Source organism: Notechis scutatus, chromosome 15 (assembly GCF_049901735.1).
Source record: "Notechis scutatus isolate UNSWTSFEM ecotype Mainland chromosome 15, rNotScu1.2, whole genome shotgun sequence".
NCBI lineage: Eukaryota > Metazoa > Chordata > Lepidosauria > Squamata > Elapidae > Notechis > Notechis scutatus.
Window position 1 is genome coordinate 324663 of NC_142023.1, and position 255243 is coordinate 579905.

Consider the following 255243-nt stretch of genomic DNA (forward strand, 5'->3'; position numbering starts at 1 on the left):
TGGCTGTGTTAGAACACGGGGCCATGGGGGTCCGAGTGTCAGAGTCCATGAATTGGTCAATTGGTCATTCTGAGGTGGTTTGCTGTTTACCTAGCCCTATTGTTTTGAGCTAATATGTTGTTTTTAATTATGATTGGCTGCCCAGGGTCACTGTTGAGAGGGGGTGGCCATAAAAATTAATTGCCTAACCCAAAAGAAGAGTTATAAAACTGAGTGACCATTATCTTGTTTTGGTAATGACCTCAAAGTACATGATTGGTTGGATAATGTTAATGATGGTGTTCTTTATTATTATTCTGATGGATCAACATGTCTGCAAACAGATCTTTGAAGCATTGTTTGTCTTCCTTAGTTTAAAAAAATCTGAATTTTGTTGTTGCCACAGAAAGCGCTAGCATGCATAAACAACATATTATTGTTGCTTAAAGAAGTGTTTTTAAAATTGAACTTTTATTGTCAAGCTATGAGTTGTGATTGTTGCATAAGTGCATCAATAATACAAACCTAGAATTGGGAGGAATCCTGGATCATCTAGTACAGAACTTCCTTGCTTTTTTATAAATGTCTCCTTCATTTGTTGCTATTACTGGATGATCTTTGGAAAGGACCAGACCGAAATTGTAGGATGGATCTGGTAGGGTTTTTTTCCCATCAACAGCTGAGGCAGAAATAGACTTGGTAGCTTTTGTTCATCTGCTGTTCTTCTTAGCCAGATTGCGAAAAAGACCCGTCTGGTGTTTTTTAAAAACCAGCTGCTGAAAGTAAAACCCAGTTACCACCCGCACACAACAGTCCCTTCCCACATGCTAGTTTTTACTAATAAATACAAAACCCGAATAACTAAGGATTGTGTATTTTTTCTGGGAAACAAAACCATAATTTTGAGTAATTTCAGTGGGGGAAATCAACAACCAGTTGAAAATTCTTTTTTTTTTTTTTTAGATTCTTTATTTATTGATTAGCCCTTGGGCCATATCAAAGTGCAAAGTTCCAGAAATAAATTAATACTAAAATTTGATAAAAGCAATTTAAAATGGAATTGGATAGAATACAATTTAAAGTGAAATTGGAATAAAAACCAGTTGAAAATGCAAAAGAAGCATTTATGTTATTCAGATATTGTAATATCGGTTGCTTTGATTTTTAAAGTTGATTTTCAAAAGCGTCAATGACGCACTAAATGAAGGATTAAAGCAGGCAGTTCTCCTCAGAGCTGCCATCACAAAGATGGCTGCTGGCATTGCAATCCAGCTCAAATTGAAGGAGATGGAGAGGCGAGGAAAAAGACAGGCTGCTGTCGAGGTAAATAAAATGGGCTCCTTGCCTGGAGGCTTCTGCCATTTACCACCAGACTGAACTCCATCTCCTCCTGTGATTGTCTTGATCCAATTTATGGGATGCTGATCAAGTTAGCCTCCCTGACTCAGAGCACTGGAGGGGGGGAGTGAGCTGAGATGCAACGCACAAGGGGACCAGCCGCAGGTCGGAGGTCAGACTCTCTCTGACCCTCCCCTTCCCCTTCGCTTAGGGCAGTCCTAAGCGACAGATATATATTTTTTTCTATTCACATCCTCCATAACTTGAGCCATGGCTGAAACACATCCCCTCCTTTTTGGATTTTCTCCTGTGCTACAAATTGGTGATGGAAGAAATATCCACCTGTTTCCGTTCCAAGCTGGGAGACAGACACTGGAAAAATGGAGGCTGATTGGAAAGATGGTTTAATGATGAAGCAGAACCACGTGTGATTCTGCGTAGCTGACAAAATGGAGTTAAGAGTACGGGGTTTTTATACCTTCTCTTGGGCTTTGCACTTGAGCTTCCTGTTCCTGTGCAAGAACATGTATTATATTGGCTGCTGTAGGGATCATAGCTGGCTCTGTAGGCTGTCTCAATTCTCAGGTTTGGTTGAAGTTTGGACTTCTGATGCAATGGGAATTGGGCAATTCCTATTGTGGCTGAGGGCTAATCCTACCTTTATTCAGACTTTGCTGCAGGGAATTTTCTTATGACTAGAGCTACCTAGATACTTGCCTTCTTTCAATAAGCTCTTTATCTCTTAAGAGCTGACATCTGCTGAGGGCTATTAAGAAAGGTGGGGGCTGCTTTAAAAAGCATGTTTCTCCATTTCTCATCTGGGGAAATATACTATTCTGCCTTTTTTTTAATATTTCCTAAAATATTTCATTCTTCTAGGAGAGGGGTGGATGCTAACTTTCTACATTGCCATGGATTGAAAAGCCTCAGATAAATAAAAAAAATACTTCTGTTTCAGAGCCTCTTCAATATAAACTGCATTTAATGTATTACTTTTCAAGCATCCATTGCAAATTTTAAAAAAACACTGAAGTGATGGCCATGCCCTCCCTTCCTTGAGAAAGTGCTGTACAGGTGATTCTTGATTTATAAGAGTTTATTTAGTGGCCATTCAAAGTGGCGCTGAAAAAAGTGACATGACCATTTTTCACACTTAACCACCATTTCAGCATCCTAGTCACATGATCAAAAGAGGGATGCTTGGAAGCTGACTCATTCATGATGGCCACAGTGGGATCACGGGGCTACCTTCTGCAAACTTCTTTTGGTTTAACATTTTTATTGAGCTATAAAGTATTATAAAATACAAAATACTAAAGTAAATAGAAAAGTGGGCGGGGGGGAGAGAAGAGAAGTGAGGGAAATGTGGGTGGGGCGGAGAAGCATTGACTTCCGGCTCGCTCTGTTGCAGTAAAATAAGGCATTAGCAATTTAGCTGCCTGGGAAAGGCAAGGGAAATCATCAAAACCCTAAACATTTTGTGGTCCCACCAATTCTTGCTTGCAGGCAAATGGTATTTCTTGCAGATTTTCCCATGCAACACTGGAGCACAGCCAAGTTGGATCCACTTGGACAGTCACTCCATCCTATCCTGTGTTTTTCAGGGTGTTAAACACAATAAGCAGCCCCTTCCACAACAATCTGTTACAGAGATGAACTTTGGGCATTCAGTACTAGGCCCTGAATTGGCTTCCAACTGACGCTTCCAAGGACAGCTCCATTTAGAACACATTGCACTAACCCAGGCAGGAAGTAGTCATGAGTAGAATTGGCTGATCTAGAAATAGTGCATGGATTTGTGGAAAGGCCCTCCTCGCCACCTATTTCTTCAAGCAACAATTGTGAGTCTAGGACAGAGGTTGGCAACTTTAAGACTTGTGGACTTCAACTCCCAGAATTCTCCAGCCAGCATAGGAGAATTCTGGGAGTTGAAGTCCACAAGTCTTAAAGTTGCCAAGCTTGGAAACTCTTGGTCTAGGAGATGGCACACTGACTCTGGGGAGCACTAAGGATGGGAAATCTTCAGATCCAGGGGTCCCAAATGCCCATTGCCAGTCCCTTCTGCTATGGCTGAGTCATGGCCTGTTCTTCCACATCCAGGGTCTCACTGCCTCCAGTCACGGCTGAGAGTCCCAGTGGTACAGCCCACTGTATTGGTCTACATTGACAATACCTCACCCGTGCTGGTGAATTACCTTGCCCAGTGGTTTCATGTACTTGTTCAATAGGAGTGAGGAGTAGAATTGAGCCCTGTGGCATCCATACACATCATGGCTCTGGGCCTCACTGGCTGTACCAGCCTTGGAGGGAAAAGATGCCCCTTGTGCCTGCCTGTAGTGGAAGGGGGGCAATTGCAAATTCTGGGGCATAAGGGCAGGTCTCTGCAATCATGGGGTGGGCTTTGGGGAGAAATCCCAGCCTCCTTTAGCTGTCGGACGAGACTTTCTGGCCACTAAGCAGTTCCTACAAAGTCTCATCTCTGGCTCCATTTTGGAGGAGGGAAGAGAGCAGCAGAGAGAGAGAGAGAGAGACAAAGTGAACACATCCACTTCCAGGCCGACTTTTTCAAAAAGCATTAAAAGGACATTAAAAAGGGGGCGGGGGGAGAGAAGGCTGTCATGTCCAGCTAAATTCCCACTGATGATGTCCACAGACAATTAAAAGCAATTAGAGGGAAGCAGAAAGCGACAAGTGCCCAGGCCTGGGGGGAGGGGGGAGGGGGAGGACAGGGCCATTCGACCCAATCCGATTTCCCACCCACTAAATGTAATTAAGGGGAATTACTGATCTGGTTGCTAGGAGGGTCTCTTTATAAACGGGAAGAGCCAAGGGCCCCACGACGCTCGCTGGCCAGCATGTCAGGCTCTGGGAGGCGGCCGAAGGGAGACGCCTGCCTGGTGCTCAGGATCCGGGAAGCGGCATCCATGTACTTCTCCCTGCTGGCTGTCTTTCTGGTCCTCCTGGTGGTGGCCCTACAAGGCACGGAGCCAAGAGATAACTTCCCGTACAAGGTGCCCTTGGACCCTCAGGGCCTCCTGCAGCTCTCCTGGAATGTCAGCTACCCCCGGGAAGAGGTCCATTTCCGGATTGTGGCCCAGGAGCTGAGATACGGCTTTCTCTTTGGCATGTCAGATCGTGGAGGCTTCCAGGAGGCGGATCTGGCTGTCCTGTGGAGCGACGGGCTCCAGTTCTATTTTGCGGTGGGTAAGCAGGGGAGCAGCCCCTATGCCAAACCCAGACCTGGGGGGGGGGTCTCTTTCTGGTATTGGGATCTCTGTTGATAGTGACAAGAAATCATTTTTGGGTTCCAAGGAGAATCTCCAAGGAGTGGGGGGGTTGCTTGTATATCTCCGGGGTTAGTTCCTCCATTGGTCACTGAGTGGGTGAACCTGGGTGGGGACCAGACCAGGAAACAGGCTTTGAGAAGGTCTAGATTCATAGAAGGGGAGCTCATCAAATAGCCAATCAAATGGAAGAGACTCAAGATTCAGGAGGACCTTGACAGATGGGAGAAAAGGCCCTCAATGATGTGAAAAATAAGATTCTACACTTGGGCAGGAAAAACCAAATGCATGAAATAGAATAGGTGGTACCTGGCTCAGCTATTCTCCAAGGCACCTGAAGGCCAGGCAAGGAACAATGGAAGGAAACTGAACAAGGAGAGATTCAACCTGGAAATAAGGAGGAATTTCCTGACAGTGAGAACAACCCATGGAACAGAAGTTGCCCTCGGAAGTTGTGGGAGCTTCATCACTGGAAGCTTCCAAGAAAAGACTGGACTGCCACCTCTCAGAGATGATATATGGTCTCCTGCTTGGGCAGGGGTTGGACTAGATGACCTACAAGGTCCCTTCCAACTCTGTTAATCTGTTAAAGCTGAAGTAACTGAGACAGATCTAGGAGTCTTAGTGGACAGCCATTTAAGCATGGGACAGTGGTGTACTGCAGCTTCCCAAAAAAGCCAATGCTGTTCTGGGCTGCATCAACAGAGTGAAGGTCTATACTGCACTTGTAAGGTCAAACTTGAAATCCTGCATCCAGTTGTGGTTGCCATGATACAAAAAAGATGCTGAGACTCTGGAAAGAGTGCCAAGGAGAGCAATGAAGGTGATTGGGGGACTAAAACATATGAAGAACGATTGCAAGAATTGGATATGTCTAGTCTAGGGAAGAGAGGACCAGGGGTGACAGGATAGCAATGTTCCAATATTTGAGGGGCTGCCCCAGAGATGGGGGGGGGGGACAGCCTATTCTCGAAAGCCCCTGAGGGCAGGACAAGAAGCAGTGGGTGGAAGCTTGTTAGGAGAGTTCCAAGATAAAAGGAAAGAGAAATTTCCTGACATCGGAAAGGATGAATCAATGGAAGAGCTTTTGCCTTCTGCTGCTGTGGGTGCCCCATCACTGGAGGTTTTCAAGAAGAAAAGATTGGGCAGCTGTTTGCTTGGGACAATATCAAGGTTTCTATCTTGGGCAGGGGGTGCAAGGTCCCTTCCAGCCCTAGGATTCTAAGTCTGCTGTTTTTAAGGCATGAGCCAAGGAACAGTCTGTGTTTGAACAAGCTAATATTAAAACTGCACTGAATGTACTTGAAGTTAATATTCGTCATTGTTTTATGCTTGGTTTAGCTAATTTTTATTTTAACTATAACTGAAACCAGATTTGGGGTTTTTTGTCTTTTAGCATGATTTTGGCCCTCTTGATTCCTCTGCCTCTTATTCTATCTAGATCAGTTTTGGTTGCATTGTGGAGAGCTAAACTGTAGGCCATACAGCTTGGGGAAAGTCCTTTCGTAGGGAGTGTTTCCCAGATTCCCCTGCAGGCTCACCTGTCCCTCCCTCCGAGGGGAACCCCTGAACCCCAGAATATGATGAGATGTCCAGGGGTAATTGCACCTGTGCGCCTGGGCGCTTCCCTCCCTGGCAAAGATGGGGCCCAATTGCCCCACTGAAAGGGGATTTTTCTAACCAGCCATTCAGGTCAACAAGGCTACAGTCTTGCCACTGACAATATCTAAAGGTTAGGAAGGTGGGACACCAGCAAGCCAGCAAAAATCCCCACCTGGAATAAATTCAAAAGACCGGAGAAATTGCATGATGGGCTGGAGAAGTGTCAGGTTCACACTACCACAAGAACCCACTCAATGGCCTCCCCTTAACTTAAAGCCTGCGAGAGATAGTGGGACAAAAACTGAAATTCAATGTAGAGACAAGTAAAGTCCTACACTTAGGCAAGAAAAACCAAAAGTACACACATAGACTGGGTGAAACCAGGCTTACTAGCAGTAACTGTGAGAGGGATCTTGGAGTCTCCGTGGACAATCAGCTAAATATGAGCAGTCTGTAGCGGCAGCCAAAAAACTAACACAATCCTAAATTGCATTAACAGAGGAATACAATCAAGATCAAGGGAGGTACTACTACCACTCTACAAAGCCTTATTAAGACCATACCTAGAATACTGCATCCAGTTTTGGCCACCACACTATAAAAGATGTTGAGAATCTGGAAAGAGTGCAGAGAAGAGCAACCAAGATGATTGTGGGGGGGGGGGGAGAACAGAGGCTAAAACATACAAAGAACGGTTGCAGGAACTGTCACGGCTAGTCTAGTGAAGAGGAGAGCCGTTTTCTAATACTTGAGGGGCTGCCACAGAGAGGAAGGGATCAAGCTATTTTCTGAAGCTCCTGAAGACCAGACAAGGAATGATGGATAGAAACTGAACAAGGAGAGATTCAATCTGGAGATAAGGAGAGATTTCCTGACAGTGAGAGCAATCAACCCATGGAACAGAAGTTGTCTTTAGAAGTTGTGGGTGCTTCATTACTACTGGAGGCTTTCAAGAAGAGACTGGACTGTCATCTGTCAGAAACGGTGTAGGGTCTCCTCCTTGGGTGGGGGTTAGATTAGATGACCTCCAAGGTCCCTTCCAACTCTGTTAGTCTGTTAAACCTAGTGAAGTCATTGAGTGTAAAGTCTTTGGTAGATGAGCCTCACAACAAGGAGGCTTACACCTGAGATGCCGACTGGGTAGCCCAATCAATGGGGCTGCTACTGGTTTCTGCTAAAGTTGGAACAGAGTTGCTTAGAAGAAAAAGAGAACATTTACTCCAGGAAAATCAAATATGGACGTATGAAAAATTTCTAAAAGCAGATCTTGACGCCTACTTAGCGATGCCTAGATCCTAAGCCTCTCTATGTGAAGAGTAACCCCACCCCAATGTGGGTCTTGCCCAGATGAGTCCCACAGCAGTTTTTGCAGAGGCATCTCTGACTGCTGGCTTCCTGTGCCTCCCTCTCTCTCCCAGCACTGAGTCTCCTTGTGTCTCTTTCTGAGTGACACCTGTCATTAGCAAGAAAGGGAGGGGGGAAGGCTGGCGGGTGACTCACACCAGCAGTGGCAGCGGCATGCTTCCATCCTGGAGACTTTCATCTTATTTCATGAGGCAGGTAAAAGCTCCAGATTGCAAGCAGGGGTGCTTAGAGACTGTTGGAGCTCTGGCGATGCAACTGAGATGGGTTACTGGTCTTTTCACGCCCCTCCCTCATCCCTGACTCTATTGGATGAATTGTCCCACCTCATAGTCCTGGTCTCTGAACAAATTCCAGACCTGCCTTGTTTGCTTTTAGCCTCAACCCCAACTTGATGCATGTAAAGAAATGCTTCAAAATTCTTGCAGAAAAACAGAAAGAGGACTCAAGCTGTAAAATTCTGGTGGTCTCCCCCTTGGGGCGTTGAGGAGAAGACTCCTCTCTAGTTCCTTGTTGTCGCTTCTAACTTGGTGCTGGCAAGGAAAAGCTCCATGGGATTCTGGATGGCCCCACAGCCCAAGCAATGTCCAGCCAGTCCTGGTGCTAGAAGCTCAGCTCAGGTATTTCTTTGGGCATAGCCTTGAATTGGAATTCAGTATGAAATGTATTCCTTATGTATATACAGACGCCCCCAGAGGCATTCAGCATTTCTCACACATTGTTTCATGCTGTTAAATCCAAAAAAAGTAATGACCTTTCATAGATTAACAGAGTTGGAACTGGGACCTTGTAGGTCATCTAGTCCAACCCCCCAATCAAGCAGACCCTACACCATTTCTGACAGATGGCAGTCCAGCCTCTTTTTGAAAGCCTCCAGGGATGAAGCTCCCACAACTTCTGAAGGCAATTTCTGTTCCATTGGCTTGGTTGTTCTCACTATCAGAAAATGTCTCCTTATTTCCAGATTGAATCTCTCCTTGATCAGCTTCCATTCATTGTTCCTTATCCATCAGGTGCTTTGGAAAACAGGTGACCCCTTCCTCCTCTCTGTGGCAGCCCCTCAAATATTGGAAGACTGCTATGGTCATGTCTCTCCTGGTCCTTCTCTTCCCTAGACTAGCCAGGCCCAGTTCCTGCAACCATCGTATGTTTGAGCCTCCAGTCCCCTCATCATCCTGGTTGCTCTTCTTTGCACTCTTCCCAGAGGCTCAGCATCGTTTTTTTATAGTGTGGTGACCAAAAGTGGATGCAGGACTCTAGGTGTGGCCTTACTTAGGCTTTATGGAGTGGTATTAGTAATGAGGTGATTAAAAGCTAAATAGAGAGGATGGAACCTTGCTTGCCAGAAGCAACATTTAGCCTGGATTCAATAAGGGCTAAAGATGAACCTACAGCTTAGGACCTCCCAAAATTTCAGAATAGCTATATTACAATTTTGCAAACAAATTCATTGTTACTTATATTCTTAATTTTGAATTTTTTAACAAGGGGACTCCAAGATTTCTTTAGCTAAAGTGTAAATCCCACCCTGGATGCCCTCTCGATCTCTGTCATCTGAAATGCCAACCTTGTTGTTGTTTCACCTGTAGGATGCCTGGAGTGACCAAGACACACAGCTGCACATGGACGCCCAGCAGAACTACCATCTCCTGGGGGCATGGAGAATTGGCGGGGGGCTCTCCCTCCTCTTCAAGAGGCCCTTTGCCACCTGTGATCCAAAGGATTATCTGATTGAGGTAGACCCTTTAGTCAGAAACCATTTTGGAAAAGAACTGCCCCAAGCAGTAGTGAGATTCAAAAAAATTTAACTATCAGTTCTGTGGGCGTGGCTGCAAAATCCCCCTCCCCTCCCCACCCCACTAACCTGCTTTCCAGCTCCGTTCTCCTGTGCAGGGCAACCAAAGGAGACCCAGCCGATCAGCTGGGACTCGATGGGAGGCAGAGAAGAGATGGAGTTGGCAGGGCCAGTCAGAGGTGGGATTGGCCGGTTCTCCGAAATTTCCACTACCGGTTCTCCAGAACTGGTCAGAACTGGCTGCATACCCACCTCTGGTCCCAAGTCTGAAGAGAACAATGCAGGGAGGGAGGCAGACTATCCTGAAAATGATTTGTTTCGCACAATCTAATTTTATGTTTTGGAAATGGAAATCAAAACCTCAAGTCAACCTCAACAATACTTTTAAATCTCCCTTTTCCTATTTTTTTTTAAAAAGGAAAACAGTCATTTGGTTTTCCCAGAATGGCTTACGTGGGTGTCTCATGTATGTTGACCTTCTGGTCTGTTGACCCTTCACGTCCATCTAACAGGGCTCATGGCAGCTGAAAGCAGCCCAAATCTCATAATACTGGGAAGAGAGAAAATAAAAACACAGAGAGAGAAATAATACAATCCTGAATTTTATGGCATTGTTCATACAAACTTGCTCAAATATTTTAAAGAGGGCCTGTCACAAGTTTTCCTCCTCAGAGTTTTGTCAGGGCTTTCTTAGTAGTGGTCCCTCTTTCAGGAATAACTCCCATATGGATGGCCCCAGCTCTGGAGGTATTTCACAAAACAGGTAGTCCTTGTTTAGCAACCACAGTTCACACAAGCAAAGAAGTTGCTAAGCGAAACCACAACGACCTTACTTCAGCTTTCCTTTGCTGTACAGAATTCCAGGTCGCAAATCTGAAAACTGGTTGCACAGTTACTTCTTCATCGCCATTTACTGAAGAGTCACTAAACGAGTCAGTTGCTAAATGAGGAAGATTAATAGAGCAAAGCAGCACAGGTTGAGTGGATGAGGCCTTTGATGACCTGGGTTTTGCTGTGGATATGTTTTTAGTGAGGGGGATTTTTGCACCCATATCAATCCTTTAGGACTGAGTAAGCTATAAATATTGAAAAAAAATAAGAAATATTAAATAATTAAATATATAAGCAAGCCCACATTATTTATTTATTTATTATTTTATTTATATTGCTGCCTATTTGCCCATGGCGACACGAGGCAGCTTACGCAATGTAAAACCATATTTAAAACAAAAAAATAAAAATAAAAAGCAAGAAAAACTAACAAAAAGAATCAGATAAATTAATAAAGTACAATAGAACAAAATCTGGGGGGAAATAAATAAATAATCACTCCCTCAACCCCGCCCCCAAGACAACACACCACAAGAGCCATTTGATGGCCTCCATCCGCTCCGGGATCCCCAGGCCTGTTGGCAGAACCAGCTGCTAGAGTGGGGGCCATTCCAATCCCTGGAGGAACGATGTTCCAGAGAGAAGGAGCCACCACAGAGAAGGCCCTTCTTCTGGGTCCCACCAGGTGTATCTCTCTTGGGGATGGGACCTGTAGCATTTCCTGCCTCCCCGCTCTGATGGGTCGGGTAGATGTGACCGGCAAGACATGGTCCCTCAGATCACCTGGTCCCAAGCTATGGAGGGCTTTAAAGGGGACAACCAGCACCTTGAATTGCACCCGGAAGCCAATCAGCAACCAATGCAGCTTCTGCAGGAGAGGTGACATACGTGCACACCGCGGTCTGCACAAAACCATGCGGGACCGCTGCATTTTGCACTGACTGGAGCTTCTGGATGCTCTTCAAGGGCAGCCGCATGTAGAGCATGTTGCAATAATCAAGACGGGAAGTGACCAGGGCATGAGTGACTGTGAGTAAGGGACATTATGCCGTCAAAGCACCAAAGGGGCTGGGTTCCCATAACAGCCGCAATCTAGAAAGGTCCTCCCGTGCTGAGACCAAGCAAGCTAAGCTGCGGAAATGGATCTCAAGGCCAACTGACCTAAAACTTTAGAAAAATCTGAAGAGTGATGCTGCTAGAGCTTTCTTTAAATTTAAAAAAAAATGTAAAGTTCCAAAATGAACTTGAGACACCAGAACACCAAAGAGAGACCCAAGAAGAGGCTTGGAAAATGTAACAGCTTTTATTTTATAAAATAAAATCACTGGGTGGACAGCTTCCCACAGCATACACCCCTTTCCTAAGAGGTCTGTAGGGGGCGTGCATAAGCGCACCAACGTGCCTACCGTCCCTGTCCTATTGTTTCTTTTATTTTTCTTATATGTATCCATGTTTTCATAACTATGTTTACCTATTATCTTGTAAGCAATTGACAAACCAAATAAAATAAAAAAATAAATAAATACAGGCAGGAAGCATGCAAGGGAAAAACCACACCTAGGGAGAGTGTGATAAACCTGTTATACCTGTAGATTACCCAACTCTGGCCCCCTGGCACATTCCTTGCAGCGCTCCATGTCCATGCTTCACCAGTAACAGCAAGGAACGGGAGGGGGGGGGTGAGTCCTTAGCAGCACAGGTATTTGCCTGATGTTACCCTGCCAGGCCATGATGTGCCCTGTTCCAGGCACTGCGCTGTACAAAAAAACAAGATAGCAGGAGTTAGATCACTGATAGGAGCAAATGGCAGAGGCAATTCTAATTCTTACAGAAGTGAACTAGCAAGTTAAACTAATTCTACTGATTCTATTATTATGTCCCACTAATTCTACCTATTTTACTATTTTTATGTCCCTTCAAAAACATTGTTGAAAGCTTACAATTTAAGTTGTAATTTCTATGTACTCATGTGGCTTCAGTATTTTTAATTTCCTTTAAGATAAATTGTTGGACTCGTATGTAAGGATATTCTATGGCAAACATACAATTGGAATAGTAATTGAAATCAGGGTGCCCGGCCTTGTCCTTGGGGGCTCAGAGATAAAGTGCTTGGTGACTTCCCTTCCAGGATGGAACTGTGCATCTCATTTACGGCATTTTGGAGAAACCAGCTCCGTCTCTCCAAGCCATCAACGTGTCTGCTCTGCTCCAGAAGGGACTGCAGCGGGTGCAACTTCTGAAGCCCAAGATCAGAGTTCCCCCACTCCCTGGGGACTTGAAGACCATGGAGATCCGAGTCCCAGACGTGACCATTCCCCACCAGGAGACCACATACTGGTGTTACATGACCGAACTTCCGGACGGCTTTGAAAAGCATCATATTGTCATGGTGAGTAGAAAGACTGGTCCCCACCCCCCATTTTCTCCCTCCCTCACAGATTTGGGTTCAAGTCCTCCAATGTGCTTTACAAGGGACTGATTCTTCCTGAATCCAGGCCATCTCATGCAACATATCCCGGAACTTCCAGGAGGGCCATTTTTCGCCTTCCCCAGAATCCGGAGGCTTCCCTTGGGCCTCTGGGAGGGCGAAAACGCCGTCCCTCAGGCTCCAGAGGCCCTCCGGAAACCGGAAACAGGCCCATTTCTGGACTTCTGGAACTTCTGGGAGGGCCATTTTTCACCCTCCCAGAGCGTCCATGCAAACCCTGAAGTTACCTGCATCCAAAATGGGCTGCATGGAGACTCCTGGGAGGGTCAACTCCTGGTTCTGTGAACCAGATGTAAATTTAACATCCAGTTTGCCTGAACCAGCCCGAACCGGCTGAATCCCACCCCTGCTTCTACCTCTTGTAAGCAGGAAGAGGAATGGGGAGAGGGGCATTCTGCCTCTGCAGGGGAGGGACATTGGCTGGGACTCTGCTTTGCCCCTGCATGCCAAGCGAACCAGGCCTTTTTCTGTGGTGGGCATCACACACCACAGAAATGGAGGAATTGGCCTGGGTTTATTTCTGACGGGGAGTTCTGAGAATCTAGCTAGCACGTTGTGTGAACTCAAGAGAGAGGGCTAACTCAGTCAACGTCATGTCTAGCTGAAGGGAGGAGGTCCAGTTTGAAAGAGAGCAATGTTTACCCTCCACCTGATTCATTTTGAGATCAAGGAGAATCCCCTTTGCCGAGGACCCCAATGGGGACTTCCAGCGTGGCTCCCCAATTGGTGAGGGGACTTTTAACCTCCCCAAATTGTCTGCCTTTAAAGAGACGAAATGGAGAATTTGCTTTTCCCGTCAATGGCGCCTGCAGAGCCGCAGGGCTTGCAGTGTTCACCACCCCTCCCCTTGTTCCCTCAGTATGAGCCGGTGGTCACAGGTGGGAACGAAGCCCTGGTCCATCACATGGAGGTCTTCCAGTGCAGCCCCCACTTTCCAGCCTTCCCACACTACAGCGGCCCCTGCCACTCCAAGATGAAGCCACAGCGCCTGGATTTCTGTCGACATGTCTTGGCTGCCTGGGCGATGGGTGCGCAGGTATGGAGAAGGACCTGGGTGGGAAGCCCCCATGTCTCCTTTGTGCTCCAGGGGATGCCAGGGCTGGTTTTTGCCCCAAATTGGCCATCCTGGCCTCCAGCACCATTTTGAAATAAGAAGACATGACCTGCCTCTCCCACCAGGGGCCTCCAGGACTGCTTGGCCCCTTGTCTCTGGTAAATTGCTTTGCTTGCTCGCTTGTTCTGCGGGCTTGGGATTTCGGGCAACGGAGGGCAGCCCCAAGCACTGGCAGAGTCCTATTTCAAACTGTCCTGGCTGGTTTTCAGGGCAGGAAACAGCTTTTCTGGGCTCCTCAGATTCCCTGAGCCCCTGGAACTACCTCCTGGGGGTTTGGAGGGTCAGAACAAGGTGGTAAAACAGGAGGGGGGCTTTTGTAGACCTGCCAGGAGTCCTTCATTGTTTCTTATTCCCCCACCACCAAGACAGGGAAGTAGTTGAAGCTCAAAGTGCTGTTTGCAAACCATCCCCATCCCTTGCTAAAAGTCTGTCTAGAAATACTGGGGGAGCTTCGGTCTGATGTCGCCAGGATTGGCTTGAGCTGCTGAGGTGGGCCAGCTCCCCCAAGGATCACTGCGATGCCTCCCTCTTCCTTCCTTCCTTCCAGGCCTTTTACTACCCGGAGGACGCAGGGCTAGCCTTTGGGGGCCCTGGCTTCTCCAAATATTTGCGCCTGGAAGTCCACTACCATAATCCCCTGCAGTTCGAAGGTGAGTGAGACCCAGCAGACCTAGGCTGGCCACTGAGGCTGAGGTTGATCCTGAGGCCTTGGGGAACAGAGAACGTGGAGGAGGGGAGGGTCCTGTAGGGGGCTTTCTTCAGGACTGGCCTTGACCAGGAGGAACAAGACAGCCTTCTCCCCATTCGTGCTTTAGGCAGCTCCTTACCCTGCCAGCGTCTCTCCTGGGCTTGCCTGAATGAATCCTTCCTTGCAGTCTTGCCTCCCTCAAAGCAAACGAAAGCAGCACCCGGCCAACTTTGCAGATCTCCAGGGGGCCCCTGTTCCCCCCTTCTCCCTGTGAAAGCTCCCCCATCCCTGCTGCCTTTCGCTGGCCTGGGAAGGAGCCTCGCCCACCCCCAAGCTAACTCAGCACACTTCCCCCTGTTTGCACTGCCTTGTTTTGACAGCTGGCAGGTTTAAAAAAGGAAGCGGGGAGGAACGGCATTTGCATACTCCCAGTTGCTGTTCCTTGGCTCTTCGAGGGTAATTTTAGACAAGTGCAGCACCTGGGCTGGGCTTCAGTTGTATTTCGCACCAGGGACTGGGCGGCAAGGCAGTTCTGGCGAATGGGGGCCTTGCAGTCTTTCCTTTCCATCCATAAGATCCCCTGTCTAATACCACTCTACAAAGCCTTAGTAAGGCCACACCTAGAGTCCTGCATCCAGTTTTGCTCACCACACTATAAAAAAAGATGTGCAGACTCTGGAAAGAGTACAGAGAAGAGCAACCAGCATGATGAGGGGACTGGAGACTAAAACATACAAAGAACGATTGCAGAAACTGGGCCTGGCTATTCTAGGGAAGAGAAGGACCAGGGGAGACAGGAGAGCATCTTCCAACATTTGAGGGGCTGCCACAGAGAGGAGGAAGGGGTCAAGCTGTTTCCCAAAGCACCCGAAGGCCAAACAAGGAACAATGGATGGAAACTGATCAAGGAGAGATTCAACCTAGAAATAAGGAGAAATTTCCTGACAGGGAGAGCAGTCAACAATGGGACAGAAGTTGCCTTCGGAAGTTGTGGAAGCTTTGTCCCTGGAGGCTTTCAAGAAGAGACTGGGATGCCATATGTCAGAAATGGTGTAGGGTCTCTTGCTTGGCAGGAGGTTGGACTAGATGACGTACAAGGTCTCTTCCAACTCTGTTTAATCTAATCTAATCTAATCTAATCTAATCTAATCTAATCTAATCAATGCCTAACAATGGTGAGGAGGACATGAGGTCCCTGACAAAGGCCCATCCTGGAACCAGACCCAGGTATTCCCTCCTCTGACCTGGAAGGGCTGCTGGATGTCTCATTGCAGAACCGGCTACTCTTTCAGGGCAGGACCTGCCTGGGGGTGGGGTGGAGGTTTCCCTCAACTTTCTACTTCTTGTGTCCTGCTTGCCCTTGGTTGGTTTGAAGGAGGCCTTTGGGGGCTTCGAGGAGGCCTCCGCACCTGCCTCCCCCCAGCTCTCAAGTTGGCACAGGAGGTGACTCTCTCTCACCGCCTGACAAGAAGGAGGGAAGCCGTTTCCCTCTAACCCAAACAAACGCCCCGATTCAGCCTTTGCTTTCTGGGCGAGAGTTGTGGATGGTGACCCTTTGCCTGGAAGTCAGAACAGGCCAGCGGTTGGCAAGGGGGCCGCCTGGCCACCCGCTCCTCAGAGAAGGCCCAGAAAAAGGCCTCTGCCTGGAGAGATGCCTTTCGTGTCCTTCAGAGAATTCATGGCTGGCTTTCTTTGCAGCTAGGGAGGCCCACGCAGTGGGAATTAGGGCTGGGAGACCCCCCTGGGGTGGTGGGGTCACCAAAGGACTGGAGGGGCAGATGGTTTGGCATGTGGGAACAGCCAACCGGCACTGCCAAGGCCCCCGAGGGCGCATGCCCTCTTCGTTGTAAGTCCTCCCACACTCCCAGGGCAAAAGGGATGCTCTGGTTTCCAGGCCCCAGAGAAGAGCAGGAGCCCGGAATCTCTTCCCAAGACAGCCTCTCCCGGGTACCACGAGAGGCAGGTGGCATACGGGAGTCTGACGGCACAGATGCCAAGGTCACTGGCATTGCTGGGATCACTTACGAGCAGAGTGCTTCTTCCCAGGGGGGTCTTCAACAACGTGGAAGAGACGGCCCATGCCAACCTGCTGGGTCTTGGTGAATGGGCTGGGTCGGGCCCCTTGGGATCGTGCCCAAAACTTAACTTGGATCCTGCTGGATTCTCTGGGGCCTTCCTTGTGAAGAGGGCGGTGCCCATTCTTCAGCAGAAAAGGTCTTTGCTTCTTGCCAGGCCGCCGTGACTCCTCTGGGATCCGACTCCATTACACGTCCTCCCTCCGACAGAATGACGCAGGGATCATGGAGCTGGGCTTGATCTACACACCCGTGATGGCGATTCCCCCTGGCGAAAGCCATTTCTCCCTCACTGGCTACTGCTCGGACAAGTGCACCCAGCTGGTGAGGCCTCTGCCAGTCCCTCAGGCTGCCTCCTTAACCCTGCAGCTCTGAGGCTGGGGGAGTGGAGAAGCTGCTGTTTTGGGTGGGGGGAATGTGGCCTGCAGCACTTCCAGTGACTACCCCCACATACCCTCCCTCCCTCCCTTCCTTCTTTCCTTCGTTCCTTCCCCTCCCTCCCTCCTTCCTTCCTTTCTTCTTTCCCTCTTTCCTTCCTTCCTTCCTTCCTTCCTTCCTTCCTTCCTTCCTTCCTTCCTTCCTTCCTTCCTTCCTTCCTTCCTTCCTTCCTTCCTTCCTTCCTGTCATTCTTCAGCTCCTCAGTCAGACTGATTCTGAATGACATCCAAATCCCCCAATACAGGAATTGGGTTAAAAAGACCAATTTCCATGGGAATCCTGGTCAAGAGCAGAGGAGACTCCACACAGGCTGCAGTGACATTCCAGCCCCCCCCAGCAGACCTGTTCATAAGGGAAAAATGGCAGGGGAGCTGGGAGGGTGTGAGGAGGGGCCCCTCTCTGCCCCCCCAAGGCAGAGCCTGGCAGGAGCCCCATCCAAGTGCCCCGTTCTCAGCTTATGGCTGCCCTAAAAGTCCAGGGCCTGCCTCCCAGGAAGCCGCGGCTGTTGCATGAAGGAGCCGCTGCAAAATGGGGGGGGGGCCCTCCAGAGCTGAAACTTCACTTCTGATCCTGGATTGCATTCAGCGGACGAGAAGCAAATGGGAGCCAGGCTAACGCTTTCCCCAAAGGGCCCCCTGAAAAGCAGCAGCTGTGCCTTTTCCCGCAGCCCACCCTGGGCCCACCAGGTCTGGCACCAGGCAGGGTCCTCACCTGCAAGAAGGCTCTTCCTCAGAGGGTCCCAGCCTGGCTTCCTGCCCCGCCCCCCCTCGGTCCCCTCCCAGGGGAGTGTGAATGGGTTCCTCCTCCTTGTCCTCCTCTCTGCAGGCTTTGCCACCTGCCGGGATCCACATCTTTGCTTCTCAGCTCCACACCCACCTGGCTGGGAGGAGTGTGGTGACCACGCTGTCCCGTGAAGGGAGAGACCGGGAGATTGTCAACCAGGACAGGCACTACAGCCCCCACTTCCAGGTACCAAGAAAGCATTGTGGTCTTCCCTCTTGGTGGCAGATGTGTCTCTGTTGCAGGCAGAAGAGAAACTCGCCCGCCTTCTGAAAGTGGCAGTGGGAGGGCCAGCCCCCCCCCAAGAAAAAGCAGCCATTCTGCTGGGCAGAAGCCCCTCCCCCCATCCTGAGGCTCTGAGCATGGCAGGCAGGGCTTTATCCAGAGGGCTCCCGGGGAATCTGCCCTCCAGGTGCCCGTGTCTCTTTCCACTGGCCCCTTTTCTTCGACCCAAGGCCGAAGGACGATTGGAGCAGCACCAGAGGCTGCTGCAGCGTAGCTGCCTTATGGCTTTTCTGGAGGGCCTGATATACTTCCTCTTTCTTTCCTCTTACCCTGGGGGGTGGTATGTGTGTCCCTCATCCTTCCAAACAGCTTCTGAGCCGAGAAGGGGGGAAAAGACGCAGGAGGGGAGCAGGCAGCAAAGGAGGGTTGGAGAAAGACACGTAGATTGCATTAGGACAGCCGTGGAAACCAGGCCAGGCTTGTGAAGCCACCCCCTCCCCCCCATTGATATCTGTTATAAACCAAAATGACAAAAGAAACGTCAAAAGCTGAGCCTCGGTGGCGCAGTGGTCAGAGTGCAGGACTGCAGGCTCCTTCTGCTGTCTGCAATTTGGCAGTTCAAATCTCACCAGGCTCCAGGATGACTCAGCCTCCTGTCCTTCTGAGGGGGATAAAATGAGGACCCAGATTGTTGGGGGCAAGAGGCTGAGCCTGTAAACCGCTTAGAGGGGGCTGGAAAGCACTGGTGAAGCAGTAGACTTGTCTACCTTGGGATTGCTTCGCAAACAGCTGCTGATACGTTAGGGCCCCCTCTTGTGCCAGGGCCTCCATGCTGGCCGTGGCGATGCCAAGCCCGCACGATCAGAGCAGGGCGGATGGGACTGTCCCATGATAGGTTGGGGCCTTTCTCCAAAGCGAAGCCCCCTCTGTCACTCTGGCTTTGTGGCGGTAGATGAGCCGCATCGGAGGTCAGCCTGGTGTGCCTGAGGGGCAGATGCCTTTGGAGGGCTTTGGGCTGAGACCGGAGCTGCGTCCAGGGGCTGTGACGGCTCCTTTCTGCCAGGGGTCCGAGTGGCAATTATGCATCCATCAGTCTGGCAGCCAGGAGCATTTTCCCAGGGGGAGGCAGGCAGCATTGTGGAATGGCCTCCCATTGGCGTCCCCCCATCTCCAACGTGATCTGGCCTCCAGGGAAAGGAAGTGAGGAAGCAGAGCTTTCCTGGCGGGAGGACGGGACTTGGGGGCGTTTCCAATGCCCTGCATTGGGAGAACAGCTTTTTTGGTTGGTGTTTGTCAAATGCTAAGCTTCTTTTAGGATTGCATCAGGATATCTGTCTGATGAATACATTGAGAGTTAACAAAGGTACATTTGAAGGCAGCAGCATCTTATTTCCTGCCCTCCCCGCTGCCCCTTCTTTGCCATGGTGTGGCCCCCCATCCCAACCTGTCCTGCCTCCCCCCTTTTTTCCCCAGGAGATCCGCATGCTGAAGAAGGAGGTCTCCATCTACCCAGTAAGCAAGCGCAGCTCCGCTCCGGAGAGGGACCCTCGGAATCGCCTAACTGGGGAATGGGCTCCTCTTGGAGGGTTCCCCTCATGAAACTGAGGCAGCCCTTCCCCCCGGCAGGATGAGCCCCTCCCCTGGAGGGGAACACAGTTATGAGAAAGGGGGCACGGACCAGAGCAGCCACAGGGTGGAACAGCCAGGCGCCCTGTTTTCCTCCCCCGCTCACTTAATGGCTGGCTGGAGGCTCCCCCCCCCCCATCCTGTGGGAGGTTGAGGTGAGTGCACTAAGCACAGGGGCTGGGCTCTTGCAGGCCGGCCCTTCCTCTGTGCTCTGAGGTCCAGTGGCCAACGTGCTCTTTGCTTGAGGACAGATGGAGATTCTGAGTCATTCAGGTCCTGGTTGTCCCAAAGGTGCTTTTTTCAAGAGGCAACTGGACTTTCTGGTTTTTCTTTGAAGACGTTTCACTTCTCCTCCAAGAAGCTTCTTTAGCTCTGACTGGATGATGGGGAATGGAAGGATTTATACTCCTTGCAGACAGCTGGTCATTTGCATTCTTTTTAGAGAGCCGTTGAGGCCACTTGGAGGTTTATCTGTGTCCTCAGGATAACCTGAGTGGAGCAAATGGCTGTGGAGCCTTCTTGGAACAGTTGAGAGGACTGTGTTGTAGACTGGAGATACTGTAGATGATGTCGTATCCCTCCCCCTCTGTTGAGGGAGGGCTGTTCAATTTGGACAGAGATGGCCTCTTTGACCCCTCTTTCAAACCAGCCATCCTCTCCATCCAAAATATGGACTTAGCTGTCTTCAAAAGGGCGGCCTGTGCCTGATGGACTGCTGAATCTAGCCCTGGTTTGTTTGTTCCCCGATGTTGTGCCATGCGTTTGTGAGAATGGAAGGATTTATTAGTATCAATCCTTCCCTTCCCCATCCAGTCAGAGCTGAAGAAGCTTCTGGGATGACAAGCGAAACGTCTTCAAAGAAAAAAGCAGAAAGTCCAGTTGCCTTTTGAACAAAAAGCACCTTTGGGACAACCTTGAGGACAGAGCCAAGGGCAGCCCCATTAGCAGCAGCAACGCACAGCGGGCAGCACAGGATCAGCTCCCTGCTTCCCTTAGATGCCCTCCTGCTTTCTGTCCTAGGGTGATGTGCTAAGGACCACCTGTGTGTACAACACAGAAGACAGGAATGAGACGACAGTGGTGAGTTGGGCTGGAATTTTGGGCTGGGCTATTTTTGCAATGCTGCCCCGAGACTCAAGTCAGAAACCAGTTCACCTGCAGGAGTTCAGAAGAATGGCCGTCTTCTCCCCTGAAGCTCCCCACCCCCTCCTGACTCCCCAATTGACCTTTCTATTAAGGTGTCTTCTAACCTTCAGCCTCCAGAGCAACCAAAGGCCAGACAAGGAATAATGGATGGAAACTGACCAAGGAGAGATTCAAATAAGGAGGAATATTCTGACAGGGAGAGCAATCAACCCATGGAACAGAAATTGCCTTCGGAAGTTGTGGGAGATTCATCCCTGAGGCTTTCAAGAAGTGACTATCAGAAATGGTGTAGGGTCTGCTGCTTGGGCTAGATGGTTGGACTAGATGACCTACAAGGTCCCTTCCAACTCTGTTAATCTATATCTAGCCCTCAAAACTGTCATTCCAAGTCACCAGAATGATAGGAAGTTGCAGGCAGTCCTTGTTTAATGAGCATTCATTCAGCTACTCTTACTCTTACTGCAGTGCTGAATGAGTTGAAACCGCTCCGCGCACTTAGATCTGTGACAGAATCTCCCAGGGTCACTTGATGGCAATCCAGGCACTCGTGCCCAGCTCACAGTTAGGACTTTCTTGTCCCGTGCTCCTGGGACAGCTTGGGACTAGCAGTCAAACACTACAAAGGCTTCCATACAAAGTTAGTTTATTGGATTTATTAGGCATCCTCAAAGTATAACTCACATTTATGTTGAGATTCATCTAACTTCCAATCAATAGTGTGAAAAGATGGTTAATTTCATCCCATTGCCTTATAGCAAAGGAAATATCCCATTTGATGCTGGGACATCAAATGAGGTGAGAATGCCCCCAAAAAACTCCCCCAGCCCAACCAGAAATCAATTCAGTGACCAATCAGGATTACAGATGTGACCACGTGACATGAACTACATCTCCCATGAGGTATTAACTATATTTCCCATGAAGCATTCCCTTAAGAGGGCAGCTCTTATTCCTAAACTAACTATACCGTCCAACAAGGACATTCTGAATAGTTGTAACCTTGCCTGCTGGATTTCAATTGGCAAAGTCAATGGAAAAGCTGGCAGTATGTCACTAGTTGTGGTTACACAACGTCCCTGCTTAGGGACTCATGCAGTCCTCGTTTGACGATGGTTTTGGACTTAGGACTGCATTGCTTAGTGACAGTTTCCAGTCCCACTTAGCATTATTAAGCGAGGGTTGCTTATCTTCCTTTCTCTCTGCCTGTCAGTCCCTCTCACTGTCCTTCTCTGGACATCCGCGAATTAGTCTGAGCCCTTCTGGTGTTCAGGGGGTTGTTCCACCACAGACTCTCCTTCCCAGCAGGGTGAGGTTGGAACAGATGATCTCTAGGATCCTTTCCAGCCCTTACATTTCATGATTTGCATAATACAGCATCCGGAACTGGACTTAAAAGCAGAATTCAGAAATAGTATCTCAAATTGCACTGGCTCTTTGATACCCCCCTCATGGTCTTATCTCAGAAAGTTGTTAGATTGAAGCAGCAGATACACGTTATAAATAAGAAACACTTGCTTCATATTAGCTGCCTACCACCAGATTTCCCCCCCCCCGGCCAATCCAAGGAAGCCTCCCAACTCGCCAAGGCTGATGGGGGCCTGGGAAACAGCCCCTGAGGGTTTCCCCTGCGCCCGGCTGCCCTCGGCTCCTCTCTCGCCCCCTTGTCCGCCACAGCACAGCAGATCCAGGAGGCTGCAGGGCCAGCAGCCTGATTAGCACCTGAGGCCCCTGGAGTTTGCAGAAAGGCAGGAGACCGTTTTGTCCCAGGCCCCGGAGATTCCTCAGAATGGCCAAAAGGCCACTGCCAAACTGTTTTTCTAGGAATGCACGGAAGGAGCCCGGCAGCTTAAAGCCAGGAGATTGGCAGTGGGCTTCCGTTGGCCAATGTCCCCCCCGCATTGCCGGCCAAACAGGAAAGCAAATCATTCAGCTACCAGGGAGGGAATTTGCAGCCAAGGGTCGCAGTCCAGGGGTGATTTGTGTTCATAGTCTCGGCTTTGGGCTGGAAGGTGGAGCAGGCAAAATGGAGGCCGCGGGGGGGGGGGGGGTGGAGGGGCTCGGGGGGGGGCTTTCTGTATGTGTGAGAAATGCTGAGGAACTTCACTTCCCTTTTCTGCAGGGAGGATTTGGTATCATGGAAGAGATGTGTGTGAATTATGTCCATTACTACCCCCAGACAGAGCTGGAGCTGTGCAAAAGTGCCATTGACCCGGGGTACCTGCACCGTTATTTTCAGCTTCTGGACAGGTAACATGATGCAGGGAGAGGAGCAGCAGCAGCTGGACAGGGGATGATGCAGGTTTTAAGATGGGGGCTCTGCTGCGGCCAAGGAAAGAAGGAAGTTGGGGGATTCCTCAGGCCGTCTCTCTGACTACAGACTGAGGAGGGAGGGAGTGCTGCCCTAAGGAGCAGCTGGTCCAGAACAGGGCTGGGGGCGGGCCTGCATACAGGCTGGGGGCCCTTTCCATCCTCCTGGCAGCTGGCCAGCAGAGCCTCCCTGCCTGGCTGGTTCTCTCCTGCTGGAGGCAGAGTCGGCTGCAGAGCGGCTCACCGGGAAATCCTGAGCCCTCTTGGGGCAAAGGCCGTTGAGACCCTCTCTGGGGGCCCCCAAGGCTTTGGAAAATGTAATTCGGGGGCCTGGAGAGGGAAGGGGGCCTGCCAAAAAGCAGGAGGCCTACTTCCATCCCAGGACTCTTTACAGAAGGCTTCTGAGATGGAAACCAGTTGGATTCCCAGCTGGGTGACTTTCTGATGGGAGTTCTTACAGCAACATGCCTCTTTTTCCTGAATTTTTTTCCCCAGTAGTCTGAATTCTTCAGTCCTTGACTTGTGACTGTAATTGAGCCTGGAATTACAGTTGTAAGTTGTGGCAACCATTAAGCAGGTTAAAATCTGAGCCCGATTTGGTAAACTTTTTTTTTTTTGCAGCGGCTGTTAAAACAAATGTTAACAAATCCATTTTATCCAACGGGCATTTTTTTTTTGCCAGAAACTAGAAGTAAATACTGGAAACCAGCCCAAAATGCCAAAATTCACGGTCGCCTGATTGTGGGACTCTGCAAACATCCATAAATAAGAATCAGTTGTCAAATGCTCAAAACCCAGTTGTGGGACTGCGGGGAGGGTATGTATGTGTGTGTGCAGCCACACACTCTCCAGGACCAGATTGTAAATACCTTTGGGGGGGGGGCGGTGTCTATTGTAACTTTGAACCGGGTGATCGGCGATAGGATGTGATCCATAATCATACAAATATGAATACCACGAAAAGCAGAGCTGATTGCAAAACTAGTAAATACCAATAGCACTTAGATTTATATACTGCTTTCTAGCCCTCTCTAAGCGGTTTATAGAGTCAGCTTGTTGCCCCCAACAATCTGGGTCCTCATAATTTTACCCACCTCAGAAGGATGGAAGGAAGGTTGAGGCTGAATCTTGAGCCTGGTGAGAATCAAACTACCAAATTGCAGTCAGCCGGCAGTCAGCAGAAGGAGCCTGCACTACTGCACTCTAACCACTCTCCCACACCACTGAACCCAAAGTGCTCCTGCATTCTTTGCTCTTTTTGTTGGGATCCCCTTCCCCCCTCCCCACTTTCCCATTCCTGGTGTATGGCATTTCTCCTCCGGTAGATTCAACGATGAAGATATCTGCACATGCCCAGGTGCCTCAGTCCCAAGGCAGTTTTCCTCCGTCTCTTGGAACCTGTTCAGTAGAGAAGTCCTGAGGGCCCTTTACGGCTCTGCTCCGATCTCCATGCACTGCAATAAATCCTCCGCTCGCCGGTTTCCGGTAGGAAGGGCCCTCTGGGGAAATTCAGGGCAAGCTTGGTTGGAGGGCTCTGCTGTTCCCTTGGCTTGGGCTGAATCTGGCCTCTCATGGAGGAGGAGCCTGGATGGACTCTCTTGACTGCCCCTGCAGCGCCCACAAGCTACGACCTTGTGAGAGGCTGCTCAGGGGTGAAAGGAGAACATTCGGAAGATTGGAACGAGGCTCCTTTAAACCCCGGGGTTTTTAGAACTCTTGTCACGCTATTCGTTTGAGCAAAAGAGGGCAAAGAGAGAGAGAGAGAGAGAGAAAGAGGTTCCTGTCTGTGTGTGAGAGAGGGTCTGTGTGTTTGTGGACGGCTGAACTATGGCTATGGCTATGTCCATGTCAGCCATAGTTTCCACTGGGAACTTGTGAACATCCTAGACCAAGCTAAGACCAAAACCGCCAGGGCCTCTGAGATGGGCGCTTCCTGCAGCCTTCCACGGGGCTGGGGATGGGATGCGATCTCCCTCCCTCCCTCCCCTTCCTTCCTTCCCTGCACCTGAGGCCATGCACCTAAGGCTGTGTGCCTCTGCCATTGGGCTGCACACCTCTCCCATAGCCCCACAGCCCCTGCAATCTTGCACCATGGCTTCTGCCGGCCACCAGATTGGCTGGCATCCATGCGTCCCATGCGGCCAAAGGCAGTGTCTCAGCAAATGGGCCGGGCTGGGCGAATGGATGGGGGAGGGCCAGTGGGGGAGAAAAGCCGGCTGTAAATGGGCAGAGGCGGGAGGTGGGAAGAGAAGGAGGCATATGGTCAAGGGTGGGAGCCTGAATGTCCCATTCCGTCACTGGAAGCTGGCCATTCAGTCAAATCAGCCATCTATAGACATATAAACCACCACATTTACGAACCATTCAAAAGAGACAATTAAAAAACAGGGAAAGAAAGAGATCAGAACAAGGGGTCTCCATCAGCCTATACTCAGATAAGCAGGGATTGACACCAAACAATCAGGCAAAAAGCAAGGCCCTAACCAAGGAACCCCGCAGGAGACACCCCCACCCTTTCCAGCGTTGACAAGCCCCATGACTATGGGGCAGTCTAACCAGGAGAAAAACCAGGGGAGCCGTGAGAGCATCTTCCAATGCTTGAGGGCTGCCACAGAGAAGAAGGGGCAGCCTCTTCTCCAAAGCACCTGATGGCAAGGAAATAAGTAATGGGCAGAAACTTATCAGAGAGAGATCCAGCCCAGAATTAAAGAGAGATTTCCTGACAGTGAGAACAATTAATTGGTGAAGCCTTCAGAAGTTGTAGGAGCTTCATCCCTGGAGATTGTTAAGAAGAGATAGGAGAGCCATTTGTCCAGAATGGTCTAGGACAGTGAGAGCAAACCTTTTCAGCTCGAGTGCCCAAACCAGAATGCGCATGCATGCCCATGTGTGTGCCGAAGTGCCAGAAAACTGAAGGCCAGCTGGCCAGTGCATGCATGCCTGTTTTTGGGGCGGTTTTGGGGCCATTCTTGGCCTGAAAAAGGCCCGAGAAATGGCCAGAAAATGCCCTGGGAAATACACCAAAAAACACCCTGGAAAATGCCTGAAAACACCCGCAAAGACCAGCTGGCGATGGCGCAGGTGCCAACTGAGAGGGCTCTGTGTGCCATAGGTTCACCATCACAGGTCTAGGGTCTCCTGCTTGAACAGGGGGCTGGACTGGAAGGCCTCCGAGGCCCCTTTCAACTGGGTTATTCTGTACTGGCCATAGGACCCTGAGTGTAGCCTCAGTGATGCAGTATAAAGCGATGCTCTCCCCTTCACGGGAACTTGATGCTCTCCCGCTGTTAATGCGGCCAAGGACTGCCTTGGCTTTTTTGGCAGATGCAGCAGACTCTGACTCACCCTGAAGCGGGGCTCTACTAGGACTCTCATAATTACTAATAGGGACCACCTCTTCTATACCTGTACGTTTGGTTTGCTTCCTGCCTAGATGCAGGGCCTTCCTTCTCTCCCAATGGAACTCTCCCCACAGCACTTGTCCTAGGCTGGTTGCAAGATGCACTTCCCATGCATGTGGTTGCACATTGTCAATCAGGAGCTCTACCTGTCCAGAGAGAGGAAGGGTTCCTGGGTCTCCAGAGCTCAGCCAGTGCCGAGTAGACATTGGTTCCAGGGATGTGGTTGGGGTGCTTCTGCACCTACAAGTCAATGCCTGGTTTATTCCACCTGTGTTTTCCAAGTAAGGTGGGGCAACCTGGCTTTGTAGACAGTTGATAGCACTCCAGACCCTGATAGTCTCCATTTTCTCTCCAGGGTGAATGGGAAAAGCAGCCTCTACCAAAAATCACCCAAGTATTGCCCACACCAGCTCCTGCTCACTGTGAAGGCCATAGCCCTCTGGGCCCCACCCGCGTCAAGTTAGCAAAGGCTCAGTGAGGCTGCCCTTGGATCCTTTTTATCCCTCCCCAGCTCTGCTTTGTTGGTACTTCAGATCTGGAAGGCTTTGCTTGGGAGGAGAGGAGGTACAATATAATAGCCCTCCTTCCAGTGGCTGTGCTCCCTGAGCAGCCGGACAGAAGCCCTGGCAGCCAAGGAGGGCTCTGATCTGCAGTCAGCTGGATTTCGCCTGCCCTGCCTTGGAAATCATCGGGGAAGCCTGCAGCACCTTAAACAGAGTAGGAATTACAGCCTCTCCCAGCACAGACGCTGCAGATGAGCATCTCCAAGCCCAGGAATGCTCCCCCCTCATTCTGGAAGGATGTTCTCAGGCGTTCCCACCTGTGGCTTTGCGGTGGAGCATATTCTTTGCCTCCTCCCCCACCCCCAGTTCCTGCTTGCTGGAATTCCTTCATGCACCTGTGGACGCCTCGGCCAGCCCATCTTCTCCTTCCCTGTTCCTCAGATACTTTGCTTTTCCCATCCTATGGACTTCAGAATCACATTCCAATAAAGGCAGTGATGAAGGCGTCTTTGGCTGTTCAATCTCCATCATTTAATCATCTGGATAATTGGCAAGCATTTTTGCAAGCGGAGAAATAAATTTCAAATGTGGCCCCTGGTAAGAGTGGTGGCTTTGGATTGCCCTTCCTTCTGCCCTCCAGAAGGAATGGGACAACTCCCCCCAGCCAACTCACCATGGGCAACTCCCCACGAGACAACTTGTTGTGGGACAATTTAACAATTCCATTTAATTAGCATTACCACTTAGACTTATATCCCGCTTCACAGTGCTTCACAGGCCTCTCTAAGCGGTTTCCAGAGTCAGCCTCTGGCCCCCCAACAATTTTTGGGTCCTCATTTCACCCACCTCGGATGGACGGGAGGCTGAGTTGACCTGCAGCCTGGTGAGATTCGAACTGCCAAATTGCTGGCAGTTGGCAGGCAGCAGAAGGAGCCTGCAGTCCTGCACTCGGACCACTGCAACACTGTGGCTCATGATTCTATTCCAGCATTTCTTTGATATTAAGGTAACTCTTGTCCTGCAGTGAATTGTCCTGTGGCAAGGTGGCCATGGCAAGTTGACTGTGGTGAATTGTCATAGACCCCCAGCCCCTCCAGAGGCCCTGGGCCAGCCATGACTCTCACTCTGCCATGGCTGATCCTTCTTCCTGCCACCAGTCTCTATCTTGAAGCTTTAGTAGCCACTTGGAAATAAACAGAAAGTTTGGGCTGGCCCAGGTTTGTGTAGCAGCATGTCAGACAGCCTGGCTTCCCTGCGGGAGGATGTCGGGGTGGTGGTGGTGCTGGATCAGCCGTGTCACTGCAGTGCCTGATTCTGCACTAGCACCAGTTCTTGCTTGTGCTTCAGCAGAAAATCTCATCTGCTCACATTGTGATAATTGTCTCTCAATGTGCACGCGCGCGCACACACACACACACACACACACACTCCCATATGCAGGCACGCCATCTCCTGCCTCTCCACATCCAGTTGTGGAACATGCTTGCTGTTGTGAGGGAAGGAACCACACAAAAAACGAGCACTGTCTCCAGAGCAACTTCACAAGTAGCATTGTAGTGAAGGTGTCAGATCTGGGGCACGCAGGTGTGGAGCATCAGGGTGGGGGTGGGGGAAGAGAGGCTGAAGCCTCTTTTAAGTTCAGAAATGAGACAATCCAAACCCCACATAAATGAGAAGGCTGTCTACGTAAGGTAAATAAGTAAAACTGTTTTGGAAGCAGCTCAGGCATAAAGAGGGGAGGGGGCCCAAAGCTTTAGTTTTGATCCAAGTTCTCGCCTTCCCAAGGAGTCCCCCCACCCACACCCCCACGGAGCTGCCGCAGAGGACTTTGGTCCAGGCCCCTTCCTGAGGGGGATGGAGTGGTGGTGTGGGGGAAAATGGACGAGACCTTTGTGTATGCTGGAGCTTTGGAGAAGATCTGGGTTGGTTGGCTGGAGACTCTGAGTCAGTGCTGATTCCTGGCAACTGCCTGGACCAATGGAGTTTTCTTGGGGAAATTTTGGAAATGGTTTGCTTTGCCTACTTCTCCCAGGGCTGGGAAAGCAGCTGGCTAGCGCCCCCCCCCCCCAGCTGGCCTCAGGTGGGACCCAATCCCTGGTCTGCTGGCTTCTGGTCTGAGCCCTTCCATTATTATGCCAAACTGGTTCTCAACGGGGTGGGGTGGGGGGGTGGTAGCGAGCTATAAATACAATCCGTCTATCAATAAAAACCCACCCACCCTTTTGTCCCCCCACAGGAAGGTGTTGCCCCACCTGCCTAGGTGATCCATCTCACCTGCCATTTTGCATCAGGCTCAGTGAGGCTGTTGGGAGGAGCAGCAAACCCCCCATCAAGCCTTTCAGGAGAAAGGAGACAAAACAGTTTGGTTGTGCAGAAAGACGGGAGGGATGCTGGGAGCCAAGCCCCCCCCCCCCAGCCTCCGCTCTCTCTCCTCCCCTTCCAAGTGCGGGGGGCGGGGAGGAAGGCTTGCTGTTATCCTATGTGCCTTCAGCAAAACTTAGAAACCAGCTTCTTAGACATGTGAGCTAAGCAGCTGGTATTTGGGAGGGTGTTATTACCAGCAGACACATCCGCCCTGCTCCCTACATCACTGAGAGCAATTAACCGAGCAACCAAGTAACAAACCCAGGTTGATGACCCCCAACATCCCACCCCCTCCAAGGGGCTGCTAGCAAAAGAAGGAAAGGGCAATGGGGAGAAGCACTTTCATTGACCAAATGTCGCCCCTATGATGGTAGTTGGTTTGGGTTGAAGCTCCTCCGCCTTCTGCCTGCCTCTTCCTGGCAGGATGTCTTCTGGGCTCCCAAGGCCAGGCTTTCATGAGGCTGTGGAAAGGGAACTTCACGAAGACAGTAGTGTCACTCAAACAGGAAAAGCCAAAGGGGAATATCAGGCCCGCCATAAAACAAACTTACATAGGAAAAGGAATCAAATAAAAGGTATTAAAGAATCCCTATAGACAAAAGCCTAAGTAATTAAGAAAATTAGACAAATAAGAAAAGGAAACCCTTATGAACACAGGACATACCAAATAAGCAAAACAAACAGACAAAAGACACAAAAAATATAAATTACAAAAGAGACAGACAGGAGATTGCCACAAGACAAATATGAAAATCCATTATAAAGCTAAAAGAGATTAGGAAAAAAACCGATAATACAATCTAACCACCCCACGGAGTTTGCCCTCCAGCAGGAATAAAGACAAGCTCAAACAGGTTTTGACACATTAAGCACAAATACAAACATTCACACGAAATCAACTCACAAAGGGAGAAAAGGGTATAAAAAACCAGGGACTTACCATAAGAAGCTAGCTAGCCCAGGAACGCAGACTTCTTGCTGTTCTCCGCCTTCCTGAAAAAATAAAAAGATCCAGCTTTCAAGCAGTTGTCCGTATCCTTGCGCCAGAGCTCTCCCAGCGGGAAAATCAAATCCTCGAAGGAAAGGCATTTTGACACCTTTCAACAAGGCCCTCAAAGCTTGGTGGAGAAGCAGGACTGGAGATCCTTCCCTTTCTCCTGTGGCTGTGGTTTGGTCTCAGGTTTGGTCGAATAACCACAGAATTTGATTGGCTAAACCTATCAGATTATTCTTTCCTTCTGCCTTAATCTTAGTCCAGCAGCAGAAGAGCAGCTGGACAACCAGAAGATCTGACTGGGCACGGGGGCTTTTGCTGAGAGCACAAACCCAAACTGATGAATTGCACCGAGACATGAGGCTCCACTCAGATTTTCTCCCTATTGATTGCTTTCCATCCCTTCGCCCCAAGTGAAGAAACGTTTCTTCCGTTCATCCCAGGTTCCTCATTTTGCCAGCACTTCTACTGTTGTCCCAAAGGTGCTTTTTCAAGAGGCAACTTGGACTTTCTATACCAGGAAGTCTAGTTGCCTCTTGAAAAAGCACCTTTGGGACAAGAGAATCTCCAGGGACACGTCTACAGTTACAACTTCATCCCATTGCCAAGGAGTAGATTCGGCAGTAATTCAGAATCTAGAATGCTACTAGAAGAGCAACCAAGGGGATTAGGGGTATGGGGGCTAAACTGTACAATGAACAGTTGAGGAAACTGAGTGTGTCTAGTCTAATGACAAAAAGGACTAAGAACGGTATTAGTATCTCACCTGATCTTGATTGAATCCCTCTGTTAACCCAATTTAGGATTGCATTGGCTTTTTTGGCTGTTGCTGCACACTGTTATCTGGCTCTGCTGCACTGTTTTGCAGTGGGCACTGCACATTTGATACCTGGGGAAATGAGGCTGGATGACCTACCCATTAAAGAGAGGCACAGCTGGCTCAAAAACAGTCCATAAGTTTCCTCTAGGGTTGTCTGTCAAAGTGAATGTGAAGATTAGCCTGGGAATTTCTGAAATTTATATGACTCACAGAGACCTGATGGCTTCCCATTAACTGTGGATGATTTCATCAACTACCCCCTCTGCCATGCGGCCCCAGCTGTTCTCTCTTGTCTCTCCTCTCTCTCCCTCCTCTCCCCTCCCCCTCTCTCAATAAATAAGTTTTCCTGTCAACTTATTTTGGAAGTGGTTTCGCCTTTCCAGGGCTGAGAGAGAGGGCCTGCCTGCCCCCAAATCAGCCTAAGGCAGGATTGGAACTCATGGTCTCTGATTTCTAGCCTGGTGTTGTTAGTACTAAGCCACGCTGGGCTTCTTCAAAAGTCAATACTTGTAATATCTCCTAAGACAAGAGATTTAAATGCACCAAATATCCATGATTTTAATATGAACATCCAACAATCTTTTTAATACCAATATATTGATTTTTAATGTTTATTGAAAGTTTTAAATGGTTAAAAACTAACAAGCTAATATGAAGGGGGGCGGGAGAAAGAAAAAAAATGCAAGAAAAGGGGAAAATTGAAGAAAAAGACGGTGTCTTCTGATATTTTTCACAGCAGTTGTAAGCCCAAATATATTCTACCTCGTCTCTAAAGTTTCGTCATATTCTTCTTCCTATCATCTAACCCATCTAATAATATAAATCATAAATCACATTCATTTTTTTTTTCATTTTTATGCAAAAATCAACAAATCAACCAAACAGATTTTTTTCTCTCTCTCTACCCCCAGAGGTCTCCAAGCTTGGCAACTTTAAAACTTGTGGACTTCAACTCCCAGAATTCTCCAGCCAGCATAGTTGGAGTTGAAGTCCACAAGTCTTAAAGTTGCCAAGTTTGGGGACCCCTGCTCTACCCCATCAAAGATGGTTTGGATACTTAACATGGAACCTGTGGATGAGTCCGAATATCCCTCACTGCCACCAATTCTGCATCTGCCAGAGGGAATCCCTTCCATAGCACTAAATGCTGCAACTTCCCTTTATAATACCGGGAGTCAAGGATTTCCTTGATCTCCAAATGTTTCTCTCCTATGCTAAAAACGGCCCGTTTTTGCTTTCAGAGGAGGTGCAGGAGGAGTGCACCCCTCCCGCCACGCCCACCCAGGCAGTGATTAGGGCGGAGAACAGGCTGCTCCATTAGGTGCTTAGTTTGCCTCTCTCCGCCCGAGGGCTGCCTGCTCTCCCTCCCGCAGGTAAGGGTTTCTTTCAGCATGTTCCTGCCCTCAAACAGTAAGGCCGGCACGTGCAAAGTGCAAAGGTTCTCCGGCAGCTGGGCTTGCAATTGGCTTGCAACACCTGAGTTCCAGGTCCTTCCTCCTCCTCCTCCTCTTCTTGATCCTGCTTCCTGTTTCTCCTGCTCTGCTTCCTTCCTCTGCTTCTTCCCCACTTTCCTCCTTTTCTTCTCCCAGCACCGCACCTGGGCTCGCGTTCTCTTCCCCCATCTCTCCAAGTTTGCAAGGCAAACGCAGCAGCCCAACTTGCAACCAAGTGCTTTGCCAAAGCCTTGTTGGAGGGAAACAAGGTGTGTGTGTGTGTGTGTGTGTGTAGGAATGTCACCTTAAGTGCTGGGTCTCCAGGGGAATCCCTTTCTAGTTTGCACCAAGACTGCTGGCAGAGTTGGTTTGGCCTCTCTCTGTGTCTGCCTCTCCTCCTCCTCCCCCTCCTCCTCTCTTTTGAATGGTTTTGTCAGCACTTCCTCAAGGAGCTGGATTCTCAGTTTGTTTTGCTGGAAGGGGGAGTTAGAATTGTCTCTTCTCCCCCGCCTTCCTTCCCACTTTCTTAGAAGCAGAAAGTCACAGGTCTCTTCTGAAAGTGCAGGTGGTGGTCATTCACCCTCTTTCCGCTTTCCCGGGTCTTTGATTGGGGGTTTCCTCTGGAGCAAAAGCAGAGAGTCTCTTCCAGTGAGAAGATTTCGCTGGGTCTTCCCATTTTCTTCCGGAGAAGAACAAAAAAGTCTCTTCCTGTGAAGGCTTTTCCACATCTTCATTCTGATTTTCTCCTGGAGCAAAAGAAAGCCCCTTCTGTAGCGAAGTCTTCCCTGGGTGTTTATTCTGGTTTTCCCCTGGACTGGAGCAAAAGGTGGCAGGGGTTGAGGTAACAACCCCACACCTATTTTACTCCAGCCTGGCCCACCCGCTATTTAATTTACCACTTCTGTCTGTGCTTCTTTACTAAACTCTATACTTTTCTCCCCTTTGCCTCCCCCTCCTCTGTCTCTCACACACAGAGGTCCATGGTAAAATTGTCTTCCATGAAACCAGTCCCTGGTGCCAGAAAATTTGGGGACCTCTGAATTAGACTGTTTGAAGTTAAAACCCACCCCTCTCCTAGGACAATGAACTATTTTAGGATATACTAAAAAGGCAGAATATTTCCCCTAAAAAGAGTAGAAACTCAGAGAGGCAGAAACTCAGCCCCCCACCTTTGCTATTGGGCCATTAAGGCTTAGGCCAGAGTATTCTACATAACAAGCCCTCTGCCCACCTCACCACACGGCCTGGGAAGATTGCATCAGCCAGCACCCAGGTGAAGCCATGTGATCCAGACAAAGCCTACAAAGTTAGCTAAGACCCCCCCCTCCCCACCCGTGGGAGTCTGACAGCCAATGGGATACATTTCTTACACAGGAACAAGAAACACTAAGGTGGGGTCCAACAGAGGGTATAAAACTAAGGGTGTCCAGCATCTCAGCCCTTTTTCCTTCTTTCTTCACCCAAGGCATGTGATCCTGTCCACCATTAAACCATCTTTCCAAGCAGTCACCATGTTTCCAGTGTCTTTCTTCCCCACTTGGAACTGAACCCAGAAGGCTATTTCTTCCAACAAGACCATGCAAGATCCCTACAGGAGATCCCTTTAAAGGATTATATATTAATAGAAAAGCAACTAACTTAGCTCTGATCCTAAACCAGGGGTCCCCAAACTTGGCAACTTTAAGACTTGTGGACTTCAACTCCCAGAATTCCTCAGCCAACAAAGCTTGGTAAACTTCTGGCAAAGCTGGCTGAGGAATTCTGGGAGTTGAAGTCCACAAGTCTTAAAGTTGCCAAGTTTGGAGACCTCTGTCCTAAATGCTAAAGCTGCTTAAAAAAACAGAGGAGCTCTGATCATCTATCACAGCCACATTTTGGATCTGAGTGGAGGTCCTGGGAATGGTGTCAGAACAACACTTAGAAGGGACCTTGGGGGGAACCCTGTACCATTTCAGATAAATGGCTGTCCAGTCTTTTCTTAAAAACCTCCAGTGTTGGAGCATCCAGAACTTCTGGAGACAGGCAGTTCCACTGGTTAATTGTTCTCACGGTCAGGAAGTTTCTCCTTAGTCTTAGTTTGCTTCTCTCTTTGCTCAGTTTCCATCCATTGCTTCTTGTTTGCCTTCTGGTGCTTTGGAAAATACATTGCCCCCCACCCCTCTTTCTAGCAGCCCCTTAAAAGCCTGTTGCCTGTCACCCTCTTGGGCAAAGCATGTGAGCCATTTCCTCCTTTCAGTGGGCCATGAAAGTACATCTACTGTTTAGTATGTAGATAATAAAGTTTTTAAAAAAGGTGAACAACATTTTTACAGAACTATAGATATGTTGATGCTGGGCATGACAAGGAATGGCTGGGAGGGGAGGGGCCAGGTGAGGCACCCCTTGACGTGAGTGAGTGACATTGAGTTGGTCATGCCAGTCCTGTGACCAAGCCACGCCCAGCCAGCAAGCCACACCTAACCAATCACATGATCACCAAGCCACACCCACAGAACCGGTGGTTAAGAAATTTGAATCCCACCCCTGCTCTCCTTCTACTACGAGAGGGGCGGGGGAGGTGGCTTAGTAGCCGATCTTAGTGGTGAATTATGGAAGGTTTCAATAGACTGCAGTGAAACACTGGATGGATACACCTGAGATTTTTTTGGCAGTTCCAACTCCACTGTCACCAGATTCACAATCCAGATAATGGGGAAAGGGCCTATGTTCTTGGGTCCCAACTTTTTGTAGGTCTGCCTCAGATTCAGGAAATGTGTGGATAGATACACTTTGTCTCCTATTCTAAACTCTTTTGGAGGCATTCTCTTCTAATCTGCTTGTCTCTTTTGCACTTTCCTCACCTTTTCTAACACCTTGCTGATGAGGAGGTCTCTTGAGGGAGTTCTGGCACAGGCACGAACTCTACCTGACAGTCACCTGGAAGGGGGTTAATCCGGTGCTACTATGCACAGAATTTTTATATGCCACTTCAGTGAAAAGTAAGTTCAGTCCAATTAGTATGCTGGTGGTTTACATCAGAGGTTGCCAACCTTTTGGACCTCAGGACCACAAACTCATAATTTTAAATCCCGGGGATAACTAATATGAATTTTGCCTCACTGTGGCTTGCTGAAGTTGTGGGGGGGAGAGAGACAGAAAGAGAGGGAGTGGGAGAGGGAGAGGGAGAAGGAGGGAGGGAGGGAGAGAGAGAGAGAGAGAGATGATCTAACCTCTCTCTCTGCCTCCTTCTCTCTCTCTCACACACACACACACAAACATTCAGAGGCAGGGGTGGGATTCAAATTTCTTAACAACCGGTTCTGTGGGCATGGCCTAATTTGTGGGTGTGGCTTGGTGGTCATGTAACTGGCTGGGCATGGCTCATATGTAAATATAAATATTTATGTAAATATTGAATTTTTTATTAAAAAAGAGCAACTTTTACCCAAAATCAGGCAAGCAGATTGATTTGCTCACAGAATCACAGATTCACTCAGAGATCTACCATTCTGCCATTGGCTACCTGAGTCTGTCACATAAAACTGGCTTGCAAGGAAACTCACAAAATTAACTCACAACACATCATGTATGTAAATATTGAATTTTTTATTAAAAAAAGAGCAACTTGTACCCAAAATCAGGCAAAGCAGGCAGGCAGATTGAGTTGCTCACAGAATCACAGATTCATTCAGAGATCTATCTGTCTGCCATCAGCTACGTGAGTCTGCACTGAATAAAAGAAACTTCAGTCCTAAAGAAGGTTTGGCTCTGCTTAAAAGCAGAGCTGAAGATCTAAAGATTAGCTAGAAAGCAAGAAATCCAATGGTTTTCTGGTTTCTACCGTGTTTCTCCAACAATATGCCCTCCCCCAATAGGAAGGCCCAGCATGTTTTCTAGGCATGAGGTGAAATTAAGCCCCTCCCCAAAATTTAGGCCTACTTAAAACAGGTGAAATGGGGGGGGAGGGTGGAAGGGAACTTGCTGTTAGGAGCGGCCCACAAGCAGCCAAGCCTCACCACCAGCCGCTCCTAATGGCTGATCATGGCAGAGCATGGAGGGCTCCCTACTCCAGCCAAGCGCTTTTGCTGCAGACCTGAGTATGGTGCTGGTTGCAGGCCAGCTCAGCGGACGGGCAGCGGCAGCGTGGATGTTGGCCTCGGCGGTGGCGGGGCACTTTGCGCCGCTACCACTTCCTCTGCTGTCACTTTTCCTTCTGCTCTTGCCGCGGCTTATGCCGCGTTCGGAGTGCTGCCATTGGCCAAGACACAGAGGCCGTAGTCCCTGCTGGACATCGCGGCGCAGGAGTAGCAGAGAAATGGCCCTTCCAGCGGGTGGAGGAACAGTTTGAGCGCATTCCTCCACCGGCAGCATTTCAGCTGCTTCTTGGGCGGGGGAGCCGCCTCCGTAGCTTCCACGGTTCCTGCCGGCAGTGGCACCTCTCTCACCAGCGCTGTCTCCAACAACAGAGGCAGCAGCGGCAAGACAAACCCCGCTGCCAACGAGAACCGTCTGCCCTCTCGCAGGGGCATCACTTTGCTTGATGGCGGCTGCGTCGACAACGTCCTGCAAGTAGGTGAGTTATTCGGGCTTCACTTTCCACTTGCCTCCCTGGACCACGTTATACCCCTGAGGGAATGAAGGGGTCTTTGGCTTATGTTGCCTTGCCCATGTTCATCGCCCAGCAGGTCTTCGGTCCCTGATATGGAGCATCCCTTGCCCTTTCTCTCATGGCTGTAGGTTGTTGCTCAGATCTCTCAGCCTTTAGTTTTGGGCATGCACTGGCTGGCTGCATCCCTCTCCCACTCGGGGCAGCACTGGAGCCTCCCAGCTTCTTCTCCTTTGAAACTTTGTCTGCTGTGAACATTTCGGGGATCCAGGTAGGTTACTATTATGAGAGCTGGCTTAATGTCAACCATCCCATTGGTAAATGCAGCAAAAGAAACTCCTTGGGCATTATTTTACCAAGAGTATAACTTGACTGAATTCCACAGAGGCAAAACCGGTTCTAAAGTTTTTACATGAAAACCAGCATAGGTAAAAAACCCCTTTCCCCTGGATTTCCCCATGGTTCATTGTCCACCAATCAATTGCATTCATTTTGTTTTGGGAATATTCTGAGCACCTCCAAGTTTTCCCAGCATTTGACCTTGGGGTGTTGGCTGCTGCGTTGGCTCCCTTGCATTCCTCAATTCCCAGGCCTCTTTCCAATACTTTCCTTCCCCCCTCGCTGTTTGAGCAGGAGTTTGTAGTGAGTCAGCCCTGACATATTATCACAGAAATTCTCCCCAACAGTGAAAAATTTTAATTTCTCCCATCTTAACATGTCCTTTTTCATTTCAGTCCATGTCCTTAACACAATTACTTTAAAACACATACAGTTTATATTTGTAACACCCAAGTATTTTACTTTGTTCTCAATCTTAAAATCAGTTTTTGTCATCAATTCTATTTGAACTTCATATTTTTTAATGTCTTTGTCTTCTGATTATTAATCTTGAAACTTAATATGCTAAAGTCCTTTTCATTTTTTTAATTCTCTGCATCTAGTAGCACCTGTCCAACTTGTTTTTCATTATTATTTCTGGATAAAGTCAAATCTTTGCTTATCTCTTCAGGTATTAATATTATACTAGCCTCTTTCCAGCTATCGGGCCTTTCCGCTGTGTAGAATAAAAAGGCTGATTTTGTTGTTTTGTTGTTTTGTTGTTATATAATGTATTTTATTGTTATTTCTAGATTATGTCTATCCTTTCTATATTATGGCTTCCTGCGCTTTGTTTTTTATTCTTTTTTTTTTTTTAAAAAAAAACAAGTTTTATTAAAAGTTTCAACAACAAACAAATCATTACATATTAAATCTTTCCGTCTTTCTACAATAATTTCCCCAATATTCTCATAAAACACAAACAAACACAAACAAACATAAAAAAATCTTTTAGTAAAGTACCTTGGCCCCAGTTACCTCTCTTTGCATGGGCTAAAATAATAGCGCATATCACTCTTCACAATTCTATCTTATTTAATCCATCTTAATTAAATCATTAAATTTGTATCTTTTGCCCATTCATTATCCCTCTATCTCTTCTTATAATAAAAAGAATTTCTCCTGAAATCACTAATCAGAGTATGATGCCTTTCTATCCTCCCCCTAAGTTAGTAAAATTAAAATTCAACATAACAAATACCCAATTTGGTTCTGCTTGGTACATTCTATCCACCAAAAATGTTTAAATACATTGTATCCTCCTTTTCTTCGATATTTTATTACATTTCAAAAATCAATCATTATTAAATCAATCATTATTAAAAACTTCAACATTTCAATTTTAAACTTCAACATTTTAATTTCTTATTAAATCTTAAACCATTCTAATTTACTATTTCAAATATAAATGTTACAATACCATCTTCTGTACCTTAGCAGAATCTTTCTTACAGAAATTTATATTTCATCCTTTGTCTCTAAAAAAATCCCTCTTCTCCCATCCAATTTTAAAGCTTTGAGGCTTTTCTCCGCCTTTCCCCTTTCTTTCTTCCCCCACCAAATCTTCCTACCCCCCTTCTTCTTCTAACCTCTGCCTTGCTGGGATCCCTTCTCTGTTGTGTTCCCTTTTTCTCTTGTTTGTTATCATTATATTTATTTTGCATCATATTTTTCTCTTTCTCAAATATTTTTTTAAATCTTAAGTCCTTCATTTTCCTTGCTCTCTTCCTTCCTTCTTCCTTAGATAAGTTTTGGGATTCAGTGAAGATGGCGTCTTCGTCTCTTCCTTGTTGTTCTTCTTCCGTTTCCATCTGTTCCATTGTCTGTTGATAATTGACCAGCGCCATTTCTAGAAATAGAAAAGTTTTTTCCATGCCATCTTTGCAGGCTGCTTTTGTTTGCTCATATTCATCCCTCAGGTCTTCAAAAAGGAAAGCCATTGTAAATAAATCTTTTCTTTTCTTTATTCCTCTTCCTTCTTACACCAACCAAATATTCCGAGAGAAAGGCAAAACAATCCCAAAATCCACAATTCTCAATAAATCCAAGCAAGCCAAAGTTCCCCCTTCCTCTTCCAGGGGTGGTATCAAACAAATAAAAAAAAAGAGTCCAAATCTATATTTTAAAGCCTTATTAAGATTATATTTCTGTCCTCAAGTCTTCAAGGCATCTCCTCCAACAATATCCAAATTTATATATTTTCTTTATCCTCTCCCTTCCGGCTTAATTCCGTCGGGAGGGAGAGTAAACTTTCCCTTCAGCACCTCAAAATAGCCGCTTTTTTTTTTCTCTTGTGGAAAAAATCATCAAAAAACCATCTTTTCCAGGAATTAAATTAGATAAATCTCAAAGCCCTGGGTCAACCAAGAAGAACTTTCACTTTCAATAACTTTCTCTTCTTCCTCCTGCGCATACTTGCCCGGCTGTCAACTTCTTTGTGGCGGCCATTACGGACCGCCGCTGCACCGTCCTGGTAAAAGGAGGTTCTGCCGGCCAGGGAGGGGGTCTGCAGCACCCCCAAACCCTTCCTCCGGATCCCCCTTACCTTCAGCTACCCCTGCAGGGCAGCCTTGCTCCGCACCCGTCCGGGTCGGAGCCCCAAAACGGCTAGCGCGGCAGGGATCGCGCAGCTTCGCGAATCCCTACCGCTCGCGAAGCCGACAAACCGGAAACCTCGTTTTTTATTCTTTTAAGGTGTCCTCATTTTAATTTGCTGGTCAGTGACCTTAATTATCAGAATGTTTTAGATAAAACTCAATTTCATTGAAGGCCGCATCAGGGTTGTGTTTGACCTTGGGGGTGTTTCCAGGGGTGTGTGGCCTGCTCAACATCGCTCGTGTCGGGGTCCTTCACTGTTTCCAGGGTGGCCCCACAGGGTGGCCAGATCTAAGGACCCCCGGGCCTTGAGTTTGACACTCCTGTTTTAAACAAATCAGTTTTCCCAATTTAACTCTTTTTTTAAAAAAAGAAAAGTGTATCCTCTTTTAAGACATTTTTGATTGAGAAAAACTGAAGCCCAAATGTTTCCCGTCCTGCTCCTGCCACCCAAGTTCCCTCCGTTTCCACAATATGTGCTGCTTCCACACCAGCCTTCGTGGGATCATTTCTGCCCCTGGAATTAGCTAGGCTTGCGGGTTGGCCCAAAGAAGACACAACACCCACACCCACATTCACACACCAGAGGCTGGGTGGAAGGGCAAGAATCCGAATGGCAAAGCAGCTTTGTCGGCGGTGTTTTGTGAGTCTGGCCCATAAAATACCTTCTGCTTTCCCTCCTTGTCAGGGAAAGTTACTGAAGCATTCGCAGGGAATAAGATATGGGTGGAATTTTGGAAAAGGTTCAGGTCAGCAAAAATATCCGGCAACCGGTTGGAAGCTTTGAAGTGGGAGGCATTATTTGACTGACCTTCTCTTGGTTCATTCAGGCATGGGCACTAGGAAGGAAGGCCCCAGGAAATACCAACAGCTCCATTTATTTATTTATTTAAATATATGGGGTAGTTCAGATGTTAAATGTCCAGTCCACGAAGCCATTCAAGGACAGAGTGGAAAAAAAATCAGACATTGGCCCAGTGTAAGCTCTTGATGGACATTCGGACACTGTCAGGTGAGGCTCCATTCAAAATCCAAGAAAGAAACCCTTAGTTATAGAGAAAAGGACTTTTACTGGAAATCAAGTGGTAGCATCAAAAAAAATTCAAGATCTGAGACATTAGGCACGAAAATCACACATTGAAAATTATGGCAATGTTCCCGCCCACAATAGTTCAAACTGGCCATCCAATCTGAGATGTGCATAATGTCATGTAGGGCATCTTCAGGTGGTGATTCAGACATCTGGCTGACCTTGGCCTGGTTTTGATAAAGGGCTACAGTTGCGTAGTAAGCATCAACAGGAAAGTTTTCCCAAGTTTTACAATTCACCCTCTCCAACCTCCAGCACTCTTCCCCCTCCCCCACAAAGCCCAATGTATCCTCCCTCCCCCCATTACTATGGCAGCCAAAAAGACAAGCAGAAGATTTATTTTTTTTGAAAATTTTATTTGGGTTTTCACAAAAACAAAATACAAATAAAACATCTTTTTTTGAAAATAGCATGGTCCCAGGTTATCACTTCTTCATACAGACACAAAACTCAATTTCATGCTCATTTTTATATTCTATTCCATATCTTATTACTGTTTTATATTTTCTACATAGTTTTTCCCCTCTTTTAATTTTCTCAACTTTATTTTAATTATCTCATCTCAATTCAAATCATTATATTTATACTTTTGTCTGTCCTGTTTCAATTTCATATTATCTTTTCTCATTAAACAAATTTTTCCCTGTAGTTACCAATTGGAGTATGACACCTTTATATCTTTTAATTTTATCCATTCAAACTCTTATTTAAGCTTCAATGTATACCTTTAAGATTATAGCATTCAATATAATACATAACTTCCAATCGAATTCTGCTTGGTACATTCTTAAAATACACACTATATTCTTAAAAAGAATATATATATATATATGTAAATAGAACACACATTCCATTCCAATTCAATTCTATCATTAATATTCATTAAAATCTTAACATCTTTAACATTTCTTTTCAATTAAATATCATACTTCCTTGGGAACACTTATAAACTTTCCATAATTAATTCTTTTTTCCCCATATTTCTCACTTATATTTTTATAAATCATTAATAATAATTAAAATGTTCCCATTTAATTCTCATTCACTTTAATTCATTTATTTATTAACAAACATTCTACTACATTACAGTAAATATTTTATCCATCATTTTAGTCATATTTTCTAAAATTATTTCTGTTTGTAATATAACAAGGCTATTTTATGTACCTTTGCAGAATCCCTTTTACAATTAAATTTTCACCCATTATCTCTAAACAAGCTTATGGTTACAATTCTTATATCTTTTCCCTGTTTCTCTATTTCTTGTTTCTGTCTTTTACAACTTCTTTTCCTTACCTTTTCCCCCCTCTTCTTCTCCCTCCCCTTTTTACCCCATTGTCTCTCTACTTCTAACTCTCTCATCTGTAATCCCTTCTGTTGCTTTCTAATATTACACTTATCTTTCAAATTGTTCTTCTCTTTGGTTGTCTTTTCTAGTCTTAAACCTTTCACTCTCTTTCCCCCCTTTCCTTTTTTTCCCCTCACTTAAAATTATTTGATCATTAAAGATGGCTTCTTCTTTGTCCCAGTCTTCTTGTTCTGCAAGCATTTCTTGTTGTTTCTCATAGTTCCAGATCTCCATTTCTAAGAATTGAAATACGAAGCCAAAAGAACCTCTCCCTTCTTGTGCATCTTCTTTCCATTTTTAAAGTTCCATTTTCAGTTCTTCTAAGAGTGATGCCATTTTAAAGACTTTTAACAACCACCCGGTTAATTTTAGTCATCTAGATGCAAAAACCAAAAACCACCAAGTAATCCAAACAAACCAAGGCTATTTCTTCTTGCTTCTTTTTTCCACTTTCTCTTCCTGGGGTTCTATTATTTTGTTGCCAAATTTCAGTTAAAATGTATCTTTGAGGAATCTTGTTAAAATTTCACTGTAAGTTCCTTTTAGTTACAGTTCCATTCCTTAGTTCCAGACAGTCTCCTCCATTTTTCCAGATCCTGCCCTTTTATTCTTTTTTTTCTCCTTTCCTGCTTTTAAAAACTTTTAAATATCCAGAAATCTTTATTATTCCTTTGACTTTTATTTTCAGCTTAGATGCCTATTAATGTCGAAGTGGATTTTTTTTCAATTTCTTGCTTAAGTCTCTTAGCTGTCAGTATAAGGAAGGGAAGAAAGAAAAAAAACCTAATCCTTTCCCTTCTCTCTCTCCTTCGCAGCTTCAAAATCTTCTTTGGGAACAATGTTATTTAATATAAATTCCAGGGTACCTTACATTGTTGCTTTTTCAGTTTAACCCGGTCGACCAAAACTTTCGCTTCTTATCTTCCTCCTACACATTCTTTTCCAGTTCAGTTCTTCTTTGAGCTGGCCATTTCTGACCACCGCTGCAACCGCCTTCAGGAAAGGGAGTAATGGCCAGCTGGGGAAGAGAGATGCGTCTGTCCTCGACCCTGCTGGCAGTCTCCCCCTTCTTCACCACCTCTACGGGGTGGCTTAGCCCCGAAACCAGCCGGCTCGAGGCGCTCTGACGGTGAGCACAGATCAAAACCGCGCACGATCATGGATTTTGGTCTGTCGCCGAAGAGCTTCAAACCGGAAGCCCACAAGCAGAAGATTTTTGAAGGCTGACACACAATGGGATGGGTATTTTGTTGAGGAGCCCCCGAGTCACACTGAGGGGTAGAGACAAGACCCCACTTAAACCAGGATTCCTGGCAGACACCAAGTTGGGTATGGATCCTCTTCAGAGTTGACCAATGCTGGCGAGGAAGGTCAAAACTTGGCACCTTTTGTGTGTAGGGTCACCTATGTAACTGCCTGTAGCTGGGCATTCAGCAGCCTATTGGGCTTTCCACTGTGTGTTGATGTCAAAGTTGTTGCACAGCTGTTGAGCGAGTACCAGAGAGGGCTTCCTGGATTTAAGCCTGCCCATTGATAGGTGAGGAAGATCAGGATGTACAGGAAGAAGTGGGTTTCTCATCATTTTGCTGTACTCCTCCAATGAGGCTTCCTGCCTTGATAGAGCTTTTGGTGCAATGTGGCCAGCAAGTAGGAGTAGATTTTATGCAGCTGCTTACGATCCTCACTGTGTCATTTAGTTTAGCACCAACAGCCCCAAGAGGCATGTCATCCTCTTGTCAAGGAAGCTGCCATGAGGTGGACAAGCGAGCTGGACTGAAAAGAAAACTTACCTTTGATAAAGTGCTGAAGCAAAGAGCCAATGCAGACTCTGAAAAAACCTTAGTCTTGCTCGACTTATGACAATATAAATCAGCAAAGAAAACACATTATCATGGGAAATATTTACTTTATTTAAAGCTAGATGCTAACAATCAGTTTCGGAATTTAAAAAAATATGTTACCATTGTCCTTTTTATTATAATTATGTCAGAACAACCAAAGTGGCCAAAAATGGGGACATTCTGAAAGGGATACTAGTTAAACCAGGCTGCCCTTAGAATCAGTGTGTGAGGCGGCTTTCAAGATGATTTTAAAACCTGGAGCACATTGGAGATGCACAGCTGGCCCTCCGGGTTAAGTCTCCAAAAGAGGAAAGTCACTTTCCCCACCACTCAGCCTCGGGACTTGTCTTGAAGGGGGCATGGTGTCCGTTGAGCCAGGGACCTTCCATGTTCTGTTTCATTTCACTGTCCCCTCCTTACGTCCGGTGAGCTGGATCCATCCATATCCAACAAATTCAGTAGATCCCCTTGACTCTCTTGTTCTCTGGATCAAAAGGCGATTTGGTGTGGACTCTGGCTGGGAAAGGAACTCCCATCCTCTCCAAAATGTAGTCGCCGCTTTTTATAAACTCCAGGGAGACCTGAGGGGGAAACAGAGCAAAGCCCGTCACTCAGGCTTCTCCTGTGAGAAAAAGGTAGAAAATCCCTCCCCGTCTCTACCCCACCTTCCTTAAAAGAACCGTCCCACTGGGGAAGTCGTCCTGCAGGGACAATGGGGGGAGGAAGTGGGGATTGGGGGATGACTCTACAGGCAAAATTCTGTCTCTTGCAAACTCTTTTTTAAGGATTTTCTTGATGTTAAAAAAAAATCAGAAAGAGCTGTGACAAGTAATGTCATGTTATTTATTCCAATTGCAGATTGTATGTTTCCTGTATGAGGTAAAAAGGGTGAGAGCCCAGAGGAAGGGTCTCTGCTTGTGGGGGGGGGGGGGGCTTCATCTTCTTTCCTACGGGAGGGGGCACTGCTGAGAGCCCCAGGTTCTTCTCCAAAGAGGCACCAAAGGCCTTACCCCAAAGCCTGCCTGGCTGTTCTCTCCTCTCCTCCTCTCAGAGTCTCCCTCCCAACAGTCCCCATAAATATTCAGCAGCCTCCCTGAAATTCCCCCCCCCTTCTCCTCATTGTTCCCTGAATGCAATTAGTGCAAGCAGCAACCCCACACACACACAACCTCGCCCGAATGGATTTTGTGCTTCTCCCGGGCCCACTGGGGGCTCTGGGGGAGGCAGAAAAGCACCGTGGTGGCCTGCGGGTGGGGGCAGTGCTGCCTTTTGAAGAAATGGCCCCAGCACGGTGCCACTTGTGACAGTTTAATTGGGGTTTAGCATCGCCTGAGCCGGATCCTGACTAGGTCTCTGGGGGCAGGAGCCCTTCTGGTATTGTTAGGCTGGGTTTTGTGGGGTATCAGAAATTGGGGGGAGAATTTGGAGGCTGCTCCTTGGAAACCAAACCAAGGGGGAGGCAGCTGCCAGGGCATTCAGAACCCAGGCCTCACGAATCCCATGGTAATCTTTCGACTGTACATCAATGCGCCCGTTACTGAACTCAAGGGATTCGGCCTCAATGGGTTGGGGGGGGTGTGCTTTTGAGGGGTTAGCTCAGCTGCAGAGGTCTCACTTTCAGAACATCCAAACAGAAGGCGTGCCCAGATTCAGAGGTGGCTCTTTCCTGGGAAGGGGCCCTTTATGCCCCTCCCTTGCAGGAGTCGGGGGGGGGGGAGAAAGCGCCCCACCTTCAAGGCAGAAGAGGGTTCCAGCCCACTGAGGGTCTAAGGCCCTGAAGCTGCCCTCTGCACCCCGCTGGCTCTCCTTCCAGGTGGGACATGGGAGAGCGATGGACACCAAAGAGCCACAAGGGGCTTAGCTTAAAACACCCACCTCAGTGCAAACTGTATCTAAAACTGGGATTGCCCCAAAAGCAGAATGTGGGTGAAGAGCTGACCCCAAAGCTCCCTTCTCAGTCCATCTACGGACTTTCCTTGGGGCAGCCTGGTGGCCAGGGGTCCACATTCAGACCAACTGTTGCTCTCTCCCCCAGAAGGTCAAGGGAGGGGTCACAGAGGCAGGACATGTCCCCACCCGCCCAACTGGATTGGACTGGATTCGAGGGGGGACGGTCTGAGCTCTCTGGGAGAACCTCTGGATTCATGCTTTGGCGGTGTTTGGACTCTGCCAAAGGTAGCATTACCTGTTGCTTTATCGAGGCCAGGAGTCAGCAACCCACAGCTCTGGAGCCGCATGTGGGTCTTTCATTCCTCTGCTGGGCTCCATGTTGCTGGTCAGTTTTGAGAGGAGCTTACAGTTTGAGGAGGGGGAAGCACAGCGCACCAGGAGGACACTCTATGGTAAGGGGTGAGTTTTCCAGTCAGCCCCACAATTGATAGGGCTTTCAGTTAGGACAGGTAGAGGAAAAAGGAGACTCTATGGTGGGGGAACCAGACTTCCGGTCAGCTCCAGAATTGAATGGGGGGGCTTCCGGTTAGGACCTTCTTTGTGGCTCTTTGAGTGTTTAAGGTTGCCAATCCCTGATCTAGGGCAAAGGAAATGCCAATCCTCTTTTCCTCAGCAGCTCCTTTTCGCCAATCCGGATTAAGAAAGGAGCCACCAGCACTCACCCTGCACAGAGCCCACCAGAACCAAATGGGGGTCTTGCTACTCACCGGCCCTCCTTCAGGATCTCGGATATAGCCGTAGGCAATTGTTTTGTTGATAGCGTGTCCAAAGTCTGCCCTTCGGATGTGCCCCACCACCTGGCCGTTGCGCCAAATGGCCTCCAAGCCAAAGAAGGGGACTTTCCTGCAATACAGAGGAAGCCGCTGCCTTAAGGGAGGCCAAGCAGAGCCCGCACCTCACCACAGTCCCTGGGGAGCCAGGCTGAATTAGGCACAGGCTGCTTCAGTAGGCCCTTTGGGGCAACAGGCTGCTTTGACATCACCCGGCAGCCAGGCTGGACACACCTGGTCAGCAGGAGCAAGAAGATGGCCAAGGTCAGCTGGGGTGCAAAGCCCGGGGTGGGTGCAAGGGTCTCTTTGGAGTGCAACCAGGGCTGGGACTGGGTTGGGGCCGCTGAGACTTCCTTGGTGGGGCAAGGAGCCTCCAGCAATGCTATTCAAGGCAGGTATAAGTGGCCAAAAGGACAGAGAATGGCGAGGCAGCCCTTAACTGAGGCTCAGGTCGGGGAGGGGCTCGGCTTGGGGTGGCTAATTGACTTCCCAGTGGCCACACTGGGAATGCCAGATGGCCATCACAATTCAGTCCTGTAATGTCTTGCTTTACAACCTCATTGCTCTTCATTCCACTCCCAACTGTGATTGTAAGACAAGGACTCCCTGTAGCTCTGAGTTCACTCAAGCTTCTCTGGGACTTTTAAAAGTCCCAGAACATGACACACCAATTCCAGATGGCATCTAACCAGCGCGCAAGGGAACCATTGCCACAGATCCGAACCAGCACAAAACTGGTCGCCATTTCAGCCACTGCAGGCACCGCTTGCTCATGACCTAGAACCATATTACCCGATCCAATCCTTCTAATTTTCAGGACAATTTTAACCTTACTTCAATCTGAACATCTTCAGGGCGGACATGATAGACTTGACTATTTGGAGAACTAGTAGCAGAAATTTTGAGTAGTTCGGAGAACTGGCCAATCCCACCTCTGACTGGCCCCGCCAACCCCATCTCTTCTCTGCCTCCCATTGAGTCCCAGCTCCTTTGGTTGCCCTCCACAGGAGAAGAGAGATGGAAAGTGAGTGGGAAGGGAATGGGATTTTGCAGTATATCCTTCCCCTGCCACGCCCACCAAGCCACGCCCACTAGAACTGGTAGTAAAAATTTTTGAATCCCACCACTGTTCCAACCCCAGGATTCCGGAAGGGGGGTGGGAATCCTACTGTGGAGTCAGCAGTGAACATTGTCAGAAGGTGAATACCGCAACTCAGCAAACTTTAAATAAAATCTGTTACGAAAGATCAATGTTCGGGTACCTCTGAGCAACACGTTTTGAGATTTCAAAACTGATGATCCAGAGGGGAGGCCCTGGGCAGATGGGGGTGGGACGGCCATAGCTGCCACCAACTACTCACTCGTCAATGGTGAAACAGGCCAGACGGCGGAAGAGACCAGCGCCCTTCTGGGCCTCAACTGCCTCCCGTCCCAGGAAAGCCACCTCCGACTTCAGCTTGCAGGTGAAGGCCAGTCCGGCTTCCAAGGGACTGTCGTCTGAGCGGAGGTCTGCATGCCAGTGCCGATAACCTGGTGGCCCCAAAAGAGGCTCTATGTCAAGACTGAATGGCTTCTACCAAGTCATCCCCTCGTCTGCACAAGTAGCCCTGCCTATCACTGAACTATTAAAAACGGACAGAGGGGGTGTGCTGTCCAGTTTAGAGTTAATGGGATTTGGGATAGTTAATTAGGAATTGAGAACTGCCCCCTTAAGGGAATGCATCATGATAAATGTAATTAAGGTATCCTGGGAAATGTAGTCCATGTCATGTGGTCACATCTGTAACCCTGATTGGTCACTAAATTGACCCTTGTTGGGTTGGGGGAGGCTCCCTCACTCTTGCCTGAATCCATTACCATGCAGCTGCTTCAATCATCATGGGGATGAGACTTTATTATCTTTCTACACCATAATGCAGATATGCAAAGGATTGGACATTAAGAAGAACCTCGTCATAACTGTGAGTTGATAAGGATGCCTGATGAACTAATAAAAAAGACTTTGTATGGATGCTTTGTGGAGTTGCTCTGTCTGCTTTATATCCATCCAGAGCAAAATAAGCAGAACGGGGAGTGAAAGCAAACCGAGCCAGCCGCTCAGATGGACTGTGGAATGTCAAGTGGCTTTCGAGAAGCTTGGGCGGCTTTTTGTGGGAGAGCCAACCGTTAAACACCCGAACCCAGAGGAGCCGTTTGTAAATATAAGCCGACATGTCAAGATGGAACCACTCGGCTTCTTTCAAACCCTAATGCTTTTCAACTTGCCAATGAACTGGGGGCAGGGAAGGGGAAAACAAAATGCGGAGAATGTATGCGGAGAGCATGGAAACCATCAAGGTCACCACTGCAGGTGCTGGAGTAAGAGAGGAACTGTTCCCATAATAAGAGGACATCTCATAATTGGACAATGAGAAGGGGAAGGTATTGTTTAACTAGGCAAGCAATTGTGCGGAAAAACCTGAGCTTGTTTCTTCAGTACCAACATTACCATGTCCATATCCAATAAAGTCCATTACCATATCCAATAAAGTTTTACTTTTGGGAATTCAAATCTCCCAAGAGTGTCTCCTTGTTTTGGGTTCACAAGTTGAACAGCCGACACTCCATTCCTAGAGGGACCCGAAATATATGCCAAAATCTTATAAGGTATAAGATTGAGGTATAAGATTTAATAGCTGCCAGCTGCTGTAAGGCTGATGCAATAAGGATGAATCTGCATAGCAATGGGTATTGCCCTTTTAAGATGAAGAATGGGTTCACAGAAGTATTTACCCCTTTAAGAGGTGTTTATATAAGGCTGACATTAGAGGGCATGTTCTCTCTCCTTGTGTTCTGTATCCATTGCAGAGTTCTCCATGTAGAATTAAGATTGCCTACTTGTCAGGTATTTGCCTATATTTCTGTATATGTCTTGTATATAAACCACTGTTAAATGTCTGTGTGTGCTATGTTTTGCTCCCGGGTTATCTCATAATAGTAGTTATGCTGCAAACGGTCTGACACCCTCCCCACTGCCCACCTGAGGAGCCCCGAGGCAAAAGTCAGGATTCATCAGGTGCTTTTGGGGACAGCTCAAAGGAAACAAATTGGGAGGAGGGCTACTCAGGAGGCTCCAGCCAAACAGGCCTCATTCCCTGCCCCATCCAGGCCACTGGGCAAAGTGTCTAGGCCTCCTCCCCATCCCACTTGACTTAGCCAAGAGAGCAGAAGGCGGAAAAAAATTAATCTAGGCCAAAGAAGGAGGGGGTCCTTGCAAATGGAGCTGGGATGCTTGTCTCCACCTCCCAACTTCACAGAAAATAATATTATGGTGATGCTGAAACCCTTGACAGGAAGGGATGGATGGAGGGAGGATGGAGAGAGGGAGGGAGGGAGGAAGGAAGGAAGGAAAGGAAGGAAAGGAAGGAAGGAAGGAAGGAAGGAAGGGAGGGAGGGAGGGAGGGAGGAGGGAGGGAGGAAGGAAGGAAGGGATGGAGGGAGGATGGAGAGAGGGAGGGAGGGAGGAAAGGAAGGAAGGAAGGAAGGAAAGGAAGGAAGGAAGGAAGGGAGGGAGGGATGGATGGATTGAGGGAGGATGGAGAGAGGGAGGGAGGGAGGAAAGGAAGGGAGGGAGGGAGGGAGGGATGGAGGGAGGGGGAGGAAGGAAGGAAGGGATGGATGGAGGAGGATGGATGGAGAGAGGGAGGGAAGGAGGGAGGAAAGGAAGGAAGGAAGGAAAGGAAGGGAGGAAGGGAGGGAGGAAGGAAGGGATGGATGGATGGAGGATGGAGAGAGGGAGGGAGGGAGGAAAGGAAGGAAGGAAGGAAGGAAGAAAGGGAGGGAGGGAGGGAGGGAGGGAGGGATGGATGGATGGAGGATGGAGAGAGGGAGGGAGGGAGGAAGGAAAGGAAGGAAGGGAGGAAGGAAGGAAGGAATCTCCACCATTCAGACCATAATGGGAGAGGACAGCTTGCCTGAAGTGCCTCCTTGTCTCTCCTCTATTAATGGAATAAAACCATGACAACAAATTAAATCAGCCACGTGGGCAGTTTTTATCCATTTTCTTGCATTGCTAATTGCTGGCCTAATTGCTGGACTGCTGGGATTTGGGGTCCGGTTGGAATAGATTTATTAAGGCAGTTTAGTGGACTCCAAGGAAGCAGAACTCAGACCTGTGAGGAGAGCACAATTAGGAAATATACAGGCTGGAGAGAGAAATGCAAGCAGCACTTTTAAAATTGTCTAAAAATTCAAGTATCTTTTAAAAAGAAGACATTGAAATTTTGATTAGGATTAGATTAACAGAGGTCAGAGTAGATGACCTTGTAGGTCATCTAGTCCAACCCCACACCCAGGCAGGAGACCCTACACCATTTCTGACAAATGGCAGTCCTGCCAGCTCTCCCTAAAGGAGCCTAACCTGCCCTCCTGGCCTCTTTCTTCATGCCCAAAGTCACAACCTAACTTGAAGATCTTGCTGGGGGCATCTTTTGTGTACCCTGAAGGCTGGCAGGGAGCTCTCTGGGGTGGAAGGCTACCCAAGGAAGCAGCTGGGAAGGGGGTCGCCTTCACCTGGTCTGGGTGGCTGCATGACTGGTGGGAGAGAACTGGCTCTGCCCCAAAGGTGCTTTTTCCAGGAGGCAACTGGGTTTTTTGTTTTTTCTTTGAAGACCTTTCACTTCTCATCCAAGAAGCTTCTTCAGCTCTGACTGGATGGACGGGAAGGGAAGGATTTATACTCCTCTGGTCATTTGCATCCTTTTATAGAGTTATTGAGGCCACCTGGGGGGTTTATCTATGTCCTCAGGGTCACCTGAGTGGTGCAAATGGATGCACGGAGCCTTCTTAGAACTGCTGAAAGGACTGAGTTGTAGACTGGAGATGGATGATGTCGTATCCCTCCCCCTCTGTTGAGGGTGGGCTGTTTCATTTGGACAGAGATGGCCTCTTGGATCCCTCTTTCAAACCAGTCAGAGCTGAAGAAGCTTCTTGGACGAGAAGCAAAATGTCTTCCAAGAAAAACCAGAAGGTCCAGTTGCCCTTGAAAAAAACAAAACCCTTTGGGACTGAGAACCATGACTGTGGCCCAAGCACCTGGGGTGAGCGGGTGGGGTGCCTGGTCAGCAATGGGGAAGGCAAACAGTCCCCATCTTGGGCCCCACTGCTCCTGAAGGGGGTCTTTGCAGGGATGCTGGTTCATGGCTTCCCCAAACCTTTCTCGATGCTGAGGGAGTCGATGGCTCTGTATCCAGCGTTGGCAATGCCGTGCTTGGCCCCGGCTTCCATGACAGCCCGGTAGGCCTCCAGGCAGTGCTCCCGAGGCACATGCAGCTCCCAGCCCATCTCGCCTACGAAGGACAGCCTCATGGCCCGCACCTGCAGAGGGGGAAGAGGGGAGGGTGGCAGGTGAAGCCCTGGGCAAACGGCCTCCTGCCCTGCCCCCACTCCCAGAAACCTCTTTTAGCCACAGCAAAGGAACTCCCTTCTTCTGCGTCCCCCCTTTCTTCAAAGCGAGCCCCTCCCCACTTGAAGAGCTCAGCTCAGCTCTGCTCAGAATGACTCCCCTGGAACTTAGTTCAGAGGCTCTGGCTTGCTAGCTGGTGACCCCAGGAGGCTGGGCGGGGGGGCTCAGGCCAGCCATCCCTGGAGGTTGGGGTGTGGCCACTCAGCTCTCTGACAGGGCTGGGGCTGCTCCGGGCAGATTCGGAGGGATCTGGCCTTGCTGGGGGGCTGTGCCGGCCCCATCCTTTCCTCCCTGGGAAAGGCTGAAAGCAGCTCCTTGCACAAGGCATTCAGCACCCACAGCAGCTCTCTCATCAATGCCGCCAGGAGGATGACAGCCGCTGCGCCTGCCTCCATTGTCAGGAAACCCTAAATAAACCCTCGGCACCCGTCCCTCCTCCCTTCCCCTCCCCAGCTGCCTGGAGAAGCAGCAACTAGGGTGGGGGAGGGGAGGAGCCTCTCAGCCAGGGCTGCTCCCCACTGTGATGGCCTCTGCCCTGCTCCATGGAGACCCCCTCCATTTCAGGCCACACCCGCCCCCCACATTCCCAGATGCTGCATGGGGAGGGGAGGCTTTGGAGAGACCCCCGAAGGCCTGGCCTCTGGACTGCGCAGCTTCACAGAAGCCCCTCACCTCCAGTGCCCACAGTGACCAAATGAGGGGAAACCCCTCACCCTGGCTGTGCCGGTCCTGGCTTGGCCAAACCAAATTCCATTCTCCAACACAGTCCTAACACCCAAGATTGAAGGGAAGGCGGGGGAGGACAACTGGACTCTTTCTGCCTTTGGCGTCACTGCCCAGTTCAGCTGTAAGAGCAGATGGGACCTTCCCAGCCCTTTTAAACAGACCCCCCCTTTCCATCTCCTTGAAAGCCCCCCCACACACACACACAGAGCCTCTCTGGCAGAAATGAGAGAGGCAAGTGCCTTCCAGACCAGTGGTTGCCAACTGGTGGGCTGGGGACCACTGGTGGTCTGCAGAGAAATGTCCCCCCAAAGCAATTTATCCAGGCTGTGCAGAAACACATGGCTGTGCTGCCCACATGGCCCACCCACCCACTGGCCCCCACCCTTCGGCTGAGTGCAAACCTTACCTTGAGTAGAGCTACGCAGGCTGGAACTGGAAGGGCGGAGGGCGGCTTGCTGATGCTGGTGCGAAAGTCGGTCCCATATTCCAGAGCTGCAGGAGTCACAGGACTGGCCCTTTGGTCATCCCAAAGCAGTCCATGGCAGGCCAGTGCACCCGGGTGGAGGAGCAGCTGCTCCAGGATGACCAAAGGACCAGTCCTGTGACCACTGAAGCTCTGGAATATGGGACCGACTTTTCCACCAACATCAGCAAGCCACCATCAATCAAATGCGTATTAGTGGTCTGTGGGATTTAAAATTATGTTCGGTGGTCCCTGAGGTCCAAAAGGTTGGCGACCCCTGTTCCACAGCACTGGCAGAGAAGGGGCTGCATGAACCTCACCCACCCAGGAAAGCAAACCTTAGAAAAGCTCAGGCTAGTTTGTTATTTATTTCCCAAATATATTCCCACTTGTCTAATTCAATACTGCGGCCCACATTTTTTGCCCAAATTATCATACAGGCTTCTCTCCTGCAGACCCTCCCTGCGGATGGCTGGGCTTCCTGCCACTGTGCCCACCCCTCCAGCAATTCAGGGGTGCTTCCCTCCCGCCCGGCATCACTCCTTAGCTTCCCAGAAGCTCAAGCATGTCCCGATGCTGGAAGGAGCAGCCCCACCCGGCCCCTCTGCGGACGCTTGGAAGCCAACAGAAGACAGGCAGGATTGCCCAACCATGGGTGACCTACTTGTCGTGCTTAACAAGAGCAGCCTCTTCCTTTCATTGCCTCCAGTGAGGGGTTAATAAACCTTGTTTGGACCAGGGGCCCCCCATGCCAGGCTGGAGCCAGGCTTTCCCAAGAGGGCAGGGCCAGGAAATCCACTCCTGGCAGAATTGCCTGCAAGTTTCACAGAGCCCCGTTCCCCGTGCAAGAGTCCCTGTTTCACCTGCCTCTGGAGACTCCTGTCAACCTTCAGCTGCTGCAAGAGAAACAAGGCTCCTGCCTCACCTCAACTACAGCCTGAGCCGGATTGAGCCAACGAGACCCCAGAAACTGAAGGTGGCAAGATGGCAACCCTTATTGGTGTGGGCTTCCTGAACGGAGACCTTCTCCCAGGTGCCAGGAGCTCCTGTCTCCAGCCTAGGTGGCAACGTTAGGGTTCCATTTCTAGAAAAAGCATCAAAGCCCTGACCACCTCAGCTGCTCTCGCTCCTGGTCCAGAGATGGCCTGAGCATCTCAGAGGCCTTGCAGGGCAGCTTCTCCGCAGCCTCCCTGGGCCCCTTCCCCATCAATGTCCTTTTAAGGGCCCTCCTGTGCCAACCCAGAACCACTAGTGTGCGACATGCCTTCCCAGCAGCGGGAAGCTCTGCCTTTTGGGCCCGCAGGTGAGCGCCAGAGGCATTGCCATCAGTGGGAGGCAGTGTTTCAGCCCAGCCAGGGACATCCACACCCATCCAGAAAGCAGGGAAGAGCAAAACTCCTGACTAGAAGCCTAGGAAGAAGCTGAAGAAGGAACTGAGGTAGCAGTCAAAGGGCTTTTGGAGTCTGGACCCACGAGAAAACCCCAAAGCCCTGGTCTCCCCTTTCTGAATAGCAACAGCCCTTAGACTTATATACCGCTTCACAGTGCTTTCAAAGCCCTCTCTAAGCAGTTTACAGAGTCAGCCTCTGGCCCCCAATAACCTGGGTCCCTCATTTTACCATCCTCAGAAGGACAGAAGGCTGAGTCAACCTGGAGCCTGGTGAGATTTGAACTGCCAAACTTCTAGCAGCTGGTGATCAACTGAAGGAGCCTGCAGCCCTGCACTCTGACCACTGTGCCACTGGGGCTCTGCAGCATTCGGTGTCAGTGTCCTTGGGCTCCCTGGAGAACTTCGGTGTGTGCACAGTGCGATTTCTCCCCCCCCCCCCAGGTGAATCTGCTTCTTTTTTCTCTCCACCTTTACCTAAGGATCCACCTGATCTCGCCTCTCCTGACCTTTTCTGCTCTAATTAAGGATGATTAAGGTGATCTCCTGGGGGTCTCCTTTTCCGGAAGCTTGTCAAACTCTCTGCTTCAGCAGCTCACCCTGAAGGGACAGGAGTCCTCCAAGGCCAGCCCCTCCCCTGAGCTCCTCCCCTCTCCTGGCCACCATTCCCCCCACCCAGGGTTTCTGCTCTTTCGGCTTCTCACACTGGGCTGCCTGAAAATGCAGTGGAGCCCCCCTCCCCAGCTTTTCTGGGTTTCCACACCCTCCCCACCTTGGCTGAGCTTCTGAATCCCCCTCCCTCCCTTCTGGAGTTCCTGCTCCTCCTTGGAGCCCCCTGCCCTCTTGGCCCTCTTGATGTGGACACCCCTGCTCCTGGGGGTGAGGTGGGGGGGCTTGCCGTGGCCCAGGCTAGCTGGCTCTGAGTCTTCCCTCCTGGGGTGTCCCAAGGAAGCCTCCCTCGCTGCCCTGCTCCCAATCCTGACACTTTTGGGTGAAGCCTCGGGTCACAACTGCCGAGCTTGGACTGAAACCTGGGTAAAAGCCTTGGATCTTCCTAACAAATCCTGACCATATTTTCCTGCTCGAAAGAGTCCAAGACACTCCCAGCCTTCGTGGGCTCCTCCATTGGTGGTATCACCCTCGGCCTGAGAGGGACAACCAGGAACCACCAGGACCCCCACCTGAGAGCCTTCCCATCTCCTGCACACCAGCATTTGGGCTGCTGACCCCCGGCCAGAGCATGTTAACTGCTAGACCAATGGCCCCATCTCCATTAGCACTGACCACCAAGGAGAGTGGCCTCCCCTGTACCTTGACCTCCCTGGAACCATGGGGGAGGGGCACAGGTTTGCCAAGGCATCCAGAAACCTCAGGGGAGGCCGGGGTGGTAACTAGGGAGAGAGAGCGCTTCCAACTGGCTGCTTGTCCCTGTTTTGACCTGTTGGCTGCTGGGCGCTCCAGCAGCTGAATCAGAGGAGCAGGAGCCAGAGTCAGGGCAACCTGGGAACTCTGAGAGGGAAGAGGGAATGGAGCTGTCAGAGAGGCAGAGCCTGGGCCATCCGTCAGCCCTCCGATGGAGAGTCAACAGCCGCCAGGTCTGGAGGTGGCTGATGAGGAAGAGGAGGAACCGCTGGGTCCAGTGCCTGACGCGCGGATGCACAAAATGCAGAGGAGAGGAGAGCAGTGGAAATCTATGAGCCAGTCCTTGGGAGTGGAAGAGCCACTGCTGCTAGCAAAGCCCCACCCTAGCTCTGGGGATAAAAGGCCGGGGGCGGAGATGAATAAATGTGGCACACAACTATCCATCTTCCGGCTGGATGGACTTGTTAGCCTGCGAGAGAAACCTTTTGCTGGGGCTGCTGGCGCTCCTAATAAAGGAATCTTTTGAGTTCACGTCAGAGGGTTTGTTGTGTTTGGGGAGCTGAGTCAGAACAGTCCCAGCTTTGCAGCTTCAAATGATTTTGCCTAATTCACTGAAGCTAATATGCTTGGTGCGATAAGGCTAAATCTGTCCTCCTTAATGCCGTCAGTGACAAAGCTCCATTCCAGCGGCAGAGCTCAGCTTGGTGGGCCTGCTGGCTATGACTGAAAGCTCCATGGAGGAGCCTGCTTTTGTTACACATGTGCTGCTTTTGTACAACACATGTGCTGTTTCAGAAAAGAGAGGGGCTTTGGTGGCTGAACATAAAGTGGCTGTAATGTTTAAAATCTGGCCTTCCAGGCAATGTCGGTTGTCCAAGGCAGCCCGAAGATCCCCCGCTTCGCCTGGCTCTTCCAAAGACCCCCCACACACACATAGAATCTCCCGCCTTAGCCTGCTCTGCCCACCCAACGAATAGCCTCGACTTGCCCAGCTGCACCTTTCAATCCCTTTCACTTTTGATGGCCGGAATGAGACCTTCAGGCTCCTGCCCTGGGCCGCCCCTCCTTCTTCTCCCCCAGGCTTTCCTCCTCCGCTGGCCCTCCCCCAGCCATTTGCCCTTCCCTTGTGCTCTGCTGGCAGAGTCCTCTTGCAGGGGTGCTAAATGTAAGAGCATCCTGGCCCCTGCTCTGCTTCTTGTTCTCCTGGTTTGTGTCCCATCCTTTTCTGCACTAGGTAGAAATATCCGATACCATGCATTGAATTACACACACACACTTTTATCCCTGTACTTTCCCACTGGCTCCTGCCAACCAGTCATTTTAGTCTGGTCTGCCATTCAGTCACACACTGTTGAAGGCCTGTTTTTATGCCTTTGGAATGGCAGACCAGACCTGTGCCTGTTCTCAGAGGAGAAGCCCCTCCCTTATTCGCTTCCTCTCGTGGCTCCTTCCCTGGCTCCTCACTGGCCGGAGTTCAGCAAAAGTAGTTCAGGTTTTGCAACATCCTTGATCCTCCAGCAGAGGACAGGACAGAGAAATGGCACTTTCTGGCTTTCACCCCTTCTTCCCTGCCCTGCTCCCCCCAGCGCAGAAGGAACCCCAAGGAAAGCATCTCCTCTCCCCCACCCCCAGGCCCTGCCCCAGCCCTGCGAAGACAGGTGGAGGACCTACCGGGAAGCCAGCAGCCTTGGCCAGCTGGTGGGTGGAGAATGGGAAGGCCTCGTTGCTCAGGTCTACATCGAGCACTTCTTGCAGGACGGACCGGCTGCACAGAGAAGAAGAACCCAATGAACGACCCACCCACCCCTCACTGCCAGCCCCCAGCCTCCAAAGAAGGCCCGGCTCCCTCAGAGACAAAGAGCATTGCAGCTTCCACGTGCCAGAGGCCCCTCGGCCAGCACCCCAAGAGTCGCCAGTCACCAAGGCAGCAGCGGCCACCTTCATCCCGCAAAGGGTCAGGCTGGCTCAGCTCCACCAGTCATCCTGGGACCTCAGCCAGAGCCCCCAGATCTTGGTGGGATTCTTTGCCTGGACCCACAACAGATTTAAGCATCGGGAGCTCAGTTCTCTGCCGCTGCTTCAGGTTTGGCAGGAGGTTAAATTGCTAACAAATTTTGTATCAGGTTGGCACAATTATCAGAAACAACTGCAAAGAAAATGCCCAAGCATCTGAAAAACCTCCTGATTTTGTATCCTAAAACGTTAATTTCAAGCTGGACAAATCATGTGCCCCAATTGCAGGAGGTCTTCCAATATTTGCCTTTGAAACTCTGTCCTTTCTGCCTTCAGACGTGCATTGCTTACAAACATTGATCCATCTATTGACTTCCAAGGGATTAACGTCTTTCTGATTTAAAAAAAAAAGATGAACATGAAAATGGCCTCCTGAGGCAGCTGTCAGATCCTGCATGAGGTGAGCCTTAGGAGGAAAGCCTCAGCCCAAATGCTCCGGCTTTGAGCAGCTTTCTAAAAATCTCGGCTCTCCCTCTCCACACCTACACCTGACAAAATATACCCAGAATATCTAGTTTGGGGGGTGGGGAGGGGAGCAGCATTGGAAGACAAAGCTGATTTGACAATCACACATTACATTTCAAAGCCTCCCACACTTCTAATAAATGTGTAGCAAACAGCATAAGATGAAAACATGGATAGACTGTGCGAGCTAGGATTGTCTTGGGGATAGGCTGACAATTCTAGTTTAAGATGGCTGTGAGAGCAAAATATTATGAACAGGCCAGCACAGAAAGGAAGAGAAACTGTGCGTTGCTGCTTGTGTTCCCTGGGCTCAGATACTGGCCCCCATGCAAAGACACAAACCTGACAAGTTGGTGAGCACATCCTGCTCTTCCTTTTGCACAAAGGTCTTGGGAGACAGCTGTGCAAATCCCCTCCAGGTTGACGAGCAAAGGTATCCAAACTTAGCTTTCAAAGCCAGGAAGCAAAGCGTCTACCAGCCAATCTGGACTGGGAAGGAGCAGAGGCCTGCACCCCACCTGGGCCAATTTGGGAGGACTGGAGGTCAGCTGGCAGAAGGCGGCAGCTGCTACCTTGGGTGACCTCTGTAGCAAGCAATGCTCATACTGGCATGGCCAGCCTAGGCATTCTGCCAGGTGGGCAAGGAGGAGGAGAAGGAGGAGGGGGAGGAGGAAAGACTGTCCCCTTGTCCCCCCAGGGCCTCGATCCCATTGAAGGCTATGACCGAGAGAGTGAGCTCTTGGGGAAAAGAAAGGTCACCCCTCCTGCATTGGATCAAACTCGGAGACTCACCTGGCAGGGCCTTGAATGCTGATCATGCCCAGCTCTTCCGACCGGTCAATCAACTGGCACCGAAAGTGCTTCTCCTGCAGCACCGTCCTGATGTGTGACCAGTTGTACTGGGCAGTAGCGCCCCCAATGGCCAGGTAGTAGCCATCCCCTAAAGAGGATGAGAGTCACGTTGCCAAGTGCAGCAGCCCCGCTGAAGCTGTGGGTTGCAGTGCCAGCTAGCCAAAGGGAGGCTCCAGCTCTGTTGCTGATTGGCTGAATTCATCCCCACCACTGTTCAGAGTTTTGCAGTGTAAATTCAGTGCCAGAAAAGTAAACACAGATGGCAGAAGATTCATTTAACTTCTTTATAAACACATAAAGTAAATGGAGCAAACTCATACAGAAGCAGACACGTTAGGGGTTCAGAGCAGCAGCAACTCAAGAGCTCAGAAACTTTAGGTCAACAGGCAAGCAAGATACACAGCAGAGGAGAGAAGCAGTGTCATCTTCAATAGGCAGACTCAGAGCTCAACAGAGCTTCAGAGCTTAATATGGAGCCACGCCTAGGCTCCTTGCAGTTTCAGTTTCCAAACTGTCCTCATTGGCTGACTTAGTTGCAATGCCTATTCATTGGCTGACCTTGTTACCATTTTCCATTCCTGTTAATGAATATACTCTAGACAACCACAACTCAGGAGACTCTGCAGTTTACAAGTGAACTGATGCCCTGCTGACAACTGCATAACATCCTTAAATCCTGGGTGCCCACAATGCCTCCTGGCTACCTACTTTTAGATGAGGGGGGAGGGGGCAGGCAGACCCTCTGCTGCCTCCAAGTGTTCTGAGACCCCAGAGGCAGAGCGGAATCTCCACCAAAAGCAAAACAAGCCCCTTTCCCGGGACCAGACAATCCAAATGTTGCATTCAATGAGAACGCATTATAAAAAAGTCGCCTGCCTTTGACCAAGGTGGCATCCTGCTGACCTTCCACCTGCCAGAAATTGGACTACTGCAATATGCTCTGCATGGGGCTGCCCTTGAAGAGACCCCAGGAACTTCAACTGGGAATAATGCAGTGGTGCAAGAAGTTATGGGTGCTCCTGGAGCAGCGCACGTTACACCTCTGCTCCACAAGCTGCATTGGTTGCTGGTTTGCTTCCAGTCCAATTCAAGGTGCTGGTTTGAGCTTCGAAGCTTTTCACCGCATGGGACCAGGCTGCTTCTGCCTGGACGCATTCACCCACCTGCTAGATTGGGCAGAGCTGCAGATGCCATCAGCCACAGCCTTCCTTTGCTGCGGTGCTTGCCGCGCGGAACATTCCTCCAAAATCAGACTGGCTCCATTCTTTGTTGGCGTATCCATCAGTTTCTGGCTATGTTGTCAGGCCTGGGGCTGCCTTGTTGAGGGGCCATTTTTATCCTGGGGTTTGCATTTTTCCTTTTGTGATACCTATTTCTAAAGTTTTTGTGTATCGATGTTACTGATTCTTGTTTGCCACCCAGAGTTGTCTTTGGTGACTATATCACCACTTCAGTGGCGCAGTGGTTAGAGTGCAGGACTGCAGGCTCCTTCTGCTGACTGACTGCTGCCTGCAATTTAGCAGTTCAATTCTCACCAGCTCAAGGTTGACTCAGCCTCCCGTCCTTCCGAGGTGGGTCAACTGTGGACCCAGATTGTTGGGGGCAGGAGGCTGACTCTGTAAATTGCTTAGAGAGGGCTGTAAAAAACTGTGAAGTGGTATATAAGTCTAAGGGCTATTGTTATTTCCTTCCTTCCTTCCTTCCTTCCTTCCTTCCTTCCTTCCTTCCTTCCTTCCTTCCTTCCTTCCTGCCTGCCTGCCTGCCTGCACAATGGTTAGAATGCAGCATTGCAGACTAAGTCTGCCCACAGCCAGGAGTTCAAATCTCACTCGGCTCAAGATTCAGACTCAGCCTTCTGTCCTTCCGAGGTGGGTCAAATGAGGACCCCGATTGTTGGGGGCAAGAGGCTGGCCCTATAAACCGCTTAGAGAGGGCTGTGAAGTGGGATAAGTCTAAGTGCTATTGCTATATCGATTGAACTGAAAAATTAATAACGGAGTAGCCTCTGGGCCCTTCTGTTTTTATGATCAGATGACTTTCCACAAAACAGGTCAATGTGTACAAAACCAGAAGTGGGAGCCGGATGGTATGTGGGCCCTCCCTTGAGGAGCTTTTCAGCAGGGGCACAAGACGGGGGACACAGACCGGTGCCCTGAAGGCAGCTCGTGTCCCGGCTCTCTCCTCCTCTTCCTCAGCCTGGCCAGCATCACTTGATGGCCCCAATGCTGCTTCTCACCCGCCCCCACACCCCACTGCTGGGAGGAGGGAACAGCAAGCCTCTCTCCTCTTGCGCTTCCCCTGATAATTGGCCCTAATCAAACTCAGGTGGCCTCCCGGAGCCAAAAACATAGACGCTGCTCTAATTGCCTGTCAAGCAAAAAGCCTCGCTGGCTGGCAGCGCCTGCACCCAAAATAATGGCTTGGCAGGATCTAGCTCTGGAGCGCTAATCAGCTCTCTTTCTTCCACACGTCAATCTCAGGTGGAGATTGTCAGGTTCCCTGGTTCAAACCTTGCAGAACTTGCTAGGAGCTGAACAGGCAGAAGCTGCCAAAAAAGAAGAAAACAGCTAGAAGTCTCGGTCAGGGCAAACTGGGGGGCTCCTTCTTTCTTCTTCTGACCTGCAGCGTCCCTTGTCTGCCTGCCCCAAGGCAGTAGCCTCCAATTCTCTCCTTCAAGGCTCAGGAAGACCTTCTCCTAGGATTGTGGGTTGTCAGCCCTGTGAGGTAGGCAAGGTCAGGGGCCCCGAGGAGTCTGGAAAAGCATTTTGTGGGGCAGCAGAAACTGTAACCGAATCTTGAGAGCCTGTTGGAGACCCTCTCTGGAGTCCTGCAACTCAACACGGAGCAGCACCAGGCTCCCTCCTTTCCTAAGACTCTGGCACTCGTCCTGCAAAGGATCGCTATTCCCTTCCACATCTCCAAGCTCCATCATAAGCTCAGTGTATCAGAAAGCATTTTTAGCACCTTCAAAGATCCACAATGAGTTGTTGTCCGTTGTTTAATGACCCCATAATCCCTTGCGGGGTGGAGTCTAGGCAAGTGAATGGAGCTGAGTGTTTACTGGCTGGATGCCCTTCCTGTCACAGATGCAGAGTTTTTGCAACAGATATATTCTCAGAGTGCTCAGAGAGAGAAATACCAGCCTTTACCTAGGATCGAACTCACAGCCTCCTGATTGTGAGGCGAGAGCTCCACCTCTAGGCCACCGCACCATTCAAAGGTCCACAACAAGTTGATCTCTCTGTTAGAAATGTAAGTCACCTAACAGGTATTTGGGTTGGAAATATATAAACCAGGATAGACATTTTAATCCTGTATCTTTAAGAAAATGCAAAAACTGCAATTGGCCATGAGATGGAGCCAGAAACCTGGGTTGTCTTAGTCTTAGTCTCAGAAGAGAGTGTGCCTCAGTGAGTCTGTTTCTTTCTGTTGGAGAGTATTGCCATTCCTCCGTTTTTTTCTAATTGACTGGTATTCCTGGATTTGATGTATAAGTCTGATACTGAACTGTTTTTGACACTGGACTTTATTATTGGATTATCCCTGGACTGAAAACTGACTGATCTTACCTGTGAATGACTTTGGACTGCTTGTTTTGAACTTTGCTTAAAACCTTTATTGAAGTAAAAACCAACATTTACTGTACAGTGTATCTGTGTGCTGTGTGTGTATTACTCAAACACTACTCTCAATCCATCTCCCTGTATGTGCTCATTCTCCTAACGGGGAATTACCTCAACACTCTCAAAATAGCAGAAGGCCTTTTTGCCCAGCGGAAATATGACGGCTTCCCTTTTTTTCTTTTTCTTTCTTTTGCGGCTTGTCTTCACTACTTTTTCCTTTCCTACTTTGTTTCTCTTATTCCAGGTGTGTATATAGATGGGAGCATCTGGTCGTGGAGGGAGGACTGTCTGTGGGAAGGTAAATGCTATGGCTACCAGACCAGCGAGGATTCTGACCCCAGAGACACCAAGCCTGTCAGAGTATATTCATTAACTGGCAGAGACATGGTTAACAAAGTAAGCATGGCAACAAACCAGCCAATGGGAGCTGACAGCCTGGGTGTGGTTTGGCTCTGTGTGCTTTGCTGAGAATTGAAAGTGAAACTAACTTGCTTGCTTGCTGTGAAAAACAAGTAATCTGTTCTGAGCCCTCTGAGCTGCTGCTGCTTGTGGTTTTTGCTTATGCTACATTGAAAGAGTCTACAAATGGTATTATAAACTTTACTCATGTTAATATGTTTATAAAGAAGTTAATGATCCTGCTGAATCAGTCATGTGTGTGTTTTCTGGACATGAATTTCTGCTGCAAACTCTAACAAAGCCCAGGTAGGCACAAAGGGAGCCTTCCTCCCTGATCATGGGCCCCTTAGCACCTCCAGAGCCGCCTCTTTTGGGGAAGCACCCTGAGGAGGAGAATGCCATCCCAGAAACTTCACCAGAGGAAGAAACCCAGCTTCTGATCACAACCAGGGCATCCGTTCTACAAACTCCATCGGCCCAGCAAATAAATTTTGATTCAGGGGAAATGGGGAGGGTCCTTCACCTTCAAAGGCAGGTGCCAGGGCTGAGTCTCGGGGCCCCGGGTCGATCGGACTCACTGTCAAATCACTTTCCACTCCCCCGTCCTTGTTCAGCATGCAGGTGTAAACGGTGGTTCCTGGGGAAAGATAATCAGGCTTCAGGGATGGAGGGAGAGGAGGGGAAGGAAACTGCCTGGATCCCCCCAGCCCTTCCGCACTTGCATCCCATCAGGCTGCAACCTTCCCCAATGACTTCCTTACAGCACCAAGTCCGTGGCATTGGCCTCACCTGATATGCAGCATTTAAGTCAGTGACGCCAGGATTAAAGTCCTCCCCCCCTTCCTACTAACAGCAACCCAGGGCGATCTGGGGGTCCATCAAATCTAGCCCTCTTGGCCAGCCGTGCCATCGGGGGTTCAGTTAGGTGTCAAGCAGTCTGCCCTCTCGGGTCCCTGGCGCCAGGCTCAGAGGCCATCTCATCCTCCCTGCCCCCCAGGAAGAACTAAGCAGTGAGCAGGCTGGGAAAAGCCGCCCCTCCTCTGGCTCCATTTTAGAAGCCCCCCTGACATGCCAAACTCTCTCAATGGGCTCTGGCCCTCTTTCAAAACTGTGCCAACCTGCTGGGAACACCTGGGAAGATGCCCATGTTGAAAAGCTGCAACCCAAGGGGGCGAGGCCCATGTGTGTCATGGCAAAGGGGTCACCCTGGGACCAGAAAGGGCTGGGTTCAAGTCCACTGGAGGTTACAGAAGCTCCCTGGCCACTCCTTCCTCCTACTTTAAAGGGTTTTGCAGAGGCTGCCAATCAGAGGTGGGATTCAAATTTTTTTACTACTGGTTCTGTTTGGTGTAGCTTGGTGGGCATGGCTATGTGTGGTCATGTGACTGGGTGGGCGTGGCTATGTGGTCATGTGATTGGGGGGTCAAAAGACAGAAACTCACTTTCTGGAGCAGGGGGTTGGACTAGATGTCCTCCAGGTACTTTCCAGCCCTAGATTGCTGTGCTGTTTCAAAGCATCCTCTGAAGCTCTCCTTTTTCTTCTCTTTTTCTTTTTTTTTCTTTTTCTCCCCTCCTTCCTTCCTTCCTTCCTTCCTTCCTTCCTTTTCTTTCTTTCTTTCTTTTTTTCAGCACCTCCCCCTGCACCCCGTTTTTGGCCTAGTGTGCTGGAAAAAGCAGCATTTTGAAGCGGGGGCGGGGGGGGAGAGCAGCTGTGCCACACGATTTAAATTAGCTAGAAAGCAAGAAATCCAATGATTTTCTGCTTTCTCGCTAATCTAAATCTTGCAGCACAGCTGATGGTCACCCAGCTGATAGTTGGAAATAGCAGTCCAACCGAACTGGCAGCATTTTTTTACTACCAGTTCGGCTGAACTGGATCGAAGCAGTAGAATACCACCACTGCTGCCAATCACCCGCTCCCCTTATCAGGGACTTGGTGAATGAGTCTGCACCCTTCCCAGGAGGACTGAAGGGGCAGCACTGGCATTCTTTAGGGGCCAAACTGGAGATCCAGAGCTGGGGCAGGCCGGTCGAGCTGGCCCCAGACAATCCGTGGTCTGTGTCCCTTCGAAAACGAGCAGCTCAAGGGCCCTGCTGGCGCTGGGTATCGGGGCCCCAGGCACCCCCTGGCTGGCTGGGCTCAAGGAGAGGCCAAAGGATGCAGAGTGCTGTCAGGGAGGCCCGCACTGGTGTCCTGCACAGTGGTAGCTGGGGGTGGGGGTGGGATGGAGGCCACCCTCCTGCACGAAGTACGGCTCAAGTACGGAGAGGGTGGAGTGGCCCCAAGGAAGATTTGCAGGACAATAACAACCAGCCCTCTTCCACAGAAGACTTCAGGCACTGGTTTTGGGGCCCAGGGAAGAAGAGGACCTACCTGGGGCCTTGCGAACATCAGCGGTGAAGAGCCAGTTGGCCGCCTTCCTGGCATCTGGGCCCACCAGGTAGAATTTGCCAAAGTAAGACATGTCGAAGACAGCGAGAGCATTTCGGCAGCTCAAGCACTCTGCCCTGATCTGAAAATGCAGACATTGCCAGGGTGGGTGAGGGGCCCGTTTGTGCTTCCTTTCAAAAGTCTAGCATCCTTGGGTGATCTGACCTGTGGCTTCTCTGCACCCCTCCCCAAACCCACAGCTCCCCGCTGAGAGCCGCAGAATTGCTCCTGTTAAGACCCTCCTGTCATGCCCCTGTTGGAATCTGATTCCGAGGGGGAAGAGAAGCAGCTGACAGGGAGTGGAAGGGTGGCTCCAGTGGCTGTGGAAGAAACGGGGGAAGGGCACAGTCCATTCAGAGGCATTCAGAGGAAGACCCAGGCCCACCCCTCTTCATCCTACAGCATGCAGGGAGGGACGGAGAAGGGAGCAACATGAGTTACATGGGTTATGGGGGAGAAAAGGGCCCTGATTCCCTTCAGGGAATCCTGGGGAAACAGCACCTTGCTGGAAGCAAAGCGTGCATTATCTTTGTTTGTCAAGTCTTATCTGGGTTCTGGTGTCCTCCCAACTGTGTGTGTCTCGTTATCTTTTGAAGTCTGCAATTCCTTATCCTGCCCTGTCTCGTTAATTGCTGCAGCTTGTGGTTTGTGTTGGTTTTTATTTATAATTTAGATGTACTTTGGGTTTGGACTGAATTTCTTCCCTTTAAAAACTGTTCTTGGGAGAGCTTTTCTCCATCCGATGATAACTGGACATTGGGGGTCAAGTTGGAGGTTACCTACTCTTCTGACTTTGTTGCTTTTGTGCCACGGCCCTTTGGGTCATCACACCCTCCACAGGAAGCCACGTCCAGCCCAGCGTGAGAACAGCTGGGCAAGGTGGGGTCTGCAGGGCCCTAAGAGGGCCCTCTCTTTGGCAGCAGCCGACCGGGACCCTGCCTGGTGCCCTGGGGGAAAGGAGGGCCGCAGAGGGGCTTCATTTCTCTGAGTCTGCATGGCCCACCTGGTGAATCGGCTGAGCCTTGAGCACACCTGAGCCCTTCGGCCTCCTTCTACTCACAGTGCTATGATGAGGAGGGAAGTCGAAGGTGTACTCCTTGGAGAGCAGCTGGCGATAGGCATCCTCCTCACAGGGCGGGTGGCCATAAGCCCCGTAATAGTTGTAGTCCGGCACCTGGGTTGGCACAGGAACAGCAGGCCTCAGTTCCCTCCCTGCAGAGACGCCTTGGGGAGACGGGCGCTCAGAGCCAAAAGCCGGACGTTGTGCTGCGGGTGGGGTTGCAGGGAAATCAAGTGGGGGGCCTCGGCCTGACTGAGCCGTGGTGGGAGGGAGGAAGGAGCTGGGTGCACTTGGAGTGGACAGGTGGCCATGTCCAGGGCATCCTGGGTGGGATCCAGCCTGACCACATGGCTTCCCCTCTAGCCTGCAATCCTGGGATTTCCAGGTGGCCTCCCATCCAAGTTCTCATCAGGCCTGGCTCAGCTCGAGTGTACAGAGTGGCTAAGGTGCCATCGCTGGCTGCGACGAGGGACTCAACTGGAGGAGCTGTGGCCCTTTTTTCTTCCTCTGGGCTTCTAAGGCAACCCAGCAGGGAAGCAGAGCTACCAACCGATGGGCAGGTTTATCCGAAATGGCCCAACAAGGCCTAGTGCAGAAGAGGACCAGCGCCCCCCCCCCCATTGCACGGCCCAGGCGGCTTGAGCAGGCAAGGCCTGGCCTGGCCCTGAGGGCACCTGCCTTGGTGGGCTGCCTGCCTTCCACAGGCACCAGGCTGTCCCTGTTGCTTGGCCAGAGCAGAACTGCCTCCTCCATCCTTGGGCCATTCAAGGGGGGCCTTGAACGGAGGCTCCCAGAGGCCTTGAATGATCCTGAAGGGGAAGTAGGACCCCCACCCCCAGCCTTGGAAGGGACTCGCCTGAGGCTTACCGGCGCTTTGCCCGCTGGGTTGAACCAGCCTGGCCTCTCCCACCCATGTCGCTCCTGGAAGACGCAGCCCTGAAGCAGCAGCTCCTGCGGGCAGAGGAAAGTGGGGTTAGCACCTTGGGAAGCACCCACCCTCCAAGCTGGGAAAATTCACGGCCGAAGCCTCTTACAGGACGAGCCTCCATCACCTGCCCCATACACTGCTCCTCCCACTGGCCCTGGGCTCAACCCTCTGCTGCATCTCACCCTTCGGTTGCAGCTGCTTGGAGTTCTGGCCCAAAGACAGAGCCAGGAGGAGGATTATCTAGGACTTGGGTGGCTCTGCTCCCCCATCCCTCCATCCCTTCTGGGGGGCATCCTTGGCCTCGGCCATCCGGGCCCCCCCACTGTGCAGGGGAGGATTCTCTGCCGAGAAACTGCCAGGCTGCCTCTCGCACCCAGGGCTACCCACACAGTCCGCTCCCAAGCCTCCATCACCCTCGAGATGCAGGCTACAGCGGCAGGACCGGGCAGTGGGCCACGTGGGCCCCTCCATGCCAACCCCTTGCTGCCAAACCCCACCTCTTTGCTCTTCCATTTCCAAGGGCTGCTTGCAGAGCTTCCCAGGCACCTGGGAGGGGAGGGTGGGGCCACATCCGTGTCTCTCCCAGAGACACAACCAAAACGGCTCCCCCTGCTTGGCCCTCCAAGGCTGGTAAAAGCGGAAATGCCCAAATTCCTCTGCCTAGAACTGAGCCATGGACAAAGGAGACCGAACTCCGGCATGCTTTCTTCAAAGTTTGTACCTTGAGGGACATGCAAGAGAAATGAAGGGGCAGGAATGGGCTGTTTGGGGGGTAAAGTGGGCATCTTTGAGTCCTTCATCCACCAACCTCCCACAAGCAGTAAGCGGTGGGCACCTGGGGCAATGCCAGGGTCCAGTTGCCTTCGCAATGGGATTTCCCCCCCTTTTGCAAAAAGCCAGGAGCAGCTCTTGAAGCGGGGAAGGGAAGGGCCGTTCTTTTGGGACAGATAGAAATGCTTATTGGGGGGGGTCTCCTCGCTGTGGCTCAGCTGATCCTGTCCAGAAGGGTTCTGCATTCTTCTGCTGCCCCACATTTTGCTCTGTCACCCCAGAAACGGAGCCTTCCCCAATCCCCCCAACGCCACTTGGCTTCAATTAATCCAGGTTCTTCAGACCAACCACCAGGGCCAGTGGGGGGAAGGGGCCTAAGGGCCTGGGCTACCGGACAAGAGTGTCTCTGGGCATGGGAAGAGTGCCTCAGGGCTCTGCATCTTTGCCCGAGGCATGTGGTGGGGGGACAAAGGGTCTGCAATGCACCCAGCAGCTCCAGCCTTACCTCGTAGAGAGGGTCCTTCCTCAAGTTACGCCCAGCCAGGGGCTCATCGTAGGGGAACACGATGGAGTAGTTCTTGGCGTAGGACTCGTGGCTCCTCTCTCGGATCCAGCGGCTGTTGCCCGTGAGGAAGCGGTGAAACCTCCTGAAAAGCGAATGGACCTCATCACCAGGAGGGGGAGGCCTGGGACAGCCAGCACCTGGGACCCTCCGGGGGAAGCAGCCGGAGGAGGACTCCCGGGGGCTGGAGGAGGCCTTGGGACCAAGAATGACATCCACAGATCCATGGCACAGGACCCTCTGGCAGCTGGATCTCTGGGGAGGGTGGGGGGCTTATCAGGGGCTGGAGGGAAGGCAGACCTTAGGGGAGTGAAGAGGGCTGGAATTGGCCATGAACCACTTTAATGTCTATTATAAAGTCGGAAGAGTCTGCTGAGTCGGAAGAACTGATGGTTTTTGCTAGCACCGCAAAGGGAACGGGGAAAGTTCAAGGAAGACCCCCCACTAAGCCAGGGTCCCAATCTCTCCTTTATCCCCAGCAACTGGAAACAGTTTTGGAGAGGCTGGAGCAGCTCCGTGAAATCTTGGGGCCTTTGGAAAACCAGATCCAGATTTTGCTCAGCTCCCATCACCCTCTTGCTCCACTTGGGCTTTTCCTGCATCTCCTAAGCTGCATCAACAGAGGGATTCAAGGGAGGTGCTGCCACAGTTGGAATTCTGCATCCAGTTTTGCTGCCCACACTATAAAAAAAGAGGTTGAGACTCTAGAAGGAGTGCAGAGAAGAGCAACCAGGATGATGAGGGGACTGGAGGCTCAAACAGACAATGATCGGTTGCAGGAACTGGGCCTGGCTAGTCTAGGGAAGAGAAGGACCAGTTATAGCAGTTTTCCAATATTTGAGGGGCTGCCACAGAGAGGAGGGGATCAAGCTATTTTCCAAGGCACCCAAAGGCCAGACAAGGAATAATGGATAGAAACTGACCAAGGAGAGATTCAACCTGGAAATAAGGAGGAATTTTCTGACAGGGAGAGCGATCAACCCATGGAACGGAAGTTTCCTTCGGAAGTTTATGGAGCTTCATCCCTGGAGGCTTTCAAGAAGAGACTGGGCTGCCCTCTGTCGGAAATGGTGTAGGGTCTCCTGCTTGGGTGGGGGGTTGGACTAGATGACCCACAAGGTCCCTTCCAGCTCTTTTAATCTGTAAATCTGTTAGCCACTTGGGGTTTGTCCCGCCAAACGATCTCCCCGAAGACCAGAAGATCCATGTCCAGAAGAACAGATTACAGGCAATCAACCCCTCAGGGAGGCACCCTGAGACTCCCACAACTGGGAACATGGCTAAAGTGCCCGTCTCAGCCCCCCCCCTCCACCCCACCCATCAAGGGCTCGGTGCTTTCTCTCCAGGGGCAGCAGGGGAAGTGATGCGGTCCACTCAAGGGCTGCGGGGGGCTGCACACAACCTGTAAGGAACGGCCCTGCCAGCCCCCCTGGTGCAAGAAGAGCATTTCTCCCACCACCTTCTCCTCTCCACCGGATTAGGGCCCCACCCTGAATTTGCTTGGCAGGACAACAGCGAAAGGCTGCTGCTCACCTAATGTCATAGCTGAACATGTCCTTCTCCGGATGTCCGTGGACAATCCAGTGGGCCAGTTCCTTCCCACAGCCTCCTCCAAGCATCATTCCTGTGGAAAGAGTGGGCCAGAAGTCAGGGGGCACCCAAAGATGCTCCTTTCTAAAATGCGCCTTGCACCAATTCTTTGTCATCAAATCGGGGCTGCTTCTTATGCTGGACAACTCTGGTTGCCATAGACAATCGCATTTCTGCTTTCCTACATGTGGAAGAAAGCTATTTTCTGACAAATCTTGCAGGGACCTCACTCGCTTTATTGGCTCGGAATGGCTCTTCCAGCTTGCAAATTTATTTAAATGTGACCTTTACAGGTGGCAGCTTTTCACTCAAGGCTACATGGAGATCTGAAGAACGAGAAGCTGCAGGAGATAAAATTAACCAGAAGCTCAAATAAGGGCTGAGGAAAGCGGAGGAGACCCAGTGGATAAACACCAAGTTTCGCTCCTCAATGCCAGGGAAAACCCATTTTGAACTCAGCCCTTCACCCCCTCCGAGTGCAGAGTGGGAAGCAATGATGGCAGGAGAAACCTGGAGAGACAGCACAACTGGCCAAGGGCAGGGGCTGCTTCTGCAGGGCAAGGCCTTTGGAAATGGGGGTGTCTCCCCAATCCTCTGGCAGGGTGAGGGTGCCAGGCTGGTCGAGATTTTTCCATCAGGAGCAGCTCTGGCCTCTGGATCATCCCCAAGGCTGTGGAGTGGGGCGGGATGACCAACGGGGCTCCCTCAACTCTGCCAAGTGCATTTATGTAAACGGAGGTGTTTCTCTGCTGGGGGGGGGGGGAGGTGTTTCTCTGCTGCTCTCACCTACTGTGCTCTTCTAGGATGTGAAAACGCTCTTCCACCTCCGCTCCAAACACATCCCCCCCACTGAGCAAATCTCCCTAGGACTCCACAGCTCTCTCCGGGATCAAGTTGTGCTTTTGAGGAGCCTTTGAAATATTTGTCCCTGTCTCTGTCTTCTCTTTCCCCAACCAGAGGGTCCTGGGCCCATGGCTTGGCCAGCACCTTCTTCTTATGGACTTGGGCTGAGCATTTTCCATGCCAGGAGCCAGGCGCATTTCCGTAACCGTCCTGCTCGGGAAGGCTGCTAGGGTTACTTTTGGGGGCCAAGGCAGCTTGCTCCTTACCGGCACTGTTGAAGCCACATCCCAGGAAAAAGCCACGGACCTCTGGCGCTTCTCCTAGGAGAGGCTTATGGTCTGCAGTGAAGGATTCTGGGGCAGGGAGAAAGCGAGAGAGAGGATTAAACACGGCGCAGCAATTCCGGCTTTAATCCTGCACATTAATGCTGCAACTTTAGATATGGTATGCGCACCAAGAGTCAGACCCACGTCAAGAAGTAATGCCTGGGAATGAAAACACACTCTCTCCCACACACATAGATTTCTCTATTTAAAGATCGTACTTGGAACACCAGAGACCAGTGCACAAAGACAGAAGAAGAGGAAATAGGGGGGTGGGAGGAGAGAGGGAGGGGAGAGAGAAGAGAGAAGAGGAAAGGAGAGAGAGGGGAAGGGAGAGCACCAGCCCACCTGCATCTCCCACTGCGGGCCGTGGGGCTGCACATAAAGGCAACTGCTGGTCACTTCGTCCACCCCAAATGCCTTGGGCCTCACCCCGGTCTCTGCCTCTTCCTCAGGGCAAGTCTTATTATTTCAGAGCTCAAAAGAACCAGCCTCCTTGAGTCTCCTTGGCAAAAACCTCCCCTAATTGAGCTGAAAATACTTTACAGAGTTGTTCATATTTTTAAAAACTGTCTCCAAAGGAGTCGTCTTTTTCTGACTTAACCCACACATTCCAAGAAAGCAGTGTTCTGCATTTTTCCCCCTTCAGCTTAATATTTATTTCATTATGACTAATAGAGGAAAGTAAGAGGCTTAAAAAAACGGATTCAGTTTTTGCCAATTACAGTCTTATTAGTTTGGGGATTGAACTATGAGGAAAAGGTGAGCTATAAATACTTCTCTGGCTGCAGCTCAGCACACAAGACTTTCTTCCCCCTTGTTGACATCTGGAAGGGCAGCTGCCAGATTACAGAAAGCAGCAACTTGGAAAGGCAAAAGGCAGCGGGGAGACGGAGCATGAACTCTTCCCAGACCCTCCCTCCCCTCCCCTCCCCTTGGGGACCACTTCCCACCATGGGAAAACCGCCCCTCCTCCTCCTTCTCCCCAGTGCGGGGGCTTCTAGGCAGAGGAGGAGGCGGCCATCCCCTTCCGTCTTCAGCCCCCACCTCCTGATGAATTGCTCCCTGCCTGATTTCCTCCCTGTTCTTCAGCAGCTTCCAGCCGTGTCTTGCCTCTTCTCCACTTTGACAAGGAAGGAAGGGGAGGAAGCTCCCAGCTGATGGCTGCTGCTGCCACCTGAGGCCTGATGCACAGGAAGGGCTCCGGAGACCTGGGAAAGGTCTTCACTTGGGTGGGTTTCATACCTCTCTTCAGAACCTCCTAGAAATCCAGTCCCTCCCCAGGAATACCATTTGGCTTGGGGCCAGTCCAAGTGATGGTTCCTCCTCTTCCTCCTGGTGACCCATAGAGATCTACAACCAGAGGATGGCCTCATCCCCATCAGGTGACTGAGGACCCTCATCTCGGGCAGTGACGATCCAGTCAGTAAGAGCAATAGCAATAGCCCTTAGACTTATATACCACTTCTCAGTGCTTCACAGCCCTCTCTAAGCAGTTTTGCCCCCAACAATCTGGGTCCTCATTTGACCCACCTGGGAAGGAAGGGAGACTGAGTCAACCTGGAGCCTGGTGAGAATCGAACTGCCAAATTGCAGGCAGCTGGCAGTCAGCAGAAGGAGCCTGCAGTCGTGCACTTTAACCACTGCGCCACCTCAGTTCTTTGCTGGCAGGCTAAGCCCAAAGGCTGCCTTGGCTCAGACGTATTGCTAGACTTATTGCTGCAGCTCAGAGATTTCTTCTGGTCTTCGATAGCATCCCTGTAAGATGGACAGTAGCTGAGACAAGCGTGAACTGGGACTGGACCAGTCCGGGCAGCTCAAAACGCTCAAAGCAGCCCATCAGTCCAGACCTTGGAGGGTCCCAGGGTCCCAGGCCCTTTGTGCTCCTGAGAGTCCTAATTCCTCCTCCAAGATCCCAGGATCCTGATCTCTGGCTCTTCCTCCCAGAGAGTCTGGAAAAGACCAATTTTTCCAACGCAGGCCCACCCGGAGTTAAATATAAGAGGCCCAATGATATTATTGCACTGATTCAGTTTGTTTTTGAAGCAGCTCTGCTCCATCTGCTCCTTTTATGTGGTAGATCTGTTGTTGCCTTTGTGGTAGTAAACAAGCTACACGCTGCATCCCCACATATAGCACACTGACACATTGCCTGCATGTGCATAACCTGTATTGCGCAACCAGAACTCAGGTGCCTCCCTCTTGCCTCCCACACAAGCTATGTAGCCAAGACTAGCATGGAGCCTATCAAGAGACCAATGAATCGGCTGCAGAGGGAAGCGTCTTTCCTTCCTGCTTGGCAAAACAAGATGTTTCCAACTTGGACCATTTGTCCTCTGGCATATGTGAGAGTTGGCAAGGCAGAGGGCGAAGGCCCGCAAAGATGCAGTTCCAGTTCCTGACAGAGAGGTTTCCCACGCCATCTTGGGCGCAGAATTCCTCAAGTAAAATGAAAGCCCAGCTGGAAGGCTGAATGCAGAAAGAAGTCAGTGGCACAGAAACGGCCCAACCGGATGTCTTCAGTGGGACAGGAAGCGTCAGGTGAGAACTGGGGAAGTGGTAGATCTTGGACCAAAGAAGAGCTCCGGTCCCCAGTGGGCAAGTGGGAGGAGAAGTGAAACATGGGAATAACATTTGAAGCAGCTTCGGAAGACCCTCCTGAGTTCTGCCAGTGGAGGAGTGAGGAGCCTTTGGGCAAAAGGTCCGCAGGCGAAACCCAAGGGCTGGTTGCAGCAGAAAGCAGTGAACGGAGACCTCTGAGGGGAACCAGGCTAGGCTGAAAGTCTGTAGAGATTCTCCATCATTCAGGTTGTCCCAAAGGTGCTTTTTTTCAGGAGGCAACTGGGCTTTCTGGTTTTTTCTTTGAAGACGTTTCGCTCCTCGTCCAAGAAGCTTCTTCAGCTTTGACTGGATGGTGGGGAATGGAAGGATTGATACTCCTTGCAGACAGCCGGTCATTTGCATCCTTCCATTCCCCACTATCCTGTCAGAGCTGAAGAAGCTTCTTGGACGAGGAGCGAAATGTCTTCAAAGAAAAAAAATCCAGAAAGTCCAATTGCCTCCTGAAAAAGCACCTTTGAGACAACCATGACCTGGATGACTGAGAATCTCAACAGACTTTTAGCTGTACATCTTGGGATGGTCCCCCTTGGAATGGTGTGGGAGGAGAAATGGATTTCCAGAGGAAAATATTGCAGACTAAAGGAACCATTTGCACCACTCAGGTGACCCTGAGGACACAGATAAACCTCCAAGTGGCCTCAACAATTCTCTGAAAAGGATGCAAATGACCAGCTGCTTGCAAGGAATCTAAATCCTTCCATTCCCCACCATCCAGTCAGAGCTGAAGAAGCTCCTGGGGTGAGAAGCGAAATGTTTTTTTTTTCAAAAGAAAAAAAAGAAGGAAAGTCCAGTTGCCTCCTGAAAACAAAAGGGCAATGCCAGCGTCTGAGTGATGCCCAAAGGACCAATCTGAAGAACGCCCTGATGCGACTAATGCGACAGCCACAACAGGACACAACAAGAGCCATGGTGGTGCAGTGCAGGCTAATTCAGCTCACCGCCAGCAGTTCAATTCTGACTGGCTCAAGGCTGACCTCGCTTTTCCATCCTTCCAAGGTCCATAAAATGAGGAGCCAGATTGTTGGGGGCCATATGCGGAGTCTATAAGCCGCTTAGGGAAGGCTGTGAAACTGTGAAGTGGTATATAAGTCTGCTGAGTCTGAATCCAGGGAGGCAATTCCCCCTCCTCCTCCCCCCCCATCTTTTTACCAAGTCCTCTTTCAGGGCACCTGTCGAACCCCACATCCATCAACCCTCCTGCTGAGGCTCTTCAAGAGATGCTCCATGGGATTTACAACAGGGAAGCAAAAACCAATCAAACAGGCTGACAAAATACGTTAATTGCTTCAATAATCCACCAGAGATGCCCAGATTGCTCTCACTGGGGACCTGAAGGGAATTTCTTTCAGCCAATCTCACACAACCACCACAGGCCCCCCTGACATTCTCTTCTGACGAATGGTGGGTTGGATCCCATCTTTTAGCATATAAAGTGGAATTATGAATGAATGGAGAAGCAAAGTCCACGAAGGACGTTCCGCTGGCAAAGAAAAAAGGCCAGTCGCAGCAGTTCCTGGGACTGTGAGAGCCTGGCTGGGTTGAGTTGAGATTGCTGGGCTTGAGGGGGGGGGGGATTGGGGGCTTCCTGCAACTCAGTGGCATAATGTCCATTTCAAATGTTGCCCCACAGAAAACGCAAGGACTGCAAAAGCAGCTGTCCAGGGGTAGGGGAGGCACCTCCTCCTTGTCTCTCTTGGGCTTCTCCTATGCCCCGCTCTTCCTCCCTGAAGTCAAGGCATCAGGGCCTCTGCCTCTCCAGTGCCACTTCCTGGCTGAGTGGACTTCTTCCCTAGTCCCCAAACAAATGCCAGGGGAGGGACAGGAGAACTGGTTGCTGGCTGGACAGCCGATTGTTGGGTTTCCCAATGGTCGACACACAAGCAGCTTAGCAGCTAACAGCCGCGAGCTTCCTTCTGTTCTTTCACTCTCTTCTTCCAAGAGACATAGAGATACATGGATGAGAACTGAAAGTCCACCAGCAACATCAGCCAAGTAGATGGTTTCCTAAAAGGTGGGCTATTGGAAACTGAACCGAAAGGTATAGTGCCCAACCTTCTGTGCAGCTTAACTCCCTAACTTTGTGATGGTGGTGAAGAATGACCAAAACAACCTGTGTTTACCAAAGCCCCCAGCCGTAAATGTGATTGTGAAGAGTAAAAAAATCATGTTGAAGGAGATGCTTGCTACGGTTCCCCTCCTCTTTCAAGGAAGTTCTTAATATTGTGGATACTTTTATGAAATCTGGGGGTCCTTACCTGGTCCGCAGACAGTTGATTTAATTCCAGTTTTCTCCAGCACTGGGACACGGTTGATAGCACCATCAATATGCTGTGTAAATACATCCCAGTCCAGATTGAAGAGACCAAAAGCAAAATTGTCCAACGCCTGGAAGAGCAAAATACGCACTACAAACATTAGGCACTGATTACATGTCGGCCCCCAGAAGACAACTTAGACATGGTGGCAAATCACAGATCAGATTCTCCACCTGCTCCCTCCTGGCTTTTGAAGCACACTTTCTCCTCCGAACCGTTTCTTGCTGCCTGAACTCAGCATCCTTATTGAGATGACCTCTGTCCACCAAGAACTTTGCTGGTGGAATAAGTCATAGAATCACAGTATCAACCCTGAAGCTGGCCTGACTGAGTCCATTTTGAGACTTTAGCGCTGACACACTGGGGAAGAAGGAGAGGGAGGGGGAAAGAGAGAGAGTTGGGGTGTTGCAGTCAAAACAAAATACTTTCTCTTGGGAACCAAGGACATTCCTTCAGATGCTTGGAAGGAGGGGACTGGAGTCACCTAGCAACTGGACAGTATCCTGATTGGACCATGTGACTGATTGCTTTGAGAAAGTGACAAACTTTTACTTTTAATTAGGTGGAAAGCTCAGGAATAATCTGAGCCAGTTTTCACCAGCCTGTGCCAATATGACATATCCAATAAACTTATTCTTTGAGGAATCTACCTGTTTGCTATGGGTATTTTACTTGGAGCCCTAACACAAAGGGCCGGAAGGGGCCTTGGAGATCTTCTAGTCCAACCCCCTGCCAAAAGCAGGAGTCCTTGTACCATCCCAGACAAATGGCTGTCCAGCCTCTCCTTAAAAACCTCCAGTGATGGAGCCCCCACAGCTTGGAGAGGCAAAGTGTTCCATTGATAATTGCTCTCAATGTCAGAATTTTTTTTCCTTAGTTCTAAGTTGGATCTCCCACCCATTCTTGTCCTGCCCTCAGGGGCTTTGGGGTCAACCTCCTCATCTGTGACAGCCCCTCAATATTGGAAGACAGTTATCATGTCCCCCCAATCCTTCTCTTCAATACACTGGACACGCCTCGTTCCCTCAACCATTCATCATATGATTTAGCCTCCAGCCCCCCTAATCATTTTTCTTGCTCTTCTTGAGCGAGTCTTTCCAGAGTCTCGGCATCTCTTTGGTATCAGGATGACCAGAACTGGATGAAGAAGTATGTGGCCCCATGTCAGCTCTTCCTCATGTCCTGAATGTCCACCATTCCCCCAGACTCTTTGGAGACCCAGATCCTGGGAATCAAGGTGTTTCCTGCACTGGGAGAGAAGTTCTTATGCAACCAATGCAGAATTCCTCACTTGCTTTGCCTTCCTCAGTTTGCCCTCAAAGGGAGCCTTTGCCCTCGAGCGCCAGCCCGGAGCTTCAGGGCGGGAAAGGACGCTTCTGCCTCTGCTTCCCTGATTGAAGTTGGCCACTCTGATCAATCCAATAAAGCAATGGCCCCTTCATCTGTGATTAAATCAACGCTTCACCATTAATATTCATGCAAGAAGCCATCCTGCATCTTATAACTCAGTGCCAAGTCACCACTCTTCATTCTCTCCAGATGGCAGGCCAGGACACAAGGCTGCTCGGCACCTTAAGGAAGGGGGAGAAGGGAAGGAAAGGTGCGCCAGGACTGCAAGCAAAGGTAGGATGAGCCACGGTGGCGCAGTGGTTAGAGTGCAGGACTGCAGGCTCCTTCTGCTGACTGCCAGCAATTTGGCAGTTCAAATTTCACCCGGCTCCAGGTTGACTCAGCCTTCCGTCCTTCCGAGGTGGGTAAAATGAGGACCCAGATGGTTGGGGGCAAAAGGCTGACTCTGTAAAGCACTTAGAGAGGGCCGTAAAACCATTGTGAAGTGGCATATAAGTCTAAGGGCAATTGCTATCCATCCATCCATCTATCTATCCATCAGCTGTGATGACAGAGTGGTTAGAATGCATTATTGCAAGCTAACTCTGCCAATTGCCAGCAGTTCAATCCTGACCAGCTCCAGGTTGACTCAGCCTTCTGTCCTTCCAAGGTAGGTAAAATGAGGACCCAGATTATTGAGGGGCAAGAGGCTGACTCTGTAAACTGCTTAGAGAGGGCTACTGTGAAGCGGTATATAAGTCTAAGGGCTATTGCTATTGTTGTGCCACCCATGTTCTTTCTAGCACATAACAGGAACATGCAGGGAGTCACTGTGACATGCACAATAGCAGGGGTTATGGCTACTCTGTCCGCAAGCCCAACACGGTCCATGTTCCCCCACCTGAGCTCTTCCAAAGCTTTGGGGGAGAGGAGGAAGTAGAGGACCAAAGCATCTGCCTTGTGTGCCAGTTACGCCCTTTCCTGGATAAGCACGCTCTCTTTTTAGTCTCTCCTGCTTTGGTCATCTCCCATTTGGACTACTGCTACATGGTCTACATGGGGCTTCCCTTGAAAAGTATCTAGAAGCTTCAGCTGGTAAAAAATGTGGCCAGGTGAACAAATTTTTGGCACCCAAAGAATGGCACAGGTAACACCTCTGCTGCAAGAGCTGCACTGGGTGCCAGTCTGCTTGTGGGACCAATTCCAGGTATTGGTGATTACCTATAAAGCCCTACATGGCTTGGCTGCCTACGGAACCGACTTTACCCCGTTACATTGGCCCATTCCACCCGGTCAGGCAGGGAAGGGATGTTATGGAGGTCCAGGAAGAGAGCCTTCTCTGCTGTTACCCCCATCCTGTGGAATATTGCCCCCCCCCAGTGAGATGGACACCCAGCCCCCATTGTCCTTCAGAGAAGGGGTGAAAGCCTGGCTCTGTGGCCTTGTTTGGGGCGGACAGGTGGGCACCCGGTTGTGGGGCTGCTTAGTTAGTCCCCTTAGTTAGTCCCCTTCGCCTTTTCAGTTGATTTTTTAACAGGGCTTAATTATTTTGGGAGGGAGGCGGTGGCTCAGGGGCTTAAGACGCTGAGCTTGGTGATCAGAAAGGTCATAAGTTCAGCGGTTTGAATCCCTAGCGCCGCATAATGGAGTGAGGTCCTGTTCCTTGTCCCAGCAGCTTCTGCCAACCTAGCAGTTCAAAAGCATCTAAAAAAATTGCAAGTAGCAAAATAGGGACCCCTTTGGTGGGAAGGGAACAGCATTCCGTGTGCCTCTAAACGAATATAATTTTAATTCTTGCATTGTAATTTTATATACTGCAAATCAATAAATAAAAAGCAGATGTGAGAAGCAAAGGGGACCGAGGGATCCATCCAGCAGCTGCCCAGATGAGACCCTCTCCTTCCCCAGGAGCCTCTCCTCTGCTAATCAGGGATCAAAGCTTTCCCAATCGGGGTCAACGTCTTTGTGGATTTTCCTACGTGCAACTAAATCTCCTTCTGAGACCCTGGTTTAGCCCTCGGCCCAAGCAACACAGAGCCCCCTAGCTGGCTTCTGCAGCGTTTGCACTCCCTCCTTGTGATTCCTTAAAAACGCCACTCACCTCCTCGCAGAAGATGGGGTTTGACTCATAGCCACCCACAGAAAGGGCATCACCTTGGAGACGCAAGTACACAGAGGCATCGTGGTCTCGAACGTTCGGCATGTTCTAAAAATACCCAGAGAAAAACCACTGCTCAGCCTCAAAGAGGCTTTTTTGCTCGGCCGCCTCCTGTCCACCTCACAACCAGGAAGCCAGAGGGGAAGGGCGCCTGGGGGGCAAAGGCAGGGTGGCCCCTTGCTGGCTGCAGACCCAGAGACCCGCTAATCTCAGCTTGCATGGAGGACCCCTTCGGCGCTTGGCCCACTGCCCCCCCTCCTGCGGCCTCCACTGAGGCAGGAGCTTCATGCGGCTTCTTCCCCGTCTCTCCTCCCCTCTGGAAGGGCTGGGAAAGAAGGGCAAAGGGTCCTGGCACCCCTCTCCACAGGTCCCAATGCTGTTGCCTTCTGAAGGAGCCCTGCTGAAGACTGGTTGCTCCTAAGGCCCAAGAGCTGCCCTCCCCAGGACCAGCGAGTGAGGCTGGGAGAGCCCCTCTCGCCTCAGGTGGGCTGCCAGGATTCTGTCTCCAGGAGCCATCGGGCAACCCTGAAGGGCCAGGCTGAGGAAGGCGCTCCAGAGCCTCCAAAGTTGGCATTCAACTGAGAACCTGTTTCTGGGCCTCCCTTTTTTCAGCGCTGGGCTTTTCCTTGTATCTCCGAGGAATGTACAACTCCCAAAGTACGTCTGGCAAGTTTAAACAGTGGCCCAAGCGAGGAGCACAGAAGTCTTGCCTTGGCCATGCAACCTGGGGCACAGAGGAAGGGCCCATCGTGCCAAATATTATCCCCCAAGGCTGCTGCCAGGAAGATGCTTTAGGCCGCATCTACCTAAAGCTAAAGTTGGCAGGAAGGGAGACCTAACGCATGAGAATGGACAAGAAAACTAGAATACTGAATAACAGGGTTGGAAGGGACCTTGGAGGTCTTCTAGTCTAACCCCTTGCTTAGGCAGGAAACCCTGTACCATTTCAGACAAATGACTGTCCAATCTCTTCTTAAAAACGTCCACTGTTTGGAGCATTTATAACTTCTGCAGGCAAGTCGTTCCACTGGTTAATTGTTCTCACTATCAGGAAATTCCTCCTTAGTTCCAGGTTGCTTCTCTCCTTGACCGGTTTCCACCCGTGGCTTCTTGTCCTGCCTTCTTGTGCTTTGGACAATAGCTCGACCCCCAACTCTTCTTTGGGGCAGCCCCTGAGATATCGGAACACTGCTATCATGTCCCCCCTGGTCCTTCTTTTCACTAAACTAGACGTACCCAATCCCAGCAACCGTTCTTTATATGTTTCAGCCTCCAGTCCCCTCATCATTCTTCTTGTTCTCCTCTGCACTCTTTCCAGAATCTATATTGCAGCAACCAAAAATGGACGGTCTTACCAGTGCAGCATAAAGCAGTGCTAACTCTCCGCATGATCTGTATTCCATCCCTCTGTTAATGCAGCCTAGGACTGCACTGGCTTTTTTGGTGGCTCCAGCACACTGTGGCTGCTATTTCAGCGACTGTCCGCTAGGACTCCTAGATCCCTCTGGCAGTTACTGCTACTGAACCAGGTACCCCCTATCCTATACCTGTGCATTTGGTTTGTCTTGTCTAAGTGTAAAATCTGGCTTTTCTCACCACTGAGTTTCACTGCACGCAGCCCTCCTTGCAGGGAACTCTCTCTTCCTCAGTCTGGAACGGGGGCTGCGGGGCCTTGCAGAGCTTTCCCAGGGGAGGGTAAACTTAGGGTCTGGCTCTCCCAGTCCCAGGTCGATGGGCTGCGCATCCCCTGAGGCCACAAGCTGAAGCTCTGCGGGGAGGACCAGGATGCTAGCTAGTCTCTGCCCTTCGCCTCCCCAGGTGTCTCGTTGTGGAGTTCCTTAACCAGCCTTGGAGGGGCCTCTAGTGGCAGAACCTGGATCTCCTGCAGGTGACCTGTACTTCGGGGCCTCTTCAAAACTGTTTCCGCTTTTTTCAAATATTTTTACTATATTCTTGTGAAATAGGCATTATACATTCTGTATTTTATGGAATGGAGTGGAGTGGAATGGAATGGAATCGGAATAGGAATAGAAATCTGGATGGGATCTTGGAGGTCTTCTAGTCCAACCCACTGGTCACGTAGGAGTCACATAGATGGCAATCCAGTCTCTTCTTAAAAACCTCCAGTGATGAAACATCCACTACTTCTGAAAGCAAAGCTGTTCCCCTGGTTCATTGTGCTCCCTGTTAGGAAGTTTCTCCTTAATTCCAGATTGCTTCTCTCCTTGATCAGTTTCCATCCATTGTTTCTTGTCTTCTGATGCTTTGGAAAATAAGTTGCCCCCCTCTTCTTTGCCGCCCCTTAAATACTGGAATATTGCTATCATGTCCCCCTTAGTCCTTCTTTTCTCTAGACTAGCCACACCCTGTTCCTGCAACTGTTCTTCATATGTTTTTGTCTCCAGACTTTTAATTATCTTAATTGTTCTTTGCACTTTTCCAAAGTCTCAACATCTTTTTTGTACTGTGGTGACCAAAACTGGATGCAATATTCCAGGTGTGATCTTACTAAGTATTTATAAAGTGGTACTAATACTTCATGTCATTTTGATTCTATGCCTCTGTTTATACAACCCAGGATTGTGTTAGCTTTTCTGGCTGCGGCCACACACTCCTGACTCATGTTTAAGTTATTGTCCATTACAGCTCAAAGGTTCTTCTCAGAGTTACATTTTTTGAGCCAGGTTTCACCTACTCTGTATTTGTACCTTTGGTGTTTCCTACCTAGGTTTAAAATTTTGCTCTTTTCCACATGAAATTTCATCTTGTTGGATAAGGTCCATTGATCAAGTCTGTCAAGATCTTTTTGGATCCTGAGCTTGTCTTCTGGGGTGTTGGCTATTCCTGCCAGCTTAGTGTCATCTGCAAATTTGATGACTTCTCCTTCTATTCCCTCATCTAAGCCAGTGATCCCCAACCTTTTTGACGCCGCGGCCCGGTACCGGCATCAGCTGGGTGCCGTGGCCTGGTACCGGCATCAGCTGGGCGCCGCCATCTTTTTTTGATGAAAAAGTGCTTCCGGTGAGCTTTCTACCCGGAAAAGCTCACCGGAGCGCTGCGCCGCCATCTTTTTGATGAAAACGTGCTTCCGGTGAGCTTTCTACCGGAAAAGCTCACCGGAAGCACTTTTTCATGAAAAAGATGGCGGCGCCCAGCAAGCCGCGCCCGGTAGGAGTTCTTCCGCGGACCGGGACCGGTCCGCGGACCGGTGGTTGGGGACCCCTGATCTAAGCCATTTATGAATTTATGAAAGTCATTTATGAAACTCATCTAAGTCATTTATTGTCCCTGGAAGTTAATCCTATTTGCTATCTGCCCATTGTTCCAGCTGGCCAAAATCCTTCTGAATCTGCCACCATCTTCTATTCCTCAGAGGCCTGAGTAGAAAACGAGTAGCGCATAAAAAGCATCTTGATGTCTTGGTGGGTCACAAGCTGAGTCAGTAGCCTAATCCAGTTGCAAAAAAGCAAATGTGAACTTTGGCTGAAGTAGAACAACAAGATGAAAAAGTGATCTTCTGTGTTGCTCATACCACATCATTTTAGGGTTTGGCACTAACAATTTGACGTGTATCGAGAAGAAAACAACCCAGATGAGAAACGGGCATGGAAGAAAAAGATGTAAGGTTCTCAGAACAGAATAACAGAGTTGGGAGGGACCTTGGAGGTCTTCTAGTCTAACCTCCTGCTTAGGCAGGAAACCCGACACCACTTCAGACAAATGATTATCCTATCTTTTCTTTAAAACTTCCAGTGTTGGAGCATCCACAACTTCTGGAGACAAGTTGTTCCACCGATTAATTCAGTCAGGAAATCTCTCCTCAGTTCCTGGTTGCTTCTCTCCTTGATGAGTTTCCACCCACTGCTTCTTGTCCTGCCCTCAACAGAGTCAAGATCACATGAAGAATTACTAGTGCTTTATAAAACCTTAATCAGACCACATCTGGAATACCACATTTAATAAGAGTTTTCATGGAAAACTTTCTGGTTTTCTATACTTCCAAAATTCAGTGTAAATGCTAAAGATATGGTATGCTTTACATTTGAAAAAAAAATATTCCTGCAAGCAAGGGTTAAGTATGAAAACTTCTTCCTGCCCAATAAATAGTGGGAAGCAGACAGGAAGCCAGAGGAATAGACAGGAAAATTCAGGTCCTCCTTTGCCCCCCAGGAAGCCTCGTGGAGTCATATTTATAGTTCAGGAAGAGGTGGCAATCCTACCCCGAGAAGGAGGGGGGGGGCCTCTGAGCTGCATGTGCAATGAGAGTGACAAAGGAGGTGCTCTCCCACTGTACAAAGATGCTTAGAATCAAGGGAAGTACCTGAATTTCTCACAGCACCTGTTGTTACTAACGTTTGTATCTTCCCACCAGGACAGAAACTCCCCCGAGAGCCCAGGACTCCCACCCCACCCCACCCCCGGACTGACCTGGATCCCCTCGATCTTCTCTGTCACCACATAGGCATGGTGCATGGCCACCAGGGGCACCTGGACGCCAGCCATTTCCCCCAGGGCTTGGGCCCAGACACCTGTGGGAGAAGGAAAACAACTTGTTAGGAATAACATGGTTACCTAACGTAGTTTGGGTAAAATAATATATATAAACTATGATAGTGAGTTTATATGCGTGTGTCACTTTAACTCCAAAGCATGTAATTTTGGGTGCGGCTGTAAATCGCCATAAGAGGGAGCAAAATAACCTGATTGATTGCTGGCTTACTGATTTGCTTGCTGACGATGATGGATTGATGGTGTGATAACTGCGTGTTTCCTGCTGTTGCTGAAGGAAGAAAAGAGGTTTGACTTCTTCATATCTCTACTGCGAAGAGATATAATACTGGACTGATATTGTAAGTTTAATGACCTCTTTTTCGACACTGGACTTTGCAACTGATTAATCCCCGGACGGACTGAACTAGTGTATGATATATGGACTGTTTGACTATGCTATAAATCTTACTGGAATAAAACTATTTAACTAGCACAGTGTATCTGTTTTACTGAGTGTAAGCTACAAAAACGTTTGTCTCACATATTTGCCTGACTGCCGTGCAGGTTCTGCTAGGGTGTATATCCCTAACACAACTGCCATCATCTGAAGGGCCTGGGGTGGGAAGGAGGGCGGGCAGGGGGCTTGGAAGAGGAAGCAGAGAAGGGGAAGCCACAGCAGAACGAGCCTGGCCAGGGGACCCTTGCAGGGTCATGGCTGCTACTGGATTAGGAAGAAAGTACCATATTTCTCACACTGTAAGACGCACTCCCACCTCCAAAAAAAAGTGGGTGAAAATGTCTGTGCGTCTTATAGAGCAAATGTTGCTGAAGTCCCGCACACCCACTGACCCCCACCCTTCTGCCTCTGCCTCCCAGCCATTTGCCTCCTTGCAGTAAATGGCAAACAGCCTGGTCAGTTTCAGCACAGCCTGATTTAGCACGAACAGCTGATTGGTGGTTGGATCGGCCTCCCGGAATACCGCCAATCAGCTGTTTCAGGCTGCAGGAACGCCACCACCCATCGCCGGCATCACTGCTGATTGCTGCTGCCATCTCTGTGTGCCCCATTTTTGGCCTCCATGCACCCCATTTTCAGCCTCTGCGCACCCTGTTTTCAGCCTTACACGTGCCCCATTTTTGGCATCTGTGCACCTTGTTTTTGGCCTCCATGCTTCCTGGTTTCGGCCTTCGCACACCCCATTTTAAGCCTCCATGGGTCCCATTTTCAGCCCGTTCCAGGCATCAGGGATCCTGGAACAGCTGATCAGCGGTAATGTTAGGGATAACATTGTTTACCCTAACTGGTTTGGGTAAAAATAATAAATATGGTATCATGGTTTGTTAGTTAAAGTGTGTGTAACTTTAACTGCAAGAATGTAATTAAGGGTGTGGTTGTAAAAGCACTATATAAGAAGCGAGGCAATTGCAGCTCGGTCTCTCTGGCTTGAAGATCCCTAATTACTGGATGGATTGATGACTGCGTTCTTGCTGGAACGGGGAGAGAAAAAGGAGTGTTGATTTTTCTCAACGGAGAGAAGATAAAGATTGGACTGATTTACTGTAAGTGAACTGACATTGGCTATTCAACACGGACTTTGCAAATAGAATATCCCCGACAAGACATGACTGAAATTGATATATGACTAATGGACCGTTTATTTTGACTATGCTATAATTCTTAAATGGAATAAACTATATTTTTGATAGCACAAGCGTATCTGTATTTTTACTGCGTGTTAACTAAAAAACTTATCTCACACATTTACCTGTCTTCCTATCTGACTTCGCTGCACGTCCTGTTTAGTTTGTTTTCCTTAACACCCGCTGGGGAATCCAGGCTTAACAGGTATTCCGGGATGCCAATCCAACTGCGAATCAGCTGCTTGTGCTAAATCAGGCTGTGCTGAAGCTGAAAGAGGCTGTTTGCTGCAAGGAGGCAAATTGCTGGGAGGCAGAGGCAGATTTTTTTTCTTGTTTTTCTCCCCAAAGCTAAGTGGGTCTTATGGCCTGGAGCGTCTTACAGTGCAAAAATAGGGTACTTTGGTCAATATTCTGATGAGAGCACAGAAGAGGGAGGTCGAACCTGTCACCTTGTCTCCTTTGCTGACTAGTCTTGAACTCAGGGATGGATGCTGGAGAGAGCCCTCTTTCTGTCCTGCCACTTCAACACCACATAAACAAGGGGAGCAGATAAGGATTTTTACACCGGCTTCAGGTGCAAACTCATCTCCCAATTGGAAGAGAAAGTGGAGGGACTAGAGGAAAGGGTTGCTCCCCTGAAAAGCCTCAGGGACGAAAAAAATGTCCTGGGTGGAACATTTAGGCGGAGTAACACTTTATACAGCACTGGTAAGACCACACTTGAGATACAAGGATGCGTCCAATTCAGGTCACAGCACAAAAATATTGCTGAGACTGTAGAAAGAGTGATGAGAAGAGAGATGACTAGGAGACTGGAGGTTAAAACATAGAATGAACAGTTGCAGGAACTGGATAGGTCTAGTCTAACCAAGAGAAGTTCTTGAGGTGACATGACAGTAATCTTCCAGTATTTGAGGGGTTGTCAGAAAACACGAGGGGATTGGCCTATTCTCCAAAGCAGGGGTCTCCAACCATGGCAACTTTAAGACTTGTGGACTTCAACGCCCAGAATTCAACTCTGGAAGTTGAAGCCCACAAGTCTTAAAGTTGCCATGGTTGGAGACTCCTGCTCCAAAGTACCTGAGGGCAGGACAAGAAGCAGCAGGTGCAAAATTGTTAAAGAGAGATCCAACCTAGAACTATGGAGAAATTCCCTGTCAATGAGAACCATTAATCTATGGAACGGCTTGCCTTTACAAGTTGTGGAGACTGGACATTTTTCAACATGGGATTGGTTCTGTTAGATAACAGAGGTAGAAATTAGAAGATGGAAGATTACTACTATGTATAAGTAAATAATATGATCATTATTATATAAGTAAATTGACCCAGACAATGCACTGCTTTCTAAGCACTTATGTAGGTTAAAAAAAGAATAAATATATATAAAAAGAAGAGACAGGACAGCCATATGCCCAGAATGACTAGGGGCTCCTGCTTAAGCAGTGGGGGTTGGACTAGAAGACCTCCAAGGCCCCTTCCAGCCCTGTTATGCTATGTTCTCTGTCCTTCACAACTTCTTGGCATCTTGCCATCATCACCAAACAGCTGTGAAGCTTCTTTCTTTCCCTTTTCATTTCGTACAAATTTAAAGACAACAGTGATAAGTTCAGCCTCCACCAGATTCTCCCTGGTTCTTCACAGATCAAGTCTTCCATGCAGAAACCCAAGCTAAACAGTTCTCAGAGGTTTTTTTTTTTTTTTTTTTGATAAAGAGCTCAGAGATGGGGGTTAATTCAGATTTTCATAGGAAAAGGGGACTTCAGATGCCCACCTCCAGCAAAAAACAAACACACACAATTTTGGGGAAAGATGAGGACTAATGAAGGATCTGGCTGGTAGCTAAAGGGACTATAATGGTTAGTATGGTAACCCATATTATATAATATATATATAATAATATAATATAATATAATATAATATAATATAATAATATAATATAATATAATATAATATAATATAATATAATATAATATAATATAATAATATAATATAATATAATATAATATAATATAATAATAATATAATATAATATAATATAATAAATATAATATAATATAATATAATATAATATAATATAATATAATATAATATAATATAATATAATATAATATAATATAATATAATATAATATAATATAATATAATATAATATAATAATAGTTCCAGTGGTTACTGAAGATAGCTTCCGTTTGGTTTCTATCCAGAGTAAAGTCAGTGTTAATTCTAAAGGGGAATAATAATTCAACCATAAAAGGATTTATGATCTGCTGAGTGAAACCGAAGAAAATTCAGAGGAGCATTCGAAGGACTATCTAGAAGAAGAATGCTGAGGAGACCACCCAGAAAAGCCCTTGCTAAGGGCCAGAAGACACAAGGAGATGCATAAGCTCCCTTTCTCCATTCTCTTGCTATTAATAATATTGTTAGGTTTTTAACTCAACTTATTTTAATATTTTGGTTTTACAACTGTTCTGCCACACAAATTGCTTTTCTGTGAGTTGGGCAGCCATATCAACATGATTAAACATAAAATAAGTGTCAGGATTCCAGCAATCGCCCTAATTAAATCATGATTCTTGAGCCAAACTTCAAAAAACTTCAAAGGATTCATTCAAGGCAACATACTGGCCCTGCCCTGTATGAAGCCAACTCTGGCATATGTTATTTACAATCACCTGTGACCCTGTTTCTCCCCCTCTCCCCAGGGTCTCATAAAACAGATTCTCCAATTGAGCCCATTCACGGGCTGGGTGATATCAATTATATTCTCCAATTAAGGATTTTCCCAGGCAGAAGATTCAGTAGCTTAGTTACAATCTTTGTAAGGTAAGTGTGGAATGTACGCTTCCCCCCCCTTTTTATGGCAACTACTAAAACAGGCATAGGAATGTTTTATGAGTTGACAATAAGATTTTAGGAACTCCTTTTTCCCACTCCCTTCTCCTGACACAGAACCCAGTGTATCCCAGTTCTACACTGGCTAAGCCTGCATTCAGACCGCAGGAGTCCCAGCCCCTCTTTTGCAGGAGCCGATTGGGGCGCCTTCCTTACCACAGCAGTTGACCACGCAGGACGTCTGGATGGCTCCCTGTTTCGTCAGCACAGCCGCCACTCGTGGGACCCCAAAGTCATCTGTCCTGACTTCAATGCCAGTCACGGGGCAGTTTTCAATGATCTAGGAAAACCAAGAACCATAAACAGTCCTGCTGGTCTGGTCTAGAGTCCATTTCAAGACCAGTGACCAGGGAGGGCCTATTCAGCGATGATCTGGGCCAATGTGATATGTCCAGTAGTGTTCTGACTCAGGCTTCATCAAACTTAATGAAACACAAACTTATTTTAAAAGGCAAACCTGTTTTAATGCAATGCTGGGAATTACTTGCATTCCCAGCCAGAACTGATTATAAACAGTTCCCCAAGATAAGAGCACGTCTTTCGGGGCTGTAGAAGGCTGCCAAAAAAACAGGAGTATCCAAATTAATGAGAACAGAAACCAACCCGAAGGACCAGCAAAAACCGACCAGAGTTCCCAGAGCTGCAAGGCGGCCTCGGAATCTTCCTGCAAAGCGTTCCTCATTGAGGTCTGACTTCTATCCCTTAGGCGTGGGGCAATCACCTCCCAGCCTTACTCCTGAGTCGCCCCTTCTGCTTCAGCTGCTCTCGCCTTCTAGCAGCTCTGTGCACACGTGCCCTGGGAACAGGCTCCCCTGGGTCCTCTGCCTCGCTGCTGCCAGACTCTGGAGGCTCCGAAGGCAGCACCCCACTCCCAGATGCTCCTGGCTCCATCTCTGCATTGGATGCCGGACCCTCGTCCGAGTCCTCTCCGGGCTCCCTGACTGGCCCCCTTTCTTCCTCACTGTCTGTCTCTGCTGCCGTCTGCAACAACTGCCGGCAAACCACAACAAATAGAACTATTCTTTGAGGAATCTACCTGCCTCGGAGTTCTGTTTGCTCTGGGTGTATTACTTGGAACCCTGGAAGGAAGAGCCTCTGGCCTGTCTGTCATTCTTGCCCTCCACCGCTTCTCCAAATGCTTTGCTGGCCAAATTAGGTCCCTGTCAGCACTTGAAGGTTCTCGCATTTCCTAGAAAAGCTGCCCATGCAGGAGCTCATAGTTGAGGTATGCTTGAGGGCCCCCCAGGGATGTCCTCCCCCCCACCCACCCCCAAGAGGTCGCGTTGCAAAAGGGCAGAAGAGGAGCCTCCTCATCACCATGCTCGATTCTCTCCCTGAGGAACTCAGATGATCTCATCAGGCAAAGCAGTTTATCTCCGCTCTTTCTCTCAGGCCACTTCAATGTTTCAAACGGCTCGGGGATCCTACCAGAGCCCCTCGGTTGCTGGCTGCCCGAGTGAGGGACGTGCAGGTCCCCGCAGGGTCCATTGTGCCGTCCCCCGGGACGTAGAGGGTTCCGTAGAGGTCGTCCACGTTCATCAAGGGGTAGAGCTGTTTGGTTTCCTCCGGAGACAGGACATGCGATTCAATGCCGAAAACTTTGCCGAGCTGCAAAAGAAGACCAGAATTTCCAACATGGTTTTCAATAATTTCAATTATTGTTCCAATATTTGAGGGGCTGCCACAGAGAGGAGGAGGGGGTCAAGCTGTTTTCCAAGGCACCCGAAGGCCAGAGAAGGAATAATGGATGGAAACTGATCAAGGAGAGAGTCAACCTGGAAATAAGGAAGAATTTCCCCACAGTGGGAACAATCAACCAGTGGAACAAAAGTTGCCTTCAGAGGTTGTGGGAGCTCCATCCCTGGAAGCCTTCAAGAAGAGACTGAGCTGCCATCTGTCAAAAATGATTTGGGGCAAGGGTGGGATTCAAATTTTTTAACAACTGGTCTGTGGGCATGGCTAGGTGGGTGTAACCATGTTACTAGGTAACTAGGTGGGCGTGGCCATGTGGCTGGGTGGGCATGGCTTCTTCTTTTTTTGCAGTAACACCCCCCGTTTTTTTTGCCTCCTGGGTCTCAGGAAAGCCTCCTGGGCAGGGGCGATTTTGCACAGCACCCACCCTGCCTCCTCCCCACCCCCTCCTTGCGCCCTGTTTTGCCTCCTGGGCCTCAGGGAAGCCTCCTGGGCGAAGCAGTAAGACAGCGAGGGGGATCATCAGAACAGCTGATCATCGGAACAGCTGATCGTCAGGAGAGGGAAAAAAAGAAATACCTTAAGGAGTGACTGAGCAGGGGAGAACACAGTCAGGCATGCGTGCGATGTTGCACGTGCGCGATCAGGACTGACTGGGCGGGGAGGGGAGGGGTGGATGAAGAGGGGCGGGACCAGCCAGGGGCATGATTTGCCGGTTCTCCAAACTGCGCAGAATCATAACAACCGGTTCTAGAGAACTGGTCCGAACCGGTAGAATCCCACCCGATTTGGGGTCTCCTGCTTGGGTGGGGGGTTGGACTAGATCAGGGGTCACCAACTTTTTGGACCTTAAGGACGACCAAACTCATAATTTTAAATCCCGTGGACCTGGCCTAATTTGTGGGTGTGGTCTGGTGGTGTGGTGGTGGTCATGTGACTGGCTGGGCATGGCTTGTATGTAAATATTATACATATTTATATAAATATTGAATTTTTTTTTTGAAAACAGTTTTATTAATTTTTAACAACAAACAAAAACACATAAAACATAAAAACATCATCTTTCCTTCATGAGTTTACAGACAGTGTATCGGTTGGTTTACCACTTTTTTTGTGCATCCATTTCATAGTCTCCATTGTAGTTATATTACATAATAACTCATATTATCAATCAACAATTATATAACCTGATATCATTATTAAACAATCATTTGACTATAATTTTATTAATTCATACTTTAACGAGATAACTATAATCTACAATTTATTTTATAGCAAGTCATAAAGTCATACCAGTCTATCTTAATAAAATTTTATAAGGATAGTATCAAAGAAAAAAAAAGAAATATGTATTCATTGTTTCCTAAAATTCTAAATATTCTATTATTATATTTTATTATCTAGCCATTGATAGAAAAGGTCCCAAACTTCATAAAAATGTTTATCTTCTTGTTCTCTAATTTCAAATGTCAATCTACTCATTTCAGCACATTCCAATATTTTCTTAATAATTTCTTCCTGTGATGGTATTTTCTCACTCTTCCTATTTTTAGCAAATACAATCCTAGCCGCTGTCAATACATTTACAATCAAATATTTCAAATTTTTATTGTATGTATCAGGTAAGATTCCCAATAAAAAAATCTCTGGTTTTAAATCTGTATGTTTCTTTGTCATTTTTTCCAACCATATGCGAATTTTAGTCCAATATTTTCTAGCGTCCTCACAAGTCCACCACATATGGTAATATGAGCCAGGTATCTGATGACATTTCCAGCATTTTTCAGATTTATTCTTGAACATTCTTGCTATTCTTGTCGGGGGGAAATGCCACCTGTAAAACATCTTATACAGATTTTCTTTATATGCTGTTGACATTGTCATTTGATAATTTTGAGACCACAATTTTTGTCATTTCTCTAAATCAATCCCATATCCAAAATTCTTCCCCCAAACAATCATCGTTTCTTTAACTTGTTCTTCCTCTAATTTAATTTCCAGTAAATAACCATATAATTTTTTAATCACTTTTTCATCAAGTACCTGTCAAAATCTTATCTCAGTCAATTTATCGTAGAATCCCCCTATTTTAGAATCTTTAACATACCTTGAATGTATTTGCGCATATGAAAACCAATTCATCTTTATACCTTGTTCTTCTAGATTTTGCATCGTTTTAAGTTCACCCTTTTCATCCAATATTTCCCCATATCTAACTGTTTGTTCCTTCTTGTATGTTATAGGATAAGAAAAAGCTTCAATAGTTGATAACCAAACTGGGATTTTCAAATAACATTGTCTCTTAATTTTCTCCCAGTTTAACCATAAAGACTCCCGTATATAATGCCTTCTAAAATAGCCCTGCGATTTAGTTCCCTTATACCACAGAAAAGCATGCCAGCCCAGTAATAAATCATGTCCTTCTAGTGTCAACAATCTAGTCTTTCTTAATGTTATCCATTCTTTGGCCCACATCAAGTTTGCAGCTTGATAATACAGCTCCCAATTAGGAAGGCCAAATCCTCCTCTAGTTCTAGCATCTTGTAAAAGTTTAAATTTTATTCTCGCTTTCTTACTTTGCCATATATACTTCAACACAATTTTATTTAAATCTTCAAAATAATCTTGGCCAAGCCTAATTGGTATTGTTTGGAACAAATATAAAATGCTGGGTAAAATATTCATCTTGATTGTTGAAATTCTGCCTATTAATGACAGTTGTAGATTTTCCCATTTCTTCAAATCAAATGCTATCTGCTGTTTGAGTTTAATATAATTGTTCTCTTTCAATGTAGTACACCTTGACGTCAAATATATCCCCAAATACTTAACCTTGTTCGTGACTTCAATTTTCAATAGGTCTGCCAGTTCTTCTCTTTGTCTTAATAACATGTTCTTTGTCAGAATCTTTGTTTTATCTTTATTTATTTTCAAACCAGCCATCTCACCATACGTCTCTATCTTTTCCAATAGTTTTAAAGCTGTCTCTAGAGGATCTTCCAAAATGAAAACCAAATCATCCGCAAAGGCTTGTAGTTTAAATTCCTCCTTTTTGATTTTCATTCCTTTTATATTTTGGTCCTCTCTAATATTTCTATTCAACACTTCCAAAGTCAATACAAATAGCAAAGGTGATAATGGGCATCCTTGTCTTGTGCCTTTTCTTATGTTAATAGAGTCTGTAAGTTCTCCCTCTATCATTACTTTTGCCGTTTGTTTATAGTATATGGCTTGCTTGAATAAATTTTCTGGCAAAACCCATCTGTTCCAGTAGTACTAACATGAATCTCCAGTTCACATTATCAAATGCCTTTTGGGCATCTAGAAATATCAAAGCCATTTGTTTTTCAAGATGCACCTCATAATATTCCAAAGTGTCCAGAATTACTCTCATATTGTCTTTGATTTGTCTCTTTGGCAGAAATCCATTCTGATCAGGATGAATGAAATTATTTAAGTATTTTTTAAGCCTTTCTGCCAAAATTGAAGCAAAGATTTTATAATCTGCATTCAATAAAGAAATAGGTCTATAGTTCTTGATTTGTAATGGATCGGCCCCTTCTTTTGGAATAAGTGTAATGTAAGCTTCTGACCATGTTTTAGGTATCTTCTTATTTGACATAACTTCATTCATGACTTCTAGCAATGGAATGCTCAAGGATTCTTGTAGTGTTTTATAAAATTCTGCCGGAAGCCCATCTGGACCTGGTGCTTTTCCATTATTCTGTCTGTTGAGTGCTTCGGTTAATTCCATCATTGTTATAGTACTTTCTAACATTTTTTCAGTCTCTTCGGGTATCTTAGGTAGGTTAGCATTTTGTAAATACTGTTTAATTTTTTCCTCATCAATATCCTCTTGTTTATATAGTTGTCCGTAAAAGTCTCGGATAATTGCCTTTTTCTCCTTGTCACCATAGCACATTTGGCCTTGATCGTCTATTAACTGTAATATTTTCCTTGATTCTTTCTCCTTTCTCAGTTTGTATGCTAACCATCTACCTGGCCTATTTGCATCTTCAAAATAGTTCTGTTTAGCACTTCTAATTTTTTGTGCCAATTCTTCTTTCTCTATCTGACCCATTTTATGTTTAATTATGTCCATTTTAAGTTTAATATCTTTTTTCTGTGGCATTTTCTGTAATTCTTTTTCCAGTTTTTTGTGGTCAACTTCTAAAGCTTTGAAGGTTTGCCTCTTCCTGACGTTCTTTTTCTTTGTATAGTCTATTATTAATCCTCTCGCATATGCCTTCATTGTATCCCAAACATTCTGTATTGAAGTATCTTTTTTATTTTCACTAAAGAAGAAAGCCAATTCTTTCTCCATCCATTGTGTAAAGTCTTTTTCCTTTAAAATAGTATTATTTAATGTCCATCTAGATCTTCTTTTTTGTCCTTTCCATTTAATTGTCATTGGATTATGGTCTGCCCATGTACTTGTTTCAATATTTATTTCTTGAATATTAGATATTAATTCTGTTGATGTCCAAATCATATCTATTCTGGACCATGATGAATGTCTATTTGAGTAGAAAGTATATTGTTGAATTTTAGCATTTCTTTCTCTCCATATATCTTTTAAATTTAATTCATCTATCATTTTGAAAAAGGATTTAGGGAGAGTCTATTTTGTCGTGTTGCTGTTGCTGTATAGTCCAATTTATTGTCTACAATTCCATTGAAATCTCCCATCATAACTATATTAGCATAGTCCAGTTCAATTATTTTCATATGTAATTTTTTGTAGAATTCTTCTTGTTTATCATTCGGGGCATAAATTGCAACCAGGAGTGTTTTTGTATTATTATCCACTATTTCAACCATTAATACTCTTCCATCTTCATCAGTATGGATCAGTTTTGCTGGGATAGTTTCTTTAATGTATAAAACCACTCCTCTTTTCTTACAGTGAGTCAAGGAAGTAAATATTTTCCCTAATTTTGGTCGTACCAGTAATTGTTCATGTTGTTTTTTAATGTGTACTTCTTGTAAACAAATTATATCAAATTTTAACTTCTCTAATTTGTGAAAAAAAATTCTTCTTTTGGTAGCTGAGTTCAGTCCATTTATATTCATAGAAATCAGTTTTTTTCCCTCCATGATTATGTTTTGTATTTAGGTCTAACAGCTCTCGTAGATCTTACTTCACGTTGTTCTTTGGTCTCCGCTTGTCCACCTACTGCGCCTTCTTCTTTTCCCATCCCCATTTGGTTCTCTTGAAGTTCAGTTGAGATGATCTCTTTTTCTGTCTCTATTTCTTTTCTTTCAAAAAATTCGTTGTAGAACATTTCTGCTTTCTCAATTGAGTCAATTATGTGTCTCTGTTCTTGCCATGTAAACATTAATCCTTCTGGAATCAGCCATCTGTAATTCACCTCTTTTTTCAATAATATTTTAGTCAAAAATCGATATTCTCCTCTCATCTCTCTCACTTTTCTGGGTACTTGTTTTAAGACCACAATCTCATTGTTTTTATATTTCTCCTCTTGCCACTTGTAATATTTGTGTTTTAATAGTTTTTTTTTTTGTAAATCTGACGTGGACCTCTCTTGGTAAATTGTTCCTCATCACATATCTTGTAAAGACTCGGTATATCTCATCTACTCCATCCATCATCTTTTCCTCTGTTATTCCCAGAGCTCCAGCCAGGATTTCTATCATTATTGCAGTCAAGTTTTGTCCTTTTTCTTCCTCTATATTTTGAAATCTGAGATAGAATTCTGACCTGTCCATCTCCCACTTCAACATCCCACTTTTATCTTGTTCAACCATTGTTAATCTGCTATCAATATTTCCAATTGTCTCATCTCTTTGTTTGTCTTTCTCTTCAATTTTTTGGAGTCTCTCATCATATTTCACCATCATTTGTTGAATATTTTCAACTTTTTCATCGGTCTTCCCAATTCTTTGTTCAATACTCTCCATTCTTTGTTCAATATTCTCTGTTCTTTGTTCAATACTCTCTGTTCTTTGTTCAATATTCTCAGCTCTTTGTTCAATATTTTCTATTTTCTTTTCAATGATATCCGATTTCATTTTAAGTTCTTGAATTCCTTGCATAATCATCTTTAAATCCACTTGTTCTTTATCTTGCTTCGACATTATCTGGGTTAAACGTCATCCTCCAACTGTTGGGGAGGCAGGAGCAGAAGTTGAAATGCCAGAAAATATGGATTTCTTACTCATTTAGATAACTCAGGGTCTTCGAGGGAAGAAGGCGGAGCCACGTCGCTGCAATACAGCTGCAATCTCGGGGCTCCGAGATCGCAGCTGATATCTTCGTCCCTGGTCGGTCCCAACGGACCTAAACCATCCCGTAGAGACGGTGATAGCAAGGGGCGCTTTCTATTGATCCCAGGGACATCGCAAAGTCCCTGGTTGATCCAGGAGAAGCCCCTCTACCATCGGCAGAGAGGCAGCCATTAAGCTGCTGAAGCTGGGACAGCTCCGGAAGGAAGAGATTGAAAGAGAAAGTGTATCGGTTTGGTGAGGACTTTTTTTTATTATTAATATTTGGGACTAAAGGACACCCTAAGAATGAGAAGAAATCTGTAAGATTTTTGACAAAACTGACTTAGCGGCGATTTTTAAAGAGAAATGTCAAAGTGAGGCTTGGTTTTTTACTTTTACTTTTTTTTACTGAACTTCTATCGTGATTTAGCAATTGTTAACTGGACTGGTTTTTCCTCTTATATTTACCTGTTCTTCTTCTCCTTTTGGACTGTTTTTATTTTTTAGAATAGAGGCTCCCTTTAGTAATTATATATATATATATATATATATATATATATATATATATATATATATATATATATATATATATATATATATATATATATATACATATATAAATACACACACACACACACACACACACACACACACACACACCTTCTTTTTTATTATGCTTTTTCTGGGAAAGAAGGGTGAGTGGATGAAAGAAACTTTGTAACACTGCCAACTAGAGGGCTTGGAAAATACTTTATTTGAAGCTGAGAGAACTGTGAAAAACTCTCTCTCAAGGACACTGGAACTTGATAAGATAGAGGGAAGAACACTGGAGAATGTTTTCACAGGTGTTCTTTGGGACTTCTTTCAACAATTGAATATTTGAAGCTTGGCTTTGAAATTTGTGGAGAAGTCATAATAAGAGCCTTGGATAATTAAATAAAATGCAGTGTGCTCTTTTTCTACTTTTTCTTAGCTGTCTTATCCCTCCTCTTCAACCCCATAGTATTTTGTAATATTTGTATATTTATTTTTATTTTTATTTTTAAAGGGAAAGCCTCAGAATATCCTTTTCTTTTTCTTATTGGGACTTTTGCCTTTTCCATTTTCATTTTTGATCCATTTTTATGGCTATTTTTTATTATTCAGATCTTTCAACTGGATTAAGGTATGAAGAACCTGAAGAATTCTTTTTTTTTTCTTACTACTTTTTAATACCATTGGGTCTTATTCTTTTTCTTTTTACTTTTTACTATGAATCATAATTGACTATCCCACAATAGGATTAAGGTCCAGAAGAACCTGAAGAACCTTTTCTTTTTTCCTTTTAATTTTGGGCTTTTTAATTTTTATTGTCTCTTTTTTATTCTTTTTTTCCTTCTTTTTCCCTAATGGATTATAATTGGCCACTCTACTAACCGGAATATTGAATTTTTTAATATATAAAAAAGAGCAACTTTTACCCACAATCAGGCAAAGCAGGCAGGCAGATTGAGTTGCTCAGAGAATCACAGATTCATTCAGAGATCTATCTGTCTGCCATTGGCTAGCTCAGTCTGTCACATAAAATTTGCTAGCAAGCAAACTCACAAAATTAACTCACAACACATCATGTATGTAAATATTGAATTTTTTTATAAAAAAAGAGCAACTTTTACCCAAAATCAGGCAAAACAGGCAGGCAGATTGAGTTGTTCACAGAATCATTCAGTGATCTATCTATCTGCCATCGGCTAGCTCAGTCTCTCAAATTTGCTTGCTCTGAGTCAGCACTGAATAATAGAACCTTCAGTCCTAAGGGAGATTCGGCTGTGCTTAAAAGCAGAGCCAAAGATCTAAAGATTAGCTAAAAAGCAAGAAATCCAACCATTTCCTGCTTCCTAGCTAATCTAAATCTCCCAGCACAACAGATCATGGTCGGAAAAAGGAAAAATAGCAATTTTAGCAGGCAAGTTTGCCGGGTAAGGAATGAGTGGGTGGGGAGGGTTCCCGCGGGCCATGTGGGCAGCGCAGCCTTGTGGTTCTCCCTACTCCCACCAAGTACCTTTGCTGCTGGGGGCTCTTGCGCAGGAAAGACGGGCCACACCAAGAGGCGGATGCTTCCGCTTTCCCATCTGCGCAAAGGGCACCGGCTCCCCCCACCCCTGCCACAGCCCCGGCAAGGGCGCGGGAGCTGACTTTAAAACGGATTCCATCCACGTCCCCTCAGGCAGCCAGAGCAGGGCTCAGCAGAGATGCCTCCGGCAGGACCGCAGAAGAGTGAGCCGCCCAGCCTGCTGCTGGCACGCCAACCTTTGACCAACGCTTTGCTCTGGGCATGAGTGGGCGCAGCGGCAACCCAGCCCAGCCCACACGTCCCGCTCCTCTCGGGGACCGCAAGCTCACTTGCCCCACTCAGCCTGGCTTCCAGCTCTACCGCCAGCCACTCTTACCTTACACAGCTGGCTCCTCCTGCTGGCTACACCTTGCAGGCTGAAAGCGCAGCCCAGTGGCGCCCAAGCCAGGGCTGCACGCTTTTCCCCTGCACCCTGCAGAGCTGGAATCCGCCACCCGCCGCGCAAACCCCAATGAGCAGACTCGCCTGCTCTCGGGGGAAGAGAAGCTGCGCTCTGCCAGCTCCTTTTCCCCCAAGCATGGGCGAGGCTGCTCATTGGGGTTTGCGTGGCAGGTGGCGGATTCCAGCTTTGCTGGGCCCCAGGGCGACAGCGAGCAGCCCCCACTTGGGCTGCGCTTTCGGCCTTCCGTGCGCCCGCAGGCACCATCATGTATACTTTGGCGGCGGCTCTGTAAGCAGAGAGTCTGTATCCTGTGCATCTCTGGGAGCGCCTGAAGCTTGACGGGGCTGCCTGGGCCCTTGGTGGTCCCATGCCCTGTTGCGAGCTTGGAGTCCATGGGTTGGAAAACAACCCCCAGACTTCCGAAGAGAACTTGTCAAGTCGGGGCAGGTTGGCCATGGCCACCACACCTGAATGGCGCAACTACATTCTTTTGGAAAGGTCTGGCTGAGAGACTTGGGAAAATCCCAGGAGGTTAGGGAGGGTAGAACAAAATTGGTGCGCTAGACCGGTCGGCTGGTGTTTGCACTGGGGGAAGAGGAGCTGGCGCAACGCCAGCCGTGGCAGGAGTGCCAGAAAGGCAGCCCATTTGCCTTTGTCTCTCGTGCAGTGGCAGGAAGCCGGACATTGCCAGGGCCGGGGGCTCTAAGCAACCCAGCAGTCAGCAGGGCAGGTTAAGAAAGCAGCCTCCTGAGTAACGGTTCCGAGTGCTGCAGCTTGATCCGAGCTTGAGCATGTCCACATAGCATGCCGAATTTGGCGCTTAATGGAGCTCTGCAGGTTTGCCAATGTACTGGACCAAGAACTACCCGCACAGGCTGAGCTGGCACGATGCACAGGGTGGAAAGTGGTTGGCTGCATGGGTGTCGTGGGAACACGGCCATTCACTGATAAGGGTGTAAATACACACGCGCACACACTACCACCAGGCTGCGCGTGGGAGGAAAATTAAGACATCCTCGAAAAGATGGCCTTGCCGTTTTTTTGGGGCTCAAAAAAAAAAAAAAGACCCGGCCTTATTTTATGAGAAACACGGTATTTACTGAGTCTGTATTACTATTCTTTTTCTCATCCTTCCTATTATTTATGTCCTCCCACTTATGACTATAGCCTTGTTGCTTGTATCTCTACGATTTATATTGTTTTATTTGTTTCCTAGTATGATTTGACTGCCTATTTAGTAACCTATGACTAAGTGTTTTATCACATGATTCTTGATGAATGAATTTTTTCTTTCTTTTTATGCACCAAAGACAAACTCCTTGTGTGTCCAAACACATTTGCTCAATAAAGAATTCTATTCAATTCTAAAAAGGGATCAAACATGTTTTAAATCCATTTAAACGCCATTCAAAAACAGCCAACCTGACAGAGGTGGAAGGGACCTTATAGGTCATCTAGTCCAACCCCCTGCTCAAGCAGGAGACCCTATACTGTTCTGGACAAATGGCTGCCCAATCTCTTCTTAATAACCTCCAGTGATGGAGCCCCCACAACTTCTGGAGGGAAAGACGTTCACTGTTTAATTGTTCTCGCTGTCAGGAAGTTTCTGCTTAAGAAAGGAAGGAAGCACATTGGTTTGCAGGAACTTCTGTCAACTGAGTTTTAATCTTTCTGTGGAGTTGATTCCTGGACTTTTTACCTAGTAAAGCCGATACGTACTAGCAAAAACTTACTGGAATCACACGACTCCCTTTCTGTAAGCACAGTTCTGGCTTCTGTTATATAAACCAGCTGTCAACTTCGAACCGAACCTGGCACCAGCCCTACCTCCTCCCTTGCTGGGACTGTGTGCTTTCAAAAGTGGGACCCTCCTAATTTAGCTGAGGGATCTGAATCCTGTCCCTCCCCCCAAATCCCCATGAGGAAGATATGCATTCCATAGAATCCAGAGGTGAATTGGTGGCCTGAACTACAGAGGGGCACCTCCACCTGCCTCCAGGAACCTATTTTAAGAGGGACACAAAGGCCAAAAGCACAGAGCTGGTAAAGAGTCAGAAGGAAGCAGAGGGATTTAATTTAGTTTACTTTATTGTCATTGCACCTCATACAACGAAATCATAGATAGATGCAGGGGTGGGAATTCTACCGGCTCGGACCGGTTCTATAGAACCGTTTGTTACGATTCTGCAGAGTTCGGAGAACCAGCAAATCGTACCCATGGCTGGCCCCTCCCCTCCCCTCCCAGTCAGTCCTTAGCGACATCACTGACTGTGTTCTTCCCCACCCAGTCACTCCTTAAAGTATTACATTTTCCCCCCTCCCGACGACCAGCTGTTCTGATGATCAGCTGTGCCGGAATCCCCCTCGCTGTCTTAGTGCTTCACCCAGGAGGTTATCCTGAGGCCCAGGAGGCAAAAAGGGACACGCAGGGGTTGTGCTGTGCCCCCCCTGCACTCCGTTTTTTTGCCTTCCTGGGAGCAAAAATGCCCCCCCAGGAGGCTTCCCTGAGGCCCAGGAGGCCAAAAAAATGGGGAGGGGTGTGTGTGCAAAAGAAGCCCACCCTACATGGCCACGCCCATATAGCCACGTCCACAGAACCGGTTGTTAAAAAAATGGAATCCCACCCCTGGCCAGAGAGCCAAAGCCACTCCGAAGGTTGAAGGAAGGCTGCTGTGAGAAGGATCTCCAAGGAAGGACCAGAGAGATGATGCCAACACTCAAGCAGCAACACTCAGGCGGCTTCCTACTTACTGACATGAGCCTCTTGTACTCGTCCAGCCTTTGCTTGTTGGAAGCAATGAAGAGTCCTCCGTTTTGGATCCAGCCCGAGTGGAGGCCCGTCTCTTCCTCCAGCTCCCAGCTGATCACATTCCGGGTGTGAGTCAACAGCTCCACCTCCACATCACTCGGGCGCAACTGCCACAAGAGCCCTGGGGAAGGGGAAGGCAAGGAGGGAAGGCCATAAGGACACAACTGGGCCACAAGCCTGCAGGGCTTTCTGAGGGGGTCCCAAGGGAGGAGCAGCTCCTTCAGACTCCTTTGCCTCCATTTGTTGCTCCCAGGGATGAAGGGAGGAATTTGGAAAACACCGAGTGGCATCAAGAGCCAAACCAGTCATTGGCCCCCTAGAGCAAAATTCTCTTTTCACCGAGTCCATGAAGTGGGTGTCCTAAAGGAATGATCTACACTTCATGGGCCCAGTGAAAAGACTCATGCTAAAGTTTACATGTATTAACTTAAAACAGGTTCTAAAGCGTAAACACTGAAGACACAATTACATTCAGCCAGGTGCTATGAATTCCAATTGAACAGCAATGTGATGTGCGGTGGATTCAGCAGGGGATAGAAAGAATTGCAAAGAATGAAATTCTCTGTCTTCTCCATTTGCAAAAGGCTCCCTGCCAGGACCACCCTCAGGACTGATGATGTGTTCGTTTGTTCATTCGTTTGACTTGTCTGCCACCCTGCTGGCCTAGTTATTCCCACACCCAACCTGAGGGCCTTTCCTTCAGATCTGGTGGCACCAAGAACAATCAGACTCATTTGTTTGACCTGTTTGAGCAGGGGGTTGGAGTAGATGACCTACAAGGTCCCTTCCAACTCTGTTAATCTGTAATCTGCTGTATTTATGTGGAAGGAAAGCTCTGGCCTGGAGGGGCCTTATCAGAAAATTAATTATCTAAGGCTACGGCGATTACTGGGAGCCACATATAACAAAAAGGGTCTTTCACTTCCCCGTTGGGAAAGAGCTGGGCATATTTGGAGCATCTTGAGACACAGACTGGAGTTTGATGCTGACTCTCGGGAAATATTCATGGAAAATACTATTTTACGAATAGGTTGAGATGTTCTATTGGAAAGGATTATTATTTCATAATTCAGTATGGACAGATTTTGGAACCTCAGTTTGTATCACAAACTTAAATGTATCTTTAAAGTTGAAATTACTGACATTCACAAAGATAATGGACAATGAATATTATAATATTTGATAATGGAACTAAGTCCTTAAAATTGTTAAATTTGTTTCTTTGGACTTGAAATTAATGCATCAAAAGATTTTACTTGGACTTTATTGTAACCCAAAAATGCATCTCTGAAAGATTTTCTTAGTTGATGATATAGGAAATCTGGAAATACATTAAAGATTTGGTCTTGTCTGTTTCTTTCTGGAATAAAATTATTTCACAGGTTAATACATTCCTGGATATTTTCATGTTAAAAAGCTAATATTATTTTGATTTCTATCTCCAAATTTTTTACTTTGTTTCAGAAGAACTCTGCCTATGCAGGTCATGGGAATAGCAAAAGGGAGTAACACAGAGAAATTGGAACTGTAGTACTGCTCTGGACATCTAGGTTTGTTTAAGAAGTGTAGAGTTTATCCATTTTTGAAAAGACTGGATTTTGTAACACAACAAGGTCTCATTGAAATGGATCTCCTAATATTTAACAATGATTTTTTTTTAAGGAGTAACATTTTTATTGAATTTTCTCTTTGAGAACTCTGGTGGCAGTCCCCCTGGGGATCCATGACCTTATTTCTGATGGGGACATTCTCTGGCCTGGCAATTTTGTAAACGGTGTGCCTTTTTATGGTGGTGCATGGTGGCACAGGGCTAGAGTGGTGGCTACTTCTGCTGACTGCCAGCTGACTGCAATTTGGCAGTTCAAATCTCACCAGGCTCAAGGTTGACTCAGCCTCCCACCCTTACGAGGTGGGTAAAATGAAAACCCAAAAGTTGTTGGGGGCAAGAGGCTGACTCTGCACAATGCTTAGAGATGACTGCAAAGCACTGTGAAGTGGTATATAAGTCTATTGCTTCGTCCCTCCATCCCACCCGGTGGTTAGAATGTGGTATTGTAGGCTAACTCTGCCCACTGCCATCAGTTCGATCCTGACCGGCTCCAGGTTCACTCAACCTTCCATCCTTCCAAGGTGGGTAAAATGAGGACCCAGATTGTTGGGAGCAATAGGCTGACTCTGAAAAAAATGCTTAGAGGCGGCTGTGAAAGCATTGATATAGCTATGTATAAGTCTAAGGGCTATTGTTATTACATGGGTACCAGATAAAGGTAGCAGCTGCAGGGATGAACCATCAGTGTAATCACTGTAAGGAAAACATTTAAGCTTGAGGATCTGATCAGCTGCTAAGAGAAGAGAAGACTGCTTTCTGGCCCCATCCTGACCAACAGCTTGGATCACACGAGTGATGGACCCTCCACGATGGCCACCCACATAATCCCGCAAAGAGGACCCTCCCACCAGCAGCTCCCTTCTTTACCTGCGGTGTGCCAGGTGGTCCCCGAGGTCAAACGGTCCCTTTCAAGCAGGACCACGTTGGTCATGCCCATCTTGGCAAGGTGGTAGATTGTCTGGCATCCGAGGCTGCCCCCACCCACCACCACCACATCTGCGGAGGCAGGAAGGGGCTTTATAGGCCCTCCACGGGAGGAGTGGCCCTCTTCCTTCAGCGTCTTCTGGTATGGGACATTCTTCTCCGTAGTCAGGCCAGCACCGCTAGTGAAGAACCGGAGCCCTCGTCCAGAGTGGGGTAATTGTCGAGCTGCTGCTGTTGCTTGGAGCACACGCCCCAGGTGGGCCATGGCCACCTGAAGAGAGAGGACATTGTTGCCAGGCCCCCAGAAGACAAAGAATATACTCCCGGGGAACCAACCAGCTATGATGCCCCCGTGAGAACTGGACGCCGTCTCTGCCAGGAAAATTCTTCTTCCCCACATTATCCAAGTTAGCAAAGCCTGGGAGCTCCCTGCCTCAGCCTGGCCAAATTGCCATATTATGTTCCTTGCTCAGCTCTGGGCTCCAGACGCAATGGGGCAAGCCAACCAAAGCCTCAGTGGGGCGGAAATAAGTGGAACCATACAAGGAAGGAGGAGGAGGAGGAGGAGGAGGAGGAGGAGATAACTGCCTCAGGTCATTTGAAGGGCTTTAAATGAAAAAGGGAAGAAGAGGGTGACTAATCTTTAAGAGCAAACCCCAAGCACAACCTTTTTTAGTAGAGGTGGAAGGGACCTTGGAGGTCTTCTAGTCCAGCCCCCTGCTCAAGCAGGAGATTCTCTCTGGATAGACTAGACTAGACTAGACTAGACTAGAAATCTAGTCTCTTCTTAAAAACCTCCAGTGGTGGAGCGCCCACAATTTCTGGAAGCAAGCTATTCCACAAATCAGACAATGAAGAAGGCGATGGTGAGAAGGAAGGGGAATCTAATACAAATCAGGAGATGTAGGAAGCAAATGCAGCCATAAAGAGCTCAGATGCCTATACACTAATGCCCAGAGTTTGGGGAACAAAGAGGGAGAACTTGAAGTCCTGGTACATAAGGGGAAGTACAAAATTGTTGTCATTATTGAAACTTGGTGGGATGGAACCCATGATTGGAACATACTGCTAGGACATAAATTGTTCAAAAGAAACAGACCTAACAAAAGAGGAGGAGTTACACTGTATGCAAGAAACCACTACACCTCTACAAAACTACACAATACCATGGATGAAAGCCTTTCAGAACGCATTTGTGTGACTATCAGAGGGGGAAAGGAATGATATCGCCATAGGCATATACCCAACCAAGGAGGAAATAGATAACTTTCTGTTAATCAGTAAAGTGTAGTGTGCAGGAAACACACCACTGCAGCAATGGGAGGCAACCACTTTATAAATACTTAGTAAGATCACACCTGGAATATTGCATCCAGTTTTGGTCACATCACAAAAAAGATGTTGAGACTTTGGAAAATGTGCAAAGAAGAGCAACTAACATGATTAAAGATCTGGAGACTAAAACATATAAAGAATGGTTGCAGCTATTGGTTTGGGTAGTTTAGAGAAAAGAAGAATTAGGGGTGACATTATAGCACTATTCCAGTATTTGAGGGTCTGCCACAAAGAAGAGGGGGTCAATCTATTATCCAAAGCACCAGAAGGCAAGACAAGAAACCATGGATGGAAACTGAACAAGGAGAGAAGCAACCTGGAATTGAAGAGAAACTTCCTAACAATGAGGACGATTAACCAGTGGAAGAGCTTGCCGTCAGAAGTTGTGGGTGCTTAATCATCTATTCATTTTAGGTGAGTTCAAATCAACAGGACCAGATGGATTGCATCCCAGGGTTCTGAAGGAACTGGCAAATGTCATCTTGGAACTACTTGGGGTGGAGGGAATCAAAGCTCCTGGAGCATGGGGGAACTGCCAGAGGACTGGAAAAGAGCTGGTGTGGTTCCAACAATGGAACCAAGACTCTACAACCAATGCTTGACACTGATTACCTGCAAAATCAGGCAGCAGGTTTGTGAGCACCGAGAAATGAACAGGAAGCCAACCTGGGTTTCTTAAAAAGTAGGTGATGCTGAACAAAGCTTATTGCCTTGTGGATCAGGGAAATACCGTGGGCATAGTTTACTTAAACTTCAGCAAGGTATTGGATAAAGGAGACCGCAGCATACGTCTTGGTGAGATAGAACGATGTGGAGAGACAGCATAACCACCACATGGATTCATAACTGTCCGACCAACCGCACTCAGTGTGAGAATGAAAACTGCATCTACATGGAGGGAAGTAAGCAGTCAGATTCCTCCGGGTTCTGTCTTAGGCCAGAACTCTTCAACGTCTTCATAAACAATTTAGATGAGGGGATAGAAGAGAAACCCATCAAATCTGCAGATGAAACCAAGGTCGGAGGGATTGACTCAGACTTTTGCTAGTTCTGGTTACCACAATACAAAAAAAGATGTAGATACCCTGGAAAGTGTGCACAGAAGCGTAGCAACATAAGGGGTTGAGGTTAAATCTGTAAGATGAACCGTTGGGGGAACTAGGTGTTAGCCTATTGAGAAGAACTGGGGGGAGAGAGTTAGGATAACTATCTTCCAGTACTTGAGGGACTGCCACAGAGAAGAGGGGTTGAGGGGGCAGGAGGTATTGGGTGAGGGCTTGTTAAAGAGAGATCCAACTAGAAGTAAGGAGAAATTTTCTGACAGTGAGAACAATTAATCGGTGGAAGAGCTTGCCTCCTGGTGCTCCATCACTGGAGGTTTTCAACATGAGATTGGACAACCATTTGATGGGGATGATATAAGGTCTCCTGCCTTGAGTAAGCGGTTGGACTAGTAGACCTCCAAGGTCTCTCCCAGCCCTATGATTCTATGTTCTGTGTTTGTTACTACTACTGCTTACTCGGATTCTCATCTCTTTTCCTGCAGGGTGCCTAGAAACTCCAAGAACATTAACTAAGATATGCCAACGCTCAGACAACTCTTAAAAAGGCCTGAATGATTTTTCAGAGAACTGTAATTATTCTAAAGGAGGCAAAAGGTGATGCATACATACCCACACCCACACCCAGGGGCTACGGGTGGCAATTACAACGATGGGTGCAGCTGCTGGGAAGCTGCCCAAATGCTGCTGTGCCACTTCAGGGCCTTCACACAGCAACAACAGGAATGCGGGCTTCCCAGTCTGAAGGCTTCCCCTTACAGGGAAAAGGCTGCCCAGGGAAGGCAGAGGAGCAGGAAGGGGAGCCCGGGATCTTCTGAGGAGCAGAGCAGCTCAACCGCTTCTCCCTCGCCACCCTCGGAAACCGAGAAGAGACTCTCCAAGAGGGGCAGTGCCCCCCACTCCCGCCCGACCCATTCCGGCCTATCGGTCACTATGGGGGAGCAGAACATTCCCCCCCCCCCAATACAGGCAGGAGGAGCCGCAGAAACCGCTCGGATTGGCTCGGGCGGGGGGAGGATAAAGAGGCAGCCCCCCCCTCCCACGTGGACTCTGCACTCCGCGGGTCTCGGCCAGCAGCTGCGGCTCATCCCCAGAAATGCCCGTCCGGCCCCGGGGAAGCGCCGCTTTGGCGGCTCCGCCCTCCGGAGTCCCGCAGGGTCCCGAATGCTGCCCCCAGGCGAGCCTTCGCGGCGCTTCCCGAGCCCCTCCGCCAAGAGCCCGGCAGGCGCCCGAGCCACGTGGCAGGCTTCGAGCAGGTGGCCGCGCGGAAGAGCCGCCGGAGCGGACCCGTCTCTAGCCCGCCCCGCCGCCGGGAAAGGAGCCTCCAGCCGCCGCCCGCGAGCCGACGGGCTTGGGGCGCCCTAGAAGCGCCTCCCCGCCGCTCGGTTACCTCTCCGGTCAGGTCGGCGCCGCCTGGGCAACTTCGCCTCCGGGCCCACCTGGGTGCCCCGCGGCCGCCGCTCAAAAGCGCCCGGAGCCACCGAGCAGGAGCAGCCCGGCGAGCAGCAGCTCCCGCGCCGAAAGCCCCAGCCGGCAGGCAGCAGCCGGGGCGGAGCCGGCAGGGAAGCCGCCGCCGAGGAGCCGAGGGCCAAGGGGGGCGGGGTGGAGGAGGAGGAGGAGGGCAAAGGAGACCCCCCCCCTCGGCGGGGGGCGCGGCACTCGCTCATGGGCTGCGGCGGAGGCGGTCCCGGCTCGCCTGTTGAGGGAACAGCTGCCGCCACCGCCTCTCCCTGCTGGGCCGTTGCCCGGCCCCGTTTCGAGCCTGCGACGGACGCAGCGCCGCGGACGCCTGGTTCCCCCAAAGCACCCCCGCCAGGTAAGAGTTGGGAGGGACCGCCCGGGGCTGCCTTCCTCCAATCCAAGAGCACACAACGGATACACACTCAAGGCACCAAGCTTGACTGCAGGAAAGACGACTTCAGCTACAGAGTGGTCACTGTCTGGAATGCTCTACTTGCCTCTGGGGTTTCTTCCCCAAACCCCAAAAACCTTAACCTTAGACTGTCTACTATTGACCTCACCCCTTTCCTAAGAAGCCTGTAGGGGGAGTGCATAAGCGCACCAATCGTGCCTACGGTCCCTGTCCTATTGTTTCTTTTTTATTTTTCGTACGTATCCATTTCATGCATCCATAACTATGTTATACTTATACCTGTTATAATTGCTTGACAAATAAATAAACAAATAAATAAACAAACTGCCTGCAGGTCTGAAGCCATTGCAGTCAAGGGGCCGCCAGACCTTCCTGTGAAGACCTCCAGGGACGCAGCACTGACCCCTCGGGAGAGGGAAGCTGCCCCGTTGTCATTGTCCAAAAATCTCTCCTTTAGTTCTAGGTAGGCTGAGTTTCCCTCTGTTAACCCAAAGGTGCTTTTTCAAAAGGCAACTGGACTTTCTTGCTTTCTCCTTGAAGGCGTTTCGTTTCTCGTATACCACTTCCCAGCGCTTCACAGGCCTCTCTAAGCAGTTTATAGAGTCAGCCTGTTGCCCCCAATAATCTGGGTCCTCATTTGACCCACCTCGGAAGGACGGAAGGCTGAGTCAACCTGGAGCCTGGTGAGATTTGAACTGCCAAATTGCAGTCAGCTGGCAGCCAGCAGAAGGAGCCTGCAGTCCTGCACACTCTAACCACTGCACCCCCACCATACACACTTTCCATCCATTACTTCATATCCTGCCCTCAGTTGCTTTTGGAGAATAGTCCATCCCATATTCTCTGTGACAGCGGCTCAAGTATTGGAAAACACTCCCCCTCAGTCTTTTGATAGAGTACAGACCTGGCTCCCTCAGCCGTTCTTCAGCCTTTCATCATAAGATTTAGCTTTCAGACTCTTTATCATCTCTGTTGCTCTGCTCTGTATATTTTCTATGGTCTTAGCTTCTTTTTTCATCATGACCCAAACTGTATGCAATATTCCAGGTTTGGCCTCACTGGTACAATACAAAGCGGTATTATCATCTCTCATGTTCTTGATGCTCTACTTCTGTTGATGCAACTTAGGACAGTGTTGGCTATTTTGAAAGCTGCAGCACATGGTTGGCTCATACCTAAGTGGTTGTCCACTTAAATCCCTCTCCCCGTTATTGTTTAACCAGGTCTCCTCCTGGGACGCTGCCATTCTGATGGAGGGGTGGGAGGAGGCTATCAGGGTTGCATTTTTTGCATGCTTTTCTTTTGCTGTAATTGCATGGCATTTAGAGAAAGGGACTATCTGAGAGAGATGATGGACTTCCTCCCAGCTGGTTTTAGTCTGACACTTCATCCCCACTTACCCTGGGGATGAACTGCTATCAAGCCAACACCTCAGAGTTCTCCAAACACCTTTCTGGTACTGTATTGGCTCCTGGTGAAGGCGGGGTGGGGTTCTGAATGGGAAAGAATCGCTTTGTGTGGGAACTTCAGATTCTGCCTGACTTCTTTCCAATCCGTCTCTCTTTTCTCTCAAGAAAAAATCCTTTGGATAACTACTTCTTTCAAGAGTCATGAGGAGATAGATGAGGCAGATCCTTAGACTTGTTTTATACCTGTGCATTTGGTTTTTCCTGCCTAAGTGTAGGATGTTACTTTTCTCACCACTGAATTTCATTTTCTTTGATACAGTGTTCAAGTGTTCAGGTCTGCCAAGTTCTTTCTGCACCTTGAGTCTTATCTTCTGAAGTGTTACCTATTAGCTTAGTGTCATCCATAATTTTGATGAGTTTCCTTTCTATCCCTTCATCCAAATCATTTAGGAAAATGTTGAAAAGTACTTGGTCTAAGATAGAATTTTGGAGTTCCCGACTGCATGCTTCCCTCCATGTTCTACTGAGGATTACACATTTAAGTGTGGTTAATCATCCAGTTACAAATTCATCAGGTGGTGATGTTGTGTATCCTACATTTTTCTATCTTACCAAGAAATAGGTTGTGGTCTACTTTGTCAAATGCCTTATTGAAATATAAGTACAGGTGAAACTCGAAAAATTAGAATATCGTGCAAAAATTCATTTATTTCAGTAGTGCAACTTAAAAGGTGAAACTAATATATGAGATAGACTCATTACATGCAAAGCAAGATAGTTCAAGCCGTGATGGGTCATAATTGCCATGATTACAGCTCACAGCTCATGAAAAACCCAAATCCACAATCTCAGAAAGTTAGAGTATTGTGAAAAGGTGCAATATTCTAGGCTCAAAGTGTCCCACTCTAATCAGCTAATTAAGCCATAACACCTGCAAAGGGTTCCTGAGCCTTTAAATGGTCTCTCAGTCTGGTTCAGTAGGAATCACAATCATGGGAAAGACTGCTGACCTGACAGTTGTGCAGAAACCATCATTGACACCCTCCATAAGGAGGGAAAGCTTCAAAAGGTAATTGCAAAAAAAGTTGGATGTTCCCAAAGTGCTGTATCAAAACACATTAATAGAAAGTTATGTGGAAGGGGAAAGTGTGGAAGAAAGGGGTGCACAAGCAGCAGGGATGACCGCAGCCTGGAGAGGATTGTCAGGAAAAGGCCATTCAAAAGTGTTGGGGACTTTCACAAGGAGTGGACTGAGGCTGGAGTCAGTACATCAAGAGCCACCACACACAGACGGATCCTGGACATGGGCTTCAAATGTCGTATTCCTCTTGTCAAGCCACTCCTGAACAACAAACAACAAACAAGCGCCTTACCTGGGCTAAAGAAAAACAGACCTGGTCTGTTGCTCAGTGGTCCAAAGTCCTCTTTTCTGATGAGAGCAACTTTTGCATCTCATTTGGAAACCAAGGACCCAGAGTCTGGAGGAAGAATGGAGAGGCACACACTGCAAGATGCTTGAAGTCCAGTGTGAAGTTTCCACGGTCTGTGTTGATTTGGGGAGCCATGTCATCTGCTGGTGTTGGTCCACTGTGCTTCATTAAGTCCAGGGTCAATGCAGCCGTCTACCAGGAGATTTTGGAGCACTTCATGCTTCCTTCCGCAGATGAGCTTTATGGGGATGCTGACTTCATTTTCCAGCAGGACTTGGCACCTGCCCACAGTGCCAAAAGCACCAAAACCTGGTTTAATGACCATGGGATTACTGTGCTTGATTGGCCAGCAAACTCGCCTGACCTGAACCCCATAGAGAATCTATGGGGCATTGCCATGAGAGACATGAGACCGAACAATGCAGAAGAGCTGAAGGCCACTACTGAAGCATCCTGGTCTTCCCTAACACCTCAGCTGTGCCACAGACTGATAGCTTCCATGCCACGCCGCATTGAGGCAGTAATTGCTGCAAAAGGGGCCCAAACCAAGTACTGAGTACATATGCATGCTTATCCTTTTCAGAAGTCCGATATTGTTGTATGTACAATCCTTGTTTTATTGATTGCATGTAATATTCTAATTTTCTGAGATTGTGGATTTGGGGTTTTCATGAGCTGTAAGCCATAATCATCTTAATTATGACAAATCATGGCTTGAACTATCTTGCTTTGCATGTAATGAGTCTATCTCATATATTAGGTTCACCTTTTAAGTTGCATTACTGAAATAAATGAACTTTTGCACGATATTCTACTTTTTTGAGTTTCACCTGTATTATGTGCTGACAGCATTTCACTGGTCTACTAGTCACTGTGTCAAAGAATGAAATAAAATTTGTTTGGCGTGATCTATGACAAATACATTGTTGGGTTCTGATTATTGCTTTGTTCGCTTCTAGGTATTTGCAGATCAGTTGCTTGATTACCTTTTCCAGGATCTTCCAGATACTGATGTTGGGCTGATTGGTCTGTAATTTCCTGGATCCATTCCCCCCACCCCTTTTGAACTGTTAAACATGATTTTTGACATTACATTTATATTTACTGACAAAGAAATAAAGGGAGACTAGTAGAGATTTATTTCAAGCTATTTAGCTCTTGTCAGCTAGGGTTATTCTTCTGGGATTCTGGTTTACTGGGGCTTTTTTTAGCTAAGAAGTTACGAAAAATTTTAGGCTGGATTGTTTTAGTGTTATTACATTGAGGACATTTGGGTGGGCAAAAGGGTTGCTTATTCTCAGGGAGGATGTGGGGACAAAGCAATAATGGATGCTCTTCAATTATTTTAAGCTGCTCTCACTGGGAGCAGGAGCCAGGATAAGTCTCTCTCTCTCCCTCCCTCTCCCCGCCCCGTGTGTATGTGTGAGTGTGTGTGTGTGTGTGTGTGTGTGTGTGAGAGAGAGAGAGAGAGAGAGAGAGAGAGGGAGAACTGCATACTAGGTATCATTCCAAAGGAAAGTCATGGAGTTAGAAAGGAAACAATGTTATCCATCCAATGGAATGTTCTGGGTGCATGACCTGCATCCTGCATGACCCTCAACACAGGTGTCCTGCCAAAGGATGAAGCTGGAAGGGAAGCAGCTCCATCTTACCCACCTTGGTTCCATCCCTGGCTTTGGGCTCTACGCTTCCTCCGTAGAATTACATGAAGAAGCTGGAGCTTTGGCGGCGCTTGTGGTTTCCTGGCCAGAAGGGACCCAAACAGATCCATCTTAGCAAATCCAAATTATACATCACCTTCTTGCCCAGGCAACCAATGCAGTTTTTTGCTTCATCCCCATGACTGAGTGGTCTGAGCAGGCTTGAACTCAAGAGGGACAAGACTGAATAGATGTGGATGTTTGCACACTTCTGAATCCGGAGTGGTTCCATCTTTGATCCGGATTAGGACTATAAGGAATCTCTTCAGATTTTGACAGGTGGAAGGGGGACAGCTCCTGCCCAAGCAGCAGGTGGCAAATGATCAGGAATGCCTGCACCCAGTTGCACCTACACCTAGGTTAGAAAGCCTTTTAGATGGTCACCTTGGCATTTGGACTGTCACAATATGCCCTTCAAAATGAAGAAATCCATTATTAGCTTAGCTCTGAACTGCAGCGAAAAGTCAATGAATCTTTGCACTTTAGGGCTTATAAAGATGGGAAATTGGTGAAGATAATGTAAGAAACAAAAAAATATACTTCCAAAAAGTATGTGGTCTTGCAAAAGATAGGGGAGAAGGTGTGAGTGTGTACTTCTGCTCACCTGGTTACATGGAAATGAAAGCCGGATTTGTCCAGAGAAACATACAAGTATTCAAAGGGGCTTTTTCAAGAGGCAAATGGACTTTCTGTTTTGTCTTTGAAGACGTTTCACTTCTCATCCAAGAAGCTTCTTCAGCTCTGACTAGGACTCCTGCCATAATTGAAGAAGCTTCTTGGATGAGAAGAGAAACCTCTTCAAAGAAAAAAACATAAAATCCAGTTGCCTCTTGAAAAAGCATCTTTGGGACAACCATGACCTAGATGGCTGAGAATCTCCATAGACATACATGTATTCATTTAAAACATACCATTTTTAATCAGCATTTAATGTTTTATCTTTGCAGCTGGTTCATTGCAAAGCTGCCTCCAACTGCAGCAGAACACAAGTATTTTGAGGTGGACCAATAGATGGAGAGACTTCACTGGCAGCAGGTCACCTGGGGGAAACTTGAAAGAAAGATTGTGGACCATGGTCAAAATCTACCTCTCTGGTCTCTAGGAGTCAAAATGACTTAATGGCACAAAATCAAAAATAGGTAAGATGTCTGTTGTGCTCAGATGTCATATGGCCCAGGAAACCATGTAAAAGGAGGGGAAATTCTCAATGAAGCAAAATTGTTTGCTAGAGAAAATAAGAGATTTCTCTAAGTGTTGAGAATTAAGGATATTGTATATCTAAATATATTAGCCATTTTTCATCCATTCCTTCCTGGCCTCAATTTAGGAGAGTGCAAAAAATAAAGTAAAAAGAGAGACCAATACATCAGAGAATGTTGTCCATATTATTTTTCCATTATTATATTTCTTTTTAAAAACATTTTTGCAAAATCAAAATATATGTACAATATTTTGCCCTTTTAATAAAAAATCTTTTTTCTTATTCACAAATAGGAGAGTGGCTGGGGAGAGTAATTCATTACAAACCAAGCACCTCCTGGGGGGGGAAAGAAATGTTACATCCGCAAACAAAAAACAGCCTTCCTTTTTTTTCAATCAAGAAGTATTTTGATTTTTCTTCAGAAGGACCATCTTGCGTAGGTACGATGGCAAGGTGTATTTTGAGAAGAAACGCCTCTTTTCAGTCTTCCTCTTGCTTAACCTCGTTTTCCAAACGTACGGATGGACTTCTGTAAGGGCTGAACTTCTGCACGTGCTCAGACAAGTGGCGTCTGCAACAGAGGCAGCCCCACAGCACTGGCTTTTCTCCACAACAACCCTGCGCAGGTGGCCTCGTCTCCCGGGGCTCACTCAGCCAGGAGTGGGCTTCAGCCCCGGCCTCCCAGTCCTGGCCCAGCACTTCCCTCACCCAGTTCACAGAACAGGCAAACCTGCCTGGTGGAGACTGGGTGGTTGCCTTTCTTTCGCTTGTCCTTCTCCAGATGGGGTCACCGTCTCCTTCTGGTCCTCCCCCACTTCCCCCCACTGCATCCACTGGGGGGATTCTGGAGGGCTCCAGAAAGAGGGGAAAGATGCAGATGCTTCAAGCCTGGCCTTCTCCTGGTGGCCTCTGCCCCATCTGCAGCACAGGCTGGGAGAGGCCGTCTCCAAGAGGGGAAAGGGGCCAGTTAGGAAGATGCTGCACGGGCTCCCTTCTGGCACCGGGTGTGCTGCGGTGGGCCCTCCCTGGTGCCTTCATGCCTCTTGCTAACCCTCTCTTGGCTTCGGGAGGAACTGGGGAGCGGTCCAGGGAGATGCGAGCAGCATATTTCTCTGCTCTGGTTCTGCAAAGCATCTCTGGGTCCCAGCTCAGAGCACGGAATCCCACCCAGGCTGCAGAACTCCAGGCAAGGCCTAGAGAGCAGCAAAGAGAAGACAAACAGTCCCTCTTAGGCTATCTAGTGGTCACTGGGGTTTTCGCAAGCCAGACCGACTTTCTTTCCTTTCTCCTACCTACACACACACACACCCCGGCCCCAGTGGCTTCAATCTAAGTGGGAAGGGCAGCTGAGCTCCCTCCTCCCTAGGGCGATTTGCTTGATGACCCAACGGGTTCTAGCTGGGGATCCCACCCAGCTGCTGCTGATCAACTTCGTTGAGCTCTCTCTGTCTGTCTGTGTGTCTTTCTGCCTCTCTCTACCACACGTAGCTATTTCCCTACATGAAAAGGGAAACGACTGAAAGGTCCCTCTGCTCCCTGACCCAGGGCCAGCCCCATTTCTGGAGGGGCACCCATGTCAGGGAATGCTTGCTTTGCTAGGCTGTCTGCAAAGGACAGAAGCAGCTGGGAAAAGCCAAGAGGATTTTAAAGTTTGAGGCTGATTTCAGGCAAACCTCAAATGGAGGCAAATCTACTGTGGGCTCAGGCCTGCGCTTGGGCATCCAAGCGCAGATCTGCTGGGGGTGGGCAAGCGGAGGGGCTGCTGTGCCAATCTCGGGGCAGCAGCAGATGGCCTCGGCAGCCTCTGGGAGACCTTGGCCTCTGCCCCCACCAGAAAAGCCAAGCTCCTGCCCCACAAGCAGCCCCCTGGCCCCAAAGCCCTTTGCAAGCCGGGGAAGCGGCTCAGTGCTCAAGAGAGCTCCTTGAGGCATGTTTGGAAGGGAAAGTTAAACCAACTTATGGCCTTCATCTCCCCAAAGTCCCAAAGGCAGAGAGATTCCACCTTTGCAGCAGCTCCCCAGATGTTTTGGGGCTGGGGGGTGGGGAGCCGAATGCTGGAGAGATCCCTGCAGGGGATCTGCGTGCATCTGTGGCAGCCGTGGGGACGGCGCCTGTTCTACCGGACGCTAATCCTCTTTGGCCGCCTCTTCTCCCAGCAGAAGCTCCTCCAGCTCTGGATGGATGGGAACTGTTTTGCCAGCAGGATGAGCAATAAGGCAAAGGCTTCCTGAGGAATGCAGAGGGCAGCAGCAGGAGCCAGCAGGCCCTGAGGAGGCCAAGCGATGCCGGGCCAAGCTGGATGTGCGACTGGCCGAGGCTCCTGGAGGCCTCGGGGTCCGTTCTGGCAGCCGGCTCAGACAGGTTCCCAGCACTGATGGAGGAAAGACCCACAAGCCAGAGGGAGAGGCAGCCGTGGGGTGCAGCCCACGTCTCTCTCGTGCTTCCTTCTCTCCAGCCAGATGTTTGCATTGCAGTCCCAAATTCAAGGCAGGCTCAGGAAGAATCCCAGCAATTCTGGGGATGCTCACTTGGTAACTGGATGGATTCTCTCCTCAACCACAAAGGGGCCCACTCACATTTAGGGCCGCTTCAGGTGGCCCACGGCCACAGTGGACACCAGGACTTGCAGAAACTCCCCACCCCCACCCCCCAAAAAACCCCTAAGCCAAGGGCACTCTTGGCAGCATGCTCCCAAATCCTAGAGAAGCATCTCTTCTAGTATCCCACCCAAGCATCAGACACCACCAAGCCCATCTTCCACACCTCAGAAGGCTTTGTAGTGCCGCTGCTTCTGGCCAGGCCATCGGTCCAGCCTGCCTTCCCCAGAGGCTTCGTGGTTTTCTGCAAATGCCATTTGGCTCTTCCGTGCCAGGAAATCAGAAGGAGAGAAGCAGCCGTGCCTTGCCCATGCGCCCACGTTCCTCCAGCCCCACTGCTGCACATTCCCCTCATGCACTCACGCCCACGGGCTGGGGAGTGGGCTCTCTCCTCGGTGCTGGAAGAACAGTCCAGTTTCCCTCGGAGGCCCAGAGACGGCCGGGGCTGCCCTTGGAGACAGTAGCTCCTGCCAGTCTGGGCATCACTGCACCCCCTCCTCCTCCACGTAGGTCGAAGGGAACCAGCCAATCTGCAAGAAAGCAGGAGGGAGCATAAGGACGGAGGGGCAGCCCAGACGGGGCAGGGACCAGGCCAGGCCTGGGGGGGGGGGGTGTGGAGGGGCTTTTGTGACTGAGTGGGCTTGAGAGAACAGGGGCCGGCACTGGCCTTGTGCTCATCTGCCTGTATCGCTGCTCCCTGGCTGGACGCCCCCTCCCCGATTCAGAAAGGGAAGTGGCAAGAGGGGGGCCCTCCCCTCCCGGAGGCTACTTACTCGGCCGTTGGCCTCCCCCTTCCACCAGCCTTGGTCCCCGCCGATCCGGCTGTAGATCTTCACCACGTCCCCTTCCTGCAGGGAGAGCTCCCGCATGTCCCGGGCAGCAAAGTTGTACCTGGCCACTGCAGTCCCGATGGCCCGAGGGGTGAAGACTGGCGGGAGGAGGGAGATACGAAGGAAGAAGAAGAGTGAAGGGGCTTCCCGCGGCCTCCGGCCTGTCCAGCTCCCGAGACGACAGGCGAGAGCCACGTCAGCAGGTTTCTGGTTGTTTCTTTTTCTTTCTGGCTAACATGTGGTGGTGGTCCGAGTTCTCCCTGGGCCCCTCTGTAGCCTTTCTGGCCGCCAGGAGCCTTTCTCAGCTGCTGTTAAGCTGCCCTGCCAAGGCTGGACTAGAAGCTGGGGCTGACCTGCCAGCTGTGGGCAGAGGATCAACCCGTCCTTTCTTAGGTGACCAGCAGGTGCCACTGTCCTTCAGCAAATGGAGGGGAGGGCGCCTCTGCATGCATATATATATATATATAGATAGATAGATAGATATGATACTGCTGTATTTATTATATCGAGAGACGGGGGAGAGAGAGAGAGAGAGAGAGAGAGAGAGCTATATCTACCTGACCAAAAAGGAGTGGAGGGATTCTGAGAAGTGAAGTGGTGGCCCTGAGGACTGAGAAAGGAAAAATTGTAGGAAGCGCAGGCAGCTGCAGAAAAGAAGTTAGAGGGAAATGGAGGCAGCAGGAGAAAGGGGAGGGGGGAGACAGTATTAAAGGGGGACGTTCACGAAACAGGGGAGAAATCAGCAATAAGGCAGGGGGAAAGCCCACCCGGCTCTGCACACTTCGGCCTGACAGGGAGATGGAGGTGGCTGACCAGCCTCTCCACCCCGCCTGCCTCCCCGGATGGAGCCCCTGCTGCAGGCCGATGTTCACAGAGGGAGCCAGGTGCTCTCCTGCCCGGAGGGGATTGAGCAAAGCATCGGCCTGGGAAGGACACCGGTCCTCCTCCTCCATGGGGCCAGGGAGGGCTCTCTCCAAAGGAGCAGGGGAGCATTTTGCCCTTTTCCTTAAAAGCACCAAAGGGCAGTTGCTCTCAGATGCATCTGCCCAGCAACTGGACTGTGGAGCGCGGCTCGGAGCAAGTGGGCAGCATCCAAAAGGACCACTGAGGGCGTTTGGAAGCCCACCCAGCTTGCCCAGAGAGCCCAGATGCAGGACCAGCCTCAGCCACAGGCTTTCTTCTCCTCTTCCTCCTCCTCAAAATGAGTTTGGGGGATGAAGCCAGAATCACACAGGAAGGACCTCCGGAGCAATCTCGTCCCGAGCCATAAAAAAATCAGGATGGAGCTTCCTGGTTCATTTGGCCAAGCAGAGGCCATTGGTCCCCTGCTTGTCCACACACTCAGACCAGCGTCACTCACCCCTCAGCCATGGGGGGCTTTGTGATCAGCTGGGAGCTTGCACAAATTCGGTTCTTTCATGAGAGAGCACGGCGGAGGGCAGGGAAGTCCTGCTTTCTCCTGGGGTGGGGGTGGGGGTTGTTTGACTTTCTCCCCATTAGGGCTGAGGGATGTGGCAAAAACCCGTCCCCTTCCAAAGGGACCCCAGCGTCCTTTACATAAACTCAAATTCAGGCATTAAAATTGCTTCGTTTCAGCCTCAGGGGAGTTTTAGAATTTCTTGGGCATTTCTGTGATCATAAGCAGCTCAAGATGCTGCAGGGAGGAACACAGAGGGGCTTGCACAGAAGAAAAGAGATTTGGGGGGGGGAATCCTCTTTCCCAGCCTTTCCTTGTTGAAGTGTATGTGTGGAAAGCTGGAGGTCTGTTGCAAACGCCTCCCTCCAACCCATTGATGGGAAAGCAGCCACTGACCACCCCTGGTTAAACTGGGCCCCTGGCTCTGCTGGGCTGAGCCACTAGGGTGGCTGCTCTGGGTGGAAAGCCATGGGGCGCTGGGTCTCGAAAGGCTGGGGTGTCTGCCCCATCCCCATAGCGGGAGTCTTTCCCCTGCTGGGCTTCTCTGCCGCCGGCCAGACCTGCAGGCCAAGGGGAAAGCAACCCGCTGGCGGGGGCTGGGCCTTCAAGGGGCAGCCTGGGGATGCCAGCCATGCAGCAGCAAAGGGGGTGGGGGCTCCTTTTGCAAGCTCTCCATCGGTTCTGCGACCCCCGGCAGGATGGAGACGGTCCTTACCTGGGGATCGAGCCAAGGTTCTTGAGGCTGAGCGTTCCCGGGATTTGTAGGGATACTTTAACGTTGTGTCCAGCTGTTTGAAGCTCTCCTTCAGTGAATGGGCTTGATAGTACTCCACCAATTCCTGCAGAAGACGGGTCAAAGCCCATGAGCCCCTTGGAGCCCCCGGGAAGTCCAGGTCCAAGACCAGCCTGTTGTTGCCTCCCAAAATACCAACCTACCAAGAGGCTTTCAAACTTCTTGGCTTCTGTGATGTGGATCCAGTTATCTTTTTCAACCACTTTAATGTGCTTGACCTCGTCATTGAACCTGCACGGGAGAGGGCAGAGGTTCCAGAAGACCATTGCAGGGGTGTTTCCCACCCAAAAGACCACCCCTCCATATATGCCCCATGGAAGAGGCTGGCAGAGCTGAGCTTAAGCCAAAGATCCCATCTGGGCTGGGTGTCCCCTATGTGCTGAAATGCTGGAAGTGAAAGCTTGCTCCACTGGAGGGGGGACACAAGCAGACTCCCCATTGGGGGCTTGAGAGGTGAATGTGGCCTCCCAGGGAGGACCCCGGTGCAGACTAATTGGGGACCAATTACCGGAAGCAGAAAAGTTCTCTTTGGCGAACTCTAAAAACAAGAACTCTCCTTCATCAAATAGAAAGGAAAGAGGTTTGCAAGGCCAGTTGAAAAGGGCCACCCGTTAAGCCATGGCTGACTCTCTGGAATAGGAAGATGGGGAGGGGTCTGGAAGCTAGCTGGGGTCTGTGTGAACCCATCTCCTTTGGAAGAGACCCTGCGTGCCCCTCGGGGGTACGAGAGGCTGCCCTTCGCGAGCCACTGACTTGATGCTGATGGCAAAACGCTCGGCTTCTGCTGGCCTCTCCCGGATCAGGTAGGTCCCGCTGGCGTGCTGCTTCAGGAGGTTGTCCGTCTGCTGCCTCTCCATGTTGCCTGCAAACCTAAGACCCACCCTCTGGGTTAGGAGAGATCCCCCTCAGATCCCCCAGGCGGCCCTCTGATGTTGGGATGCTGGTCTCATGCCAGAATCCCCGGGAACCCTCGGTCTTCCCCTTCGCAGCTCCTGCCGCTCCAAGAGTCTCCTCAGCCCCCCCCGTCCTTCTCTGGCTGCCCTCAATCTGCAATCGTGCACCTCTACAAATTTACAGATTAACAGAGTTGGAAGGGACCTTGTAGGTCATCTAGTCCAACCCCTGCTCAAGCAGGAGACCCCACACCATTTCTGACCAATGGCCGTCCAGTTCTTGAAAGTTTCCTAGGGATGAAGCTCCCAAACATTCTGTTCCACTGGTTGATTGTCCTCACTGTCAGGAAATCCCTCCTTATTCTGAATTTCTCCTTGCTCAGTTTCCATCCATTATTCCTTTTTCTGGCCTTTGGGTGCCTTGGAAAACAGCTTGAGCCCCTCCTCCTCTCTGGGGCAGCCCCTCAAATCCTGGACCTTGGGGGTCAATGAGGCCCTCTCCTGTGGCTCCAGGTTGTGGCTTCAAGCAACACCTCTCAAAAGTGGTTCAACCCAAAACTGAAGAGGAGGCCACTCCTCACCTACCCCGCTGCAATAATTCTTCCTCCCTCCCCTGTTTGGCTGAAGAGACAACAGCCCACCAAAAGCCACAAGAGGGTCTGACCCAAAGGAAGCCTTCCCAGCATCCTTTCTGAGGGACGAAGCTCTTTGTCCGTTTTGAGCAAGGCTTGTGGGGGGGGAAGTCTTACAGCAAAGGGTCCCCAACTCTTGGGCCGTGGGAGGGGTCTGCAACTGGGCAGCCGAAATGTCCAGCGAGGGTGCACAAATTTGCGTGGACATGCACACCGCTTGTGCAAATGGAGCTGTGCATGCATGCATGCTGGCTGCTCCTGTGAAACCATCTCCCGCAACCCCAGTCCGCAAAGCTGGAAACCAAGAAAGGCCTCCAGAAATACAACTCTCCAAAGCTTGGGCAGCTCTTCCAAGGCACACCTGTCAACGAGGCTTGGAGAGAAACGATTCCCTTTGAGGGCCTCCCATTTTATCCTTCCTCACATCCTGAGTGCTGGTTATTTCGAAGGACGATGCTGAAGAGGCAGAGCCAGTTTGCATCCAGCAGGCAAGAAACTGTCCCCTGCATCCCAGCCACTTTGTATTCCCCCCCGCCCCCCTAGTCTCCTCACCGATGAGAAGATTCCAGATTAGGGGGAGGGGCCCAGCCAATCCCACCCACCCAACTCACCAGGGGTACGTGGAGTAGTCCATCTCTCGTGAAGGAGGGCGGCTGCTGGGAGGCTGCAGCAGGGAACAAAGTGGCGATTTGGAGTGGGGGGGATTCTAATGCATTCTTCCTAAGGGCATCCCATGCCAGGGGGGGTGTCTCAGCTGTGAGCGGTGAAGCAGAAGACCCCCAGGGCCAGGAGCAGGGAATCATCCGCCCTCAAACAAAAAGGGGTCAGCCACTGAATGCAGCAGCCATCCGTCTGGGGACTCAGCCATGGGGGGTGGGGCAGGGGCGCATGATCGTGGCTCCTGCCTCCAGGACTCTTACCCGCGCGTCCACTGGGCAAGGCTTGACCAACGAGCTGGGGAAATAGCCAGATTTCTTGGACACGATGAGCCTCCCCTGGAAGAAAGAGAAGAGTCCCTCACACAAGGACCCTGTTGTGGCCTGTCAGCCACCCCCCCCCCCCCAGCAGCTGAATCGGAGGAGGGGGAGTGTGAGTCAGGGTCAGCATCAAGGTAACCCAGAGAGCTCTGAGGGGGAAGTGGGAATGGAGCTATCAGAGAGAGAGAGAGAGGGAGGGAGGGAGGGAGGGAGGGAGAGAGAGAGAGAGAGAGAGAGAGAGAGAGAGAGAGAGAGAGGGAGCCTGGGCTGTCTATCAGCCCTCAACTAGAGAATAAACAGCCGCCAGGTCTGGAGGTGGCGGATGAGGATGAGGAGGAACAGCTGGGTCCAGTGCCTGAAGTGCAGATGCACAGAAGGCAGAGGAGAGGAGAGCAGTGGAAATCTATGGGCCGGTCCTTGGGATGGAAGAGCCACCACTACTAGCAAAGCGCTCCCACTAGCTCTGGGGATAAAAGACAGGCGCCGGAGGTGAATAGGCGTGCCAGACAACTATTCATCTCCCAGCCAAACAGACTTGTTAGCTTGTTGTGTGTGTGAGAGAGAGACTTTTTGCTAGGGCTTCTGGCCCTCTTAATAAAGGGAACAATTAGGTAACTACAGAGGGTTTGTCATGTTTGGGAGCCAGGTCAGAACTGGCCCATCCTGCCATGTGGGGAGGAAACCCAGGCAGGGGCATAAAAGAAGCAGCAACATCATGGACTCCCTTTGTCCACCGTGAGTGTAGGTTTGTTTCTTCTCTCCCACATGAGGAGGCTTTCACTCTCTCAAGGATTCACACGACAGCCATAACACAAGTCAACAAGACACAATGATGCCGTCTCTATAATGTTGAACGTGTTAATGCAATGGGCTGACTCAGCAAGTGTGCTAAGGGCTGAGTTCCCACAACCTTGATTTGGGTTTGCAACCTGGTTAAGCTACAGCCTGGGGCGTGGAACTCCTTCAGCCAACGGGTCTTGCTGGCCTCCTCCCGGAAGCGACCCTGGATGCTGTGGGGAAGGGGCTCAGCCCAGGCTTCCTTCTATTTGGTGCGGCAAACAGGATTAGCTGGACTCGCAAACCAGGATGCCAGGCTTCCTGAGTTCACCGTGGGCGGATGGCAGAGCAGGATCCCAGACTGGCCAAGGGTTCTGGGTCCCAGATCCTGGGGCCATGGAATAAACCCAGCGCCCGTCCTAGCCAGCCAGTGTCTCCTCATCCCCCCCGAGTACAGAATTTCAAGTTAAAATGCCCGGCAGGCCCAAAGCTGAATTCCGTGGAAGGTTTTGTCAGGGAAGGTTTCGTCCTTCCTGCCCATTGCTGGAGGATCCACTCACCTCCCACCACTGGGAATCCGGTTCCCCTCGGAGCAGCTCAATCACTTCGCCCATTTGGAAAGTTAACACAGGTTTCCCTGGTGGAGCCGGGTTGCCATGGTAATTCTGGAGGGCCACCATTTTAGGGCCTAGAAAGGAAGGCAGAAACCTTTGCAGGGGCCTGGATGGATCTCTCAGCCCAGGCGGTGGCAACCTGGGAGAGCCTCAAGATCCCTTCCAACTCTGTTGTTCTGTAAGTTCTGCTCAGAGGGGCTTCCGACTTCCGGGCCCCTCGACGCCACCCTGCAGGAGGTGCCCAGTGCCCAGGGCAAAAGGGGGGCCCATCTTGCCCCGAGCTGCCGATTTCTGGGCAGGGGCCACGGGGAAGGGGCAGAGTGCAGGCCTTTCAGCTCCCCAGGGATCCGCCTCGGGATCCAGCTCTTCCTTAACAAGTGCCCAAGAGAGTCCACTATCACTTTTTGGCTCTTTGAACAAAAAGGTTGCTTAAAGGAGAGCTTCCACCTGGGAGCAGCTGCCCCCCTGCGCTTGGAGTAGACTTAACTAAAGACTTTTGTGTGTGTGTGCGCGGGGTGGGGGGAGGGGGGAAGCTCAGGTGGGCCGACTGGCAAATTGCTGGCTGCAGAAGGTACACAATGAACTTGATTTTTTTGGTTTAATGTCTGCTCTCCCTTACCGTTTTTCTAGGCAGCTTATTAAAATAATGAAACAATATAAGGTGGAAGAGGCCAGCCAACTACAGGATTTGGAAGGGGTGGGTGGGTGGGCGTTTGGCTTCATCTGCCGCACTAGCCCCTACCTCCCTTACAGGAACGTCTCACACCACCAGCACAAACCTTCAAAGGGACAAACTGCACCGAGTATTAACTCTGCTTTTTGATTTAAGGGGCACATTTTCTACAGGCAAGTGGTGCTCTCTCCTCACAATCAGGAGGCTGTGAGTTCAATCCTAGGTAGAGGCAGATATTTATCTCTCTGGGCACGATGAGAATGTATCTGCTGAACAAAACTCTGTACTGGCAACAGGAAGGGCATCCGGCCAGTAAACACTCATCTCCATTCAGTTGCCCAGACTCCACCCCACAAGGGATCATGAAAAGAGGAAGATGATTTTCTAACAGGCAAGTAAGAGCTGCTGTCCTTCTGAAGTCTTTCCCTGGGGTGGCATCCGGCTGGGTAGCAGTGCCAGCCTGCCAAGGGAGAGGCATCTGCATGACCCTGGCAGGCATAGAAAGGAGCGGCTTGCTTACCCTCTCCTTCCCCCATCCTGCCTTCTGCACTGTGATGCCCAGGCACCTGCTCTGCTTCTCCCTGTTTACTGCTTGGCAGGGAGCAGCCGGTCGACGTGCCTGTGAGGGGATATCCAGGCCCTCAAGTGCCCCCCGGGGCAGCTGCAACCACGCAGGCATCTCTGCCTACCATATTTCGCAATCACCCTGGTTCTGTCTGAAACTTTTCTGCTATTAAACCCAGATTTTGTTCTTAAGCACCAACCAGGAAGCTGCCTGGTTGGAAGAGGAGGAGGAGGAGGAAGAGGAGGAGGAGGCTTACCTAGATTCAGTGATTCCTGTTCAGAAATAAAAAGAAAGATGTTTCAATCTCCTGGGGCCTTTTTGTCCACACTACAATATATTCTTGCTCTTAGAACTGACCCCCGCCCCGCCCAAGGCCCCACCGCCAGCAAAGGCCTTGCAGAGATTCTGAGATGCAACACACACACACCCCTGGCATTCAAATCGGGGAAGAAGAGGGTTGGTCTCAGGACCAGCCACGACCTCAGCCTCGCATCTAAGGAAAGGGGGGGAGGGGCCTGGGTGAAAGGTGCCCCCAGTGTCTTCGCCTGGCACTTTGCTCCCCGTGTCCCTCCCCAGACAAGAAGGAAGAAAATCCACATTTCTTACCTGCTCAGCAGGAGAACCTAGAAGGCAACGTTAAAAAGTGGGAGGTTAATGGAGAAGCCACCTAAGAGGAGCAGCTCAGCTGGTGAGTTTGTGCGTGCAGATCTCAAGACCACCTGGATCCCCCCTGCTCATTTCTTGCTATTCCAAATTCTTTCCCCTTCCTCGCCTCTTGACCCACCTTCAAGGTTTAGACCGTCCTTTCAGTTACAAATATGTTAGTTAAATGATGGTGGTGTTACAGGAGGGCAAAACGTATTTTTCTAAACAATTTATGACATGCAACATCCTCTAACCAGCTGCAGAAGGGGCGTGTCTCCACAGCTGCTCTGCCCTTCTGGGACAGGTGAGAGGCTGACGAAGACCCCCAATAAGGAAGGTGTCCGGGGGCTCAGCTCTTCTATCTGCCCCTGAGAAAGAAGCCCACGGAGACAAGTTCTCGGGATGCAGCAGCCCCGCGCGAGGTGCAGGGCACCAGGCTCAACAGGCAACCATTGGAGCGAATAGCAATAGCAATAGATTTATATATCGCTTTACAGCCCCTCTCTAAGTGGTTTACAGAATCAGTCTCTTGCCCTCAACAATCTGGGTCCTCATTTTACCCATGGAAGGCTGAGTCAACCTTGAGCCAGTCAGGATCGAACTCCTGACAGTGAACAGAATTAGGCTGCAATATTGCATTCCAACCACTGTGACACCACTGCCCTTCCTCCCTCCCTCCCTCCCTCCCTCCCTCCCTCCCTTCCTTCCTTCCATCCATCCTTCCTCCCTCCCTCCCTCCCTCCCTCCCTCCCATCCATCCTTCCTCCCTCCCTCCCTCCCTCCCTCCCTCCCTTCCTTCCATCCATCCTTCCTTCCTCCCTCCCTCCCTCCCTCCCTCCCTTCCATCCTTCCTCCCTCCCTCCCTCCCTCCCTTCCATCCATCCTCCCTCCCTCCCTCCTCCCTCCCTCCCTCCCTCCCTTCCTTCCATCCATCCTTCCTCCTCCCTCCCTCCCTCCCTTCCATCCATCCTTCCTTCCTTCCTCCCTCCCTCCCTCCCTCCCTTCCTTCCATCCTTCCTCCCTCCCTCCCTCCCTCCCTCCCTCCCTCCCATCCATCCTTCCTCCCTCCCTCCCTCCCTCCCTCCCTCCCCATCCTTCCATCCATCCTCCCTTCCTCCTCCTCCCTCCCTCCTCCTCCCTCCCTCCCCTCCCTTCCATCCTCCTCCCTCCCCCTCCCTCCCCCTCCCCCTCCCTCCCTCCCTCCCTCCCTCCCTCCATCCTTCCATCCTCCTCCCTCCCTCCCTCCCTCCCTCCCTTCCATCCATCCTCCCTCCTCCACCTCCCTCCCTCCCTCTCCATCCATCCTTCCTTCCTTCCTCCCTCCCTCCCTCCCCCTCCCTCCCATCCATCCTTCCTCCCTCCTCCCTCCCTCCCTCCCTTCCTTCCTTCCATCCATCCTTCCTCCCTCCCTCCCTCCCTCCCTCCCTCCCTTCCTTCCTTCCATCCATCCATCCTTCCTCCCTCCCTCCCTCCCTCCCTTCCTTCCTTCCTTCCTTCCTTCCATCCATCCTTCCTTCCTCCCTCCCTCCCTCCCTCCCTCCCTCCCTTCCATCCTTCCTTCCTCCCTCCCTCCCTCCCTCCCCCCCTCCCTCCCTCCCTCCCTCCCTTCCTTCCTTCCTTCCTTCCATCCATCCTTCCTTCCTCCCTTCATCTGCCTCCCACCCTCCTTCCCTCCCTTCTCACCTAGCAATAGCACTTATATACCGCTCCACAGTGCTTTCCAGCCCCCTCTCAGCGGTTTACAGAGTCAGCCTTTTGCCCCCAACAATCTGGGTCCTCATTTTACCCACCTCGGAAGGACGGAAGGCTGAGTCAATCTGGAGCCTGGGGAGATCTGAACTGCCAAATTGCTGGCAGTCGGCAGTCAGCAGAAGGAGCCTGCAGTCCTAAACACTCTGACCACTGCGCCACCGCGGCTCATGAACCACCCCTTTCATTGCAGGGAAACGTGTGCTGGTTTGGAGAGCCTGTCCCCATGGAAGGCCCACCAGACTTTCCTGGGGCAGTGGAGTGGTCAGCCCAGGCTCTCTGCTTCACCTGGGGACACCAGCACAACAGACTCCTTGGCAGCAGGCACAGCCCTGCCCTGTTTTCTGGGCTAGAGGGCAGTTCAGCAAGATACGATGGGGAGGATGCCGCCGTATGCGTGGATCACTTACTGAATTTACAGGGTGGGATGACCTCCAGGCACTCCTTGTGGGCGCCCGCCTTGCACTTCAGGCACTGGTAGCCTTGGTAGAAGGTTCCCCTGTGGAAAGAGAGGCTGCTAGCCCAGCCTGCCTGCCTGCCTAGAGCTGAACCCTGGGGGGCACCCTCCGTCCAGCAGGTGGCACCCCTGGGGAGCCCCATGGAGCAGGCCCAAGGGAGGCTCCCTGATCTCCTCAGACGCAGGGAAGCCCTCCCGCTCGGATTCTGGGCTGGGGCTGAGCCCACCCCCATCGAAGGCAGCCCTGACACTGGGGGCCCAGAGCCAAGAAGGAGACCCTCCACTGAGGCCAGCCAGGGAAGAAAGCCCTGAGCCGCTGCTGGGTCACGGCTGACCTTGCCCCAAACGGCTACCAAACAAAGCCGTTTTCTGGGTTGCTCTGCACCCCCGTGTCTGCCTAAGCTCAAATGGCCGGAGGGTGGCCTTCAACCCAATTGGGTGCCAGGTGAGAAGTCACCTGGGGGGGGTCTGTATCCTGGGGCACTTTGGCTCTGCATGAGGGGCCTTGCCAGTCCCCACACCAGGCGTGGCTATCGCACTCTCACCAGCCCACGAAGGGTCCTGGGCAGAAATACCCCCACTGGGCATTTAGAGGGAGAGGGGCCGAGGGAATGCACTGGGCTGGAGCAGGTGGTCCCCCCAAATCCCTTCCAGCTCTGGATCATTTAAATAGGCAGGCAGACCTTGATGAGTGCCGGTTAATCAAAGTTACAACGGCAGTGAAAAAAGCTGGGCATGACTGATCCTCAAACTTTCAACGGCCCCATTTCCTCACCCCAACCCTCCTGCTGCCCCCCAGCTGCCTTTCCCTCTGGTCCTTGCCTGCATCCCTCTCCCTGGGCTTAGCGTGCTGGCCATGCATGGGGAGACACCATGGGAACAGGCTGGTGACATCAGAGTGCGGAGACACCCCCTCGAACCTGGGCGCATGGGAGGCCCACCAGATTTCTGGGGTGGAGGGGAGAATCCAGGCAGAAACTCTCCGCTTGGTCTGGGGGGCACTGAGAATCAGTTCTGTGGCAGCCCACACAGGCGTGGCTCTTGGGAGGGGGCAGAGCTGTGGCCGTCGTGGACCCTGACCAGCAACCCAGGGTGCTTTGCATTCGGGGAGCTGCTGGTGGGGCCCTGGAAGAGGTGGGCTCCAAAGCAGGTGCCGTTTGCCATATGGCAGCCCAGGGGCTGCTCGGGCCAAGACTTCCCCTGCTTTGGTGTGCCTAGAAGCCCCAGAGCTGCACGGCTGCCAGGCTGCCTGTGGCACTGCGGCTGCCAGCCTTTTCGTAATCATGCAGCTTTACAGTAAAATGAGCAGCACCATCGGAGGAGTCTGTGGGTGCCTGAAGAAGGAAGAACACTCACCTTAGAAACATCTTGCAGGCTTTGCAGTTGGTGGTCTTGTCAAAGGTGAACATCTGGAACTGGTGGTTGTTCGCCGTGGCTTTCTCGGGCTTGATGTTGGATCTGGGCAAAGAAAAGGAGCCCCATTCAGTTCAGGTCGTGTGAAGAGGGTCCCCTTTACACCGAGGGGCCCCTTTGAGGCTCAGGGCCAGGCCACACGGCACAACTTAGTCCTGCCCATGCATCCCCTGTGCCAACGCCTGGGTCAGACTGCCAGCCGGAGCCGGCCATGCCTGCTGGCTTCTTGACCATTCAGCCTTTCGGCCTGGGCCCGGACACTCACATGGCCATTTCAAACTGCTCCATCCACTTCCGTTTCATCTCTTCCGTCTTGCAAAAGAACTGGAACCCCTGCTTGCCTTGAAGGTGAGTGAGGTAGAAGCCATAAGACCACTGTGGGGAAAGAGAGAGGGAGAGGATGGAGCTGGACGCAGAGGCAGGAGAAACCCAAGGCCGGTGCAGGCCAGGGAGGGCCGGGGTGTGGGTGTGGAAGCCACTGCCCCACCCTTAAGAGGCACCCTTGGGTGGCCAAGTCGCAGCACCAGAGGCATCAAGCTTGGCCAGCTGCCCTCCGTTCCGGGCCACAAGGACTGGGAATTCGGTGCTGGCTCTGAGAGGGCAGAAGCAGAGGCTGGCAGGGTGCATCTTCCTTCTCTTTGCCAGCAGCATGAAAGAGGCTGCCAGGAGCCCAGGAGGAGGCTGCCTCGCCTTCAAAGAGGCTTTCGCCCTCTCTGCTCCACTCGCCCTTGTCAGGCAAGCCCACCTCACAGGGCTGCTTGTAAGCCTTCCTGCACTAACTGCAGCCCCCCCCCCCATGCAGCCCCCTGGACGATGCCCATTCAGCCTCATCCAGTATTATTACAGCAGCAGCAAAAGGCAAAGAGAGTCGGAATCGGTAGAGACAGCTCACCATTTTCCCATGCGACTGAGAAGCAAAAAAGGAAGCGAAGGGGAGACACAGTTGGTTACCACAAGCTCCAAATCCCACCTGTTCAGACTCTAAAACAAGGGGCACCCTTTCTCCCCATCCCCACAGCCCCCATGTGGGCCAGATGTTCAGGGAGTGAGCGGGAGGGCCCTCTTTCTGGATCTGCACCTCCAGAGCGTGGGGGGCGGGGGCTCCACCCACTAAGCCCACTAGAAAAACAGGGGTTCCTTCATGCAGGGAAGAAAACAGGCAAAAAAGAGGGGCTGGGTTTCCTGAGCCCTCCGTCGTCCATCCACACATCGCTCCAAGCAGCTACTCTCCACGTGGGAACCCTTGTTGGCAGCTGACCGGAAAAGAGGTTTCTCCTTGTGGCGAATGTGCACGAGACAGGCCATTGCCAAAGGACACAGGCATCCCGGCAACCCCCCCAGTGATGGAACTGTGATTTCTCTAAAGGGCCCACGCAGCAGGACACCCCCTGCCCCCTGGAGAGTGGGGAAGCCAGCAGCCTCCAGGCCCTGGGCAGCCTGAGCATCCCAGTCCTTTTGGGGCGCCAAATGTGCTTCTCGTGGCTAGAGCTCTCCCTCCTGGCCATGAAGGGAAGGGAGAAAAAGAGGGGGAGGGGAGGGAGGTGCCCACCTTCTTGATGTCCTTGTTGTTGGTGGGGTCATCGGTCATCTTGTAACAGAGCAGCTCCAGGATGTCTTTCTGCTCGTAGCTGTAGCCTTTCCTTTTGCAGACAATCACCACTTTATCAAACAAAAACAAATACCTGTCCCAGAATCAGAAGAGGAAACCTCAGCAACCATGTCTGCACATTTCCTCTCCCTCAGGCCTTGGGGAAGGGGCTCCCATCCTCCCCCCCCCTTCCTCGGAGAACCATGCCAGCCAAAGAGGGGCAGCTCTTGGTCCAGGGGATTTATCATCTCTGGCCGGTGTGGCCAGGTTCTGGCCCCAAGAAGTTGCAATTGGCTCCCTGGGAGTCCAGACCCCCCAAAATCCCTCCTCCCCATCTCTTCCTGGGGCCCCTTTAAAAGCCATTTCCACCACCTGCCATGGGGCTCAGGGCAGGGCCAGGAACCCCTGGGGGCCTTGGCACATGGCTGGTGCCAAGGGCAGCCGTCACCCTCTAAGTCAGGGGTGGGCAAACTACGGCCCGCGGGCCACATCCGGCCCGTTGGTCTGTCCAATCCGGCCTGCCCCTGAAAAAAAATAACTGGGCGTGGCGTATTGCCCTGCGCTGCGTGGCCCCCAAAGCTGCAAAACAGTGCGGAGCGCTCTCGGGGTAGGAAGGAAAAGAAGAACTTTGCAAAGGCCTCGGCTGGGAGTTCGAAATCACCTTCGAGTGCGACCTCTCCGAAGGTGAGTCCCCGCCGATCCCCCTTTTTTTTCCGGGCCTTCCAGGCTTAAACTTTGCAAAGGCAAAGTTTGCAGGCGGGAGCATCTTCCGGCCGAGGAGCGGGAAGGGTTCCGCCCGGCGGGCGGGCGGGCTGCTTGGAGCCACCTAAAGCTAGGCAGCTGCTGGTGGAGCCTTGCCCTGCCTTGGTGCCCGTTCCCGGCTCGGCGGTCCTGCTCGGCGGCACTTTAAAAGCCTGCTCCCAGCATCCGAGCAACTTCCCAGCAACTTGCGGCTTCCTTTTTCCTCGCGAGCGCTCGCGCCTGGCCCCGAGCCGCGCGGCGGAGGGGAAACCCAGAGCACCACCGGGTCGCCTCCTCCAAGCAGCCCGCCTGCCCGCCCGCCGGGCGGAACCCTTCCTGCTCCTCGGCGGGAAGACGCTCCCGCCTGCAAACTTTGCCTGTGCAAAGTTTAAGCCTGGAAGCCCTGGAAACCCGAGCAACTTCCCAGCAACTTTCGGCTTCCTTTTAACTCGCGGGCGCTCGCGCCTGGCCCCAAGCCGCGCGGTGGAGGGGAAGCCCGGCGGGCGGGCGGGCTGCTTGGAGGAGGCGACCCGGCGGTGCTCCGGCAGCAGCAACAGGCAGTTCCGCCCGGGCTCCGCTCAGGTGTCCGGCTGGGGCTGTCAGGAGTTGCTACCGCCGGCGCAGCTCCGCGTGGCTCCAGTCCCGCGTTGCCTTGGGAAGGAAAAGGCAAAACCAGGAGCCGCTGAGCCTGAGCCTCCGGTGCTGCTGCTGCCGTTGCAAAGCACCGCCACGGCTCTTCCTTTTTGCCTTTCCCTTCCCGAGGCAACGCTGGGACTGGAGCCGCGGAGCGCGCCGGCGGTAGCAACTTCTGACTCAGGGGGCCTCCGAGGGGAGGGGAAGGAGGAGAAGGGGGAAGGGTGGGGTGGGGCGATTCCCAAAAATCTTGTGCTGACCCGGCCCGTCTGTCAAATTTTAAAAGTCAATGCGGCCCCCGAGCCAAAAAGTTTGCCCACCCCTGCTCTAAGTGGTCCCCAAGAAGGACGGGGAGTCCAGGAAGCGCCAGCCTTTTGCCTTAGTCCAGCTTTTTTTTGGGCGGGGGGGAGATGAGCCAAGGCCAGGCTCTTCCCTGTTAATGCAGGAAGGGGAGGCAGAGAGTCCGTCTCCTCAAGCCCCCAACTTGAACCCCTTCCAGGAGGAGGGCAGCTGCTGAAGAGGCCAACGGGTGGGCTCCTCGTCCGGCAGATAAGGACAGCCCTGGGCTCCCTTGCCTTGCTGCTGCTGCTGCTGCTCTCTAGCAGGGAAAGGGGGTCCTGGGGAAGGAGAGGACAGGAGGGCCTGGCACAAGGGGAGCTGGACCCTCCCCACTCCGGGTGCTGGAACCCAGGGGCAAATGCACAAAAGTGGAATCTGCATCTGCCAGGACTGAGGGAGGGGAAGGGAGGGAGGGAGGGAGGAGAAAGAGAAGGAAAAAAGATGAGAAAGAGGGAAAGAGGGAGGAAGGAAAGAGAAAGGAAGGGAGGGAAGGAAAGGGAGGGAAAGAGGGAGGGAGGAAGAAGGGTGGAGAAAGAGAAAGAAAAAAGATGAAAAACAGGGAAGGAGAGAGGGAAGGAAGGGAGGAAGGAAGGAAGGAAGGACATTGCCTTCATACATGATGCTAACCCTCCCTGGTTTGCTGAATGGGCTGCCATGGGTGGGGTTCCTGCCTCTGGAAGGCAACCCGCTCAACCCAGCGTGTCCTGGGAACTCAGCCACCTGCACCAGTGTGGCCCTCAGGGGTCTCTGCTCAGCCGGAGGCTTTTCCTGCTTGGCTGACTCACCGATCCTGCTTTGTGTGGTTGATGATGGACCGGACCTTCAGCTCCCCGTCGATCTTTGGCCGCCCGTACTCTTCCAGCTTCACCGGCTGTGGGAAAAGGGGACAAAGGTTAAAAGGGCCAAATGCCCACTAACCCCGAAGACTCCAAAGTGGCCCCTCAGCTGCCAGAGAAAGAAAAGGGGGAAACTGGGCACTTTGGGGGTTAGATGGCAGTGAAGCCCCTTCCTGGGTGGGATCCAGGTCTGGGGACCTGTGAGCAGGCAAACTAACATCTGGGCGAGACCAGAGAGCGGGGGGTTGGTGTCCCCTTTCCTCTTGGGTGTTGCCCCCGAGGCATCCTCCCATGCCCACCTGCCTGAGCCCAGCGATCCCTTTTGGCCTGCCAGGGTCTCAGGCATCAAAGCCCTCGCTCAACAGCTGTGACCCTCCCTCACTGGGGCAGCGCTAGGCCCCTTGTTGCACAGCCCAGAGTGGGGACTGCCCAGCTCTGGAGCCTGCTCCGGTTGGCACTGTCGGTGCCCTTCGGCTGCCTAAGGTAGTTTGCAATCGCCACAGCAGCCATTACGGGAGGCCCAATCTCTTGACCGAGGAGCCACCAGGACGGCCAGAACCACCGGGGCTTCCGGAGTGGACAGGGGACCGGGGGCTCTCTTGTCACTCAGAGCCCACGCGGCTCCTTTGCCCTTACCAGGTTTTCGATGGAGCTCTGGAATTCGCTTATTTTCTTCAAGGTTTCTTTGTCCCGTTTGACTTCATTGATGAACATGGCCAAGTCCTGAAAGGCGAAGAAGGGGGCCAGTCAGCGGCATCGCAAGCCGAAAGCGCCAGGCAAGGATCCGCTCCGAGGGGAGAAAGATGGGTCTGCTTCTGGGCTCAGCCTCGCTCGCCCGACAGCATCAGGGCGCCTGTGCCATTCCCAGCCCCCCCCCCCCAGAGGGGGCAGAAGCAGAGCACAGCCAAGCCAGGCTGAGCAAAGCTGGGGTGAAGGGCGGGGCTTGGGGAGCAGTCCTTTCTCAGAGACCAGGCTATGCCCCCCCCCCCCAAAAGACCTTCCACGGGACCCCACCTGCATGGCCTCCAACGCTTCCTTCAGCTGCTGCTTCTCTGGCCGGTCGGACGAGTGGCTGAGCAGCTCCTAGAAGACAAACCATCATCCTGGGTTACTGTATCCACTGCCTGCCTGGCTGCTTCCTGCTCCACCTCGCCATACGAGGGGTTCAAGGCCACTGGAGTGGGTGGCAGGAGAGGCCCTGCCAAGGAACAAGGGGTGGAGTTGTCTATGGAGTCCTCAGCCATCCAGGTCAGGGTTGCCCCAAAGGGGCTTTTTGTCAACTGGCAACTGGACTCTTCCTTGTTTTTCTTTCAAGACGTTTCGCTTCTCATCCAAGAAAAAGTGGGGAATGGAAGGATTTATATTCCTTGCAGACAGCTGGTCATTTGCATCCTTTTCAGAGAGTCATTGAGGTCATCTGGAGGTTTATCTGTGTTGTCAGGGTCACCTGAGTGGTGCAGGGTCACCTGAGAGGGGGAGGGATATGCCATCCTCTATCTCCAGTCTACAACAGTTCCAAGAAGGCTCCACACCCGTTTGCTCCACTCAGGTGACCCTGAGGACACAGATAAACCTCCAAGCTGCCTCAATGACCCTCTCAAAGGATGCAAATGACCAGCTGTCTGCAAGGAGTATAAATCCTTCCATTCCCCACCATCCAATCAGAGCTGAGGAAGCTTCTTGGATGAGAAGTGAAACATCTTCAAAGAAAAACCAGGAAGTCCAGTTGCCTCTTGAAAAAAGCACCTTTGGGGCAAGGGTTGGAGTTGCTTGTCCCAAGAATAATGGCTGGCAGGCGGGGGTGGGGTGGGGGTGGGGCAACACATGCAGGATCAGATGATTTGGTCTAAGCTTGAACAAACATGCCAGAATTAATCAAGGTTTGTGAGAATAATTGCATGATTAATTTCTGGGTGGAACCAAAAGCATTTGCACAGGGGAGAATCCTGGGCAAGGGGGCACAAGCAGAGCCAGAGGTGGCCCACGCTGAAGTTGTCTGAAAGACTCCCTGGTCAGCTGGGGACACCCCCCACCCAAGGCAGAGCCTCCGGATCTCATCTGGGCTCCAGGAGGCACATGGGCAGCCTGGGCCTGGCTCTTGGTTCTACCAACCCAACTGGAGTCGGCATTTAGGAGATGTCCCAATCTGTTATGTTGTAGGAGCCAAAACCAGATCATGCCAGACAAACATGAGTGCATTCTTTGACCAAATGACGAAGTGACCAGCAGAACGATGTCTACGTAATTTACTTGGACTTCAGTGAGGCGTTTGACAAAGCAGACCACAGCCTACTTCTTGGCAAGGTCTAAAACTGTGGGATAGACAGCATCAACACCAGATGGATTCTTAACTGGTAGACCAACGGCACTCAGCATGTAGTCCTCAATGGAGCTACATCTATCTACATGGAGAGAAGGAAGCAGTGGGGTACCCAAGGTTCTGCCTTAGGCCCAATACTCTTGATATTGATCTTCATAAATGATTTAGATCAGAGGATAGAAAGGGAAGTCATCAAATCTGCAGATGACACCAAGCTGGCAGGAATAGCCAACACTCCAGAAGATAGGCTCCAAATACAGAAGGATCTTGACAGATTTGAACACTGGGCCCTATCCAACAAAATGCATTTCAGTGGTGAGAAATGTTAAGGTTTTAACACAGGTACAGAACCTAGCTCAACAACAGTAACTCTGAGAGCAATCTAGGTGTCCTTGTGGATACCTAGTTCGGTATGAGCCAGGAGTCTGCTGCAGCTCCCATTTTCCAAAGCATCTGAAGGCAGGACAAGAAGCAACAGGTGGCAACTAATCAAATAGAGATCCAATCGAGAACTTCCTGACATTAAGAACAATCAATCAGTGGAATGGCTTCCAGAAGTTGTGGCTGCTCAATCGCTGGAGGTTTTTAAGCAAAGATTGAAGTGCCATTTGTGAGTGGTGTGGTGGCCTAGAGGTGGAGCTCTCGCCTCCAGGGGTGGGATCCAACCGGTGTAACTACCGGTTCGGTAATGCGCTGCGTGCACGTGTGTATCGTCGTCAGCTAGCTGCCTGGACAGCTGAGCAGCACTGCGCGCGGGTGCACAGCGGTTGAAAAAGCATTTTTTCCTGCTTTTTCAACCGCAGCTGTTTTCACGCAAAGCAGCTGCGGTTGAAAACACAGGAAACAGAGGTCAGGTAAGAGCCCAGACTGGTGGGTGAGCCAAAACAGCAGCAGACTTAGAACCGGTTCTATGTATGCTTTCTGTTTGCTGCTTTTCAGAGCAACCGGTTCTACAGAAGTGTACGGAACTGGTAGAATCCCACCTCTGCTCGCCTCCCAATCAGAAGGCTGTGAGTTCGGTCCTAGGTAGAGATCCAGATTCCTGTAGATCTGGGCACAATGAGAATATATCTGCTGAACAAAACTCCGTATTGGTGACAGGAAGGGCATCAGGCCATTAAACGCTCTGCTAGCTCCATTCAGTTGCCCAGACTCCATCCCAATGCAAGGGATTATGGGGTCATTAAAGGATGATGATGATTGAAGAGCCATTTGTCTGGAATGGTATAAGGTCTCCTGCTCGAGCGGGGGTGGTGGTGGTGGTGGTGGACTAGAAGACCTCCAAGACCCCTTCCAGTTCTGTAATCCTGACCTGGGATGCTCTGACTGACTGAAGCCCACCTGCCCCCTCCAGAAATGTGTCTGTGTTTTCCATCCCTCTGGAAGGTGGAAAATGACTCACTTTGAGCAGGAGGTGATACTTCAGGACTCTCTGCATCGGCACCACCAGCAGATCTTGGAGCTTGAACTTCCCCTCCTGGACCTTCAGGGTACATTCCTTGAAAGGAGAGCAGCAAAGGACAGACCTGAAGCCCACCTTTGTCTCTGACCCCACCCCCACCCCATCTCCAATGTCCGCCTGGACCAGGGGTGTCCAACTCAAGGCCTGGGGGCCGGATCCGGTCCGCAGGGTGCTTAGATCCGGCCCATGTAGCCACCCTGGAAGCAGCGAAGGGTCAGCCTGTGGGGCCTCTGCCAATGAAAACGGAGCTCGTGGGGGGCACGCAAGGCCCTCCAGGGCTCCGTTTTTGGCCATGACAGCTGCGCACTCCATTTTCGCTGGCAGAGGGCTGCCGGAGGCAGGAAAACGGAGTGTCAGGATGTCTCAGCTAGCTGTCAGGATTCCGGCAGTTACCCCCATTTAAATCATGAGTCTCCAGCCAAACTTCCAAAACTTCAAAAGGATTTATTGGGAGTTACCATGTCCGGCACTGCCTGGGTGTAGCCGACTCTGAGACGCATCATTCATGGTCACCCTTGACCCTGGTTTTTCCCCACCCCCTAGGTGTATCGTAATTCATATTCTCCAATGGGACACATCCACAGCCCAGAGTCATCAATCATGCTCTCCAGTTAGATATTTGTGTGGCAGAAACTTCAGTCACCTAGAAACTATCTTTGAAAGCATTTTGGTTTGCAAGCTGTCGCACTGCTCTCCCCTCCCTTTCTGTTGGCAACTCTAAAAAGACCATAGAAATATTTTATGAGTTGACATGGAGCCTCAACGAGTGACTTCGAGCTAGCCATGCCCACTCTTGCCAAGCCCCCGACCACCCCCACACCACCCCGGCCCGCTGAGCTCAAGCACAACCCTGGTGTGGCCCTCAATGAAATCGAGTTTGACACCCCTGGAACAGCAACCCTCTCTAGTGGTTGAGGACAGACTGTCCAAGGCCAAGCGGCCCATGTGGCCATCCTGCCCCAGGACCCACCTGACTGCAGCAGTGAGGGTCACCCTGGGCAGAAAGACCTCACCTGTGTTCCCCCCAGACCTGCGCTGTCTGCCTGCTTGGATGCCACAACCCCTGACGCCCGGGGTCCCACCCAGGCCCTGGCAGGCCACAGCTCCTAAGAAATGGACTGGCCTTTCCCCTTTCTTTGCCTTTGGCTGAGTTTCAAAACTACATTTTGCTGAACACCATATGAGAAAAGATATAAACAGAAAAGGCGGGAAAAACCCCCAAGGAGGATAAAGCAGTAGAAAAAAATAGAATCGGATGAATAAAGAAGGGGTTTTAAAAGATTTAAAGTATCCTTGGATTTTTGATATTTCATTAAGTAATTGCAGATATTCTTTTATATGCATATATTTTTATACTGCCTATTTAAAAAAACCCTAAAATGCCTCTTTGATTCTAGGCAGAATACAAATGTGAGGAGCAGCAGATTGTACAACCTGAATTGCTAAATGAAATTAAAACTGATAAATTCTCTCCATGCAATCAGAAGTCTGTTCTAATTTAAAGTCCTAATGAACTAAACCACTAAGGCTTTCTGTAGAAAGAAGCCCAAATTTGGGACAAATCCAGGTATCCGAATTGCAGGCTTTGAAATGCAATTCAATTCTGGGCCAGATTTATCTGGGACCAAGTCCGGCTGCTGTCCACTCCTGAGTTGGGCTACCGAAGAACAAGGAGCTCCTTCTTGCAGCATGATATCCGTGGTGCTCGGCAAGCAGGTTGTGGCCTGCAAATCATCAGAGCGCATCCACTGTGGGAAGCAACAAGCATGAGGGAAGCTTGTGAACCTTATTGGCAAAAGGAGTTGGCTAATTTCAAGCAGATGCTGCCCCTCATCCCCCAGTCTAAGCCAGGAAGGAGAGTCCTGTGGAAGGAGCAAAGTATGATGAGCAGGATTCAGAGCAGATCTTTGACACTAGATCAGGGGTGTCACACTCAAGGCCTGTGGGGCCGGATCCCACCTGTGGCCCACGGGCCAGCCTGGAAATAACAAAGGACCGGTCCACGAGGGGCCCCCCCTTGCCCCGTTTTGGCCAGCAGGGTGCTGCAAGAGGCGTCCGTCCTGTCTCCCCCACCCCCACCCGGCCTGCAGAGAAGAACTACAACGCCGACCCAGCCCTCTGCACTAGACGGTCAAGGAAAGGTGGAAACAGGATGAACCAGGAGCAGCTGGGATCAGTCCTGCCTCCTGCCAGCCAAACTGCTCTCATCCCCACAGCTCTCCCCGCGAGATCCTCGGTTTCCTGACCACCCCTGAAATACACCCCTGAAATGCTTCTCTGTCCCTTTGCCATTTCTGCTGTGGGTCGGGAAATGCAACACTTGGGAACTTAAGAGACACACTTTTGTCATTTAGACAGAATCCCTCTTCTGACACTGGGAATGAAACATCTTCTGTAGACAGTAGTTGCAGGATTCTACCACACATGTTTTTGATAAGACTTGATACCTTTCTTGACACGGCACCAGGCAAGATGCCCAAAATTATCTCCAGATAAGAGGGAGACTTAATCAACTGGTTCGCATTAAATTGTATTTGCCTGACGGCGCCCCCTCATAGGTATTTGGAAGGAAGGGCCGGAACAATCTGGCCAGGGAATTCCAAAGAAAAAAATCAAGTTCTTTTAAACCCCCTGTCAGAGTGTGCAGAGTGTGTCTATGTGGGACAACCCAGCAGCAAATAGAAGTAAACAGAGGTTTGTATTTAAATAGTGGTTTTATCTACAAAGAATATATACATATACGTACTTTAGTCAAACCTCAAACAAACAGCAATGAGCAATTACAGCAATGAAGCACGCATGGAGAGAGATACACACCACAACTGGGCCTCTTCTTATTACAGGCTCTTAAAGTGATATCAGCCCCCAAACCTTGCTGACTCGTTCCCAGCATTACATTATCGTAGCTGCTGGTCAGCTCTTACATCATTACCCTGACACCCTCCCAAAAGGAGAGCGGCAGAGAATGCAAAGCAGCAGCAGGTTCCCGTAACCCCCGAAGAGAACCTGGATGAGGGATCTGACCTATGACATTTGGAAGACCAAGAAGAGGCTGAGGGTGGGTGGGCCTAAGTGTGACTGTAATATGCTCAATGGAGGTTGCTGTGGATAACGAAACACCATGCGGATGTGAAGGAATGCAGAGCCTGGCCAATGTGCTGGTCTGTTGATTACTACCAGTAGAATGCGCCAAAAGTGATTTCTTTCTGGCCAACGATAAAGCCAAAAGGGTGGGCTTGTTTTCACAATTTAAGGTTTGATCTGAACATGAGACAAATTAAATGGCAGGTTGCAGTGGAAATTTGTCAGAGACAGAGACGATTTTCAAGCCGGAAGACCAACGAGCGAGTGAGGACGGTTGCCCCAGCCTGGTCTGTCCCAGAGATGGGTCAGCTTTCGAGCAGCAGGGATGGTTCTTCTATTTTCTACCTCTGAGCAGCATCATAATTGTATGAAAAGCGCACGTGCTTTCCATTGACGGATGAAGGGAACTGACATGCTACATTATAATTATGCTCTAATTAGCCACTTCTAATTCCTCGCGTGCAAATTGGTTTGCAGAGGGGATTGCAGCATTCACTCGACCGTTTCCAAGGAGCAGCTGAGCATCAATTATGACATTTAAAAAATTATGCCTTTTTTTTTTTAGTAAGAAAAAGGGATCACATAAAAGGCACTGAGTGGAATTAAGGCAAGCTGCGTCACAAGCTTTACTTGTTTGAAGATTAACATGGCAAATCTTAATAAAATTTCGAAAGAGCCCGAGCTGCAGAGATGTTGACTTATGTGGAGCCCCAAAGCCCCAGGACCACAAACCAGCAGAGTGTCTGGGCCGGTGTCTTCCATTCCGCTAGAGAACTGGAGAAAACCCTCCGGCCCTGGAAGAGACGCAGGCTTTGCCCTGACTCCCCTGATGCCCTTTGGGCTTTGCTGATTCACAAGTTCAATGGGGGAGAGACTGGAGATCCCTCTTTATTCTGAAAGTTGAGGAGAGAAGACAGAAGGCTACTGGGGGGCTGCTGGCCTAGGAATCCAGGACCAAAAATGGCATTAACCAGCCCCAGAATTGAAATAGCACGTAAGCACATTATGAAGCACATGGCCTTGTGGGATTTGGGCTTCTCAGTTTCTCTGGGGAAAGCAATTTTAAAGCAGGCAAAGTAAGTTTGGTCCTAGGTAGAGGCAGATATTTCTCTCTCTGGGCACACTAAGAATATATCTGCTGAATAAAACTCTGCACTGGCGACAGGAAGGGCATCTGGCCAGTAAACACTCGGCTCCATTCAGTTGCCCAGACTCCACCCCACAAGGGATGATGGGGTCGTTAAAAGAGGATGATGATGAAATAAATGTTAGTGGAAAGGCCCAGGTGAAGGCGCAAGACTCTGCTGAAAGAAGCATCACCGGCTGTACCAATGGGGCAAGAGCGCATGTCTGCCTGTTTGTTTATGTGTCCTATTTAAACAGCTGCCATCTCACCATCCAGGGACTCTGCTATATGGAAGAGGGGCACCTGTCAGGAAGGACAGAGAAGCCGAATGGACTACTCAGAAAGTACCGGCAGAGGAGAATATTTGTAGCCCAGGGTTGAATTGACAGCTCCTTTGTGCTCTCTGTGCCCGGTTGCACTGATGATGTTACCTAGTTTGGGTGATGAAATGTCTGCAGGAAAACCGCCAAGGGAGCACAAAGGACTACTCAGCAAGTGTGGGTGGCAGAAAGAGTGGAGGTGATGGGTAGGAACCAATTACAAGCAAGAGAGTTTGGTCTACACCCATCAAGTGCTTTTCAAGGCCATGAAGGGAAGGGCCGAGTTGCCTTTGACTCAGAACGGACAGAAGAAAAACCCTGGAATCCACATTTGGGAGCACTGGCTGCTATATGGCTTTCGTTTCTGGGCACTGCAATGAGAAAACCTCCATATCTATATGGCTTCCTTCTGCCATAAAGAGGCTAATCATGCCATGCCACATCTGAGGACCTAGCAATGGCCCTTAGATTTATCTAGTGCTTTCCAGCCCTCTCTCAGCGGTTTACAGAGTCAGCCAACAATCTGGGTCCTCATTTTACCCACCTCGGAAGGCTGGAAGGCTGAGTCAACCTTGAACCTGGTGGGATTTGAACTGCAGGCAGCGGGCAGTCAGCAGAAGTAGCCTGCACTACTGCACTCTAACCACTGCACCACCGAGGCTGATAGAAGGAAGGGTGAATGGGCCAAGAGGAAGGAGAAGAATGGCAAAGTCATGGTGGGACTGGTGAGTTGAAATCCTGAAGAGAAGACAACACATGAAGGGGAGTCTCCACGTGGTAGAAGAAAGGTGGTTGAATACGGTGAACGGTGCTGGTATAAAATAGTTTTAATAGTTTTAGCTTCTTTTTTGCCTTTAATTCCTTCAGCTCTTTTTTGCCTTTAATTCCTTCCCACTCTTTCTTCTGTGCTTGGCATAAAGTTGCTGTCAGCTCTGACTGCTTCAGCTTGGCACTTCACAGGCATCCTGCCATCAAATGAAGAAGCAGGGGAAGGATGAAAGGACAATAAAGCTTTGTGTGTACATGATAGGAAATTGGGAGCGGGGGAATGACAGGCGAGAAGGACCAGAGTAGCCGGATGCTATTTGTACCAGTATCCCATGGCCAGGCACCCGGAGAAATATGCCGCTTACCCCCAAACATCTCAGAGTTCTCCAAATATCTTGGCGAGCTCCGACTGGCTGTCGGTCGGTCACGGGGGGAGGCATGGGATGGGGGCAAACCTACTGTCAGGGTTCCCGCGATTGCCAGAATTAAATCATGAGCCTCGAACCAAGCTTCCAAAAAATTCGGAAGATTTAGGAGCAACATGCCCGGCAGTAGCCTAAACCAAGCCAACTCTGGCATACTAATTCACAGTCACCTGTAACCCTGGTTTCTCCCCTCCCCCTTGGGTGTGTCATCAATCGGATTCTCCAATGAAGGATTTTCACGGGCGGAAGATCTGGTAGCCAAGCTACAATCTTTGTAGATAAGGGTGGAATGTACTTCTGGTTTTAAATTGCAGTAATGCTCCTTCAGATTCCCCATCCCCAGCCCGTTTATGGCAACTCGAAACAGGCATAGGAATGTTTTATGAGATGACACCTACAACTTATTTTTGCACGGTAGATTTCAGAGCTGGCTTGGTTTTACTGCACCCAACATTCTTAGTATAAAAGAACCCTTTGCTTTAACCCAATGGAGTCGAAGGCTTTTCTTTCCTAAGGAATCGGACTGGGGCACCTCTGACAGTAGCTTAGCCAGAAATAGAACAGCACGTTCGGCACATGAGCCTAAATAGCACTATAAGGGAAAGATTTTAGCTGACCCACTTCTGCCCCAGTTTCTCTCTGTCTTTCGACGAAGGGAAGAATTCCGCTGCTTTGCCCAAGGTGGGGACTTCCGTCCTTTGGAAAGAGCCAGAGAGCTGCTCCTGCTCCTCAGCATTGCAAATACGGATACCAAGCAGGTGAGAGGCATTAGCAGCTCTGCTGAAAGTTCAATGCTCCTTTTTAATAGTAACTTTATGAAAAAAGTATGATTAAATATGATCAAAACTAATGAGTGGTGCAGTAGCTTGGTGGTGAAGCTCTCGCCTCATAATCAGGAGGCTGTGAGTTCAATCCTAGGTAGAGACTGGTATTTCTCTCTTTGGGCACACTGAGAATATATCTGCTGAATATATATGCTGATATATGGCAGTATTGGTGACAGGAAGGGCATCTGGCCAGTAAACACTCAGCTCCATTCAGTTGCCCAGACTCCACCCCAATGCAAGGGATTATGGGGTCATTAAGCGACAAAAAAAGCCCAATTGAAACTAATACAAAGTTTTAAAAAGTTAAAAGAGTGAAAGGTGCAGAAAAGAAAAAAAAAGGAAAAAAGAGAAAGACAAATAGAAAAGAAAGCAAAGTAATGTAAAGGGGAAAAAAAGAAATATGTAAATAAAAGGTTTCCCACTTTCATCGCAACAATAGTAAATTATCACCTTCCCTTAAAATACAGCCAATGATATCTTCTTCCCACCTCCCATGTCTTTATCTATAAACAATTCCATAAAACATCACCATGTACTGTTTTTATCTTTTATGATTGTTACCCTGGGAAAGATGGGGGGGGGGAGAATAAATTTTACAAATAAATAAATATATTTCAATCATAATGTCAGCAAAAATCCAATAGCCTAATAAATATATACACTGCTCAAAAAAATAAAGGGAACACAAAAATAAGACATCCTAGATCTGAATGAATGAAATAATTTAGCAATCCATGGAGGTCTGGATTTGGAGTTACACTCAAAATTAAAGTGGAAAAAAACACTACAGGCTGATCCAACTTTGATGTAATGTCCTTAAAACAAGTCAAAATGAGGCTCAGTAGTGTGTGTGGCCTCCACGTGCCTGTATGACCTCCCTACAATGCCTGGGCATGCTCCTGATGAAGTGGTGGATGGTCTCCTGAGGGATCTCCTCCCACACCTGGACTAAAGCATCCCCCAACTCCTGGACAGTCTGTGGTGCAACGTGGCATTGGTGGATGGAGCGAGACATGATGTCCCAGATGTGCTCAATTGGATTCAGGTCTGGGGAACGGGCGGGCCAGTCCATAGCATCAATGCCTTCGTCTTGCAGGAACTGCTGACACACTCCAGCCACATGAGGTCTAGCATTGTCTTGCATTAGGAGGAACCCAGGGCCAACTCTACCAGGTCTCACAAAGGGTCTGAGGATCTCATCTCAGTATCTAATGGCAGTCAGGCTACCTCTGGAGAGCACATGGAGGGCTGTGCGGCCCCCTAAAGAAATGCCACCCCACACCATGACTGACCCACTGCCAAACCGGTCATGCTGGAGGATGTTGCAGGCAGCAGAATGTTCTCCACAGTGTCTCCAGACCCTGTCATGTCTGTCACATGTGCTCAGTGTGCACCTGTTTTCATCTGTGAAGATCCCAGGGCGCCAGTGGAGAATTTGCCAATCTTGGTGTTCTCTGGCAAATGCCAAACATCCTGCACAGTGTTGGGCTGTAAGCACAACCCCCACCTGTGGACGTCGGGCCCTCATACCACCCTCATGGAGTCTCTTTCTGACCGTTTGAGCAGCCACATGCACATTTGTGGCCCGCTGGAGGTCATTTTGCAGAGCTCTGGCAGTGCTCCTCCTGTCCCTCCTTGCACAAAGGCAGAGGTCCTGATGCTGGGTTGTTGCCCTCCTACAGCCTCCTCCACGTCTCCTGATGTACTGGCCTGTCTCCTGGTAGCGCCTCCATGCTCTGGACACTACGCTGACAGACACAGCAAACCTTCTTGCCACAGCTCGCATTGATGTGCCATTCTGGATGAGCCACTTGTGTGGGTTGTAGACTCCGTCTCATGCTACCACTAGAGTGAAAGCACTGCCAGCATTCAAAAGTGACCAAACCATCAGCCAGAAAGCATAGGAACTGAGAAGTGGTCTGTGGTCACCGCCTGCAGAACCACTCCTTTATTGGGGATGTCTTGCTAACTGCCTCTGCTTTCCACCTGTTGTCTATTCCATTTGCACAACAGCATGTGAAATTGATTGCCAATCAGTGTTGCTACCTAAGTGGACAGTTTGATTTCACAGAAGTGTGATTGACTTGGAGTTACATTGTGTTGTTTAAGTGTTCCCTTTATTTTTTTGAGCAGTGTGTATGTATGTATGTATGTTTTCTTAAGTTTTCGGTACTTACATGTATGGTATTCAGCTTTGCTCGGGTATTTTCCCGTCATTGTAGTTGTGCTTTTAAAGTTGTAGCAACGCTTGGCAGAATTTCATCTGCCATCAGAAGCCTGATGATGGCAGATGAGATTCTGCCAAACGCTGCTACAACTTTAAAAGCACAACTACAATGAAGTGGGAAAATACCCGAGCAAAGCTGAATACCATACATACATACATACATACATACATATATATATAAATCTTCATCGAATAAATCAGCTTTATATTCATTCCTTTTACTTCTAGCAATATCTTCAGTCCCTTAAAATTATGAAATTTATATAATGCCTCAGAACATGATTTCTTTTCATTTTTTTCTTTGTCTCTTCTTATAATATTTTAAATTAATTTAATAAATTATTTTTTCCATAAACTATTATTATTTTGATGGGTTTTTTCCATTGGTTAGGCAGAGAGGATTTGATGCTTCCAGAACCACCTTGTAATTTTATTTTATTTTATTATTATTTTATTTTATTATTTTATTTTATTTATTATTTTATTTTATTTTATTTTATTTTATTTTATTTTATTTTATTTTATTTTATTTTATTTTATTTTATTTTATTTTATTTTATTTTATTTTATTTTATTTTATTTTATTTTATTTTTTATTGTTATTGTTAATATTATTTAGAGACTCTCGGCAGTTTTACAGAAAGAATGACATATAAGAAATGAAGAAAAGTGCTCTTGATTACCTCAACTTTTTGCCGTACGTCCTCTCGGTTGGCCATGAGATGATTCAGGGTAGTCTGTGCGTGCTCCATCCGGCTGCAGTACTCGCCATAGATCAAAAGCCTGCAAAGAAGCAGAGCAAGAATGGACGTGCCTCCTCTTCCCCACGAGAAGGGGACTCCCAGCCCAGCTCCCCTCCATTTCCTTCTTACCTTTCTTTGAATTCAAGAAAAACTTTGGCCAAGGTGCTTCCACCAGCCATCATGGAGACATCGATGGATCTGAGAAAGTTGAAGTGCACTTTAATAAGGTCCTGAAACAAAGAAAACATATTGGGAAATTGGGAACATATTTTAAATTTGAATCCTTGCACATTTAAAAAGAAAGTACAGCTTGTCATTACTGACCATGATTCAAAAAACCGAGTTGCTGGGGGCAGCATCCAGCATATGGCTGGTTCTCAGAGCTTGCTGTACACCAGAAGCTGCAGGCCTGCAGGGCTCAGAGCCTGACAATAAAGCCAAGTAGAACCACAGGAACGTTACCTCCAAGTTGATGAATATGGCTCCCATGTCTTGTGGAGTCAAGATCAGCCTTAATGGATTCATGTAGTTCTACAAAAGCAAAGTAAAAAATGATAAGGCAGCTGTAGCCTTCTGCTTACGAAAGTCCTTTCTACGTGCAAAAGTCTGACCTACGTGCAAAAGGCGATTCCACTCCAGGGGTCACAGTTTATCAGAGTTGGAAGGGACCTTGTAGGTCATATAGTCCAACCCCCACCCAAGCAGGAGACCCTACACCTTTCCTGACAGATGGCAGTCCAAGTCTCCTCTTGAAAGCTTCCAGTGATGAAGCTCCCACAACTTCCAAAGGCAACTTCTGTTCCACTGGTTGATTGTCCTCACTGTCAGTAAATTCCTCCTTATTTCCAGGTTGATCTGTTTCCATCCATCATTCCTTGTCTGGCCTTGGAAAACAGGCTGACCCCTTCCTTTCTGGGGCAGCCCCTCAAATACTAGAAGACTGCTATCATGTCTCCCCTGGTCCTTCTCTTCACTAGACTAGCCATGTGCAGTTCCTGCAACTGTTCATTGTATGTTTTAGCCTCCAGTCCCCTCATCATCCTGGTTGCTCTTTTCTGCCCTCTTTCTAGAGTCTCAGCATTTTTTTTATAATGTGGTGACCAAAAGTGGGTGCAGTACTCTAGGTGTGGCCTTACTCAGGCTTTATAGAGTGGTATTAGTACCTCCCTTGATCTTGGTTGTATCCCTCTGTTAATGCAGCTTAGGATTGTATTGGCTTTTTTGGCTGTCGCTGCACACGGCTGGCTCCTATTTAGCTGTTTGTCCACTAAGACTCCAAGATCCCTCTTCTCACAGTTCCTGTTAGTAAGCCTGCTTTCATGTGTACTTTTGGCTTTTCTTACCTAAGTGTAAGACTTTATACTTAGGCAAGAAAAACCTGGGCGCATGCTGAGACTCCTCTCCAGAGAAGAGTGCGCTTATGCACTCCAGGGGGCGTGCATAAGCGCACCAACGTGCCTACCGTCCCTGTCCTATTGTTTCTCTTATTCTTCTTTTATTTTTCTTATATGTACCCATTTCATGTATTCACAACTATGTATACACTTATACTTATCTTGTAAACAATTGGCAAATAAAATAGAATAAATAAATAAATAAATAAAATAGAAAGAGGAGTCAATGCTGCCTGACCTTTCCAAGGAGCCCCCCACTCACCTTCTCGATCTCCTCCAGTGTCTTGTAGTACTTGGCTTCTGTTTCTTGGATTTCTAACAAACAGCAGTTCCTCTTGTCATCTTCTGTCATGCCCATTTTCTATAGGAAGCAGCACAAAAAATTGGCACCCAAAGCCGCCCAGGGCGGGATGGGCCAAGGATGCCCAGCTCTGAGCTGGCTCTGGGGATGGTGGGCAGGGACGGTTCCCACCCGCCTGCAGATGCGGCCCTGGGATGGAGAGGAAGGGCCGCCCGATGGGCTTCCCCATCTGCACCCCTGAAACACTGGCGGAGGGGGGTCAGGTCGTGGTGCTGGGCCGGATATCGAGTTGAAGGATCTCCCTGAACCTTGGACGGCATCTTTCTTCCAAAGCAGCAAAGACACAGCGAGGCAGGGGAGATCTGGATGGATGGATCTCCATTAGAAGAGCAGGGGGAAGAGAGGAGCTGCTGTCAAATGACTTTCTACTGAAAGAGTGAGGGATTAGATGCCCCAACAGCACGAGGCCAGGCTGGAGAAGGGCTCCATCCCAACTCGGGCCAGGCCTGAGTCTGAGGCCTAAGAGACAGACCCTGCCTGCCTGCTTGACATCCTGTGGCATCTCCCTGCTTGCGGCCTTCATGACGGGGGAGGCGCCTATGAGAAGGCCAAGCCGTATTGTCCCTCCTTGGAAAAGAATCAGCTGTGGCCTCTCAGACCAACGCTGGACCATCCGCCTGGGGCTGAAGCCACCTGAGTTGAGGGCGGCCATAATGAAACGCCGAGGAAGGCGAGAAGGATCAGCCGAGATCCAAACCCATCCTCCACTGTCAGGAGGAAGGGGAGGGGAAATCAGGTGTTTATTTATCCACCACAGAGCAAGCTGTGCCTTCAGCACCTACTACCAGAAGGGTGATTTCCACCATCCCCCCACCAACCCCAGTCAAATCCTTCCAGGCCGGCTGTCGAAAGATGAGGAGGGACCTTGGAGAACAGGTGGATTCACCAATGACCAAAGCAGTGCTCCAAAATGTTCAGTAGAGGCCAATGCTTCTGCTGCTGGCCCTGTCTCTCTGTAGCATGTAGCTATGATATTGTGTGAAGAAGGGGGGAGAACAGACAGAAGGAGGCCCACACAAAAGGCCGATTCCAATTCAGCACATCAGAAATGGTTCTCACGGCAACTACCAATAACATCTGGGAGGCAACTAGAGAAAAATTTCAAATAACCCTTCCAAGAGGGTGAAATTGACCAGGAGACACCCTGGCACCTCCCAGCACCCTTAATTCTTGGGGCAGAAGCTCCCCGGGCATGTGGGGCTGCATTCATGTTGGGCCCAGAGCCCCTAAGTGGCACTATTTCTAGCATCCAAAGACCCTGGAAGGGGAGAGGGACCCCTCTTCGCTTACAGCGAGAAACTTACCTGCATATATCTGATCTGAAGCATGCATAGATAACAAGCACAGTGAAGCATGGTTACGTTTGACATCATAAATGCCCGCATAACTTCCCCCTTATTCCCCACCCCCCAATATTGAAGGAAGTGTAAGAGGTCACTGTGAAATGCAAGAAAATCTCCCTGCTCTTGCTAAGTAAGCCTCGTTCGCTGCACACCTCCCAGGAACTGGGGGGGCACCTCAGACTCCGCCTTAAGCGAAGGAGCTCTTGGGCAAACCTTTGGAAGGTGCTTCTCCACCACTGCCGGCTAGAAGGTCTTGGAGGATTCTGCCTCTCCAAGAAGCCCCTGCAACCCCCTCCTTTGAAGCTAAGTGAGCAATGTCCCCTAAGGGGCCATTTTTTCAAGGGGCAACTGGACTTTCTGGTTTTTCTTGGAAGATGTTTTGCTTCTCGTTCCAGAAGCTTCTTCAGCTCTGACTGGATGAGAGGAGAGGACCTCTGGTTTGAAAGAGGGGTCCAAGTGGCCATCTATGTCCAAACTGAACAGCCCTCCCTCAACAGAGGGGGAGGGATAAGACTCAGTCCTTTCAACAGTTCCAAGAAGGCTCCACACCTATTTGCTCCACTCGGGTGACCCTGAGGACACAGATAAACCTCCAGGTGGCCTCAATGACCCTCTAAAAGGATGCAAATGACCAGCTGTCTGCAAGGAGTATAAATCCTTCCCTTCCCCACCATCCAGTCAGAGCTGAAGAAGCTTCTGGGATGAGAAGTAAAACGTCTTCAAAGAAAAACCAGAAAGTCCAGTTGCCTCTTGAAAAAAAGCACCTTTGGGACAGCCAGGAGAATCTCCATAGGCACTGAGTGGTTTGGAGAACAAGGATTTCCTCGGTCCCGCCCTCCTCAAAGACCTGGTTCCCCACCCGTTGGGGGCAGCCTCTTTGGTGCTGCTTTTGGGCCCACCGGCCCTTCAACCTGGCGAGGTCCCAGGGCAAGAGAAAAACTCCAGCTGCTCAACTCCTGGAGCTGACAGGGAGCACCGTCTGAGTTCATCTGATATGGCGGGTCTGTTTCTCCTCCAGGGCACAAATTCCCTCCAGTGGCCTGAAGGAGGGAGGGCTCCCTTTGTGGCCGATGGGCAGCTTTGGCTTTCCAGTGCTCCTTCTCCACGCCCTTTCCTGCCTATTCTCACACTTCTTCCAGGGCCATGAAGACACGAAACTTCATTCCTGCCCCCAGTTTTAGAAAGTTTTGCCACAGGAGCTTTGGATCTCTTTCATTCTCGGCAGACCTGAGGTCCCAGGTGCATAAAATAAAACGAATCTTACTCCTCTTGCAAATAATTTGGTTAGTGGAGCCACTGATTATCCCTGTGGTCTCCGCTCCCCGGAAGGCAAAGTGACAATGCATCAAACCCTGTGATCTGGTTCCTATTTTATGCCTTCTCCACAAATTCAGCTTCTTGCAATATTTTCTCTCTCTCTGCCACAGTAATTCCACCTCCTTGGAGGCACCGTCAGCAATAAGGGCTGTTCAGAAGATGGGGAGAGGGCACTGGGCAGGAAGTTGGAGAACCAACTTGACTCTTGGATGGGGAATCAAGACTGAAGAAGGCCCAAGGATCCCCTCCCTTCCCTAGCCTGCCCCCAACTTCTAAAAGGGGGTGGGGGTCTCCAAAAGGGAGGGAGGCCAAAGGAGCCTGACTCTTCCCTCCCCCCTCCAGCCAGTCCCAGGTTCCTCACCATGGGCTGCTGCACCTCCACTTTGATGATGTCTTCGTAGATGTCGTCGCCTTCATCTTCACACGGGACGCAATCGTAAATGTCCTCTCCCAAATCGTGCTCGCTAGAATAAAAGGCAGAGGCTTCCACGTCAGGGCCAGGGAGGGGAGGGGGGAACCCCTTAGCTCCTGGCCTCCGGCCCTGGTGGGAGCTGGGCGTGTGTGTCTCAGAAAGGAGCCGCTCCAGCCAGGCCTCAAGGCTAGAGAATGGACTCTCTTTCTGCCTCTGGCCAAAGAGAGATGGCCACTCGGTTGGGCAGCCTCCCTGGTTGACAGAAAGAGGCTTCTTGCTTTTACTTTTTCTGCAATCCCGAGATTTTAATGCGCGCCCGGGGCCAGAGGGGGGGCAGGCAGCATCTTATTCCCCTGTAAGGCTCCTGTTTAGAATGCTGGGGTTTCTGACGGTGGGAAAACCGTAACTGAAGAATGAATCTGCCTGCTTTTACCACCAATTGTGCCTTGACTAGTTTCTGATCTATCTTTTACTCAACCCCGCTTTGTAATTATGGTTTAAATCTATGGCCATCTGGTATTATATTCATCTGCTGTTTTTCTATGATTTGTTATTAATTTGCCATTAATATTTAATAGATGCTAAAGCGATTTTCCTTTCTTGGTGCTGTCCTGATTTATGGGCCATTCTCTCACCAGAGCAGCAACAATGAAGAAAGAGAGCAAGCTGCCTTTAAATGCGTATCCGTGACAACAAAAGATGAACCAGAATGCAAGTCTCAAACATACATTTTGGCCAGAAAATGGGTGTGGCAAAGTCCAGTGGCTGGCTGACAAAGAGATTGGTCAGCCCAAAGTAAACAGCACTAATCTTTTAAAGGGCAGAGCGGTTGATCCCCTACTTAATACTGGCGTGAAATAAATCTCCTCGAAGTACAGTAGCAGAGGAGTCTAAATATTAAATAGAATCATCGTTGTCTTTTGATGACCCCTTGCATTGGGGCGGAGTCTGGGCAACTTAAGGGAGCTGAGTGTTTACTGACCGGATGCCCTTCCTGTTGCCAGTGCAGAATTACATTCAGCAGATATATTCTCAATGTGCCCAAAGAGAGAAATATCTGCCTCTACCTAGGATCGAACTCAAAGCCTCCTGATTGTGAGGCAAGAGCTCCACCTCTAGGCCACCACACCACGCAAGCCTAAATGTTAAATAAAATCTCTGTGATAAAATCCTTTTATGTTATATAATGTACCTTTTATAATATTGCCTGTTTAAACTCTCTTCCAGACGGACAACACAACACAACTGCTAGAAACAGAGGAGCCCTCCGAGGTCCACAGTTGCCCGTGCAGCAGCCAGGAAAGGGGAGGGCTGGGGACATTCCTGCCCTCTTGAGAAGAGGGGCAACCCAGCTGCTGACCAAGCAAGGCCCCCCAAGGCTGCTGGCTTCCCCTAGCAGGCAGGCCAGGCCCCCTTACTCAGCCCCACTCGCCAAGGAGCTTTTCCCGTCATCTGCCGAGAGCCAAGCTGACCTGCGCAAGGAAGGAGCCATGGCAAAGTCTCTGCCCTGCGCAGTGCCGCCCAGGACTGCCAGCTGGCCCTGGGGACCCACGCCAAGGGACCTCTGGGGACAGGGCCAGAGAGAGAAGACCTCCCAAGAGAGTCCACGCAACCACTTTACAGAAGGACACCTGGCCCCGAACCCCTAACCCTCCAGGTCACCCTCACAAGGACACTTACTCCGCCAGTTCTTCCAAGCTGCGGTAGACATCATCCTCATTTTCGGTGGTCTCCTCTGAAGGGAAGGGCCTGGAGGAAAGAGGACAAGTGAGTCAGTCACATCAATACAGGTGGTGCTTTCATTGGCAGATTACGTCCCTTGCCTTTTCAGGTTTCACCCTCAGTGCACTGCCCCCTTTTCTGCTGTGAGATGGGCAGTTATAGGTTCAACCTGTTGTGGTCCACCGGCAGTCGGTGCAGACGGCAGCGGAATTGGACAGTGGGGAAGAACAGGGACCAGTCTGGGAGTCTGGGGAGGACTCGGACGAGGGTCCTGCACCTGATACAGAGATGGGGCCAGGGCCATCTGGGAGTGGGGTGCTGACTCCGGAGCCTCCAGAGTCTGGCAGCAGCGAGGCAGAGGACCCAAGGGAGCCTGTTCCCAATGTGCATGTGCGCAGAGCTGCTAGAAGGCAAGAGCAGCTAAGACAAAAGGGGTGACTCGGGAGTAAGGCTTGGAAGTGATTGGCCCCTCCCATAAGGTATAAAGGAAGTGCAAAGGTAGGAAATCCTTTGCAGGAAGCAAGGTCATTCGCTCTGATCGGTTTGGACTCTGAAAGCTCCATGGTGAATTTGTTCTCTGTTTGGTTTTGGAAAGACTAATTGGGACTTTAGTCGTTGGCAGCACTTCAAATCAAATAAGGTGCGTTCTTATCGAAGAACACTGGCAGACGTCCCTGGGACTAATTATAACCGGTTAAAACTCATTCCAGGTTGTGAATGATGATAATACACAGCCATTGAACTAAAATAAGAGTTTTGGGTTTTATGTGTGTTTATTGGTGTCTCGGGAAGCCTTGGTCAGAACACAACCAACCAACCAACCAAGGTCCCTGCAAAGAGACTCCTCTGATGGAGAAAGGCACCAACCCTCCCTCCCCTCCAGAAATGAGGGCACAAGTGCTCAAGATGCCTCTGGATGTGGATTCTGCTTCTGTTCTGTCCACGTAAAGACCCACTTTCCTTCCATGCCAAGGAGGACAAACAAGAATGCAGAAGCGCACAGGTTCTTTCCTAGCTTCCAACAACAAGCATCTCTTCCCTGCTTCTTGCCGGACACCCAAACCTTCCCTCAGGGAGAGCGTAGAGGCTGGGCAGCTGCTGCTTTGCCTGGGTCCTGGACGGAGCAGAGCCGGACTCCTGGGCTTCAAGGGGGCTTTGGAGCCTTGGTCTCTGCAAAATCCCAAGAGGCCAGTATCCTGAGCTCTGCAGATGCTTCACCCTCCCCCAGCTTTTGGCCAACAGGGCAGGAGACATTGTTCAGCCCTATTTAAATCTTTCTTGTGGATATGGATGACAAATAGGGGGCTCTGGTCCCTCTCTCAATGCTTGGGGTCCTGAAGACCACGTCTGGTAGAGATGACTGTATCCTAGCAACTTTTGCTTCTTTGAGAAGACTCCTGCCCAGAAGCAGCCACAGAGCAGCTTCTTGGACAGAAACCAGGCAGGGCAGTTCAGGAGAGAGATTGGCAGAGAGAGGAGGAGGAGTCAAGAGAGCAACCAGCTTAGTCTCTATGCAGTCAGTCCCAAGAGAACAAAGCCCACCACGCCCTCAAATGCTTTAAACCTTACCTCATTTGACATGCTAGTTTAAGAAGATTCCTTTGCATTGGCTGAGCAACAAACCAGTAATTTTGACCAACAACTGACCTGCTAAGGGACTGAGGTTAGAACTGAATTTTGGGCTGATCTATGAAACTTAATGTATTGTCTGTAGGGAACATAACTTTATGTAAATGCAGACTCAATGATCCAGGCCAAAAGTATCTCAAAAGATGAAATGATGGCAACGGGACCAACATTTATTAAAATTGATTTCATTTGGCCTGGATGATGGGAGCCTTGGTTTACAGGTTGCCTTTTATTTTGGGAGAAACTCCCTGCAGTCTGCATGGCAAGTTGTTCACTCCAATGACTCTCTGCCTACCCAAATTTTGACTGAAGAAGTTACTTGGATGAGTAACGAAACGCCTCCGTTTTAATAAAAATCCAGTTAACTTTTTTACTGGCATAAACTTATATTCTTTCCGCTTCTGTTGCAAGAGGAGACTCATCGAGTTGGAAAGAATCCGGAAGCCCTGTCCCCCCCCCCCAGTCCACCTGGGCAGGAATCCTCCTCAGGCTGCCCCTGCCAACAGGGGAGCCCCATGACTCCAGGAGCCAGCTGGGCCCTTGCACAGGAGCCCCTCCCTCCCTGAGTTGGGATCTCCCCAGGTAAGGCCTCCACCCGTTCTTGTTCTCTACTTAAGCAGAGAATAACCCACCTCCTCTTCAAGGACCAGATGACACAACCACACCTGCCTTCAAGTTTTCCGCCTTTAGGCTACACACACACACACACACACACTGCCTTTTCAGTTCGTTTCATGCTCTCTTACAATAAACGCCTCCTCAGAGGCAGCCAACCGAGTCCCTTTCCAAGAAGCCTCCGTGCTGCAAAGGCCTGGCCAATGGGAGGCATTTTCTTTTTCTTTCTCGCCTTTTCCCCATGAAGATGTTTGCATCTTTGCAGCCCGTGAGACTTCTCTGAAAGCAAGCCTATTTCTCAGCGGCCTCCTTCAGAGGTTGGACCTGCCTACACTCACAATTCACTGCTAGAAGTGAATCTGTGCCGAGGCTTGCAAAGTTGCACCTTCAGGGCTATCCGCTGTCCCCCCAAAAGCAGACAAGCCCTTAGAAGGGAGCAAAGGGGAGCAGGAAACTCTGAGTGCTCTGAGGCCGCCTCAGGGACATCTGAGCACATCTGGGCATTGGCAGACCAGATATCCTGGACAGAGCATGAGAGAGAGGAACCACCTAAATAGATGGGAGTTGAAGGTTAAGGAAGTCATAGATCACCAAGAAATTGAGGCATGCAATGGAAAATCGATTTTGTAACATCTGTTTAAATGAAATGTCATCTCCTTGCATTAACTGAATTATAAATAATAGCATTAGCCCTTAGACTTATATGCCGCTTCACAGTGATTTTACGGCCCTCTCTAAGTGGTTTCCAGAGCCAGCCTCTTTCCCCCAACAATCTGGGTCCTCATTTTACCCACCCCGGAAAGACGGAAGGCTGAGTCAACCTTGAACTGGTGGGATTCGAACTGCCAAATTGCTGGCAGCTGGCAGGCAGCAGAAGCAGCCTGCAGTACTGCATTCTAACCACTGCGCCACCAGGGCTCTTATATTAAATAATGACATGTTAATGATTTTGTTATCCCAAATCCTGATCCATGCAGGACAAGGGTCTCTTCCCGGAAGGAATGGGCTGCAATTTTCCATGGTGGTCCAGCATGGGTTGGGCCATAAATGTTTTTTGATCTCCAGTGCAGGGCTGAGATGAGGGGGGGAGGGGTGGACCAAAATCACCCCCAGCCTCAGGAAGGACAGGAGCCTTGGTCTCCCTGCTCCCAAACCCAGCAGCTTCATCATTCATGGTTGGATAATTCAACTGTAACACATTTTGAAGGAGATGTTTGCAATCCTCAAATAAGCCTCCCTTTAAAGCAAAACATTAATTTATTTGTTGCAAAAAACCAGTTTTTCATTAAAAAGGAATCTCAAAGTGGAGTAAGAGGCGGTTGTTCTACCTGATTCCCTTGTTCTGGGCAATGCTGTGGTGGGAAAGCCTGGAAACCGCTGAGATGACCTGGTTGAAAAAAGAGAAAGTTCAAGGTCAGCATTTACAACCTGCTCTTTATCCAAAGGCACCTGAGGTGAGGCCTGAAGCACTTCATTTCACCTGCAAAGGACGTAGCCACTGTCTCTTGCCTGGATGACCCTCTGCCCTGAGGCTGCCACGGTCTTCATGCCACAGAGCAGGACCTCAGCCTACACGGCCGGGACAGTGGCGCCTCCTGCCCCAGTTAAACATGCAGCAGACACCTGGCTAAAAAGGGACATTGAACTTGGACTACAATCCCCATCATTAGCATCACCCAGCCAACCATGGCTTGCCTCACCACAGAAGTTGGTTGGTCTTTTAATGACCCTGTATACCCTTGCATCAGGGTGGAGTCAGGGCAACTGAATGGAGCTGAGTATTTACTGGCCAGATGCCCTTCCTGTCACCAGTACAGAGTTATTTTTCAGCAGACATAATCTCAAACATGTGGAGAGAGAGAAATATCTGCCTCTACCTAGGATCAAACTCACAGTCTCCTGATTGTGAGGTGAGAGCACCACCTCTAGGCCACTGCACAGGTTGGTAATGCCCCAAAACTCTCCCTAGCTACAGGCTGCGGTGTAATTCAACCAGAGGGAAGGAGAGAGGGAAGGGAGAAGAGGGGAAGGAGGGGAGGGGAGGAAGGAGAGAGGGAGGGAGGGGAGGGATTTCACCATGGGATCCATAAGGAAACACTGGGGAGCCTCCCCCCTCCCGACACGCAGGGAGAGAATTAATATTCAGAGGCTAATCCGCATTTGGAACCCGGCCACTGAAGAAGCCATTTCCTGCCTGGCAGCTTCTCAGGGCAGCTGGAGGCCTGGGCATGCATGGCTGGCCAAGCTCAGCGCACAGTAGCTGCCAGCAAGGCTCCTCTGAGTTGATAGACCCAGAAAAGCGCGGGAGAACATTAAGTATGCATGGAATAGTCCGAGGCTGCGGTGGCTTGGCCAGAGGGGGATCCCGGTGGAGCCCCATTCGGAGCCAAAGAGCCGCTCCCCTTGGGGTCACCATCCCTGGGCCATCTAGCCAGCTGTATCAAGGGAAGCGCTTCGCACCCAGACACTGAAGGCGGCGGCATTTTTGCCCCCACCCTCTTCAAAGTACCCAACCAGTTCCAGGAAGCGTGTGTGTGCGTGCTCTGTCTTGGGCCATGAGACACTGAAGTGGCCGGTGAACAGGGCCACCTGCCAAAGGGTGTCCGGCTTCTCCTGGTCTCCCCTGGGCCTCTTGTCTGACCAGCATTTGCTGGCTGAGCCCTTAAGTTGCCCATCCTGGTTCCTCTGACTCTCCCCCCCCCCAAGTTCTTCCTCTAGTGGCTTCCCAGGAGGAGCCTTACAACCAGAATCCCCCCAGTGAGGTTTGGGAGCAGCAAGTCAGAGGAGATCCAGGGCAGGAGGGAGGGAGAGGGGGAAGGAGGGAGAAAGGGAGGGAGGAAGGGAGGGAGAGGGAGGGAGGGAGGGATGGAAGGAGGGGGAAAGGAGGGAGGGAAGGAGAGAGGGAGGAAGATGGGGATGAGAAGGGAGGGAAGGAGGGTGGGAGCAAGAAAGGGAGGAAGGAAGGAGGGAAGGGAGGGAAGAAAATAGGAATGAGAAGGAAGGAAGGAGGGAGGGAGGGAGGGAGGGAGGGAGGGAGGGAGGGAGGGAAGAAGGATGGGAGGCAGGGAGGGAAGGAGGGAGGAAGGAAGGATGGGAGGCAGGGGAGGGGAGGGAAGAAGGGAGGGAGGAAGATAGGAATGAGAAGGAAGGAGGGAGGCAGGGAGGGAAGAAGGGAGGGAGGAAGATAGGAATGAGAAGGAAGGAAGAAGGGAGGGAGGGAAGAAGGATGGGAGGCAGGGAGGGAAGAAGGGAGGGAGGAAGATAGGAATGAGAAGGAAGGAAGGATGGAAGGGAGGGAGGGAGGGAAGGAGGGAGGAAGGATGGGAGGCAGGGAGGGAAGAAGGGAGGGAGAAAGATGGGAATGCGAAGGAGGGAAGGAGGGTGGTAGGGAGGGAAGGAGGGCGGGAGGGAGGAAGGATGGAAGGGAAGGAGAAAGAGAGGGAGAAAGAAAGATGGGAACAGGAAGGAAGGAAGGAAGGAAGGAAGGAAGGAAGGAAGGAAGGAAGGAAGGAAGGAAGGAAGGAAGGAAGGAAGGAAGGAAGGATTTCCATACAGCCTCCAATATTGGAAAGGCCCCCTTGAGAGCAAAGGATACCCCAGTGGCCCCCAGTCACGAGGATCCTCCACCCAGCCACCCTTCCGGACAGCCTCCTTTGGCTGCCTTGAGCATCCCTCTCTCTGGGGAGGAAAATGGCTGGGGAGCTTGCTGCCCCCCCCCCCCTTTGGTTCCTTGGGAATCTAACTGTGGGGCAGCCGGGGGTGGGGCTCTGCAGGAACCTCCCCCTAACAGGCTCTCCCTATTTCAATTTCATCTCCAAACAGATGTTTCAAGGGTGGGGGGGGGATTTCTTCAATGGGAATCATTCTTAAACGTACAACACAGACTTTTGGATCAGATAGGCATCTCTGGAATATTCCGGATGCATTAATAAAATGGCTGCCATGAAGCAGGCATGGCCTTTAACAAAACACCCGTCTTCTAGGAGACAAACTGCTCTCCTCAGGGAGCAATTCTGCAGCCCCACCCCAGTGAAAAGTAGGGTTCTAGAGGCTGTATGCTGGTGTGATTCCAGTATGCTGGTCTCTAGATCATTTTAAACATGAAATCAAAATAAAATTGATAGGACTGCAGGCCCCATATTGTCCACTCCAAATATTTAACACTGATTACATAAACTGAATTTTGTTTTCCTATCCTACAAAGCTTGTAGCAGCAGATACATGGGAAGGATGATATTTAGTTTATTTAAATTTATTAGAATTGATACGGTTGCAGGAACCGGGCCTGGCTAGTCTAGGGAAGAGAAGGGCCAGGGGAGACAGGAGAGCAGCCTTCCAATATTTGAGGGGCTGCCAGACAGAGGAGGGGGCCAAGCTATTTTTCAAAGCACCCAAAGGCCAGGCAAGGAATAATGGATGGAAACGGATCAAGGAGAGAGATTCAACCTGGAAATAAGGAGGAATTTACTGACAGGGAGAGCAACCAACCAATGGAACAGAAGTTGCCTTCAGAAGTTGTGGGAGCTTCATCACTGGAAGCTTTCAAGAAGAGATTAGACTGCCATTTATGAGAAATGGTGTAGGGTCTCCTGCTTGGGCGGGGGGGGGGGGTTGGACTAGATGACCTACAAGGTCCCTTCCAACTCTGTTAATCTGTATCTGTATCTATTTATTAGCCATTCGTCTCTAATGGAGTCTGGACACTGCCATGGGTTTGTATGACTTTGGACCAGCAGTGCAGAAGGCCAGGCAGACCCTGGAAACCATGAAGGGCTGAAAATCCTTAACTGAAGGGTCTTAGAGGGTCCGAGGGGACAAAAAATGATCCCCGAGTCAGTCCTGAGACTGCAGGACAGTTTGTAGAGATGAGCAAGATAGATGGGAAAACAGATGTCCTAGGAATAAGGGAAATATACTGAATAGCACCCAGCGATCTCATACGATAAATGAAAGAATATAGAATTAATAGTGACATATTTGATGAGTGTTGTGCTCTGCCGGTGGCCTGCGGAACTGGCAGCAGAGTCGGACAGTGGGGGGAGGAACATGGGCCAGTCCAGGAGTCTGGGGAGGCTCGGATGAGGGATATGCATCCGATACAGAGATGGGGCCAGAAGGCAAGAACTGTTAAGACAAAAGGGGCGCCTCGGGAGTAAGGCTTGGAGGTGATTGGCCCCTCCCATAAGACATAAAGGAGGAGCAAAGGGACATGAGCCTTTGCAGGAAGCAACTTTGTTCCTTCTGGTCGGTTTAAACCCTGAAGCTCCGTGTTGACTTTGTGCTCCATTTGGCCTTGTACAGCTAATTGGCAATTTAGTCATTGGCAACATTTCAAGGGAGATAAAGGTGGGTGCCTATCAGCCTTATCCCGAAAGACTGTGGCAGACTTCTGTTGGACTGTTTGGGACTCATTACGGGCTGTGAATGCATATAATTCACATCCATTGAAATTTTTTTAAACAGGGTTTTGGGAACAGCGTGTTATTGTTACTGTCGCAGGAAGCCTTGGTCAGAACAATGAGAGCCGATGTAGTCTAATGGCTAAAGCACCAAGCTAGAAACCAGGAGACTGTGAATTCTAGTCCCGCCCTGGCACAAAAGCTGGGTGACTTTGGGCCAGTTGCTCTCTCTCAGAATGTCAGACTCAGGCGACAAGGAGGTCAGTCAATTTCTGATGCAACCAATAAATCAACATTTGGTTGATCTGGGGGGAAAAGGCTGAGACTTGAACTTGTGGAAAAACAGGTTAGTAGGAAGAAAAAAAATTATAAGGGAGCAAACTCTAAGAAAGTAATTGTAAGCAATGAACTTTTTCCCCTTCAACCGAAAAAGAATGAACTTCTGAAAGTTACACACTTCAAAAGGAATTCTTTATTGAAAGGAAATGATTCCAGTACTAGTCAAAGCAGAATTAAAGATGCTTCCAGGCATACAGTAACAGATAAAGGGAGTTAGAACCCCTCCCTTTATTTAGATGTGGATTTTGTCAAACAAAGAACCAACATGTTAATTCCCCCCTCCCCTTTTCTGGGAACGTATCTTAGAAGAGTTTCCCAGGGATTATCTTCCAGAGCTGTAATTTTTATGGTCCCTTCTCCTCTTGCTATGTCTCCAAGAGGTGACAAGTTTCTAGCCATCTGGCTCCAGTCCTCCAGTTGTATATCATGTGCAAGTTATACAGATTCAATATAAGATTTAATATATTCAGGTTACATCAAAAAGGATTAGTTGTACCAACTCCCCCCCCACTTCTTCTTCCATTGAAGAATGGCAGATACACGGATCTGACAGTAATCAATAAGAAAAACCATCCATGAATATGATCACATCAGGATGTCATAATGCCCTGTCTAGAAGATGATGCCTGGTATTATATGTTACAATGCATTGTCAGAAATCAAATATATTTTTACTGATATAAATCTTAGAAATAGTATATTGGGGATAATGACAAACCTGTGAGCTTGGTTTCCAGGTTCTTCTAGGTCAGACCTAGGTTCTAGCCATGATCCTGAGATAGCCAACCTAAGATTCGATTCAGACACCAAACAGAAACCCCAGAACCAATAAGAACTACAGGATCCAAAAGTGATCATAGAAGGAAAACCAAACCAGTGGGGTAAAATTTTAACAAGAATGGTATGAACAAAAGCCAGAAAATAGTTAATGAATTACTAATACAAGTTACCAGCAGAAAAAAAACTCAAACTGAAATCGATGCAAGACAAAGTTTTAGAGCTAGTACAAAAACACAGTCAAATGAAAAACACCAATAAGCAAAATTTTAACATACAGAACCATCAAAGAATGCTGGGAACTCATGGCATCTCTGCAGAATTATTATAACTAATGGACAAAAACTGGCATTGAAAAAACATTGTCCAATATGTTCTATTCTATTTTATTCTATTCTATTCCTATTCTATTCTCTAAAGCTAAAGCAAAAAGTGCATTGAATAACTTCCAATAAATCTTAAAATAGAACCCAGAAAGACAGGTCAGAAATGTGAAGGTGTTTTGAATCTAATTTGGATTCAGATATTAGAGCTGCTCTTTTTCATACCCCAAATCTGAGGGGATTGAATTGAGGGAGCTGGACATTTATACAAGTTTTGGAAAAGCACTTGATCCAGGAAGCTTTGCAAGGCTGCTCTATATTGAAAACTGTTGAGTTGGAGGATAAGAGACGTATCGCGTTTATGAATTTATACTGAAGCAAACAGCAAGGAGGAAAAATGACAAAATCATTTCTAATATTATGACAAATGCAACAAGGAAACGTATTCACAATAACATATATTCTGAAACCATGACAAAATTTTTCAAACTATAAGGAAAGTTCTTTGCTGTCATGTTTCATTGGGATTTTGCTGGTGGATCCTTTGCTCTCCTGTCTTGCCAGATCTTTGCAAGGAGCAGAAGAAGGAGGGACAAAGGCCCCAGTGACACTCAGGAGACCGGAAGGCTTTGAAACACAGATTTACAGACAGCTGACTTAAAATACCCTGGGCTGACTGCGCGGTGCCCTTCAAGGAAAAGGCAAAGGATATGACAGGGGGAATACTTCAAGAAAACGAAATTGGAAAGGAGGAGGAGGATGTGGTCCCTGCTGCTCTCTGATCTTGGTTGTATTCTTGCAGGCATTTCACTATCCTAGTAGAGAATATCATCAATGCTAAAAGGGAATAATGGGTTATGTGGACAGGAGGAGGAGGAGGAGGATACCCAGAACACACACACACACCTCACACAACACATCCATTGTTTCTGGTTTGTATTTCCCACATAGTCAGAGATTCTCTTGGGTTAACCCCCCAACCTTGTCAAGTCAAGGGTGCTTGGCAGCCCTACGCCAAGGCAAGACTGAGGGACAATCGGGTTGCCCTCCCCCGCCAGGCTGTGGCGTCAGCAGGAAAGCGGTTCTGTTGGTCATGGACGGCACTGGGCACCTGGCCTGGCCCTGCTTATCACCAGGGACCTTGTGTGAGTCAGGAAGGAGAGCCCTTTGAAGGCTGGGGCTGGGGGGCGGGGGGGGGGCAGCTAGGAAGGCGATCTGAATTGAAGAAGCCAGGGAAGATGAGCTGAAGGTGCCCTCACCCACCTGCTGCTTTGGTGCTCTGGGCCAAATACCGGCACTTACAACAAGAAACACTACAAGACTCTCCCAGGACATCATATCATTAAATTATTAGCATTTAATAAATGAATAACAGGACATCCTTTGCACAGTCTAAGGCTAAGCAATCTTCCAGGAGTTTCCTACAGATGGAGGTGTGTTCGAAAGATAGAAAAGACAGGCTCGTTGGGCCACTGCATAATTCATGAAGACACATCCTCTAACCTTGCCTATCAATGTCTCGGCCACCAGAAAAGCATCCCGCTGTCTTGTCAGGTTGCAAACTACTGGTTCGTCTCCACCAATCCCTAAGTCTCCTCCAACAACAGAGTCAAAACGTGAAACAACTGCAAGGAAACCACACACAACCCCAAGGTTGCCCCTGAGCAGCCTTAGGGAACCACCCATCTCTTCCAAAAACGATGCACTAATGTAGCCCTTGTTCTAAGACAGGGTGTCAAACTCAAGGTTGGATCAGGCCCATGGGGTGCTTAGATGTGGGCCGCAGGCCTGCCCTGGACACAGTGAAGGACCTGCCCACGGTGCCTCTGTCTGTGAAAATGGAGCTTGGGAGGGCCGCACGGGCCTGCCCAGGCTGTTTTCAGCCATGAGGGCCTCCTGGAGCCCTCTGCCAGTGAAAACGGCACCTCAGTGAGTGACATTGAGTTGGCCATGTCCCCTGGGCCCCCGAGGTCAAACACAACCGTGATGCAGCCCTCAATGAAATCGAGTTTGACACCTAAGAGATGCAGCTGTGGCTCCTTCAAGCTTTGCTGCCCCTCTTCTTCTTGCTTCAGGGGGCAACCCCAGGGGTTCCCACCAGCTACATGTTCTGCAGAGTCTTGATTTCCACATAACAATAACCAAAATCCAACTTAATTCCTTCCAAATTAAAAAAGCAAAGTCTCTCCGGTGACAAGTGTTATGATTTTAAATCATTCCATCTGTTTCTTTCTGTGTGTGTGTGTTCTGTCCCATCTCTTGCCTTTTCTTTTTTCTAAGCCTTAGATTTATCTCTCACTTTTCCTCCAGGAAGACAACTGGTATTTTACTGCACCCATTTATAAATTTTTATCACTCCGCATCACTTTCTGGAGATATTCCCTGTCTAATGTGTAAGCACCACCCAGCATGGACTTCTCCATCTGAGAAGGAATGAGAGCAGGAGAGGCAACACAGTCAGCTGATAGTTCAAACTCCCCTTGGTTGCTCCAACTTTCCCCCAAACGCTCCCATGTTTATGGCAAGTCCCGGAGCAAAGCGCTCACACACACACACACACATCTGCAGCAGCCTCTGGCTGCGATTAGTCCAGCAAAATGTTGTTAGCACAATGGCTTCAAGGCAAGAAGTCCAGCGGGGCAAGGGAACAAGACAATGAGTCCACAAAGCAAAGGTACAAGGCAAGAAGTCCAATGAACTCCAGACGTTGGCAATGGCACACAAAACTCCACAAATTCAACATTTGTTCCTGACAAATGCCCCTCTCCACAGCATTGCCTTAAGTCTGTCCCCAGGTGTGCCTTGTGTAGAGGGGCAGGGCGCTCTCCTCCCAAGTCGTTGGGTTGGCCTGTGCTGCTCCCGTCTCCTCTCCACTCTCTGTGCTCTGGGATCAGGAGGGGGCGGTCCTTGCTTGTTGCCTGAGCTCTGTCACTCCTCATCTCCACTATCTGCCCTCTCTTCCCCCCAATCTTGGTTGTCTTGCCCCGTTCTTCCCTGCAAGCCGTCCCAAGCCTGAAGGACCTGGGGCTGCCTCATCCTACTCCTCCCCATGTTTCTCCAAAGCCAACAAGGCCGCCCCCTTGACCTCCATCGGTCTCAGCTCCAGCTCATCCTCCTCTGCTGACTCAGGCTATGATGGGGCCATGACAGATCACAAGTAGAGGGGTATTTTAGAGGGTTTTAAAAATAGCTTTCTAATGAAAGGACAGGTTTATGGTAAACCAGTCTTGGATTAGTTGTTTTTCTCATTTGCAGGGTAAATGAATCTGCAAGTCTCACTAACTACCTTTCTAGAATGCTCTCTGGGAGACAGCTATTGCTCCCAAAACTGCTTCTCTAGCAAAGTCCCCTGAACCCTGTGGGTTTTTTTTTAATCTACATAATTGTGAATAAGGTATATTTTTCTCAAGATGTAACAGATGGCAACTCCTACACATCAAGACAAAGATATACCTACACACATTTCTTGCATGTTTCTATCACAGCATCTGTTTTTAAAACCTCCTCTCCTTAGTATCCAAAGCCGCATTTCAAATTGAACAGCCCTAAGTTCCCCCTTAAGGGCTGGAAGGAAACAGGGTCCTATCTTCAATTGAAGTTCCATGGACTTCACCTTACTTCAAATATAGACCTGTGAGAAGGTGTTTGGGAATGCTGCATATGTGATATAATGGAACCAATATGGAAGACAGAGGTACTCCTAACATTGTGATTATTGTGAGATTTTATTATTTGTTGGTTTATTAAAATAGGTTATCTATAATTACTTATTGGAATTTAAAATGGAAGAGGAGATGGTCAAAGAGAATATTATAACATGAGCCAAAAATGTTGGCCACAGTATTGATCTAGATCAGGGGTAGGGAAACTTGGCTCTTTTATCACTTATGGACTTCAAATCCCAGAATTCCTGAGTGAGCCATAAAAGGTTATATATTATTATATAATATTATATATTATGTTATACAGTCCCATTCAAGTCAAAAATTGATTTCCCTCACAACTGAAAAACCAGTAGGCCAGGGATGGGGAACCTTTTATGGCTCACTCAGGAATTCTGGGAGTTGAAGTCCATAAGTTATAAAAGAGCTAAGTTTCCCTACCCCTGATCTAGACCAATAGGAACGAATATGGCAATTTAATTACAAACTAATGTTGTTGGTCTCCTATAAGAAAAACATTTATAAAATGTTCTATTGGTGGCACTTCCACCTGCGAGATTAGCTACAATGTTCCCCAACTTGTCAGCTAAATGTTGGAACTGCAACCACAGCCAGGGAACGTATTTTCACATGTGGTGGACATGTCCCCAAGCGTGAAAGTACTGTCTCAAAATTCAAGCATGGCTAGAAGAGTGAACAAAACAAAAGATCAAGTTTAAACCAGAGATCTTTTTGCTAGGTATGTTAGAACCAACATGGGATAAGAAACACCAACACCTAATATTACATATTATAACAGCTGCAAGAATTTCTCTTGCTCAAAACTGGGAATTGACCCCAATACCCACAGATCTAGCAGTAATTAATAAGACGCATCAATGCGCAGAAATGATCAGACTAACTATGTTATTAAAAAACAGGGAAAAAGATTTTACGATATGGAATATATGGTATAAATGGTTAAAAAAAAGGAGTAAAGATGTTTTGTGAAAATGACCAAAGAATTTTCAAAGAACAGGATATATGACTTATGTGTATATATGTAAAGTAATGTAGATAAATAAATACTGTACCTTAATAATAATATAATAAGTAAGGAATTAGTAAAATAGCTACAGATATACCGATGGTAAATGAACTCAACTGTCATTAAAGGACATGTACATTGCTATGATATCGCTGTAAAATGTGAGAACTTGTTTCTCTTTTTAAAATTTTTAAAACTTTGAATAGATAAATTTATTTAAGAAAAAAAATAGGTTAACTTTATACATTTTTGTAAGCCAGATGCTTTTTTTTAACAGATGTGGCATAAAAGCATCTAAATCAGAGTCCCACAACCTTTCTAGCTTTGTGGACCAGCAGGGGTGGGGGTGGGGATAATCCCACGTGAACGGCCAGCAAGTGTGTGTGTGTGTGCGTAGTTCCATCTGCACAAACGCTGTGCACGTGCGCCTGCCACTCACGCAAATGGAGCAGATGTGCATGCGTCCACCCACTGCTTGAGCAAATGGCCATGTGCGTGCATGCACGTGCTCGTCCGCTGTTTCTGCGGCCCAGTTGCAAACACTGTGACCCACAGATTGGGAATCCCAGATCTAAATAAATAAATAATCTTGACTTCAATAAACATTTGTCATAAGGTCAGTCAGCTGTGGGCCGGATGAGAATTAAAGGAGATCCAGTTGCCTCAAAAATTGGGTGCAAAGGGCTTTCTCGTCAAATTGGAAGGGGCACCAGGAGAGGTACAAGGCTCCACCACGTGGGATTTCTACTCTTCCAACATTTTTGATAATCTTTTAGATAAGCAAGTGGAAGGAATTTGTGTCAAATTTACAGATGATGTAAAATTAGATGAGACAGCCTCAACTACAGAAGGAAAATTCAAATGATCTTGGAGAACAGAAATGGCTGAAAGTAACAGAAGGAATCCCAAGAATGGCAAGTGCAACCTTCGTAAGAAAGGAAATGAAAATAAAATGCAGTGATACTGGATGATGGGGGGGGGGGGGTAACAGGTAACAATATGGGTAAAACAGAATTTGGAGCTACAAGACTGACAGGAACCCGAAGATTAATCAAGGTGATTCAATATTAAAATGCGGGTGTAAAACAGGCAAATTTTAGGCTGCATGACTGGAAGTACAGTGTCCAAATCTCAGAAATGAATTATGATAAGCATTTGTAAGCATCAGGAAGACAACAGATCACGCGACAGAAATCTCATCTCTTTCCTTGACAAGCTGATCCATCTGAGCGATGTCCATAGCGGCTGTGCCTTCTCAGTCTCTGGGGGCCTTTAAGAGGCTGGACAGCCACCTCTCCTGGATGGTCCCTCTGGCATTCCTGCCCCTTGCAGGTGGTTGGAGAAGATGGTTCCAACTGCAACTTGGTTCTGCCTGGTCAGATCCCACCTGGACAGTGGCACAAGCTCACCAGGTCCCAAATCTGAATAACAGGTTGTGCATCTGAGGCCAGTATTTCTCTTCCCACTACAACAGGGGTCTCCAACCTTGGCCACTTTAAGACTTGTGGACTTCAACTCCCAGAATTCAACTCTGGGAGTTGAAGTCCACAAGTTTTAAAGTGGCCAAGGTTGGAGACCCCTGCACTACAAAGAAGAAGGGGGAGGGGCAATGACTTTAAGCAGGATATGCAGTCTTAGGCCAGGACTGGATGTAGCTCTCATTGGGTGGTCTCCAGAGCCCTCCCCCCAAAGTAGCCATTTAACCTGCAATGATTATAAGGCTACAGCAGGGGAAATGGTATACAGTATACAGGTCCTCCATGGAAGGCAGGTTGGTAGCAATTACTTTTTCTGCAGTCCTAATTACTCTCTGGAGTCTGTGTCTGTCCTGTTGGGTTGCAGAGCCAAACCAGACAGTGATAGAGGTGCAGATGACAGACTCCATCATTGCTCTGTAGAACTGGATCAGCAGCTCCTTGGGCAGTTTGAGCTTTCTGAGTTGGCGCAGAAAGAACATTCTTTATTGTGCTTTTTTGATGATGTTTTTGATGTTAGGTGTCCATTTTTAGGTCTTGTGATATGATAGAACCTGGAAACTTGAAGATCTCTACTGTTGATACTGTGCTGTATAAGCCAGGAGGTTTGGAAGCAGCTCAGCCTCGGAGGCATCTCCTCTTGAGTCTACAGCCCCACTGAAACTCCAGCAGCTTCCTGCAGTGCTCCCGGCCCAGCCTTGGGGGAAAAGAGCAGCTGAAAGCCAGCAAGGGGCAAGAGAGCAGCAGCTGACTTGCTAAAGGCTCCATGTGCATGCCAAGCAACAGGGGGAGGGCACCATGCTGGAGTAACTCAAGTGCTGCCACCCCCCACGACGAGAGCCAGGAACGGCCAGGTAGAGCAGCCTCCCCAATCCGGGCCACAAAGGCTCTCTGGCAGGATGGCCAACCCCACGAGGGTCTGAATCACAGCTAGTAGGAATCTAAGGGTGCCCTGTCTTCTAGGATTCTCTGAAGCTGAGTCACCCCCACTTTCCTGACACCAAGAGGGCAGAAGCCAGCTGGATCCCTCTTCAATCAAGGACTCACAATGCACAGCTTTAAAGCAGGCAGCAGCTTCGAGGAAATTTTCCTAATCCAGCCACTCAAACCTCATGACCCTCTTCCTTCATCAGAAGTCATAATCTCAAAAGAGCCCTGGAGAGCAGATCTAATCCCAAACTTGCTCAAAATGCTGGAGTCAGTCCAACTCACATCCAGCCCAGAGGGGACTTGAGTTGACCATCCACCCAAGCAAAACCATCCTGTCCGTCTGCCCATTTCCCCTAAAATAGTCCGAGGAGGAACCCACGATGCACATGGAGGCTTGGCCATTCCTGCTGTCCTGGGCAGAGCTCGGCCAAAAGGCCACCTGCTTTTCACAACCATCAAACTTCCAGCCAGGAATTTGAGCATCCGTTTCTCCAAGCAGAAGACCTGGAGCATGTCCTAGCTGCATTAACATGAGACACAACTCCATTAAAAATAAAATAAAAGGAAAAACTGAAGCTACAGACAAAGGATGGACTCAGCTTAGCTGCTCAAATTAGCTGCTGGGCAGAAAGGACCCTGAGAGTCACTTTCCCAGCAGCCTGGAAAAGATTCCCGAAATGGGAAGGAATTATTACAGCCGTGATGAGATACTGGGACACACCCCATCCGCTCAGATGCCCCGGGGAGCCCACCGACCCAGCCCTCTCTCGGTCTCTCTCAGAAGGAAGCCTTCCAGGACACACAGCCTGCTTTGTGTGGCCTGACATGCCTCTGTGGTAGGAAAGATTCAGCTGGAGAGTTCGGGCCATTTGTGAACAGACGTTTCTTGTTCAGGAGGACAATCCTCCTTCACTTTGACAGCAGGCTTGGATGGATGTGGAGAAAAAGCGACATTATCTGCATTGTCGGAATGGTGCAACAGAGCAGCCCAAGAATTCTGCAGGGAGAGCACAGGCCCTGCCTCTGCCTTCAGAGGCTGCTAAGCAGGCCTTGCCTGGGGACTAAATAAATTGTCCAAAGACACAACATCCCACTTCAATTGCCACCCTTTGGTGTACTTTCTACCACCACATTGTGACTGAGCAGGAAATGCAATCCCTCGATCACCCATTGAACAAATACAACTCTTAAGAGAGAAATCAGGTACCTTCATCGAGTGGAAATGCTAGAAAATCCCAAGTGGGTTTAATGCTAGAATGCTTTCCGGAAAAAAACCAAGCTATTTATCAGATGACACAATTTCAAAATGACAAGGCATAGGACAGAATGTCAGCAGACCAAACAAATTTGGATGCTCAGTTGGTAGGAGAGGCCTCAAGTAAAGTTGGCCTACAACCCTTTTAAAAGGCCAGAAACACACTATAAAAGATAATCACACTATAAAAAAGATGTTGAGACTCTAGAAAGAGTGCAGAGAAGAGCAACCAGGATGATGAGGGGACTGGAGGCTCAAACAGACAATGAACGGTTGTGGGAACTGGGCCTGGCTAGTCTAGGGAAGAGAAGGACCGGGAAGACTGGATAGCTGTGTTGCAATACTTGAGGGGCTGCCACAGAGAGGAGGGGGTCAAGCTGTTTCCCAAAGCACCTGAAGGATAAGGAATAATGGATGGAAACTGATCAAGGAGAGATTCAACCTAGAAATAAGGAGAAATTTGCTGACAGTGAGAGCCATCAACTGATGGAAGAGAAGTTGCCTTTCAGAAGTTGTGGGAGCTTCATCGCTGGAAGCTTCCAAGAAGAGGCTGGACTGTCATTTGTCAGAAATGGTGTAGGGTCTCCTGCTTGGGCAGCAGGTTGGACTAGAAGACCTACAAGGTCTCTTCCAACTCTGTTAATCTGTTAAACGTTGACCCAGGAGCAGAATTCATCCCAATGCTGCTCCCTGGCCTTCACAGGGACATTAAGGGCAGCTGATGGTGAAGGCCCCCTTCAGGCAGGCAAATTCAAGGAACAAAACCAATGATGGGGATGGCTTGGAGGTAACCTCGCCCAATTGTTCACATCTGCCTGAGTGGTTCTTCAGACCCACAGAAAGCAAGACGGTCTGAATCCCTGACTAAGTCACGGCCCAGCTTCTCCACCAGGTCCCCCAGCTGGGCTGGACCAGGGGTCCCCAACAGCATGCCAGGAACTGGTCCATGCAAACAAGTGAAGCCCCATCCATCACGGGATGCAGGCAGCATGCAAAAACCACGTCCTCTGCAGCCTGCAGAAAAACTCCTCTCCACGGACAGTCCCTAGTGCCCAAAAGGTTGGGGATTTTGGGACTGATTGCATCTTATTGACAACTGGCTTTACTGGTGTTTATAGAAAATTGAGATATTGAAAATGTGGTGGAACACTGAGTGATACACAGTTCTACAGAGGAATGATTGTGTCTGTCATCTGCACCTCTATAACTGTCTGGTTTGGCTCTGCAACCCAACAAGACAGACCCAGACTCCAGAGGATAATTAGGACTGCAGAAAAAAACAATGGCTACCAGCCTGCTTTCTATGGAGGACCTGTATACCGCACAAGTCAAAAAGAAGGCTCTGAAAATATCTACAGACCCCTCACATCCCGGACATAAACTGTTTCAACTCCTTCCCTCAAAACGATGCTATAGAGAACTGCACACCAGAACAACTAGACACAAGGAGAGTTTTTTTCTTTGAACACCATCACTCTGCTAAACAAATAATTCCCTCAACACTCTCCAACTATTTACAAAGTCTTCTCATCACTCCTTATCGCCCATCTCCTCCCACTTGTGACTGTATGACTGTAACTTTGTTGCTTGTATCCTGATGATTTTTTATTGACTATTTACTAGTATAATTTGATTTGATCTGATTGCTTATTATTATGTTTCCTAGTATGATTTGATTGCTTATTTGTACCCTTTGACTATGATTAAGTGTTATACCTATGATTCTTAACGAATGTATTTTTTCTCTTTTATTGAACTCTGAGAGCATTTGCACCTTGTGTGTCCAATCACACTTGGCCAATAAAGAATTCTATTCTATTCTATTCTATTCTATTCTATTCTATTCTATTCTATTCTATTCTATTCTATTCCTATTCCTATTCCTATTCTATTCTTTCCCTTCCTCTATTCTATTCTATATATTAATATTAAAATATTAGTGCTAATAGGTATATTATATAAAGAAATGTTATTGATGTTTACATATACTTTTGGAGAAAGTGATAAAAAAATCATAAAGAGGGAATAGTATTGTTTAAATATAAAGAGGTGAATATAGAAAAACCCTAAGAGGAAAAATAAAGAATTAAGTATAAATTGAAAAATAGTATAATATAGATTGATACATAAAAGAATATATTATAATGATAATGAGCACATTAAGGTTAGAAGTTGGAAGATAAAAAATATGTATATGTAATTGTATGATTACTGTGAGCACTGAGTGAAAAATATGTTGACCAAGTCATTACACTGTTCACAAAAAATGTGGGTTGTTAAAGGAAAACTGCAAATAAAACACACCAAAAAAGAATCATTAAAAACATGCTCCCTCAATCAGCTCCTAGGCCAAAAAAGAAAAAGATAATTAAACTGTTCTGGGGTTTGTTCAGCTTGCTTCCCAGGTGTGACTTATTTCTTCAGACAAGCCAGATTTGCTGGTTTGCCCATCCGGGGAACTGAACGGCAAGAGCGTCTGCGGCTCAATCAGCTGCTGGCATTGGCAGGAGCCGCAGGCAGAGGTGTCTTCCACAGGATGTCCGAATGCCCAAGACCAGCCACGCTTCTCCGCCTGCCCATAGCTGGAGTTTCCCCAGAGGCCTTCAGAAGCTCTCTGGCTCAGCAAACTTCGGACAAGTTTAAAATGCCGCTTGATTTGAGCCCCTCAATTTGTATTTGTTCAATTAATCAGCTCCCTCCATCCTGCAAGCAACTCCAGGGTCAACGTATGGGGGAAGGACTTAAAGCCTGAACGGATGGCACAGAAATAACGGCGAGAGGCAGCAAGCAAAGTCCGCCCTGGCGTGGGCAGAGCTTGGCCGAAGCATGAGCCGGTCACCCAAACGCAGGCTGAACAAGCCCGCTGCCCTCATTCATGAGGCGGTTACAAAACCCGGAGAGGGAGAAGTTTCTTTTGGCAAAGAAAGGAATCTGCCAGAATAGACGTGTTTCTGTAATAAGCCCTTGGTTCTGACAAAGGTCAGCTGTGAGCGAACAGTTTCCAGGACAAGGGTGGGGAAGGGCAGGCTGGCAGCTGGACTTCAGACCAAAGGGAGCCTCCGAGGAGAAGGAGGCTGTGCAGGGGCTTTTGCAGCAGTGAGGGAGCAGAAGGGCAGCCGAGGTCACAGGTGAGCTGGAGGGGAGGCCCAGCAGGGCAGTAGGAAGAGGGCTACACGCATATATGTATATATGTATATATTGGGCCTGGACAATCTGGAACAGTGCCGCCCGAGGTCTGATCTAAGCATAGTACACAAAATTGTCTGCTACAATGTCTTGCCTGTCAAGGACTTCTTCAGCTTCAACCACAATAATACACGAGCAAACAACCTATACAAATTGAAGGTAAACTGCTCCAAACTCGATGGCAGAAAATACGACTTCAGCAACGGAGTGGTCAACGCCAGGTATGCCCTACCCGACTCCGTGGTTACAGCCTCAACCCCCCACAGCTCCAACCTCAAACTGTCTACCATGGACCTCCTCAGCCCATTCCTACCAGGTCCTGAAAGGGCACCAGCGTGCCTACCGTCCCTGTCCTACGGTCCCCATTTATCTGTATTTACTTCCTTTGCTCCTGTTTATGTTCATACCCATACTTGTTATCTTGTACATGTTTGACAAATAACTCTCTCTCTCTCTCCCACTCCCTCCATCTATCTATCTATCTATCTATCTATCTATCTATCTATCTATCTATCTATCTATCTATCTATCTATCTATCTATCTATCTATCTATCTATCTATCTATCTATCTATTAATCTCATCTATCTATCTATCTATCTATCTATCTATCTATCTATTGATCTCATCTATCTATCTATCTATCTATCTATCTATATATCTATCTATCATCTATCATCTATCTATCTATCTACCTATCTATCTATCTATCTATCTATCTATCTATCTATCTATCTATCTATCTATCTATCTATCTATCTATCTATCTATCTATCTATCTCTATCTATCTAAAGTTTTAAGGCTTCCCTGTGCAGAATTATGAAGCCCTGTTGGGCCAGAGCAAGCCCCCCTTCCTCCACCACCCAGCGCCCCCTAGAGGGAGATGGAGAGCAACTTCCCTCCTGCCTTCCAGGGTGATTGGCAGACAGCCCATAGGGATGGGGAGGGGCTCCAGGTCTGCTTGTGACGGGGAGGCCCTTCCACCTTCAGAAGCAGCAGCAGCAGCTGCTGTAATGAGAGAGAAAAGCTTCAAGGCCCTCAGGGAGGGGGGCATCTTGGAGCCAATTTTTCTGGACAGCCCCCTCTCCCAGCCAAGCCTCCGGGTCCAGCAGGAATTCAGCTCCATGTGTTGGTCAGAAAGGCACCCCCATTTTCCACACTTGGGGACAGTTTCACTGTTGCAGGGGTCCCTCTCTCCTGCTGAGTTGCCACCCAACCCAGAAAAGAGGGGGTGCAGGTGGCCGAGAGCGTTTCGTCCTTCCCCTCACTTCCCAATCCTGCCTGGCAAAGTAACAGAATACCAGAGTCAGGAGGGAGCTTGGAGATCTTCTAGTCCAGCTGCATTACTCAAGCAAGAGTTGTGGTGGCACCGTGGTTAGAGTGCAGTACTGCAGGCTCCTTCTGCTGACTGCCGGTTGCCTGCAATTTGGCAGTTCGAATCCCACCAGGCTTAAGGTTGACTCAGCCTTCCGTCCTTCCGAGGTGAGTAAAAGGAGGACCCAGATTGTTGGGGGAAAGAGGCTGGCTCTGTAAACTGCTTAAAGTGGGGGTGTAAAAGCACTGTAAAGTGATATATAAGTCTAAGGACTATTGCTATACCATTCCAGACAAGTGGCCGTCCAGTCTCTTCTTAGAAACCTCCAGTGATGGAGCCTCCCCAACCTCTGGAGTCCAGCCATCCCACTGGGTATTTGTTCCACGGATTAACCCACAGCCACACGCAGCAACCTCTTTGGGTTGGTGGGGGTACAGCCAGAGAGGGAGGGGCGGCCATTTCAGGAACAGCCAGGCTCCGGCTGTTCTCCTTCATGGACAGTGCTGCCCCCTCCTTTCTCCTGAAAAAAGAAGTGGGGGGGGGCAGGGGTTCTGATGAGGGCCAGCAGGAGGCCCAAGTGGCAAAATGGACTCCTGGAGGAGGAGACAGTCAGAGATTCCACAAGGACGAGAGGGGGGAGGTCTGGGGGAGGTATATCTCCTGGGGAGCTCCAGAGTTGAAAGTTGGTCCTTTTTTTTAAGGGAGGGGGGTCCCGACAGGCCTCTTATGAGGGGCAGCTGCTCCACCTCCTTCCCCCTCTAGCTGGGGTCCCCCAAACGCCCCCCACGACCCCAATCCTGCTGCGATCACAGAAATCCTCTTTCAGGCAGTCCAAGCGGCCTCTCCAGAGACACCCAGAGGGAGCAAAAACCCATCTAGCCTTCAGGAGAGGAAATGCTTGCTCCTCTTTTCCTGCCCTATTTTAGAAGATGAATCGCCACGTCACAAAGAGCAGAGGACGGTATTTCGGGTCACAAAATAGTAACGGCAAAGCAGTGAGGAAAACTGTATTTCCATAGGAGCACACCTATGGAATTAACCTGGCTTCTCTCCATCCGTGAGTGGTTTTCACAGGCCAGGAGCCTCGCAGGCTCTCTTGGCTTGACCTTTAATGGGGAGATCAAAGGGGGCAGCCATTAGGAAGATGGAGCTGCCGAAGCCCAGGAGGCACCAGGAGACGGCCAGCGGGCATGTTAATTATTAATCCTCAGTGTTGGAACAAACGGCACTTAAAATCACATCGCCCCAGCGGTTCTGCAGGAAAGGGGCCTCCCCACCTTTCAAGCCCCCCCCCATGTCTCCCCAGCCTCAAATGAGGGGGGCTTCCAACCTGTGCCCCATCCTGACTCTTTCTCACTGGCGGTTATTTTGCTTACGGAAGCTCTTTTTGCTCTTCGGAAGACCAAAAGAGCTGCCCCCGCCCCTTGCCAAGTACGGATCACAACGTGTGACCTCTGCCCAGCAAGTGTCTGGCTCACTGGCCAAGGAAAGAGCAGCCCAACAAAGCAGCCCTCCCCGCATGGAGGGTCTCTGCATCCTCTTCCTCCCTTTTCTGGAGCTGGGGTGGGGCAGGAGGGGGAGGCAGTTGCAAGGATGCAGATACAGCCCCTCCCCAAGGGCACCGGCTGCTCCCCCAGCCCCTCAGGCACTGCCGCTGGTGGGACCTGGGTGGGGGAGCCCCACTCCTTAAACTCCTTCTGCCTCCGGGAAGGCCGTCTAGGCTGGCTCTTCTCCAGGTCTTGGGTTGGGGGGCTGCACAGGGACCGGAGTATCTATGCACTGGGAAGGCTAGCTGGGGAGGGGTAGGAGTTGGATTACTTAGATCAGGGGTCTCCAACTTTGGCAACTTTAAGACTTGTGGACTACAATTTTGCTGCCTGAGGACATTCTGGGAGTTGCAGTCCACAAGTCTTAAAGTTGCCAAAGTTGGAGACCCCTGACTTAAGACTGCATTTAAATGTTTATCTCTTTTATCCTTGATCCACTCAGAGTTATGGTATATAAGTTGGGTGGCCATAACCATGTGAAGCAGAAGATGGACCCACCCCACCCCTCCCTCCCTCTCCCCTGCTAAGGGTTGGGGGCAGACCCCAGAAGAAGCCCAAAGTGGGTTGGGGGTGAGGGCCCCTGAATGATGGTCACAGATCTGGCACTTTGGGGCAATGACCCTTCTGGGACGTCCAAGGAAAGAGAGAGCTGCTCCCAGCCTTGAAAATGGCCTCCCCCTATAGGAGAGGCACCGAGGGAATGGCGGATTGGGTGCACTCCGTTTCCGAAGGAGTCTCGGTGATATCCTGAGCCTTTTGCAACGCATTTCCACAGAGAAAGAAAAGCCTCACTCCACCATTCATTGCTGCCTGTTTGGAAACCAAGCGCCAAATTCTTCTTCCACAAACGTTTGGAAAATGCTGCCGGACGCTTGTTTCCCCTTCTCATTATGGCCAGAACGCCCAAACATGGTGATAAAAATTACAAATGATTTTACAAAGACAATAAACTTTCTGGACAAAGGAATTCTAATGAACATTTGTTGCTGATGATGTTATTGTCACCAGCGAGCTGCAATTATTCTCGGCACCCTGCTTCTCCATACAATTTGCCCAGCAGAATATTAATTATTTCCAATGAATAATACATATCCCAATATAAAGTCCAAGGAAGTGGTGGGTGCGAGGGAGGCTTTCTGGAAAGCGTTGTGCTAGCCCCCCCCCCCACACCCTCAATGAACCAAAGAGAAGACTGGAAGCAAAAGGCCCTGGTGAGCAAGGGGTGTTTTGATGACCCGGGCATGGCACATAGGTAACCAAGGCAGCTGGCAGTTCAAACAGCCCCTTTATTGCTCCAAATTTCCCCAAACGCTCCCATGTTTCTGGCAAGTCCCAGAGCAAAGTGATGACATACCCACACTCACCCCTCAAGCAGCCTCTGGCTGCAAATAGTCCAGCCCAGCCCTGTGAGCACCACGGCTGCAAAGCAAGAAATCCAGCAGGGCAAGTCAAGGAGTCCAGGAATCAAAGGAGCAAGGCAAATAATCCAGAAACCCAGAAAGAATGCAAGGAATTCAGGAAAGTTCAAACATCAGCACTCGTGAATTCAGCATTTGTTTCTGACAGCGTCTCCTTAAGTCTTAGTCCCCAGGTGTGCCTTGTGAAGAGGGGCGGGGCGCTCTCCTCCTGAGTAGCTGGGTCACTCTGCGTTGTTCTCACCTTCTCTCCACTCTCCATGCTCACGGATCAGGAGGGGGTGGTCCTTGCTCATCGCTTGAGCTCTGTCTCTCAAGTTCACAGCTTAGCCTCTCTTGGTCATCCTGCCGCCCCATTCCAATTAGGAATGGGGAGCGAGGCCCTTTAGGCTAGAGAAGACCCTACACTGGGTTTCTCCCCCACATCCACCCGTCCATTCCTGCTCTGCTCCAGTCTGTCCCCTTAAGCCTAATAGCATTGCATTCGCTTTCCATCCTTAAATCTTCGTTTATGTTTCAATAAAACGTTTCGATCAAATTACATTTCATATACAACTTGGCATTTTACTGAAAATGACGCTGAAATCACACGAGAAGTTCCACATCTTTTTTGCCCTATTCCACTATTCCAGTGCTTTTAGCTATCAGAAAACATTTTCCGTATTAAAAATGCCTGTAAGTAGAGTCACCATTGCGCTTTTTTTAGAATTCTGGTTTTGGTTTGTTTCCTAAATATAACCTCAATAAGCCTACGAAACAAACACATCAATCAGAAGCAATAGGAGGAGGAGAATTTTAGACAAAGCTACTCCAAGCCTGGCAGAAAAATGGGCACCGTGCCCAGCGGGCAGAGGGGAAAGGGGATGGGTGAGGAGGAGGTGGGGAACATCTCCCCCCAAGAACTGACCAACCCACTTAAATTCTTCCCAAGGATCCTTTTGCCCCTTTCAACATTCAGAGCCAAGTTACTTTCGATTTGCTAAAGTCACCAAACCAAAGAGCAATTATACTTCCTTCCTCTTGGAATCAGACCGGACACTGGGGCCCAGCGCAAACTTCTGAATGAGAAAGTACCTAATTTTGCATTTTTGGAACAATAAACAAATGAAACCTTACGCAGAAGAAATGTCATTGTTCAAAATTCTCAGTGGTCCGCATTTGCCACTTGGTTTGCCAGTGTGCGAGTAGCTGAAAAAAGGCCGATGAAAAAGAAACACACTGATGAAAATGGTAAGCATTATATTGAAAACATTGTTTGCAAAATTATGGACATAAAGCAAGATTATCAACAAAAATGTATCTTCAGAGAAATGTGCCTAAAAATTCAAATATTAGTGAAAACTTTAAAAATGCTTCAAATTCAGCCCACTAAATCTGCCAGATTCATAAATGTGTGAACTTGAGAGGCACTTGGTCTGAAAGATACACCTACTACTTTGGCCTGGTGCAGAGGTCTCCAAACTTGGCAACTTGTGGACTTCAACTCCCAAAATTATCCAGCCAGCTCTGGGCGTTGAAGTTCACAAGTCTTAAAGTTGCCAAGTTTGGGGACCCCTCGTCCCAGGCCGGAAACCGGGAGACGGGGAGTTCTAGCCCCACCTGAATAAGCACGAAAGGTGGCTGGAATTTTGGGTCTCCATTTTCTCTCCGCCCAGTGCACCCCACAAGGTTGTTGCTTTGGGGAAAGTAGGAGGAACATTAGGTATGTTAGCTGCTTCGAGTTATTTATAAAAATAATAATGGCTGGGTAAAAAACAAATCTATTTTAAAAAGTCAGGACTCCTCCCATCAGGAGCATGCTGGAAGCCGCGCAGGATCAAGAAGGGATGATCTGGGGGCCAAACTGGAAGCTGCATCCTTTGAAGGCAGCTGAGTCCCAGAATAAGAGAGGCAGAGGTGGGCAGGGGATTTCCCTCTTCAAACACCCGAAAGAACATCGCAAAAAACTCTCTCCTCTCTTCCAGAATTCTGGATTTATTTATTATTTTATTTATTTATTTTATTTGTTTGTCAAACATGTACAACAAGGGTCTTCAAACTTGGCAGTTTAAGACTTGTGGACTTCAACTCCCAGAATTCCTGAGCTAACATGACTGGAGGAGGAATTCTGGGCGTTGAAGTCCACAAGCCTTAAAGCTGTCAAGTTTGAAGACCCCTGATGTACAAGATAACAAGTATAGGTATGAACATAAACAAGAACATGGGGAGTAAATACAGATAAATGGGGACAATAGGACAGGGACGGTAGGCACGCTGCTGCGCTTATGCACGCCCCCTTTAAGGACCTCTTAGGAATGGGGTGAGGAGGTCCACGGTAGACAGTTTGAGGTTAGAGCTGTGAGGGGGTTGAGGCTGTAACCACGGAGTTGGGTAGAATATTCCAAGTGTTGACCACTCTGTGGCTGAAGTTGTATTTTCTGGTTTACCTGACCAGACGGCAGATGCTGATGGGTTTTGGAAAAAGTAGAGACCCACCCAAGAATTGCCCAAGATTTGTGGAAATGGAGGCTGGGCTGCTCTTTCACAGAGAGGCTCTACTTCTCTCTCTTGCTCTCTGCAGAGACACACAACCATATCAAGGCGAGACCCCTTTCCACGGAGTGAGGGAGGGAGAGAGGGAGGGAGGGAGAACGGTGATTCTGGATTCCAAAGGGATGAATCATCTCCCTCCCCCTTTAAAGCTTTTGCTCCAATAACACCACCTTGCGTGACCTCCAGAGACATGGCTCCACCTAGCCCCTCTCTCTTGCTTGATCCCCCTCCCCTCCCCTCCAAGAGAAGCTCAGCCATGTCTGAAGCCCTGCCAGGAAGACAGGCCTTCTCCCTCCCTCTGAGCCTGGCCATCAGGGCCTGCTGTGGAGGGGGTGGAGGGGGGAGGGCTGTGACCAGAAAATTGTTGAATGCAAAAACTGGGAAGGCAGAAAGTGCGAGAATCCAGAAATCATGGCCAAGCTACAATCAACCACCTTGTCCTGCCCTTGAAAACAATCAGATAAGCCAAGAACATTGTTGAGATTTGTTCAACTGCTTTGAGATTTCTCTCATTCTTTGGCATAGCTTTGAGGTTTTGCATAATTATAAAATTCTAGGCTTGGCTGCAATCATTTTAGTCCAGCTCCTAAACTACGGAGGACAAACCCACCCACCCCCAGTGGTTCTCCACCTTTGCCCAACCACACCCCCCAACTTAGAAGACGTGCCATCTTCCTTTCTCAGGGCATTTTCCCTTACAGCAGAACCCTCCAGGCTGGATTCTCAGTGTGACTGCATGACTGGTTCAGGAAAGAAGCATCTTCTGAACAGGGGTCTCCGACCTTGGCAACTTTAAGACCTGTGGACTTCAACTCCCAGAATTCCTCAGCCAGCTTTGCTGTTCTGTTCTGGCCGATTTAACCTCCGCCGCAAGGTGAGGAAACTCCAGGTGTGCTACAGCTGCCCTAAAAGCCAATGCAATCCTAGGCTGCATTCACACAGAGGGATAATGTCCAGATCACACGAAGTGATAGCACTGGTGAGGCCACATTTGGAATACTGCATCCAATTCCGATCAGCCCAATACAAAAAAATATGTTGAGACCCTGGAAAGAGTGCAGGAAAGAGCAACGAAGGCAATAAGGGTTCTGCAGTCCAAACCAGGACTGTCAAACTCCCAGCCCACCAGCCAGATGTGTCATGCGCTGGCCACGGCCACGCCCGGTTCAGTGAAGGGGGGGGGGGGAAAGTCCCAACACGTCATGTGATGCCGCCATGATGCCCTGAGTTTGACACCCCTGGTCTAAACGATATGATGAATGATGGAGGGAACTAGGTATGTCTAGCCAAAAGAAGAGAAGGACTAGGGCTGGCATGATAGCAGACTTCCAATATCTAATGGGCTGCATCTGAGAGCAGGACAAGAAGTAACGGGTGAAAGAATTACCAAAGAGAAATCCAACTTAGAACTAAGAAGTTGTGGGTGCTCCATCACTGGAGGTTTTTAAGAAGAGACTGGAGAGCCGTTTGTCTGAAATTGGATAGGGTCTCCTGCTTGTGCAGGGGGCTGGACTAGAAGACCTCCAAGGTCCCTTCCAACACTGTTATTCTGAGATCAAAGTAGACTGAATCTTGGCCAGATATCTGAAAATGTTAACCAGGATTCTTAAAAGAGGTCCACCTCAACAGAGAAGAGAATAAATAAATCAAAAATCACTATTTGTAAAGCTGCATAACATAAATATTTTATGTGTTCATTGTATTTAAACCTTTTATTTTGTCAAATAGAGCTTGGTGAAGTCCATGAAGGATCTTCTGCAAATTATGCATTTACTGTAACTGAACAAGCAAGAAACAAGCTCAAGGAGACAAGATCACGTTGACTTAATGCACCATAAACAGAAGCGAAGGAGAGTCATTTTTAAACGCTGGCAACCCTCAGCCCTGCGTTTGATCCACCCAGTCTTGTCTGCTGGCATCACCAACCCATGATTGAAGGCAGCAGACCCAGCCTGCCTCGTCCAAAACCTCTCCCACTTATTCAAAACGACACAGCCCATTTCCTCATCCATTTATTTATCTGCATGTTTACACCGCTGCATTTATTTATTTCTTTATTTTATTTGTCAATCGCTTACAAGATAATAGGTATAAGTATAAACATGAGTAAGAATACAGGAAATAGGTAGGAAGAATACAGGAAATAGGAATAAATGGGGACAATAGGACAGGGACAGTAGGCACGATGGTGTACTTATGCACGCCCCTTACAGACCTCTTAGGAATGAGGTGAGGTCAATAGTGGATAGTTTGAGGTTAAAGTTTTTGGGGTTAGAGGTTGTAACAACAGAGTCAGGAAGTGCATTCCAGGAATTGACCACTCTGTTGCTAAAGTCAGACTTTCTGCAATCAAGTTTGGAGCGGTTTACATTGAGTTTGTATCTGTTGTGTGCTCTTGTATTGTTGTGGTTGAAGCTGAAGTAGTCATTGACTGGTAGGACATTGTAGCAGATAATTTTGTGTACTACGCTTAAGTCCAACCGTAGGCAGTGTAGTTCAAGATTGTCCAAGCCCAAAATTTCAAGCCTGGTGATATAGGATATTCTGTTGAGAGCAGAGGAGTGGAGGACTCTTCCCGTGAAATATTTCTGGAGTTACTCAATTGTATTAAAGTCTGATATTCAGTGTGGATTCCAGACAGATGAGCTGTATTCGAGTATTGGTCTAGCAAAGGTTTTGAATGCCCTAGTTAGCAATTCAATATTTCCAGAAGAGAAGCTTCGTAAGATTTAGATTTACAACTCTTATTGCCTTTTTGGCAATGCTGTTACAATGAGCGCTAGGTCATTAGATATGCGTACTCCGAGGTCCTTGACAGAGTGAGGGTCATCAATGAGGTCATATCTGTCTAGCTTGTATTTAGTGAACTGATTTTTTTTACCAATGTGTAGGACAGAGCATTTGTTGGTCGGGATTTGGAGTTGCCAAATGTTTGACCATTCAGACACATAATCAAAGTCACTTTGAAGAACAAGTAGCATTATCGGTGGTGTTGAATAGTTTTACATCATCCGTGAAGAGGACGCAGTTGCTAATAAGGTGATCGCAAAGGTTATTTATATAGAGTATAAAGACTGTGGGTCCCTAGAACACTGTCTTGGGGGACACCACTGTTGACTGGAGCAGGGTTTGATATAGCGCTCCCTATTTTTACTATTTGTTGCCTGTTTGACAGGAATGCAGTAATCCACTTATGAAGGGATCCGGAAATGCCGTTAAGAGTTTAGTTTTAACAGTAGTTTGTCATGTACCACTGAATCAAAGGCTTTGCAGAAGTCTATGTAAATTGCGTCTATTGCTTTACCCTGGTCGAGTAGAGTAGTCCATATGTTTTTGCAGTGTAGGAGTTGTAGGTTGCAGGACATTTTTTTCCTGAAACCAAATTATTTTTGGGAGAGTAGGTTGTTTGACTCTAAGTGGAGGGTGATGAATTGGTTAATGATTGATTCCATGACTTTGCACATGAAACAACACAGTGAGATTGGTCTGTAGTTTTCAACCAGGCATTCCCAAGCAACTTCCTGCCATTTGTGACCATTTGGAGAAGAAGAAAAAACCCTCACAGATTGTAATTCCATTCAAAAGCAGAAAACGTGCAAAAGAAAGAGAAGGAAAAAAAAGGGGGGGGCACTTCTGGTCCAAGCAGGGTAAAACCTTCTCTTCGCAGTCTTCCTTAAACAACAGCATGAAGCCACCACAGAAAAACCGTCCTGGAGCTTCTCCCTGCCAGATGAGTGAATGGACAGGCAGTAGAGATCCATGGAGGACAAGCCATCCCAGGCCCAGCACTGGGGCCTCAACCTTGTTCCAAGCTGGGAATTGACTGCAGAACCTGAACCTACTAACCACATCAAGGGTAGCTCCATGAAAACCGATTGTAGCAGTCTATCTTCAAGGAAAGCACCCAGCTGGTGCACCAGCTGAAGCTGGACAAAGGTGCAATCTCCACCTGCAGATCCAGCAGCAGCCAAAAGCCCAGGAGGACCTCCAAGTTACAAGCTCCTCCTCCTCGTCTCCCCTAAAGACCAGAACGAAGCCCCCGGGCACCCCCGATTGATGCTCCTCCCACGGCCACAAGCACAGGTCCTGGGTAGGGACCCTCAGCCAGCATGCACTGACCCTGACCCCCACCAAGAGTGGGGGATACAAGGCCCAGGTGCTCCAGAGGAACCTCTTAGCCTATTTTGACAAAGCAGCCCAAGTTCTTCCAGCCAGTTTCACAGATCAACAATATCTTTTCCCAACTTTTTGAAATGCTCAACGAACATTTAGCGCAACTCCTAATGAACTAGGCATGACATGGTTTTAAAAACACAACAGCCTCTCCCAAAGGGGTAAGTGAAACACGGCTGCTGCCCTTGAAAATGACACAGCCCCATCCACCCGCATCGGCGCCCTTTGGCCTCCCCTCCTGACCTTGCAAAGGCTGCCCAGCTGACCAGAGAGCCCCTAAGACACAGCTTCCCCCTTAGGCCATTGGCACCAACCATAAAGGAGGGTCTTCTGTTACGACCCACCCCCACAGAGCCAAGCCGAGCAGCCAGCTGCGAGAGGGACTGGAAGGGGGCCACTTCAGGCGGGTGCCAGCCTGGCCACCCCCACCTCCTTGGCTGCCATTGTGCTGCGCCTCGTGCCAGGAGTCTGGCTGCGCAACGCTGCTCCTTGGCCGTAGCTCTCTGGCCCTTCCTGTTTGGCACAGGGCCGAAGCAGCAACAGCCTGAACGGTGAAATGGCGTTGAAGCAGCCCAACAGAGAATGTTGGGGTCCCACCCCTGGCCCCCCAGCAAAGCACTGAGGAACAGGAGGGGTCCCAGGAATGCACGTGGGGCAGGGGGGCAGCAAAGGAGGGAGCACGTCCTGCTCAGCCTGCCATGGGGCAGTGATCGATGGGCACCTTCCCTGCAGGAGGAGGAGGGTGGCAGGCAGATTTCGCCCTTCTTGTGCTGTAGCCCCCTTCAGCAAGAAGCCCGAACAAGAAAGGGGAGGCCGGAGGAACCTCCTTCCTCCTGTCCATTCAAGGTGGGATAGAAAATGTGACACTTCCACTGTGGAGAAAGACCAAAGTCCCCTCCCCCCCCCGGCAGAGGAGGGGCTTCTGTTGTGGCAGCTTTGTCTGGGAGCCCTGGCGCATGGCGCAGTGACTTGGCCTTCCTCTTTGCCAGCATAGGGACAGGCCAGATTGCCCCTGGGTGGCCCAGGAAGGAAGGCTCCCCAGAGCAGGTCTGTTTTTCCAATAGAGAGGATGCTTGATAGGGGATTTAAGAAGGCAATGAAAAGGGGAGGGGGCCAAGAAATCCCCCTGACCCGAGATAGGAGTCTGGCCACAAACCATTCCGGGGATCGCTGAGCAAGGCTGGCTAAAACAGCCCAATTGCCCAACGGACGGACGCTTGCACGCCAACAATCCCCACCCCTTCCCCAGGCTAAGCGTCCCAGGGGTTGAAAAGACCAGCCTGGCAGGTGACCTCATTTCCTGGCCATCAGACCCGAGGCTTTCAGGGGCTGCAAAGGAGAGGACACGCCCGGCAGGCCTCCCCAGCGCCCGAGGGACTTGTGCACCTCACCTGGGGCTCCCACACAGGACCTGGGGGGCGGGGTGGGGGGGGGCAGGAATCTTTCACAGAGGAGGTTTATTTCGGCTTGCCCTCCACTTCTGGCCTTGCAGGAGACCAGCTGCTATCTCATTGACTCAGAGCCCAACTGAATGGAACCGGCAACGTCCCTTTATGGGGGAAACAGGAAAAGTGCAAGAATCTGCCAGGAAGGTGGGCAAGGGGGATTGCAAAGCGGCTCTTGCCACATCAGACTTGCTTCCAATGGCCTCTCAAGATGCCCTCCAGGGAAGTGATGCCCACCTCCCCTGGACTCCTTGCTCCAAGCAGGACCGGCCTCTCTGAACGCCTTCCGTGCCTTGGGAGTCTTGCTATTGCCTGGCCTGAAGTGACGCCAGGGGGTTTCTTTTCTCTGAAAGCATCCCCACCTCCCTCCTAATCCCCCAGGAGCAAAAAAGATGGGGCACTCGGGGCGGAGACGCCAGCCAAGAAGAGACTAGCAGGCACGTTGTCTGTGGGGGTGTTTTGGGGAGCCCTGAGCCCTGCAAGCCCCACGCTGGTGAGAGCCTGTTAAGCAGCAGGCATCCCTGGCATCCCTTCAGCATTCAGACCCGGGCATCGGGACGGTGGCCACCGGCATCGGTCCCTTTTAACGGCAGAGCTCCAGTCCAAGTGTTATAAGTGTCCCCCTCCCTTTCCTGCACGAGGCTAGACACAGCTGCCCCCACTCGGAAGCTCCACGGGTGGCCCTTCCCCACCCGCACGACAGGGGCCAAGCTTTTCCCGCCCTCGGACAGGGGGTGGGGGGCAAGCTCAGGATTCATTCAAGCAGCTGAAGGGCAGAAGGGGAACTTCCTGGCAATGCCCCATAGCTCAAACGGGGCGGGGGGGGGGGCGGGGAGCGACAGCACATTTATCAGGGATAAAACCATGGAAAGATAACGATGGATCAAACCCCATAAAGTTCTACGTGGACTGAACACGTCAGTTCTGTCACAACTGGGGTTCCATGAAGCACTGTTAACAGGCCCAAACCCACGTGGGAATTGTGCACTAATAAGCCATGTGAAAAGCTAGGGGTTTGTCCCCACATCTTGGGCTCTAAAAGGAAAGAAATATGGAGGAAAGACAAAAAGCAGTGCTTTCATTCTAGGAGGCTGCACACCAAGAAGCAAGGCACCATTTTGCAGCTCCTCCAGGTGCCACCCCCGGTGTGATCATTTCCGGCCAAGGACAGAACCCCCCCCCCCCCTGCCCCCCACATGGCTGCCCCCTTTCACCTCACAGCTGGGCTCTTCTAGCACCCTTCAAAAGGGTGAATAGCCCACCCAGCAGGGTCTCGCTGAGCCCGGCCTTCCTCGTGATCAGGCAGCTGCCTCTCCTGATGGCAAGCCACGGTTTTGGGTGGGGGGGCAGGACGAAGCCACTGAATCCCCCAGCCACTTTCCTAAACTGGTCCTTCACTAGCCTGGAAGGAAAGCAGCAGCCCCCACCTGGCCATGGAGCCACGCAGTCCCGAGAGGATGAATTAGGCGAATGTGACAGGGCCCAAGTAGCTGTGTAAGCACAACAGGCAGAGCCCGTCACAAACACAGCCTCCTCTGCCTGCAGCAGTTGTGCCACATCTAAAGGAAAGAAAGGAAACCCTCTGAGGCCCCCTGAAAGCAATGGCCCTCCACGCCCGTCTGGCTGGGAGGCCTGCCCTACGCCCTCCCCAATAAAGGGCACCCCAAAACACTGGCAGCCCTTTGACACTCTCAACAAAGTGTGTGCCTTGATTCCAGCCAAAGCCCCCTTCCTTGGACCCAGGCCTTCCCCACGCAAGACGCAGATGCATTCAGACAGGCGGGTGGGCGGGTGGCAAGAAAGCCGGTCCAAGCGGGACACGCATCACTTCCCACCGACTGTTCCCTAGTATGTTGCGGCTGATCTTTATGACAACCTTGACAACCTTGTCGTGTTTTCACAAGTCACGCTTGCAAGAGAGTCCAGCTACCCTGACATCTGCTGCACGGCCCAACCTTTTCCTCTCCCATCTTGCTGGCAATGTTATTTGTTGGGACGTGGGAGGAGAAGGGGAGGAGGAGGAGAGGGAGGAGGGGAAGAGGAGAGGGAGGAAGAGGAGGAGGAGGACGACGAGAGGGAGGGGGAGGGAGGGGAGGAGGAGGGAGAGGACGAGAAGGAGAGGAAGAAAGGGAAGAAGAGGAGGAAGAGAAGGGGAGCAGAAGGAGAAGAGGGAGGAGGGGGAAGGGGAGAAGGGAAAGGAGGAGGAGGGGGAGGAAGAGGGGGGGGAGGAAGGGGGGAGGGGGAGGAAAAGGAGGGGGTGCCTATGGAGAAGGAACAGCATCCAACCAAAGGATGAGACAAAATCAGCTGCCATAAAACCCACAGGTTGTGTCAGAAAGGTGGGAGGCCAAACCAAACCAGCCGGGACTTGGAGCAGCGCAAAGAGGCTCCCTTTTAAGGGAATTGGAGGGGACACCAACAGGGACCACTGTTTTCCCCGAGTTTTATTAGTTATTTTCCTGCTGTTCGGAGGAACTTTTCATTGAAAGCGACGTCTGAAACACAAGGACAAAACCGATGGAGGCTGATGCCCCCAAGTCAGGAGGGGCTCTGACAGGGATCCGGCTTCCTCCCCAGATGGCTCTCCCCACAAGCTGCTCCGGAGCCCTCCAGGGTCTCTGATGCTGGAAGCAAGAGGTTGCGACAAGGCCTGCGGGCAGAGCTCCCCTCTGGGCCTGGCCCCCACCCCTCCCGGGGAATCTCCAGGCACCTTGCCTGCCCCTTCCAGAGCCAGGGCTTTCCAAGGCAGCCTGTCAGTCAGTCACTCCCCTGTGCCCACCAGGGAGCTCCTACCCAGCGAGAACCAGCTCTGCAGTGGAGCCCACCTTCTCCACCCAGGATTGGACATCCAAGCGAGACACACATCCTTCCAGTTGGGGGGCCAGCCCTCCCTGCCCCCCCCCCTTTGTTCTGCAATTCCAGGCCATGCAAAGGGAGGCTAACTTCCCTGGGCTCCCTACCGTTTAAATCTTTGGCAGGTCTCTTTGCCTCGTTTTATTTAAAACACCAGCATGCGAGTTTGTTTGGAATCACAACAAGTGAACAGGCTCTGGGAGGAGAAAAACGGAGGCTTTCTAGAAACCCACCCAGCCACCCACCCACCCACCCCCGCTCCCCAAAGATCAATTTTCATTTATCCACAGTCAGCTCCAGCTGCTTTCAGCGTTCCTAAATAAATGCCAACACATAATGAGTTTTGAACCAACTCTCCTGGAAGTCACAAAAAGGACAACAGCAGAGAAATCAAGAGCTTTCGGAGGCAAATCCAAGCGGCAGAAGTTTTAAGGTGGCTCTGGAGCGGAGAGGAATGTGGGCACGGAAAACATTTCCCTGTCCCGTCTCCCTCCTACAACAGGAGCAGCAGCCTGGCCCATTCCTCACTGTTAGGATGCCAACAGCTGGCAGGAAGAGGCAGTGTCCAGCCTGAGGATAGCCAGGCCTGGTTCCTGGAACTGGCCAAGTCCCAGATGTGAGGTTGGAGTCCTTAAGCAAAGACGGAGAGGTAACAGAGGGTGACGGCTGAGTCAGTCTGACTTCCTCTCTTTTTTTCCTGGCTTTCAGTAAATCCCTCACGAGAATGTCCACCAGCCACCCACCACAGACAGCAGCCTCGTCTGAGGCTGCCAGCCATCGATCCTTCTCTGTGAGGTCATTCCCACCCCTCTGTCCTCCCATTTCATTCTGGGTGACAGCTGGGATGGCCTAAGTGCCAAACGATGGGTTGGGTGTCGGCCCAGACCACACCTCAATTCCTTGCAAAACATCTGACTGTGAGGAGAGGGGGAGGAGGAGGAGGAGGAGGAAATGATAGGAGGGTCTCAGGGAGAGCCAGTTTGGCGTGGTGGTGAAGAAACCGGGAGACAGGGAGTTCTAGTCCTGCCTTAGGCATGAAGGCCGGCTGGGTGACTTTGGACTTTCAGCCCAAGCCATCTCACAGGATTGCTGTTGTGTGGAAAATAAGAGAGGAATTGGAGTATTAGGTATGCTTGCTCACTGCCTTGAGTTACTTATAAAGCAATAAAGGTGGGATAAAAACCTAACAGGTAGATAAGATCAACTTCGCAAAAGAATGAGACTGCTTAAATCAAGCAGAATAAGTAGGTGGGTTGTATGAATTTGCAGGTGGCGGGCTTCATCATGGCCTCCATAATACATGGAGTCAATTTACAACAAGGAGGGTCGACCTCTTGTAAACTGACCGAGTGCCAAACATAGTGGCCATTCAGGGTGCTGGGCAGGAGAAAGGGGCAGAGCTGAGCCCATCTGGCCACCTGGCACAATTGCAGGAGTGGAAGAGGTCAGGGGGAGGCTGCCACCAGCGCACCCAGAGCAATGGCCCCCCCAGAGCAGAGCAAGGAAGGTCTCCATCCCAGGGTGACTTCTGGGAAGAAAAGGACGTTGACCTCAGACCTCAAGCCGAGCTCAGCTGTAATATTTTGCTGCCCCAGAAATTCAACCCTGCAAACAGGACAGCAGCAGCAATTTCCAGAGTTTGACAGCCCAGCCTTAGACTTACATACCGTTTCACGGTGCTTTACGGCCTTCTCTAAGCAGTTTACAGAGTCAGCCTCTTGCCCCTAACAATATGGGTCCTCATTTTACCCACCTCGGAAGGATGGGAGGCTGAGTCAACCTGGAGCCTGGTGAGATTCGATTTGCGAAATTGCAGGCAGCCGGCAGGAAGCAGAAGTAGCCTGCAGTCCTGCACTCTAACTACTTGTTCAGAGTACTGCAGTGTAAATTCAGCGCCACAAAAGTAAACACAGATGACTGAGGATTCATTTAACTTCTTTATAAACACATAAAGTAAATTTCACAATACCAGCTGTAGATTTCTCCAATATGGAGCAAACTCAAACAGAAGCAGACATGTTACAGGTTCAGAGCAGAACAGCAGCAACTCAGGAGCTCAGAAACAGACCTCAATTTCAATTTAGGTCAGCAAGCAAGCAAGCACACAGCAGAGGAGAGAACAGTTTCATTAAAAACAAACAAACAAACTTTATTGATTACAAAGCCAAAATATCAAACAAACACAACACACAGAAGAAGAAAGAAAAGAAATAGAAAAAAAGAAAATGATTAAAAAACTAACAATTCTACTATCAACAGTCTATGGTTCCTTGTTTGTTATCAATATTGGTGATACATTTACAAATACATCTTATTGCGAATATATAATTATGATTTACATTTTATGTTGTTTACTAATATATTTTCTATTTTTGTTCTATCCAATCATACCAGCATTCCCAGCTTCTATAATATTCTGATGTTTCTTTTTCCTTAAGTGCTAAGGTTAACTTCTCCATCTCTGCACAGGCTGTTATCTTCTGTATAACCATCTCCTCTGTGTGGATGGTATGGATGAATGGTGAATTAGTAAATGAATTAAAAGAGATTGAAATCTTACCAAATGAATGGGCAGATCACAACCCGATTCAGATAGTGTGGAAAGGCAGGAAGAAACCAAGGAAAAGGTGGACCTTAAATACACAGTTAATTAAAGAGAAATAATTTATGAATAAACTTGATGAGGAATTAGACTATTTTTTAAAAGAAAATAATAATGAGGCAACTACAAAACAGAATATTTGGGATACAATGAAGGCAGTAATAAGAGGCACAACGATATCATACACAGCTAAAAGAAATAAAGAAAAATATGCCCAACAAAATAAATTAGAACAAAGAATCAAAGAATTAGAAATTCAGCTGCAAAACACCCCAAAAGATTGCAAATTGAAAAAACAGATGATAATAACTAAACATAAATTTAATCGAACAAGAAGGAATGGTCTCAAAGTTAAATACAGCCAGACAGATATTTTTTGAACAGGCCAATAAACCAGGAAGGTGGTTGGCCTATAAACTTAAAAAACAAAAACAAAAAAGATTGATCTACCAATTAATAGATGAGAACGGGGATGCCCAACAAGGGATAGAACAGAAAAAAGAAATTGCATGTAAATTTTTTGAAGATCTTTATAAAAAGAAGGAGGTAGATGAGGATATGATAAGAAACTATTTGGGTATTACTAAAGATAAAATAATCAAGGAGGAGATGAAGGAAATGTTAATTAGAGATATTACGTGGCCCGAGTTAAAAGCAACAATAGAAAACCAAAAGAACAATAAAACCCCAGGACCCGATGGGATACCAGGGGAACTTTATAAAAAAATAGGAGAACAAATAAGGCCTCTCATGGTGGAAGTATATAATGAGGTCCTATTAGCAGCAAGAATGCCGGATTCATGGAAGGAGACATTGATATCGTTGATTCCAAAAGAAGATTCAGATTCACGACATATACAAAACTATAGACCAATTTCCCTGTTAAATACTGATTATAAAATATTTACTACAATTATAGCAAATAGATTGAAAAAAATATTGAATGAATATATACAAGTTAAAAAAGATTTAGAGATATGGGTTAAATTGCAAATCTCCTTATTAGGGAGGATTGCCACTATAAAAATGAATATTCTGCCCAAATTTATTTACTTATTCCAAACAATACCAATAAAAATACATAAAAATTATTTCATGGAACTTAACAAGATAATCACCAAATTTATCTGGCAAGGGAAAAAACCGAGGATAACCTAAAGGCAATGCAAGATACGAAGAGCAGGGGAGGTATGGCACTCCCAAATTGGGAATTATATTATAGTGCAGCCTCCTTACTCTGGTTGAAAGAGTGGGTAAATCTGTCGAATAAAAGGATCTTATTTTTAGAAGGCCATGATTTACAGAGGGGATGGCACGCATTTTTATGGGACACTGGGAAAATTAAGCAGAAGTATTTCCACAGACGTATAATTAGAGATTCTTTATTGGCTAATTGGAACAAAAAAACAACAACATTATTTAAAAATCCCAATTTGGATCTCAACGATGGAGGCGATGATACAGCCAAACAATCTAGATCTTAATAAAATGATAAAATACAAAGACCTTCTTGATGCACAAGGAACTTTAAAATCATGGCAAGATCTCCAAGAACAGGGGCTACAAGTAGACCGGTGGGCTTACTTGCAAATTCAAAATAGATATAGACAGGACAAGAAAATTTTTGGAATTTATACTAAGGCACAACAAATAGATAAAATTTTATTAGGTCCAGATTAAAAAAAATATAACTAAATTTTATAATTATTTACTAGAGACGGAATTAGAAGAGGAAGTAGTCAAAGGCAACATGATAGCTTGGAGCAGAAACATAGGACGTAGCATTACATTATTAGAATGGGAAAAGGTTTGGACAAGGAATAATAAAATTACAAGATCAGCAGCATATAAAGAAAATGACTATAAAATGTTTATTATAGATGGCATCTCTCACCCTTGAGAATAGCAAAAATGTCTCCTAACATGAATCTGAATTGCTGGAAATGTAAAAAGAAACAGGGAACATTTTTTCATATGTGGTGGTCCTGCACTGAAGCCCAAAGATACTGGCATAGAATAAAAAAATGGTTAGAGGAAATAACGGCGGAGCAAATTGAATTAAAACCAGAATTCTTCCTATTGGGGATATTTAATAGACAAATTCCTAAAAATGTCAAATATATAATACTGCATATTCTTACTGCAGCCAGAATAACCTTTGCACAGTGTTGGAAACAAGCAGTTTCATTTGTAATAGATGCACTCAGAGCTTAACATAGCTGCAGAGCTTAATATAGAGCTATGCCTAGGTTACTTCTAGTTTCAGTTTCTAAACAGTCCTCATTAGCTGACTTAGTTGCTATGCCTGTTCATTAGCTGACATTCTTACCATGCTCTATTCCAGTTCATTAATATACTCTGACACCACTGCACCACCGTGGTTCATGTATCACCTGCATAGCTCATTTTAACCAAGGAGCCAAACTACCCCAGAGACAGCACTGGGGGCAAACTAGAATTATGGCCTTTCCCGTAATTCTCACCTGGATAGCTCCGGCTGCTCAGCCACCTACACCTTTTCTGGGTTACCAAGGAACTACAGGCAATGCAGGATCTCAGCAGATGGAGTGATGGGAACAGAAACTAAGTAGCAAACATGAACAAGCACAGCTTAGGTTTATTGGAAATCTTTTGTTATGGCAGTGGAACAAAAGGAGGGGGGAGGGTCCCCACCTCCCTTGAACTTGCTGGAACTTGCTTGAGGGAGATGTTCTGGCTGATGCAGGAGCTGCTTCAGACCGGCAGGGATGCAGGAGGCTTCCTTGTGGTGATTGTGAAGACTTGGTGGTTTTTCAGATGCGTTCCTCAAATCCATTTCCAGACTAATGGCTCTTCTAGCACGCCAGGCAAGAAGAGGCCAGCAGGGCAGCTTACAGTGCCTTTGCGTGATCAGTTTCTACTTGTATCCTTGGGGCTGCAAACAGGGGCCCCCAGTTATCTAGAACCAGCTCCCTCTGGGCTAACCCTGGCCAGGAGGGATCCATTAAGAGAGACGATTACCATAATTAGTGCTTCCCTCCACAATGGGAAAGATGCCTTGAAGGGACAGCAATGTGCCTGCCTTCTCCAAACTACAACCTCTCATTTCCAATTATAGGTGTTCTATTTTTCACTTCCAGCAAATACAGTAGCAGAAAAATGCAGCATTCCTGGGTGAAACCGAATTCCTAGATCTTATTCTTAATAGAATACAGAATAACAGTGTTGGAAGGGACCTTGGAGGTCTTCTAGTCCAACCTGCTGCTCAAAGCAGGACACCCTATACCACTCTGGACAAATGGCAGCCCAATCTCTTCTTAAATACCCCCAGAGCTGGAGCATCCACAACCTCCGAAAGCAAGCCATTCCACTGATGAATTGTTCTCACTGTCAGGAAGTTTCTCCTTAGTTTTAGGTTGGATCTCTCTATTTAATGATCTTCCATCCGTTACTTCTTGTCCTGCCTTCAGGTGGTTTGGAGAAGACGTCTCCATGAGTGGCCCTCTACTATTGGGAGACTGCTATCCAGTCATCCTTAGTGTCAGGCTACAGAACTTTTCCCATTCACTCAACTAGAATGAACTTCTGAAAACGTATCAAAACGTATCAAAAGGAATCTTTTATTGAGAGACAATTCATGTAGGGGTTAAAAGCAGCGTCTAAGGTCTCTCAGGCATGCAGAGATAGATAAAGGAGTTTAAAACCCCTCCCCTTATCTTGATGTGTATTTAGTAAAACAAAGAGCCAACATGTTAATTCCCCTTTTATTCCTTCACCTTGCTTCCAAGCTCCAAATATCCTTGAATGGAGACAAAAAACTCCCACACAAGCAGTTACAAGAAGGAGGAAAAATTATAAAGAGTAAAAAACACAAACCAGGCAAGATAAGGGCTTGAAGACGTCCACAGCTATCAGAACATACACTGGGAAGGATGTCAAACTTAGAGAGGAACAATAGAGATATTTCCACACTTTGTTTCCAGCACTGGCCCGTACGCAGGTCCGTCCTCTTATTCAGTTGTCACAGCTGCAGCCCATGAAGAGGATCCAAGGCCCTCTCCTCCTGAGTAGACCATGTCTCTCCCTTATCCTCTCCTCCCTGCGTGCCCTAGGATGGAGAGGGGATGGGCCTGGGTCCTCCTCTGACTGCCCAGCCGGCCTCTGCCCTTCCCCAGCCTCCACCACCACCTCCGGAACCACACTGGCTCTTCCTCCTCTCCCTCAGAGTCAGTCTCATCCAGGGGTATGAGAGCTTTCTAGCCCAATGCCTTAATCACTAAATTGGCTCTAATACATTTATATATCTCTTTCAATTTGCTATATTCTTTTTGTCCTTTTCTTCCTTTTCTATTTTTCCCTTTTTAAGACTTATAGTATTTATATTTTAACTGCAACATTTAATAAAACTACTGCTAACAAAAGAACGGATATCGAAGTGGTGGATAGCCGCTGCCTTTTAGGATCAGGCACAAGGGCTGATGAGCTGCATGGAGGACCAGCCCCTGGCAGAGCAGCCTCGAAGGTCTTGGGAAAAGCTGCTCAAATCCCACGATGTCTCCGTAGTTACAAAGATCACAATCGAGCAAGAGGGATTCTCACTCAAGAGAGCTGAGAAGTCGCACACTTCCCAGGTGCACAAGAACAACTGGGGAGTGTGCAAAGCCGTGTGCATCAGAGAGGGAGAGGAGGCTCCCTTGGGCAAGGGCCTCCAGGGCAAGACCCTGCCCAAGGGGCTCATGGGGACACGAGGAGGAGAGGAGGGGGACTGTAAGAAACCCAGCGGCTCTTAACCGCTCTTAACCGCTCTTAACTCCCTTCCCGCAGGAGCACCGCGTGCCCTGCATTCATGCCAATGGCTATCACTCGCCTCCACAGAGAAACAGAAAAGGGGGCCTGCTTGAGGAATCAGAGGGGGTGAAGCCGGAAACACACGGTGGGCGTGTTGCCCAGCAGCCCCTCCCTCTCCTGGGGCTCCTTTTGCAGACACTCCGTCTATTCTCTCCCAACCGTGGGCATTTTGCTGGCACCTCTTCTTCCTCAGGCACCAATATTGGTTCTACAGCTCCAGCCTCCCTCTCAAAGATCCAGCCGGAAAAAGCAGGGGAGGCTGAAGTGGGGGTGAGGGAGCCAGTCCTAGGCAGCTCCAAGGCGAGTCTGCTGGGGAACCGGGCCAGCTGGCTGCTCCCAAATTTGATGGGCACAAGCTCTGCCTGCCACCAATGCTGTGACCCTCCTGTTGTATAAACAGAGGGGTTGCTCAGAGAGAACAATGGTGTGGCTGCCTCCGCAGGTGCGGGGGAGGCATTGGGTGTATTTTGGCAACAACCCCCTCCAGGAGAGCCCCGGCAGACACCTCCCCAACTGGGCAGGGTGGGGCTTTCACACAGGGAATGCTAAGATTGGAGGGCGCTTTGGTCCTCTACCCCAGCCCTCAGTCCATGGACTGGCACTGGGCCGTGGCATGCCAGAAACCAGGCCATGCAAACAAACGAAGCCCCATCTGTGGGATTCAGGCAGCATGGAAACCAAGCCCCGCTCCGGTCTGTGGGAAAACCTCTCTCCATGGAACTGGTCCCTGGTGCCCCAAAGGTTGGGGGCCGCTGCTCTTCGCCCCATCTCTAGGGTCAGCAGAACCTCCACACATCCTGGAAGAGGGTCCCCAAGTGGTTGGAGCCCCTGAGGAGAAACCACCTTCAGTTAAACTCCCCTTTCTCTCTCCTTAATGCAGAGGTCCCAAAACTTGGCCACTTTAAGACTTGTGGACTTCAACTCCCAGAATTCTGGGAGTTGAAGTCCACAAGTCTTAAAGTGGCCAAGTTTGGAGACCTCTGCCTTACTGGATGAAGGAATGAAGTCAGTCGAGGTTGGGTTTCCTCCTAGCCAAGGTCATTAGGCCTCCCTGCTTCTTCTCCATCCAACCCTGTCGGCCTGGCTCAGCTCCCAGAGATGCTCCCAAGCCAAGAAAAAACAAGCTGGGTATTTCTGGCTGGAGAGAAAGGCCTGTTCTGTTCAACGCAAGGGAACAACCTAACCGTCATTTGTGCAACCACCCAATCGCCCAACTTCCTTTCTCAACGAAGATTGTGGAGATGGGGAGGAGGGTTTCGGCTACCAAGGACCTCAGGTGTCACAGGGCTTACCAGGAATCAGAGCTGGTCTTCCATGGAAGCAGCACTGGACGGAGGAGGTTGGTGGTTCCTGGAAGGGGGGGACTTTTTGGGGGGGAAGGAGGTGTTTAGTGCCATCAGGCAGGTATTCTGGACAATCTGTGATGTTGGCAGGCACCATTTTAGGGGACTGGGGTTTAAAACAGACAATGAACAGTTGCAGGAACCAGGCCTGGCTAGTCTAGGGAAGAAAAGGACCAGGGGAGACAGGAGAGCAGCCTTCCGATATTTGAGGGGCTGCCCCAGAGAGGAGGAGGGGGTCAAGCTATTTTCCAAAGCACCTGAAGGCTGACAAGGAATAATGGATGGAAACTGAACCAGGAGAGATTCAACCTGGAAATAAGGAGGAATTTCCTGATAGGGAGAACCATCAACCCATGGAACAGGAGTTGCCTTCAGAAGTTGTGGGAGCTTCATCCCTGGAGGCTTTCAAGAAGAGACTGGGCTGCCCTCGGTCAGAAATGGGTGTATGGTCTCCTGCTTGGGCGAGGGTTGGACTAGATGACTCACAAGGTCTCTTCCAACTGTGTAAATCTGTTACTATTTCAAGTGGTTCAGCTCCTCCCCGAGTGGGTGTTCCAGTTGCTGTGTCAGGGAACAGAATTCAAGACCTTCACACCCACACACACCCACGCGGTGCACAGGGCTCAGCTCTGCCCTCGGTCCTGCTGAATGACCCAAAGAGATGATCCACAGGTGGGGGACACAAGGAACTGCCCACATGCTGCAGATGCTGCACAGGTGAAGGCCTGGCTCAGTCAGACAAGCCCGAGAAAGCCTCTGCCTGGCCGATGCCCTAGCTGCAGCCCAACGTCTGTGCAGCGTCTCTAGCATGTGGCCGGTCCCTCATTCCCACACTGGTAGGTCACTTCTCTGGGCTTTGGGGAGGCATTCAGGAGAGCCAAGAGCAGAGCTGAGCCCTGCACAGTGTGGGGTGAAGGTCTTGAGTTCAGGAGACGCCTACCAGTGAGAGACTGACCAGGACGAGTGACCCTTGGGCAAGTTAGGCAGCTGAGAGCCCTTGGCTGGGGAAGGGGAAGAGTTCAGAGACGCAGGAGAAGCCCACCTCCCACTTGCAGCCCCCTCCTCAAGCCCCCCAAGATTGCTCAGGCTCTTGCAAGGGAAATGCCCACCGTCCCTTCGAGCTCATCCTTTGCTTCTCTGGAGCTGTCCTGGGGGTGGTGCCTTCTTGAACAGAGCTGTGGAATTGGGGAGGTGGGGGGCGCAGGGAGGATCGAACACAGATGGCAAAGGAGCTACTAGGCTAGATCTGCTTCTGACAGTCCACGTCCAGGAAGCACAGCCCAGGGTGGCTCCTGAAGGAGCTCAGAAAAGCCCCAAAGTCTTCCTTGGTGGTCCCTCTGGAGCAGGGGTCTCCAAACTTGGCAACTGTAAGACTTGTGGACTTCAACTCCCACAATTCTCCAGTCAGAATTCTGGGAGTTGAAGTCCACAAGTCTTCAAGTTGCCAAGTTCGGGGACCTCTGCTCTGGAGCTTTGCCTACCCAGAGAGAAACCCCAGGATTCCCACTCCCGACAGTGACCATCCCCCTCTGAGATCTCTCCCACCTCCAGAGCAGCTTCAATCTTGCCAGGCTGAGCGATGCAGGGATCCTACTCTCTCTTCCCCTCCTCACTTTGCCCCTTTTAAGGGGAGATTCTTTGACCCGGGGAAATTTTCAAGACTGCAGGAGACCCGAGAAACACACCTAATGCTCCCCCCACCCTCAAAATCCCCAAGAAGAAATGAAATGGGCCAACTTCCTTCTTCAGCTCACAGCTGGGCTTTTGGGGGGGCTGAGAACTGCTCCGGTCCAGCTGTGCCAAGAGCCTCAGAGCTCCCCAGAACAATGTCCTCCGCCTGCCCCGTTTGTCTTTGATTTGATTTATTTGATTTGTCAATCGCTTACAAGATAATAGGTATAAATATATACATAGTTATGAATATATGAAATGGGTACATATAAGAAAAATAAAAGAAACAATAGGACAGGGACGGTAGGCACGATTGGTGCGCTTATGCACACCCCCTACAGACCTCTTAGGAAAGGGGTGAGGTCAATAGTAGACAGTCTAAGGTTAAAGTTTTTGGGGTTTGGGGAAGAAACCACAGTGTCAGGTAGAGGATTCCAGACATTGACCACTCTGTTGCTGAAGTCCTATTTCCTGCAATCAAGTTTGGTGCGGTTAACCTTGACTTTGTATCTATTGTGTGCTCTTGTGTTGTTATGGTTGAAGCTGAAGTATTCATTGACAGGTAAGTCATTGCAATGTATGATTTTATATACCATACTTAGATCAGACCAAAGACAGCGTAATTCAAGGTTTTCTAGGTCTGGAATTTCAAGTCTGATGGCATAAGGTATTCTGCAACGAGTAGAAGAGTGGAGAACTCTTCTTGTGAAATATTTCTGGACTTTCTCAACTGTATTAATATCAGATACGTAATGAGGGTTCCAGGCTGATGAGCTGTATTCAAGTATTGGTCTAGCAAATGTTTTGTATGCTCTAGTTAATAGTGTGATATTACCAGAGAAAAAGCTATGTAGGATTAGATTAACAACTCTTAATGCCTTTTTGGCTATGTAGTTACAGTGGGCTCTAGCACTTAGATCACTAGAGATGAGTATTCCCAGGTCCTTGACAGAGTTTGGATCATCAACAAGGTCTTGACTATTCAGCCTGTATTTTATTTTCTGATTTTTTTTGCCAATATGTAAGACAGAGCATTTATTTGTTGAGATTTGAAGTTGCCATTTGTTTGACCATTCTGATACATAGTCAAGGTCTTTTTGAAGGGTAGCAGTATTGTCTGTGGTATTGAACAGCTTTACATCATCAGCAAAAAGAACGCAGTTGCTCTTAATGTGATCACAGAGGTCATTTATGTAGAGTATGAAGAGAGTTGGTCCTAGAACGCTGCCTTGGGGGACACCACTGTTGACAGGTACAGAATTTGATAGGACACTCCCAATTTTGACCGTTTGTTGTCTGTTTGACAGGAATGCTTCTATCCAGTTCTGCAGGTGTCCAGAGATACCATAAGATTTTAGTTTTAGGAGTAGTTTGTCGTGTACCGCTGAATCAAAGGCTTTACAGAAGTCTATGTAGATTGCATCTATTGCTTTGCCCTGATCGAGTTGTGTAGTCCATATGTTTTTGCAGTGTAAGAGTTGCAGACTGCAGAATACTTTTTTCCTAAAACCAAATTGTTTATTGGAGAGTAGGTTGTTTGTCTCTAAGTGGAGAATAATGGATTGGTTAATAATTGATTCCATGACTTTACAGGTGATGCAGCAAAAGGAGATTGGTCTGTAATTTTCAACTAGGCTGGGGTCTCCCTTTTTGAAGATGACCGTGGCTTGTGACAATAGGTTAGGCAAGGAGCTGGTCCTGAAAGATTTTTCAAAGATTATGCTTTAGAGGTTCGGCTATGGCAGTGGGTAGCTTTTTTAAGAAGTAGGCACATATTCCGTCCGGTCCAATAGATAGAGATGGTTTTAGATTGCGAAGTGCTTTTTCAACATTGTCTTCTGTAAAATCGATATGTATTAGATCACTGTAGTTGTCTGTGGTTCGGCTAGGAAATACTGGGCATGATCCATTGCTGTTTACAAATATTGAGCCAAAGAATGTGTTAAATATGTTGGCTTTAATGGTGTCGTCGTTGCAGTCTTTACCATTAGGTCCTATCAGGGGTGGGATGGACCTTGAGTCTTTTAGTTTATTGTTTACAAAATTGTAAAAAGCCCGGGTGGAAGATTTTCCTCTTGTTTAATGTGCTAATTGGTGCATTCAATCTTTATCTGGTGGCATAAATTTTTGTATCATAAATTTAAATCATAAATAAAAACATAATTTTTTGTGTCTTCTGTAGGAGGGTCTGCTGGATCCATCGCAGATTCTGCAGCCCAAATAGCAAAGGAGTCAAAGGCCTCTCATCAAAACGTTGCAAAATGCAGATGGGGAAATGGAATCGGAAAATCAGTTTGCAAAAATCCTTTTATTTAAAAAAAAAATGAGGACCGTGGTTTTTTTTAAAAACCAGGACACACGAAAGATGAAGCCAGCATGCCATGGTTTCAGTTTACCTGCAGCTCCGGCCTCCTCCCCCATTCCCCCCCACATCCCAGTCCTGGTGGCTTCCTGAATGCCGGAGCAGCTGTTCTCTGCAGGCTGCGGCTCCCACAACAACCACAGCGGGCACCAGGCAGAGTGAGCTCCTTCTGGATGCTTCCCTGCTAAAGAACGGACCAGAGGAAAGCAGGCTGCCCCTGCCCCAATCCTGCCCTGGCACACTCCAGGCCCCAGGCTCTGTTGCTGCAGCATGCCATTGGCGGCATCCCAGCCCCTCCCACAGCGCCCTGGAGCCCTCCCTCCACCTGGGAACATGGATGCCAACCACCACCGACCAGGAGCCTCCAAGCCTCCATGGTTTGATCTGTGGCTCCTGAAGTTTTCCTGCAGCCCCCTCCTCCTCTTCGGTGTGGCGTGGAGTCATCTGCAGACCCCTCCACAGAAGCAGCGTTAAAGAAAGGAAATGGCTAGGCTCTCGTGGTCTTAATCCTCCCAGAGACCCTCCTGCAGAAAAAGATTAGACAGCAAAGCCATAAAATTAATCGAGCCCTCAGACGCTGGAGTGGAAATGCATTTAAAAGGGGAGAGAGAGAGAGAGAGAGAGAGAGGGAGGGAGGGAAAGAGAGAGAGAGAGAGAGAGAGAGGAAAAGAAAAAAGAAAAGAAAAGAAAAGAAAAGAAAAGAAAAGGAAAAGAAAAGAAAAGAAAAGTACCCAAGGGAAACCAGTTTCCAAATATTCCCTTTCAGGATAACGAAATAGCAGTTTAACGCTGGGCGTCTCCCTGGCTGCTGGGCCAGCCACACTGAGGCATTCCAGGGCCACGCAGGGAAAGGATCATCCAGTCGTTCACAGCCAGTCCCCCCCGCCCCCCCCCCGCCTCTCTTCCCAACTGTCAGAGTGAATGCCGGGATGAGGATGGGCCACGACCTGGTGGCTGCCCTGACTCAGAGACTCGCTCAGCTGGAAGCTGGCCCTCCCCATGGCCCTCCCTCCACCTGGCCTACCTGTCAAGGAGGTTGTGAAGCTGCCATGTAAGAGTGCCTAGGACGCCACAGTCTCTGGCCAGCTGCCCTCCTCCCCTGACTGCCCCACTGACAGAAGCAGACCCCAACTGCTCAGAGGGTTCAAGGCATCAGAGGGCTCTTCCACGAACCGGGGGAGGGAGGCATTCTGGGATAGTTGCCCCCCCATCCAATTCTCCACCTCTGCTTTGGGCGACCTCTCTGGAAGGGCCACCCTTCCTCCAAGGCATCCAACCCCCATCTCCCACCCACCCCAAGATACATGGGGAAGGGAACAGACACACAACCTCGCCTCTTCACAGGCCCTCCTGGCCCTAGGCCTGGCTGAGCCTTTGCTGGGGGCAAAATCAAGGCAGTGCTGATAAATACATGGTGGCAGCAGAAGCCATGCACCCCCCTCCCCAACCAATAAAGAGATTAATAGTTCTGCCAGCGGCCAGGGATGGATCTTGGGCTTTTGCTGCCCCGGAGTCTCCTCGTCCTTCCTGGTCTCTTGTACGAGGGCAGTTCTGCCTTTGGCCCAGCTTTGGGGCAGGACCAGGTGTACACACAACCCCCCCCCTTCTTTTTTCTTCTTCTGGAAACTCAATCCTGGCTGTGAGAACCAGACCTCGGCAGAAGATTCACGGAAGCTGCCTGAGGAGTTGCTTCACTGCAGAGGAGGAAGACGTGCCACCCAAGGGGAGGGCCCTGCCTCTCGCACACTCAGAGACCCTGCCCTGGCCCAGGACTTCAGCCGCCAGCCGTCCTCCTCCTCCTCGCCCACCTGCAGGGGAGGACACAGCTGCCCCAGCTTCACAGAGCCATTCGGTCAGCTGCGCAGGGCTGGTGGGGTCGCAGACCCCAAGCCCTGCAGGTGCCATGGCTGCGGCCACCCCCAGCTCTGCCTCTGCTCTGGCCTCCCCCAGCCCCCGTGCTTCCCTGGCCCTCAAAGAGTCAGCCAGTTCCCCCCTGCCCCCAATCCGCCTGTCTTCCTCCCGGCAAGTCCCTCTAGCAGAGCACGAAGGCCCAGGCTTTGGGCTGGAGATGGAGGACCGGCCGTTGTGCCAGGCGGCCCGAGGATCTCCCTGCCTTTCAAGCCTGAAAAGGCCCATGCTTTCTGCCTTTCCTTCCTCCTTTCCTCAACCCAGCTTGGCCAGCCACAGGGCAGCAACTGACATTGTCTGGCAAACGTCACAGTCATGAAGCATCCAACAGCTAAATGATTATCTCATAGCCTTGAAAGATTATCAGATTCCCAGTGTTGGAAGGGAACTTGTAGGTCATGTGGTCCACCCCCCCCCCCGCAAGCAGGAGACCCTATACCATTTCTGACAGATGGCAGCCCAAGTCTCCTCTTGAAAGCCTCCAGGGATGAAGCTCCATCAACTTCTGTTCCACTGGTTGATTGTCCTCACTGTCAGAAAATTCCTCCTTATTTCCAGGTTGAATCTCTCCTGGATCAGTTTCCATCCATTGTTCCTTGTCAGGCATTATTCAGGTGCTTTGGAAAACAGCTTGACCCCCTTCCTCCTCCTCTCTGGGGCAGCCCCTCAAAGGAAGACTGCTCTCCTGTCTCCCCTGGTCCTTCTCTTCCCTAGACTAGCCAGGCCTGGTTCCTGCAACCATTCATTATATGTTTGAGCCTCCATCCCCCTAATCATCTTGGTTGCTCTTCTCTGTACTTTTTCTAGAATCTCAACCTCTTTTTTATAGTGTGGTGACCAAAACTGCATGCAGGATTCTAGGTGTGGCCTTACTAAGGCTTTGTAGAGTGGTATTAAGAGAAAAAACACAGGGAGAGAGGCTGGCTTGTCTTTCTGCCTCCATTTTGAGCAGCCAAATTCAGCCAAGCCGACCGCCAGCAGGTGCATCAATCTGCGAACAGATGTTTCCATTTTCGGAGGCTCAAAATCCCCCCTTAGAGAAGCATGACTCAATTCAGAGTTCCCTGCTTGCTCAACTGTGCAAGAGCGGAGGTCTGCCTCGGAGGGCCTCCGTGGGGTCTGGCCCTGGCCCTGCAGGCCTTTCGCCCCAGGCCAGGCCAGGCCAGGCCAGGCTTCCTCCGTGCCAGCGGGAGGGAGTGGGGAGGAGGGTGCGGTATTTGCAGCCTGGGGGATTCCTCAAGGCTGCAAACAGGAGGCCTTGCACAGGGGGATTCCCAGACCAACCCCTCAGTGAGGGGCTCCCAGTTTCAGCCCCACCCCAAGGGAAGGCCTCCCTAGCCCTAAGGCCCCCCTCCTCCTTCCCCATTGCACGATTTCCTCCAATGGTGAATGGTAGCAACTGGATCCGTGCCCGGCTCTTCAAGCAGGAAGGAGCAGAAAGCGCAAGGGACACGATGCAGCCCCCTCCCCATTCTCTCTGAGGAGTAAAGATGGAAAGTCCTGGAGGATCCCACCACCACCTGGGTCTTCCTAGGACTGAGACCCACCAGGGCAGATGCTGGGAAAGAGCCTGGATGGTGAAGCCAGGAAAAGAGGCACAATGATGGCCCCACTCAGCGCCTGATCACCTCTCACCCCATGTCAGTGGACAGGTTTCCCCAGAAGCTCCACTATGATGGTGTGATGACCCAAAGGGGCGTGGCACAAAAGCAACAAAATCACAAAAGTGTGTAAAGTCCCTTTAATTCTTCCAACTTGGCCCCCAATGTCCAGTTATCATCGGCTGGAGAAAAATCTCTCCCAAGAACAGTTTTTAAAGGGAAGAAATTCCGTCCAACCCAAAGTACATATAAATTATAAATAAAAACCAACACAAACCACAAGCTGCAGCAATTAACGAGACAGGGCAGGATAAGGAATTGCAGACTTCAAAAGATAACACACACAGTTGGGAGGACGCCAGAGCCCAGATAAGACTTGACAAACAAAGATAATGCACGCTTTGTTTCCAGCAAGGTGCTGTGCGCAAACACTCTTTTCAAATCCTGTTTTCCCAGCTGCAGCTAATGAAGGGAATCAGGGCCCTTTTCTCCCCCGTAACCCAGGTAACTCACGTTGCTCCCTTTTCCGTTCCACCCTGTGTGCCCCAGGATGAAGAGGGACTGGGACTGGGTCTTCCTCTGAATGCCCAGCCGGCCTGTGCCCTTCCCCAGTTTCCTCCACAGCCACCAGAGTCACACTCCCACTCCCTGTCAGCTGCTCGACCTCCCCCTCGGAATCAGATTCCAACAGGGGCATGACAGATGGGAGCAGGAAAAGGGAAGTCCTGGGGCGGCCCCCATAGCCGAGCCTCCAAACTGACCTCTTCCCGCACAGCACTGCTCATAAAGGAGGACCAGCTGACCAAATCACCCCCTGCAACCCCCCTCCCCTCGAGAGGGCCAGGAGGACATCAGGGTCCCAGAGGTGCTTTTCAAGGAGCAACCAGACCGTCTTTGTTTCTTCTTTGAAGGAAACAACAGGAACAATCATGGATGACGGAGAGTCTCCACGGACAGCAGGGCCAAGGATATCAAGAGGCCAAGGTGGGCCAGGAAGAATCCCCCAGCCCCAGCCAGAGGGCCCTCTGAGCAGGACCTTCCTGTCTTGGGATGTAATCATGGTTGTTGGGGGTCCTCTGCAAGAGCCCCCCCGAGCAGTTTAGGGTGGCAGACAAACCCAGTAGAATTATTCTGCGCCTGACCTCATTTCATTTTTCCCCTCTTAACTTTTTTATTAGTTTATCAAAGTATAAAATACAAAGAAAAAAAACATGGAAAAGTAAGAAGAGAGGGAGGGGGAAAGAGGGGGTATAGTTAGCAGGAGAAAAGAAAAAAAGCACCAACTGCTGACTCTCTTAGCACAGTAGAAGGTAACGACAATGCAAGCATTTGCTTTTACACACAGCAGTATGTACAAGCCATTTCTACAACAATAAGCAAGTCTAGTTTACAAAAACAGAATCAAAGTTTCATTTTTTCCCCCCTCATTGCAAACACAAAATCCGGAAGCAATTTCAAAATAGAGACAAAATTAAATACAATCTCTTATTTGGATAAAAGAATCAGTTTAACCGTCTCTGCTTCCCTTTGCTGTGGAGAATAATATATCGTTCATTTTCCTATTTTCAAATCTAGTCCATCGTATTTCACCAACTTTGGAATGTGGCCTCATTTCATTCCCAGGGACTCTCACTTGCAACTGGGCGTAGGAGTGAAGTCGGGGGGCCCGTTCTGATTCAAAACAAGTCTACCCCACTCATTAAAGCCAAAATGGGGGCTGTTGAATGAAAGAGCATTAGATGTGGCCGGACAGGAGTCTTCAGAATCAGGGAAGGCACTTGTGCTGACCCAAAGGAGCGTGGCACAAAGGCAACCCAGTCAGATTATCAGTAAGAGTCCCTTTATTAGCTCCAACTTTGCCCCCAATGTCCTGGTTACCTTCTGGGCTGGAGGAAAACTCTCCCAGGAACAGCCTTTGGCTGCAGAGACTCAAGTCCAAAACGTGGTCAACAAAAACTGTTGAGCTAATGAGCTAATTAGTCCGGCAGGCAGGAGCAAGAATTCCAGATGCGAAGGCACGGCAATAACTCAACATGGTTGGGAGGATGCCAGGAATGCAGATAACCAAAGTCAACACAAAATAAAGTCATGTTTGCTCCCAGCAGCTGTTGCACTCAGCATGCATCTCTTTTAAACTTTCTTCCCAGCTGTAGCTAAAGAAGAGAATCAGGGCCCTTTCCTCCCCCCGTAAGCCACGCAACTCACATTGCTCCCTTCTCTGTTCCTCCCTGTGTGCCCTAGGATGAAGAGGGGTTTTCCTCTGAACTCCCTCTCCCTTGTTCCATCTCTTCCCTGCTCTGCCCAGCCGGACTTTGCCCTTCCCCGGGTTCCTCCACAGCCAACGGAGCCACACTCCCACTCCCTGTCGGCTGTTCGTCTTCCTCCTCTGATTCAGACTCCGACAGAGGCAGGACAGCGCTCCTGCCCACCCCGGCCTGGTGCAACTACACAGGGCACCAACCTCCCATTCTAAGGAGAACATCTTCTCATCTCTGCAAAAGGATCAGGGCCCCTGTGGCTGGCCGGAGTCCTGCTTTCCCTCATCGACTTGCTCTTTTCTGGATGCCCACCAGCTGGCAGAGAAAGGCACTTTTCCTCCTGGCTACAAGGGGGACTCCCCGTGTGTTCACTCGCTGGAAATTCGGATGTGGCATTTTACCCAACCTCCCAACCTCTGGCCTCAAATCCCGGATCAGCTGCTAAATGTGCAACCATGGAGCACTTGACACCGAGTTCCAGATAACGGCGCAGCAGTGTTTGCAACCCAGCATGCCCGAGAGGAGGCCAGGAACGCCGTGCCCTTCTCCACGCGGGCAGACAGAGACCCCATTCAGCGGAGAGGCACAAGCAAGACACACCAAATGTGCACAGCCCTGGAAAACTGCAGTCAGCTGCACAATGACTTAAGACCCATCAATTAAAGGCCTAGAAACTGAAATACGCTTCCTTGCTTAATCTGTGGGGAAAATCTTGCCCAATTTGTGGGGAATTATGAAAGCGGTACCATTGCTCACACCCACATTTCCGTGAAAATATATACTCTCTGGTCCAGGCATGAAGCTAATGAAAATAAATATAATTCTCTTTTTTAAAAAAAAAAAACAGGGAACTCCAAGCATTTTGGGGACAGAGTGGCCTTGTATTATGCAACATGCTCAGCCGGGCTCATGTGAAATGGTGGGTTTGTGGTTCAGGGAACTCAATCTATGCGTCGCCGGCATGTAGAAATCAAGAGATAAAATATAAAGAGAAAGCATTTAATGCAGGGCTCTCCAACGTTGGCAACTTTAAGCCTGGCAGACTTCAACTCCCAGAATTCCCCAGCCGGCTTTGCTCCAAGGTAGGAGACCCCTGATTTAAAGCATTATTACACAGCAGGGTGCAGCCTGAGTGCTCTTGCAGTCAGCCAGGGAAGCCCTTAACTCTTCTCCTCTTAATTCTTCTCTCCTTAATTCTTCTCTCTACATGCCTCGCTTGCAATTGCCAGATCAAACATCTGCTTTCCCCTGAAACGACTCCAGGCAAGTTCAGACATGGAGTCAGGCAGAAGAGAGGCGAGGGGGAGCTCCACAAAGACCCCTCCCAATTCAGGTTTCCCAACATGAAATCACAGACAAGAAGAAGCCAAACTTCTTCCCATCCATAAAGAGCCCAGCGCAGCATATACATATTTACATCTATGGCCCCCCTGAGAAATTAAAAACCCTGCAATGCACCAGCTATAATGTCACCACCGTTGTTGGGGAAAGAGCTGGTGCCAAAATGCTGCACACTGAAATGGGAAGCTCAACGGGCAGGGAGGGACCACGCGATCTTTCCACGCAACCGCATTTCGTTTTGACTTTCCCCTCCACCCCAAAAGATTTCTTCCCTACATAATAAGAGTTGTGATTTTTGGAAGGTCCTTAATGAAAAAGGTATATTTGCAATGATTTAGGCAGCAGCAGGTTTGGGCCCTAAAACACGCCCAAACGGGTAGAACGACTGCAGCTGCTCTACAAATTACAAAAAGAATTCCCTTCCCTCAACAACGCAACTTTCTGTGATTTGGGTTGGAAGGGTGAAGGCAACGCAAGAGTGTCGACCCTCCATGTTAACAGGGTCTCTCCAAGCACCTCCAGGGGCACCTGCTCAGCAGCCTCTTGCAGGACACAGCTGCGGGGTGGGGGGAGGCTTCTGCCCCCCCCTCAGTGCTGCACCTAATGTGGAGGCGTCTCTCCTTAAGGCCTGCTTGGTTGCCAGTGGCTGCATAATCGGCAGCGGCTGTACCCAGAAGGGGCCGCCAACACCTCAGGGGGCTTCTGGGCCAGGGGTCTCCAACCTTGGCCACTTTAAGCCTGCAGCTTCCCAGGAAACCCCCTCCCCCAAGGCTTGGGCCACCTGGCAACACAACCTCTGGCCAGGCAACCAGGCTTTGCTGGCTGGGGAGTTCTGGGAGTTGAAGTCCGCCAGGCTTAAAGTGCCAAGGTTGGAGACCCCTGTCCTGGGCAGTTGCCAAGGTGCTTCTCCTCATATCTCGAGCCCCACTTCAGAGGCATTTTCCTCGGGGGCTTCAGAAACTGGGAAAAAGCCACTTCCCACTTGACCCCTCCCCCACCCAAAGCCCCCACTTACTTTTCCGAAGTCCCGCACGTCGAAGAGGTCGAAGGGGTCGAAGAGCTCGCTGTTCCGGAGGCCAAACTTGTCATGGCACACTTTCAGGAAAGTCCGGATGTTCTTCAGGCAAAGGAACTGCAAGAAGAAGGGGAGCCCTTGGAGAGCCTTTTCCCACAGAGACCCCCGCAATGGGGAGGGGTCTGAAAGGAGAAAACCCTCCCCCCACTCCCTCCGGCTGTGGCCTAATCCCAAATCGCCCAGTCCAAGCGGTGGGGGTGGGGAAGAGGGGCAGCAGCCTCTCAGACACGGAAGACACACAACCATAATCCTGGGTTCACACAGCCTATGGGACTCACCCAGGTCCAGTGCCCCCAAAAGAGAGCCAAAGATTGGCCCCAAGGAAGCTAGAGAGACCCCTGCCCCGGCCCCCTCTCGCTCAGATATGGTGGCCAAGGGAGTCGAGGGCTTTTTGGGGGCCTCGACAGACGCACCAGAGCGTCTCCAACCTCCCCACTGACTTCCCCACTTTTGCATTTTGCACAAACAGACACATACACATAGACAGACAGACACACACACACACACACTCCCATTCTGCTCAAATCCCCTTGTGTGTGTCCTGAGGACTAGTCACTTCTCAGCCTTTGCTGGAGGCAGGAGAGGCAACCCTGCAAAGGGGTTATTAAACAAGGTTATTTTTTAAAAAAAATCAAGACCTGGCTTATCATTGTATTTTGTGCATTGTTTTCTTTTAGCTGCAATATTGACTTGAGGCCAAGGAAGCTCTGGTGCCCCTGGACAAGGCTGGGTGGGCAGTTCTGCATAGAGTCAGGGGAGCCTCCTTCACCCCCCACCCTCGGGCCTACAGCTGCAGAGCGGGATGGGAGGGGGCTTTCTTCCCAGGCCTTTCCTGCCCTCTGGACCCCGCGAGGGGGGCTTCGGCTCCTCCCGGCAGTGGGGAAGCCAACGGACTGAGGTGGGAAGACCCTCTGGGCACACCAGCACGGTCCCTGGCCGCCTGGCCAGAGGTGTGTTGCCAGGTGGCCCACTGCCCAAGCCTTTGGGGGGTTCCTGGGAAGCTGCAAGCTTTTCTGGGCGAGAGAGGCAGCGGTGGATGCCGAAAGAGCCTCCCTCGGGCCCTTTCTGGCTGCGAGGCAGGGCTGGGCCGCTGCTTATCTCGCTGCAAGCAGAGCCAAGAAGTCACCGAGCTAAAGAAAAATGCCCCTCTTGGGAGGGGAGGCACTTGGGTGTGTTGAGAGGGGGCTTTACAGGAGTGGCTGCTGCAGCTGGGGAGGCAGGGGGACAGACTAAGGGGTGGAGCCCCACTGATACTCCCCCCTCGCTCCAAGACCCCAGAGAGAGACCTTCCCTACCCCCCCCCACCCCCATTGCCTGTCGGTCTTGCTCTGCAAAATCCAGCGTGTTTCTCCTCTGAATGGCTCCCTTTTCCTTGCAGGGGAGGACAGAGGGGGCTGCTCTTGGAGGGGCCTCTGCACATTGGAGGCTGCCCCACACAGAAGAGAGCCTCCCCCGCAAAAAGACAGAGCCAGGCTGTTCTCTGCGGCGGGTGAGCAAAAGGCTCTGAGCATTTCACACACACACACACACACAAAAAGGAGCATCTTTGAAAAGCTGGAATTCCGTTTCCAAAGCCTGGGAGAGCCTGCCCGTCCCTCCTCCCTCCACTGGGCCTTCCCCAAAACAGAGGGCAGCCCTCCCTCTTTCCTAGGGACCAACCGACCAGCTTCACCTTTCCCCTTCATTGCAAAGCTGGACTCACACAAAGCAGCCCCTGAAGACAGTTTGGGGGGCTGGGGGCAGCCTGGCCGGTGACCCACCTCCTGGCCAGGTCATTCGGGTCCCTGACCCAGCCCCCCTTAAGAGGCTGCTCCTTCTGACCCCTCTCTCCCTCCGCCCTTCACGACCGACCGACCTAAGCGCAGCAGGAGAACAAGAGGAGGAAAAGGGTGGAAAGCCCTGGAGGGGCCTTCCGGGAGACTGTTTGGCCTGGAGGAGAGGCGGCTGGGGCAGGCAGATCCTCCTCTTATCAGGCTGGGCAGAAAATAAATGAAATCCCAGTGAGAGGAAATTAGATTTTGCTTCGGTCTCCACTGACGAGGAGATCTGCTGCTGCTGCTGCTGCTGCTGCTCTGTATGACGCAGGGGGTCTGTGAAGAGAGCTGGGCAGGGAGACCCTCCCTCCTCTCGCAAGGCAGCCCCACTGGGGGCTCCTCCTACGCCTGCCCCCTCCCTGGCGAAGGAGGGCAGCCACTCTGGCTGCCTTCCCCTGCCCGCCCACCCACCCACCCCCAAAGCCTCTGCTAACGGGAGGCCAGAGCTAAGCGGGGTGCCAAGCGTGAGTTTTCTTTGCGGGGACAACCGAAAATCAAAACACAGATCTCTCAAGTTTTCACTAGTGGGGAGTACAGACCCCTCGCTGCCTCACTTATGGCAGGGGTCTCCAACCCTGGCCGCTTTAAGCCTGGAGGACTTCAACTCCCAGAATTCCCCAGCCAGCCGTGTCTGTTTCTTTTTATCTTACCAGCTAAAATGAGTGCAGAGGAAGGGATACAAGAGAGCAAGCTATGCTGGCTGGGGAATTCTGGGAGTTGAAGTCCTCCCGGCTTAAAGCAGAGAAGGTTGGAGACCCCTGACTTATGGAACTCACCACCACAAGAACCATAGCAGGATTATGGCAGGGCGTGGGGGAAGGGGAGGCTCCTGGCAACAAAGTGGCTGATATCTCTGCTCCCGTGGCCCCTTCTTCACACAAACACACAGATGCACAAACACCCCGGACTGCTGCCTCGCCTTCTTTCTCTCCCTGAGGTCCGAAGCAGGACGAAGAGACATTTGCAAATTTACCAGGCTAGAATCTGGGATGACCCGAGTTCCAGTCCTGCCCCCAGACAGGAAACCAGCAGGCTGACCTTGCGCCAGTCCCTCCTTCAGAGCCCTAGGAAAGACACAATGGCTTGCCTGAAAATCGCCAGGATTTGATGCAGGCAGTCGCCGGGAGATGACACTGACTGGAAGCCCCCCGCCCGGCCCCTCTCCCGGTTCATGCCAGCCAGAAGCTGCTTCCTCACAAGATGGCTGCTCCCGCTCCTCTTTTCTCAAGGGAAAGACTCTGAGGTAAATTCAGTGCAAAGCTCAGAATCTTAGAATAGAGCTGGAAGGGACCTTGGAGGTCTTCTAGTCCAGCCCCCTGCTCAAGTAAGAGATCCTATACCACCTCAGACAAGTGACCGTCCAGTCTCTTCTTAAAAACCTCCAGGGATGGAGCAGCCACAACTTCTGGTGGCAAGCAGTTCCACTGGTTCATTGTCCTCCCTGTTAGGAAGTTTTTCCTCAATTCCAGATTGCTTCTCTCTTTGATCAGTTTCCACCCATTGTTTCTTGTCCTGCCCTGGAGGACAATTTGGAGAATAATTTGACCCCCAACTCTTCTTTGGGGCAGCCCCTCAAGTCCTGGAATCCTGCTCTCAGGTCCCATCCCCACAAGGGAAGCAGACATCGCACCGAGGCCGAGAGCGGCTCCCAAAGGCAGAGAGGCCCCCACGGATCGCCTGGACCCAAAGCAGGGCTGCTCCTGATAACCGGTCGGGGTGGGGGGGCTTGGGGGGGGTGGGGGTGGGAGTCAGCTCATGCCAAAGTAGCTCTTCTGACTCAGGCTTTGAGGGCCCACCAGGAAAATGCCACAAAACGTTCCCTCCAAAAACAGCATTTGGGGGTGGGGGGGGGGCCTTTCCTGCAAGCCGCCATCTGAAGCCCCCATGCTTACTGAAGAGAGAAGTTACACACACACACACACACACACACACACACACACAAAACTTCAACTCATGTTTTATGAGTTGACACGCAGTATTTTCTAGGAAACTCCTCCGGAATTTGTATGACTCCCCAGCAGGCCCTTTGACTAAGTAACTCAACTGTTAATGCATAAGCTGCCCCTCCCCCCACCTCTACCCCAGTCAGAAAAGAATCAGGGACTCAGTCTCACAATCTGCACCGAATCCCAGCTGCCCAATTTTCCCCAGAAAGGACTGCAGTCCCCTCCCCTCCCCTGGGGGAGACGGGTCAGCCATTCAATCAAGCCACAGTCTCCAGCAGCAGGACCTGCCCCCCCTCCCCCGGGCAAGGGAGCCTCAGCCTGGCTGCCCAATGCACCAGGCAGCCCCCCTCCCTCAAACGCAGGAATGTCCCGGTGGGCATCGGCCAAAGCCTCTGAGTTGATGGCGGGAGAGAATCGTGGCCTGGGGGCACAGACAGTGAGCTGCGGAGGCTGCCCTGGCCGTGGGGAGGGTGCCCAGAGCGTCTCTGAAGGAGATTCCACACCAGGGTCCAGCTCAGAGCAGCAGCAGCAGCAGCGGTAGCTCAGCTGTCCCGCACACCAGGCAGACACCCAGAAGATCTGCCTTGGGGGGGTCAGCCTGGAGCTGGATGTGCGCAAACCCCACAGAGCAGCTGCAAGGAGCTTCACAGCATCCGGGAAAGAGAGGCAGAGCTGGCAGGGCCCGGGTGCCAGGCACAGCCACCATGTCCAAATCCTCGGAGAGGGGCAAGACCATGTCCAGAAGGCCAAAGCACAAGTCGCTCCGGATTTTCTTAAGGCTCAGATGCTCCTCCACCCCCAACTTCACTCGGCCCAGGGCCCTGGGGCCAGGGGAGCCCCCGGATGCTGCCCCCCCTTGGGCCGCTATTCCCCTGCTGAGCTTCTTCTAGGTTGGAGCCCCCCCCCGCCCCCGCCGGATTCGAGCAGGGAAGCAAATTCCTCCTGAAAATGGCACTGAGCCCAGCAGGGAGGCTGGCATGAATAGCAACGGTGTGCCGGAAACGGAGGCGGGGGAGTGCCAGCCCCGGGCGGGCGTCTGGGGCACTCGCAGGCCGCCATCTAAATCAGAGCGTAATGAGTAGGCTCCTCCACCCTGCACGGCAAAGGCAGCCCCAAGCCACAAAAGTTCACCTGTGAAGCAAAAGCTGTAACAAGGCACGAAATCTGAGCCGCTCAGCCGGCAGGAGGGTGGAGATGTGGGGATAACTAGCATCAGCCTCTCCCTCCAGCACAATGTGAGCCTCCTTCGACCAGGGCAGCTGTTTTGCACAAGTAGGAAGGAGAAGGTTCAGCCCTTCCAGCAGAGCAAGAATGCTGAGCTTTGTTTGACCCCTGGAGGCGTTTCCAGCGGGGGGGGGGGGCAGGGGGGTCTTCTCCCCTCTTTAGGAGCAAAAGCCCCTTCCCCCCTCTGTGCAGCTCTGTAGGCTGCCTGACACCAGACCCCAACTGCCCAGCCTCCCTTCTCCCTACCAGGAATGAAAGGGGCCTGGCATACCTGCAGAGTGTTCACCTGGGCGCCTCCCAAGCCAGGAGCAAGGGGCACCCACCGCCCCCTTGTCCAGGCAGGGCGAGGCAAGGCAAGAGAAGGAACAGCCAAGGGGCTCTCCACAAGGGAGGGGGCTTAGAAACCCCTTTGAAGTCCCTGGTAACGCTTCCCCCTGCAGCCCCATAGGGTTACCAGAGCACAGCACACACCCCCACGCCCCCAAAAAAGTCTGCCTGGAGACCTTGTGCCAGCCAACGTGGGGAAGGGGCTACAAGGCCTCGAGCCGGGCAGCTGGCCAACCCCCTAGTGCCGCCTTCCCACTCATCCCCTCGGATCAGCCCCCTCCCAGAGGCCCCAGGGGATTCTTCTCAGGGGCCCTGAAGAGCAAACAGCCCCGAACACCCCAGAGGGGCCCAGCTGCCCCTCCCTCATTCTGGGGACCCCAAACTCAGGCCGAGTTTGTTCGGGCAAAGGAGAAAACGCCAAAGGCGAAGTTTCTGTTTAAGAAAAGAGGGTGAAGGAAACGCCCACCCACAACTCCAAGGAGCCAACTAAGAACGCTGTGCTATTGCAGAGCCACCCGTGGAAGCCTCTCCTGTGGGTGACCTCGTGGACACAGGAACATCAAGCAAGAATCCCTGAAAGGCAGGTGGAGAGAATCCCCAGAATGCAGAAGAATAGAATTGGAAGAGCCCTTGGAGGTCACCTAGTCCAGCCCCACTCAAGCAGGAGACCCCCTACCATTTCAGACAAATGGCGGTCCCAGTCTCTTTTGTTAAAATCTTCCAGTGTTGGAGCACCCACAACCTCTGGAGGCAAGTTCTTCCACCGGTTCATTGTTCTGCCTGTTCGGAAATTCCTCCTTACTTCTAGGTTGGATTCCTCCTTGATAAGCTTCCATCCATCGCTTCTTGCCTTCAGGTGTTTTGCAGAAAGGTTGACCCCCCCTTCTTTCTTTTTCTCTTTCTTTCTTTCCTTCTTTCCTTTCTTCTTTCTTTCCTTTCTTTTTCTTTCCTTTTTTTCTTTCCTTTCTTCGTTCTTTCTTCTTTCCTTCCTTTCTCTTTCTTTCTTCTTTTTCTTTCCTTTCTTTCTTCTTTCTTTCTTTCTTTGTTTCTTTTCTTTCTTTTTCTTTCCTTTCCTTCTTTTTCTTTCTTTCTTTCTTCTTTTTCTTCTTTTTCTTTCTGTCTTTCTTTTTTTTTTTCTTTCTTTTTCTTTCCTTTCTTTCCTTTCTTTCCTTTCTTTCTTTCTTTCTTTTTCTTTTCTTTTCTTTTCTTTTCTTTTCTTTTCTTTTCTTTCTTTCTTTCTTTCTTTCTTTCTTTCTTTCTTTCTTTCTTTTCTTTCTTCTTTTCCTCTTTCTTTCCTTTCCTTCTTTCCTTCTTCGTTCCTTCTTCGTTCCTTCTTCTTTCCTTTCCTTTCCTTTCCTTTCCTTTCTTTTCTTCTCACCCCAGACAAGAATGAGGTGGGTTCCCCCCCCCCAAAAAAAATAGCTGAACATTATCTCCTGAAAAGGAGCCTGGTCCTGCTTCCCCCCCCCCCACGGGGCAGTTGAAGTAGCCCCTAAGGAAAGGCGGGGGGGGCACCACCTCCCAGCCCAATCCAAGTCCTAACAAGGGGACCCTCTCCTGGAGGAACTTGGCTCGGCTGTATGAACCTAAAACTTAACTTTACTCAGGGCTGCCCCAGGATTCTGAGACCAACAGAAACACGGTAGGTACCGACTTCATCCAAGGCAAAGCTGAGGTCCCCAGGGAAGGGGTGATATCACAGCCGCTTATAACAAGGGGGAGCAATGTTAACACCACGGCTTTTCTGCCCTAGATCATCCGGCTGTGGGGGGAAGTGCTTCCCACTGTATCGAGAGGGCAAAACCAGTGAGGAGCCTCATGGGTTTTAATGAATTTCACTAAATGCCTTCGCTCCGTTCCTGAGCCCTGATGCCCCGCAGAAGATCCCAACTACCAGGCATTGCATCCAGGGGCAGTTGCAGATGATTGACCACAAATCCCCAGACTTGGCTGGGCGGCTTAAACCCTCCATCCCGAGGGGGGAGAAGCAGAGGGCTCACCCCACAGGCCAGTCCCCATCTCACCCGACATTTCTTAGCTTGGCTGATTAGCGGTGGGTGGTCCGACATGCCAGCTCACCCTTTATTATTTTCACAAATGACTTTAAGTCAGAGAACACACCTCCTCCCCCTCCTGCTTTCCCCACAACCGCCCTGTGAGGTAGGCTGGGCTGAGAGAAAGTGATTGGCCGAAGGTACCAAAGGCAAACCTCCCCTCTCATTCCTGGAAAATGCGCTGCCAGGAACTTCGGAGCCCTTTGCCCAGCTGGGCAGAGGAAGGACCAAGCAGGGGGGGGGGCATGAGAGCTTCTGGGCTTTTCCAGAGCTCTAGCCCCCACCCCACCACCACTGCCACCCATTGTCTGTTCTACTGGAGCAAAGTTCCTGGCAGGGGGGTCCACAATGCCTGCATTGGGTCCACAATGCCAGCAGGCAGGAGACATTGAGCGATGCTGCCCAGGAATCTGAGGAACCGGCCCCGTCTGCCCCATCCACCAGGAGGGAAAGGGAGAAACAGGCCCTGGATGGGAGCAGCCCCAACTGCAGGCGGGGAGTCTGAAGCCCTTCCCCCCCCCTCCGAAGAAAAGGGCGAGGGGCTCTACTCCACTATCGGATGGGTGGAGGCTCTTATTGAGGCCGCAGAGGAGGAAAGCCTGAGGTCACGGGGACAGCAAAAACTGAACCCCAGGCCTGCCCCACAAGGAGAAGCTGCAGGGAATGGCCAAGACCCAGCAACGTGGCCCCTGTGAAGGCTGGAAGGCCGCTCTCACCTCACTGCATGAAGGCCAGGAGGGACCAGCCTGTCCCCCTCCCTCCTCAGATGGCTTTCCATGCCACTGGCACGCAACCAAATCCTCCTCCTTGGACGTTTCCTTCCACGGATAGTCCCTCCTCACTGGGCCAAATTCAGTGAAGTCACCCAGCTCCTCCTGCCATCCTGCAGAAGCCGCTGGGCTTCCTTGCAGGCAATTGCACCGCCAGCCCCCAGATCCCGGGTCAGCCAGTTGGGGCAGAGCCTGCACAGCAAAATCGCCCTCCCCATCCTTTCCCCAATCTTGGGACAGCAGTGGAAGAGGGGAAGGGGCTGCCCAAGCCCATTCTTCCTCAGGTGCTCTTTAGGAAGGGGAAAAAACCCAAATGCCTACGTGCAGCCCGTTTAAAAACAGGCACATCCCCGAGGGGGACCCTCAAAGGCTCCCTCTTCAGCAGCAGAACCCTGTGGAATTGGCTTTCAGAGGGGCCTGGCCGGACCCCAGACCCACCTGTCTTGCCTGGGACAGAGAGGGCAGTAGCACAATGCTCTGGGGCAGGCATCTTTGGACAAGGAGGGGGGTGCTCCTTTGGCCCTCACTTTCCAACTGTTGTCCTGCAATATCGGCTGCATTTGACACATTACACGGCATCATCCTCAGGTTCGCTAACTGGAAAATATCAGGATGGCCAAGAATGACCGCCAGAAGGAATCTGCTGCTTCAACCATCATGGCGCTATGTGAGGGCGTTGGACCAGACCGTTGCAAAGACTGGCCTGCGCTCTCCTCCTGACCACTTAGGCCATCACAGATGCTTGCTGCTTATCACCCACCGAGTCTTTGAAGTGGACCATCCCATCACCGGTCAAGCAAGCAGACCATCGCTCAGTGCTCTAGACTAGGGGCTTCCAACCTTGGCAAGGTTAAGCCTTGTGGACTTCAACTCCCAGCTTTGCTGGCTGAGGAATTCTGGGAGTTGAAGTCCACAAGGCTTAAAGTTGCCAAGGTTGGAGACCCCTGCTCTGGACTGTTTCCAGCCCTGGCTGCAGGGACCTCCAAGGCCTCCTTCTCTGCCAAGGGAGGGTAAATGCTGGATCTGCCCAACAGAAGCAACCACAAATCTGCAGGAATCACTGCCAAGCTGCTTAGGGCCTTTCGAACAAGCCTTCCCTTTTCGGCCAAAGTTGTGAAAGTTGTCAGGGAATGTAATTCTAAAGCGGGGGGGGGGGGGATTCCCAGTCCATAAAATTCTTCTGGCAAGACATGCAGGTTGAGTGCGCAGAGAGCAACCCGGCCTTTGGTAGCTCGGCTTGTCGCTTTGTCCTTACCCTGGTCCTCATGAGTCAGCCCTGGCAAAATGGGGGGCAACTTTTGGTGGGTGTAGGCTGCCTTTGACCAGAGGTTGGGCACGGTGGATCAGATAGAATAGGAATAGAATGGGAATAGGAATAGCATAGCTGGGAGTAGAGTAGAGTAGAGTAGCGTGGGGTAGGGAACAACAGAGTTGGAAGGGACCTTGGAGATCTTCTAGTCCAACCCCCTGCACAGGCAGGAAATCCCACACCACTTCAGACAAATGGTTGTCCAATCCCTTCTTAAAAACTTCCAGTGATGGAGAATTCAAAACTTCTGGAGGCAGGTTGTTCCATCGGTTAATTGTTCTGTCAGGAAATGTCTCCTTAGTTCCAGGTTGCTTCTCTCCTTGATTAGTTTCCACCCATTGCTTCTTGTCCCGCCCTCAGGAGATTTGGGGAATCCCTCTTCTTTCTGGCAGCCCCTCAAGTATTGGAAGTCCTTCTTCTCATCAAACTACACATACCCAATTCCAGCAACCGTTCTTTATATATTTTAGCCTCCAGGCCCCTAGTCTCTTGCTCTTCTCTACACTCTTTCTGGAGTCTCCACATTTTTTTTACATTGTGGTGACCAAAACTGGATGCGGATAATGATGTAAAATGGGGCTTGATGTGCAAAGGGGCATCATCTTCTCAGATATTTATTATTTATTTTACTGATCAATTTATAGCAACTCAATTCCAAATCTTTCCCTGAGGAGCAGCAGTTTTTCTTGGCCTACGCAGAGAAACCTGGTCACAACCACGGCCCTCATCCTGACTTGTTCCCCAGACCTACACAACTCAAATTTCAATATGGCAACCCAGGCAACCCTGACACACGCAGCCATTTTCACTTCCTTCGAGAGACAGTCATTCCTCACAGCAGACATATGCTACCAGATGATACTTTTCTAACAGAATTTATCATTTCCTCATCATTAGTAAATATTTTGCCAAAATAAGCAAATGTACTTTTTTGCACTAATTTCCAACATTTGTGTGTCGCGTGGAAACATTTGGGTTCTTTTCCCTGTCGGGAACGACATCTCAGTCTTCCGTCCAATCATATCCAGATTCAGCCCCCTGATATTTGGGAACCTGGTTGGGGGTCTCTGCCAACAGGATGGCATCTCTGGCACCCAAAGGGTGCCTCCTGCACAGAGATCTCTGACACCAAAGCTTTTAGCAGGACACGCATGAGATGAGTGCCAGAGGCACTCCCACCTTAGTCTGGGAGCATCTCTTAAGCATCCCACCCTGGCCAGGTTCAGCCATCCACCTTCAGCTCCACCGCCAGAGCCACCACCCACCATTATGCCAGCCTGATCACCATCATATGTTTACTGAACAAAGGTGTGCTAAGCTGACTTTCTCCCATTCACACATTTTTCTGTAACCTGCAGTTATCTGGTCTTCACAGAAAAGCTGCTCTGGGTTGCTACTCATGCTATTATTAATTATTATTATTATTATTATTATTATTATTATTATTATTATTATTATTATTATTATTATTATTATTATTATTATTATTATTATTATTGTTATTATTGTTGTTATTGTTGTTATTGTTGTTATTGTTATTATTATTATTATTATTATTATTGTTATTATTGTTATTATTGTTGTTATTGTTGTTGTTGTTGTTGTTGTTGTTGTTGTTGTTGTTGTTGTTGTTGTTGTTTTGTTATTATTATTATTATTGTTATTATTATCATTATCATTATTATTATTATTATTATTATTATTATTATTATTATTATTATTATTATTATTATTATTATTATTATTATTATTATTATTATTATTATTATTATTATTATTATTATTATTATTATTATTATTATTATTATTATTATTATTATTGTTGTTGTTGTTGTTGTTGTTATTGTTTTGTTATTATTATTATTATTGTTGTTATTATTAGTATTAGTATTATTGTTGCTGTTGTTGTGGTGGTGGTGGTTATTAAAATCCCATTCCAGCCCCTCCTTGTAGCGTCTGCAGTTTGCCTACATACCAAGCTACAATCCTCCCTATGCCAAGGGCACCATCAGATGTTGGCCTCCAATGCTTCCCCCAGAACACTTTTTCGTCATATGCAGAAGGTGCAGACAAGGCTATGAGCCTTAGTGGCATCCCTGCCACATGCTGCGTTCGGTGCAAATGGTGTGCATGCAAGACCAGCCCATTTTGGAACAGGGACAGCCTGGTGTGTTGCTGTCTGGAAACTACCTTTGCAGTCAACCAACAGTTGTCAAAATCCCACAGAGGAGGGCCTATGCGCAGTGAGTGCCCCGGCACAGTTAGACTATGACTGTCAAATCTAAAACTCAACAAAGAGAAGATGGAGGGGGTGGAGGAAGAGGAGGGAGGAGTTAGGAGAGGGAAGAACGCCTACGCACATAACAGGGAGGGCAGAGCCAAGCAAAGGAAGATTTAAAGAAGACTTCTAGGAGAATTGAAGCGGGTCTCCAGGCTTTTTGACTCCCAAAGGCTGAATCATTCCACTTTCTTCTTTCAAGGCATCTGTAGGTCTTCTAGTACTCGCTTCTCTTTCGGTGTCAGAGCCTGGCATGCATAAAGCATGCAGATCTTTTGTCAATTTATTAATGCAGGGATGGAATCGCACATGTTTGAGAGCAGCCTCACTCAGCTCTTCCTTTGGGTCACCTCCTCTCCTGGCTAAGAGAGAAGAAAGGCCGACCTGGGAGTCTGCAGCAGGGCGTGGAGCCCAGGCCAGCGGCCAAAAGCCAAGGACAACTTGGAGTCTAAGAGCAGCTTCTGGGCCAGAGACGTTCCCTGCCTTCCTGGAAGCCCATTAGCGCAGAAGAAGCCCCACACGGGGCAGCCTCCTCCAGGCAGGGATCTCCCAGCCCCCCCACCCCAGCTCTGCTGGGATTAGGAGAGGTCTCAGCCAGTCAGGAGGGCTCTCGGATCTAGGAGCCCCCCCCCCCCCCCATCAGCAGGACGGATCAAAGGTTCTTACGGCCCAGCCATTATTTATTTATGACCTTTTAATCAGGGCAGCAGCCGGTTTCCAGGCACAGCCAGCGGGGGTGGGGTGGGGGACGGAAACAGCCCCCCTCCTGGCTTAATCCCCAGCAGGAAGAGACCAGCTCCTTCGCCCCTGGCAGGGCTCAGCTCTGAGAGCAGGCCGCCTTTTTCAGCTGTGTGGCTGCTGCACTTATGCAAACACTGTTGTGGTGGTCGTCCTTATTGCTCCTTCCAGAGAAGTGCAAGGAATGCAGAGCCCGAGTCTGCAGGGGGAGGAAAGGGCTCCACACACACTTTAGTGCGTATTAAAGGTTCAAGCTTAGCTGGACAGGAGAAAAGGCGAGGAGGCAGCTCTATTAAAATGTAGCATTTTGCTCCAAATTTCAATATGGTGACCTACAACATCGGCAACTCACCCCACTCCCAACCGACCAGGGGTTCAAAGGAATGTGCTTCTACACACACCACAGAAAAGGATGGGCATCCGTGCAAAGGCTTCCATGTGTGCTAGCAGCAACATGGCTGCCACAACTGCAGGCATCAGGCAAGGGATGAGGCCAAAGAGTTGCACAGGTAGAGATACAGATTAAAAGAGTTGGAGAGACCTTGTAGGTCATCTAATCTACCCCCCACCCACCCAAGCAGACCCTACACCGTTTTTTTTTATTTAAAACAAAGTTTTTATTTTTTAAAACAAACATACGAACAAAACATAAAAACATAAAACCATCTTTCAATTATATACATACAGTGTGTCAGTTGGCTACAATCTTTTGTGCTATCCTTTTTTTACCATTACTCACAAGTTATATAAATTCTCACCTTATCGATCTAGCTTGCGCTTATATAATATCAATTATTAAACATTCATTTGACTATTTTTCCATCATTTTATACGAGATATTCTAATTTTCATTATGATTTAACCCACCCAAGCAGACCCTACACCATTTTTGACAGATGGCACAGAAAGGGCAGGGGCTGCTCTCTCTCTCTCTCTCTCTCTCTCTCTCACACACACACACACACACACACACACACGGGGACACACACACACGGACACACGCACGCCAAGTGCCATAGCTAAAGAGGGAGGCGGGCAGCAGTCCTCCTGGGAAATGAGGCAGAAGCTCCGCAGGCAAGTAACAGCCAGCCTTGGGAAGAAGGAAGGGGCCCCAAATGCTTCCAGGACACCCGGGGACCCCCCCAGTCAGTCAGAAAGGGGGCAGCTGCCCTCCCGCAGATTCACGCCCTTTTTGTGGAACTCCTGCAGCCCCCAACCCCTCTCCCACCGGGACATTTTTAGGGTTTCAGGAAACCTCATGGGCAGCAGAGACGGACTGTGCCCTGCAGCCCTTTGGGAAGGGAAGGACGCACCACTGTGAGCCTGGTGCCCCTCCTGGGAAGCTCCAGGGCCAACTGGAGGGCTCCATGGATGACCCTTTGCCAAGACTGAGGCCTCCCGCAGGGAGAAAAAAGGAGGAGAGGTCAGCCGGGTTCCCCCATTTTTGGTGGCTGAGAACACAGCCGCTTTACCAGACTGGATGGCCAAGAACTGGAGTCTTCTTGCCAGTGAACTGAGTGGCAAGTTTTTTTGAGTGGAAAGCCTGGGTTTGAGGGACCTGAGCTGCAGGGCCCCATCCCTGCAGAAGGGCAGAGGGACGGGCTAAAATAGCAATCGCAAATTCTTTGACGTCTGCATTTTTAATTTCTAGGCAAATTCTAGCAAATTTAAAATGCCTATAAACCTTTGTCGGCCTGATAAAAGTTTCATGCTTAAAAGTTTCATCCTGGATTCAGCCTTGGGAGCGTCCTCTGCCCCCACCCACCCACCCTCTCCTTTTCTTTAAAATATGAATCCCTCTCTGATGGAGGGAGGGGTGGGAGGGAAGAGTGACACCTTTGCTTGGCAGAGCAGGAAGCTGACCAAGGGCCAGGATTGAGAAGAAGAGCTTTAAGCCAACCGATGCGCGCAGCAAACACAGACAGGAGGCTGCTCTGCCTTCCAAACAACAATTCCACCCTGCCAGGCTGACATCCCCCTCAGGCCATTCTGCACCCCCCCCCGCCTTGGCTCTAAGGCAGTTGTCAATCAGCAAGGCCTGCTCAAATATTGCACCACCACACAAACTAGGCAGAGTCCATCAGCTGCTGCCAAGGAGACTCTGGGGCTCATTCACCAGGGGGCAGCCCAGTAATGACTCCCATCCTCTACCTGCTCTCCCCCCTTCTTTCAGCCTTCTGCGTTTTGTTTAGTGCCTCCTCTGCTTGGACAGCTTTCAGACTGTCTCTCCATCAAGGCTTGCCTGTCTCTAGGAAGCCCAGAGGAGAAAAACTGACCACCTTAATGCTGAACACTAACCCAGATTCCTGGCTTTCGGGGGTGTTACTTCCTTGAATTATCTCTCCTGTGTTTTCCTTGCTTTCTGGGCACAAGAGATTCAAACTTTAACCCAGCAAACGTTTGTGGAGCAAATATGTGGAGAGCAACGTGGCCAATGCATGGATAAGTGGACCAATGGCTGGGTCGGCAGCACCCCACTTTGACACTGCGTGTTCCTAGGGAAGAAGCCTCCACCCTTCCGGGAAGGGCCAGTTCTTGCCAAAAAGCAGGACTCTCCCTCAGGACTGATTTAGAGGCGAGAGAGACCCTTCTCGGCCTTCCTCTCTGCCAGGCTGAAGGTGTTTTCCAGCGATTAGATTCATTCACAAGTGAATGAATGGCAGGATTTATCTGCACAAGCACAGAGACACACACACACACATTTTGAAAGGATGACCTTCACTTCCCCCTTGCCTGTCCACAGTCCAGACCACAAATGCAGCTGCTCCTGGGCCCACAGCAGGGACCCCTCACCCCACCCAGGCCCTCAGGGTCTCCCCTGAGACAAGGGCCCCCCTTCCCCTCACATCCTGTCTTGCAAGAAACCTCTCACCATTACAACATGGGCTTCGCTGAAACCTGGGTAGGTTCAGATTTGGGCTCTGGGGAGCAGCCTCCCCCCCCCAGCCAGGACTGCACAGAGCATCAGCTCCGGGCCTCCGGGCAGTCCCGCTCTGTGAAACGGTCCTGGGTGGAAAGTCCCAAATGCTGCAACTCCTCTCGGGGCTCAGGGGCCGGAAGGCAGCACCGCCCCCTCCCCGTAAAGGCTCCCGGAATCTGCCCCTGCGACCCCCAACCCTGAGCCAGAAGCCTGGAGCGGAGGGAGGCTCCAGCGTCGGGCCCTCCTTCCCCGGGCACTCCCCGCCGCAAAGCCCGAGGGCCGGCCTGGCCAAGCAGCAGAGGCACCGAGCCGCCTTTGGCCGGCAAACCCGGGCCCTGCGGGGAGAGCAGCGGACGGCTGGCGACGAAGCCGGCTCACTCGGGGCCCGACTTCGAAGCGGCCGCCGAGGAAGGAGCCGCCGGACCGGAGCCCTCCGCCCTCCCGCGGCGCATCCCCGATCCGCGCTTCCCCGCCGGACGAAGCCCCGGCAGGTGCCGCCCACGCCGGGGACCCTCGGCACGCACTACCCGGAGCCCGCGCGGAGGGTCCCCGCCGCTCCCCTCGCTCGGCCCGGCGGGAGGGAAGCAGGGGCGGCTCTGCGGGAAGGCGGCCGGTCAGCTCCGCTCGCCGTGCCCGGGGAGGAGGCGCCGCCGCCGCCGCCCGGGAGCGCGACCTACCTGCGACATCTGCGGACGGAAGTTGATGTCCTTGAGGTCGACGGAGCCGGGCGAGAGGTTGTGCAGCAGCTGGCAGAGCAGCACGCCGTCCCGCAGCGCCTGCGCCAGCTCGAAGACCACGGCCGAGGGCCAGACCACGCGGTGGTTGGCGGGCAGCACCTTGCAGTCGATCAGCCAGCGCCCGCACTGCCGCCACTCCGCCATGGCGCCCGGGGGGCTGCCTACGCCCACCGGCCCCGCCATCCCCGCCCGGGGGCCGCCGCCATGGACCGCAGGAGGACGACCGGGAGCCCCGCCGAGGCTCACTGCGGAGGGCGCTGCGGGAGGACGGCGGGCGGGACAGGGCGCCCCGCCGCCCCTTCATGCCCGCCGGCCGCGGCTCTCTCCTGCTCTGCGCCGCCCACCGGCCCGCCTCTCCGTCCGCCTGCGCCGCCTGCTGCTCCCGGGCCGCCCGACCGGCGAACAAAGAGCCCCGCCGGGCCGCCACCGCTGCGAGCCGCCGGGCCGGGCCTGGGCTCTTTTGTGGAGAGGCGGCGCGGCGGAGGGTCTCCTCCTTCCCTTCCTCCCTGCCTGCCTCTCCGCCCCTTCTCCCCGCCCCTGCGAGCCGGCCGTCGGCGTGGAGGGCGCGGCCGCGGCGGCTCCTGGCTGGCCGGCTGGAGAAGAGCGGCGGGGCGGGCGAGGGGCGGCGGCGGCTCCGCCCAGCCTCCGGGGTTCCCGCGACGCCGCCGACTGCGTGCCGAGCGCTGCTGGCGGACGCCGGCCTGGCGAGGGGGAACTGGCCGGGGAAGCCTGCAGGAGAGGCCTAGGGGCCTTCCGGGGGCGAAGGAGCCCCGAGGCGGCAGCAGCTGGGTTTCGCCCCAGCCCCTTCGCGGCCGAGGAGACCGCCCGGTCCCCGTTTGCCCGGCGGGCCTCTGGAACCCGAAGACGAAGCCTCGGGCTCCGTCTGGAAGGAGAAGCCACGGGGGGGGCTGCTCTGCCCGCCGCCCGCTCATCCGGCGCCTCAGCCGCTTTCTGGGCGAAGCAGCCCCGAGTCCCTGGGGACTTCGAGAGTGGCAGGTTTTTTGGGGGGGAGGGGCAGTTAGGTGTTTTTGACCAGCGCAGGAAGAGACGAAATGACGGGAGGGAAAAGGAAGCGGCGCGCATTTTATGTCTCCTCAGACGCGCCTAGAAAAGTTTCCAAAAGTTTGGGGAAATGATGGTCCGTCGGTCTCCTGCAGGTGTGAGATGGGCGGGGCTTGGATGATGATGCCACGCCCACTGCCCATAAATACCGACCCCCCCCCCTTATCAACCTCTTCAGTAGCTGCAAGTAAAATAAGGCAGCTATTGCACTTTTCCTCAGACGCCAATTCAGAATTCCGAAGTACATTATTTTATGTATTTGTATCCCACTTTTTTATTCTTACAAGTAGGGGGAAAAGGTATCCAACACACTTTTCTTCTCACATTTTCCCCATAATACATCTCGGGGGGGGGGGGGAAGGGGGCAAAGAGAGGAGGGGGACTGGCCCAAAATCTCCCAGCTGGCTTTCTTGGCTAAGGGAGGGGAGCTGAGCCTTTAATCTGCTTTTAGCCATTAAGACAATCTAATCATGAAAAAAAGTCTGGGTCGAGAATCCCCCTTTCGATGTGGATGCCAGAAATCGGGGGAGAGGAGCGCTTCAAGAGGTGCCCCGTGGTGGTCATCCCTGTCCAGAAGTTCACTGTCCATAAGCACCAAGGCAAGGGGTGTCCTGGGGCCTTGGCATCTTGTGCTCCAAGCAAGTGTTGGGCCTGGCAATCCCTCCCAGCAGGGGCGACATGGCCAGGGCCAGGGGGCGCTCTCAGCACCCACCCTGCAGCAGGACAAGGGCAGCTCCAGGCAGAGGCACCACTTCTGAAAAATTGGGGTTGTGGCTTCAACTGTAAGATGCCATGACTTGATACGATGCGATCTTCGTCTGCAACTCCACCCTGCCTCCAAAAGGGCTCTCCAACCTTGGCTACTTGAAGCCTGGCAGACTTCAACATAGCAAAGCTGGCTGGGGAATTCTGGGACTTGAAGTCCTCCAGGCCAAGGTTGGAGACCCCTGTCCTAAAGAGTTCTGGATTCTTGGCTTGGGGCACAGATTGGTCCTAATAAAAGACACAACTGGTTTGCGAAAGTTACCTAATTTCTTCTAAGGGTCTAACCAGGGTGGATTTGATTTAAATTGATTTAAATCATGTTTTAAATCACAGTTTAAATCATTATTTAAAATCACTAGTAAAAAGGCTTAATTTAAATCAACTCGATTTAAATCATAATTTTGAAAGAGCAACTGTCATCTCTGTCCCACAGCAGTTCCTCCTCTGACCCGCTGTTGACTCACTGACAGTCCCATTCCCTTTAACGGGACAGCTGGTGATGTGGCAGTCACACAACGTGGTGGTGGATGTGGCGGGCAACAGGTGAGTGGGTGCCTGCTAACAGGCGGTCTTTAAATGTAAGGACTCATTCTTGCTGGTAGGTAGATTATTTACTGCTCAAAAAAATAAAGGGAACACTTAAACAACACAATGTAACTCCAAGTCAATCACACTTCTGTGAAATCAAACTGTCCACTTAGGTAGCAACACTGATTGGCAATCAATTTCACATGCTGTTGTGCAAATGGAATAGACAACAGGTGGAAAGCAGAGGCAGTTAGCAAGACATCCCCAATAAAGGAGTGGTTCTGCAGGCGGTGACCACAGACCACTTCTCAGTTCCTATGCTTTCTGGCTGATGGTTTGGTCACTTTTGAATGCTGGCAGTGCTTTCACTCTAGTGGTAGCATGAGACGGAGTCTACAACCCACACAAGTGGCTCAGGTAGTGCAGCTCATCCAGGATGGCACATCAATGCGAGCTGTGGCAAGAAGGTTTGCTGTGTCTGTCAGCGTAGTGTCCAGAGCATGGAGGCGCTACCAGGAGACAGGCCAGTACACCAGGAGATGTGGAGGAGGCCGTAGGAGGGCAACAATCCAGCATCAGGACCGCTACCTCCGCCTTTGTGCAAGGAGGGACAGGAGGAGGCCTGCAAAATGACCTCCAGTGGGCCACAAATGTGCATGTGGCTGTTCAAACGGTCAGAAAGAGACTCCATGAGGGTGGTATGAGGATCTGATGTCCACAGGTGGGGCTTACAGCCCAACACTGTGCAGGACGTTTGGCATTTGCCAGAGAACACCAAGATTGGCAAATTCGCCACTGGCGCCCTGTGCTCTTCACAGATGAAACCAGGTGCACACTGAGCACATGTGACAGACGTGACAGGGTCTGGAGATGCCGTGAAGAACATTCTGCTGCCTGCAACATCCTCCAGCATGACCGGTTTGGCAGTGGGTCAGTCATGGGGTGGGGTGGCATTTCTTTAGGGGGCCGCACAGCCCTCCATGTGCTCACCAGAGGTAGCCTGACTGCCATTAGGTACCGAGATGAGATCCTCAGACCACTTGTGAGACCATATGCTGGTGCGGTTGGCCCTGGGTTCCTCCTAATGCAAGACAATGCTAGACCTCATGTGGCTGGAGTGTGTCAGCAGTTCCTGCAAGACAAAGGCATTGATGCTATGGACTGGCCCGCCCGTTCCCCAGACCTGAATCCAATTGAGCACATCTGGGACATCATGTCTCGCTCCATCCACCAATGCCACGTTGCACCACAGACTGTCCAGGAATTGGGAGATGCTTTAGTCCAGGTGTGGGAGGAGATCCCTCAGGAGACCATCTGCCACCTCATCAGGAACATGCCCAGGCGTTGTAGGGAGGTCATACAGGCACGTGGAGGCCACACACGCTACTGAGCCTCATTTTGACTTGTTTTAAGGACATTACATCAAAGTTGGATCAGCCTGTAGTGTTTTTTTCCACTTTAATTTTGAGTGTAACTCCAAATCCAGACCTCCATGGGTTGCTAAATTTGATTTCCATTGATACTTTTTGTGTGATTTTGTTGTCAGCACATTCAACTATGTAATGAACAAAGTAGTTAACAATATTTCATTCAGTCAGATCTAGGATGTCTTATTTTTGTGTTCCCTTTATTTTTTTGAGCAGTGAATAGTCTTTGCAAACAAAATGAAGGTTTCCTATTTAACTTGCAGAGCTTATATTCATTGAAGGAGTTTACCAAAAATATAAATATTGCAGAATATACAAGCTCCTGGTACATAACTAATCTCCACTTCATGCTGAATAAACTAAATTATTAATGTATCTTAAATAAAAAACTATCTTTAGATAGATTTTTACTCCAAAGGCATTTTATTAAAATAAATTTGATAAAAATAAAAAAATCAAATTTAAATAAAAAAATCAGATTATTCTTTTTTAAAAAAAATAGATTTTTATCCACCCTGGGTCTAACACACTCAGCTTCCTTTTTCGAGATTCATCTGTGCAGATTTTCAACTATTGTACTGTGTCAAATCTGCTTCCCCCTGCTGGTGGCATCTAGTCATTGCACCTCATCTCTTGGTGCCTCTGAATGTGTTTTTTTGTTTTGTTTTTTTGCAACTTTCCGCATTCTGGTGCATTAGAGCTGCTTCCTTTGCAGCTAAGCTCCTGGGAGGGGGAAATGCTGGGGCTTCAGTTTGAGGGGGCTGTCATCTGCCTAGCCATCTCTTTAGGCCATGTGCATTCCCTGGGCCACTTGGATCAACCATGACAGGTCATTCAACACCGAGTGAAACCTTCAACCCTGATTCACAAAATGAAATTGCTGGTTTGACATACTACTCCCAGATAAAACCTTATTAACAACTTAACCAGATGATCTGGTTCACATAACATATTAAGGGTCTGGTTGAATTCCTATAAAACATGGCAAAACTTCCAGTGAACAATGGCAGGCAGTGGCAGTCTGTAGAGATTCTCAGTCATCCAGGTTATCCCCAAAGAGCTTTTTCAGGAAGCAACTGGACTTTCTTGTTTTTTCTTTGAAGATGTTTCACTTCTTATCCAAGAAGCTTCTTCAGCTCTGACAGTGCTTCAATAATCCTCTAAAAAGATGCAAATGACCAGCCGTCTGCAAGGAATGTAAATTCTTCCATTCCCCACCATCTAGTCAGAGCTGAAGAAGCTTCTTGGAGGAGAAGTGAAACATCTTCAAAGAAAAACCAGAAAGTCCAGTTGCCTCCTGAAAAAAAAAAACTTTTGGGGCAGACAGCAGGAGACATTTCAGCTGAAAATAACAACTGGATGCTTGATCTAGACTACCAAAATCTCTGGAGAAAGGAGAGATCTTGAATTCACCTATACATGGACAGCTATTTTTGTATGAGTAGACAACAGAAACTGGTGCTTTTGTGGTTGCAGCTGAGAGTTGCAAGATTCCACCAAGTTCAGGTGCTGCTAATGTCATCTTTTTATGGGCTTACGGTTTGACTGTACCCTGGTATTAAACCGCTTTGAAGCTTACTTTTTTTCCTATTGCTTTTTAAAGATTAAGAACATTCAGAACTTTAAATCAGGTCATATTTGTTGGGTGAGGTCTTTTTTTAAAAAAATTAAATTAAATTACAAACTTAAGATTTTGCAATAATTTTTTATAAAATATAAAATATAATATCAACAGATAAAATGCTGATTTTATAAACTTTTAAATGGATTAATCTGCCCAGAATTTCTCTGAATAGGAAGATGGGCAGCATATAAATTTAATTTTTTAAAAATTAAAAAATTAAACAATCAAATAGATGTGAATTAGAGGAAATTTCTCCTTACTTCTAGGTTGGATCTCTCTCTAACAAGCTTCCACCCATTGTTTCTTATCCTGCCCTCTGGTGCTTTGGAGAACAAGCCAATCTCTCTTCTCTGTGACAGGCCCTCAAGTATTGACGGACAACTATCATGTCCCCCTCATCTTTTTCTTTTATAGGAAAGTCATACCTAGTTCCTTCAACTGTTCCTCACATGTTTTAGCCTAATCACCTTTGTGGCTCTTCTCTGCACTCTTTCTAAGGCCTCAGCATCTTTTCTTGTATCCTGGTGATGAGAACTGGACCTTACTAGGGCGGTGTAGAGCCATATTATCACTTCTTGTGATCTTGATGGTCTCCCTCTGTGGATGCATCCCAGGCCTGCACTGGCTTTTTGGGCAGCTACATACTTAAACAGTGGTCCATCAGGACACTTATATCCCCCTGACAGGCACTCGTGTCTAGCCAGCATGAGTCCACAGAGGAGGAGGAACTGGGGCCAATGGAGGTTGAGTGGATGGCCTCGTTGGCTTCAGAGAAAGGTGGGGAGGAGCAGGATGAGGCAACTCTGGGTCCCTTGGGTTTGGGACAGCTTGCCAGCAGGGAAGAACTGGCAGGACGACTAAGAGGTGGGGGGAGAGAGAGGGCAGGCAGTGGAGATGAGGAGCCCTCAGGTGATGAGCAAGGACCACCCCCTCCTGATCCCTAAGCATGGAAAGTGGAGAGGAGGCGGGAACAGTGCAGGCTGACCCACCAACTCGGGAGAAGAGCGACCGCCCCTCTTCACAAGGCACACAGAGTCAGGTAGAATATTCCAGACATTGACCACTCTGTTGCTGAAGTCGTATTTCCTGCAATCAAGTTTGGTGCAGTTAACCTTGGGTTTGTATCTATTGTGTGCTCTTGTGTTGTTATGGTTGAAGCTGAAGTATTCATTGACAGGTAAGTCATTGCAATGTATGATTTTATATACCATACTTAGATCAGACCGAAGACGGCGTAATTCAAGGTTTTCTAGGTCTAGAATTTCAAGTCTGATGGCCTAAGGTATTCTGCAATGAGTAGAAGAGTGGAGAACTCTTCTTGTGAAATATTTCTGGACTTTCTCAACTGTATTAATATCAGATACGTAATGCGGGTTCCTGACTGATGAGCTGTGTTGTGAAATATTGGTCTAGCAAATGTTTTGTATGCTCTAGTTAGTAGTGTAATATTACCAGAGAAAAAGCTACGTAGGATTAGGTTAACAACTCTTAATGCCTTTTTGGCTATGTAGTTACAGTGGGCTCTAGCACTTAGATCATTAGAGATGAGTATTCCAAGGTCCTTGACAGAGTGACTATTCAGCTTGTATTTTATTTTCTGATTTTTTTTGCCAATATGTAAGACAGAGCATTTATTTGTTGAGATTTGAAGTTGCCATTTGCTTGAACGAGGTCTTTTTGAAGGGTAGCAGTATTGTCTGTGGTGTTGAGTAGCTTTACATCATCAGCGAAGAGAACGCAGTTGCTCTTAATATGATCACAGAGGTCATTTATGTAGAGTATGAAGAGAGTTGGTCCTAGAACACTGCCTTGGGGAACACCACTGTTGACAGGTACAGATTTTGATAGGACGCTCCCAATTTTGACCATTTGTTGTCTGTTTGACAGAAATGCTTCTATCCAGTTATGCAGGTGTCCAGAGATACCATACGATTTTAGTTTTAGGAGTAGTTTGTCGTGTACCACTGAATCAAAGGCTTTACAGAAGTCTATGTAGATTGCGTCTATTGCTTTGCCCTGATCGAGTTCTGTAGTCCATATGTTTTTGCAGTGTAAGAGTTGCAGATTGCAGAATAGTTTTTTTTTTCTGAAACCAAATTGTTTATTGGAGAGTAGGTTGTTTGTCTCTAAGTGGAGGATAATGGATTGGTTAATAATTGATTCCATGACTTTACAGGTGACGCAGCATAAGGAGATTGGTCTGTAATTTTCAACTAGGCTGGGGTCTCCCTTTTTGAAGATGGGGATGACCGTGGCTTGTGACCATAGGTTAGGCAAGGAGCTGGTCCTGAAAGATTTTTCAAAGATTATGCTTAGAGGTTCGGCTGTGGCAGTGGGTAGCTTTTTTAAGAAGCAGGCACATATTCTGTCCGGTCCAATAGATAGAGATGGTTTTAGATTGCGTAGTGCTTTTCCAACATTGTGTTCTGTAAAATCGATATGTAGTTGTCTGTGATTCGACTAGGAAATACTGGGCATGATCCATTGCTGTTTACAAATACTGAGCCAAAGAATATGTTAAAGAGGTTGGCTTTAATGGAGGCATTGTTGCAGTCTTTACCATTAGGTCCATTCAGGGGTGGGATGGACCTTGAGTCTTTTAGTTTGTTGTTTACAAAATTGTAGAAAGTGCGGGTGGAATTGGTGCGTAGAAGGTTTTCCTCTTGTTTGATAATTGGTACATTCAGTCTTTATCTGATAGAATAAATTTTGTATTGGCTTTTGAAGTTGGCAACATGACCAGATTTGTTTTTCCGCCAAAGTGATTTCTTTTTGGATTGAAGCTTCCTTATTGTTATGGGTAATTTGTTTTTTCTGGTTTTGGTAGTTGTTATTGGTACATATAGTTTGATGACTCTTTTGACTTCAAGTAAAAATATGTTGTAATGGTCTTCAACAGTATTGCATCCAGTGAATAGAAATTGCCAGTCAAGGGATGAGAGATCGTTGTCTATAAGATCATAGTTGCCTTTTTTGAAGTTATAATTGGGGATCCCGTCATTGTGATGATTTTTGTGTGGATGTATGTTGAGACAAAAGGCAATCATGTTGTGGTCACTGTTGGAAAAGGGTTTTTTAAATTTGTATTCCGTAAATTGAGTTCAAACTATTGCAGAAGATGAGATCGAGGCAGTTGTTAAGTCTAGTATTGTTGGTTACTAGTTGTTCTAGTCCCAGATTTGTAACAGCATTGTAGATGGTTGCATGCATGGGTTCAGTTTTACATTCGTTTAGGGTCCAGTTAATATGAGGTAGATTGAAGTCACCAAGAAAGATAAAAGCGTGTGGGCAGGATGTTGCCCATGTTAGTAGTGAATTTAACTTGTTTACGTGTTCAATGTCATAATCAGGTGCTCTGTAACATAATAAGAATCAAAATGTGATATTTAAGGACAGTTCACAGACGATGGTCTCAGGAAGAGCAAGCTTCTGGATAACTTGGATATTTTTTAGATGAAGGGACTTTTTATAGAAGATAGCAACACCACCTCCTCTACGAATTTCATGATCTGATCGGTAAACATGACAGTCTCTTACTGTGGTAATGGAGTCAAGGAGAGGTGCGTTGAGCCATATTTCACAGACAAACATGATGTCGAATTTAGCCATATTTAGTAAGAGGAGAAATTCAGGTATTTTATTCACAAGGCTTCTTGCATTGAGTAATTTGCATTTGTAGTTGGAATTGAGGTAGTTAGGGGCATGTGTGCCTAGTTTTGAGTGATGGTGGGTTGGTTTGAGGTAGAGTTGGATGCAGAGTTGTGGGTTGTGTGACTTACTTTTGATACAGTCAGCGTGGTAGTCAATGTACAGGTCCTTCTTTCCATTGTCTAGATGTCTTTTGAGTTCTGTGTGGAGTTCACGGGAGCGGATTCTTTGCAGTATGGATAAGTCTGGTCTTGAGCGAAGTTTTTTGTGGTTGGGATTGGTTTTGGCAATGGCGTTTATTGTATGAATGAATATGCATTTGCTGGACTCATTTTTGCATACAACTCTACAAAATCTTGGGGCCACAGAGCTGTCATTGTATTTGCACCCAGGGCCATCTCTGGTTATTTCAATGATATCTTCAGGAGAGATGTTTGTTGTATTTGAGTTGCTTATGATATCGCGAACTTTGGTGATGTCGTCTGATTCGTTGGTGTCTTCAAGACCAAATAAGATGGCATTTGGATGTTTCTGATCACGTTCCATGATGTCTCTGATGAGTAAGGGGATATCATTTGTGGAATTATCTGATGGGATAGTAATTATTTGTGGCTGTGGTTTGGTGGTTATTTTTGGTTGTAGTTGTGATTGTAGTTGTGGTAGTGGTTGGTGAGATGGGATTTGATTTTGAGCTGATAGGCATTCGCTTATCTGTGCTGTATTTTTTTTTCAAGAGAGATTAGGCTTGCTTGTATAGTTGTTTCAAAATGTGTTGCTAAGCGTTCTTCTATTGAGTGAATGAGTGATTCTATGCTATCAACTCTGTCAGGCAGGGTACTTAGTTTAGCTTAGGAAAACATGATGGACATAGACAAGGGAATGTATCTGATGCTTTTAGGAGATCAGCTAGGCTTTTGTTTAAGTTTAAGCAGGCAAGATGGGCTTGATTGTCACATAGGTGGCATTTGATGTTATTTTCACTTTCATTGATGGTTTCAAGATATCTGAAGCATGTGCAGGAGTCTGGGAGGTCATTGGTAGAGACATTATTCTTTTGTTGTTGTTTGGTAGTGGAGGATTTGGAGTTTTTGGCTGGCATGATCAATGACAATAGTACACTAAACAATTACAATAGCTAATTAATGTGATAGGTAGACAGTTACTTAATGAATGTTAATTCATACGTTAGAGAACAAATCAAAAGTAAGGTTACTTATTACTAAAAATCAATCAATCAATCAACGATAATCAATGATACATTTACTTATTACTAAAAATCAATTAATCAATTGACTAGATAATCAATGATACAGTATTAAATCTCTATCAATTCAATTAATCAGTAAATTAGTGCTTATTTAACAATTAATTATTATACTATTAGATGATAAATCGATTATTTTAGAGAAAGCATTATCTATCAATATTTGGTCTTGAGGTACTGAAATAGTGGAGGTAGTGAAGTATTGTTTTTCCTTAAAGCCATGTTGTTTGGTTTTTGTTTTGTTTTGTTTTTGTTTTTAAAGAGAAAGCGTTGCTGCTTGATAGATTTGAATGGAGAAGATTTGAATGAGCTCACCAATCATCTCCTTGGGAGTTTGGAATGGATGAGATTTGGGTGGGGGTTAAGTGGAGGTTGTCCAATCAGCTGAGTGGGGATTTAAATGCAGGCTGACTAATCAGCTGGGTGATTTAAATGGAGACTATCGAATCTCTGTGAGTCTCCTCAGTTCTCTGCAATTCACGGCTGTTCTCTTGCTCTCCTCTAGTCTCGACTCTTTTTTGGATGTTTAGGATCACCCTCCATCAGTTCCGTCTCTTTCTCTGCAGTTCAGAATCACACTCTCCACCAGTTAATCTGTGCCACTCAGAATGGCTCTCTCTCAGAATCAGCCTCTCTGTAAGTGTCCGAATCACACCCTCATCTAATCTCAGCTCAACCCGGCTCTTATCTCTATCCACTCTCCGCTCTTTGCTCTCTGCACGGAATCGGCCTATTCGCTATCCGCCAGTCCCAGTTCTTTCAGGTCTCACCCGTTCGGAATGGTGTCCTACGGAATGGAGTCTTGGGCTCTCCGCTTGGGATGGTGTCCTGGCTTCTTCACTCACTCTCTCTGCTCACTCTCGGGATTGCCAGCAAGTTCTCAGTTCTTGAAACTTTCCAAAATGTTCCGACAGTCTTGGTTGAGTAGATCACGTCTCTGTTGGCCCTAGACCCACACCCCGTCTCCAGCGATGCGGTTAGGCATTCTGTTGTAGAGCGGCGGAGATACGAGGCAGGCTCGAGCGTTCATTCAAAAGGCTTTATTCGGTGAATAAAGGGTTGCCGCGGCTTGCCTAGGCTAACAAGGCAGATCAGCTGGCGGCAACAGCTGATGCCGTTTGACAGCTCCTTTTATAGCTGGCTATCAAACGGCATCAGCCAATGGGAGCGTTCGGCGCTCCCGCCAGACCCGCGGACCAGATTGGGAACTTCAGATAGTTCAATGGACACAACACTCCTTTCCCCCGGCAAGGAGCATGTCTTGTAAATAGGCCGTCCGCCTTCGCTGCCAGCAGGATCGCCTGAGCCCGGGGAAATCTCCGGCTGGAGAGAAGTCTGTTGCCCCTGGGGGTGCCCAGGGGGCTGCAGGAGTGCCAGTCCGGTCAGTGGAAGCCTGCGGTGGATCAGGTAAGCCCCCTTGTTCGGTTCTCTTTGGGCGCGTCGTTCGACTGGGGAGGTAGACCGGGTCGCTTGGCTGGGTGTCCATGTCCACGTGTTGGTAGACCAGGTCCGGCTGAGAGCTCTCGGTGCTGGCTGGGTCGCTTGGCTGGGAACCGTTGTTGACGGCTGGGTAGACCGGGTCACTCGGCTGGATGTGGGAGTCGTTGGTTGCCCCTTTCCGCCTTTTCCTCAGCTGGTCCACGTGTCTGCGCCACATATGACCGTCGTCCAGGAGGATCCTGTAGGATCTTGGCCCTGCAACTGATATAACCTGTCCAGGTACCCACAACGGGTCCCCTGCATAATTCCTGGCATAGACCAGGTCATGCAGGGCAAAGTCTCTGACAAAACTGTCAGACCCCAAGGGGGTGTCTGGGCTGTAGTGGGGGTGCAGTCTGTCCAAGGTGGTCCTAAGGCGCCTGCCCATTAATAATTCAGCTGGTGATTTGTTTGTTGTGGTGCTGGGGGTTGTATGCTGGCTTAGAAGATATCTGGATAATTTGGAGTGCCAGTCTATCTGGCCAAACCTTTCTAATGCTTCTTTTAACTGACCTGACTGCCCTTTCAGCCATCCCATTACTAGCTGGGTGAAATGGGGCTGTGAGAATGTGCCTGATACCCAAGTTGGCAGCGAATACTCCGAACTCACCAGATGTGAACTGGGGGCCATTGTCAGTCACCAATGTGTCAGGGAGGCCATGGGTGACGAAAATTCGGGTCAGGGCTTTAACGATGGTCTGGGTGGTTGTAGAAGGAAGTAGGGCCAGGTCAACCCATTTAGAATAAGAATCTACTAAGACTAGAAAGGTCCGCCCATGTACTGGTCCAGCCAGGTCAACGTGCAAGCGAGACCAAGGCCCCCCAGCACTTTCCCACCTGGCAGGGGTGGCTGCTGGTGGGGCTGGCCTGGTAGATTGGCATGGTTGACATGAGCTTACCCAGCTGGAGATTTGGGCATCCATGCCTGGCCACCACACGTAGTTGCGGGCCAGGGCCTTCATCCTTACGATGTCTGGATGGCCCTCGTGAAGGACCTTTAAAATTGGTTTCTGCAGAGTGGTTGGGATGACCACCCTAGTTCCCCATAACAAACATCCCTGCAGGGATGACAACTCTTGCCTGCGAATCTTGAATGGCATGAATTCAGGAGTGTATTGTGTTTCAGGCCACCCCCTCCCCACCCAGTCCAGAACTTGGGCAATTACCCTGTCTTTTTTGGAGTGCGTTGCAATGTCTTCAGCAGTGATGGGTAAATCGAGTTCGTTGACTTCAAAAATGGCATGGATGGGTGCGGGGTCTTCAACTGGTATAGGCAGGGGGCAGCGACTAAGGGCATCTGCGTGACACAAGTTTTTGCCTGGGCGATGCACTAATTTGTATGAATAGGCGGCCAGGAACAGGGTCCACCTGGTCATCCTAGGCGACAGGACTTGTGGAGTTTGCTTATCCCCTGACAAAAGGCCTAGAAGTGGTTTATGGTCAGTGACAAGTTCAAAACAGTGACCAAAAAGGAATTCGTGAAACTTTTTAACAGCGGCTACTGCAGCCAAAGCCTCTTTATCAATCTGGCTGTAGTTTCTTTCTGCAGCAGAGAAAGTTCTTGAGAAGAAGGCAATTGGTGCCTCAGAGCCATTTGGGAGCCTGTGGCTAAGAACTGCCCCTATACCAAAGGGGGAAGCATCAGCTGCCAGGACTAGGGGAAGCTGTTGATTAAATTGGACTAAAACTACATCAGATGTTAGCAAGGACTTGACTGATTTGAAAGCGTGGGCTTCCCTAGGTCCCCAGTGCCAGGGGGATTGTTTATCTAAAAGTCTATGCAAAGGTTCTGCAATAGATGCCTTATGTGGAAGGAATGAAGCATAAAAGTTCAAGAGCCCTAAAAGGCTTGGAGTTCCGTCTTGTTGGATGGTGTGGGTGCCTCGTGGATAGCCCTGACTTTGGACTCAATTGGGTGAATACCAGAGGCATCAATTCTGTAACCAAGAAAGTCCACTTGCTTAGTGGCAATGGTGCATTTCTCCCTTTTAAGTTTGAGGCCATGCTGCCTAAACCTGTCTAGGACTGCTCTAACCCTTTGCAAAAGTTGAATTTTAGACGTTGCTGAAACCAAAATGTCATCAAAATAAGGGACTACGCCTGGGAGCCCTTGAAGAAGTCTCTCCATGAGAGACTGAAAAATGCCTGGGGCCACACTAACGCCAAATTGTAGGCGATTGCATTTGAATGCACCTCTATGGGTGACTATGGTTTGCAATTCAGCTGTCTGTTTATCAACAGGGAACTGCTGGTAAGCTTGGGACATATCAAGCTTGGCAAAAATAGTGCCAGGTTCAAAAGTATGTAAAAGGTGTTGGATTACAGGGACAGGGTATGCGCTGACTTGCAAAAAACGGTTGAGGGACGTCTTGTAATCAGCGCAGATTCTCACGCTGCCATCCTTTTTGAGTGGGGTAACTATGGGGGTCTCCCACTTAACAAAATCTACTGGTTCTAATACCCCTTGCTTTAACAATTTGTCTAATTCTATGTCCAATTCGGGGCAGATAGCAAAGGGCACTCTGCGTGGCTTGAGGCGAATTGGAGTTGCCTGGGGGTCTACAGTGAACGAGATAGGGGTACCAGAATAGCAACCCAATTCGCTGTTAAAAACATCAGAATAGTCCCTGAATAGGGTGTCTACTTCAGAGGTTGAAACAGCATGGATACCAGTTATACTAAGGCCAAGGGAAGGGAACCAATCTAGTCCCAACAAACTGGGGAGGGCACCATCAACTACCACTAAAGGCAAATGGCCTTTAAAGCTTTGGAATTGAATTAAAGACTTGCCTTTCCCGAGGACAGGGATGTTCTTGCCCTGGTAGTCCCGTAGGGTCAGGTGGCATTTCTGGAGCTTCTTTTTGGATATTCTGGGGTGAATCTTCTTCAGGGTCTCCCAGGAGATGATTGAGAATGCTGATCCTGTGTCCACCTCCATTCTGCAAGGTTTACTTTCTAAAAAAACAAAAATACTTATTTTGTTAGAGTTTTTAGAAATGTGGTCTGAGTGGTAGCAGGTGTAGCAATCTTCCACTTGCCTTTGAAAATTGGTAGTAGACTGAGGCCTCTGAGGAAAAGTTCTCCCTGCTTGGCAGACAGTTTTCCTTTGACAGTTTAGGCAAATAGCATTCTTGAACCTGCAGGATGCCCTAAGGTGAGAACCTCCACAGCTCAGGCAGATGGGTGGCTGCCTGGGGGTGAGGTTGGTCCTTTGCCCAGCTCCTGCTTGAGGGGGCTTTTGCTGTCTAAGGCGGTTAACGTCCATTGTGTCTACAGGGTCTTCCTCTAGGGAAACTTCCTCAGAGTGGATAGTGGAGCTTTCTTGCCTGATATGAGTTCCTTGGATTTCAGCTGCTGACTGAGCAGATAGTTCAGCAGCTTGGGCTTCTTCTATTGCTAAGGCTAATGTTAAGTTTTTTTTGGCTAGCAAGCGTCTTTGAAGTCTAAGGTCCCTGACCCCACAGACAATCTGATCCAAAAGCATGTCTTCTAAGTAGTCTCTGAACCCACACTGTAAGGCAGCTGATCGCAAAGCTGCCATATATTCGCTAATTGACTCCCCCTCAGCCTGTCTTCTAATTCTGAAGGCATGTCTTCTAGCTATCTGGGAAGGCTTAGGGGAGTAGTGGTTGGAAAGAATCTCCTGGAGCTCTTCCCAAGGGATGGTTCTGACAGAGCGAGGGGCTACTAGCGCTGTAGCGGTGTCAAAAACCACAGCTCCACAATAGCTAAGAAAGTAAGATTTTTTCCTGTGGTCTGTAGCCTCTGCGAGGTCGATGGCATCTAGGAAGTAGATGAAGCAATTCTTGTAGGACTCCCACATCTCTTCGGCTGGTTTGAAAGGTGGGAATGCTGGGCTGGTGCTCATCTTGAGGTGGCAGTGTCAGTTGCCTCAGCTGTTGAAGGTTTCGAAAAACGTGCTCTTAGAAGAGCGTTTTGCGGCTGCGCCTGTCAGGCAGCGTCTGTCTCCTCAGCTGAGGAGGCTTTTAAATTTCGCGCTCGTGGAGAGCATCAGCGGCTGCGGCTGTCGGCTCTCGGTGGCTCCGCTCTTTTTTAGTGACCAGCTCAGTAATTAGAACATCGGGTAGCCTCTTATAGTACCCCGCCCTCGTCGCCAGTGTTGTAGAGCGGCGGAGATACGAGGCAGACTCGAGCGTTCGTTCAAAAGGCTTTATTCGGTGAATAAAGGGTTGCCGCGGCTTGCCTAGGCTAACAAGGCAGATCAGCTGGCGGCAACAGCTGATGCCGTTTGACAGCTCCTTTTATAGCCGGCTGTCAAACGGCATCAGCCAATGGGAGCGTTCGGCGCTCCCACCAGACCCGCGGACCAGATTGGGAACATCAGATAGTTCAATGGACACAACACATTCACCTCGATCGCCATCTTGTACAATAACCATTGAACTGCATCTTGTCAGATAGGGCCCAATGCTCAACTCTCAGGATCCTTCTGGACCTGAAACCTATCTTCTAAAGCACAGGTAGTCACAATTAAGCCCTGGGGGTGCAGATAACTAACAACCTGAATTGGTCTCTCCACATGTCATCCTTAGTGAAGCGTGCAAACCAGCATCTGCATTTCCTCCCTCGGATGAGGAGAGCACCTCTTTCTCCTTCCGTCCTGGCTACTTTTTACGGAGGCATGATTGAGAGCGTTTTAACAAATTGCATCCCTGTTTGGTTTGGTGGCAGCAATGCCTCAGATAGAAAGTCCCTACAGAGAATGGTGAGGAAAGTGGAGAAGATTATAGGAAGTTTGTTTACCGTTATTCAGGATGCTGCTTATAAGCGCTATGTGCTTAGAGCTTGAAGCATTGTTAGGGACCCCACACACCCACTTCACCATCTCTTTCTGCTACTCCCCTCTGGGATGAGGTTTCAAAGTAGGACTACTAGATTCTGTAACAGCTTTGTTCCTTATGCCATTCATTTTGTAAATTCCCAGGATTCTTTTTTTTAACCACGTATGTTGTAATGACGAGGCAGTCGAGGTGTTCGATCATGATCAACTGAATCATGATGAACTTTATTGGAGTCTAGTCTTGCATTTATACACATTTTTAGTAATCCTCTAACATTGGTTAACTTTGGTTATTGCTTAACTTTTGCTACTGCTTAGCATAATAGTAATTAACACAATTAATTATCTTTAGTTAAAGTCTAACATATATTTACTTCCTCTCTCTAATCCTCCTTTACATTAGCGACTTTGTTTGCCTGAGTTGTAATTGTTTGTAGACATTCCTTATCTGAGGTTTGCCATCCAAGATAAGAACATTCCTGCAATTACAACTCTACATATCCTCGTTTTTTATTTTAAATGGAGGACTCAAAGATTTATGAATGTATCGCAATTGTAGAGAATTAAGAGAGGGGAAAGCAGGACGAAACAATGCGAATAAATTTGGAATACATTGAATAAAACAACAGGTTGCAATTAGTACAATAATAATAATTATAGCATAAAAGAAAAACTGTCTGAGCCAAGACCAATCAGGGAGCCAATTGATTAGCCACTCAAAAGGTGAGTACTGAGCATGGATATTATTTTGAATGCATGATTGTAAATTGGCAAGCTCATCCTCAATAGTTTTATTCAAAGAATGAACATTTCTGAGGATGAACATTAGTAGCATATTTATCAAAAAAGAACCACATATTAGGATTCTTAAGCTGCCAACCAGCGCATATTGATCCTTTATTAGATTGATCAGAGGCATTAAAAATAGAAAATTGTCAGGATACCTATCAGGAGCTATATTAATTCCATGCAAAGAAGAATTAAAGGTACCTGACAACCAATAGTAGTCAGAACAATAACTATAATTCCCTAGCTTTTTTAATATGTGCTGAGCAGCATCATAATCAGACCAATTATGAAGCCAAGTATGTTTAGTGTGACAACAGAAACACAGACCCCTTGTAAATTGACTAACTTTCAAATAACGCCAACGGACAGAATTCAATTGCACAGGGGGGTTGGAAAATAGCCAGGAGTGTGAAATAGATTGTAGTTGTGAGACAATAAATGTAGAAGACATGATCAAGTTAGGGGTAAAAGAAATTTGACCAAATGCCATTGGGGGCTCATAGTATAAAGTAATATTTGTGCCATGGGTCATAAACATGTATTGGGCATGACGAACCCACAAATTAGGGTTAAGACGAACCACAAAAGTGTCATTTTGAGCAGAAACACCATTAACCATAAACAAGAAAATATAAAGTAAAATGGTAACAGAGTTAGCAGTAATAATAGCAAAAATAGCAGCAAGATTTTCAGGAGTCTGAGGTAATGAGGCCTGTTGCAGTTGTTGTTGAGCTTGATATGTAGTAGATTTAACCTGGCCCCAAGTGATGGGTTGTGGGCGCTTTGACCTTGGAAGATGGTCTGTGTTCAGATGAAGATTGAAATCCGGAATCGGGTTGTAAAGGCTCTGATGCCATGCCATGCCATGATATGGATGAACACAGTGCGCTGGAACCTACACTGCTTGTCCAGTAGAAGGATCTTCCATGGCAGCGTAACCACAACCCCAGGTGATCAGCAGTGTAGGGCCTTTCCAGGTTGGATCTGGAGCTTGGCGATACTTTACCAAAGGCCTTGCTAAAGATTCAGTAGTTCGAAAATGCAAATTAACAGGTGACTCTGCAAGAGAATCTAAAAAGGTTAAATAATTCCAAGTATATAATGCTACAGCAATGAGATTTTGAATCGTTCGCAGATGGTAAGGGCCAGACTCAGTTTGTAATTGTTTCTGAAGCAATGCCTTAAAAGTATGATGAGCTCGCTCAACTATAGCTTGACCCTGAGAGTTTAAGGAATTCCATGTACTAAAGTAATATTCCATTTCTGACAAAAGATTTGAAATTCCTTACTAATATAAGCGGGGCCATTGTCAGTTTTCAACTGAGAAGGCCAACCCATTACAGCAAAAGAGGATAGGCAATGAGAAATAACATCTGAAGTACGTTCATGTTTTGAAGCAGTAACCCAAAGGAAATGTGAATGAGTGTCAATAGACGTGTGAAGATAACAGTATGGCTTAAAGGTTGAAAATTGAGTTACATCCATTTGCCAAATTTGATTAGCTTGGGTTCCTCGTGGATTGACACCCACTCGAAAGGGAACTGCCAGTTGCTGACAAGCTGGACAAGCACGGACAATATCCCGGGCTTGAGATAATGAAATTTTAAATTGCTTTGCAAGCGATTTGGCATTTTAATGAAAATAAGAATGGCTATCAACAGGATCAACAAACAAAGATGCAACATCCTTTAAGGATTCATCTGCCTTCCGATTTCCTTCAGTCAAGGCATTAGTAAAGGGAGTATGACTCCGAATGTGTTCTACATACAAAGAATACAAGCGAGTTTCCAAACTATTCTTTAAAGATAAAAACAAGGATAACACATTCTTATCCAAAGAGAGAGCACAATAAGGAAAAGGAAGAGATTGCATAGCTAAATACACATACTGAGTATCAACAATCAAGTTAATAGGTTGGTCATTGAACAATTGTAAAGCCAAAATCACAGCAGCCAGCTCAGCACGTTGAGCTGAAGTCTGCGTGGCAGTAAACTTAGAATACCATTGTTGTTGAATCTGCCAGACAACCACACCCCTTGTAGGTGAGCCATCAGTAAAAACTGTAAGAGCTTTAGAAATAGGATTTTGCACAAAAATGGAAGAAAAGGCCAGATTTAAAGTAGTAGTAATCACTATTCTAGGATCCTTGGGTAAAGAATACAATAAGTTTCCCACATATTGAGAAAAGGCTATCTGATATGATTCTGAAATCATCATCAAATGCTCATGTTCAACTTTTGTACGAGTGAAAGCTATGCTAATGAGATCCTGTCCTGTAAGATGTAAGGCTCGTTTACGACCTTTACTAATCAATCCTCTAATGCTGATTGATAAGGATAAATGTTTCTAGGCGGAATAGCTGACAAATTAATCCATTCATGAATGTTGACCGCTTGCGGAGAGGCATTAGAATAAAGACATCCTGTGGGTAAGGGTGCAGTGGGAAGAATAGCTAAACAAAGTCCTATTGTTAAGGATGTTATCCTGTCCACATATCGATGCTTAAACTTATTCAATATTTCTTGAAGGCATGTTCTTTGAAGATCAGTTAATACAACTAGATCTCCTGGTGATTGTGCTCCCTTCAAAGACTGAAATAAGGGCAACATATCACCAGTTGTAATGAAGAAGAATGGGCGTGCCCAATTAATAATGCCAAGTAATTTTTGCCATTGTACTAAGGTATATGATTTCTGTACTTGTAATTCAGGAAGAATTGGAATGGAGAAATTGTGCAACATTCTATGTCCTAAGTAGGTATAAGGTTCTACCATTTGAATTTTGTCTGAGGTTATATACAATCCCTGTTGTGCCACAATATCCGTTAACTCTTTTAACAACTTAGATTCATCAAAATCTGGGGCTGCTATCAATATATCATCCATATAATGATAGACTAAATAGGAAGGAAATTTATTCCTAAAGGGTTGAAGAGCATTATCCACAAAATATTGACAAAGTGTAGGGGAATTAAGCATTCCCTGAGGCAACACTCGCCAATGATATTGTTTTGTGGGCATGCTATTATTAAAAACTTCTCTTAAATCATGAAGGAAATGCCATTTCCCATTTTTCTTTTTTATAACAAAAACAGGAGTATTCCAAGGACTAGTAGAAGGTTCTATATGACCAGCAGCCAATTGTTCTTGAACCAATTGTTGTAAAGCAGCAAGTTTTTCCCTTGATAATGGCCATTGTTCCACCCAAACCGGCGTAGAACAGAGCCATTTAAGAGGAAGAGCCATCATCAAGAATCAAATGAGCATTAAGAAGAGAAAAGATATCACGGCTCCAAATATTAGTATGAATATCTAGAATGTATGGTTGTAGGAAAAAAGACTTACCAGCAGATTTTGTAACATTAATTTCTTGAACACTCTGCCAAGCAGCTGTAGAACCTCCTATTCCCCACAATGAAGAAACTGTCAGTTTTGGCCACTGTACTGGCCACTGTAAAGAGGAAATGACAGTAACATAGGCTCTAGTATCCAATAACCCTTGAAATGGTTGTTTATTTAGGAAGAGTGTTAACAAAGGACGAGAGGAGTTCAGCTGATGAAGTAAGCCTACAGATAAAGAAGTTGATCCAAATCCTGCATCCACATGATTACCTATACCAGGAGATGGATTTTCATATAGAAGAAAAAACAATTGAACAACAGAAGAATTACAAGGAAGAACTTGAGGAAAATTCACCCAAATCTGAATCATGAGGATACCAGTGTAATCTGAATCTATTACCCCAGGCACCACAAAACAGCCCTTTTTGTGTGCAGAAGAACGAGGCAAAATTAAGCCAACTAATCCTGAAGGAAGAGGTCCTTTAAATTGAGATGAAACTATTTTAACTTCCAAGGGAAATTTAAACTCAATTTCCTCTTGAGTGATTAGATTGATCCCAGCGCTACTGGCTGTGGCTGGGGAGGAGTGAGAGAGACTGCTGGAGGAGTCAAGTGATATTTGCTTCCAATCTTCAGGGATCATTGTATAACGATTTTTTATTCCTTCTACAAGTCCTCTTGTAAAATTACCACTAATCCCATAGTCTGTAACTACCTTTTTTTAACTCTCTTAAGATCTGATAAGGCAGACCCTCCCATTCTGCTACTTGCAGTCCAAGCTGTGGCCCCTGACCAGGACAATATTGTACTGGACAAACAGACAGTAATTCTGCAAGTGCCTCTGAGACAGAGGCATCCTTTTTACAAGCCTCAACCATTTTCTGAAAAGAAGATTGAACAATAGAGTCAGGAGGCTTTTGCCCTGTATCTGCAGGAGCTGAGGGAATTGAAGACATATATTCAGGTGAAGAAGGAGGATAAATGACAGCATTAGTATAATGTGAAGGTAGAGGTGTTAAAAGAGAAAGTTCATTGTGACCAAATTTTTCAATTGCATGCCTACATAAATGCCACACCTGCAAAACTTCTCTTTTTGCTCTAGGTTCAGAATGCAATGTTTTCCCTATACGTTCCCAATCAGTTAATTTTAAAGACCCCTCTTCTGGATACCATAAGCACTGAGCTGCAATCTCCTGGACCAGCCTTAAGAGATTTCTCTGTGGTACCTCAGTATTATTTTTCTTCAACAAATAGCCTAATTCATCTACATGCTTCCTTTGTTCCTCAGAAAGTGAAGACCCCATACTTACAGAAACCAAAAGGTTGAAGAAACCACAAAGGGTTGAAGATACACCAAATCCTTGCTGGACGAAGTAAGAGAGTCCCTGTTCAGGCACCACTTTGTTGTAATGACGAGGCAGTCGAGGTGTTTGATCATGATCAACTGAATCATAATGATCTTTATTGGAGTCTAGTCTTGGATTTATACACATTTTAGTAATCCTCTAACATTGGTTAACTTTGGTTATTGCTTAACTTTTGTTACTGTTTAGCATAATAGTAATTAACACAATTAATTATCTCTAGTTAAAGTCTAACATATATTTACTTCCCCTCTCTAATCCTCCTTTACATTAGTGACTTTGTTTGCCTGAGTTGTAATTGCTTGTAAACATTCCTTATCTGAGGTTTGCCATCCAAGATAAGAACATTCCTGCAATTACAACTCTACATACGTATATGTATACATTCGTACTAGACTGTGATGTTTGTGTCATATATGTGCGTGAATGTGGGTATATGCATAATGGTTATCTTTTGAGAGCTGAATGCAACAAAATTTCATTTTAATGTATGCTGATTAGTGTACATTTAAAGGGACAATAAAGTTCTGTTCTATCCTATCCACACTATTCTGTCCTGTACAAAGGCAGATAGATAACTCCACAAAGCATCCATACAAAGTCTTTTTATTGGTTCATCAGGCATTCTCAATATCTCACAGTTATGACGAGATTCTTCTCAACGTCCAATTCTTTGCATATCTGTCTTTCTGGGTAAAAAGATGGTTATCTCTTATCCCTTTCAACCCATATTGTAGAAGCAGAGGTAGAGATGCTAGCACGCAGCTGGGTTCAGGCAAGAGTGAAGAAACCTCCCCCAACCCACCAAGGGTCAATTCAGTGACCAATCAGGATTACAGATGTGGCCACATGGCATGAACTACATTTCCCAGGATACCTTAACTACATTTACCATGATGCATTCCCTTAAGGGGACAGCTCCCAATTCCTAATGAACTATCCAATTCCCATTAACTATAACTGGCTGGACAGCACATGCCCCACCTGGAATTATAAATTCCACTAACTAAAGAGCAAGTAACTGTATAACTAAGATAAACAGTAAACATTAATAAAGCATCAAACAAAGCAAAGCATGCAAAGCTTGAGGTTCAATCTTCAAGTTCAGACTTTCTCTGCAGCAACATTAGGTCGGTGACCGGTCTGGTGTAGAGTGACTTGGTGAAAGTCTGCTGGTCGCTTCTGTTGGCCATTTAGGGTGGACAGGTACTCTTGCTTCTAACAGTTCTAAGGGGTGTTGACAAGCAGTTGAAATGGATGTTGTGAAGACATCTGCCCATGTAGAGCGTCTTAGTGAAAGTCTGGTGGTTTCTGGCAGCCAGTTAGGGTTTCTTATTGAAAGTCTTCTGGTCACTGGTGGCCTTTTAGGGTGGACCAGTATTCTTGTTTCCGATGGTGGCAAAGGGTGTTGGAAGGCTGTCAGGATGGATGGTGCGAAGGCCTGGGTTGGGGCCTGCATCCGATCAACACAGACTACTCCTGTAATCCCCCATCCTAGTGGTGATTTGGACCACTGGGGTGCATATAGGCCTGCAACTAACTCGGTGTAAGCAAAGGCATATGGGGCATTAACTGCCAGCAACATATCTGCCTCCAGATCTAGAGCGGGAAAGTGATGAGCCAGATGCTGCAGGTGATGTATGTTGCTTGCTACCTCTGGTGTTGCAATCTGGCTGCGGTCACTCGGTATCCCATCCCATTCTAACACAGGTGGCAGTGGGAATCGGGAACTCCCATCTAATGACTCTATGCAGAGTCCGGTAGCTCTCCTCCTCGCCGTTCTTCATGGTGCGGTGCACGTTGATATAGTGAAGTGCACCTCTTCCTTCAGAACATCAAAGAGGTCGAAGAATGCAGAACTTGCCAGCAAGCGGTTGCTCAGGATCCAGTATTACGTACATCTTCACTGCTTCTTTTGGGCATCCCTCAGGGTAGACGTTGGCTAAGCAGATCTGATGACACGAGCAAGGCGCTGGTGAGTTATCGCACACCACCGTGCAATTGACCCCCCACCACTGGCTCTGGGTGTGCTTCTGTAGCACGTTGAGGCTCCTTGGTCGGGGGAGGGTTATGTGTTGTCTGCTGTGAAGGCTCGGATTCTGGATGCAGAGCAGCTGGGTGCTCGTTGCTGTTGCATAGATGACATTGCACCTTTGGCTGTGCAGTCTTTGGGCGCGTGCTTAGAAGATTCGCAACATTTGTAGCAGAATCTGAACTCCCGTAACAAATCCTTCCTTTGGTGCAGAGGTTTCCGTGCAGCGAGTGTCGAGAGTTGTGCAAAGGACAAAGCTCAACTCTCTTTGTAGTTGGAGATCTAGATTGGGTTGAGGCTGACGAGTTAGCGGCCGAACTCTTTATGGTTGGGAAGTCGACCTTGGTCTTATGGACAACCATGAAGGCTTTTCCCTTTGCAGTGTGCGTAGGGCCTGTGGATGGCACATAGTTGCTGGTGGATCTTTTTTCAGTTGGAGGACTAACAGCTCTGAGTCTGTGAGTCCGGGGATTGTTGCACGATGTTGCCTGGTGGGCCACAAATTCTTTGAGAAGGGTAAAGGGGGTACCTTTGTGGCGACCCTTGGCCATGAAGGCCTCAGACAACTGGATCCACTGTTCAATTAGCACCTGCGGTAGTTTTCGAATGATTTTGAGAGGTCAAGTAAAGCAAGGATGGATGCACTACCCCCATCCCGCTCCCGCCAGAGATCATCCAAAAGTGCAACCAATGCTGTTTCTGTCCCAAATCCAGGCCTGAATCCTGACTGGTAGGCGTTGAGATAATTCGTTTCATCCAGAAATCTCTGCAGCTGCTGTGCAACCACCTTCTCAACCACCTTCCCCCCAAAGATCAGAAATTATCCAACCGGGTGGAGTCCAGCGATGGCTTCTTAAGAAGTGGGCGGACCACAGCCTCCTTAAAGCGCTGGGGCACCTTCCCCTCCTGTAGAGAAGAATTAATCACTGCCAGAGTCCACCCGCCTGTCAACTCCTGGGAAGCTTTCACAAGCCAATTTTCAGGGTGTTCTTAAAAAGGGTGGCCTATCTACGATTCTATGCTGGAGATCCACAAGTCTGAAGGTACCTTAATATGTACCATTTGATCCTCCCTCTGTTCTATACCGCTTGAATATTCTTAATACTGTTAACATGGTTTCAGTAAGAAAGTTATGATTTAAAGAACTGAGTACTATATGTTATTAAATCATATTCCTGGAATTTGCAGTGTATCTATTTATGAAGAATTCTGGATCTCCCATGCTCGGATTCCTGCAAATATGTATTCTTGGGAACAGAAAAAGGTCAGCCTGTCCCAGATACAAGAGTGGCTGCTAGGAAATGGCCCCCTCGGCCTCTGAACTAGCCACATGTCAACCCAACGGAAGGAGCAGACAATCCCACCTGGCCAAAGGTTTAATAGATAGTTAACAAAATGAGTTTTCAATGAATTTTCAAATATTTTTTATAATGCTTTATTGAGTTTTTTTCCATTTATACATAATACCAATAGTTATTAAACAGTGCTGTGACATTATATATACACTTATGTGTCCTATCAAAACTTACAATACACAATACTTTCATACCCTCTTATCTGTTATATACAATATTTACATTTTCTCTTCTTATATCTATTATCAATCCAAATAAATCATGTTTCCCATACTGCATTGTATTCTGTGTCTGCTTTCTTTTTTAATTCCATAGTTAATTTATCCATTTCCACACACTCTAAATTTTTTTTGATTAAACCTTCAGGTGGTATGGAGTTTTTCTTCCAGTACTGAGCATATGAAATTCTTGCTGCCGTTAATATATATAAGATATTTTGTCTTTATGTTACAATTTTTTAAATTATTCCTAAAAGGAATAATTCCGGGACAAAATCAATTTTGTTTTTTGTTAACTCTTCTAACCACGTTCGAATCATTTTCCAGTATTTTTTCGCTTTGGGGCATGTCCACCAAGAATGAAAGAAGGTACCTTGTTATTGTCCACACTTCCAACCATTTGGTTTTAAGTTTGGGTAGATCTTAGCCAGTCTTGAGAGTGCCAAATGCCAACAATAGAACATTTTATGTTGGTTTTCCTTATATGCCATCGATTTTGTTATTTTATAATTCACATTCCAGATCTTTTCCCATTCTTCCAGATCAATAGTATGTCCAACGTTCCTACCCCATGCAATCATTGTTCCTTTCACAATTTCTTCCGCTCTTCCAAATTCTAATAAATGTTTATACAACTTTGATAATAATTTCTCATCTAGGCCAATCAAGATTTTATCTAGTTTTTGTAATTCATTATCTATTCCAAACTCCTCACTGTCTTTTTTATATCTTGTTTGAATTGCATATAGGTCCACCAATTCAGTTTTATTCTCTGCTCTTCCAATTTCTGTCTACTCTTTAAGTTCCCTTGGTCATCTAAAATTTCCCTATGCGTGGCTGTTTTCTTAACCTCCATTATATTGGGGTGGATTCAGGGGTGGGACCCAACAGGGTTAACTACCAGTTCAGTCATTTACGAGGTTTGGTGATTTATGATGTGCTTCCCTGCAGGCTGCCCACGGCGCAACTGTAAATCGTCATCAGCATGCTGTGTGCAGAGAAGCAGCCTTTCAAAAAGCCCCTTTTTCCTGCTTTTTTAACTGCAGCTGTGCCTCGCACGGCAGCTGAAATTGAAAAAATCAGGAAATAAAGGTCAGGTAAGAGCCCAGGTGGGCAGGTGGGCAAAAACATCAGCAGATATAGAACCGGTTCTATGTCTGCTGCTCTTCAGAGCTACCAGTTCTACAGAGGTGGACAGAACCGATAGAAACCCACCCCTGGGTGGATTACTGTTTCCAAGAGAGATACCCAATTTGGAATTTTCAAATAATATTTATTCTTTATTTGTCTCCATGATTGTATCAGTACATTTCTTATTTTATGTCTATAGAAGTATAGATACAGTTTGCTTTCTTTATACCGCAGGAAGGCATGCCATCCTGTTTGTATGTCATGGTTAATATTCCTTCTATGGTTAATATTCTTTTTTTCCTTAGATTAATCCAATCTTGTATCCATAAAAGTATTGCCACCTTATGGTATAGTTCCCAATCTGGAAGCCCAAGGCCACCTCTGCTCTTACTATCCTGTAAGTCTTTTAACTTTATTCACACTTTTTTGCCTGCCCAAACAAATTTTAGTTCTCTAAAAAAATTATTGTCTAATTTTGTTGGAATTGTTTGAAATAATATAAAATCTTTGGCAGAACATTCACTTTTATAGTTGCTATTCTTCCTAATAATGATAATTGTCAAGTCCCCCATTTTTCCAAATCTTTTTTAATTTGATTGAATAATTTGGTGTAATTGTCTTCTTTTATTGAGGAGCACTTTGCTGTTAACCATGTTCCTAAATATTTACTTTTTTGTGATTTTCAAATATATAGAATCATGGTGTTTTACGTAGCTGTTAATCTGCTTTTTTCCATATCTAGATAATCTGTGTCTAGATTCCATATCTAGATCAAAATATTAT

General features: G+C 49.0%; 3 protein-coding genes and 1 long non-coding RNA gene across 13 annotated transcripts; 2 read left to right on the forward strand and 2 right to left on the reverse strand.

The window, feature by feature from the left end:
- Positions 1-4172: 4172 nt before the first annotated feature.
- On the forward strand, positions 4173-27472 carry DBH (dopamine beta-hydroxylase). Its single transcript, XM_026688658.2, has 12 exons — positions 4173-4517; positions 9155-9301; positions 12320-12580; positions 13539-13715; positions 14341-14443; positions 16714-16880; positions 17820-17963; positions 19473-19511; positions 20646-20705; positions 22891-23018; positions 24404-24563; positions 26835-27472. The coding sequence occupies exons 1-12, from the start codon at positions 4173-4175 to the stop codon at positions 26955-26957; spliced, it is 1854 nt and encodes a 617-aa protein (XP_026544443.2). The 3' UTR covers positions 26958-27472.
- Positions 27473-44475: 17003 nt separating this feature from the next.
- On the reverse strand, positions 44476-109750 carry SARDH (sarcosine dehydrogenase). Of its 5 annotated transcripts, none has more exons than XR_015745384.1 (22): positions 109388-109721; positions 105545-105872; positions 103011-103189; positions 91273-91452; positions 90001-90124; positions 85244-85344; positions 80759-80863; positions 77269-77398; positions 72335-72421; positions 71169-71259; positions 69579-69720; positions 68242-68325; positions 67375-67488; positions 66258-66396; positions 64407-64520; positions 59802-59949; positions 58203-58296; positions 52343-52505; positions 51104-51301; positions 48512-48680; positions 47088-47223; positions 44476-45011 (listed from the first exon to the last, which is right to left on the reverse strand). XR_015745384.1 is itself a non-coding variant. In XM_087943856.1 (21 exons), exons 2-21 carry the CDS (start codon positions 105864-105866, stop codon positions 44886-44888), a joined length of 2748 nt encoding a protein of 915 aa, XP_087799982.1. In that variant the 5' UTR covers positions 105867-105872; positions 109388-109750; the 3' UTR covers positions 44476-44885. The 5 variants fall into 5 exon arrangements, 2 of the variants coding, with proteins under 2 accessions (XP_087799982.1, XP_087799983.1); XR_015745385.1 differs by lacking the exon at positions 109388-109721 and adding an exon at positions 108610-108923; XR_015745386.1 differs by lacking the exon at positions 51104-51301 and having other exon boundaries at positions 52224-52505.
- A 3225-nt stretch (positions 109751-112975) lies between these two features.
- LOC148129437 (uncharacterized) lies at positions 112976-118253 on the forward strand. The gene is made up of 2 exons (XR_015745388.1): positions 112976-113735; positions 115357-118253. It is a non-coding gene; the product is annotated as an uncharacterized LOC148129437 (long non-coding RNA).
- Positions 115784-228132, reverse strand: VAV2 (vav guanine nucleotide exchange factor 2). Of its 6 annotated transcripts, none has more exons than XR_015745387.1 (29): positions 227573-228131; positions 211456-211572; positions 158203-158261; positions 154589-154657; positions 152858-152960; positions 149738-149836; positions 148544-148612; positions 148211-148311; positions 148022-148121; positions 138502-138597; positions 135794-135862; positions 135416-135502; positions 134729-134814; positions 132192-132324; positions 131535-131549; positions 130908-131017; positions 130586-130687; positions 129183-129271; positions 126985-127001; positions 126635-126650; positions 125087-125214; positions 123693-123767; positions 123384-123436; positions 122001-122117; positions 121391-121478; positions 121170-121293; positions 119595-119647; positions 118981-119135; positions 115784-118737 (listed from the first exon to the last, which is right to left on the reverse strand). XR_015745387.1 is itself a non-coding variant. In XM_087943858.1 (29 exons), exons 1-29 carry the CDS (start codon positions 227813-227815, stop codon positions 118690-118692), a joined length of 2655 nt encoding a protein of 884 aa, XP_087799984.1. In that variant the 5' UTR covers positions 227816-228131; the 3' UTR covers positions 115784-118689. The 6 variants fall into 6 exon arrangements, 5 of the variants coding, with proteins under 5 accessions (XP_087799984.1, XP_087799986.1, XP_026545607.1 ...); XM_087943858.1 differs by having other exon boundaries at positions 119595-119681; XM_087943860.1 differs by lacking the exon at positions 211456-211572 and having other exon boundaries at positions 119595-119681; positions 227573-228132.
- Between the last annotated feature and the right edge of the window lie 27111 nt (positions 228133-255243).

Excerpts from the sequence above, each read along its gene's own strand:
- VAV2 (XM_087943858.1), bottom strand. The coding sequence starts at position 227,815 with ATGGCGGGGCCGGTGGGCGTAGGCAGCCCCCCGGGCGCCATGGCGGAG. Across the intron at positions 148,122-148,210 it reads TTTCTTGAATTCAAAGAAAG|GCTTTTGATCTATGGCGAGT; the intron begins GTAAGAAGGAAA and ends GCTTCTTTGCAG. Across the intron at positions 130,688-130,907 it reads GAGCAGTTTGAAATGGCCAT|ATCCAACATCAAGCCCGAGA; the intron begins GTGAGTGTCCGG and ends TTCTTTGCCCAG.
- SARDH (XM_087943856.1), bottom strand. The coding sequence starts at position 105,866 with ATGGCCCACCTGGGGCGTGTGCTCCAAGCAACAGCAGCAGCTCGACAA. Across the intron at positions 52,506-58,202 it reads CCAAGGCTGCTGGCTTCCCG|GTGCGGGCCATGAGGCTGTC; the intron begins GTAGGTCCTCCA and ends CCCCCTCTGCAG. Across the intron at positions 45,012-47,087 it reads GAGATCCTGAAGGAGGGCCG|GTCTCCCTGGAGTTTATAAA; the intron begins GTGAGTAGCAAG and ends TTTCCCCCTCAG.
- DBH (XM_026688658.2), top strand. The coding sequence starts at position 4,173 with ATGTCAGGCTCTGGGAGGCGGCCGAAGGGAGACGCCTGCCTGGTGCTC. Across the intron at positions 20,706-22,890 it reads ACAGGAATGAGACGACAGTG|GGAGGATTTGGTATCATGGA; the intron begins GTGAGTTGGGCT and ends CCTTTTCTGCAG. Across the intron at positions 24,564-26,834 it reads CCTCCGCTCGCCGGTTTCCG|GGTGAATGGGAAAAGCAGCC; the intron begins GTAGGAAGGGCC and ends TTTTCTCTCCAG.